This window comes from Adelges cooleyi, unplaced genomic scaffold (genome assembly GCF_023614345.1).
Source record: "Adelges cooleyi isolate 19-005CV unplaced genomic scaffold, UGA_ACOO_1.1 ACOO_flye_CR_arks_rails_tigmint_CR_PRNA_23, whole genome shotgun sequence".
NCBI lineage: Eukaryota > Metazoa > Arthropoda > Insecta > Hemiptera > Adelgidae > Adelges > Adelges cooleyi.
Genome location: NW_026095893.1, coordinates 3,335,759 through 3,624,116, shown reverse-complemented (window position 1 = coordinate 3,624,116; position 288,358 = coordinate 3,335,759). Strand labels below are relative to the sequence as shown.

The following is a 288,358-nucleotide window of genomic DNA, read 5'->3' as shown; positions in this document are numbered from 1 at the left end:
TGTGGGTATAACGTGCATGGAAATTATTATTCCTTGTATCTCGTTATGTGTACAATTAATTGGTCAGGACCACCTGGTGAAAACTTTTGATTTACATTGCTCATTGGTCAACAACAATACTAGTTGTTATATGACGAAAAAGGAATCTTGTATATTGTATACGGTAAGTGAGTGTCTGTTGTAGATTATTACTTTCTATAAGCAATAATCTAAAATTTACCGTGAAATATTTTTAAGGGTTAATCGGGTATTAGCAAGGGCCATCGATATGGATTATTATATTGGGATAAGCAAGCCAAAATTGTATTTTTCTAGCTTGCAATGCTGAATTATGCAGTATTGTAATAGCATATATTTGATTTAATACTGAAATTTATTTGTTTCTGTGATCGGGGAGGAAGATCTTAGCTCATATGCTTCCCCTTGTATCCACACGGCCACACCGGGTATATTATTTAAACATATTTCTTAATATTATAATTCGATTTTTAACCGGGATAAAACTTTAGCAACACTTATAAATTAAATAATGAAATATTAAAAAGAAAACCTTAAACACAAGATTAAATAGTCTGTTGTTAGTGCTGATGATGGTAACATTTCGTTATTTTATTATTTTAATTCGATTATTGTTTGTAAAAGTGGCATTATGATATCAATAACTTATTACTGAAAACCGTGTTAAACAATTAAAACAGCCAACAAATTAACCGTTATAAATTATACTACTGTTAGAGCTACTATCTTTTATTATTTTTTTGGGCTTTCTGACGCTGAACAACTTATTATATCGCGGGTGAAGTGAAAATAGTTGATGCTTGTCGTCACAATGGTAGGTCTAAAGGTTGTGTACAAAACGACTGAGTTAAAATAATATAATATAATCATTTTATTGATTTACGACCGCCGCACACATACCAAACTTTATATGCATATATTATAGTATAGTAAAACGCAATCCGAGGTATACGGAGACTTTTCAGGTGTTATTTGTACACGGCTCTGTTAAGTAAATATTTGCATTGCGTCTTAACCAAATACAAAGTGCGAGGCACACCGTCTTTGCTCTGTGGGAACATAATATTATAATAACACGACACATTGTAGTATAACACTCCAAAGTCGATAACAAATATTGTTTTACAACCGTTATAATCCTGTCGGTGGGTAGGTTAGGTATGAGCTTAATGAAGTTATTTTCTCACACTCAAGGATGGCCAAAAAAACAGTATTGTTTTAAGCTAAATAAGTAAAAAATAATTTATTTAATAATAAATTAATTAATATGTTACTGGTAACTAGTAAGATAGTGGTAAGCTAAGAGTCGGGTTAAACAAACGAGTGCTGCCTCATCAGAAATAAAATATTAAACGTATAGTATATTTTATTTATTACAGCTATCAGTTTAATAATTGAAGGGTTACGGGGAAAAAAGATCAATGTAAATTTTTTTTAATTTGAATATCGTCCATCCCTGCATACACACCACTCTTATAACAGTATCCTACTTCAATTTAATTGTATAAACATTTGTTTATGCTTTATGAGTACAATATTTCTTTGATGTTTTAAAAATAATTTATGTATAATTATTATTTATTACATTTTTATTATTATTAATGTTTATTTACAACTTAAAATTTTCCGAAAAAATATTATTTACATATTTTTAAAATACATTATGATTGCTTTGTTGGTTTATTGTACTAAGGCTCATAATACCATGAAAGGATCATAATATACTTTATTAGTAGGTACCTAGGCAACTTGTAATTTCAAGTTGTAAGAATTTTGTATATTTTCTACCAGTTGGACCCATAGGAGCTTTTAGTGAAGTACTAACTATAACAGATAAGCCCAACCTAACCTGAAAGCTCGGGAGTCATGCTTAAACTCAAAATCCAACCTAGTTTCACACCATGGATTAGCCCCGTGTCCAAACTAGAAAATAAATTGACCCCCACCCCCACTAAAAAAAAAATAAGTTAGGTATTATTTTACCTATGGTATTGATATTCTTGTTTAATACTGCAGCTATGTGACTAACGCGTTTATCTATTGAAATCTCACGTACCTACATAATGAGTCGCACTATGTGTAGTATAAAATAAATAGTGTGTGTGTATCATATCCAATACAGCTAAAGCACCCTTCGCCGGTCAACAAAAAAGAAAAACATTAAAGGCTGTCTCTTGTGTCTTATATATATATATATATCGGTCGGGCGATATCAATTTGTCATTGGACCCGCATTATCGACGGCAATCGATTTGTTCCGGAGCCACATACGAAGAAAGGTTTTGTGCGTGTGTTGCCGTTTTGTTGTCACAGGGTGGCAGCGGTGCAGCTGCACACGGTCATTTTTTATCGGGTGTAAAATATGCCGAGTTCATCGTGTGGCCCATTAAACCGCCTATACAAAGGCTGTACGTATCAATAGACTCGGTTTTTGGCGTTGGCGGATGTCAAATGCGGACAAAACGCACAAACATACACACGACGATCGTCCGGGGAAAAAGTCATCAATATTACTCTTTTGCGAGAAAACGATTTTGAGGGTGTGTATTTTGTACAACCAACCACGAATTAAATCGAATTAAAAAAAAAAAAAACATTATTAAATAATATAGAAAAGTTCAAACAGTTATCGCACACAGTAATAAAAAATGTAATAAAAATATATTTCGCTAAAAATATTATATTGTATAACAGCCCGTATACACTACAGCAATTACATACATCAGAGGCTTGATGCACGTGTATTTTTTTAATTTTAAATCACTGGCCAAAAAATATTTTAAAAATATTCAAATCCGTAGTAATATTCTTAGAAATCATTTTCATATTAAAAAAAATGTTTTTTAAATATATTTTTGCTACACAATTTGGATAGGCTTATGAGATTTTCAACTGAGGGTTTCATTTTCTAATTCCGGATGAAAAAAATTCATGTATGCCTAGTGCCTACTCTGTATTTGTATTGAAAAACGCGAAGCTAATATAAATTTATCTAAAAGGAAATATTGAACGAACAAAATTGGATTATAAGCAATATACTAAAATAAAATAATCGACAAAATTCAAATTATTGATTAGGTTTTCTTTATTTAGTTTTGAATTTCTTTAGAAATGATTTTAAATTTAGATGCTGATATGAATATCTACTCGATGCACCTAAAAATAAGAAATTAAAAGACTATTTAGTCTTTTAAAATAATTGATTAAAGTAAACGAATATTATTATGTTAGGATGACAAAACCAATATGTATTGTTTAAGTCAAACATTTTTTATTTTTTAATGGTAACTTAATATTTTCGTTATGATCTTCAATAATTGTGGGTAAACTGATTGTGAAATATGCTATTCTGATATTTTGATAGCTTAACAGCTTAACTGAGTTTGAAAAATATATATTAAAGCCACGTTATGTCTTTCTAAACAATAAAAAACGTTTCATTTCAGGGACAATAATAATATAATATTAATAATCATTTAAAATAATATTTGTTGGAGTTGAAAGACATAATGTAATTCTTGGTTAATGGCTTGGTAACGTTTTCAATCCCTGGAACAAATATAATGTATAAAATGTATTATGAATTTATGAAGATTGTTGTTTTCAAACAAAATATTTGTAGTGTACTTATTTTTACATAAATATGTCTAATTGGCTAGGGGTCATTTTGAAAATTTGTGACATGCGAAAGTATCATAGTGCTGACGTCATCATTCTGAAAATAAAGTTAAGAGTATCCACACTTCATGTAGATACATTAATAGTTGCAGGATAAATAAGGTCATAAGGATATAAGGATATAGCGATATATATAAGGATAATCAAATTAATTTGTTAGGTAGGAACTTACCTACTGGCGAACCAAGGAAATTTATTTATGAGAAATTTTAAATATTGATAAATGTTACCAGTAAATCGATTAAGGCCAGATATTGTAAAACTACTAAAAACGTTTGGCCAGAACATATAATTAAAACTTTACTATCACCATATAGCGCAAGGAGATTATAGATTGGAAATAATCATATAATTATATGTCAGGGCATATTCATGTAATGATGTACCTGCATGAAGTGTGGATACTCTTCATTTTTTTTTATTCTGCTTGCAAACTTTCCAAAAGTTGCTGAAATAATACTTTAAGTAATAGTTTTGTGTAGTGAAATTTGAACCTTCAACGGCTAACTTTATGTATATTTTATTTGGACGGGCATGACTCATAACGATTGATCAATAGTTTCTGCCTTTGAAGAAATAAATACTTGAACGAGAACTAACAGAGTATAGTCGTCGATCGGCTGTAGTGCGTTCCAGTCACTTGGATAAAATCTATATTAAGCTTCTTACAACATGTGATTGGTTGTCGTTTATTCTTCATGAGGCCAAAATCCAAATCAAAAACATTTGGCCCACTCATGACATTATTTTTATAGAAAACTATTTTGGTTTGAATATCTTACGACACAAGTCAAAAATTTTTTTTTACAAAAAATGTGGCGTACCGTGTAGGTTCCCGTCAACAAAAAAAAAACACATTAAGTTGGCAACACGCTATTGCATAACACTATATAATGTACAATACTCGTATGCGTTATAGTAAAAATCTCGAAGGGAGGCGCGCGTGTTTGTCAATGTCAGCTGGCGTTGATTTATGAGGCTACCGAACGGTTAAACGGCAATTTTAATGACGTCGTTGTCAGTATTAAAAAAAAAAATATAACGCCTCGAAGATTAATTAGCCAATGGTTTTCCTCTTCGGGGTATCGCGTCTGTCAGCAATTTTTTTATTATTTTATCGCACTTGAGACCGTAAAGATTGTACAACACTACTTCCAATGAATATTTTTAAAAACGCTACAAACAAATATTGAATATTATTGTGCGCTGATGATAAAGGTATTATGTAACTGTGATGATATATCCTGAGTGTTAGAATCTTTATCATTCATTTTTTTTTAATTTAAGGACCATAAAATATAAGCTCTCAAAGTTCAGATACTTTAAAACAGACTTGGACAAAATCGATTAGTTTTATCCAACACTATGACAAACCTGCTTCAGGTCAATAACGTAATCAGCCTTACTCAATGGGAAAGGATAAAGCTTCTATTTAAGAAGCACCCTATGACATATATATCGATTTAATTCCTTCTATTAAGCACGTCTCTACTTCAGGCTCTCAAAAGAATGTCATTGACTAAAGCGGCATAGCTCTCAATTTTTACTTTTTTTAACCCCATTCTGTGAGCCTCATTCTAGGAGAAAAACCGTTTTGTTGTAATACAATAAAATTATTTTGTGTACTTAGAAAAACTAAACTTTGATAACAGTATTGTATAATTGTCACATGTGAGATACACATAATATATTATCATAAAACGAAGCTGGTCCGTGAACAGCCGATGTAAAGATGAAATTAATCTTTATTATTAAGAGAAAAATAGTTTGACGAATCGACGATAAATAAGTTATATTATTCTCGTCCAGAGTATGAAGAAAAAAGGATACTCCAAGTACAATAAAAAGGGGTATACAACATTATAATGGTGGTTTGGTTTAACACGGCTGTGACGTTCAATTTGTCAACGCACATTGGTCACCCCATAAGAGATCTCTACTTTTTAGTTGTATTCATTTATGTTAACAATTACAAATGATAAGATGACAAAAACAATTATTTAAAAACACCACTCGTTGATCAATTATTTTACTTTCACAGTAACAAATAACAACAAGTCAGCTTAACCGCTTAAAGTCGATGCATAAATAACGGGTGTTTTTAACAAGCAAAATTTAATGAATTTACAATTATTAAAAAATATGTATTATAAAAAACAATATATTTGTTTTGATTGGACGCGCCAATAGCGAAAAACTCAAACAAAATGTGTTAGTTTCAATGTGATTTGTGACAAATCAATAATGATGGGGTCAAGTAGTAATTGTAAACGCAATAGTTGGACAAAATGCCTGGTCATTGTATATAGTACTAAAACTGGTGCAATGTAAACTTAAGCTGTTGTCTATCAAATACAGCACAACTAAAGGTAAACTGGAAAATTATTACAGGAGAAATCTTCATCTTCTCCATCACCTTCGTCCCAATTATTTGGGGTTTGGGTACCTTGTTCTAAATCTCCAACTGACACGATCTTCCCATTATCTTCGCACACACTAGCAGTCCTCATATCATTCTCAATCGCATCCAACCATTTCTTTTACGGCCTTCCTCTTTTTCTCTTTTCTTCTGCGTTTATTTCCATTACCATTCTTACTGCTTCTGATTCCTCTCTCCACATAACATTCCCAAACATCTTATCTATTTTCTATCATTTTGTCCGCTTCAAAGCCATGCAAATTATGCTATCTCTAATGTATTCGTTCCTTATCTTATCTCGTCACTTCACTTACCCACCTAAGTATTCTAATCTCCACTACACTCATACTCTGTTCTATTTTCCTGGCTACCGCTCAAGACTCCGAACCTTACAACATAATGTATTCGTTACATTAGAAATCATTAAACAATTTTCAAGGAGGAGTTTTTTTAGTGTTCACGATATACCTGCCATTCAATTAACACAAAAAGAAGTAACTAGACTTTAAAAACGCCAAGGGTACTTGTGTTCCAAAAGTGCAACATTTGTAATAATGTCTTATCTCGTAGTAATTAATTATTTACTTTTTAATTTAAATTTGAATATTAAATCACAACAAACTAAGGATATTATATTTTGTTCACTTGGCACTTTCAGTACCACCCATTTTGTACAATGTTCAGTCTATGTGTACAATTATCTACTAGACTTAGCAAACTCTGGCATTGTACACATTGACCATTTAATCATTTAACCATTTAAATAGTAAATACATTAACATCGTATAAAACAAAATAATATTAAACACATACTTAAAAAAATATATATATAAGCGTTTACATTTGTAATGCATACTTCATGCGAAATCTATTCCAAAATTACCTATGACGCAAATAGTGTACAAATATACAAATTTAGTTGAGTCTAACTTGTCGTACACCAATAAAATTACAGCAAACCTTCTTCTCTACAAACGAAGTGATTAAGAGTTATAATCGTATTTCCCCTTTCAACCAAAAACAGCTTATTGAGATTTTTTCTAGGTTTTAGTTACTATTTTATAAAGAAATATAATAATTATATTTTATAGTAGTAATTATTTCAATATTCTTAGGTCTTTTTTTAACAACAGAAATATTTCAAACAAATTTCACAATCTTCTAAATAATACACGTAATATTATTATTTTCAAAGCATTAAACAATTTTCATCACAATTACAATATATTAACTATCTGTATGTAGTTAATGAAATCCATTACAGTAAGCAATGGCGGTTACATTGAAATCGATACATCCCAGTTATAAATGAACATACGGCGTTATAATATAAATAACCGTTTACTTTAACATTTGACATGTGCTTCGTGTCTTGTATTTCAGTTACCTAAAAATTGACTTGGGAAAATAATAATTGTAATCCTACCTTTTTTCAACACAAACATAAGAGGGGTTTTGTACAGAGTGTTTGTTTGTGCGAGGCTTGGTTTTTGTCATCAACACTGTCGTCGTGTATGTGATGGCACCCGTTTGCGCTGCGAAATGTCAACATTTCCAAAATAGATAAACCTCCATTTGACGGACACATAATACAAACGCGTACGAGGGGCCAAACAAATGCAGGGATGGGTGTGTCTAATGGCGGGTGGACATGCACTCAAATGTTATCACGACAAACACATCAGACAGTCAAGTGTGTATATTATATTGTATTTTCGAAAAACGCTGCTACTACCTACTCTTTATTTGTCCAACCAAAAATAATTGAGTGGTTCGAAACGTTTTGGCTTCATGTTATACTTTTCATCAACAATTGAGTATTTGTGGTATACGGTATGTCTATTGTTAGGTCAGGTTTAAATCGATGTATTAATGGTTGTTTATAGAAATAAAAACCAATTTAACAATTTGTGGTTACTAAATTTTCTATTTTGTCAATTTATACAACATTAGTAATTTTTAAAATTGAACAAGTTTTTAAGGTTGTTAAGGCAGAGAAATCTTCAAAAATACAGACTTTTTATTTTGTAGAAGTTCCATGCAAATTTCGGTATATTATTAGGCATTATTATGTTAATACATCATTAGAGGATGTCGTTTGAAACAGTTCAAAAGTATACGGAAAGAAGTGGTCCCTTAAATTGTTTACAAAGAAAATAAAATATAATGAACATACTTATGTCCTAAACAAAGGTTTCTTAAGCTTAAATCATTATCTTAAAGTCAATAATGTTTATTATCGGTATTTAAAAAAAATAGTCCCACAAATGTTTTTGGGTGCACAATAGTGTCGTTTTGGGTGATATACGTTTTTTAGCTATTGGTAAACTGAGCAGTTAACGCATTAACAAAAATAATTATGCCAGTTGTTGAACATTTAAAAAAAAATGTAACGTTCTATGTAACATTAAGGGTAAATCTCCTATGTTTACTACTAATGTTCAAAATTGTTTAAGAGCCAGACATGTAGCTTTGATATAAATTAATTTTTGTCATAACAATATATTTGATATTTTGTTGTATAACAAAAAAATATAAGTACGTGGCAAAGTATTTTCTTTTCTAGGATTTGTCCATAATTTGCAGAGTTGCAACAAAGCGTTTTGTCGGGAGTTACTCTTTATCGTATAATAGTAATTCTTCCTGTAGATAAATCCGTATAGTGCCGTGATCCCGCATTGTTGCCTCGTCCTGGCCACGTTTTAAATTAGTTTTTCCACTATAAATTGTCGGAATATATTTTTGTGTTTGATGATTACAATTTATATACCTATTGCCTTATATTACTATATGTATATTGTTGTCTTGTGTACTTGCCGTCCTGTCAGAAATGCCTTGACATTCCGAACCGTCGAGTATATTATTTATATTATATTGTCCGAAAACCCTATACGGTCAAATCGTTTCGGAAATAACCGTCTTGTCCCAGACTGCACACATGACAATACAATAATGGTCGGCCACCATAGGTCGTGTGTACCGGCACCGTAGGACGTAACTCGAGTAGCTCCAAAACGAATTGCGTCCGAACACCCACGGACATAATATATTATAAGACCTAACCGAGCAGTGTATAAATATATTGGAAGAAAATGATACGAGGCTTCCGAGCTACGCCCGGCGGGACGTCAACCGATGGAATTCTTTTGAGAATTAAAGTATCCCAAATTGAAAACCTATTCACAACACGGCGGAAGGGAAAAAAATTTGATACGTCCCCAAATGGATAGACAAAAAAAAAAAAACGCTTAAGGTCTTAGTACAATAATAATGGTCCAAGTATAATAATAATATGGAGCCGTTTCCCGGGGACGTTGCGTGATCGTCTATATCTCTTGTGTTTATTATTACTATTTTTTTTAACTCCCAAAAAAAAAGAACCGATTCGTCGTGCTCGGCGCAAGACATACATTGCAGTTGATGGTCGACATTTTCGGACATTACAAACGGTCCCTTTAATGGTCTTTTCACATTTTTATCGGGTCGGACGTTGCGCATTTTTATTACGACCGCCACCGCCGTTTGACAGTTTTGTATACAATAATAATAATATATACATATATATGCTACCGTGCTATGACCGGGAGCATCCCTAACACCGTGCCAAAACATTCTTCCTCTATATTATAGGTAATAGTATTATATAATATAATAAACTCCTTGCCACAACAACAATACCAATGCGTCGTTGTAGGAGAGTATAACGCAAACCGTGTACACGAGACGTTTCCATGTACAAAAGGAAACCACCATAAATTTTAACCCAGCGCCGCGATAGCCATTTACTTAGCGACAAGAAACACACACAAGGTATAAACACACCTTGTCGGCTATCAAAAGTAAGAAAAAAAGCCATTTTTCTTTTTCTTTTACACAATAGCCGACAAAATCCATAAATTGATACGACAACATTGCCTACATAACATTATATTATACATTTGACTTGGTCCGCCGCTTAGGTATAAGTATTAATATGATTTGTTGATGTTCTGAAAATAATTTATGTATATTATTAAAAATGAAAACGTAATGAAGCCCGCATGCACATGATACATAATCCATCGATAGAAAATCAAGCGAAATATAAATGTTATAATGAGTTAGTAAATAAGACAATTAGGAGAGAAGAAAGACTAGCTGAAAAGAAACCACTGGAAAAACTCGAGGAAGAAAGAAATAGCCTAAGGAAATTTTTCAAGCACTGTAAGTGTCTTAAACAAGGTTTCAAACAACAAACACTCTTTCTAAAAAACGACCAGAATGAGCTTATCTCAGAACCAGGAGAAATAGTATAACATTTTAAGAAACACTTTTATGCCCTACTAAATGTGAGTGAGACAAATGAAGGCACCAGGACTAGATATGAAGAACTGATATTTCGAACGGCCGAACCGGAATTTAGAGAACCAGACCTAGGACCAGGATTTGCATATCCTGTTCGTGGATTTTAAGCAAACGTACGATAGTATTGACCGAAAACAACTGTGGACTGCACTAAGGAATTTCAGGATACCTAGAAAACTTGTGAAACTAGTTGAAATGTGTAACCAACAGCATTCCTGCAAGGTACGCTTTATGGGAGAGACATCCGAAGCTTTTGAATGTACAACAGGTTTGAGACAAGGAGACGCATTATCGCCAGTAATTTTTAACTTGGTACTAGAAAAAGTGATAAGAGACATTCAAGAGGAGCGAGAGATAGAAATAATCGAGGCAAACACAATTATGGCGTATGCAGATGACATCGTCATTCTAGGAACATCCCAGAATGAAACTGAAGAAAAGGCAAAGAGATTATTCAAAGCTAGCCATAATATTTAAAAATCAGGGATAATTTAATAAAATATTAATGAGAAAAATAGTATGCATAATGAAATCAAGCTTAGAATGTGCGCCGTGAATAGAAGCTATTACACTATGAAAGAGATGTTCTCATCAATGCTTCTGTTACGCCGAACGAAAGAGAGGTTATACACCACATATGTGCGCCCCATAGCAACGTATGCATGTGAATCAAGGGCAAGTACAAAAGGAGATGAAGAAAAACTCTCAAGTTTCGAGAGGAAAATTTTGAAAAAAATATATAGGTGAGTGTATAATGTGGATTCAAGGGTATTCGAAAGAAGAAGGAATGACGAGTTACAGAGACTTTATAAAAATCCAAGTATATGCCAATTCATTCGTAGTAAGATGATAGAATAAGCGGGCCACGTGTGGCGAGCAGAAGGATGTCTCATAACGAAGGTTATGTTGGGGAACCCGATTGGAAAGAGACCCCTGGGGAGACCGCGCCAGAGATGGTTTGCTACGGTAAAGAGAGACCTGTCCAAAATAAACAACACCTTCAGCATCGACATGGCAACGGATAGGGATCAGTGGAGAAGGATTAATAGGCCAGAATAATAAGAAGAATATTATTAAATACAACTACAAGTGCTGCTTAATTTTTTTTCTAGTTCTTCTGGTTGTTATTATCAATTACGTAATTCCTTGGAACAGTCTATTAGACTTTTCTGGGAGGGACATTCGGAGATAATTAAGAGTAAAATAGGAACTTCTCGATAGGAGTCATTTATCTCCCAGCCAGCTTAGACGCTTGTCTCGATATTGGCAAGATAGGTTTTTAATTAGTCAGGATAAGACGAGACTCAAAATGTTCCATATTTAAGCTTGACTTCCAAATTCGTATGTCATACTAATTTAGTTATACACAGTTCTTACGGTTGCAAGTAGAAGAAAACTAGATGATTATAATAGTTTGAAAAGATTGGATAATGTATGAACATAGCATAAAACATGCATCAGTGTAGTGACCTCACATAGCAGTATCATATTTTAATCACATTTCTTTAATAAACTATAATAGGTATTTTCCTAATATATTTTGACTCAATGTTTTGACAGAAAATCAAATAGTTTTAAATATTCATAATGAAATTCCTGTAAATATTAATGAAGTCATCAACATATTTGCTAGAACATCTAGGAAGATGAATTTGGATTATTGGTCCAAATAATAATACGTTATTTTAATCTATTATACGGTGTCTTATTTACTAAATATTTAAAATTTACTTGTTTTATGCGTTGAAAGTATAGTTAATTTTTACAGTAATATATTTAATATTACATTAGAATATGTAATTTTACTATGTATCTTTTAACTCTTGCTTTTATTTATTTGAACTTCGAAATTTTTTTCTGACTGACTTAAATTACTACAAAAAAATTTTTTTTATCCTTTATTTTACATATACGATCTATACCATTTTAGTACAATAAGTATGTATGACGATACAGGTAAATTAGAGACATTGAAAGCATGAAAAGATAAGCCGTCCACTGACGACACTCTTATTAACTTCGTTTTTAATTAATTGTTAGTGAGAAGGTGTCTGCACCACTTCCTTTTAAGTCTTTTTGGTGGGTTGTCGGGCATTGAGGGTAATGTGAGATTATTTACAAGGAGGTTTTGGTGATTTTGAAGATAATTATGGTAACGTCTGTAGTAGTCTTTGGCAACTTGTGTTATTGTTTTTATTTGTAAATCAAAGTGTAGAGTATGGTTTGAGATATGAGGTGGTGCATTACAAAATATTATAGATCGATAAATTCTATTTTTTGTTTACGCGTCAAAACCCATTGCGGGAGGCCATCGCCCTGTACAGTTATTTTTTAGGTCCGTATAATATATAATATTATATTATATATGTGTAGTGATTTCCGTATATTTTTCTTATGATTTATCGTTATGGCGTGTTTGTTTTTTTTAGCGCCGAAAAGAAATGACCGAAGGGATAACGAAATCGTTTTTTGCCGTGTCAATCGACGCGTGTTTATTGGATATCTCATTTCTTACTTTGATCGAGTCACTTTGTCTCGAACGAGGCCGTAGGGCGACGGCGGCGGCGGCGAAGGAGAAACAGTGGAAAAGGAATAAGAGGGTAGAGAAACGATGAGGTGACAGAGAAAATATTCAATGGATAAAAAAACACCGACTCGCGTCTCTTTCGCTTTTCTCAGCATGCGAGTGTTTTATTTTTTAACATTCACTGCCATAGCCAGGGGTAATAATTTTCATATAAATTGTGTAGGCGAGCTCGGCGGCGGTGGCGGCGGCGCGCGCGCCAACAAGATGGATGGTAAAAACGAGCTGCGGGTTGTACAACACCATGATGGATTGATATCACTGGCAACCAAATTGATCTTAAAGACAATGATTTATTAAGCGAAATGGCGCCTATAATATGTTATGGACGACAGCGGCCCCGCGTTCGCCGGTCGGCGGCAGAGGGTGAAAAAACTCTCGATACTGTTCCCTGGGCTGCGCTGCTGTTCACGTCCCTTCACCTTTCCGTACGCTTAACCGATCGTTTATCATCGACTTTCCGACCACCACAGCCGCTGTCGCCACCACCAACACCCCATCAACTGCTATGTATGTTTTTAGACACTTCGACGTCCAGATTTGCACGGTTTTCGACAAGCCGAGATCTCTCTCTGTCCCCTTCCCACCCCCTGGCCATCTGCAAGGCGCTTACGTGAGGTCTGTCGTCGATTGATGACCAGTTACCGCGTCGGCCGACAATAACTGACTGCGAGCAAAAGGAATCAATTATTTAACGTCGAATGAACGTTACGATTTTTCTGTACACAATGTATTATATGCTATACAATCGAGTAACGATCGTTAGGTTTGTACTACTGTCGGCTATTTTTTATTTTCTGGCGGTTTACTTTTTCTTAACAAATGCCTATTTATCTTATACAACAGCAAATAATACAAACGTTTACCATTACTCTTCAACATGTATACAAAGACAGAAATGAATGGTGATAACAAGTGTGTTTCTATAAGATTTCGTGTAAATGTAATTTGTTATTTCTGTATTTTTTAAATGAACTTTGTACACAATTATTAATGTAAAATTTAAACAAAACTATATTATAACATATTTTTACCAAAATTAGGTGGGCAAGGTCGTAAGCAAGGTGCAGACTGCAGAGGCAAACGTCACTAATAGCTCCCTAGTAAACGACCCTTTTGTATTCCATAATACAAATACAATATACGTTGTTATGATAGTAAACTATATTATTATTATAATCCTATTTGACAATACAAGTCAAATAACGTCAGCTTTAGGAATAGAGCAAATTAGATTTTCTTAAACGTGTAATTTTTATGGCTAGGTATATAATTCTCGTTTTCAAATCTTGTTGTTTCCAATGCAGTGAAGCACAGAACAAACCGAAACGACTATATTCGTCATAGATAATATAATAATGTGTAATGTCGGTATAGTATCTATGAATGCTTAATCTACTCGTTTTGCAGCCAAGTAAACAAAATATAATCAATAAACATTTTTCGTGTAATTGCCGTATCATTCCGCAAGTTAAAAATTATAAATATGAATTATTTACAAACTGCAAATAAATATTATATATCTAATATTTTTCACTAAATCTCAATTTACTAACCCAATATTTGCGTATTTAATAGTTTTAATTTCGATTATAGATAAGTTAGGTTTTTAATTATTTTAAATGTATTAAAAATGCTAATATACTATAAGTATTTAATTCCCACGTGTTAGATGTTCTAGTGCATTAAACGCTACTATTTTATTGCAATATAAAAATATACTAACTAAAATATACTAATAATTGACAAAAAAAAGCACTAAATGTAAATATATTTTCTTTGAAATTTACATTTAAATTTTGCAACCTAAAAAATGTTGTTAAGAAATAAAAAACACAATAATTTTAGATGTTTATCTGGTGTCGCTGAAAATTCATAAATTATGTTGTTATGCGCATTACAAACAAATTTATGTGCATTTCATGTAGAATCTCTCATGTTTTATAATAAAAACGCTAACTTTACGCGACAATTAATATATTGAAATTTGTAATTCATAAAATAAATAAACATTGTTTTTATTATACGCTGCCAATAAATATGTGTATGTTATGAACGTTCGGTTAATTCGTCCATAAATAAATACAAAAACAACTATTCCAAATTAATACCTTAAAATTTAGTACATAAATTTACTATCTAATGAAGTAGAATTTCTTGTTTTAATGTTTCAACTATTCCTTAAGATAAGTGATACAGAAATGAAAAAAACTGAGCGAGTCTGTAATTAAGTAGCTCATTAGACGTCAGTACAGGCATACCTAACTTATAAATTCAATTTAAAGATACATTTTTTTAACATCTTCGAGTGATTTAATCAACAGTTGCATTTAATGACATTTTTATCGTTCAAATATACACTCTTGTAGTGATTGTCTAAGAGATTAAAACATTTGGAGAACCGATTTTAATTTATAATCTGTAACCACTAATTACTAACTTAACTTGTTGACTAATTGTTGTTTTTTGTTGGTTTGATAGTTAAAATGAAGAGTTAGGATTTAATTAAATCGTATCATCTAACTAAAACTCGGTAAATCGTTAATGCCAAACCTTGTAGTTACATTTCTTACGACAGACAGAAAGCTGGAATGAATAATACTTGGTTGACTTTTAAAACATTCGATACCTACAATATCGTTAACCTGTTTGTTTGCTTATGTAAATAAATGTTTAGTCGGTTATCAACCTAGAATTTCACTGGCAATTTAATATAAAATAATTAGTAACACCATATTGTAGAGTCCATGTCCCGGCAAACCTTGAAATGCTCGTTAGCATGATTCGTACACATTTGTATACTCGACGGAGTAAAAAGTTACTTACGATGCCAGATGACTGGATTACTATATATATACAGGTATTAAGATGTAAAACCCATTAGCCACAGTCAACAGATCGACTTGATTGCCGGAAAACCGTATGATATGATATACGATAACGGCCTATAAAGAAACCGAACGATAAAATTATTGGTTTTTTAGTAAAAGGCGATGAAGTTACGCAATTATTAATTTAGAAACCGACCAACGAAAAGTACATAAATTAAATACGTTAGTAATAGCGTTGCTCGAACCAGTTTGTTAAGGCCATTTATTTTACGAGTTTTTATGATTCGAAAACATTATTTGATCGAATGAAATTGATCATAAATAATCGTCTAATGCATATTACAAAGATCGAGCAAGCGATAGGATACATGTTTATTATAATGTCTTCAACATGCAAATTAATACATGTATTACCGATACTCACGTGATACTCTCGATGTTTTTTTTATATTTTATTCCCAGACATTAGATTTAGATAATCGCTGTTTTATGCACAAACACTGTGTGGATCGTTCACAATTCGTTTAAACTATGTTATATAATGATTTTAAGAATCCTCTTTTGAACAACTTAAATGGTCTCCGGAAAATATATCCCCGAATCTCGAAGTACCAAAATAATACAGATAATATAGCAAGACTGGGCACTGAAAAGTTTATTTCTTTTATTGACGATAAACATTTAGAAAAGAACACCCCAACCGACAACCATATAAGAATAGATTCTTATAAATAAATTTATATATTATGTTTAATACAAAACTGAAATTTGTTTTAATTATTAGGCTTGTATTTTTACAATTATTAGTAAAGTGTTCGATGTATAATTTTCTCATCTCATTCCGACTTTCAAAAACGAAAATATTTCATTTATAAATTAATTGTTATGAATTAAGTATCAATGTACTCACTGTTCAAGAAAAATTGTTATATCATTTGTTTGTTTTATATCATTTAATATTTTTGGAGAAATTTGTTTAGGATACCATTTCGTGGAAATGAGTTTTCGGTGATAAAAAATCCAGGATTTATTTTTTTCAATAATCACTATTCAGGTTATGCGATCAATATTAAGATCGGATGGAGTAACTAAGATAAATCATTTTTTTTTTAAATGCACTTTTTATTTATTAGTGTAATTTGCTTTAGCGTCTTATAAATTAAAATCCTACAATTGAGATTACAACTTGTTGATTTGTTAATTATTAAAAACAAATATAACTGTTACGTATTTTGCTCCGTTTATTTACAATATTACAGCTTACACCATCTGACCTCATATCTATATACGTTTTTGTCTTTTTTAGCGCTAGTGTAGGTTCACGCCGCGCCGGTCTATTTTTGGCGTAAATTACATGTTAGGTTTTATTATTATTATTATTATGATAATTATAAGCGCTCCGGTTGTCCAATATTTTTATGTTCTGGCACGATATCGATTTCAGTCGGCAGTGACCCACGTTAAACGGTTTTTATCTGCTTGGCAACAGCTATATAAAAAACGATAACCATCTCGACAAGACTTAGCGCCCCGAGGTCCGTGCTAAGACCTTAGGATCCGTCACGACGTTTTAACATTTATAAGTCGATAGGCCGGATAGTATTGAGTGGCATCGAAATTCCTGAACGTTTGCAGCGGTCAGATTATGTTATTATATACCTACGACAGACGTGCGTCCGCGACCAGAACGATGGTATAATGATTATATTATATCCTATACGAATCTATACTGTGACCGGCGTCGGACCACACCGAAAGAAAGACGGCTAGAGACCCTTGTTGTATTATCCTTGTGTGATGTATTAATACAGTGAACGGCATGTACTCGACTACCGTGGAAATTCACCAGAGTTAAAAAAGAACCAAAAACACGTTGGTCAAGTATACACAATGTGATTCAATGGACTATCAGTTTCACTAAAATTTAATCTTGGTTAGCAAACTCGCCGAGGCCGTGTTTTAGCGTTCAAATATAATATATTATTACAGCTATTATAATATATTATACACACAAGAGCCCTTATACGGCATATAGGTAAGGCTTGGCATGTGTCAAGTCGACCTAACGATTGTTTAAATAAAACGAGCATTAGAAAAACACACATACAAATTAACCGTTGTATAGTTTATAAATAATGTTTCAAGCTATAATATTATGCGCAGTGCCTACATAGTATTGTTATGTACATAACAGTATTATGTACATTTGTAATGCGTTAAGCCCGAATGTTAAAATCCATCGTTTATCTATTCAAAACTTACTCAGACTAATAATTCTGAAACGAAATAAATGGTCGACGATTTATTACAAACGCAAAGATATAAATTATATGTATAAGACGGCGACGGTTGTAGGTAGGTAGGTCGTGTGCACGACATTATCACATCTACTATAGTAAACCATACTAAAAACGGCCAACTTAAAACGAGCATGCCCAATACATAATATTATACTGCTTTATAATTACTCTTAGTGTAATCAATTTATGCGATCTGTAATTTTTATTTTTTTGTAAATGACCCAAGTAATTGAATTCCTTGATCGTTGTCGGTGAGCATAATATTAATATATTTTATTATGTTGTGCGATATCAGATATAACCTGATACTCTCCATTGCGATAACGTAAAATACTTTTTACACAAATAGAATGTATCGCCGATAAAAACATTGTTTGGGCAAAACAGGATAACTTTGAATTTTATGTATCTTCTTTTGTCTAAGTTTTAATGTAGATCATTGGCCTTTAACTTGTTCATTAATGAGAAACTGTAAACATACACGATATATATAAATAGAAAACAACTAGCGCTAGCCTACTCGGAATTCATATTGAAGTTATGAAAACGCAGTTTTGACTTATCACCTTTTCCCCTTTTTCAAACATTTTGTTATCGATATCCAATACTGCGATGAAGATTAAAAATAATACACTAACGGTAAATATTATCTTAACGAAAGATTATATTCAAAAGCACAAGGCTGTGTATTTGAAAATTTTCTTTTAAGGCTAAAAGAAAATTTCCGGAAGCTGGCTTCATCAAAGCGCCCGCCAGGAGAAGACATTTTAGTTCCTTGTTTTATTCGGAATAAATATAAGTAATAAGAGCTGAAAATATATAAAACTTACCTAACGCAACCTAAAATATTATAACCTATTGCCACTTGTTTGTGGGGTTTGGCCACATAGTTATTATTATCCATAAACATTATGCATGACTTGTACTGTGTCGATCGACTCACGAAACTAAGGTTTATGGGATATTTTGTAAGTTTGTTCAGTGTCCGTCCATCACCGACTATTAAAAGCAAAACACTTCATTGTAGCGTAATGTCATTCCAGCTAAGAAAAGGTACCGTGGTACTCGGTGCCATCGCTGGTCCTTTTTTTGTACTGTAATTTATTCAAAACTTATTTGTAAGGAAAAAAAATTGTCCCTACAATACTTTCTACGGCGTAGATCCGACATCGGTTCGTTAGTGGTGCAATAACAGTTGCAGTGTACATGTATATTTAGTATAGAATAACAACAACGACTAACGGCACCCGGAGGAAATAATTTGTTTGTTGAAACGATCCGGGCAAGACAAATTGAGTTCTGCACACGAATAATAATATAAAAAAAAATGAGATAATAGAAACGATAAATAACGACGACGATTTACAAACGTCTCGCGGCCAACAAGGGAAGAGGTGCCGGTGCACGGTTAATGCGTTTACACAATGCACGAGCCACATAATATCTATATGTTATTACGTGTGCACTGTAATACAACTACAGTACAACAGCAGCTTATAGCTAGTTACTGACGTTATAATAAACGAATAACGAATCGGACGTACGATAAATATCGTACTTGGCATGTCGTTGAGGATTTTTTTTTTTAAAAAATGGTTTCGAGCCCGTAAGCAGCCGCTGCTGCGGTGATTTCTCTTTGGCTAGCAGTTAATTAAATCACACGCGTCGCTCCTAAGACATTATATATTATGGAAACGGCTGTTCCGAGTATAACATATATACATATGTATATGTACATCATTACTTATTATAATGGAGATAAACCATCGAACACATGTAAATGGAAACGTGTGTATTACAATAATATAATATGTTGATTTGTCCAGTGGCCGGTAACGCCGCCAGCGAGAAATAAATGACCAGACGGTCGGATGACAGTGACAAGTGATCGACGGCACGTTGATTGTATATCCGTACTTAAAGTTTATTGCCCGCCGAAAGAACTTGTTTAATTCTGTCAGCAAAGCAAGATAAGGAGAGGAAAGAGTCGATAAGGAATTGATAGTTTTCTATCATTATAATCGATGGTCGCGCTTGTAGAATCGAAATAAACGAAGCGAGAGATCAACGCGTACTTTTTCTATTATAATTGTAATTTTGATTAGAGATATTTTTAAAAAGGGAAATATCTCAAAACTATAGTAAAAAATGGGTTTTTCGAAAAAAAACTGTATCTCTTTGGCATAAATTAACAAATTATTAACAATTATTTCTAATTTGAAATTTCTAGCATTTTTTCATTCTTATATTTATGACAAGAGGCAATATGCAATATCGTAAGCGGTTTGGGAGCCTCAGTAGGATCCTTTCTAATACCAATCATGTGTTCTCATCCATTTCCCTCAGTGGCTTCAATCCAGCCTGAGTTTATTTGAGTTTATCGAGAATACGTCATCTAAGTATTCTAGTAGACCAATGGAAGCATATTATAGTATTATTACTTAAGGTTCTATATTAATTTCCTTTATTACCTTTTTCAGTATAAGGTTAAATAGAGGTTGTGACAGTTCCATGTTCCAGTCACCTTGTCTTAAAACTGCTTCTCTGCTATTAGGTCTACCCTCGTGCTTTTACATTTTATTAATAGGGCCACAATAATGCTAATAAATATTAAATTGGCCAGGTTTCGAGCAAATTTAAATTTTTTTAAAAATATTTTTCAAGCTCTCACTATGAAAGCTTTTATACACAATCCTGAAGTCAACAAATAAGGTGTGCACTTATTTGTTAAAAGTCCCAAATCTTTTGATTCAAGTATTAATTCATATAGTAAAATATGCACAGTTCTTAATAGTTTTGTATGACCTTATTAGGAAGCTAGGCAAAGTATAATTTATTACGTAATTTGGCTGAAAATTAAAAAAATGTGGTCACTTTCAGCAGTTTGGTTTGTTTAATATTAAATATAAGGCGTTTTCTTATTTTTTAGTTTAATCTTTGATCATTTTTACAACAGGCTTAATTAGTGACGTTGGTTTTTGTAAAATGTATTTTATAATTGACGTTCATGACTCTAGCCTAGATTTGATTATTTTTAAATAATATTAAAGCTAAGACTGTGTTCTCTAAATAGTATTCAATAAAATAGTCGTTAAATAAAATAGTTGTCCCAACCATAATTTATGGTATAGGGACACAATAATTTTTTAGTTTGGAGTATTAAACTGAAATAGTTAACTATATATAGTTGGATCAACTATATAAGGTTGGATTACAATAAAAAAATGTTCCGTGTATGATAATGTTTCTAGTTTATAAATTAATTGATGTATAATACTTAAGAAATACGATTTAAGCATCTGCGTTATAAATATTTGATATCCTGCCAAATTTGTGGTATAAAAATATTGTATTAATTATTATATATATTAGAATAAAATATAGTTGGAGTATTAAAAAATATATAATGGTGTTAGCTTTGTGCGTATCCTTGGAGTCGAGTTAAGGTTTGTTTAATTGATTGTGAAAAAGCTTTCATGGAATTCCGTAGTAATATTTTAAGTTAAAATTGGAGGTAAGAAGATTTATGCTAAAAGACACATTAATTATTATGTAGGTATACATCACAAGTACAATATTATCTTTATTGCACTGTATATTGAGTCAGTAATGGATCTGAGATATATCATATCAGCTAATAACTGAACTATCTGCCACTATTATAAATAAACGATAATTAAATTGAAAGAAACCAGTGTCCAGTTCATATTTTATGTACCGCTTTTAATTTTATAATGTTGAATTGTATTTGTAGAAATGTTGTATTTTGTATATATATATTTGTTCAACAAACATGTATGCTAATAAAATATAAAAACCATTTTTTTCTCTATCACGCTATCTTGTTTGGCGTCTAGCATATTAGAGGTCGAAAATGGTTTCTAGTCGCTCAACATTTCTAAATGCATAATATGGTTTTACATTTTTTTTTTACTATTCACATAATACTCAAATGACCGTAATATATTTATTTAATTCTCAATAACATTGTGTATTTTTTCCAGCATTATTATCAGCGAGCTGTGACACTGCGACGTCTACTCGTTACTTATGGAATCGGCACGAGTGTTGGCGATGGCGGGTTAGGCATATAACCTAGATGCACACGCCTCTTTATTATTGTTGTATGTATATTTCACATTAACGTTTGTTTGTTCCTCACAAACACAGTTACGCACACAACGGTACGACAATATGGAAAGCCCGACAAAAGCGTCTGTGACGTTTTACCCTGTTCGTGCTCTCGGTTCTCGTCAGACAAACGCACATATAAATTCGTAGGAGACGTGAGCCGCGTTTGGGTGGCAATTAGCCGACGCCGTATTTGATTGGCAAACACCGGGCAAAGTAAACACAAGCTGGATGTACGGTGCAAATAACAGAGAACCTACACACACACAGGCCATACGGCTGTATAGGTAGGTAATAATATAATATTTACCCGAGCACAGAGTAACCCGTCGAGGCGACTGCTGATAGAGACCATAAACCGTCGTTTGTGTGTTTGTCATAATATAAGCAGGACTCATTGACATTGTCGTCGTCGGCGGCGGCGTTACCCTAATTATACGATTTCCGCCGTAGTGTCAATGTTGATTGTATATACATATAAAGTATATATTATTATCGACTATGCGTTAAAAAAAAAAAAAATAAGTAGTAATAAAAAAACCGTAGAGAGAAGCAGAGAACCCGGCATGAAGGCGAAGAGGAACGAGGGGCTAAATAATAATTAGTCGAATAAACGAGCCGATGACATGTGTCAACCGAGCGTCGAGTTGTTTTATTAGTGAAATTCAATATTGTCATTCGTTATCTCTTTACATGTACAACCACCGCATGTGAACACAAGAAAAACAAACAAAAATCTATAACTATTATTAATGCCATCGCGTGTGAGCGGTTCGATAAAAAAAAAAAAAATGAAAAACTGATCAAAAATTCATTGATGCTAAATACCGAGTCAAATCCATAATACTATAATTTGAGTTCTGAAACCGTGTCAGACGATATAGGATTCCGTTTTAGTGTAGTGTCGGTATTTTGTACAATTGTGTTTCGATGAATAAAGGAGATTTCCGACAATCAGCAAAGTCCTACAAGTGTTTTTTTATTTAATTACCGATTATGACAACAGTTTAAATTTTGATTTTTTTTTTCTTTCTGTTAGATCCGTAGTGCTTTTACCAAATAGCTATTCGCGATGCAGATCTGACAGGTTGGTGGTTTATGAACGATGGTATATTACGATGTGTGTGTGTGTGTGATTTTTAATTTTATAATTTCCCCAGTACGTTATATAGACTGTGTAAACGCTGCAAAATGAATACAAACTCGTCAGTGTATTTGACTTTATGGTAGCAAGATCGTGGCGGCGAACACACAATTATGTCGACGACGTCATTTTGACAACAGCTATACGGTGTATTTGTGTAGTTACCGGTCGTTGTCTTACTATACTTGACTACTTGGTTTTTTTTCTTATTATTATTTCTTCCATCGTCACGTCAACGTGTGTGGGCGACAGGTAAATACGACACGAGTGTTTATATGTATATGTGTGTGTGTGTACTATTCGGTATTGTTATTTTTTCTTTATACACATAATATGCGATATTAAGGAGGCAGTATCGACGATCTTGTCCCACAACAGATATCGTCGCTGGGCACGATGGCGTGCGCGGTATAGAATAAAAGGCTGAGAGAACTCGGCAAAGGCGAGCAAGTCGAGGTAAAAGAAAAAAAAAAAAAATTGGAATTTAATTTCAATCGAAATGCTTTATTATAAAATATAACAGTGTTTATCGGGCCGTGGATCGAATCGCGCACAGTACGACGGTAATATTATTCGGTAGCCGTTGACATGACGTCGGGCGCCAGTTATTTATATATATATGCGGTTATATGGGGGTATATACACAGGAATAAGAATAATAATAATAATAATGATAAAAGAGCTGCCACGGCCTGTCATACAAGTCGATGTCGATGCCGGTGTATGGACGGTAGTTGTGTGAGAACGTGACAAGTTGATTGGTTCGTGATGGGTGTTCCCGACATGTCAAACATGCGAACGGTTTCGATATTATTATTATTATTATTATTGTGTGTGTGTGTGTAGATGTCGAGTGGATAATGTATTTTGTGTATAGGTACGCGCGCGCGAGAGAGGGATTGGGTTGGCTTCTTCAGTTTTGTCGGTTCGTTTTTTTTTTTTTTCTCTCTATTATTCCATTAATGATTTTTTCTTTATTTTTTTTTTTTTTTTTGTCATCGACAACCGGTAGTCCGATTTGCTCGGTATCGACGAGACCTTTTCTCTTCGGAAAATCAAAATCTTTTTGGGCGTGACGGTCAACACGGAAGGACAGAAGCCCCGAAAAGAATACACAACGCCGCGGTAACACGATATTATACGCGCGAGAGTAAAAATAAATTCGTTTAGACGAGTTACCATGCACTGTCACACCACCCCCCCCCCGTCCTTTTTTTATACTAAACGATTTCAAACATATGGTCCGCATTGAGAGCATACGTACCGAATAATAACAATCAAACCGCAAAGATATTCTTGACGGCGGCCGTTGCAAAACTGCGTGTTGCTTTCTGTCGTTTGTCCGGACGCGTCTTCGTCTTAAAAGCACTCAAGAGTGTCCTGTGACAAACAACACATTTTAACGTTAAAACATGAAAAACCCTACCGGTTTAGAAAAAGAAACCGCCGACACCATAAATAAAATGTACGATCGCGGCCGTTTGTTTATGTATTATCTTAAAATACGTGTTTACATCCAAAAAGGCCGACGAAGTCAGACCGTTGAAACCCAGAGTGTTAAGCAACATTATTTTCTTGAGTGTCTAGCTGTTATAAGTAAGAACAATTGTTGTGGGGCCTATTAGAACCATCATTGACCCTTTAATGCCGTTCGGCAAACATGTTATACTTAGCGTTTAGTGAGTAAAAAATACAGCACTTAAAAAAAATGTGCAGGTGTCCTCCTATTTAAATATGTTATTTACAGTGTTTGCATATTATTGTTCAGTTATTAGCTGATATTGTTTTACCAAAACGAGTTACACAGTTCAATAAACATGCATACCATAATATTATTGTACCTACACGTAACACGCAGATAGACGTTATACTGAAATACCGTAGTCTACCTATCCTGTAGCCAAATTCTGAATGTATTTTATTATTTATTATAATTTAATATTAAAAGTTTTAACACAATAAATGTAACAATGAGTGTGTTGTTTAAACACTTAAACATTTATCTTAGATAAGGTGAAGTATAAAATTGATTTTAAAAATATCATTTAAAAGTGTGACATTATTTGTGACATATATAAGTTAGACATTAATTGTTAAATAATATTTTTCATACATTTAAATTACAAACAATTTTTTTGTGCTGTTTGAAATGTTATTAATACAATTTTAAGTGTACTCAAACACTAAACACAGCAATAATAAGTGCATTTGTTTAAATATTATTTTATTCTATTAAAAATGAATAATATTTTTACATAATAATTGTCACAAAATTGTTTTATATTGTAAAAAAAAATATTTTGCTTCTTGTTTTAATAATATATAAAATTAAATGTCAATAACACATTACACAATCATTGCACGGTCGTTGAATTACTTCAGGGCGTCTTTAGAATCTTATAATATCTACTTACATTATACAGGTATACCGACTGACGGCGTATGCTCAATAAGAATAGTGGATCAGTTATGGCCGGTCGATCGCCTCGGCGTCAGCGACCGTTTACCGTGATTAAAAACCCTCCGTGGCCGCGCTGTCGAAGATTTGCCAACTTCCGATACTTGTTCACAATTAAAAATCTCTTCCCGTCTGCTTCCACCCCCCGCTGGCAGTTTTACACACATAACAGTCGATATTGGCGGAGGGTTTGCCGCGTTTTGGCAAGCGGAACTGTTCGTGTGTGTCGCTTTGTAAATGGCCCATAAATCTCACGTCTTCGGGTACGGTGTCCGCGGGACACGGACAATATAAAAACGCCGTCGGTTGTTTTTCAGCGGAAAACGGGTCTCGCGCGATAAAACGTCCGGTCGTAAATTACCCCTCCGGCAACAAACAACAACCCCTAAGTCTTGCCACCCACACCTTCCTGCTGCTACTCCCCTTCCTTTTTTTTTTTTCTTTCATTTGAGCACTTCCTCTTGTACTATCCCGCTATATACATACGGGCCGACCAGAGTGCGTGTATCCGTCGCCGCGGTCACGTCGGAATGCTTTATAAATATACATTATACTCGTACATGTATAATTGATGTATATTTTGTTTTGTTTTTGTTCGACACTATTTATATAAAGGGTGATTTTTTTTTATCGTGGGCCACTCAATACGTCATAGGGTTTAATAAGAAATTAAAATTTTTTTTTTTTGTATAATGTGATCTCAATTTTTCACCATTTTTTTGCTTTTATCCCCCCCCCCCCCGACTTAGTTTTTTTGGTAGAAAATTTTGTTACTCAAGTGGTAATGCATACGTTTCATTAACTTTTTGAATTGAGAATAATGTACTAAAAATGTTGACTGGTTTCAAGTTTAGGGCAGGAGGAAAGGTGGAGTGTAGTATTATTTTTTTCTGCGCGCATTTCCCAACAGCACTTCCCCTCCAATCCTAACTTTTAAGATCTTGTAACTTTAAAATAGTTGTCCAAAACTGGTTACCAACCAGTCAACATTTTTAGTACATTATTCTAAAGATAAAGAGTTAATGAAATATATGCGTTAGCATTTAAGTTTCAAAAGTTGCTATAAAATAAACTAAGTTGGGAGGGGGTAAAAACAAAAAAAAGTTGTGAAAAATTGAGATCACATTGTATAAAAACAATATTAAAAAAAAAACATTTTAATTTCTTATAAAACCTTATGAAATATTGAGTGGCCCAAGATCACACCCCTTGATGTTGGGATATCACAAGCCAAGGAGCCGTTCTGTCGGAAATCTACGACCAAGAGGCAACATATTGTAATAAATCCAACACTAAACCGGTGAAAGTTATTTCATTAAACGCACGGTTTGGGGTACATCAGATGTCCGCCAGTCGTTTAGAAAACAAAGTTTATACCAACGACAAATCAATTGAATGTAATTACATAAGTAATTTATTTGGTACGTGTTGTTTATTTCTCTGTTTTTATAACTTAATCAATTCATAATAATTTACAAATTGTAGATTTTATTATGTTAAATCATAGACACCCAATTAGCGATTTTTTTTTTAGTCGACCTAATTAATATAGTTATTATTAATGCAATAATAATAAACGTTTGTTGTTTGCGTAACTAAAAATATATTATTATATTTTGTAAAATATAATAATTCTGGTGACGTCCCGGACAGCGAATCTGTCTAGAAACCATCATCTCATGATGGTAGCGTTGGGCCTTAAAGGTCCGTTTAGCTGATGATTAGAAAATGTGATGTAACGCTCACTGAGTTGTCTCCGATGATACTTGTATATAATAATAATTGACCTGTAACCTTACCAGTCGGCCGCTGTCGATGGCTTCACAGTTACTCAGTAGGTAACTGCACGAAGAAGAAGCAGCGACATGCCGACATGACAATATAATATCACGAGTAAATGTCACTTTTGTCTTTTAAAAAGACAAGACAATAAAAAATTTAGTATGTTACAGTACTATCTAGAAGTAAACCACAAAATAACGATATTGTTGTCATACTCGATATTCGACGCGGCTGCAAATGGCGATATCGGATTTCCTTTAGACTTGAGCTTCACTTGGGCTACACGACCAGAATTATTATTACATTCAATTCACATTTTGTCTACATTAGGTGGACACGGTCTGTTCGTGTAAACGTGGTATAAGCGTTTTGAAATTGCCGGTTTACACTATAAGGCCGCGTAAAGCCACGGAGGCGTTCGATCACAAGCAAATTGCATCATTGATCATTTGATTATAATAATATCATATGTGATTATAGACTTTATAGTATAATAGTATGGCGGGCGCGAACAAAATGTAATTTAAAAATCCAATCAGATATTTGAATACAATGCGTCAACTTTCATAGACAAATCCGTTAGATATGATATCACGATGAGATGAATGATAGTAATCATTATATATTTTGTATTGTTCAATGATATACATATTATTATTTTTTTTTTTACAGTTTCAGATACACTAGCAAACCGCAATACCCACGCGCAACACCGCAAAACACAATTAATGTCAGATAACGGCGAAAGCTAAACAAAATCATACCATGCTCGCCGATTATCTATACTGTATAATAGGTTATAATATATTAAATTAGTATAAATGTGTGGTATAGTTTAGACAGTAGATACCTCTTATAAGTGAATCATTATTGAAAAATATCTATTTTCGCCAAACACTTGACGTGTGACGGCTGTAAAACTATTATGTTATTGACTAAATTTTGCATGTTCTTACCGCGAACGGATAACGACATTGAGGCGTAAATTATTAGACTTTTTTGTTTACTCACATGTTAGCCACGGGCGGCTGTCACATAGTATTAAAAATATAGTGTAATAATATTCTGGTCGCACCGTGAAAGTGTCCGACATAAAAACAGATTATGCGAACAATATCGTATAGTAGATCTTGGGATTTTTTTTATAAATAATACATCTACTTCTCCGTACGACTCAGCGGCACGCAAGGATTGAAAATAATAATAATAATAACAATAATTAAGTATTAGTTATCGTTATCCGTGATTACGATCGTGTTGGAAATAACTAATTAACTCGCTTGTGCCTGAAGTGTGTACTAGCAATTGTTTGTCATGTAATCGGTAAAAAGTTGCAATATTCATAAGACCTACATAGCAATATTGTTAACAACCTATTTTCAATTTAACATAATATATTATTAATTATTTTAAGTAATTTTTTGTTGTTATACATGATAATCGCCTAACATTATATTATATTGATTAATAAAAATACATTTTTCCTGGTTTTTTCTCCTCCATAACGTGCTAACGTTATTTAAATTTATTAATGAAAAAAGTCACGTCGACCAGGAAACATAAATCAAAGTGAAAATCGTGGATTTTTTAATAAAATATAAGTACATTTATAATGTATTTATACATTTTAAAACCGCGAACTTGTAGAGCCTGTTCCTTAAATCCCGGGGCACCCAACATATTTAAAACTTAATTCAAGATAATCAAAACAAAAATAAATGTTAAATTGTCCTAGTTTTTAGATTATTTTCAAAGTATGGGGAGATAACAATATTATGTTCAAAACTATAATTTCCTGCTTATGAAAAATGAATACTACTTAGTTTAAATTTAAATATGAATTACTTTAAAAGTCATGGGACTTCTGGCCGTTCTGGGACATATTGTATGTATTTTAAGTTTTCTAAGGGGAGAGGCCATGGTCAACTGTGTAGGGTCCCCTAGTGACTCAGCATTGAAATACATATAATGTACAACAAATACATGTTCAGTATAATTATTATTCAGTGTGATCTTTAAGTATGATTGCTCGCTTTTGATAATTTTACCAAGTATAAAATTACTATTATTATTAATGTAAATGATAACATTTTTCTGTTACTTTTTTTTAAATTTAATATGTCCAGTGTGCTTGTTGATTCGCAGAAGACACATTAATAATGATTATTGTAATACCTATCGTTTCTCGACGACCCGATCAATTTTGTGTTATTGGATTAAACGGCATGTAAATGGTTGACACAGAAACGCCAAGAGCATAGTGTTGTTACTGGCCCCCCGCTGTCATTGGTTGATAGGATTTATTACTTTGGCACGTTATAGCTGAGTTAAAATAATAATTTATTCATTAAAGCGCCGAGCCTACAACCATGATATATTTTAACACTCAGAGGTCGCGATTGCACAGTAATCTTTGACAACTGAAATATATGTTAATTAAGAATTATACATTGCTGAGCCGTTAACTGATGTGCTTAGTCAGAACCTTAGAGTTAGGAGTTAGGAGTACATTAGAGCTCTACTATACACGTCCCACTATTATGGCCTGATATCTTTATAGCCAATAAACTGTTTTTCTTTTAAAAAAATAGTTTCGAACGCACTACCTTTTATAATTTTAGGTAAGCACGTAAACACTAATGAGCAATGACTGTTTGCTAGAATTATACTTCAAAACTTAGTTAAGCTATCAGAATATCATACTATATTAACTATTTTAATCAAAATTTGATGTAGTTATAACAAATGCAGATTTTGTATATCAATACATAAAGTGCAAAAGTGTCTAGGAAACATTGGTTCTTAACAGAGTTAACACACTATGTTTGGCAATTGTCAATAAAAAATAATAAAATGCTTAAAAAGAGTGTAAACAAAAAAGTCATTCTTTTGCAAAGTTTCCAAACATCTTATTAATTCTGTAACGTTATTGCAGATTGAACCACTTGAGTTTGGATTTTATATTAACTCAACCGTAGGTTATGTTTTTGTCCTAGGAACTTAGATTTCTTTTCTACTTTCTGATTAATATTGACAATAGGCTAGGATACTCGATTAAAAAAATATTAATATACCATGCGTAAAATATAATTTTTAAATAAATAAAATAAAAGAGAATTGATTTTATCTAGTTAGTTATTTCTTTTTTTTTACTGCCGACTCAAACGCAAAATATAAATCTCTTCGCCCACGAATGTTACTACTTGGCTATGAATCGACTTATTAAGACTTGTATTATTCCCGTCATCCAGCACGTGGGTGTACCAGGTATTTAAACAAAAAAATTCAAACTAATCGTAATTGTGGTGTCGTCAGTGCGTATTTTTCGTTAAAATGCCTCAATAAATAAAGTAAGTTCTGCCATTTCCAAGGCTTTTAATTTTATGTACGAGTATCTTCTAAGATCTTCAAAATATGTCCGCTGGACGTGTAATCGTGTGCCTATAGTTTTGGGACATTAGAGGAGCCAGTTTTACTGCTTCTTTACTATTTTTTCAAGTACCATTAATAGCGGTTTGTTACTTTTACACCATAAGATTGTTTACAGACGATGATGTAGTGGCGAGGAAATGTCAGTCGATGATTGCTACTACGGAGGCAACGACATCCTCGGGTCTTACTGCTCAAAGTGTCTGACCGTAAATTGATTTTTATTATTTCAAGTCGTCTTGACTACTTGACGGGGTTGTGGAGTGTTGGTTTTGAGCGGACAGTTTGTAGTCGAAGAGCCCGCACACGATCACCGCGGGACCGCCGCCACGGGAAGTCTCGGTAAGAGAGACTGTTTTTGACAGCAAACATCTCGGTGGCCTGTAAACAGCGGATAGTATAAATTACTTCTGAAAGTTTAAAAGACATAACGTTAAATCACTAAATCAAAAGTTTGTGTTGTCACACTCGAGTTAGGTAAAGTTAGATAATAGTATGATTTCGTGTATAATATAATGTCCCATGTTCTTATACATAATATATTTTATGATCGAGTAAAGCGTGCGGTCAACGCACTAACCGATTGATCCGCGCACATTATATTATTATAAAATAATGAAAACAATATCATATTATAAATGTGATATTTCCCAGTACAGCCGAAAAGGCGCGGAAATGTCGGAAAAGCTATTTGTTTAATAATACATAAATATGAGCGATGATGGCGAATGACAACGGCGACTGTTGTTTGTTTTGGAAAGAATCTGTCGCTGTCAAAAGTGCGAGCGCCGGTGAAAAATGACGTTTCAATGGAGCCCCCCCCCCCCACACACGCCCTTTATTTTCTGCCCCTCCCGCGACCACTCCCCGACCACTTTGTGCCGCAGCAGCTACTCCTGGCCGACACGTCCGTCGAGTGATGGATGATGGCGTTTGCTACGGTTGTAAACCGACGTCGGAAAAGTGAGTTTTTCTATTTCCAAACCGATAGCGGCGGAGTCGACTTGCCATGGACATTGGCTGCAGGGGGAGGTTCCTGTCGATATTTTCCAGTCGTTTGGCCGCTTAAGTACACACGGCCGCGGCGCGCACAATAGTCTCCACACTCGACGACAGCTGCAATCGCCAACAAACAGCTTACCGACGGCGGATAATTGTCATTTGTCAACTTGTAAAGTTTCGTTCCACGACAGCCGATAACCCTGTCCCGCTGTGACGTTGAAATCGAAGACGGAACCGCGAAAACGTCTTGCTTGGTTTCGATTGTATACACCTACGCTGGCACTGTTAACGGCCCCCGCGTGGCGATGACTCGGTCTGACCGGTACATGTATTGTGTTTTGATGCTACTGATTTATCTGGAAAATGTGTTTTATCAGTAAAAACAGACAAGCGACGCCAATGTAGACAATGAGCGTTAGAACACCACTCGAAAGTATAATATATTTTAATACGAATAATATAGTATATTGAAAAAGTATAAACAAAAATATTTCATTAGTAGATGTACTTTACTAAATATTATAATTATACAACCAACAATTCTTACAAACAGCATATAATGTTTTTAAATCACGTTATTTTCTACCGAGTCAACATTATTAAAAACAAATATACATTTATTCTTCTCAATTGTTGTGTCACAGTAGTTAACATAGGCCATTTACCCAGTCTTGCTAATAATAATAACGTTTTTTAGCCAAAAAAGAAAATGCATAAAACTTTAAAAAAAAATAAAAAACTAAATCTATTAAAACAAATGTATAAACTGCACGTTTGATGTTGTTGGAGATATAATACAATATATTATTAAACTATATTTATAGTTTATCCACTTTATAAAAACAAGTCAAGTAATGATTATATTTTTTTTCTGCCAAGTTATTAATGATAATAACGTACATACAAGTATGATGTACAATAACGATGTATTGCGGCTGACTACAGCCAGTTAACTCTAGCATACAGCTGTGGTATTGTACTGTATTAGCTGTCGGTAAGTACATGTACATGTGCTACCTGACAAATAAAATCTGGCTGCACTTATTTGGCGCTGTGGGTTTCTCGGTGAGGTTAATTTTGGTTAAGTTGGGTTGATTATCAAATTACCGGTTGAGAGGCTCATTTAAACCGAACGATTATTATTACTATTACTTTGTCGCAGAATTCTGATAGTGGAATGAATGATTGAAAAAAAACCACACTGTGCCATAGTGCCAATTGCGATTTATTAAAATCGTCTGGTCCTGGCCCGGAGAGAAGAGGGGAGGGGGAGCAAGAGAGTGTTGTGAAACGGTGATTTATCGCCTTGCTACGTCTGCCAATGTTCTCTCTCATGTCCCTCGCTCTATGCCGGTCGTTCCGGCTGCGGTTGTACGCGTGGGGCGTGTACCGGCTGCAAATTAGCGTCGTGACTTTTATAGCGTCGTTAATTATAGTTAAGTCCGACCTCCTTGGGGCCTCATAATTCAGCCGGCCGACCTGATCGGAAGTAGAAAGACACGGCTCGGGGGTTATTGCCGTTTAGAACCTTTGATCTACGGATCGAGTTAGGCAAGACTGTAGGCACCACGCGATGACCCGTCGTACATCAAAAAGCGATGTGATAAGGAAAAATCAGCTATTGAGAGGTATAATAGTGATAAAAAAGTCGTTGATAAAAGAAAATAAGCTGACAAGAAATACGATAGTTGATTGGATAGGATCCGCTGATAAGAGTTGGAATGATGATAAGAATGATGTTTGATAACATATGGTTATACATAGTTTATCGAACTCATATTGCGGCAGCGAATTTTCTTGTTAATAACTTTAAAATAACTCTCTGCACTGTGGCGTGATTTTGCTTACAACTATATACTGATAGCAATATTATTATCAATACTGAGCACAAACGAACTCATAAGTACTTCGCATAACAGTTATAAAATGTATCAAAAGTATAATAATAAAAGTTTTTATGATTTATTTGTATCGATAAATAACTGATTTAATGTGTGTGTTACTTGAAATAGAAAATAAAAAGGAATTTAGTGTATAAAAGAATAATAAGTGTAGGAATAATGTATTATTATAACTTTTATAGGAGAGAAATAAATACTGATAAAACCTAAATGATTACTATTTATACACGTGACATTTAAACTCCACAAGTATCAATAAATTACTAGATGACACTTACATTTGTCATAGGTTAGGTAATAGTAAAAGTAAATACTTTTTAAGAGGACGTCATAGGTCATACCCCTGTTTATTAAGGCACTCAGCATAGGCAATTTTTTTGCAAAATCGCAATTCAATGGTTAAGAGGACGCCACACCGGCCATTTCTAAGGAGTAAAGTATAGGCAATTTTTCGAAAAATCTTAATTTAGAGTTTGAACTATAATGCATACTTATTAATACAGTAATGAGGATACTTTGTTGATTGCCATTTTTTTTTGTTAGACTATCACAGTCATTTTTATAGGATAAATTACAATTTTTTCCCTTCAAAACTGCTTTGCGCGAATTAATTTTTCTCAAGCTTCATATATAGTTAAGGAAATAAATTCATACATATTATTTATGACAAAATTATCTGTGTTTCATCATCCGTATTTTTTCGATATACCTAATACAACCAACGCTATATCATTTTTTAAAAAGTCAAAAAAGTCCTTTTTTAGTTAATTAATTATTTATTAACTGGTTGAAATATTTTTAAAAAAGGCGGTGGTAGAACACAGACAATGCTGTTGTCTATATTATGTAAAAATTTGGTTTCTTAGTTTTGAATACAGCCTTTGTAAAATTAATCCGCGCAAGGCGGGTTTTTTTGAAGAAAATAACGGTTGTGTGACGTCCTCTTAAAGTGTGGTGTGTAATTATTAGTTCAGTCATTAGAATTATTTTTGGTAGTTACAATTTATATTTTAATTCTCACATTTTTTTTACTTTAATACGTAGTTGTATTTAAGATTAAATTTAAGTTTTCTGAAAATACGGACGAGTGAACCTAGTTAAAAATCTCCTCTTTTTAACGGTATCAAAATGGTTTTTATACGACTATTTCGCTTTGACTTGCACGCTTTACCATAAACACGTATTTACGATTATTTTTAAAGGGTAGGACGTCCTCAAATGGTAACGAAAATATCAGTACTACTCAACAAAAAATTAGTTGCATCTATATTCATGGTCAAAGAATGGAGAAATAAAAGAAAATCATACAAAAGAAATTAGCTGTAACACATATTCTATGTACTATGTATTATAATTTCAGAAGCATTCTGGCAGTTGTTTTTTTCAATTTTTTTATTTTTATTTTTGTTTATCAAGGTTGTAAGAGAGAATAAAGCTTATTTTTATAAGCAACTAAAACTGCAATTTCAGAAGAGTCTTTATTTAAAAAATCCAAAACATATACTGTGTTTTATAATTTCCCAAAACTGAGTTTTTGTCAAAATACATATTATACAATATTACATGCATAGGCGCCCGCAGGAAATTTATCAGGGAGGGAAATAATGAAATAAAACACCAAAAAGTACATAAAATAAAGTTTATTCTTTGCAAACTACAAAATGTCAGAATTATAATATACTATTTATTTGTTATTAAATAAAAACTTATTTCTATACTTGCCTCCCCCTCCGTGCACCCATGATTACATGTATGTTGTACAGACTACACAGTTGAGATGGATGTTTCATAAATTGGTATGGAAGGGTGTTATGTGGATTGAATAAAATAATAGTGTCAGACAATAGAGAGTTGTGGAAAGAGAGGATTTGGCTAAACGATCCCACATATATGGGATATGATAAAGGAAAAGAAGAGATTAGCTGATTCACAGTAATTATCACGCCAGTGACCTTAAAAATGCAAACATCCGACGTGCTAAGTACTTAATTTTTAGATTTAGACGCAGTTGCGTTGGCCCATGGAGCGCATAAAATTGTGGTTGGTAAAAATTACGAACTCATATATTGTTATTATTATTTTGTTACAACGTCCGCGTACTGTATTTAAAGAGATTTATGGCTTGGTGGTTTAAAGTTTCCCGGGAGCAATCGCCATTGACGTATAAGTAATATATTTTACGTCCACGACATTTATTGCTCGTTCCCTAAGTCTTAACGAGCCGACTTCTTCCCGAGTTCAACGGTAACGTCCGAACGACATTTTTGCCGTCAAACGGCCAATATCGTCTTGTTTTATTTTCCATTTGACGTTTCGGTTAACACTTCGGCTATATTATTGTGTCAGATCTTGTTTTACCAATAAATTATGATTATATTAAAATAGATAGAAGCCCCCGCCGTCGATGGTGTTACGACAAGACTGCAATAGATTTTAGTTTTTAATATCGATCGACAGCTATTCAATCATAGCAAGGCCAAGCGAAAAGCATTAAACGACGAAATGCTTGTTTCCTCGAGGTTAGCTTCTGTGTTATTCCGTTCTCCTTTGAGTACTTTCGTGAATTTTACTTGCCCAAACATTGTGACTTAATACACAAAATAAAATGTAGTTATTGTATCACTTAGTAAAAATTGAGTATATTTTCTTAAAATGAAAGTAAAACTATCATGTTTACTGTTTACAATTACAAAACTACAATATATCGGGTATGTAAATAAAACGTGTACATCTGATGTATATATATATAGGGCGATCCATCTAATGTAAGACACTCTCATTTTCTCGGAAAATATGAATATTTTGAAAATTATTTTATTTCTATACTTGTAGGTACATATTTTACAATAATTTTTTTCAATACTCAGAATATGTTTTCTTTTATACCTTTTACGTAAAAGAAGTATGGACTGCGTTTTATCAAATGGCAACATGTTTTTAATTCCATAAATATGTAGTCAAATAATTTTAAAGAATGTATCTCTTTAAAATAATTGCTATATATTATCCGAAAAAACCAGTAGCCCCTATAATACATAATATTTATATTCGCATTGTCCGATAGGTGATAACACCGATAACCAGACACAATACAATATTTTGAGATAATGATAGGTAAGTGGTTATTATCAACCTATTCGAATACAGTGAAGGCTACTGGTTTTTGGAAAATGGAAGACATATGACAATTTTAAGGGGAAATGTAATATCTTTGCAAAGTTATAACTTATAGAAAACAAACAGATTGATAAAAAACAAAAATTCAAAGGCTAATAATCTTTAAAATTATTTACCTTCATATTTATGGAATTAAAAACATACATATTTTGCCAATTGATAAAACGCAGTCCATACTTCTTTTACGTATAAGGTACGAAAGAAAACAGTTTCTAAGTATTGAAAAATATAGTAAAATATGTACTTACGAGTATAGAAATTTGTTTTCATAATTTTCATATTTTTAAAGAAAATTAATATCTTCGTCATATGAATCAGCCGTATTTTTGCGCTTTAGACTTCTGAAACTTAAATGGTAACGTATATATTTAATTAAGAATAAGTTTCATTTTATTTGATTTAATGACATTAATCTACAGTACCAATAATTATTATTATAAATTATCCGATTACAAAATAGCATGTGGCATTTTGTTATATATATGTATACACAATTAAATTTGTATTTTTGTACATCAGTTAAGCGTGTTAATATAAATATTTCACTGTCGTCGTTATTAACTAAAGCAAAGCGTTAACCGAATAATTTATAGTCCGGCGATGACATTTATTTTTCTAGTCCAACTATTTATATATATATATTTTTCTTTTTTTTTTGCGCTTTAACATATTCATAAAGAGCCTATTTAATAAAATAATAATATATTATAACCTACTAAATTTAATACGCAGCTTAACAACGGCGCAAAGCTATATAATATTTTTTTATGCCGTTTGTCATCCAACACAAGCATAAAACATTCCCTTTGATGTTCATATCATTAATATGAAATATATGTTTGTAAAACATGTTTGTAGGAGTGCCTTACGGTCTAATTAAATTCTTCCGTGAATAAACCTTCTCCACTGATACTGTATGAGCTAATAAAGTCTGTGTGGCTTATATATTTTATATGTATGAATATTATATAATATAATGTGACTGTTTCATTATTTATGAACCTTATGTAGCCACTCGGTTGAAGCTCTACGGTCACGCGTTCAAGATTTTTATTTTTATATTTTTTTAAACAAACTAAAATACGCCAGAGGCTTAACGGTGGATGTGTTAACGACTATGTTGCCTGCATGAAATATTCCAGATATTATGACGTTTCGATGGCGAATCGCCAAGATGCTCAAAAACGTTTATTGTCAACAACGCGCTAACCGGGCTAAGGCCTAAGTACAATTTATATCGGAACCCTTTACTCTGCAGTCTGCTATAATATCATTATTATTATTATTGTAGGTAATAATTTGTTTCCCTTTACGTTAATTATTTTATTGAGCTTTAAATGGCGTTTGATTTTGATTTATTATATTTTTTTGATAGATATTTATTTGTTTAAAACATATTTAATAAAGTGCTTACAAACATATAATTTAGAGTGTTCAATGGAAAGACGAAAGTTAATGAGGAAGTTAATAAGAAAAAAATGAGATGTATAGTGTCAGAATAGCTAACCCACAAGTTCATGATTTCAAATTAAAGCCAATTATACTTTTTTAAATGCCATAATTCCAAAAAAATGAATTATTAAGTGGATAATTTTTTTTTAGGGTAAGGTCAGTTTGGTTTTAAAGTATTTTATTATTCTAAAATATTTAATGTAATATAACGAAATTAAAAATTGTTTGGGGGTTATGCTGGTTTAACGCCATGCGCCTCTAGTCGTAAAACGGATAAGAGCAATACGTTAGTGATTTAGGGTTTAAAAAATGAATATGTTATAATGGGAATGTGTGTATATAACTCATAAAGTACAAATATATAAGGCTGTAACATTTTATAATCACTTGTATTTGGCCACGAAGTAATCAACAAGGTAAACGACAGTGTGGCAAGTTTAAATAAAAATAAATAATTATCTTTACAAAGTATTATTCTGGTCACACTGCAGCTCGCCGTTTTGCTTACTTCATAATATTTTACTTAATGCGACCCCTTGGTACAACTATAGAGATAATCTATCGACAAGTTTATATTTGACTGACTAACCCTATTTGTGAGGAAGAGGTAATTTTCTGTTCAGCGCTGCCAACTTTAATACTGTAATCGAAGTGGTGAGAAATAAACGGCTAAAAGTGATTTCAATATAATTTTTTTAGGAGGGCAAAACGAAAACTATATTTCCAATGTTCAATATCTCTGCGATAAATAATCATAAAACAAAAAATTAAAAATATATCGGACTGCGATCAAAAACTTGTTGAAGAAAAAAAAAGTTAATTTTTGTTCTCATCACAGTTGTTGATAAATTCTCAAATGTTTGAGATAAATTAGCCGATCTTTAAATATTTATCAGTGCATTAGAAATGTAATTAACTTTTTAATTGATCACATATCATATATTTTAATGTCTCACTAAATCTGTTCTGTGTCTGTAAAATGTACATTACTCGTCTCATCACATTGCTGGTCGAGATTTAATGTGGAGTCTTAGCCATTGCAGCTCAACACTATAATGCGTGCTATTTAATCATTAACGGCATGCGCATAAATCGAATTACATTCCGACCGAACTCGGGACCCAAGCCAAAGTCATAGTTAGCAGTTGTCCGAATTAATTTGTAGGCTCGTCCGTTTTTCGCGGGTAAAGCTGAAGCTATTTCATGCCGCCCGAAAGCCAAGTTTAATGCGTGGCCTCGTGAGTTATGCGCTGACGTTAGGATAAATCTCTCCGGCTTGCCATACACTAACAACAAGGACATGTCCACAATTAGACACTGCGGCTTGTCCGCCGATAAAGCTTATCCTTTTCTCTCGCATTCAAATGATGTTGATTGCGTATAAACTGTATAGACTTATATTAATAAATACTGTCTATAATTTACCTATTAATAAATAATATATCTTGTAATACATTTATGTCATAGAACGATGCTAATTTATGAGAATGTAATTTTTTACATCAAATTCAGACCTGTAAATTGGGATTTTTTTTTTTTTAAACAACATTAAAATTAATATAAAAATATTTTCAAAACTATGCAGTTACGTGTCGACTGTTTATTATTATTAAGGCCCCTGGATACCGACCATTTTTAAGGAGTTTTGTATAGGCAATAATTAAGAAAAAAGTGGTTTTAATACATTTCGACCATGCCAATTAATTTACCGGTTAATTTGTAAAAGCATCATGGTATTATTTTTAATTTAAATCATTTTGTCTACGAGTAAAAGCCATTTTAGTTAATATAATAGTACATTTTTTGTCCATCGCACAGGCTGAACCAGTGATCCGATAAGTAATCTGAAAACGGATTCGAATTTGTTATGAAGTTTACTTAAGATCGGTCAGCGTACTTTTTTGATATCCTATTCCTACTACGCATAAAACACGTTTGAACATTTTATAAAATTTCAAAATTCAAATTCAAATTTGGAAAGGGTTAAAATTAAAAATTGAAAAAAAACGCTCTGACCGATCTCAAGTAAACTTCATAAAAAATTCATATCTGTTTTTAGATTGCTAATCGGATCACTGGTTAGACCTGTGCGATGGACAAAAAAATATGTCTTTTGGCTGAAAAAAACGGTCGGTATCCAGGGGCCTTAACGCAGTATTTTTTAGTCGAAAAAGTGTAGTGCGTCAACTGACCAGAGGTCCAATAACTTGTTGAACATGAAGCGTAAATCTTCAATATAAGAATACAAATATGTTTATTAATATAATAATTTATCGAAGTTTAAACCCTTTGCAGTTTGACGAGGTTATCGATTTATGCCAATTGTTATTTCATGTGTTTGTGTTGTATACAAGTAAAACGGGGATAGAGTAGTACAACACTACGCTTTATATACTTACACTATACATAATATATGACACGCATGTGTTTTGACACGGATGATCACCGTGAAAATCTTGTGCGAGGCATAATCGAGCTAACACACCCGCAAAACCGATAAGGATGGGTGTGCAGCAGCTGTCCTATCAAGACCACACGGGGCCGAGGGTTGATGCCTCGTGTATCAATGTGTGTGTTTGTGTACGTGTAGCTAAAGCGTAGTATCAATAGATGCGTGAAAAATTACCCCCTAACACCGGACAGTGTATATAGGTTTAGTAATACCTGTAGTGCAGTTGTTTTCACCCATTCAATGTGTGTCGAAAACAAATTACGCGTGAACTGCCAAACAAAACAGGCTAAAGTAGAAGACCACCTGCCCGTTGAAAGTCTATAAAAAAACATAGAAGTGAGTAAAGCGGGTAATTTCAAAATGCCCATTACAAAGCCAGCTCAAAATAATTATTGTATCATATGATGTCATTTTTTAATTTTGTACTAAGTATAAAAGCTATAGGCTATACTGGAGAGCTTTTACTTATGTTACTTACTGTGCACTGAATTACAAAACAATGTAAGAGTATACCTAACAAGCGTAGTGGTGGCGGGAACTTGGTATGTGGTTCTGAAACAGCCTGTATACCATACAAAATACAGTAAGTTTATAATGTATGCTCAAGTAACTTGAGTCAGGAACTCAGTTATGTTCATATAAGAGAACGAATGAATTAAAGGAAATTTTATCGACGTGGCAATAAAAATTAAGTTGAATGAGGCACGGAGAGAAGTAAAAAGGGTATCGTATAACAGAAAGGTGCAATTCAAGTGATAGGATACTTTGTAAAAAAACCTATAGTGAACCTGTATGATTTTGTGGAAGTGATTGTAGAGCATTAAGAAAGAATAGATTGAGATCTTTTGGATATATTGAAAGAGTGGATCATTTTATCAGAGAAATTTAAAGGTATTATTACACCGAGGAAATAGTGGGTAGGTGTGATAAATAAAGAAATAGTGATTGGTAGAGATTTGTAAGGGCGAAGAAGAAAAAGAAAAATCCCGTTTAACATTTTGACATTATTTAACCATTTTGATATAATGTGTTATTCAAACAGATAAAATATTTAGTTTATGCAATAAGTGTGAAATGTGTTACTGGCAATCACGGGCCCGTTACATGGTTAAGAAATATCATATTTCGAGAGTCCAGAATCTGTACAGGAACATACTGGTTTAACAATAAATACAATAATGGTATTTTTATTCGAAAGTTCAAATACGATTTGTGCAAAGTAAAAGGTTCCTATTTCGAACGGGAGTCTTAAGGGTTGAAAAAAAACATCCCAAAAGAGACAATTGTAAAAAGAACTTACAGTTGTCTAGAGATTCCTGATAAGAGGTCCGCGCTAAAAGTATAGGGAAACATACATTAGTACCGGAAATCCCTATCGTTTCGGATAAAACCTTAAGGACCCGAAGCACTTAATGCCGTCGGTAGCTTTTGTTCTGTCGATGGCCGTTGATCGTTTGTAAAATGCCCCTTTAGCGTTTATAGTTTTTTGTTATTATATGTTTTGCTTTTGTAGTTGTAGTTTTGCTATCACTCTCTCCGACAACAGTAGGACATACATTTACTACCAAGCTTTTTTTTTTACACTCGCCTCATAAAAGTGCACGGCGTGACATTTACACATATATTATAATATTATAGTGTTGTTGACGTTGTTGTCGCTGGCGGAAATCACTTATTGTATATTATCGTGTACACCGAACATACACTACAACTGCAAGAGTACTACTGTCTATTTACCCATAAATGGCCACGCATAACAGATATCGACGACTAGGGTGCGCACACTGATGACCGATATGTGTTCATTCTATTTGCATACGAGCCTGACCATTGTCAGTAAGGATTTACAACCTGGACATTGCATAAAGACTATTTTAGCGGCCGCGGCCTTGTTCAAAACGAGAAGTAAAAAATGTGTTTCGAATTATTGTATAACACATTATAACCCATCATTATGGACGTGTGCTTGGAATAGGCGGAATTCTATTACTTTGATGCAAACACCTTGAAATAATACGAGGACAGTAAAAAAGCATACTTAAGCGTGTGCCTACATAATATGTATGTGCCTCAGATGGTAAACAATAAGTTACTGTGATGAAGTATATTACTACTTCAGAGGCAGCAAATTCAACGGATGGTAAGGCCTCAAGATGATTTTTTTTTATTCACAATACATTTATTCTTAGTCTGCTTGTTGTATTTTAGGTTTCAATATAGGACTTCAATTATGGCGACAGTGAGATATAGAATTTATTTTTTACATTGTTCGATGAATTTTCAGTGAGGCTATCACATGTCTTACACCCTGTTTACATATTCTGGTTACCTGTTGTCTTGAAGGAAAATAATCAGACATTTATTTGTGACTTACAGAGCTCTCATTATTAATGCCGAAGCCGATTTTTGTTTACTTCGTTCGCTTTTACGACTCCGCCGATGTTATTTTGAACTGTTTATCGCTGTTGCATAGTAAACAAATATAGTGAATATTTTCTGAGCCGAGACGTTATTTCAAATTGTCTGCAATATTTTCAATTCGACTGTTGAGGCTTCGACGTGCCAACGCCATAATACACCTATTGATGTGAAAATGATTTTATACTTGAAAAACTCACCAACACGAACAACGAACATGTTCTTACGAAAATGTTATTACCATTACATTGCCAACTGTTGTCGACAATGTCAAGCCGTTTTATCTGTATGCGTGAAATTCCCGGACGTATAGATTTTCCTGGTAAATCTCTATACTTTAGACTTTGGAGTAGTAGTAGGAAAATTTCGTTTACGTCCACCCCTCTAACCGTGTCCCCTCCGGGCCTGTCACGTCGCGTTAACCTTGTTCTCACTCTTCTTTTGCCGTGACACCCCCCCCCCCCCCACCCACTAATCTCGTCACCTCGAATACTGCTTTCGTCTTGCACCGACCACGCACATATTAATCTGTGCGGTGTATACATGTATAGATATTTATTTTCTTCCATTGGTTGCCACTTTCAATTTATCCTGAAGGTTTCTCATTCCGGCTGTCCAATCGTATTGCGCTTCGGCAAACGAACCGTTTTCGACCCGCTACATAAGCTATCACTCTTCATTACATACCGTCCCCGAGCACGCATTAAACTTCTTGCTTGCTCGATCCACTACTGCTACGGTACTTCGCCGTATTAATCATAATAACATAATATACAACATGTAACTGGCCAACGTCAGCCAGTGTTACGTTATGCGGCTTGTCAAACAAATCAATTTCGACATGACCCTTAGAATCGCTCAAACGTCTTTTTTTTTTTTGTATTGGACGTTGCGGGACAACCCTACTTATTATTAGTTATTGTTGTTTCAAATTTCGACAAATGCACTGCAATCATACGTTTTAACGACAAAATATAAATAAGTATACTTAAATTTATTAATTGCTTTAAGTATATTCATATTTCATATATTTATGGTTTATAACCGTAGCTTGTATAAGTGATATTCAACGTGATAAATTTAGGAATTTCAAGAGATGACCGTTTTTAATTCTTTATATTTTTTTATATCTGGCGTACAAAAATAAAATCTTTTACTAATCATATTACACCATAATCGTAATTTAATGTTATTATAGCATGCTTATCCAAATAGGTCACATAAATCTAGTTTAAAATTTATGCGCATGTATACATTACGGACATAAACAATATAATATATTAAATTGAATTATTATGAAAAACAACTGTCATAGGCTTTCCACCGCGAGCTCCTTTAAAACTTTCACTGAAGTCCTACGCATAAACATAAATCAAAACGGAAGTAACTAAAAAACTGGTCGTGATATATTTTTAACGTACAGTTTACTTAGTTATTAAAACAGTTTATAGTATATAGTATATATATATATATACGTGTGTGTGTGTGTGTGCGTTTTAATAGACATTTGCAAATGACTTTGCAAAGTTCAACAAACAAATATGTCATAAAATAATGTGATACCATGTGGTTATAAATAGTAATTTTGATTTCAGAATATGAATTATTTTTCTTGGTAATGTGTAATTAAGGACGTTTCTAAGATTACTCTGATTTGAGTTTTTAAAAAACATTTGTATTCTTCTTAACATTTACAAGGTATCGATCATGACACAACTTTAAAATTATTTTTAATTATTTCTTAAGTTTTTTTCAATCTAGCAAGTTGTTGCTAAGAAAATATCTTTTTTCAAAACTATTGTCAGATTACGCGTTTCAAAGTACGGTTATGATTAGATTGAGTTGTTTTGAACTAAAAATACGCAAGGGCTCCTTAAATAAGAAATAATACATTATTTCCTAAAAAAATGTAGTTTAGTTTTCTAATAAAAAATATTTATTTGAAATAATAATGTTTGTTATAAATAATAATCTATTAATATTTGTTTAGGAAATATTATTGAGTTCTTGTAATATATTTTGATTCTCTTCCAAAAACATGATACAAAAATATTCTTGTTAAAATTGTATTATTTTAAAATCTTTAAATTTGTTATTTCAATATTACTTGAGTATTTTTTTTTTTTTGAAATATATTATTGCAATGAGAGTTCTACAATTCATATATTTTTCTGTATCCGTTTTTCTATAATCTATATCATAATGTTATACCTATTTTGTTTCGAATCCGTTATAAATTGTTTTATTGCATACCATTCAGAAGGTGTGATTGAATTTCAGAGGGGAAAAAAGTCTCCTATCAGCTCAATTTATCCGTATTACATTTATGGCACAGTATAATACGTTTATACTGTACTAATATAATATTCTGTGCTGCCGCGTGCCGTTTATTTTTCTGTTTCAAATCCTCGTAGAGCTATCTCGCGTCATCGTATACATACACAATAACACACAACACAAGTCGATAAGCGCGTCTTCGGCCATGAAGACATTTAAATCGAAATCTGACGACGTGTCCCGGGCGCCCAACTACATGCTGATGACCCTAGACCCCAATAAATCTCCCCGTGCTTATTATCTATAGCTGTGAGGTAAAGGCTGGGAAAACCATATATCTCGGTATTAACTCGTCTTACTTCTTTAGATTTTTTTGTTTTGTTTCCGTGCATTTAAATAAGGAATCGTATTTCACGTATGTCACTGGCCGTTACAGTATAATAATAATAATAATATTATGTGTAGAGCTGCTGCGGTGAAATATGAGCTCTGAACTGCAGCCGGAGTTGATTTTACCGTGTAAGCGGGCCTCACCTAACCTGTCGGATGCTTACCGTGTACACACAGTGCCAACGTTGTTGTGTATTGTAGAATACTAATAATAATATAGTTTTACGTGACTTCCGTTACCCGTTCGGTATAATACCTATACATTATGGAGAAGTCGACACATTCTGGTTGATTGGCAATGGATCATCATGATACGCCAACGACTCAAGTCGGTTAGAAATCGGAATGGCCATAAAACAAAATTTTAATAGCTGCTATTATAGCTATTACATTATTCGATTCAAATAAAACAAAATATTTATAGTATAAACTGTAACGGTGTTAGCATAACGAGATAAAATACCCTAGGCTGATTTTAGCCCTAAAAATAATAATAAATGTTACCATACAACGACTAGACATAACAATTAGAAATAAATTATTTTTACTCAATGAAGTTATACTTTTATTTGCCTCTTCACTAAAAATAAAATAAAAACCTTTTTTTAAATCTACATCATATAATGAATACATGTTTTGAAGTGAGTTTGAGTCAATTTTGGAGGATACTTACCTCCTCCTCCAATTTCTAACTCTTAACTATTCAATTCAGTGATTTTTATAACATCAGTCGGTTTAGATTAAGCTAGGTGGGTAGTTTAAAAAATATTAATATATCCTAAATGTTTTAAAGTTTGGGGGAAAGTATCTTGGGTAAAATAATAGATTTTTGACAATTTGAAAATAGCTCATTTATTAAATTATGCATTTTAATAAATGCATAATTTATAGCATTTAGACAAACATAGTTATTAAATTATTTGTGAAATTAATATTATATTTTCTGTCATTATATTATACCTATGTATGTATAATATGTTAACAACTATAATAAAATATTATAATTTCTTTATTGATAGGTATATTGTTAAAAGTCAAAAGAATATAGACGCCGAAATAATAAATAAATCTGCTTCTATGGTTTTAACAGCAAACAAACGCCTTATATGCTCGTCTAAATGTATATGCTTCAAATTTTTTGATTGGATTATCTGCGAATAAATACTACACAAACTGACTGATAGTTTTTTTTACATAAAGCGCGTGGTATGCGGTAAACATGTTTACGGTACAACGTGTTAATTCGAGTTGTTTATTATCGCACTGACAGTAAAAGGATTTATTGCATTATGTTGTATGAGTAAGCATTGTGTACGGCTTAAAATATATTTTTCGTTTTGAACAAAGTGTGGAATCGTGAGTAGGATTAAAAATAATGTGGATGTCTAACAAAATGATAGAAAAGTATACTATGAATATAAAGATTGTACTTTGTACACTGTAGTTACTATACATATAATATAATCAATAATGATATATATATAACTATTTTTGAAGTTATTGAAGTTCAGAGCAGGAGGAAAGGTGAAGTTAAGTATTATTTTTATCTGCGCGCATTTCCCAACCGCATTTCCCCTTCCATCCTAAATTTTAAACTCTTAAAACTTTAAAAATAGTTATCTAAAACTGGTTATCGATCAGTCATAATTTTTAGTACATTATTCTCAATTAAAAAAGTTAATGAAATGTATGCGTTACCATTTAAGTTTCAAAAGTTGCTATCAAAAACACTAAGTTGGGAGGGGTAAAAACATAAAAAATGGTGAGAGATTTAGATCACATTGTATAAAAACATTATGGAAAAAAAAATTATATTATTAATAAAGCCAGTGAGATATATATATATATATATTTTTTTTTTAACAATTTTAAAACATGTTTCATAACAGTTGCATAAAAAATAGAGTAGGTATAAAAAACAATAAAACGAACAGAGACGAATGTACTTAACTATTATGTTATGTTCACATTATACTATAGCGAGTATTTAGTTAAAATTATTGTTCGTGAAATTTTTAAATAATTGTCAGTCGGTTGCGTATTGTGGCAACTTTTCGAAATTTCAGCGAGTTTAACATTACAATGGATACAGATGAATCCTCGTGGTAATTATTTCGCAATGAATTTAACTCTAAGCCTACCCTAACTAAAGTATTTGCATAAAGTGAACAGTAAATAGCAGGCGGTGGACGTTATCACGTCAATGTTGTAGACACGGAAATTTTCAGAATATTGTTAATAATGGATTTATTCATGTACGCTTTGGGATTAATCTGTTTGCTTAGCACTGTTGCGTTGAAAACCGAACAGGCGTCAAATAACAAAAAGGTATTGTAAACTACATTACTTGTTGACTATTTTTTTCATTAAAAAAGACTTCCTAATAATATATTTCATCGGTATTAATTTTTAAGGTAATAAATAAAAGATTTTATTTAGTTAAAGGTTTTTATATTGTGTTGTTTTATTATCACGAGGGATAAACTATAATATTGTACAATGTAGATGCAATAACTACACTGTTACTGTCATCCACATAGATGTACCTAACAAACTATAGATTACTAATTATAGTAATAGCAGATAAGCTAAACTTCCAGTTAGATTAAGTTTAAACAGTGTTTGGTTAGGTTTAAAGAGTAGAGCCATACAATTTGTACAAAAAAATGAATACAGTTTTAAAGATTAACGACAATTTTTTATCAACTCTTGATTCTTGAACCACACAAGATTTCTGGTTATTGATTTACATAAGAACATAACGGATATCAAAAAAACTGTAATTACTATTTATTATAAGAATCCAAAAAAATATATATATATATTCCATCAATAACTTATAAAAAATGTATTTTAAAAGACGCTATAATTTTTGTTCGTAGTCCTAGAAAAACGGAATCGTTTCCAATTCCTCGATCCTCAGTTAGGTCAGACATGAAAGGAAGCAGTTCTAAGTTTCGTTTCTACCAAAATAACTTCTTCTAGGAATCCGCTGTTTTTGAAACACCGGTTTTCTCACCAATGAATTTAGAAAACATTTACAAATGTATTTTGCAACTTTGCCTTTTTTTTTTCGGCGGCGTTATAAATTAAAATCTTAAACACTAAATGTATCATACACGAATGAAATAATATTTAATTTAGTTGTTTAAATAATGTTTTTAATTTAAAACTGTATTGTGATTTTCCTACGTGACAATAGTGTGCGAATCAGAACTCTCGGAGAAAACTTACTCAGTATTTGTTTGTATGTCCGCAGGCGACTGTTAAACGCAAAGTCGTTTACGACGAAACGTTTGTTCGTACATTGAATTACATACCGTCCGTTCGAAATCTCGTTAAGCAAGTGTTTGACGATAACGACGTGAAATATTTGTCGGGAAATGGGATTTTCTTGAACGAAGAGGTGGAAATAAAATTGGAAATCAAGATGTTGTCGTTGAAGTGCATTTATGGGCGAGTCGTCGACGCGATGATTGATCATTTGACCAACGTGGTGCTAGACGGACCCGACGGCCGGTACTTTGGTGAAACCGACCTATTGGTGAACAAATATAAAACCGCGATGACCAAAATGTTATCGGCCCTGTACCTGGGAAAAACCGTTGCCGACCAATGGATGTGGGAGGTGCACGCTTGGCTGAGACGTTTGTCTCCGGACAAGCCATCGAAACCCGAGTTCTTATCCGAGAAGTTTTTCGAACAAAGACTCAAAACCAAAGTGGACCCGTTCGTCAACAGCTGCTCTCTGTCGGACGACATGGGTCCGGCCGTACCCCTTTGGGTAGCCGACAAGATGTATTTCACGGTGGACGGTTTGGATTTGTTCGACGACCAAAGGCTGTTACCTATGTACAGACTTAGCGATAAATTCCCGATGTTCCGGCTGTTCCTGGGAGACCTGTCGTACAACACTAACACGCTGTTCAAACCTTTGAATGGAATCAATTGGAAAAACGCTGAGAAAACCATGACGGCCCAGTTGGCGGTCCTGCAAAGTAAATGGACTACCGAACCTTACTTGTTCGACGGGTACCACGGTATCGTCAAGAAAACCATAGAAGCCACTTCGTTGTATTACACTCTGATACATTTCATGGCGTTCAAAGCCGACAAAAAGTCAACCAGCGCGGGCTCACTCGCGGTCCAGCCGACGGGCACATCGTCGTGGGGCCAAATTTTTGAACCCTTAACGAGTTCCGTTAATATTTTGGCTTTGGAGAACGATGATTTCTACAAGAAGCTAATGTCGTATCAGTGCGATCCCGCTAAAAGTGTCGGAAAGCATGGCACGTTCGACGACTGTGTGAAGAGTTTGAGAAATAAATTAAACAAAACTCTTAAGTCGATTGGAGTGACGAGTTTGAAAAAGAAACATTTGACAGATTCCGTCAAAGTTTTGCTGTCTAAAGGGAACGTGAAAGAAAACACCGACAGTTTTGTCAGCTACACGGCAAGTATTCGGACGGCTATGAATCCCATTGATTTCCATGTCGTTGATTACTTCAAATCGAGTCAAACGGAAAATTGGAACGACAAACTAATTCAGTATTTCAAAACTCCGTTTAAAAAAGAAATTCAATAATTTGTTTTTGTAATATCACGCCGTACTTATCGCAACAAAATTATACTACAGTCGAATACTAATTTTAAGATACTATTTATAAAAATTATTGACGCATTTTAAAATGTCTACTTAGACTTCAACTTTTCCTAAAAAAAAAAAACAATGGTCGGATTGATTCTAAATTAGGAATGATTAGAAATTGTACGTGCTTCTGTTATGCAATAGCCTTAAACCAAAATGTTGTCCTTAGTCTATTGAACTCTCTGGCATACATTTTTAAACTCAAATTCCAATTACTGTTTCCTCTCTTTATCAAAAATACACACAAAAGAAAATATATTTTAAGTCACCTAGACATGAATATATAAATTAATTTCTTTACATTTTAACGCCGGTCGACTATTATCGGTATTTTGTTTTTAAGTATTAGTTTTCCGTTATGTTTATTGTTTTTTATTATTGTGTGTGATATAAACAATGATTTATTGTTTCTGTCAGTGTCGGAGCAAATAACAATGTCTGTCTGTATTCAAGCCAAATTAATTCATTAGCGCGTCTGTTGCATTTCATCTGTGATCTGTCTGTTGTGTAATTCATCGGTAATCTTTTTTTATTTATTTAACGTTTTTTCTTCTTTTCTCAAGCGCATTTCCACAATATTGTTATTGCGTACTGCGACTGATAGAAATTATTATTACCGTCTCGGTCGCAATACTATAAGCTAAATTATTGGTTTCTATTTTAACCGTTGATCTGTCCATTACTAACGCGATAATTGGATCACATAAATCTTTTTGGAATAGAAAATTATCGTATATTATATACATTTATATATTTACTGAGGTCCATGCTTAAATGGCGGGGGGATGCTCTGAAGTATCTTGTGAGATAATAATTGAAGTATAGTCAGGCTTATTTATATTATCCAACAGTTTCTACGCAAAATGCTGACTTAATAGCACTTCATAGCACTTAATTTTTCCCACCATATTATATGAGTTATATGACTTAATATTTATCATCAAACCTCAAATTAAAAATAATACTAATAAATTACCTGTTCAAACTAAGAGATTTCGAGAGACAAGGTTTAATAAAGAGATGTACATTTTTAGAATTTGTTCTGGATAAAATGTTAATATAATGTGTTTTACGCTTTAACAATATTCCTAGTAAAATGAATAAATTCACGAAAACTGGCGCTTGCTCCATACTCCGCCTGTTAGCAGTGATCCTCAATTTGTAAAACCTTTAATACAAAGCCCGTGCTTTTTGTATTTCTATGCTTTTTTATAATCCCTAATAAGATTTTATCGCTAGGTGCGCTATAGTCAAGTACCAGTTTTGTTTAAAGATAATATAAATGAGAAAAAGGAAGTAAATGCTTTGAGAAGCCGGTTAAAGTCAATATTTTGCGGAGAAATATTGGAAGTATTTTTATTTATGAGCATTTATTTGCAGTCGGATGGAAGATTGAGGCCTTAAATAATTCATTCGAACTATTTTTAAGAACAGGTCTAATTAAATTATATGCATTGAAATTTGAAAGGGTTATTATTAATATTTAACTAAAAAGAGTGCTGTTGAAGTAAAATCAATCGTGATCATAATAAAAAGCTGAATTTAAAATAATAAATTTTATCATAAGCATGATTAATTTCTCAAAAAAAAAAAATGTTTCTTATTATGAATATATATCCAATCAATATTATAAATATTTATAGGTATTAAATATTAATCTTTAGAAGGTAGCTACCGCCGAGTTAAAATTGTATGAGCCTTATCTTCTCATACACTATGAGCCATATTAATGTACATTAATTAAATTTTTTAACCGAAAAATATATTTTTCCTTGTCTAACATTATGTAATGTCAATTTTTTTTTATTTTGTAAAAAAAGAATTAGCAGTGTAGGGTTAAAATATTAACAGTAACACCTTTTGGAGTTTATTAAAAAAAAAACAATATTTAGCCACCGATTCGTCAACACGCGCACATAAGTTGACTCATAAAGAATGCATATGGTTTCACCCTGGTTGGAAACATAATATAGTATTATATATTTTTATTTGGACAGGTGCGGTGGTTACTTATATATTCTTCGTCCTTTCCTTCGTCATCTGCCACTTCTCCCTCTCGCTTTCAACCCCACTTTCGGAGTCTTTCGTTTTATATTGGGACGTGTGTGCCCGGCCAACAGCGGCAGCAGCACAAGCAACAACAACAACAACGGAACTGTCAATATGATTGACATCGGCGGCGAGATCTCGCGGGTGGCAAAGACCGTTGTCGACGTCGGTTCGGGTAACGCAGGTAGTCTGGAAGTCATATATTTAATAATAATAATAAAACGTTCTATCCTCTGTAAAATAACAATAATAATATATAACACAGAAGATAATATAATGTTGCCAATGTGTGTGGTCGCCTGCGCTCTCGTTGTGTGTGTGTGTGTGTAATAATAATAATAATATATTTTATCCGTTCTTGCCCATTCCACTTATTATATATATAATAATAATAATGTACATTATATTTTGTTGTTATTCATTCATTCGTTATACATGTCGCCGTCGTCGTAGTAGGTGGTTCTTGACGTCCGTGCGGGCACACTTCGCTACTGAATCCGAGGTAGCCGGTTATCCCGCAGAGGGCACACATACGGTACACACACACACATACTTATATATATATATATATATAACACATGCACACACAGGATAATCGACAGAAGAACATGGTTGCCGACGTGTTACTGACATGCCCTCCCCCACCCCCTACGACGCGATACACCATATATTGTATGCCTTTGAAATTATTATTATGTGTGTGTTCGCGCACAATATAAACGAACGAGCCACAGAAAATATATTATTTCAATACCGTACGTTATTTACGTGGTTTTTCAAAATAAATAATAAATCACCGCCGTTCGACGAAACATATTAGATTCGGTTGTGCTGCTGCTAAAATGCTTCTATCGCCCCAAAACGGTTTTGTTTAACGATGTAAAGATATAATACATATAGATAATATGTGTTGCGGGACAATATTTAATGCGGTTTCATAATTTTGACTAGAACCGATCAAACGTATAGAATCAACAGAGCAAATAAACGATTTCAAATAAAAGACCAAGTCGGACCCGCTTAGGCCCCGAACTTTGTATACAAGCAAGAACGAGCTAGTACCTTGGAATATCGCTTTTTACCGCTCCTCCGCAACTAAATCAACCCCATCTCTCCATCATTATAATACAATTGACGACCGCTTGGTTAGGTTAGGTTTTTTCCGAATTTTTCGGTTAAAAAAATTGTATTAAAGTAGTACACTATGCATTAGTAGAAAAGTATGATACCAAAATAAATATTATTTATTATTTTATTTAAATACATATAGTTGTATTCCACAAGGTTTTCAAGTTTTATAACATACGAGGACTGCCTTAATAATATTATTGTAAACCTAACCATATGTAGATAATTGTTTAAATGTTTAAGTTCTATAAAACCATTTCAATCCAACCCGATAGAAATTTTATTAAACTCGTCAATATCGTAGATACTTTCAGACTGTTAGTCTTAGGACCTTGTAAAATTTGTTGAAAAAAAAACGTTTTCAAACTACTTTTTAAGCATATTTTTTGGTCAACATTTCAATACATATTTCATAAATGTAACTAATAACGATTTTTTTAAATTTTATTTTGAAAAAGTAAACCATTTTTCTTTTGAAGGAGAGACAATAGATTATGAATATGTCATATGATTAGTTGATTTTCTGTCTCTTATCAGCCTATCAGTCTTGTTTTTAGATTTGATATATGCCCCCTCACTTTTCCTTTCCCTTCCCTCACCTCTCCTTACTTTCTCTTTTTTCATTTAATATTTTATTTATATATTTTTTATATATATAGTGATAGCAAATTTTAGATTGATCCCCAGTCAAAACACCTAATATCCATATCAATATATTTCTTTAATAAAAACCAAACTTTTGCATAAATTATATAACTGAAACATTTTCTTTTCATCACTTTAAAAGCATTTACCTACGTCTTTTGTTGTTGTTGTTGGGTTACTTTCGGTCATTCTACTTTTTTCTAAATTGTATATCTCTGAGTTTACTGAAAACTAGCTAAAGGCTCAACCAATGTAAATGGCTAACAATTTGAGACGCCCTACGTTGGCTGTTTTTCTGAATACCTACTGTTTGTTTTGTTAGTCTACTGAAAGGTATATTAAAAACATAAACTACTTAAACAATTTCATAATATGCATACTAATAAAATAGCTCGTTAATAAATTACTACTAATAATAAATACTAAATAAATTACTGTTTTCCCCCAGTGTTTTGACAAAAACTTATTAAGAAACACTTAAACAATTATTTTTTGTTTTCATCATTTGATAGTTGAAACAGAAACAATTTAAATTTGACGGTATATTCGTTAGTAAACATAGTATTTGGCTGCAACATTAACTGTTTTTAAATAGGTTAATTTTGTTTGTGTATAAGATTAATATTTAAACAAATAATTTCAAGGCTTAATCCTGTCACAGTCAATATGGCAAATCAAATCGGCACAATAAAATGTCGGCTAATCGATTAATAAAAATAATTGCTATACAAATAGAAGCTTGTATATTTGTTTTACCATTCTATTATTTTTTACCAACGATTAATTGCTTGTCATTAACATATAGTAAAGAGATAAGCGAATGTAACACACATACATTGTTGTCAAAATTATACTCATCAATCTGCTACAGCTGATGATAAATTAAGTTACATACAGGGCAGGCACGTGCGCAGGATTTTATCAAGGGAAGGGGGCTCACAGGGTTACTAAATATTATTATTTTTTTATATTCATAATGATTTCAAAATCTCTACCACATTTATAATTTCAAATAATGTTGATTATTTTTACAATTAAATAATTCATAATTACATTATTACTTACATTACAATATTATTTGAAAATGGAAATCATTAGGTTGGGGTTTAAAAATAATTACTCTAAACTAATTATCGACCATTTAATATTGTTTGTAAATTATTCTTATTTTTAAAAGTTTATAAGACAAATTAAATACTTATATGTAATATAGGGCATTATATACATTTATAATACATTATAAAAGTTTTAAAAGTTGATAGAGCTCTAGAATTTACCAAAGAAGATAAAACCTTGAGTGTTGTCTAATATTGTAAAATAATATATACTAAAATATCTCCCAAAAAGAAACACTACAATGTTCTAATTATTTTTAGGGAAAATAAGTGCCCAGCGTTAAATGAGCCATCCTGTATATAAATGGAAAAAACATTTGTACCATATTTTGTAACTAGTTTCACAGAAATCGTTATAATAACATTCATTTTTTTTTTAAAAAAAAAGGTAAATAAAACTACCATCTGTCATACAATTATCTATTTGCAGATTTAGAAACCATGAATAATTTTAGGATATTGCGTATATTGACAGATGATCGTTTTAAATGAATATGGCAAGTCACTGACATTTGCGACCTCTGTTCATGAATAATACATGAATCATTGATTTTTTTATTCGTATTTTTTCACCTACTAGGTAATAAATTCTAATATGGAAAATATGGATTTACTGTGTAATAAAAAAAACCTACGCCGTGCATTGATCAAATTTGTTGTTAGCTCACATAAATTTGAATAAGGTATAATCTACTGTTGATAGATGAACCAACTATACATAATATGTGAAAGCGGTGAAGCAGAAAATCAAATAATAATGATGTAATAATAATGCATTACGCTAAAGATATAATATATGCTTAACCTAAAAAATCGTTTATTTTAGATATTATATAAGTAAGATGAAAAAATATAAATTTTATTTTATAAAATATTGTAATTTAAGCAATTTAAAGGTAACGCGTTTCAAAAAAATTTGAGTGATTTTTGTGCTAACGATGAAACCACGTTTTGATAACTTCTTCATGTTGAATACAAATATAGGTACACTCAGAATTTCTCCTGTGCGTCTAGTTTCCGAGTAAAAAATCCGAGAAAAACCTCACAATTTTATACATGTTTTTTTTTTAAAAAACACATTTGCTTTGTAATTATATTGATTATATATAGTGACAAGTGTTTTGCTCGACACGAAAAATAAAAATATATATATATATATAATTCAATCATTTAAAACAAGCATGGTTAATAAAAAAGCGATGGCAATTAATTATTATTCAATGTTTGATTGTGAGAGGAGAACAATTATTTTATTTTTTATTTTTATTTTTTTAGTTATTACTTATTACTGCATTTACATAATTTATGATCGCATTGAATTATTCTAACGATGGTGTATAAGTATATAATAAATCTGTGGTGTCATCGAAATATCATGCGTCGGAGTAGGTTATACATCGTATCCGAACGCCGTGTGTTAACAGCAATTATTAGGTATTTTACGGTTGAACTATCACAATATGTGCCAGCAATATACTACATAAATTAATTTAATGGATACTACACATATATTATAGATTGTGTATCAAATGGTTACCAGGTTGATGCCATTTATACAGACCTAAAAAAGGCGTTTGAAATCACGGAATGCTTATTTCCAAATTAAAAAAGATAGGAATTGGGGAGCCCATGCTTGGTTATCATCATATTATATTTCAGGTCGTTCTCAATATTATATTAAAATAGGTAATCCTATCTCTGAAGAATTAAAAGTAACCTCGAAAGTACCACAGGGTGGACACTTGTCCCCTCTACTATTCCTAGTGATTATAAATGGTTTAAATTATGTATTAAGTTCCTCTAAATTTCTTCTGTTTGTCCGGGACGTAAGTGATGCTAAATTACTACAAGCCGACCTAATGAACTTTGTGAGATAGTGTGAGACTAATGGTCTTAAATTAAACATTTTTAAATGTACTTGTATTACTTTTGGGCAGAAAAGAAATCCTGTAGTTTTTAATTAATCAGACGATAAAGACTTACTCCAACGGGTTACCCAAGTTCACGATCTAGGTGTAATTTTCGCTTCTGACTTATCATTTAATGTCCATATAGACGATACCTACGATTTAATAATATTCTTATTCTTATCATTATACTTATGTATTGTAGTGTTGAAACATAGTAATTTACTATACTATCTTAATAAAATTGTATTCAATAAAAGTTCTTATTGATTTACTTTTCAGACCACTAACAAAAGACATTGTTCAAATAATTATTATTGTTTTATCCAAACAAAAATTAGCCCATCAGGATTACTTGTATTACTTGTATTTACTTCATACCTTATACAAAATTTTAATCCACAGCATATTTGTATTAATCTAGGGCATTTCCCCATTTCTTAATTAATATTTGTTATGCTTTTATAAGTTTTACGTCATTAGATAGACCGGCACAGTATAAAAGAAAACAAATATAAAGTGAGACTATTTCCAATCCCCTTAAGAACATTTTGAACGGAGAAAATATTAGATAAGAAATAACTCGTGTTATGTTTAAAATCCTAGACAAAATGCGCCTGGATTTAAAATTTCTGCTATCCCTTTGTCCATTTACTTTAGTCTGTCAAAAAATATACAATTTGTGTTTTTGAATAAATATTCTTTGCTAAAAGTATCAAAATAATTTAGACATCGTAGATCTTGTGAATGTTTACACATTTTGCTTAAAACGTTCTTAATTTCCATTGTGTATATTTAATGAATATTATCTGTGTATCTTATTTGAAATATGTTAAATAATGGATTTTCATTTCGTTTTCGAATATAGAACTTGCAAAGAATCTTAAGCCCGGAAATTGTGGCGTCAACGTGACGATGCGATGGTTTTTTTTATCGTACAAATCGCCGTTTTGAGTGTTAAATTAACGGTACGTGGATCTAATGGATGTGTACTTATTTTTTTATCAACGCACCGAGCGTTTCTTTCTCCTACTTTCGGAGAAACCGCCCCACCAATCACTATTATACCTATAGTCTATTATGTATGCGACTAATGAAATACTCATATTAGGTACATAAATAATGGAGTGGACGACGACTGCAGCTCGGCAGAGCGTTGTCGCACTAGACAGAATAATAAATATCATGCCCGTCCCGTCGGCTTGTCGGTCTTTTCTCGCAGTGTCATTTCCATCAGTTCTCGGTCGTGTACTTACAACTTCTCACAGGAGGTTCTGTACAAGTACACACGCGTTTATAGTAACACTCTTAAGAAAAACGACGTGACCGGGCTTAGAAAAACGAGCGGTGGCAAGTCTGCGCCATTGGCAATCATCCCGTTACCCAGTCCGTGTATAATATTATAACACTTACACACACATAAAAAATACACGCATATTGTATATATATATATATTTTTAATATATTTATGCTCGGCATAAACATTAAGGCGTTAAAGTGCACACACAGATGACAAGACGGCATGTTAAAAAAAGCGATGACTGGCGTCGAACCATGCAGGAGATATTATCTTCGAAGGAGAGAACGAGAAGTGACAAAACATCACATGCTAACGTTTGCGGCTATAAACATACGCATTGCCGGCCAAGGGACAATAATATGTTAAGCCTTAACAGTTAAGGAGTATAATAATAATATCACTAAACTTTTGGTGGTAACTCAAAGTAAAAAATACCAGGCGCCAACGATCGTAAGGTAGTTGAACGTAAATGCACTATTTTTATCATAGGGAAAAATTATAATGGAGTTTAGACGGATTTTATCTTAAATAAGATTTAATGATAATTAATGATATCTTAAATAAGTTTGGGACCGATTTTATACGGCCTCGTTAAGCGTTGCACAAACGTGTATAACACAAAATATGTTTTTTATAAGAATCGATATTAATTTAGCAAAATAACATTTGTTTATTGTCTAAAAACAATATCTACTTAACAATTATACAATTATGTAATAATACCGATAACTTGATACAAAAATGTTGAAAATACACTTTTGCTAAAATATGGTATTGAAAATTAAAAAACTAAATAAAAATTGTATATAACTGGTAAATTGGTCCTCCTTAAAATTGGTAATTTTTTACTTATATTTTTCTACAACACTCGAAACATAAAAAAAAGTGTAGAATATTTAAAAGTATTTTTTTGTACTGCAATAAACTCATGTCGACCAGTATAATCTAATAAAAACATTTATTTATTAGAAAAAATCCTAATTCGTCATATAAATGTTGTCAAACACTAAAAAACGAGTTAAAATACTGTTTAAAGTAACTGATACACATGAAATGAATAATTAAGTATTGAAATTGTTTTCATAGTATGAATACAGAATAATAATATGATGTCGATTAAGGCTTTAGTATTGTATACAGTATACAAACAAAACGGAAAGTATATTGGTGTGGGTCTAACTAATAGATTTTAGAAATTATTTGGGCGGTAACCGTTGAAACGATTGATTGATGTTGGTAATCAGTTATTTCACTAGTTTTTCTGCACTAGGTAGACAGCATTGTGTAAACAAAATCCCATTTTATATGGCGCGTTAAATGATAAATCAAAGCTGTGTATAATAGAACGTACTGTAAACAACTAAATCAATCAGCAGCTATCATATACTAACAGGAAATTGGCTGTTTTACCTAACCTTAATGGCTATTTATTTTTACATTCTATTTTTTAAAATTGTTCAAACCCGTTTTCGAACCAAGAATGTCCCGTCGCAAAAACGTTTCCAAATAGTTTAACTGATTGAAAATTTCTTAAATGGTCGGTGATATTTATTTAAAATAATAAAAACTTTTCAGTTCTAAAAACAACGTACGATTATTAAACTTAGTTTGCAGTACGCTTTGTTGTACTAAAGAGAACATACAAATCAATACTTACTCATAGATACAAATTTAATCTTAAACTTAACTTTTAATCGAATTTTAATATTTAAGTGAATAAACTTTATCCTGTCATATACCGATATGGTACGTCGTACATTATATATTATGTGTGTGTCTGTGATATTGAAAATGACTACTAGTTAGGTATTTAAACCCGTTTGTATTTTTTGACAGATCATTGTACGTGGCCTCTTACCGGCTGGGTAAGCAGTCGAAACGATACTGCGCTTTAGTATTGTAGGTATAGTAAATAACGTTTAATTTTCAAAGCGCGTGCCTATCGGTCTTACGTGTGAGCTGTATTAATGATATCAAATCACGCGATAATTAATTTCAATTGTCACGGTCCAACGATAATAATAATAATAATAATAATAATTACCAGGGCCACGACCGATCGAGTTCGGCGGCAACCAACTGAAACATTCAAACGTTTTCCTTCGGGTAAGCGCGCCGGCAACTGCGATACGATGAAGATTTATTATAATATGTATAAATATACACCAAAACAGTTAAATATAATACATTATCAAGAGTGATGCGTGAATAGGAACGCACAATAACCGTGTAGGGTGAAAAATACAACGGGAGGAAGCGGAATGATTATTTGTAGTAAATTATGTTTTGATGACTAGCTGGAAAGACTCGAGGGCCACAGTCGACATCGTTAATAAATTATTTTTGAAACTTCCATTTCTCCACGTCAACTGTCTGTATACACGTCCATTGTCGTCCGAAATGCCGTGGTAGGTCACTGCATTCGAATGTGACCATTGAACCTGTAAAACTCACAAAAAAAGTCCCAAACGCGCTCCTCTAACCGATCGAGTAGGTACACTTTGAGAACAAAGCTCATTCAATCCATTTACTAACTTGTAAGTGTATTATAGAATAACTTAAAACTGTAAAATTTCGTTTAAAAAAAAAAACAAAATCGATTTCAAGCGCCTTGCATAATTATTCTTTGAACATTTCTACAGTAAATGAAAAACTTCTTGTAATATTGTTCAAATTAAATTATTTAAAAAATCTAGAAAAATTATGTTTAGTAGCAGTTCGATTTTTATTTGCTTCCAAAATATAATTAACTATTTTTCTTAACAACGTTGAGGGTATTAAAGTGTAAAAATCAAAATACGAGTATATGCAATAAATTGGGAATCATATAGCGCACTCGTTTTAGCAGTTATCTATACAAAAATTGCCTACCCAGCTCCTCAAAATGGGTTGGAGCGTCCTCTATACTCTATAGTATAACAATACACTAACCAAATACATTATTTTCCTACTGTCTGTCTTTTGCGTTTATCATTTATGATAAACAAAAATTTTGATCAACAAAAATTGACATGAACAATTTCGATCGTAGGAAAGGTCAACCGTTTTATGGCGTCGAATTGATTAATTATTATAATACTCTTCCGGAGATCGTATTCTACATAATATACAGTAATAATAATATACATATTACACACACGGGGCGCAATATAAATTATTAATATAATGATTTACTACTACTGTCCAATATAATATCATTATATAAAAATATATATATACTTTATTATTATTGTGGCTACGCATAAACTTTAGGCGAAAGAACGACAAGCAATGATAAAATGCCCGCAAGACGACTGCGGTGTCGATAAGGATGTTGCTTGTGTTGACTATTATCTTATATGCACTGTGGGTAATGTATGCGTTTAGTTCTGGAAATTAATAGGCACAGAACTGCGGTTGCTGTTCAGCTTTCTGAATGTGTTCAGCGCCTTAAGAGATATATGATCGGTGCATATCGCTACACGTTTTAAGTACACGTTATCATGTCACTATGGATTTATTTTAATTCTACCAGACTGTATGTATATTATTATAGTATAGCTGCTGCGCAGGTGGTTGTTTTTAAAATACAATAATATCGTTTATGGCCGTTAATAAATTATAGCGACGGCTCGTTCGTTTAGATTGAGTTCGCTATTATTTTTGTGTGTAGGCGCAACCGGTCAGCCCCGCACGTTGTCACAGCTTGTTAACGTCGAAAAACCACTATTTAAAGTCCTCCATAACAACCACAATACAATATTAATTATAGTTCGAAACTTATAATCCAACCGTCTAGACTTGGCCGAGATCAGTTTTGGGCAATTTCATTTTTAATAACAGCCGGCCTCTGATATAGTTTTAGTCATTTTGAGGACTTGCGAATGAATTTACGTTTTTAATAAATATTCAATTGTTACCGATCGTCTTCAGATTTTTTTTTTTTAATCGAACTACCTAGAAAATGAAAAGTCGCAGTCGGTACAGCCAGTTAGGAAAATCGGATACTTATAAAAATATTAATAGCATTAGATATTCGCTGGGCTATAATCAGTCAATTGTGCTGTATCTTAATCTACGAAATTATAACCGCTGGTTTGTTTCTTCTCGTAACGTTCAGCTAAACGAGCTGTCAAGTACACTGTAAAGAAAAAAAAAAAAAAGGAAATCGCGCCCAGAGTTTGGCTCGCGAGAGATTACTTTGCACTTTGCGCGCGTGACCACACGACTACACGGCATGAAACTTGACGACCTGATGGGAAGCAAAGCCGTGCCGAAGAATCGCCGCGGGCGGTCGGTTAGTCAAAATGTAGAGGTATAAGTAAATGTGTGCGAGCTCAAAGGACTTGCAAGAGCGATGAGGCGATAAATTTGCCAACGGGACACACGCGTAGGGCGGCTGGGTGTGGTGAGGTCTTTTAATATTTTTCTGTCGGCCATATTTTCTACAAGGGTGCCACCGCCGCCGCCGCCACTAATGACTTCGCCCATGATTTACGGGCAACATTTCTCATATTATCCTCTTTCTGCCGACGCTGCCGAGGGCAACGTTGAAAACGACAAGGCCAACGAGCATAAGAAGAAGTGGCGGTAAGTAGGAAAAAGCGAACAGTCTCCTCTCTCTCTCTCTCTCTTTAGTCCATTTATCGTTTTGATGGACGACATTTTTCTTGCGAATCTGTCGCACGAGAACTTTACACACAACATCTTCTCTCATTTCACACACACACACACATAAATGTATACTCCTAGACACTAATGTATAATAGGTAGTATTATAATATGCATAATAATGTGTACGTCAACCATCATTATCGTAGTAAAAAACATAATATAATATGAGATTTTCACGAGAATTTGCAGTAAATATATTATATATGTACACATTATACATAAATGTAGCAGCCGTGAGCTCCTAGTTATTCGAAAACAAAATTTAATTTGAAAATTATGTAAACCCCTAAATTATTATTAATATTCTTCTTCTCCCGTTTCCAATATTATGTTCAATACGATACTTTTATTAAGTAATTGATGAAAATAAACTAAAACTCCAAAGCATTTCTACAAAATTAATATTAGTATGGTTCTCATTTCTTATTGTATTTAATTCTGTATATATAGTAATCATATATACTTATTATACTAAAATTGTATAGATCGTATATGTAAAATAAAGGAGAAAAAAAAAATTCTGTATATTCTTTTACCGCAAAAGTTTGGTACATGCTCTTATATAGCTTGAAAAATTACTAAATATAAATGAACCACATATTTAGTTAATTAAATGGTAGCTGGTAACTATGTAGTGTTCCTACGTTCACTAGATTAGTTATTATTATTAATTATGTATCAGGGTTAACATTCGTTACAGAATTTGTTTTGTTCAATCGAAATGACTATTATTAATGTGTAAATCCAATGAACATAACATAATATGGCCAAGTTTACGTCGCTGACGGCCGACTAACAATATTAGGTTTTTATTGACCAATTATTTTTTATTTTGAACATTTCCAAAATATCAGCGCAATCTGATCTTGTCCTCAAGTCGTAAGAATGCATTTAGAGGATAATATCGTTGCGTTTAACGGACGTCAGTTGTGGTCTACTGATTTAATAATTAGGTTTTGTAATGTAACTACATATTTGTTTTACACAAAAATATAATATTATATACAATTTCATTTTCGTGTGGCACCAACGGTGCTTAAGAGGCAGACTTACTGCTATCGTGTGTCGTATATTCGTGTACCACGCGTAAGCCCTTAGTATTTAGTCATCAGTAACTTAATGAACTTATAGCAGTGCCTTTAGATGGATATTTTTATTAAGTGTTAGTAACTTTATTTATTTTAAATACATGGAGAAATTTGTTGTAGCTTCAATATTAAAAAAAACGGCCATTTTTTTAATAAATAGGTATTTTTAATTATCACAAATTATATAATTTCTCCTCGAATGGTTTTTTTTTTTGTTAATTGCTATCAATAATCACAACCATAATATTATATGATATAGCAACAGCAATATACTATCATGTATATTGCCGTAGCCGTCAAGTAACTATAGAGCTAAAACATAAAACGTGCAATAGTCGTTTTTGGAATAGCCTACATATAATCAAATTGGTAACTACAATGAACGTATAGCATAATCGTTCTGCTCGGCGTGTGTTCTAGTGTCATTAAGCCGTAATTAAAAACTATAATTATGTTGCTCATAACAATGTTGACGCTGTGTTTACCGAGTCTTGGGGGGGGGGGGAGGGAGGGCGCTCTCTTCAGTATAACCAACTGGGCACGTTTGAGGTAATTTGTATTTTTATTAATATTAAAATACGTCGAATCCCAACTGCAGCAGCGATAATACATTTTTTTGTTTGTCTTAACATATGGACCGACGTCGTTGGGTTATAGTTGATCGCTGCCATTCATCCGTTTCGCCTCTGTCAGGTGTCGGACGCGCCTACTTATTTTTACACGGAATGATTTATATGCCACACAGTGTTTACGACTCGGCTATCCCGTTGCCGTTTTTCCTGTTGAGTCGTTAAGATATTCATTAGCCGGCCATTAGTTTGGCAGCTCTCTGGTCGGCGGCCAAAAGCTCGTGTCACTCGTCGCCGCTGACATACCCGGACGGTAGCCTAAACCATTAGGCGGTCGAGCTAATTCCGTTCTAAACGATGACAAGTATGCGCGCTGTTGGCCGACCGCTGCTGTTCGCAAAACAGAATTCGCCCCGGTCGAAATGCCAGCCAGCGTTAAAAAAACCCGACTGGTCCGAAAACGAACACGGACAAAATTTTATCAAAGTTCTCCGAAGTCTTGTCGATTTGTATTCCCCTCGCAGCTGTTACGGTGCAAACGTTTGTTATTTATGTGCCGGGGATGGGCGTTGATACTTCAGATAATACAGATGCAAGATATTCGATACATATTGTGCCGAACAACAACGACCTAACTGCAAAAAGTTGAATTTTACAGGAGGTGAATTGAAAAAATACCTTCTTTCTCGACAACCGTGTGTTATGTACTAATACAAAAAAAAACCTGATATTTCTGACAAATTAATTAATTAATCATATTCATCGATTTTATAAATTCATTGTTCATAGTTTCGAGTACACTTAGGTTTCCAAAGATCTACAAACTTGCCATTGGTATGCACACACAAATACAACATTCATATTATTCACGAACTTTAAAAATGTTTAGACCCACCTCTACTTTATGGTACTAAATACTTTTTGCTGGAATCTGAATATTCTGCTCTCGATAGCATGAATTTTAAAAATTAGATTTTTATAAAAATATTCTATATAAGATAAGGATTTTAATTAATTTATAACTAGTTTGTTAATTATGATAAAATATATAATATAATAAATTATAGTATGGTAATATCTCCGGTAATTAGTAATTATTGTGCTATTATTATTTGTCCAAAAACACCTTACAAGATATTATACAGTGTGGCTTCTATTGGAAAATTGCCAACATTTTGTAATAATTTAATTTATTTTAACTTGTTATGTAATATCACTTAGTAAAATACAAAGAAGTTTCATTTGGTTGGTTTATTCACTGGTGAAGTCATCATATTCTTTTTAAAATTAAAATTAAAGTTCAATATGTTTCTTTAAATTAATGAGTTTTAAGATAACTGCAGAGAAAGTTCTCGTTGATCTCAATTTTTTCACAACAAAAAGCAATGACTTTCTGAGTGAAAAGTGTTTCTGGTTACTTATAAAAGCTCTTGTTTAAAGGAACAATTCGTTGCCCTAACCTATTCTAACGTAGATTAATATGGCTTTCTAATAGATTTTTTTTTATTTTAAACGTTCGCGACTATTTTCCTCTACAATTTGTTATTGTGTTCGTAATTCTATATTGCTTCTCCATTGCTTAAACCTTTGGCACTATTTACTTTGTATATATATATATATGTACAGCCGGCAGTGATCATTTATAATTGCCGCTGTTATCACACGCGATTTTGAAAAATAATAGTAAAGAGCTATTTGATTTTCGTCAAGACTCGTATCGTAGTCGCGGATGGTGGCCCCCTAAGGCATCCGAGTGGCCAACTCATCAATCATTTTCATGATAACTGCAGCGAGTGGGTTTTTTGTTGTCTCTAATCCTCTGGATCATTTTTCATCGCCACTTCTCTGTCAACCCGACAATGTTTCCTAATTAGAACGGAACAATTGGCTGCGGGCTTCCTGTTTGCCGCTCACGGCCCTTCCCCTCTCTTCCATGTCGTGTGCCCGTGGTGTGTGTCGACAGACGATTCTAGCCTCCCAACGGTCATTAGGAGACTGTAAGTGCGCGCCCTCGTTTTAATAAAAACATCTCTCTGGCCACTGCACGATTGATGATGCGCCGAGACGTCATATTTCATTCGACGACGCCTCAGCGGTGGCGGTTGTGTAATTATTTCTTTTACAGGTCCGACAAGAGAAATGTTTCAGTGACGATTAACCCTCGGGCCCTTTTGTTTCCGCCTCGAGCTCCAGTCAAGTTCTTTTGCCCTTCCTAAATAATAAGTAAATACTCCATAAAATACTGGAAAACGGACACAGATAAGATCAACATTATATTTCATGTTATAAAATCAACGAAATGTATTGATACATTTCAAAATATTGAGTATCAATAATTAATATTGATACATCAAATATAATAATAATTTAACTTATATAGTACATTTTTAAGTCATAAACACGTTAAGTTCTAATTTAATTTTTTTAATTTTTAGTATTCCCGTTATTTGTTTTTTCAAGTAAACGAAACAGTTGTTCTAAAATCGACTTTCACAATAACCTGGAAAAAAAGTCGATAAGCAGAAATATTTTTACAGAACTAATATCCAATCATTCTAAATATTATGCGTAATTTTGTCACGCTTTTAGGTCTAAATTGGTTTCTTTAAAGAACAAAATGGCTTTTAATCGTAGAAAAAAATTGTGTACGTTAAAATATATACCCTGAAGCTTAAACAAATTTACCAGAAAATAAATTGGCATGACCGAGATTTATTAAAACTACTTTTTTCTCAAACATAGCTTAATTATACTTCATAAAAACCGTCCGCTTTCAATCCACTCAAGTCGCCCGCCCTACATATTTTTTATTGTCCAGGTAGCCATGGTCTTGCAATTATTGAATTCATACTTATGTACAATGGAAAGTCTTCGATTGCTTTGACATTAATTAATAAAATAAATTGTAAATTTTGGATATATGCATTGAGAACCTTTATACCACCATTATTGCATCAAAACAAATATTGGGTGCAACCTAACCGCAATTGTATGCATATAAGTAATTATTAAAGTATATTTACAAGGTTGTCTATACGTATTAACTTTTTTTAAGTGGCTTGAATAAAATTCATCTAAGCTTTCTGGTTATAAAACTTCTTTATTGTATAAATTAAATGTTTATTCTACTATATAACCGTAAATTGCCCTGAGGTACTCAGACCACAAGCGGAAACGATTATTGAGCGGCTAATGTCCATGTAATGGTCATTACATTTGAAACGTATTCTCTTCGATCCGTTCGTATTTCCTGTGCGCCTACTACATTTCCGATGCCAAATAATTATAGACATTGTGCGAAGCCAAAAGCTTTGGCTTCGCACATAATTGAGATCTAAAAATATAGTTGAATTTAAGAACAACACAAAAAATACAAAACTATGAATTTTGTACTGGCTATGACTGCGCTGCTTTGTGTGAATTTGTCTTTTGACTCTTCAGATGGATAGAAGTTGAATAGTCATAAAACTTATTTTTAAAAATAATATGTTTTATGGTTATGATTATTATATATTATACCTAAATATAACCTTCGGTCATTCAAATGGACGAATAATAAGCGAAAGCTTAAAAAAAAATTATAATAACTATAACTTTTATTTTTATGTTTTTTATTTGAATTATGCAATCTATACAACATAAGTGCAGCAAGTATAAATGTTACATGATATGAGCTTGGTTGGTTTGAAAAGAGAAGCCACTTTTATAAATTTGGTTTTTATTGATTTTGAAGAGAGAAGATCTCTGCACCACTCCTTTTTAATATTTTATTAAATATAATATAATATTATATTATTTACTCTAAATATGTGTAATTTTATCACGCTTTTAGGCAAAATGGCTTTTACTCGTAGAAAAAATGTACGTAATGTATACCCTAGAGCTTATACAATTTATCCTGAAAATAAATTGACATAGTCGACATTTATTAAAACCACTATCTTCTTAAATATTTCCTACACAAAACCTTTAAAACAGCCCATTTTCAATACCCTTGTTTACCTAGATATTCTACATATAGTTATTATGGATTGATGTATATCATATTTAATCGGAAACAATAATAAACAATTTTTTAATTAAACTTATTTAATTACAATCAAAATTTATATGTTTTAAATGAACTCGATTATTTTTACCTATCCTTGGTAGGCGTAGTTTTGTCAGGCTTTTAGGTCTAAAATACCACCAAAATAACGTTTACTAATTTAAAAAAACTGTTTAGTTAAAATAATACCTTGAAGCGTATACAATCTGTAACTAAATTTATTGATATGGTCAACATTTATTAAAACCTCCTTTCCTTAAATATTGCCCATATAAAATCCCTTGTTGTAGTCGTGGTGAATAAGGGATAGCAGAATGTGGTGGTAATAATGTGTACGCCGGGTTATGGTATCACGGATGAGTTTTATTTACACAAATCTAATGACACAATGTATATCTCAAAAGTTCTCTGCGCGTCCATGAAACGGAGTGTATCGAATGTACGTTAGGTGTTGTCTGAATTGTTGAGGTGGCGGCGGCGGCGATCGTGACCGGTTCATGTCGCCCGCGGTCTTGGTGATAAGCGCGACCCATCAGACGATCGAGAAAGACGCAGACGCAGTCGCCATTCGGTTGCATACAAATATTTTAACCTTATAATATAACACAAGAAAAACATATATTAGTAATTTTATTTTATAACTAGCATCTATAACGAACGTGTGTGCGTGTTGGGTATATTCTAATATTGGTATGCATTATATAATTTAAAGTTTAAAATAGTAAAATCCCATTTTTTTTCTCCAACATTAACGTTGAAATAGTAATATAAAATAAGGAACAATTATTATTCTGGTAGTTATGACTGCATTCTAATATAATTTGTGTATTAGTTATTCATTTTGGTAGTATTTCATTATTATCACAATCAGAGGATTGTTACTCTTTCAACTGATGATGATTTAAAAATTCCGACCGAAAAATCCGCCTTCGTCGGGCTTGTGAAACAGAAATAAATAAATAAACACGTCTAGACTGTTGGACAGCAATAATTACAATTTTTTATTACGATCATACATACATATATATATATTTCACTTTTGAACGCACATAAAATATATGTGACTGAATTCCGGTAGCAAATAAGACGAATGTACGGTTTCATTAATCGACCCAAGGCAGAGGCAGCAGACTAAAAGTTAGGGGAGGGGGTTATCAATAACCACCGGTTGACAGTTAAATACCGCCGGTTCCCAATTTGGCGGCTGTACGAATAACCGCATTGCGCCGTCGACTCCTTTTTTATTTTTTTATTATATTATATATTCCTCAGTGGAAAAAAAGTTAAGATATTATTATATGAGATATATATTTTTGAAGAAAAAAATTTCAGCGATATTGCAATATCCATGTGGTATATTTATTAATTGCGTTGCGCGACCGACGACGTCCGTAAAGTTTTTTTTATTTTTTATTTATAGGTTTTTTCGGTGTCCTTTTTCCATCCCGTTGACGGCTTAATTGACCCGGAATGTGGTTCGTGTTCAGCGGCACTTTTTGAACACGGATACATACAACGACTATTATTATTACTCTATACATCGTTTATTGTATAATCGCTGGACAGATACGTTGTCAGTATAAATAACAAAAAAAATATGGTATGAACGTTTTGCGTGCCCGAGAACATGGCTTATAGTGATTGACGGCTGTTAAAAAATAAATGAATTACAGCCAACGTTCCGTTTTTTTTTTTTTTTTTAATCATTTTTAAAGTGGTGAGCGTATAAACCACGGTAAGAGTAAAAAGATAATAATATGAAATAAATATTTTCCAGCTCTCGAGAGTCCAGTTCGGTCGGTCTATGGCAAGCAATTCATCACGATCGACCCGTACCTTTTGCCTTATAGGTCGCAACCCGAAGACCAGTGGCGGCTGTCAGCGTGTGTTCTCGGAACGGTATAATTTTTACTTTATGCGCGTCGATTATCGTTGAATAATATACATTTTTTTTTTTACTGCTCGCTATCTTATTTTACCAATGCATTCCCAGGCGGTGGCGGCGGCGACCATCGTGTAGCACTCGCCCCATGTACGGCTTGTACTTTGACACAAAGACTCGCCGCGCCGGTAACCAACACTAGGTACAACGATGGCTGATGTTTGTACAAATCAACGCGCACGAGGGCATTATAGTATCTATATAAAGCAGGGTTCTGAAATAGCTGTGCACTTTTATTTTGAAAAAGTTCTTGTTCTAACTTATACTTTTTTTAGGAACTTTTTTTGTTAGACCTTTCAAGTTCTTTTGAGAATTTCATCGTTAAGAACGTTAAAAATAAAAGTTCTTCCGAGAACTTTTTGGCCAGGACTTTTATGTAGAAGTTCTTTATTATAAAAGTTCCCACTTAGTTGTAAGTATGCATTTATTCAACTGATTTCCAAAAAATACACTTATATTTTTAAACTCGACGGTGCAGATGCTGGATCAAAAAGTTCAGCGGTTCTTAGTATATTTGCAAATGTGATTACCAATAATTATACGCGAGAACTTGTATTTAGAATGTTCTAGTAGGAACTTTTATGAAACCATTTTAGCGAGAACTTATATTAACAGATCTTTTATCAAAAAGTTCTTTTAATATAGGTCCTTATGAAATTTCTTATCAGGAAATTATTTAGAAAAAAGTTCTTATTGGAGTTTTATGTTAAAAATTTAACTGGAAAAAATCTTGTGAAAAATTTAAACTGGAACTCTTTAAAAAAAGTTCAATAATTGTTTCGTACCCTGATATAAAGCGTATACCATTGTCATCCACAGAAGTGAAACCAACAGTAACAATTATTTCGGTCTTTACGAAACAAGGTATTATAAGAAAGTCACCAGTTAATTGACTTTTGTCAATTAATTAAACACATGGCGTAGACGAAAGAATACAGTTACTAAAGTATACTGTTAATAACTAGTTCCATTAAAAGTCGAATCTGTAATGGCTCGGCCGTGTCATGCGAAAGACCGTAACAAATGGTAACAATTGAATGCATCCGCCAAGCATAAGATTAAGAAGTAAGAAGATCAAGAAAGTGATGGATGGATGGCATATGAAAAGATATCTGTATCAGTCAGTTACGAACAGTCAACGAACAGCTGAGTGTCATTTGAATGCATTGAATCACATAAATTTCTTGGCGATTTTGCTCATTTAGTGTATTTTCGAAGAACCCTATTTTAAAGCTTTACATTTTATTAAACTTTAATTAGAAGTCGATTTTTAATTTCAATAATAGTTCAAATAAGATAGGGCCTTAGAGCCGTTTTTGTTTTTACAATAAGATAAATAACATAAATAAAGAGAGTAACAATAATGTTGTCGTTTTGCAAAACACCAATATGACGCTATCGGCAGTTGTATAATGTATACACATTACACATAAAATAACAAACAATCAGAGATATCCAAGTTTAATGTAACAGACGTGGAAACGAATCGCAATGAAAACTAACGGCTAGCAACTGTTGTAGCAACATCACGCTATGTGACGCCTTACACGGAACGTGCGTGTATATGTATCTACTGTTATTAGCAGTGGAAAATGATACCGGCCGCACTATCGTAAAAAGATACACACATATATACTTTAAGTACCCATTAAAGAAAATCTATATTTTCTATGTGCGTTGCTCGTAGCGATTTTTCTGGTTCGACACACTAAAAACAAATAACCCCCAGACGAGGCGACAAAGGTCGGACACACGCCGGGAGGGAGGTGTTATCGTTCGGCCTGGCCCAGGTCCAGATATAATCCCTGGGATCTTTATTTGCTCGCACGTCTCCCTTATACGATCATAATATAATATACGTTTTTATCGTTTTATATAAACGCGCGCATGCACACACACACACACACACGTTAACGTATGAAACTTTCTTTAGGGCATTATCTCCGGAACAGTTCCACGCACATAACACACCCATAAACGGAAATTTATAATCTCATTTTGACGCTTAAAGCCCAACCTCCTGCACCTCCTTTCCGTGCGTTATTATCCGGACCATTTCTCCCTCGTGTAGTGTTGACAAACGTGTCTGTTGGCCATAAACGTTTTTACCCCGACCCTCTCAACCGATTTTTAACCGTTAAACTTAATGCGAGGTATCTAAATTCCGGATCTGAGCCATAAATATTCTTGTTAACCGCCGCCACCGTCCCCGACCACACCGCGCCCGGTCTGGCCACGCATGTACACTCAATGCGTGTCGTTACGGCCACCGTTATGTCCCTTCAGAACTTCTTGTACGTTCCTCGACCCTATCCCCCACCCCCTCCATCTACAGTTCTTTTTTTTTTATACCGGCCATTTCATATAATATGAGTCTAATATACGGGCAATTTATTAGTCCGCCCCCAATACAATGGTCCCGACGCGGTGCATATACATACACACCAAGCGGATAAAGTATTAGCAAAAAAAAACTTGGCCGAGCTGAAAATTGGCGTTTTTCGAAATCCAATAACTTTACGAAAAGCAGTAATAAATCCGCCTCTTTTCCATGCAGCATCGTACCTAATAGCTAACCGCAATCCACAGGCCCTTTTTTAGCGGCGACGTTCTTAAAAGGCGTCTGCACCTGCGTATTTTTTATGAAAACCGACTCATTCTAATTTTGACCGTACTCTGAAATGCATGATCCGACCATAGTTTTGAGAAACTATATACATTTTTTTTTAACTTGTTTAATGTATCGACCAAAGCAAATTTTTAATTTTCGTTTTTAATGTTGTAATAAAAAATCTTTAAAAATTTTAATTGTTTACATAAAAATAATTAGTTAACTAAAAGTAGTTTTAAAATTGTACCAGGATCAAAACCTTGGAAATGTTCAAAAGATCGAAATGCCTTAAAAACTCACTTAAATCGGATTAGTTTTAAGAACGCACCCATTTTTCGAAGTAGAAAAATATGTTTTGGTACAATAATAGAGCATGTATGCATTTTAGAAGTTAAAAAGAAATTAAATTTAAAAATAGATCCCTCTTTTCTGTGTTAATATATGTGTTTAAAAATTTTAGCTTAATGTTAAATTTTAGTGAAAAATTGCCTATACAATACGCCTCAATAAATGCTAGTGTAAAATAAGTACAACAAATTTCAAATTGCGGGGAGTCACTTTTATTACTGAAAAAGTTCTTAAGATTCATACTTGAACGAATATTCGATTAGTTTATGGCTTTCAGAATTAGCTAACGATTTGAACCAGAGCGTCTTGATGTATACACAGACATGCACTGAAAAGATATTATAACGAGCATTGCGTATGTACTTTTTACATTTGACAGCACATGTGTAACTTGAAAAAAAATGTGTACAGCAACGTCCATACAGCGACGGTCGCACAAGCAAACACACGTTTTTTTAATTATTATACGACATGACAATCAATTTACTTTTATGGGACTTAAGTATTGTGTTTGCTTTGAAAGTCCTATGATAGCTATAAACATAAAACTCGTAAAACAATAAATTTTACTATTTAGTTCAGAGGTTTTGGGTACGGCTATTGGAGTTTATTTATGATACTATTATTAATATCATGTGTTAATATTGTAGGAGTATAAATTATAACGTTTTGAATGCACAATGGTGTCAACCGTGGTCACTATAGTAGGTATAGAGCCCACCGAAAACTTATAAATTATTTTAATGATATTTTAACGAATATACAATAAATTGGTCGGTTTGTTATAATATTATTGAATTTCGAAGCGTGTTTTAATTTGCAAACATAATGGAGCGGCATAATAAAGTAACTAAACGTGGAAAAGAGACAAAAAAAGTCATGTTGCGCTAATATTATAGATCAGTAATTTCCTTGCCATCTTACGGACATATGTATATATTTGTTCTGCTGCGATTAGAGCGTGGAAGATATGAGACTAGGACTAATAGTTGAGAAAAACGGAGAAATAACGGTGTAACGGCCGTACTTGAAGTTTCATAGATGATAGATCTGAAATGAATTTATGCGATACTGTTTTTACATACATATTATCAGAATCTATAATATAATAATATACGATCGATTGAAAACTGCTGTTGTAGGCAAGGTGGAACCGTGATCTAATGTGAAATAATATTTCGTTGAGAATTAATAATAGAGCAGGCGAACGCAGTCCGAGTACACTCTGAGCGTACGCCAAATTATGGGTGTTATAATTATGCGCTATACAAGCAACACAAGTTCATAACATATAATCCTAGAGATTAAAAAACACCCATAATAGTAGGTAATAATAACGCTCGAAGACCCATTGCGGTTTTATGCATAGTTATCTCGGTGTTATGGCTGTGGTACTTCACTATACGCTTCGTCCTATACCACACTTAAGTATTGTGTGTGCTTCGATTATTTAATGAGCGCCGAGTAAATTATATACATTTTCCGAACGCGACAATAATAATAATAATACCATAATCGTCGGATGATGATACGTTTGTATAACAATAAACCAGCAACGGTGGTCGTGCATCAACGGAAACCATAAACATATATTTATATATACATATCAACAGCTCGTTTCCAATCTGAAATACTAAATTATTTTTTAATGTATTTGCCGTTCGACGCCGAAGGAGTTTCTAATGTTCTTCCACTATATCTATAGTCCACACGTGTGTGATTTTAAAACTACCAAGCAACCTACCAAGCTAACAACCGTTTGGGTTGTAACCCACTCTCTCTCTCTCTCTCGTCAATATAGTGTGTTCTATTGGATGTATAAAATGAGATGGACGAAGTATATACTAGGTATAACTTGAAACGCGAAGAAAACGTATATCCGTGGTAAGATGCAATGCATAGAACTGTATAAGCCAAGGAAACCGAGAACTGTCTTGATGGTGGCTGTACAAATTGTAAAAAACAAGAACATTTGAAATACGACTGCTGCGGTGAAATTGAACTTTCCACTTACAGTAATCGTGAGTGGGTGTTGTTTTTTTAAATTATTTCAAGCCTAAAAGAAATTGGCTTGAACCGAAAAAGCGATTTCATATGTGCGCACAATGACAATTGATCCGTATTATTTGGAAAATGAACTGGCGATGTACAAACAAGGAAAAAGGGCTAATGCATCTTGAAATATAATTTACAGCATCGCGTTAGCTAGTGTTTTACTATTGAGAAGAATACTTGCACCAAATATCTGAAGATCCAATTTTAGACCATGTCCGTATTATTTTATACAACTCGCAGCAAACCAAAGAACCCTTTGATATTTTATTGGTTTTTTGTATTATTATTGTTATTATTAATACAATTATATCACAATACATATATTTTAAGAACACCACACCACTTACAGTTTAAATCGGTTAGTTAACATACATTTTTTTTAACTGACTAATACATAAATAATATAAATAGATAATAAATTAAAAACCATCATTATAAAACCAAAAGCTTCAAGCTATCGCATCGAAGCTAAAATTATAAGTTGACACTACCTTCACGTTTACCCACTTGTTCTTGATTTTAGCTATAAAGTTTTCTAAAATCATACTACTCTTGATCTATTTTCAATGTCCTTAATTTATTATACACCTGGACGTTTTTATAATTACTCAGTCTTAAAATTAATTTGCCTTAACAGATTTTACATATTATTTTTTCGGGTATAATTTCAGATTTGAAATTATTTTTTTAATTTACATTACAATTTGTTTGAAATGTAGATGAACCTTGGGCCTCCATGCGGGTTTTTAAACAGTGAGGCCAGTAGTCTGTAACAACATGTTAATTATAAATAAAATTTAAAAACGATTTAATTAATAATTCACATGATTGATTAAATAAACAACTATTCGTCACTATATTTTGTGATTGGGATTTATATAATATACTACGTAGGTAGAATGTAGTATGTTTTTCATACTCGCCTGCCGGTCTTGTCGACTGTATAGTGTACATTAATATAACGATAAAGTCTATGCGAACAAGAGGTTTTCGCGCAGTCGTAGGTATATTTCTGTCGTTTTAAATCGACACGAGACGCCCGGAACAGTTTCATAACTTACTGCATCCCACAGAGCGTTGACCGTTTCCGGCGTCCTTTTTCCGCAACGACTTTGTCACTTCCTGTTAGCGTGCGATCCGCGCGTTTGCAATAGACGTGCAATATGCGTGACACACCGTCGCCGCCCATACCGTTTTACAAGGCCGGGGGTGAGATCTGACAATTGGCCGCGACCGCCGTGACAGCGCCCTAATTATCTGCTGACAACGTGTCCACTATAGCTGACAGCCCTCTCCCTCGACATGCCGCCATTGCCCTTATGCTGCTGTCGACACAAAGCTCTCACAACCACCGCCGGAGTCGTTTTGGCTTTTGCCATTGAATACCGTGTATACTGTGTGCGTGTTCACCGTCCCCGTGTCTATACCTGTTGCCCTGTGGCCCGACGGGAAAGTAAATTAAAACGAGGGGATGGGGAACACAAAATATTTATATACAATCGTGTAATGCCCCAGTCCCCACGTGGTACCTACGCTCGTTGACAGCCAAATTTAAAACAAACCAATATCTATTGTTCAGTTTTCGTTTACCCAAAACGTCAACATGGAACAAAAACGAAAAAGTCGAAATAATAATTACCGGAATGATTTTCGAATTTTGTACACACACACACACTAGATGGATAATGATATTTCATACGAAAATCACGACAGCCAAAACGGAGTATACTATGTATTTATAAAACCATCGTTACTCGTGTTTTTTGGAAAAAATAAATTACAATTAATAATTGGGGGTTGCGTGACATTCATTTAGTTTTCTGAAACTAATTTTTGAACAAAAAAAACTCGACGATAATTGCATTTGTTTAACTTAAATGAAGTTGAATACGCTATCAATTGTTACTTTTGTTCTTTACGTGCTAAGAGACTATAAAAATATGTAACCCGAAAGAGAAAATTTATTTCACTTAAAGCTCAAAAGATACAACAATTTATTGTTAGGTGTTTTATTCGAGCAACAAAAAGATAAGTATTACGTTTCTATTAAAACAAATGATAATTTATAATAATCCCACTGCACCAAGCCAAGTAATGCCAAGTGCAAATAGAAGAAGTACAAATTACTCGTAACTTTTCACCCGAATTACATTTTAATTTTTAATATGAAGTAAAATTGAAATTTATAACTCTATAGCTTATACTAATTTGCAAAAACTGCAAACAAAACCAAACCCACTTGTTAAATATAATCGTAAAACTAAAAAAACGTACCCACCCGGGCAATTAGCACCGGGTTAGCCGCAGATATAATATTACAGTAGTCCATAGGGAGATAAATGTATTTATATTCACGCGGTGGAATGCTTAAATAATTAAGAAATTATTTGTCGGTGTGTAACTTTAATAAAAAGTTTAATTTTGCCGATGATTTTATAAATACACGTTTTTCTTAGTGCTTGGATGATTATGGTCTGATGGTTGGAAACAGCAAGCAAACCGAGGATCAGCAATAACTATTTCTAAATCTTTGCACCGTGATGTCATACTTGCTTCACTATTTCACTCTCCTCCCTTCTTTCAACAAGCCCAAACTTTCTCAAAGTGTTCTCTCTCATTTTCCCCGTTATTATAGCCAAACTTAGCCGAACCTTTTATAAACTTCTTCGTCAAAAAATCAGGCGCAACATTTAATTCTGATAGCCCTGTATTTGCGTATGTTTACGTGGTAAGTATGCCATGTGAATCTATCGTAACAAAATAAAGTTATAATAATTACACTGTGTACTTGCGACGGTTCGCTTTCACTGTCGACAAACGTACAATATGTGCATCTGCCGTCGTCCTAAAAACTAGACATAATTTATGTAGTCGCTGCGAGAAAATTAAAATGTATTGTTATACAGTTTTTTCTCTCTGCGTTAACCGCCATGAAGTTATGGGGCGGCCGTGGTCACAGGAAAACAGTAAACAGCAAATATTCACGGAAACCGTAAACGTTTTAACACGTTGCACGTTTAAGCCCACAAACGCGATGCAGATAGCTTTATGGGTCGTGCCGAGCTGTTAATGAGCTACTTGTCGACATAAATCGCCCGCCTTTGGATAAATTACACCATACACCCATGCTGGATTTCGTTGTGAGTGCGTGTATTAAAAACATCCGGCACGTTTCTAAAGCAAGACACCCGGTTATTATAAAAATGTAAATGATATATTATTATCACCATTAGGTGAACTACCAGGCTGCCCACTGGCTCACGTCAACAGTACTTTACCACAGTATTTAAACAATACCCGTTTCACTAATAGAATCGAAATAAATTTAGCATGTTTATTGTTTATCGAAGAATCAACAACTTTGGCATCCCGGTGCGATTTACTACTTTATTAATGATTTTTAAGTGTGGAGTTCAAGATTTGTTGACTTTTGGATGTTGCATAATAACATATCAAACGTTATTAGACTGATAAGAAAAACATCTGTTTTTTTAAATTTTTGTTTTCAATGTAAATATTAGTTAATATGTTTTCTACGTTTATGAACCGTTAATTTTGTTAAAAATGTTTACATAATTGGGTTGTTTGTTGCTCTTTTGTTTTGAAGAAGATGGGGATATTCTTTCAACTTTTAGCTCAATAATTTACCTTTGGGTACGACTTCTCATCTATAAACTATAAAGCTACGCAAGAATATCAAAAATCAAATAACCAACGCGAGTCGTAATTAAATTGTATTTAAAATGACTAAACCACCATTATTAATTAGACGACCGCCTCCGCTGAATGTCGGTGAAACGCGATATACGGTTTGTGGTTTGCTCACGACGTGCAATAAAAAGTCAATGTTTTAATTAAAACCTCTAACCGTAATGAACCGTGACAGTTTTGGAATTAATTGAAACTTCGGCGGCGAGTATATAGCTGATGTTACAAGCAAACTCGGGTTGGAAGAGTGAAGGGACCGACGACCACGCACGGGTCACAACATTGTCCGTGAAGCGATAAATCGTCCAGTATACGATGATAATGGACTCTCCTTCTCCCCTTCTTTTCCCCTCTTTCGATATCAACCGCTCCATTTATCTTGTACTCTATCACTTTGTCGGCTATAGCGATTTTCCACAGTGCCGTCAAGTGTCTATTAGTACAACAACAGCTATAGCGTATCGGTATAGGTATAGGAGTTTTGAATTAATGCCCCCCAATGCCCTTCAAACTTACTCCGTCAACAATACGGGACGGTTATAAACCTCTACTTTATCAACAGCGGCAAACGTGGATGAGTAAAATTTACTTATTATTTATAGCATGTCCATTCTTTATTATGTACCTAATGTGGGGTATCCTCCTCATGTTAATCATGTGTATAGTTTATTGTAAATAGTTTATAAAAATACTCATTGTAAAATATAATTTACAGATTGTATGTTTTTCAATAAAAGTCGAAATAAAAAAAAATTAAAATAAAAAAATGTTCATTTCCCATGTAAATAGTCATAATAGGTATAATATTAATATTAATATAATAATAATAGCATTGATTATAAATAATATAGATAGCCCGCTGGCATATATTTTTTGCTGGACTTAAACTGTTGCCGTTGTAGATCGTTTTATACTGTTTTTAGTTCCAAGCCCCCCCTTCAAATCTCCGCCCATGTAAGAGTATATGTTTCCAATTTTTTTCATTTGTGAAAATTTGAAGGGGGTGGTTGGGTACTAAAAGTCGTATCGCTTGTAAGTTTTGCCTTAAACTGTAGCCAGAATTTTTATTTTTTTTTTTGGAGGGGGGAGCATAAGTTTTCAGCACGAGCAGTACAAAGTTCAATATGACCAATATTTAATTTTAACATAAGTTTCCAATGTTTTAATTGATAATTTTGATTTTTATCAATAGCTTAAACGTACCAATCCTGTCGTAAATAACTCCATGAGTTAGCCTACGCAGTATGCAGTACACTAATAATAATTTAACCTGATGGGATCCCAAGCACTAATATGACACACCTCGTATAAACGTACATAAGTGTCTTATACCAACCAATGCTTACAATCTAAAAATGCAAGGATTGCACTATAATAAAAACTATTTTTTTAAAACTACTAATACTTGTTCTCAGATAACCGTCAAGAGTGATTTTTAATCAAAAACTTGGACGTTTTCAACTGCTGACTGCGGCGTTCGTGTAAAAAGAAATCCGCATGGTGTATGACAATCCCATTTTACGGAGAGCGACATTCTTTTGCACCCCTGGCATTATTCCCATATAATTAAGTCTGGCAGTAAGTGAAAAAGAAGGCCGAGCACCCTCGTTCGTTTGGCCGACGGTAATGCAATTGAAAAAAATAATTTCTCATTCCTATTCTTTTTTTTCCACACAGCCTTTAAAAAAAATTCCTTTGTAAAGCATTTGGTGCCGGAGCCGCATTATCAACAGCATTAAAATCTGTTCAAGTGTCCGCCTATGCAATTAAAAAGGCTCTTCTTCCGCCAAAACCCGTGTGCGGGCAGACGTGTCCTCAACCGCGTTTCTGCTCGAAGTAGGTATATTAAATAGGTGTATTAAATTTCCGCCAACACGTCAGAACCATTCGCCGGGGAACCCGTGAGATTCCTTTTGTTCTCGGCGGCACTGACAATAAGCGCCCAATGCCCATTTTTATCCTCCTTTCACCGAACTCTGTTCTTGAAATATTTTTATGTTTAATAAAATATATAAACGACGACATTGTAAATCACACACGATTCGGCGGTAAGCCTAATTATTATTATTATTCATATAGCTGTTCAAAATTACTTACTACCACCGCCTATTGTATCACCCTCGTTATTTCGTTTGGACAAAAATAATTACCATAGTTAAAAATACGAGCAGTGGAAACTAAACAACTCAATGCCGCGGTTGGCCCGGTTACTTCGGGATAGATCTAGGAATCTTGCGGACGTACGATTTAAAAAAAAACGCGACTTAATAAAAAAAAAACACTATACAAATAGTCCAAGTTTGGAGTGACTAAGTAAACCGACCAAATAATTTCCCCTTAAAAAATAGTTTTGATAAAGTTTCAAGTTGAGTTAGCTAAGACGACGAAGGTAAAACAATAGTCCCAATCAAAATTTTTCTGTATACAAATATAATTTAATAAAAATTCTTGCTATTATATCGTTTATGTCATTTGATTTCATTGCTAAAATTTGAACGAGGATTAAAAATTAATTTTGCTACTTTAGAGGGTGATCAATTTTGTAGTTTATTTTTTTTTTTAGAAATAAAATTTTATGTCATTTTACAATATCATAAACATTCAATTTTTTATATTCTTTGATATACTCCAAAGCTTTATCGACTTGTGAAAATTAAATGGTTAGGACTGTACATAGTTTATTGACTTTTTAAAATTAGAATAATTTACTTAACATATTCACTAGGCGAGAACCAGTTTTGAATAATTATTTTTTTTAATAATTATTATTTAAGTTATTAAAATTTAAAATTTAAGGTGAGAGGAAGGATGAAGTGTAGTATTTTTTTTATAAGCGCATATTATTCACTTTCCGTCTTAAATTTTAAACTTTTACAACTTTCATGTTATTAAAATTATTCCTAATTCAAAAAGTTAATAAAATCTATATAATACCATTTATGTAATCAAAAGTTGATAGAGGTCTGGAATTTACCAAAAAAAATCTTCAACTCGAATAAAATATTATTCAAATAATTATGTTTGGAATTATTCGAACGATTAATTTGAATAACAAAAAAAAAACCTTTTTATTTTGTATTTTATGTTGAAATTAATATTTTCGTGTTTGGTTATTGTATTTCACAACAGTTTTAATGAAATTAAAACAAATGGAGCTTTAAATCAATATCCAGACGTTGTGTAATTATTGGGATCAATCTTGCCTATGCCAAGACAAAGACTATAATAATATTATGGCATTTCCTATGGAATATATTATAATTTACACTATATAAAGCATAGGTGAACACGATATTTTGATCTTTGGGAGTGCGAAAGTCTCTACTTTGATTTTAAGTAAGGTGAAGGAAGGTATTTTCGTGGCATAAGCAATTTCGTGATATAGTTTGTTGATCGTATCGCGTAATTTCCTATTAGAAAATTGTCTTGAAAACCACACTGATTCTTAAAACACAGTTATTTTAACAATCAGTGTGATTTTCAAGACAATTTTCTGATAGGGAATTACGCGATACGATCAACAAACTATATCACGAAATTGCTTTTGCCACGAAAATACCTTCCTTCACCCTACTTGCCTGAACTCACTCAAATATTGTTCGTGTGGACTTGTACCATTTTGACCGCATATTATTCGGTTGAAATTTGTCTGTACAAAATAGAGACAATGGTTATACAACATTGCAAGAACGGCAAAGGTCTTTTACACGATGCGTATGTGTGTATGTAGATTGTAGGTACAATAATAATAATATACAGGCCGACCGTTGCCAGATAAAGACAAAAACGAATTGGCCTACACTCGGGTTTGTTCGTGATTTATAAACCGGCCCCCGAAAGGTCAATCCCAGTTTTCAATAAAAACCTCTGTATTTTCATCCCCCGCCGGTCACCGCCTCCGGTATAGGCGTAGGGCACATAAATTAAATCTTCGCTACAAGGGGGAAAACATGAAAAATATATATCGCCACTCTTGACACCGGAATTATTTACGATCAGCTATAATTTAAGGCGAGGCCCTCCCCCCCCACATACCCCTCTGCCCCTATCAGCCCCCGTAGAGTATTGCTGCCTACAGCTCGACCGATGCGCCAAGCCAAAGCACCCTGCAATATTCTTCTAGTGATGGTGTCACGACGTTGTTTTATGGATAACTATGAAACACTTTCATTAATTTCACGACATTCCCCATTTTTATTATCCTCCCCCCCCCCCTTCTTTGTCATCTAGCTTTCTTCTTGCAGTGTCTTTTTTGGCGAATACCGTCGGAAGGGTATATAGTTGAGTATATAAGTCGCTATATCGTCGGCACGATGACTTCTTCAAGTAACACCGGCCTTTCCGCTTAAACGTCTTCCCTCGCGTACGTCCTCTACTATTTGATCAATATCTTCCAGTACATAATATGGTTAAAAACACGCACTCGACTATCTCGCGCGGCTACAGCAGTTGAGATATATGATAAGTTTTAGGGTTGTTTCTCTCCAATTTGAAAGGAGGGGGTGCATTTTTCCCAAAAGTCTCGTTAAGTATATCTTTGGCAAACGATTTCTAATCTATAGAGAATGTACACTATGAAAAATTCGGTTCAACAATTAAAAATTAACTTCAGAGTCCAAGCAAACATTTTTTTTTCAAAACCAATACTATCTAGTACAACTTTTTAGGTTTAATGAAACTTATGTCTTATTGTGTTACATAATAAGTTAATTTAGAAATTAATCATTCATAAAAATCCATTTAATTCGGTTATTTACATTTCTATACTATTTGTGAATGGGTTGAGCTCATGGCTCAATTACCATATTATAGCTAAACGGCATGTTAAGAAGTTTAATTATTTTTCATGTTTATTGAGCAACTAGCTGAAATAGAATATTGGGTTAAAATGTAACTTTAAAAATCAGGTAAGAAAGATAAGTGTAGACTGTAGAGGGTATTAGAGGAAAAAATAAATCAAAGAAAAAGTGGGTTAAATTAACAGTATAAATAAGGACAATTTTGTTTTTTTTAACACTAAAATATAAAAAAAAAAGGTTGTATAAAAATCGCATGTATTAAAATTGAAATAAATTATAAGGTTTATGAGGATATTTATATAATTTGTTTTAATTCGTTTGCTTGTACCTTGAGTAGAGACTTGGTTTGGTCAACAAAACATTTTCTTATAACGACAATTAATAATCATCTATTACAAAGGTTGACACGGCCATTCGTCCATATCGTTAATGTCGATTGTTTTAAAACTTTGTATGAACGACAGGAAGAGGGACAACCGAAAGAGCACAACTGCGAAAACGGGGTAAACTGATAATGACAGCAGTTGGTGTAGTGCTCGAAATGTCTGTGGCAGTAAATTAGTTTGGACCCGTGGACCGTGGTACATGTATATTCTGAAATAATCTAGAACGCGAAAATGTGTTAAAATAAGGATGAAAAATTCCTCGGGGACTACTGGAGGACGGGGAATGAAATATGTACGACCGGCGTTCGCCTACTCCTCGTGCCGCCGCCGGTGCTCCCATATATCTTTTTTTCGTCCCTGCCGGCTGCCGCCCTCTGTCCTTGCATGTACGCACCTATATTTCTTCTTCTTTTTTTTTTTTACAGAGGCGTTACAAATCGTGCACATAAATAACTGCTCGGGTAAACGGATACGGAGTAGAAAGACGCCGGAAAAGGTTAAAATAATGCCCGGGGACCGTCGCCGTCGGTTAATTTGTTTTTGCTGTACCCGTTCTCGGTCGTCGTCCCTTTGACGGTGTTATTACGCCTGAAACAAGAGCTAAATTATTACTAATTTTTGTTTGTTTATCTTAAAAAATAAAATTTTAAAAATACGCATAAAATAAAAACGACGCGAATCCGAATACAAGAAAGCTCCAAACAATACTTCTTACAGTATTTTTCCTAAATCTAGATTCTAGATAATACATAATAATATATAGTTTGGGTTAAATTATAATTACAAGTCATATTCGAAAGGACAATAATGTTATGGGAAACGTGTACGGCTATACCACACCGAGTCGATTAAAAAGTAGTTCTAATTTTTATAAATTAAGACTAGAATACAATAATAATATAATAACGTTATGCATCATTATACCCTAAATAATCGTTCATACGGTATACATAATACTATGTAGCGTAACTGGATACTATAGAGCAGGGGTGGCCACAACGAGGCTCGCAAGCCGCATGCGGCTCTTTAATCAGTTTTGTGCGGCTCTTGAAACCAAGCTTAGAGTAAAATTAATAAATTTTCATTTCTTCCTTTTTATAAACATCTCTAACAATGTGGCTCACTTCGAATTAGCTTTAGAACCCCTGCAATAGAAAGTAAACGACAAACTTAATCAAACGCATAGGGTTATTATTGTTGAGTTGTATACAACATGACTTATTATATTTTGCCGTACATGATATTATTACTGCGGCGCACGGTTTATCATATAATAATAATATAATATAAATGGTCTCTTACGGTCTATAAATACATTCCGACGAGGATAGCAATAAAAGTTTTGTCCATAAATCGGGTCGTTTTACCTATAAAGTATCTTCTATAGAAAAATGGGAACCACTGCATTTAGATATTAACGTGTGGTGTGTGTGTATGTCTTTCATATATTTTATTATATTCCATTGCCCGCGCTCTCGGTTCAACATAATTTATTACCACATTATGTACACATTGCAAATATTTTTTTCCGTTGTGGGCCCCGCCACCATTAGGTCTACGGAGAGGATTTGCGAATTTATGAGGCGCCTGGGGGCAGTTCCCTGCGAGTTAGCGAAACGAACACACACACAGTCCTCCGTCCAACTAGATTAATATCGCAGCAACATGATTAACGTGTTAATTGCCCATGCGTTATATGGCCCACCTTTGTGCCCGCAAATATAGCCAACTAATAACGTCATAATATAATTATATGCGATACGAAAAGAAGAAATTTTAATCACTCTGTATAACGTTAAATAATGATACGTATTTTCGTCATGCAAAAACACAAAATATGTATAGTTTAGTAATATGGCTGGTTAATTTGATTATGTTGTTAATTTCTATTATAACTATACGATAACTTCAAATGGTATGCGATAGCTTTAAGTTATACTTCGATTCCACCTCTTTCCTTATACCTGTTGTAATCAATTTATTATAGCTATTTGACTTATAGCTGCGATTTGTTGGATGTTTTATAATTCTGTGTCGACCTTATAAGTTGTATTTGATTCGTTGATACTTCAGAATTCTTTAGTTGTCTTTGATTTTGAAAAAACATATTTCTATGTGTTTACACGATATGCAATAATAGCAGTCGCTGAAACATTAAAGAAGTTTAGTAACTGAGGGTGGCGTTAAAAGATTGCTTAGATAGATTACCTTAAGATATGATTGGATGGAGTTCAAAGTTGACAGTTATATATTCCCATCTACTAAAACTACATACATCATCCGCAATCAATACTTACCAAGGTGCACCTCCCTTGCTTCATTCTTCATTATTGAACTCATATTCTAGTTTTCTTCTATACATATTCTATTTCGTTTTTTAAACAAAATGTGTCCTATTAAGTGTAGTGTGAATACGGATATATATTTAGTGTCTATCATACAATAGGAATGGTTAATATAAGATGTAATAAATTCGAACAATTAATGAACTGAGCATTTTTTTTTATAATCAATGGCAAAAGATAAGTTAAAAAAATACCGTTCAATACCGACTATGATGAAAAATGGTATAATATTATTTTTTACACTTTAGCCATTGCGCTATGAGAAAAATAATTATGCCTTCTCGACGAACTACAAATCATAATTACTGTCGAGCCAATGACGTTTAATTTTTTACGATAATTAGATCAGTAACTGCACTCTGCAGTGATATCGATTTTTTTTCAATTGCTTCGAGTCGTTTCAATAGGTATATTAGACACGGCTAAGTCTTTAAACGCGTTACCGTCGAAGAATCGGAATGGTAAAAAATTTGAATTGGTTTGTACAAGTATATTATTATTATATACACGTGCTATCGGTAATATGAATTATTGATTGAATGCAATAATAATTATAAGTCACAAATCATTAACGAAGGGACGTCTGCCAAACGAGAAATGTATAAATATTCTCAAAGCCCGACAATGTGACAAGGCCCAACTGTTCTTCTCGTTAATAAAATAATGTCATATATTAAACGTGGATGTACCTCCCAAAATTTTGTTCAAAATACGACACTAGCTGAAGTATTTAACTGCCAGTCGTCTTTGTAATTTCAATCAATATCTTCAAATTCGAATACCATTGGGTCGGCTGTATCTTTTTAAATTTAAGAAATTTACTATGGTTTAAGTTGATTTCACATTTTTCACATTTTTGAAAAACCAAGAAATAATGCAGTTTAATGAAATATGGAGTTTTTTATAGATATAGACATAGGCTCAATTTGGGGCCTAAAAGCACCCCCACTTATTTTAAGGAAATTGCGTACCTGTATATACATAGATCCAGGGAGTTATCTCAGGTATGATATCAACATTTTGTACAAGGGAAGGGGTAAAAACAAAATTGCTGTGAAAAAAATAGTTACTATTATGTATGCATAAACAATAAAAAAAATCTGTCGTTTTACAGAAAATTTGACGTGTGCACTGTGCACAATAAAAGTCTGTTGTCAGTAGTCACTAGTCAGTACTCTGTACTTATATATTGTTTTTTAATTCTGACGATGGTAATGTTAAGATGATGCTACCCACCCGTAATTTATCTACGAAAAATGGTTTTGCGGGGGACAACAATGTGATGGCGGTATTTAGAGTAGCCGCATACAATTTTTACAATGGATAGAGAAGAACTTTATCTACGGGGTAGCGTTTTTAGTTTTTTGATAACTTAAGCACAATCAAAATTATTCAATCGTAAATATTAATTATTTTTTCCTTTTTAATTTTGCTTATAAAAAAATATTAAGTATAGATATCGAAAAAATTAAAACGCTACCCCGTAGATAAAGTTTTTCTCTATACATTGTGAACATTTGGTAAATTCACTGTTTATACTGGCCTCAGATACTTGTCCCGCGCAAAGCCGTTTTGTTGGGAAAAAAATTGTAATTTATCCTGTAGAAATGACTATGATAGTCTGGCAAAAAAATTGGCAATCAACAAAGTATCCTCATTACTGTATTAATAAGTATACATTCTAGTTCAAACTTCAAACTCTAATTAAAGATTTTTGGAAAAATTGCCTATACTTTACTCCTTAGAAATGGCCTGGGTAACGACTAACGTCCTCTTAATGAATAAATGACCAATGAATAATGATAGACAAAATACAGCAGTCAGCGCCCTCTAGTTGAATACTAAATTGTCCCACGCACACAACATGGTTAACCGGCCAAATGATAAGATATTGATAACATAAGATACATGATAACACAGACCATTACAAAAGTTGCTTTACTTATTATAGTTAATACCTACTTTATTATAATTTTTGTAAATTTGTTCGTTAACTTATTATGATTGAATAATATTATCGTTATGTCATATGTGTATACCAGTGAAAACGCATTTAAACTCTTAAGCGGTATTGTCTGCTTATACAAGCCAGCTGGAGTATCCTTAATATCATGTCGTCACAATTTACTTCTAAAATTGTGCCAAGGTAATAACAATAATCGAAATGCGTTTTTCCGATCGTTTTGTTAATTAAAATTTTGATTTTATCATTATAGATTTAAACGACTTGGAAGTTAGACCGCCAGAACCTCGAGTGGTTATAACTGGTGATACGACAAAAGAGTTGCAGGTAAATGTCGAGCCTAGCTATGCAGACAACCCACTCGTAGTTGGCCCAAGATATCAGGAAGGCGATCTCAAATGTATATGGACCACACATTTAGCTTCGCGGATATCGGGAGTTTGTGGTAATTTATCCATCTTTGTGATTAATAGGGTTTATTCATGACTAGGTACAAAATATATTTTATAAACCTTTTTTTTTAGTTATGGGAATAAATAATGGTACAAAAATGGCGTATCATATTAATAATAAGTATCCAACCCGAACTTATCATTTGTCCGGCCAACTTGGAATAATGACCAAAAACATGTTTATCGACGGGAAAGTAGTTGAAAAAGGACGCTTTGATTTTATTAAGCGTGAAAATGTAGATAAACTGATGTCCACCATACAAGCGGCTAGTCAGAAAAAGATGTTTGAGTTAGTACAATCAAATTAAGATCAAATTTTAAGTATTTTATTAATGAATAATTTTACTTTAGACTCGCTAAAGTAGATTCTCAAAGTCAAACAGCGTACAACCTAGCTGCTGAAGGTCTCATTCGACCTACCTGTAATAATGAACCATTACTTTATGGAATTAAATGTATAAAACTGGATTTACCAAATTTTGTAGTTGGTAAGTAGCATTAGGTATATAAATTAAGATAAAGTAATATTTCAGTATTATTATCTTACATATTACTAAATTAAAATATAAATTTAGTTGTAAAAACTAATATGAGTGTGTCATTGGTAGCAATATTGAGTTGGTTGACATGTCTCCTTTCAGCCCTTTTAATTGTATAAAAAAAAAACAGAAATTTAACTAAAAACAGGATTTTCATTTAAGTCTAACATATATTTTTAAGATACTGACTATAATTTATACTTCAACATTTTTACATGTATTAAATAACAACATTTTGATCTTTAACATTGATTGAGTAATTTAGTACAGAAAGGAGACATGCCCTGGAATTGTCCTGCACAAAGTACTAACGTAAGTAGCTACTAGCTGATATTTCCATTATGGTTTGATGGACTAGTCCCGTTTTAATACGGGTAGAGAAATAAATGTCCTTTGATAGTTCAAGTTCGTTAAAAATAAGACATGTTTTGCAATTAGTCATTATTATATTATATTTTTAATATTTACGTACAATATGCTCATAAGTTATAAATTATATTCTAACAAGCTTTTTAAAAATTCATTACCTTTACATTTTATAATACTTATAAAACAAATACGGATCAATTACAATTTTTCATGTGTTTTTACGCTTTTTGTAGTTTACATTAAAAGGATGGTAGACCCCCCTATTTTCCTGTGGTAGAAACCTGGCTACGCTAATTTATTTTACTCAGACCATGATGATTTTGAAACAAAATATGAATGTGATGTTTATCATACAAAGCTATGATATAAATGAAAGGAACAATATTTTGGAAACAATGACTTTCCTTTATTCAAAATATTTCTTAGAAAAAAGTTAAGCTATGACTATTTTATAAAAGTAAAAAATATATTTTTTTTACATTAGGCTATATACTTAATAAATAATTAAAAAAAAGGATATTCTGTCATTGTCTCCAAAATATTATCATCTTTCGATTTCATAATAGGTAATTTTATTTCAAAACCACCACAGATCAAGTAAAACACATTTTGCATTTGTTAACTATGGTTAGATGAAAATTGATAAAATGTCGATTTATTTCATGTTGTACAGGTTATTTGGGCTAACTGTAGAAGTAAATTTTAAAAAATGACATTGTGAATAGTCATACACAAATTTCAAATATTGTTTTTGAAAAAAAATATTTTATGAACTATGAGTACACTAGTTAAATGTCAAAATAATATATTTTCTATTTCAGAAGTAAATATAATCAATGAATATGAAAATTATCTGTTATCTCTGGTCCATGAAATCGGATTGAAACTTAGATGTTCAGCTACTTGTACAGCCATACGTTGTATAAGGTATTCAGCTTTCAATATTGAACAAGCCTTATTGAAAAAACACTGGACTCTAGAATACGTGTTAAACAATTTAGTGAAATGCAATTTGGAATACAATAAGCTACGTAATCTACCTGCGTTCCTCACGGATCAAAAGTATTTAAAAGAGGATAACAAGCGAGTTTTTAATTAATTTAGGTAAATTTGTGTATAAATGTATGTACACAAGTATTGTACATATAAATGCATAATGAACTTAAAGGTTAACTAACTTTATTAACTTAAAAATTTATGTTATAGCCTTATTAGCTTATATTTTTTTATTAACTGTGTTCCTGACTTTGAGACAAATCAAACATTAATACCATTTTTTTATTGGATTATCTTTGTTAACTAATAGTTTTCACAAAACTTACTTAAAGTACAATATTGTTACGCATGCAACTTGTTTTGTTTCCAAATTTTTTGTTCAGTGTTTTAGCCTTTTTGTATAAATAGAATAAGTATTTTTCTTAGTTAAAAACTCAGATTTAATAAACACTATTTTTTATGGATAAAATTATTCAAGATGGGGATAATCCCTCCGACTATTATTCTTTTGTACAAATGATAAAAAAAAGATATACATACTAACAATATCATTGAAAATAATCATAATTGTTTTCTTTAACAAATTAAAACTAATGCATTTCATAATAATAAATTATTTGTTAAAATTGTGGTGCGTTAGTTATACTCAACCGATATAAAATACATTTAGCACATAGGAATACATTGGTTTTAAAAATATACATTGTAAATTATTTTTACATCTAAATATTAGCGTTTTATTCCTATTGCTTCGGCCTCTAAGACTGTATCTGGCATTTTTCTATTAAATGTTTCTGGGAATAATAGAGCCAAGCACCCAGCTATAAAAGCTGCTCCACTAAACATAATTAATGGAGCCGATTGTCCAAAATAAGTTGACTAAAAACAGAAATAATATGGTTATACATTGATTTCAATTAAATTATGATTTGTTTACAATACATCAACTGGTTTTGAATTTATAGTTTTGAGTATTATAGTAAAAAAAATTACAAGTAGTTAAAGTACTATCTTATAATTGCCATGCAAGATAGATACGGAAGTAGTCTATTTTACTCCTTATGTTTACCTATTTAAGTTTATTTAGTCGTGATAACAAATATTTAGACACTATGAAGTCATGAAATTATCATTTTTAGGTCCTAGTTAAATTAATGTGACGTCACGTCATGGTGACGTTAAATTCTATGTATTTGGACCTTGATTGATTGTGTTTGGGACTTGGGAGTTAACCCTTAACTTGGAAAGGGCTAATTTATAAATAAAAAAACTAATTAAAATTAAAGTACTATTTAGGCTGGTCAAGGAAAGTTATATACAAAATATATGTATCATCATGCCAATGGTTTCAGTAAATATTCCACATTTTTTAAGAAAAAAATATTACTGTATGACAAATATTCAAATGAAATAAAATTAATACAACTTTAAAAACATTACAAAATAATGGATTGAAACGACAAAATACTTGTAATAATATGTTTTGCTAACTTATTTTTTAAATACTTAAATGTTATTGTTATACCTATAATGTATTTATTCTTAGATACTGTTACTGTCTTAGGTACTATTTTTTTCAACACCAGTACTGACAGTTATAACTTACTAATAATGGTGATTGGGGCGCTATCATTGATCCAATTCTGCCAAACATAGAACAAATACCAAGTAAGGAATGCCTTATTTCTGTTGGAAACATTTCTGCCGTATACATGTATAATATCACAAATGAAACGGTTATAACAAACTTTCCAACTAGATACAGGAACACGTTTAGTAATACTGCTTCTAGAAAAGTATTTAAACCGTTTTATATTGGTGTGATATCTTCGGGATGAATACATATATTTATTAAGTTATTATAATATTAATATTAAATGATATACTGGTAGTATTTAGTAATGCCGTTATTTGCATACATATTTTGCATGTAAATCTGTCTGCAAAAATAGTGATACTTTTTACAATATTATTTGGTTATATTTACCATTTGGGACGAATGCGATTGATAAGCACAAAGCACTGCAAAGTATGAGCGTCACACACTGCGACTCCCTTCGCCCAAACTTATTTAATATTTTAATTACTATGATCAGAGCTGGTATTTCGACAAGACAGCTCAAGATGTAATTACCGTAACGGTTGCCAACTATTGTACTGGCGTTCATCGATAGACCGTAGTAAACTAATGTGTTTATCATCCTGTCGGACAACGAAAATTATTATTATTATTATATTGCAAACTTCGTACTCGAATAAATTCCACGTTGTATCCTACCAACAAAACGAACAATTCATCATCCGAAACATGATGCTTTTCGACGACAATGCGCGTTTAAATGCTTTTGATCTAGAATTCCCCGAAACGGTCTCCTTGTCATCCTGAAAATCCTTTTATGTTATTTATGACTGCAATAATATTAATTGACGATAGATAATTATACACTACACTACCTACCAATATTAGCTCTTTGTCCGTTTCGAGTGTCAACATTTCGAGCTTTTTCAGACTTTCCTCCGACAATTTTTTACCGTTGTATTTCGCAATGCACTTCAATTCTTTAATGGCTTCGTTCGTTTTTCCCGCCGTGATCAGCCACCGCACCGACTCTGGAGTGATTCTGAAGCATAAATGTGTACAATAACCTGCAAGCGTTCAGTATATTTGGTCTGTTTTATACTCACGAATAAGCAAAAGCAAAAAACAGTCCTGGGAAATTCATGATTATGAGAAATTTCCTCCAGTCCCGTATGTACCAGAACAACAGACCGACCAGCGCTTCGCCTATAGGGTAAAAACCGCTCAGCACCGTACTGGCAAACACCCTGTGCTTGCCGCCGACCAATCCTAAACCTAAATCGACGGATGCAAATATAATCAAATAGATGTGCAATTTAAACGGGTGTCAAATCGATTGGAGTTTACCCATTATGAAAGTCGCACTGTAAACGCCACCCGAGAATAGAGCGTCGCAAAACTCCAACATTAGAAACATGGGATAGCTAACAGACATGCCTCGCAAGATGCCACAAGTAGCCGCCAGCACGCTTCCGACGATAATGATCTTTTTCCTTCCGTACCTGAAAATGCACGTAAATACTTTGGTGTCACTTAGTAACATTACGAGTAAAGAATGAAGATAGTTCCAAAAACTATTTATATATATATATATATATATACATATACATATTATTCTCTCTTACGTTTAACGTCCGTTATTCCCACCGATCGGGGATTAGACGGTTTAGATAGGGCATTTTGGGCTTATTGCTGACTGCCGACCTAACGCTACATTTTCCCCGCCCGGAGGAACGAACCGCCAGTGGCCGAGATTCGAACCGGCGACCGTGCGTTGTTACACTGCCGCCTTATCTCACTCCGCCACGCACCTGTCCCTACATATACATATGCAATATTATATAAATTAGGAACCTCATCACCAACCTCGAGGGCAGGCCTAAAAAGTATAGGCTACAGCTATATTATGGGTATTAGGTAAACTGAGCAAAATAAACTTTTTGTTTTCGAGAGCAAAATACTAAGAATCATCATCGGTCCGTGTACAAAGGAAAGTACAGAATGTAAAATCTGAAAAAATGACGAGCTCAGAAAGTTGTATCAGAAGACAGATAAAGTCTGGGAAATTAGGAGAGGCGACTTAAGTGGGCTGTTCATACGCGGTAATGAAGGAACCTTGGTATCTTTGATACAATGTGATTTGGTGTTTCAAGAGGAACCAAACCTTTGGGACGAGCACGGCTGAGATCATAGGCGAATAAGGTGAAAAGTGACGTGGAACAGACGGATGAGAGAATCGATTAGCATTGCCATCAATGTAGCTTTGGAAATAACAGAAAATATATGTTTGACAATTAGGTTTAAATGGCAGAATACTGAAGAAGATTGTATAGATACATACTTGTCGGATAAAATTCCGGAAATGGGCAACGAGACGAACTGTCCGATATTGTTCAGACTACCCACCGTCGTCAATTTCCATTTGTTTTTTTTGCAAAATATGCCAAACTGAAATCAGATAAAAAGAACTAGATAAGTATATTTTTTAAATACAAATTCTTATTACAAACTAAACAGACTAATATGGAAGCCTACCGCCGAAACGATCGTGGTATCACCGCCAGATTCGAAAACAAAATTGTTGCATTCTATACTCGACGACCGATTGAAATTGGACGCATCGCAAGTGTGCTCGGTTTTGTTAATTTTCTTGTATCGATCACACCTCGAAGGCGTTTCGCCGTTAAACGGCACTGTGTTATTTAACCAGCTCGCTTTGTATTGTTGACCGCTTGATGGATCGCAGTCGCCTATGTAACACCTGTCGCAAAGCTTTGTATTTTTATTTGATTTGATTTTGGAAATGACATTTAACCAGCACTACATTTCATGCGTATACTACTAGATATGATGTTCACCTATAGTTCATGTCTCCAGTTGTAAACACGAACGATAACGTGGATGAAGCTGTGAATAGTAACGCCAATCCAAGTATAATCATGTAAAATTTTTGATATCTCCCAAACTCGCCGACTTCCGCCAACAAGGCGTCAATGTCCACCGTCCTATTGCAAATCACATGAATATAAATGTATCATTTTTCTCAATTAGAATTAAAACAAATAGGATCAACATAAATTATCGTTTTAAATTGAATTAATACATTTCGCTTTCAACGTCGTTAATCGTTTTACTATGATAAAATACATCATAAAAATAAATTAAATATATTGTCTCCGTTCATGCAAAAACCTAATAAAATCACGACTAACAGTGATAAAGCATAGTCAAAAATCAAAATCAATATCTACATTTTATTGTTAGCAATATCCAGTAAGTTCAATTATTTTTAAAAATCCTATACTTAAAAATAGAGTATAATTTGAGCACCTTAGAATTCCAGCATAAGTATATATGCACCTACATTTTTAATAAACGAGTTAAATTCACAATTTATTAGATAATTATTTTATAATATGAATAATTTTGAATGCAGTTGTTTATCTCAAGCAACGGTAATTGAAACCACTTTAACTTACAGGTTAACGAAAGAAAAGTAGATTTTTTTTTGTGTTTATTCTTATTACCGATGATTGCATTTTTCATTCCTGTTTTGATACACAATAAAGAGACTTTCGCTATTTTACTTGTCTTGAACTCTGTCATTAAGGCACAAGTAAATACTGTTCTTTAATACTTTTCTTTGTCTTACTCTTTCTCAAAAAATAGCCCAATTTGTTACTTATCTCGAGGTTCCTCACCACTATCGTCTATTAAAGCGATTCGATCTTTATCTAGTCTTTATACAGAATATATTACAATATCTCTTATACTTCTTTTACTTCGCTTCATGGGATTTTTCAGAATTAATTCTCCAAGAATGACACCCTTTTCTTTGTTCTATTTCTATTTATCCCAATTCCCAGTATGGTAGCTATACCGAGTGCACATTACTTCAAAAATGATATTTTTAAAAATGCCTCCATATTATTCAAAATTTGGCATAGAATTTCTGAAGTAATATATTTTCTTCTGATAATTTTGTTCTTTTTAGTGGTATTGTAATTTAATAAATTAACTAGTAATATCTCGATTACTCATTAGAGAAAACGATTAAGTACCAATATATATGTAATTTGTTTTAATAATATCACTTCAAATAAAATTAATTAATATTTATGATTTTTTTTATAAATAATGAATGTATGAACTCCTAGTTAGTGCTTATCAGTTATCACATGCATTTTACTGATGGGTGAAATTGCTGTCTGGTTAAAAAACAATTTTAAAACAGATTGCTTCCTAATATATTGATTTATGACAATATTTATTTTTCGTGTCATTTCATTATTTTACAAATATTTTTTTTTTGTTATGTTACAATTATAATTTTGTATTAATTAGTAATTCATAGATATTAATAATCAATTTATACCAAGAAGCAAAAAAATCTAATTGATGAAATACAAATAATATAAAATGTGACACGTTTAACGGACCTATGACTTTTTTGTTTTTTTTTTATAATTCTACATAGAGTAAACTTCATACGTAAAATATTTCTACTAAAATTATAACTAAGGTTATCTAGCACTTTTATTTTATTGATAAATATATAACATTTCCTTGGTTCCATAATTTAAATATTCCCAGAAATGTAATATCCTCCTTTCACGCCTTAGACTTGGCCATAATCGTCTACCGTCACATGCATTTTATCTATCCCTTAATTCTGCTCCATATTGTCCTCTTCATGATGATAAAGCTATTTGTGACTTCTCTCACCTCCTAACCATGTGTCCGGCTTTGACCAACAAAAGGCTCTCCCTATTAAATTTCCTCTCTTCTCTTAACATTCAGCCTCCCTTTAACGTTAATTTATTTAACACCCGTTGCGTTCCTGTAATTTTTGCAATTTTTTCCTTTCTAAAGAGCTCCGGCCTTTTAATTTAATTTAAGATTATATTAACTTCATTTAGTTTTACGCACTTACTTTTTGTTTGTTTTTCATCATTTTATATTTATTATTGAAATCATGTTATTACTGTAACCTCATGTCAATAATGTAACCTAACATTTAGTGTTTAATTGTCGAGCCAAATATTTTATAATAATAAAGGCTATATAAATATATATATATATATATATATATATATAACATTTCTCTAATTATTAGGTACCTACAAGATTTGCTTGACTCAAAATAAAAAAAGGAAATTTAAATGGTAAACTAGTAAATAACTAACTATAAGTAATAAAAATAAATAAATAAAATTATTATAAAATAATTATATGATAATTTAGCATAAAACCACGTGTCTATTAGGTTTTAAAAATAATTACTGGCTTCAACTTCATAGTGTATTATACCAGCTTAATCTGATTTCTACCTAGGGCTTGAAATCGTTAAATTAACTAGGTACTATAATTTTTTTGAAATTTGACACTATGGACAAAACAGCAAGTTTTAGTAATTCTGTTTTTAACATTTGAAAAAATATTTAAATACTTGAGAGTGCGTTTTTAATTTTGCGATGGTTGGGGAAAACTATAGAGTTATTTAATGTAGGTAACCAGAAGTCTTATATCCGGTTAAGATAAAGGCGGATTCGTCATTGACCCTGTGAGGTTATCGAGAATTAACAATTATAATATATATTAAACAGTCTTACGACGTTTAATTTTAAAATAAATAGAAGAAAGTTAAAAGTGTAGGTAATTAACATAAAGCGATTCATCGTATGATATATTTGTCATATCACTGGTCAATTAACCATTTGTGCATATTACTTGTTTTATTTATTTTACAATCTGTTTTAAATAGATGATTAGTTAGTATAAAATTAGCGTATAAGATTATTATGTCGTAGAAAAAGATAAAACTGTGTTTAATTTTCATTTAGAAAATGTGTTAACGTACCTTTTCGCCATTATTCTTGTAATTACAATTCCACTAATTTTTAAATGTTTTTTAAAAATTTATATCTGTACACGATTCGATTCAAATTTGCGATATCTTCGAATCCGATATGAATGATTTGAAGAGGTACTTCTTCATTTTTGTGCGGTTTGTATTATGTTGGCTCCTTTCGAACGCAGAACATTCAGCATACACGATGCATTTTGCAACGCACACAATCAGCATTTGTAGTACACTAGTTGTATACTTACACACACGATGATTTCATTCATCCCGATGATTCTCTCCCCTCCCAATGTAGTTTTATTGATAATGTACCTGCCTACTGCTACAATACAATACATTTAATTCTATAAGAATTTAGCTAATTGGTACAAAATAAAACATCAGCTTAAACTAGTCCTCGAGTTGTTAAAAAATGCATGGAATTTTAAACTTTTGATCTTATGTATACTTAAAAAAATATCGAAAACTCTTCGTCGAGTCTTTACTATTGTTCCAAAGCAATCGCGTGCCTTAGACATAGGCTAACTAATATTTTTAATGATAATATGTATGCGGTAGGCATATCAGCCTTTTTTTCGACTTTGATCTAAGAGTTTCTCGGATATTTAATTATTAAAATGAAGATGCAAAACAAATGTGCTAAGGCACGCATCCCGATTCGAAATATCTACGAATTTTGCACTCAATTACGATTTTATCTTATATAAATACAAGCGCAGTCATCAAATCAGTTTTTGTGTTTTGTCCACGTACATAGTAATTAGTATATAATATAATTCATATTGCATATATTCCACCAATCAATAAAACAATTTATATAAAACGTGTAAATTGAATTGCACTTTTAGTTAAAAATTAATTCTTATTAGTGCACGCGTTGCCCATTATTATTTCCACAACAATAAAACTCATTATAAAACATCACAAACTAATATAAAGTACCTAGAACTTTTAAGAAATGTAGACGACAAAAAGAGCCAGCTCAGACGAGACGGGGTCGGGTTGGTCACGGGCCCTTAGGAATAAATTATTATGACTGAAGAAAACAATTGCAATTAGATGCGAATCTGTAATGGTTAAATAAATTATTTAATAATAATAGAAATGATAAAAATGACAAAAATATGAATATTAAGTCCATTAAACTAATGGACGAATGTTCAATAAAAAATCACTGTAATACGTTTTACCATCTACAGTTTCGCATCCAAAGCGTTAACGCTTATGAAGGTACCTAATTTAATCACTTTTGAGTTACAATAATTCCCCCCAAGAATTGTGACCTCCCGTCAAATATGTACTGTCCTCAACACGATTGTCCAATACTTTAGTGCTGGTTTTTTTTATCTCTAACACTGATCTATAGACACTTAGACATTGGCCAAGATTTATAACGAACTCGTTCTTAGTTCCAAAGTTTTGCAACAAATGTTTTATTAACTCTTTCAGTTAAGCTTTCTGGTGATCTTTGAGAGAGTCTCGACGATTATGATTTTCAAAAAGATTCATTTTAACTAACGTTTATTTGAGCAAACTGTAAGAAGTTTATGGTATCTAATATGATGTAACAGTTATAATACATATTGATTTTAATTTAAACGGGTTCATCGGTTTAACGCGTGATCGTTTTTAGGTATATTACGTGTTGCCTATTCAATATAATGTATGTGTATCGAACCACAATACAATGCCTTTGGGTAAGAACAATGCAGATTTCTCATTGTTTACATTCAACGACTATCATTGTATTTATTATTATCACCAGTATTATGAGTGCAAGTGGTACAAATTCCACACGATTCTTTTTCTCCATAAGTTTTGAACTATGAAAAACATTGTCGCGTCAGAGTAAATATAATAATTATTACAAAACACTTTGGTGTTATTATTATTTATTTCGCGCTTGAGTATTGTTTACAAAAATTTATAAACTCCCACTATGATAACTGATAAAAAGAGTATGTATAATAATATCGTATTAGTGATATTAAAATGCCTTATCGAAGTATTTTAACACGGTATCTTTGAAGCTTTGGTGTCTTTTAAAGAAAACCAAATCAATTTGTACGAGCCTACTATTATCGGGCTACATTGTTTTGTAATCATAAGCATTACAAATAAAACAATTTCAAACGTATTGAGCCATGTAGTAAAACAAGGTCCGTGTGAATGTGTGGTTAAGTGCACCGTAGTACCTATTAACGATATTCTAAGCAAATCTGGCAACCTATAACAAACGTATAACGATTTGTAAAATATGTATAATATATACAGGATGTATTAAGGATAAGACACTATTTTTCTCGGTAAATAATTACAATTTTTAAGTTTTTCTTTTTGAAAACATATTTGTTTTTGTTATTTTACAACATTTTTAGTATTTTCCAGGGCTCTGTCAAATTTTAAAATTGAAATGGGAACGTGCAATTTAATTAACTTTTTAAATAAAGAATAATTTACTGAAAATGTTGACCAACTTAATTAAAATTAAGGACTGGACCATGGAGGGGGAGTGTGGTAGAGTAATGCGCGCAAATAAAAATAATACTTAATTTTATCTTTCCTCTCACCCTAAACTTTTAACTTTAATAACTTTAAAACTAATTATCCAAAACAGGTTATTCCTTATTTAAAAAATGAATTAAATATATACGTTCCAGTTTAAATTTCAATAGTTGATAGTGCTGTGGAAAAAGTTTGAATATTGTCTAATATTGTAAAATAATATAAATTATACAATTACAATTATTTTAAGAAAAAATCATTGTCTTATCCTGAATCACTCTGTATATACGTATATAATATTACATATTACAATTGATTGTCAAGGCCGACTTGCAGATTTCTCCATGGGGCCCATACGTCTCAATTGGAGTTATACGGCTTTTGTTGGGAAGAAGGGTCAGATAATTAAAGCGCCTACTACTAGTATAAATTCAACCGATCCCAATCTAATTGCGTCGGCCTAAACCGCCAGTATTAATATAAAAAGTATATCAAAATTTAACACGTACCACGAAAAAAAAAAGTAAAAACATAACTATTTTTAACAGTAATAAAAAAAACGAGTAAAATTCGTCGAAAAAAGTATAATAATAATAATAATAATATAATTAAGATCACAACTACGAATTACAATTAAGTCAAACAAGTTTTAAATCACAATATAACAATTAAAATATCAATATCAATAATAATAAAAATACCTATAGTTAGTGTTGTATGATTATTTTTACTCCTTTAAAGTGTACCCAAAACCACTGATGATTTAAAAATTATAACTGATGATGATATTATTATATAGTAATAGCAGTATGTAAATAGGTAGTTTTGCGGTCATACAATAAGTGTACCTACATATTATGTGTACTTATATATATATATATATATATATATTGATGTAAGACTAGCCCCTATTCGAGTTAAGTCAATAAAAAAAAAAACAAATTACAAGTAATGAGCAATAATACGATCGAATACCATCACTAGTATTTGGCAACCGATTACACATAAAATACAATACAGATTTTAAACAACGATATTATAGAAATTTTAACTAGATTTTACAAAAAAAAACAATTTTTTGTAACGGAAATCAGTTGCTCGAGTTGGGCAATCCAATGACCACTATGTTACCGTCTCTGAGGGGTGCCAGCAAGTGTGTGTTGCCCGGCGTGGCGACCACCGTTTGCACAGGAACATCCAACGGAACGTCGTAGACCGGATGTAAACTGCAACAAAATATAATAAATAAATAAATCATAATACTGTTATTATTGTTGTACGCCATTGGTGCTGTTTATCGGATGTAATAATAATAAAAGCACATCCATATGTAACGCAGGACAAATGCAACTATATGAATAGGTCCGTTAAGGATGCACGCGAACGTATTCCTGGGTTAAACACAATTATCCACACACTAATAATAGCTAAACTTTTTGTTAGATTTATTTGTAAACATAAATTGAACCGTATGCGTCACAGTTGTGATGACTGCGCTGCTTACTGTTAATACTATTTCCCATAGCGCAAAAAAAAAATCTTAATGGTTTTTGGCCAGAGATTCAATATGTGTCCCGACAAAATTATTATTAAAATTACCATTATATTTATACATTTTAAATAAATGTACAAAAATTAAAGATAGTCTTTACTAATTAGTAGGTCATTTCATAGTTAACATATTGTTCTTGGAATTTTTTTTTCGCTACATACCCAACTTGAAAAAAATGTACGTGTTAGAAAAAATCTAAGGCCAGATTCGGGTTCAGTGAAAATATTCTATATAATTTATTTATTTTGAGTTTTGTTCCAAACGAGGTAAATTATTGTTTCTAACGTATAAAATATACTACAAAGATTACCTTTAGAACAAACCCTAAAATATGTATTATTTTATAAAACAAAAGTGGCTTCGTCCAAATCAGGTCTTAGATTTACTCCAGCACAACTGGATATTTAAATCGCTCCTAAAGTTGAAAAAATTCACAAAATACAAGTCCAGTAGTTGCAAAAAGTTTCATGTACACACAAATACAAATTTCAGAAATAGCGAAAATACTATTTATTTACTACTTACTCTAATACAACTTTTGACTTCAGAATTATAAATTAAATAGGACATACTATGTTTTGAAACTCGAGAATTATATACGAGAACGAATGACCAATGAACAATAATAAGATAGCAAAATAACGATTTTGGCTGAAAGTGGACAGTACGACCTTTTGCAACTGGTTGACTCAAGTCGTGCTTATACTATCGACATAAATGTTATTTTAATTAATTATAATATGTAAATGGTGATCATATTAGGGGTTAAAGGAATGTTACAGAAACGTCATACTTTTATAAAACAAGCTTTCAAATTAAAAAATTAAGTTTTTTTTTATAATGTAATAACGTTTTTCATAAAATAATTTTCTTATTTTTATTGTAAAAATAAACGTTCTTAAGATTTTGTCTAATTCGGACTATTTTCTTTATGAATTGTAAATGAAACATATAATTTAAAAAAAAAGAACTAACATATTTCACATAATTACTTGCTCTAATGTGGTTTTCTTAATTATTGTTACTATTGTGTAGGCCGTTAGTGCCTAGTTCCTGTTTCGTAGTAGCTCATAGCTTATAATACATACGGTTTCGATCATATTATCGACTTACCCCAAGAGTCTGCTTAATGTCAGATAACCCGCGTCGTCGACTACGACCAAACAATCGCCAATGGTCGTAATGCCGGTCACCTGGGCCCCGACGTACTTCGAGCCCAAATTATCGCCATTGCAGCTGAACACGTGAACGGAATGGCTTTCCTGTACAATAAGCGATGGGCGTTAGTTAATATTCTTATAACCGGATAATAATATGGCTTAAATAGGCAATATGTCCGTACGTTATCTTTGGCGGAAAACGCGATGTGTCCTTGAAACGAAACGGTCACGTAGGATATCGTGGACGGAGGGCAGACACAACCCAGAGGAATTAGACAGTGGACCAACAGCCCCTGGTGTATGCTGTACACGTTCACGGTGCCGTCTTCGGATCCGGAAACGGCCATGTCCAATTCGGTGGCAATCGCCACACAAGTGACTGGTAAGTCGTGACCGAGTAGCGTTTGGAAAGGCTTGGGGCTGACGTTATTCGCGTTGGACACGTCCCAGACGACCGACGTACAGTCTCTAGATCCGCTTATCATGTACCATCCACAGGTGTCCAACGCTATACAAGTCACAATGTCTGAAAAACACAAAAAAAAACATGGTTGAATTATCGTAAAATATGTATTAAGTAGAATACAGAACTAATAATCTCCGTTATAATAGTAAAAATCAAGAGTAATCTATTTTGTTGTATTTCCCTATTCGATTACTTCGGCTACTCTTGACTCATTGTCGCTTAAACGCACAATCTCCTCGAGTAATAATAATTCGTTATGATATAAAAGAATTGAGAATTCAATTATATTTACATTGCGGTCAGAAAAGTCGCTGTACTTATGTAATTTCATTAATTGTGTTCAGGACATACCGGAATTAAAATCCACCAATAACATTGCCTCTTTCGCTAAACATTGACGTACTGTTTATGATGATATTACGCAATTAATATTGATACTTAACTTACAATAATAGGCCAATAATAATCAGATTTATAAAATTAACTTAATTTTAAAAATCATAAGCTGCTGCGAACATGCAGTTGACACTTGCAATAATACCACATTGTATACCGAATCAAATAAAAATATACTCTGTCTCACAAGAGAACGGTCGAATTTTTCAAAAAATTATTTAGCAATATGATATGTATTTTTTACGCTGGAAACGATGTAATAATATTTTAGTTACATATTATACTTTGAAGACACCTATTTATTTAAGTATTAAAAATTGGTGAAGACGGATCAAATTGAGATTTTTTATGCTTATTAAAGTACATAAAGCGTAAAAAAATACGTGTTTTGATAATAATGTTTTTTAACATCCCCCAACAGTTTACATTGTTTACTACTTATTTTAATGGAAAAAAACAAGTTTTACCAAAATGTCTGATAACCGACGAGAGGTACTTGTTTCTCGAAAAACTAAATGTCTTTACGCTGTAATCCCAATGACCTGCTGTGAAGAGATATTTGGCATCATTAGACACGGCGAACAGGTGGCTGTTTATTTTAATGGACGGATGATACGAAGATGACCTCGTGGGATAAGCGTTAGGATCTTTTTTGCTTCTGAAACAGAATGAAACAAAATACAGTGTTAATGGAAATGATTATTTTGCATTTGTTACAGATTATAAGCTAGCAGCTACAAATAGTACTTGAGCAACACGTGCGACTGGTCTACTTCTAGTGTAAAACCCTTGTTGGAATGTCTGTCGTATGGTAACCAAGAGTGCCGGCCGATGAGAGTATTCTCACATACGGTCACCAGCGTGTCGTCGGCCGTTTGCAAAAGCCCTTTAGGTCCCGAACGAGGGGGGCTTAAAAACACCATTGGATGTTTGCTGTCCGTTATCTGTTGACAGTAAATTATTTTTGTAGAAAACAGTTTTTTCATTATCCTTCAACGGTACCTCTACGTAAAACGTGGACAACTCCTTTAGCATCATGGTGAGGTCTGGTTTCTTGTTGTCGGATTTCATCATTTTCTCCAGAGCTTTGTCTAGTGGCAACCTTTGCGGGTGTGGTTCCCGCAGGAGTTGACTGGGAGTCTGTCCAAAGTTGTTTATCATGCCTTCGACCGCCTCCCTTTCCACCGGATCGACGATGGCATCTAAGTCCACAGCTCCCTCGTAGCTAAATAGTTTTTTTTTTAATTGAAATTTTGTAAAAACAATTTACCTCAACAATTACGAACACGATAGAGGAACACAAATATTAACAAACGAAGTAATTATATAACAAAACCAGCCTCGAAAATAGAAGCGATAACATAATTTATTACGAGAACATTAGTGGATGATAAGACAGATATTAGAGTGAGAAGAATATTTTGAGTAATAAAAAGCTGAGTAAAAAATAACGTTTAAGGGAAAGAGAATGGCAGTTGATATGGAATAGATTGCAGATAGCTTAATTAAAAGTTAATTGCAGTAGTGTTAAGAAACACACATTTCATAGCGTAGGCATCATCGCAACAATTACCTGCAATAATAGAATACATTCATTGCGTCCACCGCTGCTTGTCCTTTTTGCTTGTACCCGAATATTAGGTCGATCCATTCGTGCAAGTGACTAGATACGTATTCAGACTCCAAGGCCTTCCTGTGCTTGTAAATAAAATCTTCGGGATTATCCGCCCACGGAGGAAGAATTACATCTCCTATCTTTTCTTTCGACGACTGCAAACGACCTAGATCAAAGCTACGAAAAGTGGACCAATTATGATAGTTAGATTTGTTGATAAACATAATTTTTAGTTCATAAATTCAACCATATTGTAATTTATCTGGCTGGTCAAGAGGATTCTTATAACATGAATATGTATTAGATCTGGGGGGTCAATCTGAATAATAAGTTTAATTACCGTTTTTCCAACAGTGATAAGAAACAGTTGATTACGGATGCCGATAAGAGATCAGTGACAAATGATGAAAGAGGAGTAAATTGTAAGATAGAGGAAGAAAAAAGGAGGGGAGGAGAGGAAAATGGACATAAAAATCAGTCAGTGGCGGGGATGGCCCAAAAACAAGTACATGATTCATTGTCTTTCCATAAAGTGGAGGAAAACGTCACTTTTTTAATTTTGAAATCTGTTGGTTGATTTACGACTATGATTTTCGATAAAAGCAACGGCGATCTTACTTGTTCATGTTTTTCAAAAACTCGGGGAAATAGAAAAACTCGGGTATGAGTTCTTTGACGTCGTTGGGCGTATCCATCAACAACTTCCAAGTCTGGGCGATTGAATGAAACTGACGGTCCGCTACGTCGAACCTACAAAATTAAAACAAATTCGTAGTGTGACACTGAAAGTAGTGGATTTTGTTAATATTTAACCGCTATGTTAGCGAGTTGACCACGTGAACACTGACCTGCCGCTCTGGAGGTCTATGTGCAGAGAAGTGTACGGTTCGACTCGGACCAAGTAATGGAGCACACCGGCAGAATTCGAATAGTGCGTGCCGTAGTGAAACTTGCCGATCACTCCGTTCGGGTCTTCGAAATTCTTGTACTTGGCCTGGACGTCGGCTTCGTTGCAGGGATTGACTACACCCACCGGTCGAGATAAATCTCTGAACGTCTTTGGATCATTCAAGTCCAATTCCTCGGACGAGTAGTCAGCCAACACCCAAGGAAATACCGGATACTGCGAGAGGTCGTTATATGTCCGGCCGGCTATGGTGTTCAACTACCAAAAAAAAAAAATTAAGTGTGCGTAGTGTTATTTGCTCGATGTGAGGAATTAGAGGCTACTTACTTGCATCAAATACTCGAAGTTCGATATTTCTCTGTTGACCCACTTTTGAGTTACGCCCGATTTCCTCAGTAAGTCTTGTGGGTGTCGGCTGCTGTTGTAAGAAAAACTCGGCGGATGCACGTTATAGATTACCGTTAACACTTTCAAACGGGTCTGAAATACGAAATATAATACAAGTATTAGACCAACATAATGAGTACTGATAATATGTTCCCTAATAATCACATTACCTTCGTTGTGAAATTTAAAAAGTAATTCGACTGGTCCATCAAAAAAAATTCTAAAGCGCTACGGCGCAGATTGTACCGTCTCAAGTACACGTCTCGCAATTTCGTCATTGACCACTAAAAGCAAAACACACAATATGTTCATAACAAAAAGTGATTACCTAATAGAACAATTTGAACTTCTGATCAATGGTTGTAAACTAATATTGGCGTTTAAGTTCCACGCGTGAAAGCTAGTAACTACTTTTAACGAATGTAAGACATTACATTTGGAAAATAGACCCCAAACTGACATTTTTGTTACAATTCTTTAAATTATTTTTGTTTTATTTAGGTTTACTGACTTTTTAATATTGAGTTACAACAAAATTCGACAATTTAATTGGTTAACATTGAACGATTATAGATTTAATAAAAAATAAAATTGCATACATAAAACTAGTGTTTTAAAGTTTTCATTAAAAAATGAGAAATGAGAAAAAATGGAAGGGTCTGAATGTTAAGATGGATACATGGAGTGACTGATTAGATAGAATTATTGAGAATAAGTAAATATAAGAGGTAAGATAAGGGAGTTGGGAGAGGATTAAATTGACTAGGTGAATGTAATTTGAAAAAATAGAAGATGGTTTACTTTAAAATCGTGTCTATCGCAATCCTCAGTGATGGGCGTCAAATCATGGAAGTATGCGTGGGTGGTCGTGATGACTAACCTCCCTTTGATTACGCTCATCAATGTCACCAATTGACATTCGACGGACAACATGAGCTTTTCTTTTCGTTCGTTGTCTTCCCTTTAAAGCAAACACTCCGTTAAAATATATTATAAAAAAATATGTCCCGCAAACTAATAATAAGTAATTATCTTCATTATTGTTCGTACTGGCCAAGGAATATAGATCAATAAAAAAATGTAATAATCAGCTGTGGGGTCCTTACTCAGGATAGTTAGTTTTATACGAAGCAATGTCTTCGTCGGGTAACATCTCTCCGTCTTCTTCCACTAAGCTCCGGACGGCCACTTGAGGCATACTCGGCGGAATTTCAGGACAGTCCATAATGCATTTGACGGCATTACCTGTAATAGAAAAATAGTGTTGTTTTATCTACTTGATAAATAATTTAAAAACGAATCTTAAAGAATTCATCCAATTAGTGAGATAAAACATACGATCAAATGATCAAGTTAGTGTAACTAACTGATACAGTGTGTATCGTCAAAACTCAAAAGCTTTCGTGTTTTCAAAAAAAAAAAAACATTCATAAATCAATTGTTGTTAACAAATAAAAATGCTCAATTTCTGTTATATTTTAGCTTTTAGATTAAGTAGTTGGATAAATAGTCGAGACGTCTCGTAATTAAATATTAAGAGCTGTTAAACTAATAAACATAATATTACGATGACTGGTTAGTGCATGTATTAGTACCAAATAGGCTACATTATAAGCCAGTTTAAAATCAGATTGTCCAAATAGTTCCCGGAGTAGGTAAAATCTTACCGGCGTTGTCTCGTAGATTGCTGGCGTTCTTGTGGTCGTCAAAATGATAGTTGGGACATAGTTTCAATCGCATTCTCGAGTAATTTTCGTGTTGCGACAATATCCAATGTCGTTCTGGAATCGTCCTAAAAAAATAACGATGCTAGTTATAATTAAAAAATATATTTGCACATGCCGCAGAAGCTAAAAGCATAATTATTAGTAGGTATTATTCACTGTATCTGCAACAGCGAATACATGACTAACTTTCGACCAGTGTATATACATATACAATGTGATCAATTTAACGTAAGATACTAATTTTCTCTTAAATTAACTGCAATATTGTAGTTTTTATTTAAGACACTTTGGTTTGTGTTATTTAACAATATAAGACAACATTAAAATTTATATCTTGTTATTTGTTTCCAGAGCTCTATCAACTTTTAATACTTAAATAGCAACGTATATATATATATTTAATTAACATTTTAGATTAAGAATAATTTACTGAACACTTTGACTGGTCGACAAGTTTTAAATAATTACTTTCACAGTTGTTAAAATTTAGGATCACTGTCTACAGGGTGATCAATCTAATGTAAGACAGTTTTTTTCAATACTTGTAGGTACATAATTTACCACATTTTTTAATACTTTGAACATTTTTATATTCATATCTTATACGTAAAACAAGCATTTAATTTTTTTTTCATAAATCTGTTCATTTACTATGACTTTGTAAGGACATTACATTCTCCCTTATGTTTGTCATAATATGTCTTCGGTTTTCCAGAAACCAGTAGCCCTTAAACGGCTCGGGTGAGACACATCGTTTTGATGTCATCCTTCAAGGCCGACTAGTTAGCAAACGAAATGTATATCAATGGACGTCTGATTTTATGCGTTAGACATTAAATTGGTAAATAGAAGCCTGAAGCCATCATTAAGGATTATTATTACTGGCCTAGCACGGATACGCCAAAAAACATTAGTGCAACATCGAGTGGGGATGGAAATAGCAATAACACAATGCGCAATTGATGTAATGATCCTAATTAGTGCATATAATTCTATACAGTTTATTATACATTTTGCACTAAATATGGAGATTCGACATTTCGACGATTCAATAAAGCTGCATCCGATGCACATTATACGTTTTCAATAAATTGCTAAAGTTATTTAAAAACCAAAAGTATTCTGATTTCAATTAAAAATATATTAGTGAAACAAACTAGTACCTAAAATAACTGTAACTAGTTGAAGGTGTAAAAGTCTGCAGAAGACTGCTGCAGTTAGTTACAGGCAACAAGTTGAAAATTTCCTGTATGAAACCTTAGTACATGTTGATAGGCCAGCTTATTCGGACGGTTATGCGCCTTCTTATATTATATTATTGCTTGCGGTAGGTTTTCTTTCATGAAAAATATTTTTTTATGTCAATATAAAAACATTTATACAAAATGCCATATTACGCAATTAAAATGGAACATCCTCAGGCCGTGGCGTTACTCAATCGCCGAAAAACACAGACACATGTAATCGCATGCGTCACATTACCGCCGAAGACGCGATAATAATGTTAATGCTAGTAGTATGGAACGACGACTGAGTCTCACCATTAGCCGACTTGCACGCTTTTAGAATTCCAAACGAATGGATTCATAATGGATGGATATTATATTATTATTTATTACATTATGGCGTATATAAGTCTTCAGGTCGCCGATCGAACGTGGCCAAAGACCATCCAAATCAGCTGGCCAATCAATCATGCATACTATATACAACCGTTGCACTAAAATTTTAATGAAATGCCTCTTTTTAAGACCATAAATTTTAGCTAACTAAAAATAATGTTTTTTTTTTTTATTCACTAGCTGTTATTATAAAAAATAAAAGGATAACGCCTACAATTTTCAAAGGGAATATTTATAATTAATAGTCCGCCACGTATAAGCGGAGCTTTCGTCGGATTTGGTCTAACAGATGAAATCTTTTGAGTGCGTATGACCGTATAACGGAAAAATAAAAATCCCTCAACCAACACCGACCAAATCTTTCAAAGGACTAAACCCACCTTTTAATAAGTAATTTTTGTATAGGATTTAGGTCAGGTCCTCTGGTTTTTTAGACTATTTCAAAAGATTTATAGATTTATTCACGTTTTATTCCATAAATTTGGTCGTCGACGAATTGGCGACGGATAACGGATTAAATTTGTAGGATTTAATTTAATAGATTTAACAGATTTCCTGTGGATCACCACACACGAGCGGAATCTTTTGCGGACTTTGGTGTTTGACCAGGTTCTGAAATAAACGTTCGAGTACACTTAATTATAGTTTCATTACATGTAAAAAATGTCTAAATAAAATGTATTAAAAATCTTTTGTTAGATAATTATTATAATTCCATTCCAAAACGAATAAAAAATTATATAAAACAATGATTTCAGACCAAAAACAAAATATGTACAATAACGTAAAAATACTTCGATACCTATATAGTCTGTTTTTTCCCTACTTTGGTATAAGACACAAATACAAATAATTTTTTCCGGCTACTTTTAGCCGGGTATTTTCTTATGTCGTCGAGTCAGGCGTTCGACCAGGTTTAGCAATAAATGTTTTAAGACGACGTTATACCCCCTATTTATTAAAGAGTATTAAGGAAATCTTCAGCAAAATCTTAATTTAAAGCTTAAACTGTAATGTGTAATTATTAGTTCAGTAATTAAGACTCTTTTTTTGGTAGTTAATTATTTTTTCGGACTACTACTAATTGATTTTTCAAAACGTTTGTTAGATTATTATTTAATAATAATTGCCGGTCCTTAGGAGGACAGAGGAAAAACGATAAACACTAGACTCATTTATTATAGGCGTAAAAAACCGTACAATAACAGTCTAATAACCGGATGCACCGACTGACGGATGCAGTCATTAGCATATAAAATATAATTTTCAGCATCATGAATTTCTCGGTAACGCCAAATGCAGTAAATTAAAATATTATTACTCTATTTAAAAAGAAAAAAGCGCTAACTCTATTGCGACCCTTGAATGGCAATTACATATTTATAATACATCAAAATAGTGAAGATATATTAAAGTAGCCTCGGCTTTTCGATAATTTTCCAATTTAAAACTACCTACGCACTTGGGCTAATAATCTGCATAATAGGTATATATTATAACGTTTATCATTGCACAACAAACGTTGTTAATAATGCGCCGCAGTTGTTTAAGGCTACTCGACAAAAACTGTACAACAGTAAACCGTGCGAGTATTAACAATACTAATATATAACACACACGTACACTAACACATCAGTAGATTGTCCCTCTAATTTAAGTTTCACAGTATTGTCATTCTAAATATCATGATTGCAATACCTATTTGCGTAATGCGCTTTAAGCTCGGTGGCGCTTGTTAAAACGCAAATCAAAAACTTCAGTCACATAAGACAATAAGTAATTGTAATGGACAAGTCGTATTCGTATTCTCAAAGACATTGCTTCTCCTATTTGTATTTAACTTCCATTTTTTTAACAATCAAACCAACTACCCAAATTATCAATTATAATATTCGAGCTAAATAAAAAGCACTTTATGGACACAACAAAAGTGATACTCATCAAAGATGAAAGACTTTGGGTGTATATATATTCAGTGTTAAATTTTCAATGTTTTCACGTACAGCTAAGCCGTAACTATGGTACCAAGACATTTTTATGATCCAATGTCTTTCCTCTGAGAGAAAGAATCTAAGTTTTGTTTTAATAACAGTGATTACTGTATAAGTATAATAAAATACTACTACGAATGAAGTTATCAAATGTACTGAGTGACTTTCTGTTGACTATTTTGACAAAATAAAAACGTATTTAAACTACGAAAATAAATAAAGTGATTTGTTAGTAGTAATTGGATTGTTTATTGTAAAAGTGGTGCAACTCCAAATTTTTAAAATATACATAGTTTTGCTTAATGTGTCACATTTAGTCATACAATTCATTATAAAAGAGAAGCAACTCCAATAAGTGCCAAAATTAATAAAAAATAGAAACCAATGAACTAATATTTGTATTGTTCTGCATACAAATTAATTTATAAAAAGCTCGTTATTTTTTATTCAATTATAAGGAGATAACTCACTTTTACAATGAACGATTGTCTTAACTTTTTTTAACAGTTTATACTTTATCCACTATAATATTATGTATTATAGAAATAAAAAAACATTTTTAGCCGTTCCTGACAAGAAATAAAATTACATAAAAAAGGTATAGCCAAACAACTCTAATGGCATCAATAATTATTTTATACCAGTTTTGTTTAAAAAATATTTTATTAACAAACACTTTATAAACTAATTCTGAATTGTTTTGTCATGAACAACAATAATAGTATTTAATTTGTATTTTGAATGCGCATTTAAAAAACTAAAATGTTACTAGCTCAACTTTTTTTTACAGCTCTATTAAAGAGTGTTAAAAAAGGCACGTCATATAATATACATAATATGTATAATGTATATTATATATTAATTATCGGGTTTAAAACGTATTTTACTAATGTAACTTACACCTTTTTGTTTAAATATAAGTAATGTTATGCGTTAAATATTATAATAGTGTACATTATAAATATATTTACCAAAGTAAATTATATATTTAAGCTTCGGTGCAGAGCTGAGAAGGTATTGTTTTTACAACGATGTGTTTTTATTTTATTTTATTTTTTTTTTGTGTCTGGACCCACGATATCTTGTAAACTGCTGAACCGATTTCTTCGTGTAGCAACTCTAAAGATCAGAAATCATACCTGGAAGGTACTTTAATAGGCCAAACATTTTAAAAAGTCATCCCTTCCTCATCGAAATCGAGAAAAACACTAAAAAAATTTACAAACTTTTCAACTTAAAATTACGATGCTCTATAACTTTTAAAAAAAAATATTTATATGAATTGTTCTTCAAACATAGTACTATCGATAAACATTAACAAACCAAAAAAATATCATAAACCCTTTCCCCTAGAAGGGATAAGAATTTTTTCTTTATTTCACTTTTTCAAGCAAAGTTTTAGAGATTTAGATTTGAAAATTAGACCGAAGGTAGATATAAAATGGAACTATAACATATACAATTTTCTCAAAAATCTGTAGTCAACTTTTTTTTTATTAAGGAAAAACACCAAAAAATAGGGTAAATTTACACTTTGGCCGTAGTCAGTTTCTAGGTTGCTGTGTGAGTGAATCAACAGTCAAACAGGTAATGAAAATAATTGTATTATATTGTTAATTACGATTTATGGGTAACTATGACAGTAAATTTGTACAGACAGACGATCAACCCTTATCGTATCCACCCTGCACTAGACTAAATATTAAATTTTAAGTACATTATTGCTGGTCCTACGATATCTTTTGAACCGCTATAACTGGTTTGAACATACTATCCACAGATTCGCATCGAAGCGTTTATTTAAAAGTGATTTTATCACTTTCAGTTATAATAAAATCTGTAGACCTGTGACCTCTCAGTCCCCACTATGCCCCGACCCCACTGTACTGGCTTTTTTTAAATTGAATTTAAAATTACATTAATCATTATAACCCTAAATTTCAGGAAAACGATAGTACGTATTTATATTAATACATATATTAAAAAAAGTTGTTTGACAATGTATCCACAAACTAATTTTTTAAGTAATACTGTAATCCACAATTCACGTAATTGTTAATAATGCTGCTATCGATATACTTTATGGAAGATAATATATTACTTAATACAATTTTAAGATTTTATTTCGCTATTTATTGGTTTGTTTTTCAATTATCCCTATTTAAATGTATCTCACTTGATCCTACGATAGATTAAAATAAAAATGAATTAGATATTTTTTATTCGTCTGTGTTGTGAAACCAAAACAAAAAAAAACGATCATGAGCTACCTTCATGGCAATTTACTTGTTTCTCAAACTCGGTAACTTGGGTTATTTTGTGCAATAAAACAATTAAAAGAACATTCATAAGGAAAAACGGTTTTAAGTATATTTGTAAAGAGGAAAATTGGTCTATATGTACAACAAGAAATCATCGGTATGTCGTGGGCAATTTGGTAGCGATGGTTTTTTATACAACGACGGCGGGCGCGGCTACGGGCACGTCCTTCTGCACTACTGCGTTGAATCCGTTGACGTCGTCCGCGTAATAGCTGACCGTTCTGCGGCTGCCGTCTGGTTCAATCAGGCTGTACCGTCCTTTGACTACGTCGCCATCGCGCACTTCCTCTTGATCCTTGGCGTCGCCGGTCAGCGAGTCCCGTACGGTGTACGCGTACTGGTACTGCGGATAGGCATCGGCGAAGTCCACCCGGGTGGCGGGCAGAGGCACAGCGGCAGGTACCACGGGCGCTATAGCCGGTGCGGCCGCCAGGGGTGCCGGAGCGGCTCGGACAATGGCCGGCGCGGCTGCGAGCGGTGCCGGAGCGAACCTGCCAAATGCCGGTGCAGGGTAGGCTGCCAGCGGAGCCGCTCTGACGGCGGCGGGGGCTGCTGGGTAAAACGGCGCCTTGTACGGGTACGGGTACGGTAGGGCCGCGGCCGGTGCTGGGGCGTAGTATGGCGAGGGTCCGGCATACGCGTACGGCGAGACGGCGTACGGAGCTGGCACGACGCTTGGACTAGCTCTGGACAGACTGGCGACGGTGCCGACCACCAACAAGAAGACAGACTGGCAAATAACAGAAGCAAAATAACTATAAGACAACTTATCATGTACAAATATAATATATAATTGTATTCCTTCCAATCTAATCTAAATCCGGGATTAAAAACTGCATATAAACCCAAATTCTAATGCGCATCAACTTATTGCGAAATAAGTTAATGCGTCCCGGTAGAATTCAAAAGTTGTCACTAGTTTTGGATGCTTCTCACATATTATTATATTATCCACGGCTGGACACGATTTGGAAATTATACTCGAATAGAATAATAATGTATCATGGAAAAACAACACTTACCTTGACGAACGCCATTTTTTTTTTAATGTATGTTTTCGGTTGTTGACGATGGACGATCAAACTATGTACTTGTATACACACTATATAATTGTCGAATGGACTCACAAAACGATTATGATTGACACTGGTCAACAGCGATGGTTATATACTCGGCCGAACCATATGCGCCCACTCTTTTAGGGTTTGCCCGTGCATTGTACCGGACACGGGGGAGTTTGCCAACGTTCGTTTGGGTGTCGTAACGGACGTGTTGCGGTCCGAATGCGATATTAGGCGTATACGGGTCATCGGGTAAGGCGATCTTGGTCCAAGTCCAATCCAATCTATAAGGTTCTATAGGATAATGCGACGGCGAAAGTAAGACTATACAGTACTTGGTCAAGAAGAGACGAATGCACTTTTCTGTTGTATATGTCTGACATGTGGTCGCCTCCGTCGCGTTAGGTATTTATATTAAAAAGTCAGGCAAAATGATTTTATGAACTTAAGTGGTCAAAAAAGATATAAGGCACAACATTTAATGATAATTAATCGTTTATTTGGAAAAAAACAACAATTTAGTCATTCCCACAAGTTTCTGTTCTTTCAACGTAAGCTTTCCGTCGATTTTTCCTAAAGTATACAAATAAAGCTCTCTCTTGGTAAATTTCTTAATAAACGCTAAAGAATATTTAAAAAAATATATAGAAATATGCGAGGCGAAAGGGGAAGAGGGACCTCTTATCGCAAAAATTAAATTTTGAGTTATTGGTATTCCAAATTCTGCATTAAATTCTGAACATTTCGGACCAGAGTCGATCTGCTATCTTGATAATTGGCCGATTATATATTTTGTTTGAATTTATTTTCAAAAAATGTTTTTTTGAAAAAAAAACGCATTAAAGTTTTGAAATGTTGACAACTTTTTATTTTACATACTTAAGAAATGAAACTTAACCAAAAATTAAAATTAAGTGTCTTTAAGGATATGTCTTTAAGGAGTGTCTTAAAGGAGTTTTCTTGTTATATATGTTTCTAACCCTCATTTATGTTTTAGTCTCAATTCCCTTTAATAAATATAGTGTAAAATATAACGCTAATATACGCTTAAATAAATGTTTGTCAACCAAATTATTCGAATTTCACACGACTAAGTTTGACTTAATATGAGAAGGGGGAAAATGTGGAACTGTTTTTATCAGTGCAGTTTGATAAACCGGTTACTAAGTTACAAGAAAATAGATTCGTCGAGGATTTCTATTAATTTGTAATTTAGCATTTTGTCCGACTTTTTCATACAAATACTGTTGTGCGTCGTTAGCATTTTACCAAACACAGGCCAGCCGTAGTCCATAAAAGTCTAATTTAAATTTACTGTGTCATTTGATAATATCCTCATCAAATTTTGTATATATTATAATTTATACGTTAGCAAATAGAAATAGTTTTAACTACCCTAAAAAGTGGTGTAACAGTAGCAACCGTGTTATTCATCAAAATAATTAAACGTTGCAGTCAAAAAGAATTCCCTCAATAAAAGCTTTTACTTGCTATATCACTTAGCCGGTTCGGTGTACATTATGTGGTTCATAAAATTCGAATATAGTTTTCCAAAACTAAAACGATGTGTGTGAAGAAATTTTATTTTATTATTATTTGCTACCCTATTTTGTTTAAGAGAATTATTATATATTGAAGGAATTTTCACGTGTCCCTTGTCCCACGTATCTCCTAACAATTTAAATAGCACTAACCATAATACTGGGGTAGTAAAAAGAGTTTTACTAGTCTAGTGATGTCCCACAGGAACGTTTCCAGAGTGTTCTTCAAGACTACTTTCCCGTCTGTCCAAAATCAAATTATCATATGACATATCAAATTGTATTATTTTAAAAGACCAAATTAAATTTCTTAAATGTTATGCTGGGTTGCATAAAGAATTAATAAATTTAATGGTTCATTAAACATTTAGTGAACGTTTATGCAGCCCGGCATTAGTGTATTAATTGTAGGTATTTTAGTTGTTTACTAGAAAGTGATTTAGTTAGAATCAAGAAGTTCTGAATCTGTATACGAACATTATTATCTCCATAATACTGATATAAGTTTGGGTTCAAGTTGTGCTGACCGCGAAAGTAGGGGAGATAATTCTATTATCGGAAAGATTTTTAAAACATTACATTTTTATTGAAAAAGTGTACTTATTTCAATAATATTTATGTTTAAACATATATATATATACTTTAAAATTTATTTGCTTTAGTTTAAGTTAAAGCAAACTTATTTTTTTTTAATTAATTGAATAAAATACACTTATAATATATATTTATATTTTACACTAGTATTATACTAAAGTCTAAAAGAAGTTAAATAAGATGTAGATGTGCAATTATTATGTTTCACCTTTTTTTAGTTAATTAATTTGTGTATATTGTGTATAAATATGACATAAATATAACATGAACATAAAGAATTTAATTAACTAACAAAATATTTATGAACGTTATATAAATATATAGTTTAAGATTTTGCTATTTTTAAGCGGTATATGTAGGCAGATAGGTAAACATTTTATTCCTGGGAAAGTGTATATCACTATGCTAGACCTTGGTAAAATTTTACTATAGGTCACATTATGTTACGCCGATTTGTTTGTAGATGCACATACCTACGACACACATTACCGCTAATTAATCTCTAAATATTTTGTACTTTCCGTATTGTTTTTTTATAACATTTTCAGAGGTTCAACTCTTAAGGACATGCACGTGCAATTTTTTTATTTATCCTTTTTTATATTAGTAAGACGAAATGTTTTAGATTCCACAACCTTGTTAAAAATCTGTAAGGACCCCAACAGCTTAATTGGTTCAAGATCACGGTTAAATGCGCCTCGGCGGTCTAACCAATGTGTATACCTATATAATAAAAATGAAGACACATTACGATCATTGCGACATACTGAAATAGAGAAAACGCCCCCCTAGGATCTTGTATGTATATCACGTCCATGATTGCAAACGCGATTACTGCCATCCGAATACATGCGACCGTATATGTGTGTGCATGTATGTATGTAAGATACTGCTTGATTGTTTGTGTGCTGTAACACAATATGATTTCATTTGCGGACAAAAGATTATAATGTTTGCCAAAGTGGATTTTGTCCAGACAATAATAATAATAATAATAATTTAGAAACGCATTTTAATTGGACGACGACCGCGTTAAGACCGTTGTCGTTATTTATTGTACACGGTGTATAATATGTACGATTGTTGTCGCCGAGCTTTGCCTTATAGCAATAATATTATTATTAATTATTTCGTCGCTTAAAGAGCGCATATTGAAATTTCTATATGCTCATTATTACACAAGACATTCGAGCCTATGTATTATAATCGAGCGTTTATCATTTCAACCTAACCTAACACAGGCGTTGGGCTCGTGTTACGCCAGCAACAAGCTAGGTAGATGAAAAATCGACTTATTGGCTGTATCACCTATTATGAAATAGCGTTCGGTTTGTGCAGTAACAATAATTATTATATTACTGCCGAGATTGACCTGACGAACACAATATACATACGTACGTGTACTGTACGTCTTAATTAGTACACAATAATATTGTTATTGTTTGTTTAAACAATAGACAATAACCGGTTAATCAAAAACTATGTGCCCTTTGGGTCTAACCAGGAGCCGTTCTTTGTACAATTTTTATGATCTTTGTTTAACCGCACTGATAGCGCGGCGTATCAGCTCGCTCAATTGAAAATAGTAGTGAACGTTTATTGTCAACGGCGACACTATGAACGGTATAACATTATTCCAATCCAATTAATTTATTAGTACAGCCGAATACAGGAGCTCTGTCTATTTCTCGAAGGGTAAACCGCAATGTGCGCCATAATGGAATTGATGAAACACAAACTAATGTGATGTCACCACTACATCACGCCGTGGTGATAATCGTTGTCTTGGAAATCCTTCTAATATCAAAAAGTTTGTTTCAAATATTTTCTACAATTTTAGGAAATTAATCTAATTAAACAAACCTAACCAATACTTTTTACTAAGATTTTTGTAAATATATTAGAAAACAACAAGCTAAAAAAAAACATTCTAAACCATGTAAACAGGGTTTTCACGGGAAAAATTGAACTTGACATTTAAATAAATCAGACAGAAACGATTTCTCAAATTTAATTTGATTCGAGATGATAACATAAAAGTTTTTCTACATAAATCAAATGACGGGAATTAACCAAAAAAACTGAGTAATGGTAGAATTCGATAGTGGTCATCCTCTCGTTGATCTAAGAAAAGAACCCCGTGATAATGAACAGAGCGGTCAAGTTACTACACTTAAATAAATCGTTAAGTTCCACGTTTATAAATGGCACAAGTAAATTTACCTCATCCCTCTAAATCGGGGCTTGCTTTAAACTATGAGCGCTATGTCATTAGACAGTCTTGAGCATACAGTACGATTTTATTTTAGACGCCTACTTGTTACAACCGTTTAGGTAATGTGCAGACAATTAAAAAGGTTAGAAAGTTTTAGCAATTATTTTACATACTGTGTTAATAGATAATAATCAAATGAGCAAATTATAATTATTAGTGGGTTATACTCGGAAGTATTTGTCATAATGTAAGTTTAAGCGGATTTCGCTAAGGTAAAAAAACGAAAAATAACTAGCAATAAACTAGCATTTAAAAACTAAATTTAGTAATCTACATAATTGATCGCGACAATTACTGTTGTCCTTGTTGAAACGCGTACAAATTATAGTATTGTGTTAGAGTTTAATTAATAATTATATCATGTCAGGTAAGTTTGTTTCGGACAATGCCGGACGTTAAACAATCGTACTAATTATCGGACGTCGTCGACGAGAACGGATTTATATATGTTATAATACTTATCTACCCACGCACATCATAAAATAATACAACGATTTTTTCTCGTTAAGTCTCGTTTGTTCAAACATTAAACGTTTTGACTAACATTTTTGTGTATTTATAAAAAAAATTCCGTTAAAAATAACAAAACAATTATAACTATATTAAAAAAACTATTAAATTGTACACAAGTATAAAGAACGAGGTTACTTTTTATGAAGATTTATTTATACAATTCATTTAATACCAAATTATTATTATTTTTTAAGTAAACAATAATAAATGGACAAAACATACATTTACATTAACATAAATTAACATCTCGTATTAACATTTTATTTTACCATTACTTTTTGATAGTTATAATAAAAACCCGCTTTCAATTAAGTGAGGGACCTGGTATTCTCATGCATCAGTCATCACATCAATATATGTAGACAATATTATTATACGTGCCCACTGGTACCACAGTGCAAGTACATTGGCACTTGACCAGCAGTGTCGTGAAACAAATTAATCGATTCGGTAGGTGTGAGTTTGTATTAGACCCAACAAAAAAATGTGTTTCACTATACAAACGAATTTTACATCAAAATGAAAATATGATTTCTGGTTACATAACTCACCGCGAACAACCACTACCAACACAACTACTATCTATCCTTGGAGAAATAACTTTCATGCCAACTAATTAGTTTAAGCCATTTATGTTTGACATAACCAATATTTTAAGTAGACCTTACCTAAATGGTTGAAATACCGGCATCTGACACGCATCAATGACACCCAAGAGAATTTAATGAAAAAACGACAAATGGACAAAATTTATAGACGGCATGTACCAAATTGACTGTTGTGATGCTCAATATTCCATTATCCGCGTTGAATCAAAATCCAACTCTATTAACCTACTACAGCTGCTTAATTAGCATTTTAGAGATAGTCATTAAGCATTATGATAAGCAATAAAACTCTTAAACCTCGTAAGTTTATCATTTTAGCAAAAGGGATAGATGGGTTATGTCCATTAGCTTTTTGCCCCCGAATCCGCGCCTGCTTTGATCTATGAACACTTTATCAAAACGGGTATTAATGACCATTCTAAATTTTGGTGTCGTTAGGTTAATTTTTTTTTAGAAATGTGATTAACACGATGAAAACAATTTGACGTGATAAGGGGAGTCGTTGGCCGACTATAATGAAATTATTCGGTTGGGGTTTTCCAGTCTGTTTGTTCTCTGGACATGTGTCGTCGATGAAGGTACAATACCGTGAAGTGGCCAAGAGGAGAAGACGAGTATTACGTCTTAGGCAGGTGGCTAATTAAATACCGTGCCGGTCAGATTATGAATATTATTGCTGTGCACACTCACGCAGGGTTCACCGTACCGTGTCGCAGTGCGGGATGTGTGTGCAACGTTATGCGTACTTGGTAGCTCGTATGTACAAACAGAAACGTTTTCACTTTAAAAGTTTCCGGTGTATTTCCATTTTATAAAGCCTTACGCCTCTCGAGCCAGCAACCAGTACACCCGTGTCAATACCACAGTCAACATGAACACTTTAGTAGTGAGTATAGCTACATAGTGATCCCGTTAAGTCCAATAGTGACTTGTGCTGTCCGGTTATTTTTCAATTGTTTTTCTTTCAGCTTTGCGTTGTTCTCGCCCCGGCTGTGTGTCTGGTCCGATGCTCTCCTTTCCACGAATACCAACAGCCGGAGCAACAGCATCAAGAGTCTTACGGTTCGGCCGAATCGTCTTATGGGCACCAATTAGAACCAGAAGAGCACCATGCGCCCGTTCACTATTCGTTCCACTATGACGTGCACGACCCTCACACCGGTGACGTCAAGAGCCAGCACGAGACCCGCACAGGAGACGTGGTAACCGGATTCTACAGTCTGGTCGAACCGGATGGCACCATCAGGACGGTCAAGTACAAGGCGGACGCACACAACGGGTTCAACGCGGTCGTGGACAGGAAGAAGCCGCACTTTGCCACTGATGATCACCACCAAGAACAACAGCACTTTTGAGGAGCACCGAATAACATCCACTAGACGTCTTAACGTGAAGTATACTAATTAAGTTTATAATACGTTTTAGACGTACGTTCGTTGTGATCTGACTAAAATATGCGATGCGTTTCTATTGTAAATATAATATTAAAAAAAAAAAAAACCAATTAAACTTTGGTTCGCTTTTATTTTTATTTTTCGATACAATAAAGTAAGTTGCTGATTTAGTAGGGGGAAAAGAACGTCGTCTTCTCGGGCCAAATTTGTAACACAAATTGTATAAGTAAAAACAAGAAAGGACTACGTACCCGTTCACATCTAAATACCATAATTGGGATTGTGAGGTTATTTGTAGTTAACCTAATTTCATTTTCTCGTGCATTCGTTCGATTTAGTTGTGAATTTATCATAATAAATTTATACTAAATATAATATATATTATGGCTTAGCTCGAGTTCAAAGAGGTCTTCAGGTTTAGCAAATAAACACATAACAACAAACATTTTAATATTAAAATTCCTATTCAAAATATGCCATCCTCGATTAAGTTTCCAAAAATCCTCTCTTGGATCCATCACTCCCAAAATCGTTTTAAAAATACACTTTTTATAATTAGTCTTTGTACTACACGCGTCTTGTATAATCTGCCGTTGAATTGTATTCAATACATCAACCAATATTATAAATCGTGTTCAATGCATCGACGCTCATTACTATGCGTGTCACAGACATGATACAATTGTATCTTTTAATTTCTAATCGATCAAAAAGTGTCTGTATAGTCAGTTAGAATTGTCGAATATGGTATAACCGAGCAATGTTTGTAATTTTTTGGTAGTAATGAAATATAATTAAAATACTTCAACATCTATATTTGGCTTTTAAAATGACTAGAAAAATGATTATGATGATGATGGTGATAAAATAAAAACAGATCTGTTAAAAACAACTGTTATATTTGAAGTCTTACCTATAAGACCCATCAAATATAATTTGTTCCCCGACCTCTGCAATAGTTCCTTTTATTATATGAAAAATGTGTAGCAGCTATAGAGTAAAATAATTAAATTGAAAGAAGAAAATAATATTATTTAACTAAAACTCTTAAAATCGAAATTTATCATATAACAGGAAGTGTGCCAAACGCTACTAAAAAATTGACGCAATGCCAATAATAAAATAAAATTGCAATTTGATCGACTTTCTTTTTAATACTCCATATCACTTAAATATTACTAATCAGTTTCACCTAGTAATATTTAGTCAGAACATTTAACGGGGAAAACAACATTTTATACATAAAAACATACATGACCAAACGAATTTCTAATAGTAGATTTATGAGAAAAATTGTGTATTTGTTATAATGAATCCCATTCTAAATCTTACTGCAGTCTAAATTTCAGACCTTGGGCCCTAAAACTGTACACTTAAAAAAACAAAATAAAGAAAAAGTTTTTTTTCCTTTTTTTTTAATTTTTTTTTAATAAAACTACAAATTTTTAAACAGGATTTTGAGGCAAATATATACGTTCAGAACTTTAATAAGATGCTACTTTTTTTTTTAATGTGTCTTTTTTAAATGTATACTAAAATAACGTCTAATGACTTAGACATATAATACAAGAACTGCATATTTCGCAATGTATTTTTATTTTATTTTATTAGAAGTATAGTACATTTTACAAGTTATGGTTTTCTTATTTAGAAGCCATTAAAACTAAAAAAATAAATGTCTATTTTTTAGAAAAAAATATTTCTTATTATGCACTGTACGGGTAGGCGTTGTACGGGTAACCGTTGTACGGGAAGGCGCTGTATGGGTAAGCGTTGTACGGGAATGCGCTGTACCGGTAATCGTTGTTGTAAGGGTAACCGGCAATCCTAGCAGTCGGGTAATAGTAACCCTGTCCAGGGTAGTACCCGTAGTAGTACGGGTAGGCGGCCGCTTTCTGCTCGGGCACGTATAGTTTAGCAGCTGTGGCGGCCACCGGAGCCACCGGAGCCACCGGAGCTGCCACTAGAGCGGACTTAACGGCGACCGGTTCGGGAGCGACAGCCTGCACTATGCCTTCGGAAACCGACGGAGAACGTACAACGTCGGCCTGGAAACCGTTGACGTCGTCGGCCTTGTAGTTGACGGTGCGCACAAGGCCGTCCGCGTCCAGGGTGCGGTAATATCCTGTGACCACATCGCCGATTTTCGATTCCTTTTGGTCTTTTTGGTCATTGGTAGCCGGGTTGCTAACACCATAAGCGAAGTTGTAGTCGATTGGTTGATTGGCTTCTTCGGCGAATGCCATGCACAAGGTAGCCAACAATAATACCGCCTGTAACGCATATAACTTAACAAACTGTTCCCAATGAATTAAAAAAAAAATGCTTAGGCCAGCTTCGGTCAACCCAGTATTCGGATGAAAAGCACTAATTTATAACCAAAATAATTTTATGATGAGAAAGCGTTAGACGGAGTACAACACAGAAATAGGAAAATTTGTTTAATTTTAAACGTACAAACACAACGATTTTTTTAACGTTTTAACCATGCCAATGGATAAGGTTTAAATGTTTACCGGATTTGTTAAAATTCAAAAATTCGGAACCCGAAAGTAATTTACAGTCAAAGTTAAGCATTTTTATTTTTTATTTTCTTCAAAACATTTTACTTTGATACACAGCCATATATTGTAATAATATTTAATATTTATAGGATTTTTAAGTGGCTTTAATAGCGTTTTTGTTAAAAACCCGGATTTTTGGATTCCCATCCCTAATAGATATGTTATTGAGATATCTATCTGCCTATCAAAAAATTGAAAATTACATTACATATAACTGAGTAAGTATGTGATTTATTATACAACGGACGTAGAAACACCCAGTTAAATAACAGAAATTATATTTTTTTAAGCAAATTATAAATAACTGCAGTGGCATCAAGTGTAATATAATATATAAGATGTATAGGTACTTACGGAAAGGCACTGCATGTTTAACTGAATCGTAAGCTCAAAACCAGACAAATGACGACTAAATACTAAATACTGAATGTTCTTCTGTGAAATTTATTTACCTTTAAATAGTCACCGGGAAACAAAAAATGCATTTTGTTTTCCCCATATATTTCAAAAACATTAAACATTACCTTGAGCATTTTTTAAATAGACGACACTGAACGCGTCTTTAGGCCCGCAAGAATTATTATCCTAAGTTAATAATATATCAGTTATTTAGCCAACAGGCAATACAATAGTTGTATACCCACTAAGCCATTATATACCTAAATAAATAAACGGACATGTATATTGTATAATTACTAAAATATTCGTGTTTCATTAAGCAAATACCAAGAAAAAAACATTAGACTCCCAAAAACTTTATTTTGTTTCTATTATGGCTGCTACAATGAAACCATATTTTCAATAAATTGTATAACATTTTCAGCTCGAAATAGGAATCTTATTGAGGAACTAATTGCCAGAGAGAATTATTTTTTGCTTATTGCACGATGATTATGTGCGATAAGAAAGTTCTGGGAAATTGTTAAAATAAAATATTCGAACCTTCAAGTGTTGAATTGAAAGTAAGAATTCAACACATTCACTCAAACACTATTCACTAAGCTTCTAGTACTCAGATCACAGTTTACCGAATAATAGTTTATTATATCACAGGGCAACACGCCTTAAAAAATATTATATAGACAACTCAATTGACAATGACAACATACTTAAAAAAAGCCACTGCCTAATCATTGGTATTTAATTTCGAATTCTACTTATACTAGAAATGAAATTACGATAAAGCCTAAATATATTTTCTTTGGGTGCCAGGGTAACATACCAAACAAATATCTTATCAAGGTCTAACAGTTTAAGGTAAGTTCGATTGATAACAGCAAAATTAGTCATAACGTTTAAAACTATTGAGCTGCACAAAAATTCTAGTCAAAATGAAATTCAATCACCACAAAAGTTTAGTCAGTTCATTTATTTAGACAACCTAGAATACTGGTAAAATTTTAGGGATAAATTCGAATCCACCAGTCGCTATTGAAAAACATAGGAATTGTTTAGACAAACAAGTTATTTTGTTTTCTTACTCCCATCCTGGTACTAACTCATTTTTACAATGTATTAACATTTAACATATATTATTTTTTTAATAATATCAAATAATAATTAGCATTTTTTTTAAATATTAGCTATTCTAATATTGAAATATATATATATATATATATATAATATAATCGCCTAAAAAAAATATTTATTATATTTTAGAAATGAAACTTGATTCACTGTGTTTTATGAAAAATATGTACAAAGTTTTTTTCCTTACAATGTATATTAAGTTACTTAAAAAAAGATTTTGGTAATATGTTGGAGATATCTATTTTTTTTTTTTTTACAAAGTCAGTTGACTAAATCTTGATAAATGTATTAAAATTAATTGTCATTATTACCATAAAATATTCATAGAAAATTATCTAATGGTTGACTATTGGAAAATTATTTTACTTTGTGTGCAGAGTTCAAATATGAATTAACAACCCGCAAGATAATCGTTTGGCGTAAGTCATAACATTTGTTTTTATTTCTCACTGTGTATGACAGCAAATCTGATCGTATCTCTTTAAATAATATTGTGTTTTCCATACAAGGCTTGCTGTTCCATTCAAGTGCCATATAGTATAATAAAATATTAGTGTTCTTCGTTGTATTATAATAATACTGCAATTACATATTATGTTGACCGACTAGAGATAATCTGTAAGATTCTCATAACGCGTTGCGCCTAGACACGTCTTTTTATGCACAGATCATTCCAGATAATCCAATAGAGTATTACAAAAGGCTCAACTGATCTTGCGACAAGAAAAAGTTTCAACTTTTTTTTTGGAAACGCTATCCATCGAAAATAAATCTAACACACGAGTAGCATGATAAAAATCCCAATATCATGAACTTGGAATAAGGACTATAAACGAATGAAACAATATGAATTGTCTTATGAATTGTACCTGTTTATTCTTAGAACAAAATACCATAGACTAATAATATAAATAGATGAACTAACATATTCTACCTTGTATGGGGTAGTGAAGTAAATAGTAGGACTAAAACCAGTATGGCCACAAAAAAAAAGTCCACATTGTAAAGCAATTGGTACTCTATATTACAATAAAAAAATGTATTTACCCCTTATTTTAAAATATTTTTGTTTTTTTCAAGATACTATTACCATTGATATCTTGTTACCACGCTATAGGTATTGAACGGTATTTTTTTTCTGCTAACTAGGCAGACTGGCTTTAGTCCTACAGTTTACGTCCCATTAAAACTACTATAGCCACCCCTTGCAAAAAACCAAATAATATATAATCCTTAGGTAAAATAATGATTTCATAGAAAAATTTGCTATAAAGTAAAATATTTATCGCCAGGCATTTATTTATATTGGGGGTTGTGTAAGGTGTAGTTAAAAGCCTCTCAAACATTTGAATCGTCACCCTAAAAAGTAGCAGTTTATGTACAATGACTTACTAATTTTAGTTTTAATACATTTTTAATTTATGGAAATAACTCTATTACTGTAGTATTATTAACGACAATTTTTACTTGTTTCCTAACTACAACCTACAGGGAAACTCAAAATTCATAATAACAAACTCAAAAGTTAAAAACCAAAAAACTTAATGGATTGTGTTTTTATTATTTTATTTATAGCACAATACCACATAACTTAAAATTGATAAAATTAAAAAACATAATATTTAACAACATAACCATAACAAATAATAAAATCAGTGTAGCTGCACAAACAATAGTCAATAATCAATATTATAAACGTAAGAAAAGATCTGTAGAGCAAGTATCTTAATAATTTTTAGATTTTAATCATTTTTCCACGTATTTAAGCTTATAGACCTCTATTTCAGTAAACGGTATTATTTATAATGGCACAGTGTGAACTCTAAAGCAGCACAGATCAAACCAATACAGTCCAAATTATTTACAGTATAAATTAGTACAAAAAAAGTTAGCAAAGTTGGTTCAAAGCAATTATTAATTCTGAAAATGATTTCGTCACAATCTAATGCTTAGATGCGAATTTGCGAATAATAAAAATTCAGCACAGTATAAATCCGGTTCGGGTCCGAGCGTTCTCTTAAAAGTGGTTTTATAGAAACTTTGCACCTACTGCACCAAATTTGATTTTAGTTTGTTATTTTTTCACTTTGTTAGCTATAGTATACTAAGTTGTTGTCTTACAAGAGTTATAACTTAAAGAATCTATTTGTATGGTAGGTACTAGGCAAAGACTGACAGTTGTCTCATTGCCTTCAAGTTGTATCTACAGGTCTTTAGAATTTCATGGCGTAGTACATAAATAAACAAAGTACCCTTTAGTAGGCAATCATTTTTATAAAACATGTATAATTCATCTATAATATAAAAAGAAATTAACAATTTTTAATCTAATGAGGTAGTTTTTTTTGTAAAATAGTTTTAATGGTTTAGAATGAAGTGAAATTTACTGCTATGAACCTAATCTTCACTCCATCCCGGAGCCCAAAAGTACTTCTGCATACACATCGAATACTTTACATGCATTAACCACTATACACTTACACAGGCTGTACTTATCCAATACATAAAATAATCGATTTTACACTTAGAACATATGGATTCAATGAACAGGCATAGTCGCTCTAGATGATGAACGCTATTATATTATAGACTTGCGGTGTTGTGTGCACACGTTAACTATTACATAGAAAACTGGGTCAACGGTTCTTCAGAGCACACAAACGTGTGGACCACGCCTCAGAATGCCTTGCAAGGACACTAGGTTTATCGGAGTAGAAAAAAAATGCAACGTTTTTGTTGGATTCTTTAATAATTTTCAACGATCGTTACAAATAATTACGGACCGCGGCTGTCGGTGAAATGTCATTGTGGCAAATGGGTTTTTCATTTCGAGTGAAGTAATCCAAGAAAAGGGGTCGGTGCTCTGTAAACCTACGCTGTTTCTTGTACAGTACGTTTTACATACACACACTAACTATTCCATGTTTCCTTAATATTTCCATACCACTGAAGTGAACTTCAACACATAACCAACTGTCACACGAATCCTAACATTTTGTATTGTTTACAAAATAGAATCGATAATCGGCCGTTGTGAGAAGATGTAAAATAGCGTTTTTAATATTACTAAAATAATTGTTATGGTTTATGATTTCCAAACCGGTAGCCGGCAATTAAACGCAATTTTAACCGAATAAATAGGATTAATAAAATATGTAGACACGAGTATACGCCCCTATTGTTACCTTGATGACCAGGCACATCCAGCATTAACACACATCGGAACCGATTAAAATTTCGCTAGTCCTTAAAAAACAAAATTGCCTTGTAAAAACCAAGCGCCATCGGACTTATCTTCGATTTTAGATATCAATAACCTACATAATACAAGAACCTAATTATTAGAATATATAAATGTCGAAACATAAATAAAACATATACCCGTTACTGCGGTATGTTTTATATAATAGCCAATTTATCACGGTCAAGTTGATACAAACAATTGACACTTCCGATTTTTTTCACTATTTTTTTTTTTTTTAGTAAAAACAAGACCTATACTTGGTCTTTAATGTTTTTTTTAATTTTATTATTTTATTTATTTATTAAAGAATATTTACAATCTATGCTGCAAGGCATAATAAGCAAATAGTTATATATACGTTATATATACATTGTTATATATACAGAGAGAGAAAAAAAATAAACAAATAAAAACGGTGATGTTGTATGAGGAGGAGCCTATCCAGTGATAGAACCCAACGTGATTTCAATGTCACATCATTTTGTGTGTTCACCAAAATGCTATCGGGGATAGATACCTGTTTTTTTTTTAGTAAAAACAATATCGCCATTTGATTTAAAAACTAAAGAAAAATGAGTTCAATTAATCAATGTTTTCACTGTCATACTTTTGTACATATAGAATAAAACAACTTTTTTTTTACAATAACGATAATTCCTTTTACGGGTTTCTCTTAGGCGAGTACATAGTAAATTCCATTACTACATATATTCTATAACGGGAAATGCGGACAGTGGACACAATTAAATATAACACAAAACAGGAAGACTTGTAAAAATAATTAAAATGTGTTTAGCAAACATTTCAGAAAATCATGGTGTTGTATAAGTGTCACGCGTAACAGATCGGTGAGACTAACAGCCTAAACAGCAAAACCGGTATCAATCGGTTCATAAACATAATAAAAACTCTATTTTTCCAAAGTGGGGTTAACTGTTTAATGCTAGAAGAAGAATGCCGCAAAGTGTCATCCGATCTGAGTGCAGTATTACATTGTACTAATTATGCAACGGCCAAATGATAAAAACAACAGTTAGCCTTTGTAGAGTGGTATATCATCAATTTTATGATATAAGACTAGGTGAGGCGCATAGTGCCAGAACAGCTTAACCCACAAATACATTATTTCAAGAAAAATCCAATTATAATTTTTAAAACACCATTATTTAAATGCCAATTCAAAAAAAAATAAGGTCTACCAATTAATGGATAATTTTTTTTTAGGTTTGAGTCAGTATGGTTTGAAATATTATGTTATTCTAAAATTTTTATTGTAATAAAAATAAATTAAATTCTTTTAGGTAAAGTTTTTCTGCCGCTAAGCGCCTCTGAAGTTTTATTCTTAACTCTTAAGTATTTTCGCTCTAAAAAAATCAGTTACTAATTACAGTTTAAATAATGTACGAGTATATATAAATGCGCATTGAAGTGAATTATTTTATCAGAAATATTACCATGCTTCGAAATAAAACGAACTATAAACATGTATATTGTATATATATATATATTTATAAATATATTTGTCTAGTATGTAAACGTAACTAATTACAAAACAATAAGAGAACTATATAATATTAAAATCTATAATATGCGAAATTATGTAGAGTATATGATAGAAACAAATTATTGGATCTGTATAGGAAACACGTGGAATAGAAGTATAAGTACAAAGTCAATAGTGAGTTTTGAGGATGACATAGTAGATGGTTTATACGTAGAAGAGTTACACTTGACGCTTGAAAGCATAAGGGTAGGAAACGGCGGGCGCCGGAGCGTAGGCTGTCGGCGCGGCATGGTAAACCGGGGCCGGGGCATGGTAAACAGCTGGAGCGGCGGCCGGCGCGTACACTGGGGCGGCCGGCGCGTACACTGGAGCGGCCGGCGCGTACACTGGGGCAGCCGGCACGGCGACTTTTGCGCCCTTGGACACTTGTGCCACGAATCCGTTGACGTCGTCGGCGGTGTACGACACGGTCCTGACGGTGCCGTCGGGTTCCGACAGGCTGTACTGTCCCTGCACCACGCCGTTGGACAGACTCTCTTCGGCCGATTTGTAGTCGCCGGTGGACGGGTCGCTGACGCCGTATTTGTAGCTGTACGCTGGGTTCGGGTTGACCGGTTGGTAGACGGTCGCAGGCGCTGCGTGCACCACGGCGGGAGCGGCCACCAGTGTAGAGTAAGCAGGCGCAGCAGCTGAGTAGTATTGAGCTCGGGCGGCCACAACGATACAAGCGAAACACACCGCAACCTACACAATTGGAAAATTAATAAAAATCTTTGAAAATCGAATAACTGATTACAGATACTAGAATTTTACAGTTTATGGTATTTTTATCAATAAAACCAAATAACACTGAGTGAAATGTCTAGTAAAATTCTGCACTATACTTACTTTGGCGAACATGGTTGATTCTCTAAGCACCGTCTTGAAAAACGAAAACAAAAATAACCAAACAGCACTGTTAAATCACTATAGTGTCATACGATGACAACTGCGGATGACGGTTGAGTATGACAGTTGTCGGCAAAGTCGCGCTTTTATATACACACCGCAAATACATATCATATGTGATCATCGGGGTGGTAAGGTTTTGCAACAACTGGTGATTCTATAGAAAACAGGTACTAACCTATAATTCCAGTTTGCGTACGCCCCAATCCATAAACAAGTGCAACGCTCAAACGAGCATAACCACTCATACCCATATTGTTATTTTTTTTTCATCAAACACGGATTTGGTAACGATATTAGCCGATTCGCACGATTCCGTATGGACAAAATATTATCAACTTCAACCGAGATAACATATTGCAGAGAATTTGAGATTACTCGCAATCACTTATCGTTGCACTCTTGCAATCTCATGCTAAAGACTAAAGACGATTTTCCTATATACCTTGACAAAATTCCGAGCATACCAACAACAAGACCAACTGGTTATGTTAGCAATTTGCTACCAAGCTGTAGTAATGTATGAGATGGAAATATAAATGAATGAGTTCTAGTAGTGCTATAGGTCATAGGATAGGATTCATAGCGTTACCATCAGTTACTGATCATAATAATATTATGTTTTTAAGGATTACTACTTACCACGATAGCAACTCAGCAAGGTATGTGGCTACCCTTCATATCTTTGTTTGATATTTAAGCAATACACTATAACCATTAAAAATTTAAACTATTAATTCCTAACATTGTTGAGTCATAAACAGTATGGTCACTTGTTATTTGACAACATTTGTAACGTCAGAAAATGAATGGTAGAAAAATACAACGAACACAGCAAAAATTAAATACATTTCAGCCGTTCCAAAAATAAAACCCTAATAGGCAATGCCGGTTGTATACTATTTAGTGAGAAAAATATTTCAGGCTAATGTTCTTTTAGTGTTAACAAGAATAAAGAACTGATAGAGTCATGCAGTATGACTGACTCCGCTCATACCAATCATTATCGTAGTGACTTATAAATGATGATTTTGGTCTGGACATTACATTTTCTCAAAAGTTTCAGGTGAGGTACAATTTTTCACTATTACAGTGTTATAGTTATTCCTAAAATCTCCTCTTTACTTGACTTCAAGATGAACAAAACAAAGAATCCCAATTAGATTAGTAAGAAAAGCCGATTTTTATAACAAAGATAATGAAAACACCGGAGAGATACGTACCCCCATCGTTCTCAGATATGTCAAATAAAATATATTAAGCCATTATATTTAAGCCAATTATAGAATAAGAGCAATTCTTATGCTCTCTCTCTTTTATGTAAAACAAAATATAGAAAAATAATTTTGTAATATTTGACGCGATTTAAATTTGTGCTTATTTTTTATCATCAGCGTCGACCCAAAATTATTATTATTATTATTATACATGGTTACGTCATCGGTGGGACTATCGTATCATCGGGTGTTTTCCAAGCAGCAAAATGATATCGATTTCGTCTGGCTTAAGTGATTTGCATTATGTAATCTATGCAATGGTGTACAACACGCGCTGTAATCAGATAGTCGAAGCAGGACTATTGTGTTTACTTATATATGATTCAATGCGCCGTAAAACGCTTATCATGATTTAATGAAATACTTGTTATTGTGATAAACCAAAGAGTTCTATAACAACAATAGCAACAGCCAACGGTCATTAGCTATTAAGCCGAGACCATTTCATCGGTTACAAAGCTCTGTAGGTGAATATTTTTTTCTATTTTCTGCCTAAACCTACGCGCTCTTGACAACAACGCTGAGAATAGCATGAATAAACTATACAAAGTTGAATCAATATCGAATGTGGTATACAAATTTAATTTTTGTACAAAATCAGTAAATACTCACTTTTTTAATACAAGTACTATCTTATTATGCTTATAAAAAAAATTACCTCGGATAAAAAAAAAACCCTCAAAATGTTTTTAAACAGTGACCTCTAGTCTGAACATTCAAAATCCTCAAGTTCACAGCAATAATCCGCATAAACAACACTCAATGTTTAACACATAGTTGAAATCAATTCGGCAATCGAGATCAAAATGCAAAAAGAACAAAGCAATTTCAAATAAGTATGCCATCGAGGAATAAGAAATCTTTATCATTATAAAATCCTGACATGACCAATATCCGTATACCTCATCCGTACTAGGTCATTTAAAATATAAAGCTACCGAGCAACTGTTGAAATGACAAACAAATACACACAGCAGTACACACAGAATACTAACATAATATTGTTATTGGGTAATACTTAAAATTATTGTTAATAGTTATATTTTTTATTAAAAAATAAACTTCTCTACTTTCTTAAAATTAAGTCCTTTGGAATTTACAAAAATAAAAATAAATTGTACAATAAAGTTATATAGAATCGAGTAAAAGTTTACAACTGTAATTTTAAAATGAATATAATATAAAAATGTTAAATTAATCTAAAAGTCTAGACATAATATTAATGCAGAAAAAACTGTTAAGCAAACTTATGGTTAAATATATAGTAAAGATAAAAAATCTACTTGAACCCTAATCGGCCTCAGTCTGTTGTTAGCGCTGAAGATGACAACATCGTTGTCGTAACACGTGTACGCAAGAAGTGTATAATTTTTATGGTTTAGGGTTCAAGTAGATTTTATATCTTTACTATAATATTAATGCGTTAATAACTTTTAGTCATCTAACTAAAATGTTAAACTTAATATCTTCTGTTATTATAGCCAATTATTCGATTAATATCAATAACCTTATTTATAAACTAATAGTTTTTCTATAAAAAATTGTACAATTGCCCTGAAACCAGACAAATTTAAAAAAAGAGATAGACTAGAGAGGAGTATAACTACCTAATTTTTCCTTTAAATAAATCAACTAATATTCTAAATTAAATAATTATCTGTAGATTATATAGTTAATAGTTTATAATAGTTAATATAATTTAACCCAGTTAAATAATTCCATTATTCATATTGAAAATAATTGTATATATTTATTAAAATACGGAAATTCATGCACCAAAAACGACCAAGGAACGTAGATAAATATATTGTGATAAAAAAAAACTTGAATTTAGAATAAAATATGCACTTAGTAAAATTATTTTACTGATTAAAAATGATTTTAAAAACTGTTTTATTTAAATACATAAAACAGGTTACTGGTTAGGTTACAGTACATGTCAAACAAACGCATGTTTTTCAAAATGATGACACGCCAAAAGTAATTGCAGTAAAAAAAAAACCATTATAGTGGGGTCGGGGCATAGTGGGACGGGGAGGTCACAGGTTTACAGGAATTTTTAAATCTGAAAGTGATAAAATCACTTTCGAAAAAACGCTTCGAGGCAAATCGGTAGTTAGTATTTTCAAGCCAGTACAGTCCAAACCAAGCACAGTATAAACCAGCAAAGTTAGAAAGTATTAAATTGAGGTAATGTATTTACAAATAAGCATCAAAACATTAATTTGAAAGTGATTTTATCCGAGAGGACTAGTACAGTAGAGTATAGGCATAATGGAATCAAAGCAACGTCCCCATTATGCCCCGACCCCACTGTACTAGTTTTTTTTAAGATTTTAGGCGTTTTTGTTAAAATATACGCAATCTGCGAAAACACAGTTTTCCGGTAATTAAAAAAAAACTGTGGTGCCGAATTTTTTGTCCGTTTAATATGTTATGAACACATATGAGTTCTAACTACTGACAAATTTTCAACTTAAAAATCCTAAAATTACGGCTAAAAAACTAAAAAAACAAAAAAAACTTGTACCCCCCTAGAGTGGTAGGAAAAGGGTTTAATTTAAATTTGATACAACTGACGTGTGCGGGCATACCAATTAAATATTTCTTATACATTTCAACTCGATCCGACTCTTTTTCTTGAAATTATAGCCAATAAAAGTTCTAACTTAAAAAGTCGTACGGTTTTTTTTTTGGTTTTTCTAAATTTCGACTGTGAAAAAGTAAACTTTTCAACTTTTACCCCCCCCCCCCAAAAAAAAATACCAACTAGATGAAATTTGTGATTTTATAGAGTTGCTACTCAAAGGAATTGGTTCAGTATTAAAAAAGTTACAGTGTATACAGATAAAAAAAAAACACACATCAGAAACCTTCGCCGCTTTGCATCGAAGCTAAAAATGTATTATATCAAAAAATGCAGTTTTTTTATGCACCATATGACTGGCATTATTTTCAGAACTTAAATTTTGTTACATATAAAAAAACTGCATATGTTTCTGAAATTTTTTATATAATACATTTTTTTTTACTGCAATTACTTTTGGCGTAACATATTTTTGAATAACATGCGTTTGTTCTGACGGACCCTGTATCTACTTATTTTAACCAAATTAATTTGCCTATAATCAAAGTTCAGTATATTTTTATACATGTGAAAGAAAATAAGTAAAATGTAATATTTAAATATTCTATATTTCAAGTATTCATTATTTATAAAATAACTGGGAAATGTTAAATTTTAATCGAATATTTTAATATGAGACGTTAATTAGGAATGGGACTCACCAATTCAGATTTATAAAATGAAAAAAAAAAACAAATAATTGTACTATTTTTAAACTTACAAAATAAAATACTTCTCTACCAAAAACTGAAATCAATTAACATGAAAACAATTATTCTACATAACACTGAAAAAATACCATCGATAATACTCATACATTTTAATTTGTCCAAAGTGTTATTGAATTTGTAGCGGGGTCTAAATTTGCTTTATTTAGCTCTCGCTTGTTTTTATATCATTCAGTAAAAACATGAACTCTCAAACGTAACACATTGACCTCAAATTATTGCTATATTTTTTTGATAAAAAAAATGTCATTGTGTCGACAAAAAAACGCACTAGTAGAGGTTTATATGTACATAAGATTACGCTGGAGGGACACGATACGCGGAGAAACGCTGTGACTTCACAGGGTGTGGTATTTGCAACCGAACTGGACGAACTCGTCCGTCGGTTTCTCACATAGACCATTTATAGGGCCAGACTTTGTCTCTTAATTAGTCTACTGTCGAGTACGACCGTATGATACGTAATCACTTGTGATTTTTATTTTATTGCAATCCACCATACACACTGAAACTCTCATATGATTGTGCATTGGTATGATAGTTGCACACTTACCTATATATAAACATTAGAACAATTTCAACGCGATCGCCGTTATAATGGTGTCGCTCTGCGGTTACATACATGTATCATAATATTATGCGATCACGTTATTATTATTTTTTATTTAACCAATAGCCTTAACATTGTTGCTATCGTCGTATAAGACAGTCAAGGGCCGTTCGATTATCGTACACGGACACTGTTATTATTATTACATCGTTTTACTTGCTACCTACCGACGCAATTATTAACATTTGCCGGAACAGACTAACATAAAAAAAAAATCTGTAAACTGCACCAGTTTATGCAATATTTTAATCACGAGTGCTGCAGTCATGTATTTGCTCGCAAGTCCATGAATTTACACATACGAGCATATTATATGCTAGTACTGTTACAACGATCACTTACCTGAAAAACGAAAAAAATATAATAATTAATATTTAAAAAATAAATTATGCTATAATGAAAGAAAAATATAAATTGTACGTAGAACCAGTAAGAAGTCGAAATGGGCGTACACGGTAGTCAAGAGACAATACAGTAACGATACAATGCATGCGGTATTAAAACAACGTAACAACAAATTCGTGTTATCTATTTCAATATTTTTATTAATGATTAAAAAAAATCCTGTCAACAATAACAATAACAGGCTAAAGCATAGCATAATTTCTTATTTATCTTATAACAACGATACAAGACCTAGAGTCGTCTTCGAACTTATAATAACTATACACCTTTTAATTGCTGGCAGCTCTTTGTAATGTTTTACATATTATCTACGATATAAGTGAGATTTTCTGGTAAAAATGCATCAAATTGCAGCCGAATTAACAGTCAACAGATATTCGAAAATATTTTCATTAATTGTTAATAATTACGATACATCATATGATCAACCCTTATCGTATCCATCCTAAATCCTAATATCATTAATACATTTTTAAGTACACTATTGTCATTTGTCATATAAAATACTTGAATTGTTATTTCTAGTTTACCATTACAGATTGGCATCGAAACGTTTATTTGAAAGTGATTTTATCACTTTCAGTTGTAATAACTCATATATACCTGTGACCTCCCCTGACCCATTATGCTCCGTCCTTACTATGCCTTAACCTCACTGTACTGGCTTTTTTTAATCTGAATTTTGAATGTAATATTTATAAAATATTATTTGCACTTATAGGCTTAAATAAAGGGAGTATAGAATTATGGAAAACGACCAAGGTTTACCTTCAAGTCCCCGCCTAACCTTCCTTGGTTTGGTTGGCGATGAGTTCTTAAAGATCCGACTATATGGTTTAGCGTTTTCATTGTTTTACGAAAAACATCTGACTAAGCACAGTGGTTTTAGTTGAGCATTGTTCTTAGAAAAGGTTTGTGGCGTATTTCATTTGTTTCGCAACTTACAACAAATTCGAATTATAGTAATAACAGTAATTTTGGATACATATAAGCTGCGTGACCGCAAAACATTCTCTGCGTTTGACCCCCCAATGCTTAAATCATGTTAACATATATCTTGGATGTACCACCACTAGTTTCAATAATGGTTTAAGCAGATAAACTAAGTATAAAAGAACTCCAAATATGAGCTATTCAGTACATGGATGTGTACATAAAACATTTTATTAAGATTTATATTTATTTAAGTTAAAAAAAAAAATTATAAACGTTTAAATGAAAATATAGTTATTAAAATTTTATAAAATAAGTAAAACATGTATGGGAAATACATATGTACTAGTTAAATAATGGGTCTCCGTTGTAAGATGAAAATGACATAGAATATTTACAAATGTGTATAAAATACTTTATAACTGGATACCTCATTTAATGTAAAATAAAATTCCGATAATTTGTTTTTAAATTATGTATTCTTAAAGTATATTTTGATCTTAATAAACCAATTTAGGATCGCATAGCCGCGATGTATGGACCGCAGCTTTACGATTATAACGATAAATTATCGAATAATAATAATCACCGTTAAGTATCAATAAAATGTATAATACCATGCTAGTGGTCACATTCGTTTCCGTGAACAGTAAATACAAGGGCTGAGGATGTTGTAATATTAGTAGAGTCCAATACTGAGTAATTTGTTAATACTCGAACGATACTATTGTAAAACGTCATGGGCTTAAAACGAAAGACTTAAAAATAAACAAAATAATATCACGATGACATTATACTCGGGGTGTTAACGATTTTGACGCAGTATTTATTTAGCTTGGGCTTCACAGGAGAGTGATAATAATAGACATAATATTACACATGTTTTTTTTCGCTCTTCTCGTTTCAACATTTGTATTACACGTGATATTTGAAAAATGGTCACTTGACCTTTCTCGGGTTCTCCTGAATCGTAAAAAAATAGAATAAGATACGCTCACATACTATGTTACACCAATAATTATCGAGACAACCGCCGCGCCGCCCGTACTAGCGGTCCACGGCGACGTCCTAGATATAATATTATTGTATAAATCATACATATTGTTCGTGTGTGTATGCAGCTTTATATTGTACTTATATATATATATATACTTGCGTTATTGTTATGCTGTTTATTATTACACGACCGTTAAATGCCAGTTCACGGTTGGCCCTGAACTGCCGTGACCGTTGTGCAATACGATCATCGACTCCTTGTACCGTCGAGACTATTCACTGTCCCTTTCAGAAGACTTATTGCTCGTCTCGTGGTCATATCACTCGGTATCCCGTTGAAGCAGCGTTATTAGGTTATCATACATATTTGCACACGTTTTTGCAGTATAGCAATAAGAACGCATGTACAGACAAAAGCAGAGGCTAGGATGTTTAGCACTCAAAAAGTAGTTAGCCCGCTTAATGGAAAAGTTAAAACATCTTTTATATACTGTTATAAAATTGACACTCTGAAGCCAAAAAATGAATTACTTATGAAGAGTTTGGTAAAAAAAACAACATAGAGCCTAGAACAACATAGAGCTTACAAAAAGTGAGATTGGCCCTTTTAGACCCAAGCCACGGCTATAATTCAAATTATTATAAAATATAATATTAGTGATTAAGTACAAATAAAAACATACAGGCCAGTTAGAAACAATTCAATATAATGATGGTGTTTACGTATGAACGCTATACTAGTATTATAAGACACAAAATACACTGCGACACTTTATGTAACTTGCACATTAAAAATGAAAAAAATACTTGGAAATAATACTATCTCTTAGTGTGTGGTCAAGCATAAAAATGCTCGATTTAATTATACACGCAATGTTCTTATAAAATAAAAGAAATTGTACAACATTTAGTTTCATAAAACGCATTAACCAGAGATTGAATTTAACGGATAAATTATTCGTTATAATAGTAAAAGTTCCATTTAAACATTTTTACTTAAAAACTGTCATGGTTTAAAAAAACTAAAGTTCCATAAAATAACTTTGTGTGATCTATTCGGCCTATACTAGATATAGTAGAACTTGTATTAATTTTAAGAGATAGATTTTGGTCGAAATTTAATAGAACCCAACAGTTTTTTTCTTGATACTCCTTTATATATTTGGCAACTATATATTTTATAATATCATCATTTTGTAAATCAAGCTTTTCTTAATGTTTGTTTACAATTATTTTCCCCAAACTAGTTAACCTAGCGTCTTAGGTCCACTCATCACATTCTGTTTCATATCATCCACGAACACGTCATATTTCATTTTTAGCCTTTCTTTACTTATTTTTCTTCTACTACATAATTTCCATTATTGCTCTTGCTGCACTCTTCTATTATCTTTCCTTATAAAAGCCCAATATATTTTATTTTGCTGTACAACAATCCAAACCATAAAATATGTTCATGGAATAACGAAGAATGTTTTTCTTAGATAAAAATAGGCAGGTGGGGTAGCGTCGAGACAGCCTGACCTCAAGGAGACGTTTTTCTTGACGTTTGACACAAGTGGCGCTCACAAAAGACGTTTGTCAATAGGAGATTCCTCATGTCACAGCGCACACTATAATATTGTTGTTCTGTACGACGATGACTGCCGTCAATGCGCGACACGTCCTCTAAACTGACGTTTTTTGCGTAGACCACGGTCGGCGTCCAACAATAATATTATTTTTATTATTATCATTTTTTTTTTTTTTTGTATGATGGAGGCGTTTAACGTGGAAAATCTGCATAATGGTCCGTGGAAAACGGAGCGATGGGGGATGAGTGACCACGGCCGGCCAACCAGAGAGGCCACGGTCGTCTCACGCACCTTGGCAAAAAGGTCATTTACAACGTGTATTATATGCGACATAATAATAATGATAGTATGAACATCTACGACAGCTTAGGACGGCCATAGGATGGCCAATCTCGGTTTTTTAGCTTTGTTCGGTATATTTGTTACGTGGTCACCGGGGCTGTCGACAAAGCCGCGGGGGCCATCGATAATTTCCCTTATTGTGTGTGTGTGTGTGTGTGTTTCTGGCTCGTATGTATGTGTACACCTTCGCCGCTTTGTACCTCCTGCTGCATCTGGGAGTGGTCTCGGAAGGTTCGATCTTCGGATTAAGAAAAAAATAATAATCATAATAACCCACGAGTTCCCGGCGTATAAATAGACCACGGGCCGCCAACAACCACACCAGTCGAAGTTAGTAAATCGTTCGGTACAGTGCACTACTATTTTCCTGTAGCCCACAAGAAAATCACATACATCTAAACACAACCATGGCTTTCAGGGTGAGTACACATCGTAGATACTAGATTTCTGACACGGGTGTACAAGTGATAACTCTTTAATATTAGGTTCTTTGTAGTTTACTAACTAAATTTAAAAGATTTAAATATTAATAAAAAGTTTTTCGAATATCAACCGTGAGTAGTTAAGAGAATAGTTGAGCTATTACTATGTTTACTACAGACTAAGTAGCTTGAATCAGATACATAAAAAAACCTTAGTTCACTTGTACCTACTCGAATACCGTTTTCGCCTAAACCGTGTTGTCGGCTTAAAATCTTGAATATGTTCTTCATTATCGCTTTTTCTCATACAAATAAGTTCAGTCACGGATCTACTCTACGCGTCTTTTTTATATATCATTCCCAATTGGAGGTTTCAGAGCAAAAGTGAACCAAGTCCATCATAGCCGATTTCCAGTAATTGGTTCCTAAATTATTTTTCGCATATTGCCATTTTGCGGCATTGCGATGATATAAGGACTTGGTACAACGTGGCACTGAAATACTATTACACCTATTTAGCGCAAAAAAGCCGCACCAAGTGAAAAAAAATTGACTCGGTGAACTTTTGCACTGAGCAGTTCTTCTTCGGTTTATCTCTATCTTTATTCTCTACTCTTCAAGTCTATTTACCTCTACTCTTATCTCTCTTTACTGTTGTAAATTTCTCTCTTATTATTTTAACGTGTCCAAAGCAATTAATCTATTCTCTCTTTGTTTGTCTGTTGTTGGCGTACCTCCCAAGAGTCTTTTAATGTACTCACACTAGAAGTTACACATATTTTGTTTTTCAGTTTGCAGTCTTAGCATCGGTTTTGGCGGTAACATGCGGCTCGCCAGTGTACGCTCCAGCTCCATACGCACCCACCCTATACGCTCCAGCTCCGGGTTACGCGGCGCCGATCAAGTACGCGGTAGCACCCAAAGCCTACGACATCGACTACGACCCGAACCCGTCGTACTCATACGCTTACGACGTGCACGACCACCTGACCGGCGACGTCAAGAGCCAGCACGAGACCAGACAAGGCGACGTCGTTCACGGATCCTACAGCCTAGTCGACCCAGACGGCACCAAGAGAACCGTCGACTACACCGCCGACCCGCACCACGGATTCAACGCTGTCGTCACTAAGGAACCGTTGGTCAAGGCGTACGCGCCCGCCCCGTACCCGGTCAAGGCGTACGGTCCTGCTCCGTACTACCCAGCCATCAACAAAGCCTATGCCCCGTCGTACCCATCATACCCATTGTATCATTGAGATCTCACCTTAAGCAAAGAAACGCATGTCGTTAAGCAAACGAACGCCTTTCCTACCATCCGAAAATATGATTTTTTATTTTAATTTTATATTATATAGTACGCCGAGTTTACCTACAGAACACTTTAATAAAATATAGTTTATTATACTTTTTAAATGTTTTTTGAAATGACTAAGATATAAAATGTACATTTATATCTACTAAAATCAAACAAGGTGGTCGTAAAATCATGATGTCAATAAAATAATTTATTTATCTTTTATTTAGGTCCTAATAAAATGATTTAATTTTTTTTGTTATTTAGATAATATGATACATGATTGGAGTTTCGAAGGCTTTAGTGCACATATTTTCGTCGTTCAATTTTATTGAAATTTCGCATATCATCATTTTTTAGAAAATAGAGAAATTGAGGGCTACAAATAATGAAAATTGTAAAATAAAGTAAGCAAAATTTCCCACTCCTAATATCAAATAATTAATTTGTTATCATTTCTTTTTATATAAAAATAATACATAATTATACTACCACCTACTAAAGACGACGCCATACCTATTATAACGTACATCCTTTAATCTTAAAAATAAAGTATATTTTAACTATTTGTACACTATAACTATAGGCTGAACTCTATATAAATATGCCAAACTGGTGAAAACTCAGAACGTGGTACAGTAATGAAAAAAACTATTCGCAGTTAATTTTTTTTAGTAATTGTCTTTTTAATTTAAAAAGTTAATAAAGTTTATACGTTATACTTATATAAGTTATAATAGCTGGCAGAATTTTTAAAAATATATTAATTTAAAAGTGAATTGTAAAATAAGAAATAAAATATGCAGGTACACTTATAAGTGTATTTAAACAAGAAGAAGTTAGTAACAAAAATTAGTTTTTAATAATTGTTTCTTATTCTCACTTATTATTGTGGATGAAATGTGCATAAAAGGTATAAACTAAGAAATATTCTTCATATTCATGTATTCAAATCTTCGATGCATGCGAACTATAATTTATTTCGAACTAGTGTTCAAATCATCATCATCATCAAGCTTAACGGGCCTTTAAGGCCCAACACTGCCATCATGAACCTTTTTACCGGACTATTGCTCGCCCGGCAAACGGAGTGCCCTTGACCGAGTGGCCACTCCTCCTCATCTAGTGTTCAAATATAATATTATAATACTCATTTCAGTTCTTTTAATTATAGTTAATATATGTGTATAATACCAATACTCAAGTTCTAAAATTGCCAACTCAAAATCGTGTAACGTACAAATAAGAAAATACGTAATTATATCGAAAAATGTTACGTCAAGGAAATAAAAAGTCCTGGGCTGAGCCGCCTGAGACAAATTGCTTTATAAGACGTGTAGCGGGTATTATTATCCATTTAGACGGGTACAATTTATAATTATTAGTATGTATGAGATTATTTCTTAGGGCAGGGAATTACAAAATCCGGGTGTACCAAAAATTATAGATGATACTTATTTAATTAATATTCAGTTCAACGATTAAGTGTACAAAGCTTACCTAGTTTCTGATGACTTCAACGCACCTACATAAATACAATAAATATTGTATACTTAAATTATATCTTTAAAAAACAAATTATAGTTATGAAAATAACACATTTTTATAAAAACAAAAAAACTAAAATGTATTTCTTTATACGAGATAAACAATAATTAGGTAACAGAAAACGAGAACCTTATTTCTCCTGTACTTACTAAACAACTATCCTTGCTTCAAGCTTAAGGGCGACACTCACAATTACCAACGTTAAAATATACCTACGCAGAATGCGTTTTACTCGCTCCGTGATGATTTTAGAGCAAAAATATTTGCAACGAAAACGAAAGATGACAAAGATGCTGTGATCACTAAACTAATAACTACACAGTTTGAGATTTAAAATAAGATTTTACAAAAAATTGCCTATCCCTAACTAGTCAATAAATAGAGAGTATCACATTCTCTTAAATTCCGTCAACACAAAATTCATCTAGGAAAACAATGGCCTAGAATCTAGATATATACAGGGTGTCATGTAAAGTTCTACCGAGCTTCAAATGATACATTCAGGATGCTCTATGGGTACAATAAATAATATTCATTTTTTTTTAATTTTAAAATTATTTAAAATAGAACTCGTATTTCATTAAAAAAATTATATTACGAAAAAAAATATGTCAGATTTGAAATTGGGAGAAAAAATCTTGTTGAATTGATATGTAACACGATTTTTTGGTATCTGGCCACATTTGCGTCCACCAAGTGGCCACTGAGTTCTATCGACTTGCGACCCTTATATGATGAAAATACATTAAAGTTAAGAATACTTTAATAACAATTTTGAATGGTGGATAACCTGTTTTGAATATATATTTCAAAGCTCTTTGAAAATTGAGGACAAGAGGAAAAGTGAAGTGTAGCATTATTTTATCTGCACCCATTACTCAAATGCACTCCATCCCTCGTCCTAAATTATAAACTTTAATATCTTTAAAAAGAAAGAGTAATCCTTCAAAAATGGTTAGGTTAAGTTATCTTCCAGTTAAAATTTTCAGAAAGGTATTCTTAATTTAAATAAGAAAAACTACAAATTTGAAATTATTTCAAGAGATATTCACTGTCTTTATACATTAAATAGTTCACCCTGTATACCGCATCACAACAAAAAAAAGTCAAAAGCATAAACAAAAAAGACTCATCTAAATGATAAACAAAAATAAGTTAAACAAAAAGTAAAAATTGTATCCGAATTATATTTTTGTACATACAAATACTGATGGAAAGCTGTGTTTTTGTTCGTTCTTCTTTACGCTTATTAAGTTGCCTATGTTATTCGCAAAACGGGTTAGAATTTAGATGTGATTATATACAATAATTATTATATTGTTGTTTATTATGTATTCGACAAATAAATTGGCAATTAGACGGTAGGTTAATGCCAATATTAATGATTTAAAATTTTCAAAAGAGTTAACTAAATTTAAAAAAAAAATGCTCAACTTAATTAGTCAATGCTAAACAAACTCAATAGTTTTGTCATAAACTATAATAATGAATCGGTCATTTCACAAAATTGAAGTTTTACACTAGCCACAAAAAACTTCATAACTCCAAAAATTCAACTTATTTTGCATTTACACCTATTAACTAATTCATTTATAGGATATCGTATATTCATAATCCATAGTTTTATTTAAATAATCTAACTTTGACCATAATTCATTAAATTGAGATAAGACATATTTGACTTGCGTTGTTTTTGCAGGGAATAGAAATTTATCATTTAGAAATTAGGTCAAGAAATAAAATAAAATAAATAAACACAGAAATTGAATTATTGCTCAAACTGGTATAATTTTTTAAAATAAAATAAAATATTTCTGACAAATGCCATGAATCTGAAAAATATAATTTTTACACAGAATATGTAACTACCTATATAATTATCAAATTTGACAAAAAGTCTTTTTTGAAAAATCGGTGACTTATGTCGTTTTTGAAATGACCGATCACTATACTAGTTACATTAATTCATTTGTTTTCTTCCTTATATTATGTATTATTTTAGAATACTTAACATAATTGGTAAATCTAAAAAATACTGCTTTAACCTCCCCGGTTAAATGTTTTTAAAGCTCCTTAGTACGACAAATTGAACACTATACATGATTGTAATGTTATAGTATCATGTCGTATTGTAAGGCGTAATATTCTAATGAAATAAAATATATATTGTACTAATCCATTTTCTTAAAAATAACTTACGATAGACTTTTTATTGTTACGCTAATGTCCTAGTTACAATTATAAGTTTAGTAAAAATATTTGTGTATATTATGTATATTTTATAATTCGTAAAACTGACGAAGATCAATATTAGTTAATTAAAGAACTCAAAAAAGTGTACTGCTTACAGATTTTGCCAAATTTATAATATATAGATTAAATAGCTTTTGTATGAATACATTAAAACAATCTTTTTTATAAGTCCGAATGAGAATACGCCCTTAAGACTATTAGTGCTAATTGAATAATAAATTATACTTAAATTTCTGTTTAATTATTACTCATTGATTTGATTTTTTTTATTTTAAAAGAATGATAAAATATTTAATGTAATGAATAGTTTTAACATATTCATATGGTGATATTTATTTACTTTTTTTTAATAAAGCATGACGTTTAGTTTAGATGGTTTGGGAAACAAAAATGTAAAAACACTTTTTAACCACTGGACCGATTCTTCATAAATACTGTCTATAAATCAGAATTTGTACACAAAAAGTACTTCATATTGTGAAAAGTTGAAAAACTTGACCATTTACCATTTAAAATCGAGAATAACAAACATAAAATATAATTTTAAAAGTAGGTACAGTACTCACCAAATTTATGAAAGGTAGATTATAAATTCAAGTTGTTTTAGGGTATTCTTTAGGTATGACACTACCATTTTACAAATTTAATCACCTGCAAGGTAGTAAAATATCACGAACACTTTCCCCAGAAGGTGTAGAAAAACTTTGTTTTGACGCATTTTTTAGATTTAAGTTATTAAAGTGACACATATTTACAAAAACTGACAATTTTTTAAGAGAAATAAAAAAAATTAACAACATGCTCATTGTTTATAAACACATTATCAATCATATTATAAAATATTTTACGTTTTTACTATTTACTAATTCTAACCGAAGCCGTTCTTGAAAAGTGATATAAAATCACTTTTAATTTAACTTTCAGACCAATAACTGCCCCACTACAATGTTGCTCCGCATCGTTCCACCTTTTTTTTAACTAATGACAAAACATAGAAATAAATTCAGATAAAAAATGACATACTATGTAAGAACATGTCATAATTTTTAATGTTTGCAAACTTGGCAATCGCGCCAAAAATACGATGTCCTATGGCTGTGATTGTGATCGTTTTAAAACCGAAAAGACGGATACATCTTTTCTGCCATAGCAGAAACTAGTTCTTTAAAAAAAAAGTGTCACACGAAGAAATGTGGTTCTCGTTATTTATTAAAAGCCGCTGTTCCGAGTCAATAAAAAGCCTCAGCGGCAATACATTGTTGATTTAAAAATTACTTTACTATCGTGTGAATTACTGTAAACGTGATTCGTATAATTGGGGCCCACCTGGATTTTAATCGGTCAAATGTGATTTTTTTTAACCCAGACTAATTATTTTTCGCTGAACCGACAGACTAATTTATTATTATTAATGTTACGATCATAATGGTCGCATTGAAATATATAAAAAAATAAAATACTTTTACTACTAGGTTAGCTTAAACTAATAACTATTATTTAGTTGGCGCAAATTGAGAAACTTCTATAAACGTACAATTATAATTATTAAGAGATGAGCTCACATTTCTGTAATAACTCATGTGATCGATAAAGAACATTAAAAACGCTTAAAACTGAAAGTGTAATTACTAGAAAGCGTGCGTGGCGGTTAACGCTAATCACGTCGTTCGGTTGGACTGGATATACTTGTATCGCACGTAAGCATATTTCATTAATTAGTAGCCGATAATGATACGCGTATAATTGTTACCACGGTTCAGCGTTGTAAGCACAATAAGTGACCGATTGTTAAAGCCAAAAGTACAATAATAATTATAAATGTAGAAATAATAATTTATCAATGTTCAACCACCGAACAGTAATCGCGTAAGGCACACCGGCATCGGGTAATTCGATATCCGGTCGAAGATAATATTTTTATGTAAAAAATAATAATAACAAAATTATAACAACAATAATAATATGACTCGATCCGCTAATTTGACACGGAAACCCCTACTGGCGCGCAAGACACTGCTTTAGGAAATATATAATTGGCTTTCCGCAAGTGTTAAAAAATACATAGGCTTCGACTCGGGTATATAATACATTATATGCACCACCGTGGGTGACTTATGTGAGTACTTAGCTTTGTTGTTGCCGTGCGCCAGTATGTTTCACTAGAGAAAGGAACTCATCGTGCAGGTTGTAGATCATATTATTTTTGTACATCATGGATGTAACCGTAAGTTAAATACATACACATAATTTTTTTTTTTGCGATGAACAATATCTTCATTATAATAAAAAAATATGCAGGGGCCGAACCCTAAAGTAAAAGTACGTTTAGCATAGACGACAATATAATTTGTCGATGGTTACTCATTAAAGAGCTATTCCATAGTGCGCATTGTACAAAATTTACTGCCATCCTACGCTTTCTTTCTTGTATTAAACAAAAATACATTGCTATTTAAAAAGATTATATAGAGTGAATAGTGTACAGCATATTAAAGTCGAATTTATGGAAATCTGGTGAAAATCGCAATACATTTTCGAGTAGGACTAAAAAAAATTCATACATATTTTTTAGGCGATTTTGAAGATCGGAATAACCTATAGACGATACAGCAACCGCATCTTAAGCCCAGGGAAAAACACATAGCCCACGACTAACGATAGTCCAGTTACTATTAGTGGCCCATGGGCACAACAAAAGAAAAATTTCAACATCCATCCAATTTTATTTTTATTAAAATAATTGTTTCAACAAATTTCTATTATTATTATAACAGTCGAAATTAGGCCCTATAGAGGACTTGGAGTGTTTGTAAATAAATAATTAAAATGTAAATTGTTGATACAAGAAAAGCGACAGCCTTATGATTATTATGTTTTGACAAAAATTAAAAATCTTTGTAAAATAGTTAAAAATTGCATTTAAACTTGCTGTATTTGTTTAAAATTAAACACAATTCTTATTGTGTAATATTTTTATAACATTTTTATTTTATAAAAAGATATAAAAAATTATTGTGTTGGAGGTGCTAAAAGTTTTGGATTAATTTTTACAGAGATGTTATGAAATAATTAGGGATAGCCCGAGTGCCTATGATCTATGAACGGTTTAATCCGATCCTGAGAAACGTGTACATTATAACGTCAAACGCAATGTTCGTTTCTTAAGATTTTTAAAATTATTTAAGGTACCCTCGAAATAGGTCTTACAACCCGCATTGATTCTAACGATTTTTTTCTTAGATTTGCTAGTATTCTACCAACTAAACTACTGTCTAGACACTTGGTATTTATCAAACACATTCAAACTATTTTTTTCATTTAGATAATTCCATTCTAAAAAGGTAAGACCACAGTTCCGTTACTTGACAACTTTTCAAATCAACTATCCTTACCAAATGCCTTAAAAATATAGTATATTATTTTTAGATAAAATATGTTCCAAATATTTTACCTCGGTCGCACCATTTTAACAAAAAACTGTTTCTCATTCTCATCGCATCGCATACAAGTGTTGAATATATTAATCAGGCCATAGCACATGGATTCGGGGGGCTTAATGACTCATCTATTAATTTTTGCAAATGTGTATAAACATTATCTATTCTAATATATTTTCAAAAACTTAATCATTAGTTATTTATAAAATGTTAATGAACTATGAATAAACTAAATATAATTCATGCAACTATTTTATTTTACTCAAGATCTATTTTAGTTTTAGTTAAATTATGTATGATTATTTTTTGTAGTTTATAATTTATTATATTTAACAATTTATGTTTTTAATTATTTAAGTTATAACGGGGTTCTAGTATAAAATCGCCCTGTTAAGAAAGTACCAGGATTAGTATGGGACTGATAACAATATTTATTATATGTACTTCGTTTTTCTTTTTGTTCTAGTTAGTATCCACGTTTTTGGCTCCATTTTCCAATTTATTAGCGGTTCATCGCAGTCCTTAAATATATTGATTTACATTAATGATAAATCCAAAATAAATATATAATTATAAAACCGTAGAATAAAGGTAAAGGAAAAGAAAAATGCTTTACAAGCCGATACCTGCCTTAGGTGTTATTGTTATAATAACTATTCATTATTATTAAATGACAAATAATTGTACATAAAAGTATAAATATCAACAAATTATGAGTCGTTCAAATTATAAATTCTAGACACGCGGATTAAGCGACTCATTTTTAGATCAAATTATGCATTCGATTCTCAATGAACAGTGGCGAAATGTACAATTACCTGATTTCACATCTGTTTTTACTATTATCACAGTATTGTGCAAAAAATAAAAGTAAAGTAAAACAACGCAGAATACGTTTCATTGCAACCTTATCTGGTACAAAACTAGGGTCAGCCGTTTCTAATTGATAATTCGTTAACGATCCGATTTTGTTTATTCAACCACAAATCATGGTACCGGGCTTAAATAATTTTCAAGGACGTTTACTAGAAAATTATTATTTGAAATTATTCAACATCTATATATATATTTACATATTGCATTGAGTATTAGTAATTTTTTTTTGACCTGGGTCTAGTTGCGCGCAATTATTTATTTGTAGTTCAATTAATCGATTTTACCGGTTTCTTGAACACATTGAACAGGATACCCTCAAACGTGGATACAATGGTGAATGCTTGATTTATATATTCTACGAATGATTATATAATAAAAAAAACGTATAATACCTAATTTTCCAATAACAAAATCAATTATTATTTTATGCAACATTATATAAGTCTTCAGGAGAACAATACCCGGTACACCAGAACAAATGCCCAAAAATATATTATACGCACAGAAATTAATGTATTGCACGTTTGATAAACGGTAGCATGGAACTACACATACCTCCATGTTCTTCTTCAATCATCGGTTCATCTACATTTCTCTAAAGCTATAACTCTGTAATCTGTTTTGCTATTTTATTTTTCTCCTTTCTTGTAATTTACCCAAATTATCTCAATCTTTTCTCTCTCGTATTTCCAGTTATCGGTACTTCCAAATTTTTTTTTATTACTAATTTGTTTTATGACTATTTATACACCCAGTTCTATCTGAATCTAGTCACTTCACGCATATTGAGTAAACATGTTATCACGTTAAAATCTTATTCAAAATATTTGCTTTGACAGGTGTACAGTTTGGTCATGTTCACTTGGTTTACTCGTGCTGCTAGCCAACAGTCGAATGAAAGGAATGCTGAATCCCTGAATCCTTTGATCTTTGTACCGGCAGCTTCGTCCGGCATTTCGTACGAGTCCCTGCAGTATCCTATGCCCGGTGAACACTACCAAGTCATACCGCTGACCGTTAGTTCCGGTCGGATACCTTTCATACATCAACCGGTCCAGTCTCCAATACAGTATTACCAACCCGAACCCGAGAGACGGGTCGCGGCCTCATATGAACCCGTACCCTCCCAACAATTGACGCCCCGACGACGCGAAGGACAGTCGCGCCCTTCACAACCGTACAATCCAAATGGTCAAGACTACAACGGACAAAATTTCAAAAGTCAAAATATCAACGGATTCAGGCAGCCGGAGGGTCTAAAGCAGTCAGAGGGACTTAGGCAGCCAGAGGGATGGCCGCAGGCCCGGTATAGTTATGGTTATACGATCGAAGACAGTAGTACGGGCGATCTGAAAGACCAGCACGAAATAAGGGAAGGCGACAACGTGTCAGGAAGATACAGTCTGGTAGAGCCGGACGGTACCCGCAGGATAGTGGAGTACACGGCCACACCGGACACCGGGTTCAATGCAGTAGTTCGCAAGGAAATATTCAATAGGGGCGGCAGACCAAACGAATCTTATCAGCCCAAACCGTTAATGCCAATAATAGTTCCGTCCGCCGCTGGAAACGGAGCTCAGAAACCCGAACATAACAACAAAATAATTAAACTTAAAACATCATTCAACGTAACAGGTGACCAACAAGGAAACGGAACTGCTGCACCGAAGTCATGATCTTATACAGTTTAGGTGTTAGCGGAAAGATCACCAATCACGCACGCATTCGGGAAGAAGCGCCGAATTCTACAATAAATAATTTAATACCTATTAGACCGTATATCATGTATGTACACGGAGTTAATAGAAAATTAATTAAATAAAATAAAACTGTTAATTTACAAAAATTATATTATTGTTAAAAATTCAATTTACTAAAAAATACGTTATGTATAGAAAAAACAATCGTGTTTTAATAATAAAAAAAAAATAGTGTTTATTTTAATATTACTTTTTTGTATCCAATAAATTAAAACGCTATTTCCTGCTGAGAATATTTTCGAAAGCAAGTGGCCACACACTGTTACTAATGATGTCAGTAACCTAATGTGATAGAGAGGAACACGATCCAGACTCTCATTGCGCAACATTTTTTTTTGTCAATAACGAAATAGTAAAACAAAATAATGAGTTTATAAAAAAACTCCCATGTCTTTTAATGAAACTAAAAGATATAACTTACAAGAAACTATAATCATTTTGCTTTGTTAACACGAAGGAAATAATAACTAATATGCCAAAATTGAATAACATAACAAATCAAGCAGTTATAAGTGATCCGTTATCCATAAAATCTGTGGTGTTCGGGCAAAGGGGGATAAGTGTAAAATCGCAACTTTTGGAATCACTGAAACTAAATCACTGCAGTTACATTTAATCCCATTTTCCAATTACAATTACATTTAAAATATCATCATATGACATAGGATGATATTTTAATATTAGTATTCACACGTGAAAAATGGTGTAATAGTAAACAATTGGGGAAAATATGAAATTATACATAAAATGATCAACTTTTATTTGTTACAAATATGTAATAATAATTATGTTACATAAAATATTTATTTTTATCGCATATTTTATTTTATTATATTGCATATTTTCTGATAATGCTATACTTGTGTTGAATATTATAAGTCTCATCAACTCTAATAGTGTAATCAAGAACAACGGGGTTTTTTTAACACATTCCTGTTCTTGTTGTGTCATTTTAACTCTGAACCTATTACTGACTCCCAAAGGACTAATGTCATGAATCCTAGAAAAAGTAATAATCCACTGTACAGTCTCAGCTACGCAGTGAAATGCATAGGACATCCGTTAAGACTGATCACAATGCGTAAAAACATATAGTAAAAAAGTATAATAAAAAAAACACTCATCAACCTTGCAGATAAACTTTAAATTCCACCTCGCTAACGGTTAGCCATACACTCGGCAAACGAGACAATGATATTTATTTAGTTAAATTACGACCACAAGTCATTAAACAATAGATTTATTGTTTTCAGAGGTATCCAATCGGTTTATTGATATTCTGCATTGTATCTACGTTCAACCATTGTTCCCAATGCTACTGAGAATAAGCTGACACACAAGGAGCCTACGAAATGATCTAAAAACATACGTATGGACTTTTAGCCAAGATTAATGCAAATCTAGATACAGCAGCGGCCTAGGCCTAGATCATTCTTGCAATACAAACCACTCAAAATGTCCTCGACAAATAAAATAGCGCGTCCCAGTCATCTCTCACGTACGTGTTTCTATTTACTCAAAATATACACGCTATTGCTTAATCGCATAAACAATCAGAGGAAGCTTGCCAAGTATTATAATTATCTATTGTTGGCTATAAATCACAACAAACCGCCGTTTTCTGATTTACATACCGTTACTGTTGTCGTCTGTTTTCAAATTTGTAATATAGTACAGGTTACAGCTTTTATGAAACATTACATAGGAACGACAGTACTAAATGAGACGAACACAAACGTTACCGTAAATGACTCGACTGCACAATGTTTAGGTACTACCAACAAGTACAGTAGTAGGGTAGTCAATTACACTATTGATAGGTAACCTTATGCCAGAGTATTTGGCATGTGGATGTTATATTTAATGATCTATTTCGTTGCAAAATGCAGACGTTGACGATTAATCATGGTCATTTGAGACACGATGAGTTTTTGACTTCAATTATTCCAATCACGGTGCCAGTTTCATGTTATTATCATAATATGTATTATGCTCGTCGATACAAATTAAATTTGTCCACACGTTCAAAACGTCCTTAATATCGGAGGGGCGAGATTGAGGGTCTTTTGAACGATATATAAGCTGATACCAGCGACGTTTAAGTCATCACATCTTCAATCGATCAGTCTCATCGAGCAATACATCATCAACGAATCAACAGCCAAACACACAAACAAACATGAAAGTAAGTACAAAATATGTATAGAGTATTATTTTTGCACTATTTGGTTTTTAAAATGATTTGTACAAAAACCGTTTCGCCACTAAGATGTCATTGCGAACGTTACAGTTGAATTTGTTGATCCTATTTATTGAGGAGTCAAGAATAGGCAATTTTTCGCAAATTCTTAACTTTAATCTAAAAATATAATGAATATAATTAGGATACTCAATTTGTAGATAATCTTTGTCAGACTGATACAGTCAGTTCGATTTTTGTTTATTTAAAAAGAAAGCGGTTCTCTAGACAATTTTTTTAGAATCTCGAGATCACAATATGTGTCCTTATCAAAAATAAGACAACTTTTCGTTCTGTCCGTTTATGTTTGTGTGTGTTTGGCTGCGCAATTCCTACATCCATCTATAGCGTCTATTGACAAACAGTCTTTTGTTTATATATATATATATAGAAACAAAGACAATCCTGACTAGTCACTACAAATATAAAAATATGATAACTCGCTAATGTTCATTTAAGTACAATTCTTTTTCCCCCATTCCGATTCTAACAAATAATAGTAAAACTTATCATTTTTTAAACGCTATTACTATTTATGTCTCATGTATTAACTTGTAGTTGTTAAAACACGATCAACAAAACATTATTATTATTAACGAAAACAATCTGCTTTTTAGGTGTTCGTCGTTTTGTCGTTAATAGCAGCTGCAGTGGCTTCGGCCGCCGCCGCCGAACTCATCTTGACAGCTCCGGCTTACGCCACCACGTCGTTGACCTCTCACGGACCAGTGGCTTGGACATTTTTACAGCCAGCCTACCAGTCTGCTCCAGTCGTGGCCGCATACACAGCTGATCCAGTGGCCAGGTTAGTGGTGCCCGCTGTCGCACCGGCCCCGGCTAAACTCGTAGCAGCCTCCCCCAAGACGGCGGCTGCGGCGCCGGCCGTTCAAAGCAAAGTGTACGCGCCGACCGCCGCATATGCTCCTGCTGCCGCCGTGCCGGTGGTAGCTAGATACGTGCAGCTGTTGCCGGCCCATGTGCAAGCTCCGGTTGACCCGTCGTACTCGTTCGCTTACCAAGTGCAGGACCAGCTGACCGGTGACTCCAAGAGCCAGGAAGAGACCCGACAAGGAGACGTAGTAAAGGGCAGGTACTCGCTGGTGGAACCCGATGGTTCACGTAGGACCGTCGACTATACGGCCGACCCGACCCACGGGTTCAACGCTTACGTGCAACGGACCGCTGACGCGCAACAATCCGTGTTCGTGCCGACGGTCGCCGCCGCGGATGACGTGGAAACCATCAAAGTGGACGCCGTCGAAGTGGAACCGGTCAGGTATGCACCCGCAGGCTCCAAACCATTGAAAAATACGTTGGCCGTGCCCGAAACCAAAACAAAAACTGGTTACAGATAAACACACTGACTACGCGACGGAACACGAACACCATAAGGATTTAATTTATTGACACGGTTAAATTATGTACACATACACATGTATAACATAGTGTATCAAAATAGTTTTAAGAACTTAAAAAAATTAATAAACGCACCAATTTTTCGACTGTACTTAATTTTTATTTTTAAATTAATTATACTGGTACCTCCTATACCCCCGAGTTAACGCGTAAATCTACATATACAAGTATAATGTGTATCCATTAAACAATACATAAATTAATAATCTATACATAGTGTAACAATATTATAATACCATCCTTCTACCTTCTACACGTTTAAAACGTTTAGATTTCTACTGTACACTACAATAAATCGACCAACACTTTTATTTATACTATTACTAGTATTATTATTACTATACTCGGAGTGCGACGCGGTCGATTAAATCCGATTACCAGTCTACAACTGTAGCCATTTACAGTGTAATCGGACTTCACGTCTAAGTATTCAACATACTGGACACTACAGTATAGGTTTAGTGTGCCAAACAGTAATCGTTCGATCACAATGACCCATAAACAAATTGCACTGCTCGATAAGATATTTTGGCGCAAGTCAAAAATAATACATTCGACCGCACACACTTCACAAGTCGCTTATCCGACATCTAATCGTAAACAACATTTAAGATAATAATGTTCCCCCGACGACTCATCCGCCGTACGTCGAACAGTCCGATGAATCACTCCTGCCAGGAACCACAATATGTTATCTGAATAAGCTATATTAGCCGTCCGCGATATATTTTTACCGTGTCCATCAAACATTTTCTTCCGCTCTCTCTATTTGGTTCTATAATGCTATTTTTATTCGCACATTATGTCTGCTCATTCGTCGTCCTCCTAACCTTTTCGTACTCGCAGTACCGTCACTTGTTGAACCCTGGTCACAATCTCTTTATCTCGTGACAAAACCATTTAGTATTTAAAGCCGCATACGATCCATACGATATAAGCGAAGTCATTAATAAGGGGTTGAGTACGAGTAAAAAAAAACGCGCGCACACGGGTACGGTTTAATGACGTGGAAAACATTTAAAATATAATAAGGCATAACGCCGTCTAAAATACCGACGAGTAATAGTCAATGGCCGAGTAAAATTTAAGCAGACAGCTGAAAAAGGCCAATTTAATTTTAAGAACACTCGTCCCAGTTCAAAGATAAAAGAACAAAATACACGTTAACGACAGATGAAAGTAAGTAATTAAAAATAACGCAACGATAATAATTATACCTATACTGGCAGACGCTTAAAAAATTCATTAAAATTCTCAATGTAACCTTTAAAGTACATATTATAATGACATATTACACAATGAAAGAGCTTTTTTTAATTCATTATAAATAATACAATTGTGCAATCATTGTAACTTTCTTTTTTTTCTGATAAACAATGATTTTATATAAAGAAACTAAATTAATTAATGCTTCTACTTCAACAACATTAATAGCAACAACAACCTACGTTACCACTCTGGATTTGCGCTTTTTTAGTTCCTAGTCTCTATAATAATGATTGCAATTGTACGAAAACATATAATAAACGATTCTTATTAACTGATTAACTGTGGAGTAGGCTTACAATGCATGTCCTACAAGCACTGACCATTTTCCTCCAATATATTTACAAACTTATTCAATAAATGGAAAAAGTAGAAATTTTGTTTAAGCAAGCCTTAAAAACTGTACTTATTACATTTCATTCGTACACAAAAATTATTAAAAATAAAATATTAGTTTGCGTATAGAAATATGTATGTTTTAGTGTGTAACAGTTAGTTAGAAAGTTAAAAGATTCAGTTTGAAATGATAAGGAAAAATGTAAAATATCCTTTTAAGTGAAGTGTCAAAACAAGTAAACAACAGACCAGGAGTAGAACCTTAAGTGATGATCACAAGTAAAACTTTCCACTCGCTCAGTAGCCAACAAGCTAGCGAGTAGCGTTTAAAAACCACGTGTTGTGGATACATTTTTATTATAATATATTACGTTTTTGTTATTTTTCCTTTAAAATTTCTGGGTGTCCTACTGTTAAAATGAAATGGAGCGTCAATATATTGTGGAATTTCTTAGGTTATGTCTACCAGCAGTACCCTTTGTTATGGAATATAAAAGACAAGGACTATTGCGACATAAAATTAAAAAGTGAAATTTTTCAACGTCTTTTTAATGAACTTAATGAAAAACAGTTAATTGGAGGAATGGATGAGCAACATCTGAAGGCTAGAATCAAATCACTTAAAGATGTCTACAGACAAGAACTACACAAAATTGAAAAAAGCAAAAAAAGTGGCTGTGGTACTGGAGAAGTTTATTCACCAAAGCTGGCATGGTTTAATGAAGCAAATTATTTGTCAGAGGTTTTGAATACAAGAAATCTCCAGTTGCTAGATAACGTAGTGTAACTTCTAGTTTTGTGGCTACTGAAATTGACATTATCATTATCGTATCTTCTTTTTTGAGCATTCCATTTACCATCTGCAGTAAACATTCAAAATGGGTACAGTCTAATCTCAAAATATTTCGATAAGCCGAAGCGTCTTCGTCCTTCAACTCGTTCAGTAAACTGATCGATGGACGATGCACCATACATCTCACGTCTGCCTATCCATGATTTCACCCACGCAGTCCTCTTCCTTTTCTGCTTTTCTTTTTAACTCCTATTTGATGGCATTAGCTAAAATAATGTCTCCGGCACGAACTATTTCCGTCGACATTTTGTAGACACTAAAACCAGGAACCACCGAGTAGATGAGTAATCACAGCTAGTTTACTAGCAACTATGATTACATACGGCTAGTTTACTAGCTTACAATCCAAAACGCTAGCGATTAGCGAGTAAAGTAGCTCAGCTTTCAACTTTACTCGCAGATAGTTTACAACCTGCTAGTTGGCTAGTGAACATGATTACACTGGGCGAGTTTACTAGCAGCTGGTAAATTTTTCAACTAGCAGCTTGTAAACTCGCTCAATGTAATCGATGCTTTAGATTCTCTTAATTGACAGTTACTCAGTACACTTGCACAGATCAACCTGGAAACTTATTGAATGCTATTTTTTATTCTACAATTACTATGAAAAATCATTTGATTCTAAAAAGTTAAAGGAGTGAGTTATGATAGAACAATATTATACACAAAGTGTTGAGAAATCTAGCCTTAGAGTTTAAAATAATATTATATAAAATATATATATATATATATATATATATATTTACTATACGGACACCTACGAAACGAAAAACATGAAAGTTTTTATTGAAAATATAGGTACTAGGTTACATTATTGTAGTGTTACATTATTAGTTGGATGGTATAAGTTTACATTTACTTTCTTTTGAAATATTTTCCTCGAAATTATAATTTGTAAATTAATATATTATTTAGATACTTCGAAACTCATACTCTCAATAAACAAAATATGACTCCTTTACGGATACCACTAATCATCGTGCATATTTTGATTCTCATATAATAAAATAAATGACGAAGCGGGTGCATAGTACATGCCATCGATACTATGGATTATGTTTCATGGACACATACTTCATGCTGCTAACGGCAGTATCCCATTAATTTTACAAAAGCAATACAATATTATAGTATAACTTACATAACTCGTACATTGGTATATAAGTTTTATTTTGTTTTTTTGTTTTTACTAGATAGTAATATTTTTAACTAATATTAGTAAAATGTCACATGTCACTTATTTAAACTTGAGTTACCTAATAAATATGTATTTTATAATGGTGTAAGTATCAAACTTTCAATAGACTTTATCAATTATTGTCTTAGCCGTGACAGTTTGCCCACTCGACTATTCGATTACCGTGTGAATAATTATACTTTCGATAGAACTCAATACGAATCATAAATCTTAAATACTGACCTAGATTTCCACGGTCCTCGTTCGCCGCAAAGGTACCCTTTAATTTGTCTCCACTTAGCTCGAACTAATAGTCGTTGGGCCTTCCTTTGATTCTCAATTAAATATATTCTCGATTCTTCTTCTTGTTTTTTTATTTTATACGGATCGACTATTGTAGCCTACGGAACATCATTGAACACATAAGATAATAAAAAAATACAAAGAAAATAATAACCAAAGAATAAAGAAATGAAGATTAATTTACTGGAACAAAAAATTAGGTATTGCGCGTCGTTATTAAGACAAGTTAATTGATTAAGTTAATTAATAATAGTTAGCGCAATTATGATTTAATTAAACGGGTTCAGCCAAAATTAGAAAGTGGATGACAATTATGTATAATATATAATATGTGTTCGTTTTTGTTAGCAAATAAAACGAAAATTACAAGTCACTGTGTCTATTATTCCGAAAAGATAAAGCCAGCCACTGTGTAAATGTATACTAAGAAGTGATATAATTGAATTACAATGCGATCTTAATGATGTATCAAACCTACTCGTCTGCGAGCCAAAGAGGTTCATAATAATAAAAAATATAAATATATTTTGATAATAATACCTGAAACGCTTTACGACTGTCGGCCACATGTCGGTTTCTCGTGTCCAATGCGTTTTTGTACGATTCATAACACTCGGCCCAGAACGTGTTCATGGATTCGGTGATTTCGGCATTCATCGATCGCCGGTACTCCTTGCAAAGGTCCGATACCTGCGCGTAAAACAAAACAAATTGAAATAAAAAAACTCGCATCTTAGCTTCACATTGAAGCTATTGCAAATTGCTCATATGAATACCACATCAATCATCTGGCGTTTGTGTCGTACTTTCCTTTTTACAGGTGTGACAAGACGTCAGTCTTACGAAAATTATCTATTGTGATTTAGAAGTTAAAACACAACTTCCGGGAAGGTCAAAGGTAAACGTGCAATTATTTAACGTGTCAGTCACATATAGCGATAGTTTCTCTGCTGGAATGAGGGTGTCGAGATAGTGAACGGAAAACAATGTTACCTACTTGTAATCCACAGACAGGACCAGTGAAACCTTATGCGCGAATTCGTTATCGTTGTACCTATATACTAACCAGCACACGGTTAATTTTTTTTGGCTTCGGTCCAGATCTAAGAAGAGATTTGTTTTGTATCTGAACCTACAATAATGTTTACCAACCAATATAGACAAAATTATATTAAACCAATGGTGACAAAATCTTGTTAAATGTGATAAAAATTAAAAGAATCGACTCCTGTTTTTCAAAATAAAGTTATTATATATTTTTCTAATTTATAAAACTAAACACTCCGAAAAATAGTCAAGATAGGTCCAAATTTATTCCAAAAAATCGGCTAACAAAATCAAAAAAACATCAACCTTTTCTCCCAATCATTTTTTAAATTTCGAGTTTTTGACTGTAGTTTTTAGGCTTAGTGTCTAAATATTGGACTGATGGTAGATTTAGACAAGATAAATAACAATTTCAAAGGTTTTTATACATAACTTTTTTGTTAACTAAGATAAATAAAAAAAAACTAAAAAAGCTTCCATCGACCATAATATTTTTTTAACTTTTTATTTCAAACCGATCATTAGATATGATCTATTGAAAATTAGTATAGTACTTTTTCAATTTCTTAAAATATTTATTTATAATTGAGGAACAATAAAAAAAACAAGGTCAAAACCTTCTTAACAATTAATTTGCTTTATTTTATTTTAAAAATAAATGTCTTTTTCTTGATTCATAAATTAATTTATTTTCTTTCAAAATTGCGTAGATATAGGTTCTGTTGAATATATGGCTTATTTTCAAACTTGTTCGACCGTGGACAATGAATAAATAATTTATAATTTTATAATTATATGAATATATCATTTTACCAATTTTTTATCATAATTAGTTTTAATCAAGTATTTTTATTTTGTAAATTATGTAGCTCAACAATTTTTGTAGACTATATATTGGTAGAGTTCTAAAGAATAGGTAATTTTAGATTTAAACAGGCAATTTTAGTTTTTAAATAAAAGAACAAGAAAATTATCTGTTTAAACTTTAATGTAAAATTAATTGGTTTGCTTATTATTACTAATATATAATCTACAAAAATGACAAAGTTACAATTTTTACAAAATCTGAATATATACAATTAAATATCATTAAGTTGTAACATATTTTAGAAAAATCCTAAATGCTAAATTCAAATAAAGTACGATTTACCTCGGAATATTCTATAAACACGTATGAAATAGTGATTTTAATTGATACATAAGGGGCCTAGCATAATACACAGCATTTATTAGGGCGCGTGGTATAGGCTAAAACTTAAAATTAAGCTAAAATTTTCCAACTTATATATTAACACAGTAAAGAAAATTGTTTTTATATTGTATTTTTTCAACTTTTATAACGCGTAGTGCTCTATTTTTGTACATATTATATTTCTACTTCTAACAGTAATTTCCTGAAAATACTATGATTTGAGTTTAAAAAAATACCATTAAGTTTTTATAACAATTACAAGGTATTGACCGTGCACAATTTTAAAATTATTTTTCGAGATTAATAACTTTTATGTGAATTATTGCAATTTTTAAATTATTTTTTACAATACTATTAAAATTAAAAATGTACTTCGATTGGTACATTAAGCGAGTTTTGAAAAATCTATAACTGTTTTCAAAACTATTGTTATATTTCGCATTTCAAATGAGGATAAAATTAGAATGAGTTGTTTACGACCGAAAATAGCAAAAGTAGAAATTGCAATCAAAGTTTTTTAGAGGGAATTTTACTCTCACTTTTTTATAACCCCTAATGTTCTGTGACCTCTCCGATCCCAATTTGTTGTTTTTTTTGTTATTATATTTTAATTTTAGTTAAATGCCAGTTTTCCGTCATGAGAGGTGTAGACTGTAGTATATTATCATTACATAAATCGTGTAATCGTGTATCTAGTAGTAACATTTACCGTACTACGCGGGATATCGACAAAAAAATTCACAGGAATCCGCTTAAAATTATGATCACCTTTTTTTGTATTATTTGAAAGTGCTTCTGGTCCTAAACGGCACACAACGCCACTATATATCAGCAGCTTTCTATTCATTTACATGTCCAACACATGCTACACCCGAATAAAAATTTAACTTAGGTCGTGCCGTCCAAAAAAACAACAATGATTTCACTTTCTGTACCTCTTGTGACCTCTACATCGATAATGGAGACTAGACACCGTGAGAAACACTAAGTTATTGTTATGATTTATGCCGCCGCGCTACCATTTTGATAATGGTACATTTTTTTTATTTCCTATCCAGTGAAAGGAAATCATCACACATTTCAATACAGTCTGACAGAATCTACGCGAAGCCGTACACCGCAGTGTACAACATTGATTAAATCCATCATTAAATGGCTCGTCGAAAAGAGCTGCGGTTCACCTGTTGTGGGCTAGAGTCGTCGGGTTATGGTCAGATAATAATATTAGATATATTTTCTTGCCGCGAGTCCGAAGAAACTACATAGCAAGTAGATACCTATAGGTACGCAGTTATCGGTCAGATTTTATTTTTACTTTTTTCACCTATAGAAAATATAAATGGTTAAGATGACTTTGTCATAATATATAACACACACACACACATACACGCACACAACAAACACATAAAATATTATGTTTATATGTACACACTGCAGAAGAATACGATACAAATACATTGGAACACTTTCGCTAGAATTACACGTTACATCGGAACAATAGAATTCAAATAAATGAAACGAATATCATTCCTGAAGAGGAATATATATTCGTATGAAAAAAATTATAGGACAATGGTACTCGTGAACAATATTGTTATTGAAAAATATATGAAAAATATTACATTCGAAAAGAACGTGCGTAGAAGAGAGTACATATACTTAGGTACTCCAGAGCAAAAGATTGTATCGACAATCGAGTACTTAGACTTAGTAACAGCACCACCTATAACCTACCCATATTTTTAGATAATACAATTAAAATATCTTCGAAACTATGTGTCAAAGTAAAGTATATATTATAAATATATTAAAAGATTTGTACTAATCAAACACCAATTTTATTTGTAATTAACTGTATCTTTCTAGGTGATGACATAATATAGCACATAGATGTTATATGTGATTTTTTTATAATTTAAAACAATTCATACATAATATTATTAATCACATGTACTTAATAATCTTAACATTGTCTTTAGCAGCAAAAATTGAAAATTTGGATTCTAATTATTTTATAAAATGCAACGTGTAAACAATGTAATATTTTTCTAAAATAAAAATATTCGCTGAACAAGTTCATAAAATATAAAACTAAATGAAGGAAATTGATAAAATGTCAAAACTCTATTGAACGCTTAGTTATACTATGTAATGCTTACTAAATTGAAAGACTGAACTTTAAAAAATTGCCACATAATACTGAGTTAAACATAATTTTTTTTAATCTTTCAAGTCCTAACAATGAAAATTCATGTTTTTTTAAATTAACAAATCATTTATTATTTTTTTAAATTAATTAAATTATCATCATTAAAACACAAATTACCTATAAAGCTTTCTTTAATTTTGGCCTTAAGTCATTTTTTACCAAAAAAATATACCACCTACAATAAGGATAAAAGATGATTGTACAAAAACTTCTTAATAACAAAAACGGCGACATGACATTTTGTCTAAGTGTAGTCTTAATAGTCATTATCGCAAATATCCAATTCCCAACGAAACCGTTGAATGTATGATTGCCACCGTATCCTAAAAACTGGCAAATTACGGTCTATCATCATAATAAACATTAGGTAAATTTGATGGCGATCATAGCTATTATTCTCACGAGTGTTACATAAAAATGGTGTTTTATATAATATATCAAACGACCCAAACGATTAGATCGCGGCGTGCATAACCCGTGACTTTTAAATCTCTGATCGGGCATCTTTGAACCCGGCGGTTAATCTTTAATTGGCTAAAGAATACAAGTAACAGACACAATGCACGTCCCGTTCCTAAGATACAGCTATAGTAAATAGATAAATACGATTTACCGTACTCGAAATAATACATCACAGAAATCAACGCAGGACTTCCGCTGCCGAACCAGTTTTATGAATTTTAATCAAATATTCATATAATATCACTTTAAGTTAAACAGCTGGACGCCGACGAAAGGAATATTTTTAAAAAACCAGTCAATTGTGGTTTATATTCCATTTAAAAAAAAAAACGATTTCAATAATACTCTTTAATCGTACTATGTAACGTGTTGGAAACGATCGTTTGAAAGAAACCGAGGTCAATGTGTCAACGTGGTAACTACCCAATGGTGACTGGGTCATAAAACGTTGAACTCAATCCGTTTTCAACCGTAATTTTTAGCGACACTGAAAAGATGTCCCACTGGTCACTGCGTACAACTACTAAATTTTCAGTTATAATATACTGGCCCCGTTTCAAAACCATTGTAATAATTATTACTGTTCACTAATAAGGGACCAAATAATAATAGGAACCAATAATACCAAACAATGTTTTTTTATTACGAATTAAAACTAGTCTAATGGTTAAACATATGATTATATTAAATTGTTTTCTTCCCATTTATTATTGCAGTTGTTATAAATAAAAACAAGCTAAAAAAAAATGTTTAAACAGTTGTTCGATTGTCGTTTGCTCTGCGCCTCGTTCGAACCGTTGCGATTTAGCAATCGACTTGCATACCCGGAGGTAATTAGTTAACCCTAAAATAACTTCAAAAGGTCAACATTTACAACATTCTTACAACATATCCTATCAAACAAAATGAGAAGGGCAAAAATGTCTTTCACAACGACCGTTGATCTGTGACCACGAATAAGACATTTCCTTCATAGTTATTCGTAGTATATTATTATTAATGAACCATGTTCAATACATTAAAAATTAGATTTTTCAATTTAAACTACTCTATTATAATAATTATAGTACTTATAAAAATAATAATAATTATTATTATTATTTATCAACATGGATGCTGGGTTGAACAAAACTTTAAGGACTCGATAAACTCTTATTAAAATACTATGATTCAAACACGATTTATGGAACCAATAATGTTATGTACAACCCAGTATATAAATGTATAATAAGCAATAATTTTTCATTTTTTTTCCATGCATTAGTAAACTACGAGATATACTAGAGTAGTATTTAAAATTTAAAAAAAAAACAACATATAAACTATGTTTCGCCATAAAATAGATCGAGTTCGTCAGGTAAAATGTAAATAAAAACAGTGAAAAATTCATATATGTTAGGAATAATTACACCAAATTTTAATAAACAAAAATAGGTAGGTACGTGTTTAAAGAAAAGCGTTCTTGGAAATTCTTTTTTTTTTACGTTTTTAATGTTGTTATTAAAATAGTGCATTATTAGCACATAAATTAAAATTTAGGATCACATAAATACAAATTAATTGTGTAAAACGACACAATTTTTGGTCACGCTCTTGTCAGAAAATATGTTAATTATGCGGACTTTCTAATAAGCGCAAGTATAGTTCTCCAAAAAAATAAAAACTTATAATTAAGTAATTAAAACTATACGCTAAATAATTGTTAAAGCGTATAACATACTATTTAGTCATTCATTTTAAATGGTTTGGCCAAATTAAAAACTAGTATTAAGCAAATTTTTTCATCTGCAATGTAAATAACATAAAAATGCACATAACCCAACATTTCATGCAACAGGTTTATATTTTTTTTTAGCAAAACAACAATTTCTTGTTTACTTCTTTTACTTGAATTCTTCTTGCTATGGACGTAAAAAACATTTCTGTATGTTTTCTATTTATACACTATAGTTTTTTTTAATATGAAAATTAATATTATTTAAAATAGACGGTTCCTCATGCTAATATGGTTTTGTATAACGCTTTCATTTTAAACGCTTCAAAGCGAATAAGGTTTTGAAAAGTGCCCCTACCAACGTTATGAATATATACATTCAAAAACTAAAATGTTTTTTATATTATCTCAATCGAGTAGCTATAATCATTGAATACAGTTTATAGAAATATGATTTATATTCTATGTATAAGTAAGATATTTAACGGTTTATCACAAAATATAAGTCTATTAATATTTATTACAATTTGAAACCATTAATCTAGTTTTAACTAGGCACTATTTTATTAATTCAGATAAAATAAGATGTCTTACAAAACATTTTTAATACGTTTCTTTGTAGATAATATAAATAATACAACTTACATATTGTTAGTTTTTTTTATCCGTTGAATCAAAAGCATACAATTATAACTGACCAAAATAAAATTGATATTTAAATGAATACAAAATAATTTACCTATATTTTCTTAATACTATGGACTCTTATACTTAAACTCTACTAAGCTTAGAAGTACAACAAATGTGCTATCACAGTATTATTTTCAATTTAATAAGTTTGGATGATAAATTCAAAGGCTGATAAAGCAATGCCACAAAAATTAATCTATACGGTTTCCATAGGTACTCAATTTATCTGTGGTATTTTTGCTTGGTATCAAAGTTATGAAATTACTATAAACGTTTTATGTTTTGGAATAATGCAAATATTTATAGAGTATACAACTTAATCACACTTATTCATTGTTTAAAAATTAGGTTATTAATCGCTAATACACCATCAAACTCATTTGGACAAATTAAAAATTGATCAAAATTAGACTAATTTCTTCTTTTTACCCTAATACCTAAGCATGAGCTCACAAATAAAAATTATGTAAAATATATTAGAACATACAACAATAGCTAATGTTGAGTTTCGATTTCACGTCTAATAAGTATTTGTGTAAAAGTGTAATAAGCTGTTAAGTTTTTACTATTATGTCCAAGTACTGTTTTACTGACAATTAGACTGGTTGTTATTTTGTGTACAGATTTTCCTCAATTTTCCCCTATATATTCACAAAATGGATTTTACTATCAGGGGCCGACACTTATAGCTTTATATTGTATTCCTGTATAGAATCTTCTTACCGCCTTTTTGAGATCAGTATAAGTCATTTTATTTTGAACTGTAACTTAATTTAATTTTTAAATACTTCATCACAAGAATAGACTCAAGAGAAAACAGTTCTCTAAAAAACCCTTATAAATAATATTAACACTGAAATTTTATAAAAAAAATATACAACTGCAATCACAAAATGTCTATAAAAGTATAATTTTATTCATTCAATTTTGTTAATTCTATTTTATACCCATCGGAGAGTTTTTTTTACGGTTTACGCAAATAAAATGCAAAAGTAATGATTAAATATTTTTTCCCCGCTTTAATTTGTACAGTAATAACCAATACCAATACTATATAATTCACTGCTAATTGAATAATTATGCATATGTGTATAATTCCTCGTTTTTGTCGAACTGCGCTATTTTATAATATAATATATGGCTCGTGTTGGAAAAACTTAACGGTAAACATAATATTATATATATGCACATAAAATTCCACGAGAACCAATTGCGGTCTGTCTTTAGGGCAGACAACCTTGGTACCTCCGTATGTTATTCGGTTGAGCCAAACAAAAAATCTATAAAATGTGTTAAATGTGTTAAATGCAAACGTGCTTGTAATTAAGTGAAAACTGACTAATGTTCCATGGAATCGTACACTATGGGGGAATTATTTCACATCGAAAAACTGGTTCTAAGTCGTTTGCACCAATGTTATATATATATAATATAATATATAGTGACTCATTCAGCGCCAAGACAATGTTAATAACACGAGACTCTATCTAAATACCTAATATAATATTATCTCGCGGCTTTCTTCGGTTATAATGAAAGTTTTTTTTTCATTATTTCATAAACGTATCAGTAAATTTGAACCACGGACCTAATCGAAACGATGGCTGCGAATTATTCACGATCAGCTACCTATCAATTAAGAAAATAAAAAATATGTTCAGTGAGTTTTATAGGGTTATTTGGCGTGTGGCGTAGACGGGTTGCCGGCGGTTTATTTTTCATTCGTCGCTATCGTCGTTTAGCCAGTATAGTACCTACCCGTAGCACACACAACAGTATAGTTGATAGTAAGTGGGAAAGTAAGTTCCGGGTGTTTGAAATGTAACAGAGAGAATGAAGACGTTTATTGAAGGAATCGGACCAGTAGTGGGCTCCAGGACGCCGCTGTATCAACAATCTCGTCTTGTGCGCGCAATGTGTTGTTAAACAATTTACATTTTTTTAACTATTCTTACAGTAATAAAAAATAGTAATAATAATCAACCTACATTACAATTTTATAGATAACAGATAATAATATTATAATCCATGTATATGTGTGTAAAATAGTATATTGTGTCTCGTTTTTCTTTTCGTGCCGTGAATTATTATTCTAACTTAGACTTGGATTAGAGCAACATCCGCAAGATGACTACAAGGATCGGGCTAGCCGTAAGTCGATCAACTGTTATCCTAATAACGCATTATTGTGGCTCCATTAGTTTATCAGAAATGATTTATAACGCGAGGAGAAAACAAAAATTGATTTTTATCGATAAGTCATTTATTCCGTTTTATACATCATAGTACTGTCTATAATATTATGTCTATATCTATAGTACACGGGTGTCTATCAAAAGTGCATTTCCCCGAGAAATCGAGGAGTTGTGTTAAGCAATAGATACCCAATAGCCTTCAGTTTAAAGCCAATTTGTACTGCTAGAGGTCATCTTAAGCTAACTAAACAAATGTAATCATAACACATAATACATTTTTAAAAGTCGTTTTTGCAAAACTATAAAAACAATTCTATGATACCTGTGCACATGTGTGTTTAAAACTGACTATAATGACCAATCTTAAATGATAACTTTTGCAAATTAGTATTTAAATTGTTAATTATTCATTAAGTCCTTGTTTTTAAATCTGGTTTAATAGAAATAACTTCATAAATAACAATTTCTACATAGAAATGTATTTTATTTTGGAAAATTTTAACCCAAGGTAAGATGCACGGGATAAACATTTACCTCAGTAACATAATATAGTTGTGTGACTGACGTGAAAAGTTCGTCTAAGTCACATTTAATTTAAGTGTGACTGAAAACCGTGCGCTTGGTGGAGGGTTAAGCGTTAAATATAGAAATATAGAAATTAAGAATGTTTAATTGACTTTGCCTAAAAATCTAAAATCTATCTTTTAATTCAATAGTGCAGAATACCTTAGGTATAGATTGTGTAACGCAACCCAATACCAAAGATACACAAATCTCATCTGAGAATAAATAACGCTAACTGTATATTATAAAAAATTACATGTCATTCATAAGAATCTAGAAAGTATAAACTCTAAGTTGTTTTTAAAAAAAGAGTAAAATATTATACAAACCATAATTTTAAATAGTTTTAAAAACACTTCTAAACTGAATCAAAATTTTCATATACTCAATTATATCAATATACTCAGTGCTATAAGAAATTTGATAGCACACAAATAAACTTAACATGACGATATTTTGAAAACATATTTACAACTAATATGTATTACTTAAACTATAACTCAATGTTTTTTGTATTAAGTATTAAATTTCAGCTATTAAAAGAAAAACTTTAGAGAGACAAAGCTAAAGAATAAGTAGGTCTATTAAAAAATATTCAGAGTTTAAGTTAAGTAATGAAAAGGTTGTCAAAGAGGGTTAAAGATATGTGATAGAGTAGATAAAATAAAAGTATTTGGTATCAGGTACAAAAAATGTATACAAAGTGGAATATGGAAACGGAGGTATGAATCGTGGTTGTTAAATAGGAATATACCAGTTAAATGTTGACCAGTAAATCATGCGACTAAGCTTAGTTTTTATATCTAATGTCATTTAAAGTAAATAATAAATGGAATATTTAAATACTTTGTTAATAAAAAAGTACATTTTATATCAAGCGATTATATTTGATATCAATTTTAACAAATTATACTCAACAAATATAATTGTTTTTGTAATAAAAAAAAAGCCCTGTAGAAATATCCAAAATAGTTATTGTTTAAAATAATCTCAATTAAAGTCATTAGAGCAGTCATGTTGTTCAAAATAGCTAATAAAAAAAACTTTAAAAACGTTCTAGTAAGTATGTCTATATTTTATAAAATGATTTTATCTATTCAAATAATTTTCTATTTTGTTTGTATTTTATTATATTCAAATGCGAACTAATACCTATCCAAATAATAAACTTATAAATAAAAAACTAATAATATAAAAAAAATTAACCAGTCTTTCAGGAAACTTAAAACTCGATAAAGTGTAGATAAAAAATATTGTAACAGCAAAAAAAAGGTACAGAAGACGATCAATGAAAAAAAAAATAATCTTCTTTTTAGTAAAGCACATAAATCATGTGTCATTAAATATAATTGTTTTCACTTTTCATGCATGTGCAAAATATGAAGATCTTTTACTTAGATCGTCGTGGGAATATCTAACATTTTATGAACACTTTCACGGTTTTCCGCATCGTGCCAATCAGTGGTCGTTTAATAATACATTATTCATTTACGGTCTGGAGATCAAATTGAAAAATTATCAGCAGTTTTATAGTACGATTTCTTCTACACGGCATGTAGAATCAAAAGTAGTAATGTAAGTTTAGTCTTTAACAATAAAAATGCGATGGCATGGATAGTTTTGAAATTATGATAAAACTGTCACACAACGCGATTTGATAGACAGAACCTTTAAAGACACGCAGCATATCAATGATAAGTTACTACACTTTTAGTTGATTCTTAAAAGGGACAAAAGCAGAACAAAATCACACACTCAAATGTTGTAAAATTACTGAGTTTCAATTTTTTAAATAAGAATTGTATCAATATTTCAATATTCATTAAGTGACCCCCATGAAACTATAGTATTGGCTTAAAATATATAAATATTATATAGGCTACGTTTTAAATTAGTAAATAATATAGTCAACGACACAAAATTTCTCCCTTAACTCTTTGTTTGTTTTTAAACTTATATCTTTATATCGACATCTCAACGTAAAAGGTCGTTTCTATCTCGATAAATTCGATTTACGGTCATAATTATTATACGATTTTCAACGTAACAGTTGCAATCAATAACAATTTTCAATTGGTTGTAAAATGTAACTTATAATAATGTTAAGTAGGTATACCTTTTTATACTATTTCCTATTATTCATTTAAGAAATTACAGTTGTGGTTATTTACTATTTTTTTATTCTCAAACTTATCTTTAAGATGACAGAGTGCATATAATTCAACCTAAAAAAACAACAATGACTATATATTAAATTAATGTAGAAAAAAGAAACAGATCTATGAGGGGGTTTGAACGCTAAATTATTAATTTAGAAATCATGGTTAGAGTTTTCAAAATTGTTTTGGTGTTCTCAATACCTGGTAAAACGGTATAACTATTTAGGGTTTCCGACTATTCGAAATTAAATTTAGATATCGGGTATTCTAAAACCATTTTACAATTATTTTTATACCACTTTTTAAATACTAATAATACTAAAAAATTTTAATCGTCAAGTTATATTTTTGTTTCTATTAAGATTTTTTTGGCCCAAAAAAACTACGGTATATAAAAAACTAATTACGGTATAAGGTTTTTGATTTTGTGAAAATGAAGGATAACGGTAATAGACATTTATACTCAAGTATTATAACAGACTACAGTTAGGGGTTTCGATATATTTCCGGTTAAATTTTCAATGACTATAAATGCCATATGTTGTTTCTAATATAATTAAAAATTGGTTAAATTACCCGTCGATAATATAGGAAACAATAATTCTATTAGGCTTTTTTATGTGATAAAACACTACTAACTGTATAAGTATGTATGTGTAATACTATAGATATTAATTATGTAGACAGTTTTATTTTTTATAATTAAAAGGTAAAACTTTCATGAATCGATTTAACGCGTATTAACTCGTTATAATATAAAAACACTTCAAGTGTTTAATATCGAATTTCAATATAATTATAAGTATAATATGAAGAATAAATATAATAATAATAATAATATAATAATGATGTTATGAAAAACATAACGTTAAAACATATATATTATTATACACAGACAACGAACGCATGCAGACGATAAACGCATAATTAAAGAATTAGATACACCAGTAAAAAGAAATTTTCATTTGTATGAGTTTCGTCCGTTACAATCTTAATACCCATCGCTCTAACGTTTTACTGAGCTGTATATAATGAGATAGATGAACATAATAATATTACATGCCTCCCTACATATACGCATGAATATCACTCAATAAGACTGCATAACAATGATTCCCGGTGAAAGTATAAGTCTGTGTTTTTTACAAGTGTCAATTAATATTTGTTAGCAGAAATGTTGTTATTTGTCTTATACGAAAATGATCTAGTAGGTAACGTGTGTGTAGTGTCTCTGATATAATATGAGTCAGAATGAATACCTACTGACCGAATGATCGTGGAGTCGATAAACAATGTGTACTGATTTGTAGTATTATATTAGCTACTACTATTAGTCTAAACCAGTTATCGTTCGCAATATTTTAAAATCAAACCCATAAAACGAAAACAATTTCATTAGTTATTGCTACCAGCAAAAAATAAATGGGAACACATTTAAAGAATCCAAAAATACATAGAAAGTAGATAGAAGTTTATTCCGAATTGAACACTTCTTCGGGCCGTGTTAAAGAATCCCGTAGGACGTAGGTTGTTGTAAAATGCTCGAAAACGTGTCATTACCACAAAGTATTATATAGTATGTACCACGCGCTGGAAAAAAATTAATTACTGTAAATGTGTAAAAATTAATTTAATTATTCATTTATTATTATATAGGACCCAAGAACGCTTTTGGTTTGAAAGTTGTAGAGATTGTCGAATCGTTTCAGAACACGCATGCTGTTTAACTGTGTAATATTATATTTTACTTAAGAAGATAAAACAAATGTTTATCAAATAACTTAGATAATATTATGAAAAAACATGTTAACGCTGATAAGTTTGTACAGACGTTTCGCAGGTATTTTATTAAACGGCTAATCAAAAATTTCACGGGAACAGAATAAAAGTCATAGCCGTGACTAGACATTTTTTTAATCCCATTAAAGAAAGAGAAGAACTGAGGTCATAAACATAGGTCGAATAAACGGTGCCAGTGGATGAAGGTCAACACAGCAATATCAAATAGAACCACCGGTTATATATATTGCCCAGAACATCCGGTATATATATTCGCTGGTGCTTGGTATGTTATAATGCAGCAGCCTTGTTGTTGATAGCACTGACTCGAAGATCTTAAATTCTAATTTTTCCTCTTTCGTAAAAAACATTTCGCTTACAAATAAAAGTTTTTAAAAAATATCAAAATTATATTATAGGAAATCTCAAAAACATTAACCATGATCATACAATTAGATAAATATTAATTCCATGTAATTTGGCCTTTTACCCGGCAACTGAATACTTAAAATAAAAATAGTTTAATTTAGTTTCTATAATAATAGTACTTACAATATAGGTAGAGCTTTATTTTCTATAAAAATGACATGTTAATAAAATATTTTTTTAAAGTAGTAAATACTAAATAATAATCAATGTTTTAACTTTTAAGGCAGTCAATCATTCAAACACTTATTATACGTATTAGTAAATACCAAAATCTAGAGAGGCGACTATAAATGTCAATATAATAATATGCATAAAATGTAATAAATACAATATAATATCAACTATCCTGTTTTTAAATATCAAGTAACCTGTATATGTAAACGTATGCATAAAAAAAATAGTAAACTATTAAACATTTAAATATATCTAAACACACCTGGAATTCAAATAACGTTATTCGGGGATGTAAATTTCGAAAATACTCATTCGCCTTCTTGGTTATTAACCTCACCTTCAGATATTTCGGTTAAAATCGACGGAGATTCCAAGCAATAATTTTTTTTTGTACTCTTTATAATTTCCTGTTAAGTTTTAGGACAATGACTGAAATGGAAAAATATTTTTTTGAATACATTCTGTATCTTAAATAAAACAGTATTAAATTAAGATGCTATATAATACCGTAAAGAACAAATTTACAAAAGAAAAACATCTAAACAAACGGATGTGGTGGGTATAGCAAATTAAAATTTTGCTAACGCTGTTAAAGCTGGATTTTTTTCGATTGATTTCCACCATTCGTGTGGATTTAAATCGAACCGTATATAGCATTACCGTATTCAGCTAAATAACGTTGAAAATAAACACTAAAATCATTGATTCTTTACGGTCAATCCAACTTTTTTTCGAATAGGAAAAGTCCAAAACTTTCTAAGGTGAACGTTATCTGAATAACAGAGCACTTGTTTGGTTGCAATAAAGTTTAAATCGCTTCTCAATTTCAGAAATATTATTCTGTTCATAATTTGAAAACGTAATAATTTGAACATGATTGTTCAATAACTTAACAAGATTACAAGATCTAATATTTATTAACAAGTATAAAAACAATACTTTTTTATACGTGATTATACTTTCTTGCATTAAGGGTACTCAGATTTTTCAAAAACTAATATTTTTTTTTACATTTTCTTTAAGAAAATTTATTTTAAAATTTTAAAAATGTACTTATTTTTTTTTTATTTTAAAAAACTTTAAATCGTTTTGTGAAACTTAAAACACATTTTTTTTAAACTCTTTTTAAAGACTACTATATTTTAAAAACCATTTGACAAATTCCAATAAAAAGTATACACCAAATTCTAAGTATGAAAAACTAGTGCTTAATAGAAAGATTTTTTTGTTTGACCAATACGTTTTTTTAATAACCGATAAACACGTGCTTGTTTTTCTTAAAATGCATACATAAACTTTCAGAGGCCGCCATTTTGTTTAATTTGAAAAATCTGCGATTAAGCATTAAATAAAGTATTAAACTAATCATTTTTTGGCCACCGCAAGCGCAAGGCGCTATTTTAAAGAGAACTTTTAACAATCAAGCAAGTAACTTGTTACAGACTTTATATTTTAATTTGAAATGTATGTACAATTTTCTTGAAATATAGTGTAAACATTTGGTACTATATGCCAAACAAAAAAACATTATAAAACAGTTGAAAACAATTGTTTAAACTCCTATATTGTAAACCCTCTGATTACCCTAAACCTCTTAATACATTATTTTACAGATATTAAATTATTTTTTTATCGTCACGTTTTCGTGATTACATATGTATTAATTCACATACGTATCCGAAACCCTTTAAGTCTGAGAGGGATGAAATCACTAAAAATGTTATGCTCTTGATTTTTCATTATACATCGGTAGTGCTTACTTTACCTAAAGAATGTTCCATACAAAATCGAAAACTATTTTTTTAAAGATATAACGGGCTGTCATTTTCAGTTGAAAAATTTGTACCTACTTTTTTTTGGTTTTTCCTCAATTTTAAAGGGAAAGAGCTGAAAACTTATTTAATTTTTAGCTTATTTTCAGGTACGATTTCTAATCTATAGACTTGCTACAAATATTGATGAGACAAAAAAAAAGGCGGATTATGTAATATTTTTGTAGAAACGAGTTTTAGGAAAGAGATTATACATATTGTTTTTTTTAATATTAAATATGTCATGGAGTAAAAGTTTACATTTGTTATAACTAAAACAAATGTTGATTAAAATGATTAAAATGTTTCTTGAAACATATTTTTCCGTTACAATTACTATAGAAGGTTCACTTAGTTTAATTTTTAAATATTTATTGATACGATTATCATAACATTTCGAACAATTTAGCTTGCTGAGTTGTTTTATTTTGGAATAAATTTTAATCGAATATTGTAAATAATCTATTTTTATTGACCAACATATAACTAACTCGTCACAGGACACAGCATAATTTTGTTTAACTGAAGTAACCGGAAGAATACTTGCCAGTGTAAATACAATTTTTAAATACTGAGAAAATATTTTTTCAGATTCAAAATATTTGATTTTAAATTGAATTAAATAAGACAATTATTATTCCGTTATAACATTACCTAATATAATCGACTACTTTAATCTACTACTTAGTTTGTAGTTTGCTTAGTAGTTTACTTAGTTTGCTTAGTTTGTACTTTAGTACAAACTAAGCTACGAGTATAATGACGTAAGGATTTCTAACGAATGCGAAACATAAATGTGGCAATTAATAATACCAATCTATAATTAATAATTTGTGCATTGCCATTTATTTTTAAATGTTTTACCTTTTAAAACTTAAATTTATACAATACGGAAATAATAATTACACATTTTACTGATTTAAATCAGTGTCACAATAAAACCCAAATTAGTTATTTAATTTATAACTGTATAATTATTTTTTTATTTACTATTAGTTATATGTATGAAAATAAAGTAGGTACTAAAACGTCGCCCGATGACAATACTAATTTTTCACTGGTCTTCAAACCAAAACATTAGATTCAAATGATTTTTCTCTTTCTCCAAGTGTCATCTACACATTTATCATTATTACTTGTATTTTTCTGACAGAACATAAAACATTCGTAATACTTTCTCTTCCCCAAAGATTTTTGACATTTCAAATGATGCTATAAAACCACAGATTTTCCGTTTACATTGAAATTTAATTACAAACTAAGAAAGTATATTTTTTTTACAGACATACCTTCTGATTATTTTAATCAGTTTATACAGCTCAACAAAGGCTGAAAATGCGCCAGTTACAAGAGTTCGAAGAGAGCCACCATCGAGGTATGGACCACCATCTAAGCCAAATTCTTCATATGGACCACCAAAATCTTTTGGGGGGCCAAAACCAATGTATGGCCCACCTCCATCTTTTTACGGCCCTCCAAAAGGGTTTTCTAGACCGAAGCCTTCGTACGGTCCTCCTAAACCGTCATACGGTCCTCCTAAACCGTCATACGGTCCACCAAAACCTTCATACGGCCCACCACCAAAACCTAAATATGGACCACCGAAGCCAAAATATGGTCCTCCGAAACCATCTTATGGACCTCCGTCAAAACCATCTTATAAACCACCCAAACCAGTTTATGGACCCCCATCTGTAGGAGGTTCTAAACCTTCAACATCATACGGGGCTCCGCCATCACCTTCGTATGGCGCACCGCCATCATCTTCGTATGGCGCACCGCCATCATCTTCGTATGGCGCACCGCCATCATCTTCGTATGGCGCACCGCCATCATCTTCGTATGGCGCACCGCCATCACCTTCGTATGGAGCTCCCTCATCATCCCACAGAGGTCCTCCGTCGACTTCATATGGTGCTCCATCGTTTTCACACGGAGGTCCTCCATCGACTTCATATGGAGCTCCCTCATCTTCGCATGGAGCACCGCCGTCAACTTCATATGGAGCTCCCTCATCATCACACGGAGGACCTCCATCAACTTCATATGGAGCGCCTCCATCTCCCTCATATGGTACGCCTTCTCAGCCATCATCACCATCTTATGGAACTTCATCACTAACATCTTATCCATCTTTAACATATGATGCTCCATCACAACCATCGTCTTCATACGGTGCACCATCTCCGCCTTCATCTTCTTATGGCGCTCCATCAAAACCACCATCGTCGTCTTATGGTGCACCATCACCCCCATCGTCTTCATATGGTGCGCCATCTCCGCCTTCATCTTCTTATGGAGCCCCATCACCACCATCATCTTCATACGGCGCTCCGTCATCTCCGCCATCTTCTTCGTATGGTGCCCCATCAAGACCATCGTCTTCATACGGTGTACCATCTCTGCCATCCTCATCATATGGCGCCCCATCAAAACCATCGCCGTCTTATGGTGCACCATCACCCCCGTCTTCATCATATGGCGCCCCATCAAAACCATCGCCGTCCTATGGTGCACCATCACCCCCGTCGTCCTCATATGGTGCGCCATCTCCACCTTCATCTTCTTATGGAGTCCCATCACCACCATCGTCTTCATATGGTGCACCATCACTACCATCGTCTTCATATGGTGCACCATCTCCGCCTTCATCTTCTTATGGAGCCCCATCACCTCCTGCAACATCATACGGAGTACCCTCACATAGTGCACCGTCTTTCGGTGGTCATTCTATATCCATAACTCCTTCAATTTCAGTTTCTTTGCCTTCAGCTTCGTATGATGCACCATCAAAAGGTCCACCATCTTCATACGGAGCACCTTCTAGCGCCCCGTCATCTTCTTACGGCGCACCTTCAAACGCCCCGTCAGCATCTTATGGAGCACCTCCTAGCGCTCCATCTTCGTCTTACGGCGCACCTTCAAACGCCCCGTCAGCATCTTATGGAGCACCTCCTAGCGCTCCATCGTCGTCTTATGGTACACCAACATCAGGTTCGTATAGTTCATTTGGATCGCAATCTCAAAATAATAATTATGGCAGTGATCAGGGTTCTATTAATTTCGAAGGTATATTTGGTTCAAATAACGAGTATAGTGCACCAATGCCTTCAATTACTTACGGAATACCGACTTCAAACAATGAAATTCCAAAAATAACATCGATTACATACGGTTCCCCTAAAGATATCAATAGCATTCAAGGGTCATACAGTAGTCTATCGAATTCTGTAGCATTTCCAGACTCGAAATCTCAACTAACAGCTGTAAACTCATACGGAGAACCAGCTTTAAATCTAGATTTGAGTCAATCAGCATCAAATTCATTCCACGTTGTTCAGTCACAATATAACACATTAAGTCCAGAGTCGCAAACAACGCAAGCAAACACCTTACAAAGACGTCATAAAGAGTCATCCGAACAAATCGATGGACAATCGTCAAATTCTGATAATAAAACCAAAATAAATACTAAAAAAGGAGTAGTAAACGACAAACTAAATGCATACTTAAAATATATTTCTAAAACTACTCAAAAGCCAGATACTGGGTTCCAAGCCCCTGCCAAAACGTATAGCTTTAACTACGAAGAATCGCCTACTCAAGTAAATGAAAGCCTAGGTTTGACATTTGGAGATACTCCAATAAATCATAAAAACAATGATGCTAACAACGAACATTACTCGAATGTCCACAATTACTCAGATAACCAATGGAAAATAACAGAACATCTAAGATAAACATAATCATTATTCATCACATATTATGTAGAAACCAAAATAATAATATCATAACTATGATATTTATATAATTAGTAATAATAACTCATATACATATTTATTCATAGATATATAATTGTATAGTCTCCACTTTTCTTTTTTATACCAATTCTCTAGAATAAATGTTTAATACATTTTTAGTATTCTTAAAAATTGACGACTGTAGTAAGTAATATTAGAACTTTAATGTTATACCTCGAATCATTCTAAAAGGTTTTCTCTTTTTCTTCCAGTTGTCAATACTAAGAAGTAAAACATTTAAATATGAATCATTGTGCTATTTTGCTTGCCTTGTTGTTTGGGTATAAAATTATGGGTCACATCAATTAGGTAAAAGTACCGTTGATGTATAATAAATAATAAAGCTTCTGTGATAAAAACACACTTTTTAGACTGTATAACGTAAAAATGTGTGTTTTTTTTACGTCGCGATAAAATGTAAGTGACATGGTATGTTTTATACTACGTCGTTATTATATATATATATATATATAAAGCTTTTAATTGTATACGTAATATTATATTTTATTTAAATAGTCATAAGTATAATGTTGTTATAAATACCTGAACGTCAACAAACAATTATGTTTTTATAATTACCACCTTATGTTAAAATCAAATAAATTTTAAATATTATTAATGTAAAAACTTAACTACGAGTTGTTTTCTAATTATTTACTTTAAACCGGATGCCGAAAGTCTTTATTATATATTATTGTTACACGAAGACAGGTTTGGATATATTTTTAAAACTCATAATATTGTTTTTTATTGAAAACGCAATACTTCATTATGCTCACCTTCAGTCTACCCTAATAAATGAAGACTATTCCCCACATTTTATAATTTAAAGTAGTTTTACTATTTGATCTAACTTCAATTTTACTGATGTATTACCTTTGAAGTATACTAAATACACTAAAGACAGGCTTTGAAGGTTACTTACAGTTTTATTTTTATTTTTTAACTCTAATTTCTCTTAACAACTAAACACTTCTTTTAACGATATTTTTCAACCCTCTCCCATTTTTTGAGTTTGAAAGATTTTAACTGGTTTTAAATTTCAATATGTCATATTACTATTATACATTTTTTTAGGACAATTTCGACTAGATCCAACCATTTTTTACCGAGTATAAAATTGGGCCTATCGCCAAGATAGTCGAAATTACGACTTTATTATAATCGACTAATTCTTCGGTTTTTTCACAGTTTTATACAGAAGGAACTTTTCCACTTATCTCCAATAGATATTTCTTTCCAATGATTCCCTTATCGATGTCCCCAGATAACAATTATAATGACCTGGAAATCTGTCGACTTCCATCTTTTTTAAACCGATAGAGGTGTGTCCAGTGTCATTTAATTAATTTGATATTTTTGCGAAATAGTATTTTAAAACATCGAAGTTATAAATGTTCTATGATAAAACGTATACAATAAAGTCGGTTCAACACCACGTTTGAACTAAAACAAATACTACTTGTAATATAAAAATGGTGTTCTGTGTGCAATATTCCATTACGTGAGCAGATACACATTTTTTTAGAGAAATGACGTTTACAAAAATTTGTCGACGCACAAAGGTGTTAAAATCAAAATGACCAACATAATATTTTAGTTAGATCATATAATATTATAATGCAATGAAATACTGATCACAGTGGTCGCGAACTATAAGGTAGATAATAAAAAATAACGTTCGTCATTCAAGCATGATTGCACTTTCTGAGCGCATACCATTTTCGCATTATCGTTTTTACCAAAAATTTCACTCGCTTTTTTTGTTATATAACACAAATTACAAAATGTTGATGTAAAAGACAGAACGCCTCCATTCAATTTGTGTACATTTATATTTGTCTTACCGAAACAATAATAAATATGTGCTGTAAAACTTTATTTAACCTATTTTTAGTCTTGTTAGTTTTTTAGTATAATTTATATTTTATCCAATTATGTATAAAATGTTTACTACGCCGACCGGTTGATAGGGGAAAACCGCTAATACATCGATAATTCTCTACTTCTTACTAAGTATCAATAATTGTAGCTTGGGTCTCTAGGATTAGGATATAAGTCAAAACATCAAATGAAATCGAATAATAGTCAAAATTATTATAAATCGATCTTGGAGAAAGGAACCTCTTGCTGGCCGACTACAATGCCGCAAACATCAAATTGCAATACTAGTAATTTTTTAGCTACAGGTCTCAAATTGTTCAAAAGTCAATCAAGATTCAGAAAATAGCACAAACACAATTTTGGAAAATATCGATAATACGTCTTACAATGTCATCACCATGGAGGGTGCAAAGAATAATATTTTAGAGTTTTTTCATACTTCAAAATTTAGGTTTTTCAGTTTTTTATAAAATAAAGATTTAAAAGAAAATTAAATTAATTCAATAATGTTTCCAACAAAAATCTTTCGACAATGATATTTATTGCCAATATAAAAACTTAACGGACAATAAAGAATTTTTTTCTGCAAAGAAAAACCACTGCCAAATCATTGGCACATGATTTTTTCGAAAAAAATTTATTTTGAAAATCTCTTATCAGGTTCAAAATGTATGAGGTGAGTTTGATTGAAACCAACAAAAAACGTCCTTAAACACAATTTTTTATCACAAATCATGTTCAGCCAGCAGCATAACTGCGAACGATCGCGAATTTCGACAAAAGTTTATCTGGAAAATTATCATTGGTCAACATTTAAACAATTCATCTAGATACCAGTTAAATAAACATACTGGGAAAATTCGAATCCGCACACCTATGCGAACACACATTTTCGATAAGGATACTTAATATGGTCTTACTATATCCTATCCCGAGATTAAAAAACCTTTCCAAAGAACCGTAACTTCCTCTTTATGGAAGCAAATGTGACTGTTTTTACTTAGGGTACAGCGGGAAAAAAACAGGCAATTGACTTTTCCAAAAAAGCCATTTTGTTGTTATAAAATTGGTTTTGATACGAAACGAATCAGTTTTTTTTTTATTTTTAAACATGATTAAAAACAAATATGGATATTTTTTTAAGTATTTTTTTAACCTTTTATAACATTTTTCAGCATTATTTAAACATGTTTTTCTTAGATTAACCCTTTATATTAACTTTTACCCTTTGACCGTAGATTTAATACGCTCTTTACGTATAATAATAACTAGTAGTTAAAGAGAAAGTTATACCCCCTATTATTAAGGAATTAGGTAGAGGCAATTTTTTGCAAAATCTTAATTTAATGGTGATGTGTAATAATTAGTTCAGTAATAAGGACTCTTTTTTTGGTATTTAATTTATTTTTCGGACTATCACAGTATCCTTGACAGCAATTTAAAAAAAAAATGTCATCTAAACATGGCAACGCAGAATACGTTTTACTCGGTCCATAGTGGTTTTAAAGCAAAAACACCTATTATAAAATCGAAAGATAACAACATTTTGGAGACAATGTCATGTCCAATTTTAAAAATAATAACGTAAAAAAAAAATGAATAGTTATTTTAAAAAGGTAAAAAAAAATTATATTAAATGTTAAATATTAGGTTAATTGATAAAAAAAGATATGATGTTGTCTCCAAAATCTTGTCATCTTTCTTTTTTGTTATAAGTATTTTTGCTCTAAAATCATCACAGAGCGAGTAAAACGCATTCTGGGTAGATATGTTTATCGCATGCAAATTGGGTGTATAACGTTCTCTTAACTATAAAAATGTCAAAATAATTCCTTACCTTAGTTTCTATAAATACAGCCCATTCTGCAGTAGTACAATACGTGAAAAATTTATCATAAAATTGTCCACTGTATAGCACTTCAGTCAAATAAGGTAGTTCAGTGTTTGAAATATTGAGCGGTTCTGATAACTTTGTGATCAGAGTCTTAACTAACGGGAGGATAAATGAATAACGCTCCAATTTTTCATCTACAATGTGTTATTAAAAGGCGTTACAACTTACAAGTATCAAAGTGAAATTTTAGTTTTTACCCACCTTTAAGTGACTTCTGTAAAATCGTATTCACTGACCGTAACAAATAACATTCAATCTCTACAACACTTCTACTACTAGTTTGCAGTATAGTGTGTAGCTTCACTGTTGCCATGGCACAAATTTCCATGTTACTACTTGACGAACAACTCAGCAAAATACCTTTAAATTTTTAGAACTCCTAATATTATTATTATATAATTTTCTTATTTTACAAATAAAAATTGAGAAATAAAATTATAAAAATATTATTATAACATAAAATTCTTAAACAGTTGTTAGAGTAATAAGTATAATTCTAACCATAAAATTTCATAGCGATGTCTTTGCTATTTGGTTCTTGAAAGTCTCCAAAAATGGCTAATGACTCGATTAGTTTTATACATCCGTCTAATAATTTTACAGAACATTTCTTGTCAAAATTTGGACTTGGATCCAAGACAACCAGATCGTATATCAGACCAAAGAGCTGGCCAACATTCTCAGTTTTAGCATGATCACATTCGAGAGTTGATCCTGAATCGTGCAAGTCACTTAGAACAGCTTCGACGGCTTTCTCTAGAATATGAAGTTTGAGTTCCAAGTGTGAACAGTACAACATATTATTTAGACTTATCATATTTATACAAGCCATAACTTGTCCCCGTTCCTGAAAATCATTAAGATAATTTAATATTTTTTGTTAAGACTTAACAACCTAATACATACTTTCCAACAGTTTTTATTGTGAATATTAACACCACGCCACATAACGACAAAAAGAATATTCTCAACAAACGAACACAAATCCTTCTCTTTGTTATCATATTGGTTATTGGTCAGTTCTTGCCATGGACTAATTAAAAAAATTTCATTGAATTAAAAAATAAATGTCTAGTTTAAATACTTTTTTAAATACCTAACTATAGTATTCTACTATGTAATTTTTTAAAAAAATGAAATCATAGAAAACTATTTTTTCTAAAAAAAACTATTTAAAATTAAGAAAAAAACTTAAGCAACACTTGTGGTTGTATACAGTTAAGAAATTAAATATTTAAATACTTAAAAATCCCTTAACTACAAAAATAATACACTTATACGTATATGAGTATTTCAGTAGCAATACTATCATCATCGTTTACAACAGACAGAACAGTTATTATTACAATTTATATAATAAAAAAATAAAATTGATATGAAATATAAATTACTTAATTGTGTCAAAATCATTTTGTTCATTGTTTTCAATGTCTTCGCAAACTGTTGAAATATTGTCAGAACTTGTAATCCCTGAACTAATTGAACGGTTATCTGGAGCTATAGATGACTTTATCGATGAAACATCTTCAAGACTACTAGATATTGATCTTAAAAATGCAAAATAACCCGTTTAACATTAAATCTCTCAGAGGATATTAATGGTGTCCGAAGAATTATTAATATTACTTCAATCTTTAGCTTAAAAATTAATATCAGATTTATTTATTAAATACCTGTTGCTAATGCTGTATGTATCTGCCTCCAAACCGAGTTCAATAAGTAATTGTTTAGTCATTGAATGGGCTTTATCTTCATAAATAATATTTCTATCAGATTGTGGTGAATACATTGCATACTTTTTAAGACGCTCTTTTGCGTTCTCTCCGATTTCCTTTAAAATTATGTTTTGAATATGATTACTTATAAGTAGTTGATTACTCAAATGCCAACACATTGACGAACACTACTGCTCTAGCAGTAATATGATATTTTGATGTAGGGTGGCATTACTGCTATGGCTATTGTTCAATGGTACCAGATGATAGGGGGAACTCGACTATTGGGCTAACTATTCGGTATTGGAAATTTCAAAAATTATACGTGTCCGTCAATGTGTAAGTAATTAATTATTAAATACTTGTATTTCGGTGGTTTTTTGTTTAAAAATCGAATAGGCCGATGTAACTGCCGATGACAGATTACTAGTTGCCGAATGAATGTTACCACTGACAGTGTTCATCGCAAACGCTAAGTTATCAGAAGCCATTTGAATATTATCACTCACAACTAAACCAACTGAGTTAACTGCCGAGCTTAAGTTTTCCGAGGCATACTGTAGATTATCCACAACAACTGCAGATACTGATCCAGCTACCCCTAAAAATGTATTTCAAAACTATTATTATTATTTTATAGAAAATTATAGCATAGGCATAAAACAGGTGCAATTAGTGCACAAATGTTAAAGGTGCTTAAGCACTAGGCAAAATGTATAGCGTATATCGGCATAACGTACAAACCTGATGGAAACTTTGCCACACAATACAAAAATTTAAACAATTTTTTTCTTGTTAAAATAATAAAATGGTACCTAATATAATATGTGTTTACTAAGCTCAAAACTTATAGAAAATATAAATTAATAGAATATTTGTAAACGATAATAACAATGTTACACCATATTTTTAGTCATACATTAATTTTAAACACTTAAGTGATTATTATAATTATTATCTATTAAAAATAAGTCTGGTTTAGAGATATTATTTTTGTGATATAAGGTACAAAGCACCTTTAACATTACTGTGATTTGCGCTTTTAAATTGTAAATGAATAATTCAATGCCTTTTATTTCGTTTTCAATAAAATTAGCAGCGTATGCTAAATTATACACAGTTGGTGTTAAACTTGTTCTAAAGCCATCATTAGACAAATCCCTTTCCAATTCAAACATTGAATTGCATCTCCTCAACGACAAGTGCTTTGCTTTTAAAATATTAGGATATGATCTGCATTTTTTTAATTTCTTGTAAATTTTTGGAACATCTTGTTCTTTAAAAGTTATCAAATCCTGGTTGTGCGACGTTTTGCTTTCAGCCAATCGGTGAACTAATAGTCGAGTAACACAATCCTGCCAACCTGCTTGTTTAGCAATTGCTTTAGCTGCATTAGGGTTCATGTAAATCATTGTTAACACTTTTCTTGCAGCCTCCAACTTAATAGTAATTTCTTCATATGCAAGCCGATGAAGCACAGACAGAACTGCTGTATAAGTACTCAGTGAATCTGAAAAAACGTTTTTATATAAGTTAATAAATTTAAATTCTGACTATGGTGACGTTTAATATAATATAATATTTACCCGTTAATAAAATTTGATCCAACATCATTAACGTTACTTCCATTGTTAAATTTTGGAAATCTGGCAAACACGATATGAGACCTGGATATAGTCCAAATCCTGAGTTTTGTAATCGTAGATTACATTTATGGCGATCATACACATACTTTGTTTGAAGTAACACAGAAAATAACTGTAAAACAATAGTTATAATTTTTTTTTAATTTGCAGTCTAACAGAATGCTTATATATAACATAGTATAACATTCAATATACAATATACTTATTACATACTTTTAAGATATGTTGTTTTGCTAGCATACTGATGGATTTTTCAACCAATAAAGAATATAATAGGTCTGCAGTTTGTGGTTCATATATAAACAAAAACACTTGATCTTTACAACAATCTGAACCCAAATATTTTATCAGAACATCTAATAATTCTATTATCTGTAAAAAAAAATTATAATTTTTGTTGGCAATAAAAATGATTCTCATCTAATAGCAGGTCTAATAAATATTTGGAACTAAACTAATTAAAAAACTTTACACACATCATAAATTAAAATCATACAATATAAACAATTTTTTATATTACCATTGTTTCTGATCTGCATGTTATTAAATAGCGAATAATTATATCAATATCAGATGCAAAAACTTCTTTTTGAACATAAAACCTGACAATATCCAACAACGATGATCGTAATACTGTTGTATGATTAGCAGCAAGTACATCACATGTTGTATAATATGTTCTTATTGAATCCAAAAAAAATTGTACACCAAACCGTTTACGAAATGACTTACGGTCATTCTTAATCAGCAGATACAATAACTTAACAACGCCTAAAATATATTTATATTAAATTTAATAGACATGTTTAATGATATGTCAAAAATAATATGTATATAATTTACCAATTTGTATTTGAAAAGAACATCTTGACCAAATGGTAAAATTAAAGAGAATATGCTGATAAAAAGCTCTTAGAAGTTGTGTGTTGGAAATTTCTTGTAGAGTTTCCATAAATAATTGTAATGCCTCCAACATTTGTAAATCAATTTTATCTGGCGGGACCTGTGCATTAAAATATATTTTAAATACTAACTAAAAATGTTGACAAAAAAATTGACTTACATTTGTGAGCAATTCTCCTAATATTGGAATGCCATTTTTCCTTAACAACTGTTCTTGGCCAACAATATTTCCTTTCATTAAATTTTTCATTAGTATTAATAACAGACCAATGGGATGAAGCTCAAGTCTGTCGTCTACATAAATGTTAAAAGTCAAACAAATTAAATGTAATACAGTAACATAACTACTATTTTATACAAACCTAAAGAGTATGAACGAAGAGATGAAAAGTCTTCAATATCAACTGTCATTTCCATGTTCGTTTGATCTAATGATAACAATCCAAGATCGCTTTCATTTAAAATTTTACTTTCTAAAATAGGAAACAGCACATATAGTCCACCAATCATATTAATCACGTCCTAAAAATACAATTTTAGATCAACCATAATTATACAATTTCTGAAATAAAAACAATTTTAAAAGTGTTGATAAATATACTTGAATTGATGAACATTTATAAACGGTGGATGTAAGTTGCGCGTTAACTTTATTTTTCTGACTTAAGTCTAGAGCGATTTCTCGAGTGGAAGATGCTGTAGGACTGAAGTAAAAAACAGATCTATTAAACATTCCTGTTATGTCCGATGTAGAGTCATCCATTGTGTTTAAAGAAGTATAGTTTGGACCTTGAAATGAATAATGAATGAAAATGTACTACTTTCCAACTAAAATAATATTACTCTTACCTAATTCATACAGAGTTTTGACTTGATGGTTTGATAAATACTCGGGAAACAAACAAATCGGCCCTAGCTGACCTTTTAAACACATCGAGCGACCATACAGCGAGTCTTGCATTCCAGGAGGAAAATCTTTTACGTATGGATCCAATGCGCCAGTACCTCTCATCAATAAATAATTCGGCACCTAAATAAGTTATATTATTATAAGTTGCGTAATGTCCAATATGTTTGATAACTTTATTTTGTTACTTGAGTTATAAATGACGGTAATATTCCTCGATCGGTTTGCTGATATGTCTCTATAGATTTAGACAATTGAGGTATAAACGTTCCAATTGAACACTGCTGAAACTGCTAAAAGAATATGTTAAATAAAATAAGTATATAACTGAAATTGTAAACAAATATTATTTGTTTATTAACACCTAGTCAGGAAATATTTAAGATTAGAACACATTATATTATAGTATATTAATAAATTACTAATATACTATAATTAGTTATTTATTATTTATATATTTAATAGTAATGACTAATGTACATTATTATATATTAACATATAATTATTTATTAATCATATTGGTTATCAATTTATGTTGCTTACATCGGTTAAAGGTGTAAATTTCGCGGGAGCGCAGATATTTTGAACTCCATCAATATAAATTGAAATTTGATTATGTCCAAATGGTCTTCTAAAATATTATAAAGCAAATTATTATTAAAGGTGATCGAACAATATGATAATTATGGGTTTAACAGAATATTGATTCAATATACTGTTGTTTACTTAAGAACAATAATAGGTCAACAAACACTAGTAAATAATATCTTACTTTGGCGGACTGTAACAAACGTCAATGCAATACCAACGATTTTCTACAAATCTGAAGTCTCGAGCGGTAATGGTAAAAAACTCTTTTTTAGTGTTCATTCCAACAACCAAAGTCCAATCAGAGCCAATGAAAATTTCTAATCCAGTGTGAGAACTTGTAATTAGACTAAAAACAAAAAAACTTTATAAATAATAGAATTCTTATACTTGAACAATGTATCTTTTAAAACATCAGTATTGGGTAAAATTTTAAATGAATAATAAATAATTTTTCTTTACAAATAATTATATTTTATTCACAATTCAAATCATATGTAACCAGATAAATAAAAGATTATGTGTTTATTTATTATTTACAGAAAATATATTAATACCTTAGTTGATTTAAAAATGATATAAAATAAATTATCAAAAAATTATGTTAATTGTTTACCAATAAAACATTTACCTTTAAAATTGTATTCATTTTTTATAAATCGAAATAAAAAAGTTATCTTGAGTCTGATTTTGACTTAGCTTAATAAAACACAATCACTAATTTATAATTTCAAAAGACAAATAGAAATTTAAAATAGTTTTTTCAACTAATAATAAATAATGAACAAAAATAGTATTCATCAATAACAAATAAACTATTTGATTCAATAATAAATATAAAATTAATTTTAAACAAAAAAAAAAAAGAATAACAAATCATTTATTTATCAAAACAGCCTACACTTGTATAAAACAAAAAAAATATTATTCATAGATTTCTATTATTTTTATAACCACATGACATGTTTGTTAAAACATACTGTAATAATTGTCGCCTGTATGATGCTAAGCCAAACGAACTGGTGCAATGATGAAAACTGACATTATCCAAGCGTAACCAACAATGAAAAGCCAAACCGCTCATGGGACCAGGCCATTTTTTAAGTTCATCAATTCTTAAGCCGTCTATAAATACATTTAGACATTAGTTAAAATTAAAGTAAATTTTTTTTATTTCTTACCGTTATCCTTTTGAATATCGAAAAATACTTTACAATTATAATCACATGCACTGTAAGCAATTTCTGATAATGTTCCAAGAATTTGAGTAGTGTATGGATACTTCAAACAACATTATACAATAATTAATATTTTTTACACAGAAGTAGTATTTCAAAATACATACTGATTCGTCTGCATCCCTCATTAATAAAAATATTTTTTTTAACTCTGATGTGGAAATAGAATGGGATGCTAAATGTTCAATAAGTTTGAGTAGCTGGTGAACAGTTTTTGGTACTAACTGATCGCAATTTTCTAAGCATTTGCACACAGAGTCGATAACTTTACAACTCGATGAATGACATTTACTAATAAAATAAATGCAAGTACGCATAAGTATAACAACACACGCCATTAACGAGTTAACTTACCTTTGCAAATTTGTTGTGCACAAGTTAAATATTACACTTGCTAACCAAACTTGGTCGACCTCTTCAAGACTTGGCAACCATTTAATTAAAGGCACAATCATTTGTGGATTCTAAAAAAAAATTGTATTTTATAAATAAATAAATACAGTTAACAATCTGAATAAAACCTCTAGATTTTGATCTAATGTCTTGTCTGTATTTTCTGTAGCAATAGATATAATAGCTTTCAATAAAGACTGGCTTTTCTTTTTTTCTTTTTCAACAAATTTAAAAACTTTATTGTATCCATTGATTTCCAACATTTGAGATTTTGCTTCATTAGATCCACGTAAAATAGATGAAATAGTTTCAATGCAGTCAACCACTTGATCTGATTCAATTTTAGTCTAAAAAACATACATTTTTTTTTAACTAACACCACAAAATAGATAACTTTTTTTTTCAACTTTACCTCCAATTTACTGAGCACGTTCAAAATAATTTCCAATAATTTACATTCCACAACATATTCCCGTAGTTTTTCAGCGTTGACTCCAGATAGGTCAATTGATTGACCAATTGCTTTAATCACACATAATACTAGTGGCACATTAATTTCAACTGTTGTACATTCTTTCAACGCATCTGTCAAACATTCTATTTGGGTAGAAACATCCAACTGACACTGTATAAAAAGATCATTTATAATTAATAAATGATAACTTAGGAGGAGGAATGGCCGAATGGGTAAGGCGGCAGTGTGTTAGCACAGCACTAGCACTGTTGCCTGTTCAACACTTGGTTACAGGTGCTCCGATTACCGGGCGAGCAATCGTCCGGTAATAGGAACCGCCATCCCCTCTCTGACGACTCATCCCGGACAGCGAATCCGTCTAGAAACCATCATTTCATGATGGCAGCGTTGGGCCTTAAAGGCCCGTTAAGCTTGATGATAATGAAATGATAACTTAGCACATTAGTTTTAAAAACAACTTACTTGGTGAGGAGGAAACTGTATCATAACTTGGGTAACCGTCACAAAACACCGAAGAGCCGTTTTTTTTACAACCAAGGGTACGTTTTTGTCAGATATCACTTTCATTATTAAAGTACAGGTTGGAGGACTTACACCACGGAGTGCATTATGCTAAACAAAAAAATAAAAAGTTGGTCATTTAAAGTAATGCTGACAAAAATAAACATACAAACATGCAAAATTAAAAATTCTGTTAAAGAAAAAATAAAAAATAAATGTTATTAGAAGTGATTAAATTTTAAACAAAAACAAAGGTCTTCTTCTCCTCCTTTACCTTTATCTCTACTATTTGAGGTCCGCCACCCTTTTCCTAAGCCTCACTTGACTCAATCTCCCACATCATCTTCACATACACCCACAGTTCTTATATCATTCTCATTCGGATCCAATATCTTATTTTCAGTGTTCCCTTTCTTCTCTTTCCTTCTAAGTTTATTTCCATTACCATTCCTACTGTTTCCTATTTCTCTCTCCTCATAACATGCCCAAACATGGTTTGGTTTGGCTTAGTCTATTTTCTCTCATTTTGTCTGCTTTCGAAGCATAGGTAAAGAACTAATTATTTGTAACAAGAAAAATCTCCCTTGCTTTCTTTTTGTTTTAAATAATACTTATATTTTGAGAGTTATATATTATCCTAGACAAAAAAATTATAAGGTAGTATTTTTATACTCAACTTTATGCTAATTATAATAATATCGATAAAGCTCATGCGTCCATGCATAAGCAAAGCACATTTCAGTTTTTTTAAAAATTTGTTTTGTAACATTAAATGCCAGTATCAGCCTAGCAATAAGGAAGAAATTGTTGAAAAGTTATATATGGAGTGTGGCACTTTTTGGATGTGAAACCTGGACAATCGACTCAATAGTAAAAATAGTTTGGAAGCCTTTCAGAAGTGGTGCTTCAGGAAAATGCTTAAGATACCCTACACCGAGAGGGTGACAAATGAAGAGGTACTAGATAAAATAAAATAAAAATGACAATTATGAAAAAGTATTCAATCCAGAAGAAATAAAATGATAGGACACATATCAAGAAATGAAAGCTTACTAAAGACAATAATTGAAAGATATGTTGAAAGACACATTGGAAAACTAAGGGCAGAATACATGACCCAAATAATGAAGGATATGAATAAAGGAAAATACAAGGACTTGAATGAAGTTACAATAGAGAAGCATAGAGAGCTGTAACAAACTAATCCAAGGATTATTAACTAAAAAAAGTTAAACATTAAATTTGAAACTGATTTTACTATAAAGGTTATTTGTTTCGTATATAAGCTTTAAAAATCTTCTCTAATGTGAAAATGCGAATAATTATTTTATAATATTATGTCAATAATAATAAAATAATAGAATGTGAATTAATAACTCTAGTATTAAAGTAAGAAAACACACTAGAAAGGGCCCTCGTTATAGTTATTTTAAATAATATGCATAATATAAACAATATTTGATAAACAGATTAGTTTAATAAATGTTGACCATGTTAACTTATTTCCAGGTTAGAGTATATACATTTTAATTTTTAACCTGTACAACATATTTTTAGGCAAGTTATAATTGTTTTAGTGGTAAAAAATTACTACTAGAAAAATTTAGTTTTGAAAATCAAAGATCTATACAGGCTATAAGAAATCTGATTAATGGACTAGGCATTATCCTTTTTCCTGCAAGACATGTTATCAAGCCAAAAACCAGCTACCATAATGATTACAATAAAAAAAGGAAAACTATTAAATAAATGTTATTTTTTATTTAGTTTGTTAGTAATTTGCATTGTTCTCAAAATATTTAGATAAGCGGTGGTATACTTAATAATGACGACTGATTTCATACGGACTACCTGCTATCAAGAGTCTACCTGTCCATTTCCAAACTATGACAAGAGAAACTCTTGATGGCACGAATCCTGCATGAAATTGGTAATTTAATTATACATTACTACCGTTTATTTTAATATTTATAAATCAATGGTAATAAATTTACAATTATGAATGCATTAATTACACCGTTACCACACTCACCAAGTCATTAAACACAATAGAACACGGACCTTCCCCTATGCTCAGCATTATAAATAGCTAATACCAAAAAAAAAGGAATAAAAAAATAAACAAATATTAATCATTGAAGCTACACTACGATGATACAAATTATACATATGTTATAAAAATGGTCCCAAGCTAAATATCAATAAAAGTTAAAATATTGGGAAAGTACCTGAGATCCACAAACAACTGCCCCGAATATATTCAAAATTTCAGCAGCTAATAGAGGATGCTTTACTGCCAAATTTGTTTCAAAACAATCTAAAGTAAAATAAAAGAAAACACTATATTGTAAATAATTCTTTACGTTTTATGTTCGTTTATTTTAAACAATTTGATTTAACCAAAATGTAAAAACCTATTAACTAATTTCCTCTGTAATCAAATCATTTTATTACAATAAAAAAATAAAATAAATGATTCTTTATCTATAATAAACAGTCAAAAATATTAAACTTACCAAAAATAAAAGGAACAACTTCTACGTGAAGCATAGATGGCGAATACTGAAGTTTAGTAGTATCTAATTCTTTCATTTGCGAAGAATCAAAACATCGCCATATCTGGTAGGGATCATATAAACATTCCAGAAAATGGCATAATGTATGACAAAAAGATAATAACGACAATGTAGTCGATTCATCATATTGTTCATTTTCAGATGTAAGCTAATTAAAAATGTAACCATTATTATGAATTATAATTTAATATGAAAGATTATTACTAATATTATTTACTTTGTGTATAATATTAATAGCTACAGATGTGCTTTCTCCAACGTAATCACAAGACGTCAACAATGGAATGTTATAAAAATTCCTACTTATTACAATCAAGCTGCGTAATAAATATTCTGCTTCAACAATTTTTTCTTTTGAAAATTCCTCCTTAATTCATAATACAGAATGTTAATAACATTTTTATATTAATCCTAAGTATAATAATACATTACTTTTTCTGCATTATCTTTTGCTATGTACAAAAATTTAGCAATAGCCGGTAATAACTCATCTGGTAACCGAGACAAGGAAGGTCCAGCTTCTGGATCTATCACTGATGGTAAACACATTTCTGTATTTTCCCATTTTAAATTTAGTTTAGGCTCCCAAATAGCTACAAAACCTTGTATAAACTGTCTAAATGATGCTTCTTCATTCTGAAAACAATTACCACATTTGATGAGAGATAAAATACTCAAAAATCTTTATTTAAATATTATTTAATATATTTTTAATAAAATTAATGTTTGTTGTTTTATTCAGGCAATTCAATTTATTTTTCTAACATTTTATTACCATTTAATAGAAATGTAAATAAATTATATTTTATAACTACAAATGATATAATCATTATATATATATATATATATATATATATATATATATATATACTATATGTATATATACTATTACAATAATTATTTATTGTTAGAAATAAATAAAAAAATCTTTTATATTAGCAGCTGTTCGTAATTATTTTGACAAAAACTAAATTTTATAAGCCCTTTTTGGACGTTTTAAAATATTAATAATTAACTATAAATGGCTACCTATTGAATAAAACCAATACAAAAAAAACAAATTAATGTAATTACACATATACCACAAAAAAAAATTACTCTTAATGTCCTTAATTATATTTATGCTAATAAAAGCTAATACAATACCTTAGTCGTGTACTGTACCCAGTAGGTATAAATTGCATCTTTTTTATAATCCATTTTTGTTACCAACTATAATAATTCATCTTCCTTTATACTTAGTCATAATTATAATTTTACAAATTCCTTCTTCAAATTTGTTTATTTTTATTCTAATGTTTTGATTTTGATATCACGGTTTTTATCACAAAAATTCATTTTTATCACTTGAAAAAACACATTATACCTCGGTTATCTGATATACATGAATAAGGTCCTTATCAACTACCAGCCGTTATCAATAAACGCAACAAAACCTCGTGAATATTCACGTGTTCGCCGTTAGCCATTCACGTCGTTGTTTGATGTCTCAGAACGTTTGTTTTTATAGTTTTATTACTTTGTTAGTTCTTTATTAATTTTTAAATAAAAATGGGAAGAAAAGCAAAATTTGGTGAACCTGGAGCGGTAAAACAACTTAAAGGTCCTGGTCGTAAAGCCAAAAAACAAAAGCCACCTAAAATGCTGCCTGGACTTCCGAAACTAGAAGGTAAGAGAAATATGCGGAATCACAGCCGTTTCTAAAAACATTGTGATTCTATATTCGTTGTTTCATGATTGTACAGAAAGTGATGAACCTAAGAAACTGAGTCATCGTCAAAAACAACGTGCCTCTAGAAGAGCAAAGAAAAAGGAAGAAAGAAAAACAATTAAAAAAGAAAAGAAACAGACGACTAAACAAATTGTTGAGCCTAAAAGTAATGTTATTTAAAAACCATATAAAATATGATAAATTTTTGTATATAATGTTTCATCATGTACATCCACACATATTCATTATTTATTATAAAATTAACATGTTTTTTTTTTATATAATATTTAGGTGTATTTCAATTTTACATAGCTTAATGCCTGTGTATTTATTAATGTATTTGTTTTAGGTGACAATGAGAAGTCGCTGGGTATCAAAAATGAAATTATCAAAGAATATTCAGACAGTAATAGTAGTTGGCTAAAATCCAAGAAATCTAAGCCTCTAATTCCTGAAAAAGGTACCTACAAATGAATAATTTATAGCACCTTTGAGTGCTTGCGTAGGCTGTGTGGAACTAACAAATATTCCCTAGTTCAAAAATACACATTGAATAATTGTAAAATTTTACCATGGAAGACTGAGAGCTGTACAAATGTCGCCATGCACCCAGTGGTATTACTTTCAAATATGCAAGCACTCAAAGTATAATAATCAAATCCAAAAAAATAATATATACATATTTTTATATATACACTTAAAATTCTTAAAGGAAGAAATTGTAACTTTTTAAATGGAATTACAGTTAGAAAAGTCATTAGTTAGCAATAATTTTTTTTATTTCCAGATGATGATGTTGAAAGTTATGATAGTAACTCAGACATTGACGATGAAGAAAGTGAGGAGGTAAAGCATGATAAATTATATTTAATAATGATTTTCATTAGGATTAATACCAGATTACATAAACAATCAAAATAGTTTAAAGAATAATTAGATATTAAGTAGTTCCAAAGAAACCCAGGTATTGCCTGTTTATTTTAAGCAGAGTTAGAAAATATATGGTAATACAATTTACTTTTTAGCTTCGATTCATAGCAGGAGAAAGTTTGTTTTCACAATTATGTGTTTTTTTGTGTATCTGAAGTCACGATTACTTTTTTCCAGTGAATAAATTTACTTAGTAGCAACTCTATTGATCTATAATATTATGCAATTGGTACTTTGGTGTGTTAGAAGTATAAAATTTCACCTCTTCCCCTTGAATTGAGTCAACATATTCCTGAAAAATATTATCATTATATTGTTACAACAATGTATGGGTAACAACGGCCACTAACTATTATAGGCAGATGATCTTAATTGTATCCTCACTAATACTAATAATACAATTTTAAGGACATTATTGACAATGTTTGTATATCATCAGATACACATCAAAACGTTTATTTAAAAATGTTTTTGTCGCTCTTCCCAATATACTTCATCCCCACTGTACTGGCTATTTTTTAGTTTTTCATCATATCAACTTTTTCATGTTAATTTCAATTAGCTTAAGAGATAATTTTTAATATAGGTGTAGCCAATTTGGTCTTCCAAATTTGATAGCCTCCTTATACGTTTTGATGAAATTTCTGACCATCTGTCAACCTAACTTTGTGTTACTAAACGTAGGAGGAAAGAAGAGGAGAGAAAGATTGAATAAAGGATTGTTGAATATGATCAGTAAAAGTGATCTCAGATTTTTGTGATTGAGAATAATATGAGAGCTGCTGGTGTATGTGAAGATGATGTGGGAGATTGAGTCAAGTGAAGATTTAGTACAAGGTTAGCCGACCTCAAATAGTAACGATGAAGATGAAGATACAAATATGAAGGGTATGAATTCGGCTATCTCCATATTTTTTAATTGTTTAGAACGACCAAAAGAAATCCCATTGCCTGTTTACCACTTTTGGCGAAGAGAAATGCGTTTTGTAATATCTTTGCAGGTAATAGTCCGATTTTTTTAGGGGGTATCGAAGTTAAAATTTAAAATTCATCTTTTTAAGGACCACCCTAGTGTGCATTAACTACTAATATTTCATTAAAATTTTTAAAATGACAAAAAATTAACACATTAAATATTAATGCGTTAAAGCTTTCATGGATGGATATACCATTGGATGATTTTCAGATGTATCCACGTCAATAGTTGGTCTCGACTGTTCAGCAGCCGTAACCATACAGCTGAACGGTCGAGACCATTATCGCCCTGAAGATGGACTTTGCAATGAGTCCGAAACGTCGGCCTATAACTATTGACATGGATGTATCCGAAAATCATCCAAATGACATTAAATATTTAAATTCTCTCTGTAAAGATTTCAAGGATTATTAAAATCAAAAAAAGTCTTCTCTCTATTCTCATAACTCATGTTTTGGAGCAAACTCGCCAACACCAGAGCCATTAAACTTTATTTAGCGGTCGTTATTAATCCATTATTAAATTGAATTAATTATTATATTTAAATTTTTGTGCAATGTGGCATAAGCATTTTATGTGAACAAGTTGCAACATGTGACCAAAAAACATTTTTTGTGGTCACTTTTTTGTTTAATAATAACATACTTATTAAACTTAATAACTACTTTTTAACTATACAATTAGTTCAATGTATATATTTCTTTTAGCAAAATGGATTGGAAAGCTTTGATGAGGACGTGGAATCTGACGATGACTACTTGGTATATTAAAATTGATTAAATTTAGTTTTTGGCGATGTATGTATTTATTGTAAATTATTTGTCATTGAAGACAGGTACATTGGATGATGTCGATAGTTCAAACGAATCTGGAATTGAAGATACTGTTCCCAAAAAAAAGGGAAAATCCTTAAAAAAAAGAAAAGCTGATGATGAAGATGATTTATTACCAATTGAAAAAGCTGCAAAGAAATTGAAGATTGCTAAGAAAAAAGAAGAGTATATTATTATACAATTTTTTATTGGTTCATTCAATTTAATTTTCTTATTAATTTGTTTAATAGAACCGAAGCTGATGAAGAAATGAAAATGCAAATGAATGTTGCTAGCCAGGACATATTTGTATTTCCTGCCGAAGACAAAATTGATGAAACTATTCCTATTCCAGAAGTAGAACAAAGAATAAAAGACATATTATTAGTGTTATCAAATTTTAACAAATTTCGTGAAGCAAATCGGTATGTTTTATTAAATTGTATTCTAAATTTTGTTTATTATTTTGCTAATATATAATAATTTATGTAATGGATTTAGAAGTCGACAAGAATACACAGAACTATTGTTGAAAGATTTATGTACCTATTTTAGTTATAACAAATTTTTAATGGAAAAAATAATGCATTTGTTTCCACTGGATGATTTAATGGCATTTTTAGAGGCTAGTGAAACACCCCGGCCAGTAACTATTAGAACCAACAGTTTGAAAACTAGGCGTCGTGACTTAGCACAAGTAAACTTAAAATATTATCTAATTTGCAGCTATATACTTTTCATTGTATAACCGAAACATTTACTTAACTTGTGTTTGCAAACTATATGTTTAAGATTTATTATTATGAATTTAAAAATACTTACATTTTATCAATGTCTATCATTGTTTAGGCCTTAATTAATCGTGGAGTCAATTTGGATCCCATTGGGAATTGGTCTAAAGTTGGTCTTGTTGTTTATAATTCAACCGTACCTATTGGTGCAACTCCTGAGTACTTGGCAGGCCATTATATGCTACAGGTTATATTCTAATAAAAACAATTATAAAATAGCTATTGAATAAGTTAAAGAAATATAGTTATATTAACTTTAACACTTAAATCGTATTTGCACAAATTTTTAGGCTGCCTCTAGTATGTTACCAGTGATGGCTTTGGCTCCTCAAGAAAATGAATTTATCCTTGACATGTGTGCAGCTCCTGGTGGTAAAGCTTCACATATTGGTAAGTTTTATTTTATTTTAAAAAATAATACTAATAATTGAAGTTTATTGAACTATTAGTTGTATTGTGGTTATATTTACATTTTAGCTGCTATCATGAAAAATACCGGAGTATTAATTGCAAATGATGTTAACAAAAATAGAGCAAAAGCTGTTATTGGTAATTTTCACAGAATGGGAATTGCTAATTCCGTTATATCAACATATGATGGTAGACAGATATCTAAGGTAAATAATGTGCATTGAAAATCATGTTTATTAATCGGGTAAAAAGTAATGATCATCATTTAAATTTTACAAGCTATTATCTTACTGCCTTTTAGTATATTAGCTTTATCACTTGATTGTTGGCTTAAAATAAACTAAACAAAAGTGTTAAGCAAATTTTATAAACCATGAATGAGAGATTTAGGAAAAGTTAATTGTAATGTAGATACAGGAAAAATTGTTAAAAAAAAGCATTTAACCAACCTTACTCATGGTTTTTCAGATTTATAAAAACTTTGATAGAGTATTGCTAGATGCACCTTGTACTGGAACTGGAGTTATCAGCAAGGATTCTGGTGTCAAAATGAGTAAAGATGAAACCGATTTGCAAAGATGTTTTACACTTCAACGTGAACTTTTATTAGCTGCCATCGATTCATTAAACTTTAAAAGTTCAACAGGCGGTTATTTAGTATACTCTACGTGTTCCATTTTAGTAAGAATTATTTTTAAATTACATAAAGTCTAATACAAAAATAGTTGATATTACTTAAATTTAGGCTGAAGAAAACGAATGTGTCATCGATTATGCTCTAAAAAAGAGAGATGTTAAATTAGTGGACACCGGTTTAAGTTTTGGTACCGAAGGCTTCACTAATCTACGTCAACATAGGTATATGCTCTGTATATTAAATAGTTAAAGTTATTCTATATGTTTTAATGTTATTAGTAATTAAGTTTTATCTTATAAATTTCTAGATTTCATCCTACAATGAAACTTACTAGACGTTTTTACCCTCATACACACAATATGGATGGTTTTTTTGTTGCAAAACTTAAAAAATTCTCAAATGTCATTCCTCAAAGTGAACATACCGATGATGAAGATAACGAAGAAAATGAAGTTAATGAAACAAATGGTATAGAAGAAACGGACCAAACAGAAGTCAAAGATAAAGAAATAGTTGCAGCTGCTGAAGAAAAATCACTAACAAATAAAAAACGACCCAAACACGGCCGTGGTAAAAATAGAAATTAATGTTTTGTACAATTTATCTTTGATAACATTTTTTTTCTATTTAATGTATCAATGCTCTAAGACCTTTTACAACATATTTTAAAAAAACCGACGCTAATTATTTGGTTTAACTATTACAACTATTTTAATGCCTTCAATTGTTATACACATATATATTAAAATATGTGAAACACATACAATAAATAATAGTATTGTTAAAATTATCATACTGCATCTAGTGTATTTATTGAAAAATTTAGTTCATAAATTGTATTCAATATACTAAACAGTGTTGATTTAATAATTTAGAATTATGTTGCATATCAATAAATTTTAGACAATTCACCAATAATGGTAATGGCATAAAAATACAGTGTAATTAAATTAGGGGTTATTTTACTCACAACATTAACTATATTTAATAATAACATTGTTTTAAACACTACTTACTAGGGTGGTAACTTTTTAGATATATTGTTACTAGTACCCCCTCAATTTGTTTGTTATCTTTAAATCGTAAGTATATCAAATTTTAACTGAATTGAATGATAAGAACACGTACCGGAAATCTTTCGAAACACCAATTTAGTGCCCAGCTAGCTAAATAAGAAAAATATTAAAATCAGTGGTTTAAATTAAAACTTTTTGTTGGTTATAATTTTAGTGGAACCTAAAAAGGGTATAACGATTATTATCTAATCTCACAATTTAAACGAAAAATAAAGAGGTTAATTAAGTGTCCAAAATATTAAAATTATTTTTATTAAATAATAAATAGAAATAAAAATTGGAGTAATCCCAACTAATAATTTATAATTAGCTCAAAATACTAGACAGGAACCATTCAAACAACTTTTACTGTGGCTCACGAGAGAATGACCGTGCGCAAAAACTAAAACACATTACTCCCGAATGCACTTGCTCAAACTGTATTCAGTAGTAATGTGTTTTAGTTTCTGTGTACAGTCGTTCCCTTGTGAGTCGCAGTATATATTTTTGACATAAATTACCATAGAATGTAAAAAATGACATTGAAATCCCGGGGGTGGGGGGAAGGCTATTAAAAAAAAACAATTTTAGGGTGAATTTTCTTAAGTATTTATTTTGGCTCCATTAAGAACTACTAATTGGTATCACTTTATTTTTATTTTAAATCATAGGATTTATTACAAAAATAAAGAGTTTTCATACTTTTGGGATTTATTAATTTAATACCTTAATAATTAATTTAATGTTTAAAAAATGATAATATTATGAACAAAATATTTTATTTTACCTTTCATATAGGTTCCAATGAAATGATATCTTACAAAATTAAATTTAACCCATTGTTTTTAATATTTTTGTTACTTAGCTAGTTGGGCTCAATAATTGGTGTTTTGAAGGCATTGTGGTACGTGTTCTTATTGTTCAATTCAGTTAAAATTTGGCATAATTTACGTTTTTTTAAAGATAATTAAAAAATTAAGAGGGTACTAAAAAAATATCAAAATAGTTCAAATTTGTACCGCCCTAATACTTTACTGCTTGGTATTACCAGTGCAGTGGTACAAGTTGGAAGTAACTTGTTTAGGCACAACCTTTTGTATATGCCTCGCTCTTGTTTAATTAAAGTATAAATTGTCAATAGATTTTAAAGGATACTATTTTAAACCACAATAATGATAAACACTAGAATAACAGTTAATATATTTTATAATTTACAATAATAATAATAATTTACCTATATTAATTAAAATAATAAATGAACGAGTCAACAATAGAATATAATACAAAATGGATAGTATAAATAAATATTACACATCATTATAATAAATAAATAATTATAATACATATATATTTTGTTTAAAATGATTACATTTGTTTAGGAATATTTTAAATCTATATCGGAGAGATAATTAATTATAAATTGATGGGTAATAAAATAACAATAAAAATTCATGTCAGAAGATCAAAACGTTTTGTGATACAATTTATATATCAATATAAATCACCACCATACTGTACACATGAGATCAAAACATTTTATTTAAACTCTTGCTGCACCATATTATAAAAATATGAGTTTTTATTTTGCAGCAAAACATTGGGAGAATCAAATTCCAAAACTATCCCGTTGTCCATTATTAGTATCCTGAAATTTGTCACAATATGAAAATAAAATCATCAATTGTGTATAATATTGTATTATCTAATTAAATAGAACAAAGAACTTCTAGCATTGGCACATTTCTTTCATTATGCCAATTCATAATTTAATTTAAAATTTTTAGGCTTTAACTTTTATTTTAACATACTTCTTATAGTTTATTTTATTTTATATTTATAATAAATTTTGTTTTTTGTCAATTGTATGCACTAAGCAACTCAGAACTCCAATATTTTCGTCTCGCAATTTACCTCCACTCCATGAATGGACTATGAATAGGTTATATTTATTGTTTTAATTATACTCGTTATTGACCACGATTCTACAAAATTCTAGTAAAGCAATATCGTTCATTTAACACAAAATGTATTGTTCGCATTTAATTTGAAGAAAAATTAGTAATGTTGTATGTATAATCTGTAAAAAACCCTCGAGTGCAGCAAGTGGCTTTTTTTAGTGCATATTTAAGCTTTTTAAGAGCTATAAGTTCTCTATCCTTCCAATTAATAAAAACCAATTTACCGATCACTATCCATAACGGTGCTAATTCTATGAGCAATTGTAATAACTGTACTTTGTTTGAAGGCTGTCCTAATTGTTTCTTGTATTTTTTGATCTGTTATTTTATCGACATTGGCTGTTGCCTCATCGATGCATACTATTTTTGCATTTTTAAGTACAGCTCTGACCAAACACAATAACTGTTTCTCTCCCACTGACATGTTATTACTATCTCCTAAACGACATCCAAGTCCGCCCATACGTTTGACGGTAGGCACCAAATGGCAGCATTGAAGCGCTGACCATATATTTGAATCCATGTACTCTTTGAATGGATCAATGTTGTCGCGTATCGTACCTTCGAATAGGAACGGATCTTGAGGAATTATACACAAACGGTTTCTAGAAAACATTATACACAATTTCATTTAAGCTCTCTCGTTGTATAAACTGATTAACTTACCTGATTTGCCGAGAAGAAATTTTAGACAAATCCACAGCATCTATAGAAATAGTTCCGCTGTTTATCTCATGCATTTTGAACAAGGCAGTTAGCAGTGAACTTTTTCCAGCTCCTGTCCGTCCGATAACACCAATTTTTTCTGAAGCGTATGTTTCAAAAGACACACCATTCAAAGACATGGGTCCGTTATATCTAAACCAATGTCACACAGAGTACAAGAAAAAAAAAATACATACAACTATAAAATATGTGAATTCAAATTAAGGTTTACCTATATTTCAAAAAAACTTTAGAAAACTGTATAATTCCACTGGTTGGCCAAGCAAATGGCGGTGGCACAGAATTTTCTGTATCAGTCTCACGCTCTGTATTGTCTATGTAATCTAAAACACGTTCTAAACTAATCATATCGCATTCAGTTGCTGCAACAGCTCCCACCAATTGTCCAAGTATACTCGTTAGTGTCAATGCGTATGTTAACGCTAATCCGAGAAGCCCTAAATTAAAAAATTATTTATTGTTGTAATTAATGAAATATTAACAATTAATTTTATCAATAAGCAATAGCTAATACAAACCAGGATTGGATAGATTCCATTTATGAATAAAAACTGCAATTGTGCCAATAAATAGAAGTACGGATAAGCCTATTAGTTTTAATCTGAAATTGAACCACAGCGAAGCCAATTGGGAGGAAAATTCGGCTTTTAAATAGTTTTCTAGTTTATCTTCATTATCACGTTCAAATCTGAAAGATTAAAAGAAAACAACAATTTTAGCAATAAACAAATTTTTAATGAAAATGTAGGTTAAAATGTCAATTAACCTTGAAACTACTCTAAAACCTCGTACAGTAGCCAGTCCGTGTAATGATTCATTAATATGACTGTATAGAGGAGATAAAGCTATAGACGATATTCTCCGGAGTTCACGCGATGAATTCCTGTATCGTTTTTGCAGTTTATAATACACGGGTGTCAATATCACAATTATCACTATGGCCCATGGTGCGCCAATCAGAATTGAGCCTACTGTGCCCAATGCAAGAAATAATTGAGCAAGTAGAATATTCAAAATGAATGGCAAACCATCGTCAATCACGTTGGTGTCTGATGAAAACCGATTTAATATTCTACCAAGAGGGTTTATGTCGAAAAATGATATTTTTGCCTAAAACCAAAAGTGTACAATATAATATTAGTTATATTTAACTAAGAAAATAATAAAAACAATCAAAACTTACTCCTAATGTAGATGTAAGCAAACAGTCATGTATCTTAATACACGCTTTAATTCCACCGTATGCAAATATAAAAGCCCGGAAAAATGTGGCCACCGAATTAACCATCCCAATCATAGTATAAGTATATAAATATTTCTTGTCATCGTCTTGCTCTTGAAATGTATTACATAAAACAAAACAATCATTTTTATATTTTATTTCTGGGACTTTTTAAAAAAAAAATATAACAATGAAAAAAGTATTAACCTTTATTCGAGCCTGACATTTCATTAACCCAATGGGATAACCATAAATCGGACAAATTTCTCGAGGCCTAAAATAAATATTATTTTATTAACGTTCCTTTTTTTTTATTATAAATTATAATGAGAATTCATACCTGCATTGCAAACATGGAAAAAAATAAAAGCCATCCAACAACGGTTCCAACAGCATTCCAATAGTGCTTATAGATTGACAGAGCAACAATACCTTCTTCTTGGTTTTCTTTATCGATCAAGTCGTAGGTAACATCAGATTCTTTTGTCGGCATCCAATCGATTGCTTCCACCTTTGAATTGTAACTTAATTCGTCAAATTTAACACTCAGCGTCTTTATATTGTAATCGCTTAATATTTCAAAAGGTTTCCCTTGATTTACAATTTCACCGTTGTTCATAGCTATTATCCAATCAGCTTCAAGCAAGAATTCTGTATTGTGTGTGCAAATAATACGAGTTTTGTTTTTGAGAAGATCGTTAACACAATGTTTGTATAAATGCTGAGCAACGTTTACATCAACCGATGCAAAAATATCGTCTAGTAAATATATGCTTTTGTTCTAAAAACAATTGTATTATACTATTAAAATATCAATTAGAGGTTTAACATAATTCATTTAGAAAAGAGTAATTTCAATTGACATACTTGGTATACTGCTCGCGCTAGAGCTAACCGAGCTTTCTGACCTCCACTTAATGTAGTTCCCGCTTCACCGATCACAGTTAAATCACCTGCAGAAAACCCTTGTAAATCTTCGACCAAAGCACAGCATTTGACCACTGCTCTGTTCACCATAAAAATGTTTAATATAATATTAACTCAAACATTTATAAATCTTAATATCATAATTAGAGTTTTCACCTGTATTTTTCTAAACTATAACTTTGTCCGAATAAAATATTATCTCTAATTGTCCCTTTTTGAATCCAAGGAGTTTGTGCGACAAATGCGAATCCTAAAAACCGTTTAAAATATATACATTAGGGTGGTCGTTAATTTCGATTTTGAGGAGCGAAGTATAGAAATAGATTTGAAATGTCGAAAAAAATGCCCTAATTTTTTCAGATTTTTCACTTAAGAATTACAGGTGCCGCACAGGGCCTCAAGATTTGTATTGAAATAACATTGTTATTATCTATTTTCCAATAATTATTTTATTACAATGGTTTTTATTGTCGGGAATTGGTGCTGGTACAAACGAGAATGTAGATAAAAGACAATCCAATTAATTATACAATAATAAATTTATACAAGCCACCTATATGACATTTTTTGCATATTCTATAATTATAATGAATACTTCTAAATTCAGACTGTTACAATGATATCTACATTATGACTCGTGTTTACATATTATTGTATATAATTCATACTACTCTAGAGCAATGTATAAAGTAAAGCTAAACAAAAATGTCACTAAAAATTAAAAATAAAACAAAAACCCTACTATCGATATTAGTTTATTTCTACTAAAATCTATAATTAACATACAATATGAATTGTTTTTTATTTCTTTCGTTATATAGGTGGCTTCAGGCTTGTATAAATTGAAAATTAATTGGATTGTCTTTTATCTACATTCTCGTCTGTTCCAGCACCAATTCCCGACAATTCTTCATAGTTGAAAATTTGTTTGCAGTTAATTAGCCGTTGTAATAAAACAATTATTGGAAAATAAATAATAACAATGTTATTTCAATACAAATCTTGAGGCCCTGTGCAGCACCTGATATTCTTAAGTGAAACATCTGAAAAAATTGGGGATTTTTTTTTTGATATTTCAAACTCATTTTTATACTTTGCTCCTCAAAATCGAAATTAACGACCACCCTAATATATATATGTTTTTAACACTGTTATTATTTTTTAAAAAAACAAAAAATGTTTAAATTTTTCATACCGTCCCTCATGTTTGATATAGCTATTGTTCCTTCTTCTTTATTTATTTCAGCTAAAATACCAGCTAACAAAGTAGATTTGCCGCTTCCCACGGGTCCTGTAATGCCGACAAAAGATCCTTTGGCAACAGAAAAATGTATGTTCTTAAGTTGAAAAGTCCTAAGTCCCCAATTGAATGAACAATGATTTAAAGAAACTGCATTGTCAAATGTACGACCGTACTGCACTGGCATAAGACTATAATAAAATTGCGCTTGCGAGTCATCAACCTAAACCATCATTCATACTAAAAAAATTATTTATTCAATCTAGTGTTTTGATGTTTTGTTAATGCATACTTCAATCAAACGTTGAATTCGTTTAACTGATACCCATGCTTCGGTTATACCGTTCAGTATCCAAGGAAAAGCGTTTAATGGCGATATTAACATTTGAAGCAGCGCCATACTAGTGAAAACCTAAACAAAATTGTAAGCAAAAGCTTTTATAATGGGAAACAAATATTATAATTTAATAAATATAACAGATAATTTGTATTTAAATTTCAATATATTAGAATTTACAAACTTTAGCCGCTGTTAATTGCCCGCCCATAATTATATAAGTTGAAAATGTTAATACTGAAATTGTTACTGGCGTTGTAGCCCAAAAATACACACAAAGTGCATCCAAATATTTCCTTTTTTTTAAGTTTACTACTTCAGGTTTCCGACAACCTAAAAAAAATTGTTTAAATCTAAATTTAATATGAGATTAATATTTTTAAATGCCAGTCGTATTCTATTTAACAACTTACTGCTAATTTTTTCGATAAAATATTTCTCCCATACATTGTATTTAATGACTCTGATACCTCTAATTATTTCGGACATGAGTTTTACACGCTTGTCTTTTTCATTCATTAATTTTCCAGTAAACTTACCTAAATAAAAATAAACAAAATTACAGGTATTTAAATCATTTACATTTATTTTGTGTACAAATCTATTTATGTGTTATTATATATTTTTTTAATTTCTCACCGATATTAGTGGCAATGATTTTGTTTACGGGAATTAAAAGTACAGAAATCAATACTCCAGATAAAAAAGCAAGTCCTAGTTGTTGATGAAGCAAGAACAAAACTAAAACTAACTTAAAACAAACAAATTCTAAGATTAATTAATAATAGTAATAATTATAATAATGATACTTTATTTGGCAAAAAAAATAAAATGGAGCAATATCGAATGAGGTATTTTTTAGTCTATATTTTATTTTACCTGAAAAGGAACACTCCACAATGAATGGAAACTATTACACGCATTCACCAAATTACTTGTATCTGTACTAATAAAATTTATAACTTCTCCGATACTGAAAAATAACAATTACATATTGTTATAAAAAAATAATTCAAATTTACACATTAGAATTAATACTAACCTGAAGTTGTTAAGTGTTACTGTATTTAACGCTAAAGTCTTTTTATAAATCATTGTCACTAATGTACCCCGAATTTTAATTCCAAGTATATGAATTTGATAATCGAAATGTGTTCCAAAAATTGAAGCTTGAATAAACATACATTTAAAATTTTTAAATTTCAGTTCATTTTATTAATTTAACCTAAGGTTAACATTAGAATAAAAAAATGTTAAAATCATCTTACTTAACAACAACATTAAGACAAGTCCGCCCATGTAAAAATACCCATTTCTCATAGGTTCTTCATGATGAGACACAAAAGTTATTAACTTGTTTAAAAAAATAGGAGCAATAAATGCACAAATGTCCGCTACAAATTTTAATATTCCAATACCAAAGAATTGTTTGCCATAACATTTGTACAATGCTTGTAATAACGATACCCTGGGCACACGTGATTGATGATCAGCTGGCAAATGAATGGGCGATGTAGCTCTGACTGAAGGCTGATGTCTGAATACTTCTTCCACCTTAGATGAAACATAAACTGGCGTTAATCTCTCCGGTAGATCGAATAAATCATTTGGACTCTGCAATCGGTTCTTGTCTCCTTTAGATATCAATCTTTCGACCCAGCCAAATGTTAACCAAGAGAAAAAATTATAATGTTCATTATCACATGCCATTCCCAAATAGTATGGGTCAAATTCATCATTAAAACGACTGTATGATGAGGTCATTAAAGAACGCCTTTCGACGGATTGCTAAAAAAAAAAAAAAATTCAGTTAATTAATAAAATATTAATTAATTATACATGAATCTATTGGGAAGTTATTAATTATGTATTGATATTACCTGAGCTAGAAAACGCAATCGATCCACATATCTCGTCCTCAACACATCAGCTCTGAAGAACAATGTAAATAAATAGCATATTTGCAATGACATGTCAATAATTCTGAACCAAAATCTCTCTTTCAAAAGTGGAATATCAGAATTTTCATTAAATTGTTTATAGCCGTTCCATACTGATACAGTAGAAGATGAAAAACATAGAGCCCACGAAACTAATACTGACTTTCGACCACTAAGACTTGTTCCCAAACGGTGTCTAACACATAGAACATAAAAAGTGTGTACAATCCAAGTAAAACACTGTATTGCCAGTACTAAGTTTTCTACTGGATACAATCGGCTTTCGGTAAATTTGTATGCTTCCCAAATGAGTCGAAATGCCGGCAATACTGCTAACAGACCAGAAACCACTGTACGGAAACGGAGGACATATGTTTCTCGCCTCGTGCGTACAATCCAATCAGTTAAATTTCCACAATAATATGCCGATGTCAGCAGAAATGTAAATAAAACAGGCAGCTGAATAATCGACATTTCTGCACATGAACTAAGAACATAGCCAGGTCGAATAATAGGAACAAAGTCATCGGGACCACATAGTTCGGTCCAATTCCAGGTAACAAACATAATTGAATTCTAAAATATAAACCATTCAAATAAAAAAACAATTTAATTATAATTTATAATCAAAATATAAATTACCATTACTTTTAATTTGCAGGTACTAAACAATCATATTCAATTCCATTTCAATAAAATGTTCTAAGGTGTATTTCAATTAATTTAACGTCCTAAGGTATCATTATTCAGCAATATGTTTTACAATTAATGTTTAATAATGATTAGAATAATGATGATTGCGACAACTTTTCTCTTTGGTAAAAAATTATTAAAACAAATATTCAATTAAATTACATTTAGGTAACATGGCAATATTAAATTAATTAATATAATATCTAATAAATTCTACTACACGATTTATTATTATTAATTATTTTCAACTGATATTTGATCAAAATGCTTATCTACTACTACAACATAAAAATGTCATAATACCCAAGGTGGATTGATATCAATACCCATTGTTATGTCTTTATCTGATTACCGTTATCATTATGCCGGCATGCCGTCGAATTTGTTGATAATAATATTATGTATAATAATAATAACTATGACAATGGTCAATGTCCATATAAAAATACACGGACCTATTTGATTGGCTCTCTTAAACATGTGATATCAAATTGGTCCACATATTTTATTAAATATATTAATATACATATAAATATTGATATACACATATTAAATTGGTCCATCATATTTTATTTTTGATATCTATTATCTCTATAACATATACATTATTTGCAAGATTCTGTAAATACATCTTTTTTTTTTATTAAAAACATAATCCCTAATAAAATGATTGTTATACAATTTAATATAGTTGCCTGTTAAGATTTGATTTTTTTGTTATGTATCCATTTGGTAATACATTTTTTTGGGGAAATTTTTATTAAATATTTTACATTAAATTTTTCAATCGAATAGTCAGTATTTTTATTAAATTAATCTTAACTAATTGCCTTCTGTCTTAAAGTCGAGTTAAATGTTTTAAAGTCGTTGTTCTTTCATAAATACATTTTTTTAGTTAATTGTGGTTATTTTGTAAACATTTTACCGCATTGTTAAAATTCCATCTTCATGGCACGGCGTAAACTTAATAATAATACATGACAAAGACAACAAAGGTTAAGGTCTAAGAGTGTTAGGTGTTAAGTATTCTAACATATTCTAATCATTGGCGTATTTAGGTAATTTCTTCCTAAGGAAACATAGGTGCGTGTATATTTTTTGACATTTTCAAAATAACATCTTTCTCTCTTATAAGTATGCACCTCGAAAGATGCGTAGTATACATTAGTTTTCATTTCCAATCAATTACCACTATACTCGTATTTAAATTTGTATAATATGTAAAGGGATTTTTTTTTCTGTTTGAAATTAACATTTTTAAATTGTTTTTTACATTGTTAATATAATGTATTTTTACAGGGCACTATGATCCCCAAAAATGTACTTTTATTTCCAGGCTATATGTAAAATTATGTTAAACTGTATGTTGATAGAACTGTATTTCATCAGTTTAATTTACAATAAAAGCTTTTAGATCAGAACTTACAAACACTCATATTTTTATAGAAATAAACTTGTAAAACTAACTAACACATTGAATTTCAAAACTTACTGATTCCATTTAATTAATTATTAATCCCAACCCATTAACTCTTTGTCATAAAAATTCTGGTTCTTTTTTTTAATCAGCATTTTTATCAATAGTTTTTAGAGTTGAGGTTTGAAAATGTCACAATAGATCTACCTTAGCGTGACCTAACATATACCATTTTTTTGTAAAACTGTAAGCAAACTTTTTATTTATCAAGGTAAACCGAAAAAAATACGTGACTTCAAATACAGTATATTATTCTTATAGTTAAGTATTGCGATTTTTGTTGATTTTTCTTTTTTCATGTTTACACCATGTTCAATTTAGCCTTTAGGATCAAAATAGGTTGTAATTTCTTTAACCTATATGTCCCATCCCCACGTGCTGTTTTTTTTATCATAATTATTTTTTTTTTTTAAGTTTTGTTTATTTATACGATTGTAGAGCAACATATAGTTATTTCAAAATTAAAATACAACTCTTTTATAGGTTATAATACACTAATTAGTTATTAATAATAAGGTACCTACGTACGATTGTCTTTTACTCGTGTTCTACAGGTACAGTAATCAGTATACCTACACCAGCACAAAAGCATATCATTTTAAACTAAAGTACTGCTTCACTACCCTATTAAATTCATAAAATAAATAAGTCAAAAGCAAAATATAAATTTTGTTTTCCTAATTTTATTTTCTATTAAAATTTTCGACATACTTTTAGATACAAAATATGTATACAATACATGTTACTATACAAAACAAATTTTACAAGCTAAACTCAATATTCACAGTCTTTTAAAATTAAATTTTACAGTATAACAATAATATGGACTGTAGTTAAATAACAAGTGTTATTAATTTTTTTTATGAAAATGAAAAACAAGAATTATATTATCAAATAATAAACATAATAATATTATTAAACATGGTAAGATATAAATCACAGCCTTATAATTAATTACTTCTTAACTATATATTTTACCATTAAACAATATCTTAGAAAAACTTAAAACAAGAAAAAAATAATTGTAAGTATAAAAAGGAGTTTTAATACACATACCTTAAATACAGCTATAAAGGTATATTTTGTTTAATATTGTTCAAAAAAAGATTCCTATTATAATTAATAATGATAACAAACAACAATTGTTGTGTTATCTGTTAAGTACAGCACAGGATCGTTTAAGGAATATTTGTTTGTTATTTCAAGAATTGTCTTTATACTAAAAACAAGAGCGGACGACCTATATATTTTAATAGTTGTGTGAGGTAAGAATTTGTACGCAATCATAATTTTTGTTCTTTTCCGGTGGAAATAAAAAAAACCCATTGTTTTAAAATTCCAAGACGATCACGAGCTACAAACAATGCCACTATTTGATGTCGCTAAGTAGCCCCCACGCCTGAATCCTTAAATTAGTTTTAAGTAGATTATATTTTTGATTCCCGAATATCCATTAGGCATTAGGCCACCGACGCGTCGTGGTTAGCCCTACCGTTATTTTTTACATCGCAATTGTTTGTTTGTTTTTTTAATAAATGCATATTGTATCGCTATGCTCAAACTATGCGTTTTCGATTCCACTCGCAATCAAGTAGTCCCATTTCTGATTTAAATTCATACTGTCGCACACGTTAACGCTCATCATGTCGTGTACTCCCAAAGTGTCCAAACACAGGTTGACAGCTTTTAGTCTCAATTGTTTGGTATTTTCGTCGTACTTCCACTAAAACAGAAATCACAAATAAAAACACCATTCAAAATTAACATAAGAAATTTAAAACGTATTATTTGTTGTTATATTAATTAAAAATTAACCACTCCTTATTTAAAACCCACTCCTATATAGTTTTGAGTAGACGATTAAATTAAAGTGTAAACAACTTATAGTTAACACTTATCACTAATTTTTTTTAACATTTATTATTTTAGTCAGGTTTTTTATAAGTCACGGATTGTGATAGGTTTAAGTACCGACGCCATTTGGACGAAGTAAGAACCGTTAAAATACTATATCAATAAAATCAAATATATGGTTTACTCCCTTTGACGTTTATTACAACTATAATTATAATTTGAGGTTAAGCTGCTGCTTCCGAATATTTTATGGACTTTTTAGTCAACCAAGTATAGAATTTGTTTAACCTCTTACAACATGTACTTATTAATTACGAAATAAAAGTTTCAATAGATTTCATTTTCGGTTTTGGGTTAAGAAAGTAGAAACGTGGGATAATTAAAAAATATTGCAAGACGCAAGTACATTTTTGACCAAACTGATTGCTGCTGTATGACATTATAAAGAATAAAAAAGTTTTTGTTTTGTAAAAACGTAGTAAGTAAAATAGTCCATATTTAAAACGCTAAAAGCGTAAAAAAATGCGTCGAGTACAGTAGTGTAGCTGTACAATAACTGTAGACTGTAGTCAGTAATTATAAAGAAAACAAATTAAAATCTATCCTGTATAATATATGTTTCTGTGTCAGTTGGAAATAGAAATCGTCGAGTTTATACATTAAAATATTGTACATACTTCGTCGGTAGATGAATCGCAGGGTTTCATCAGTATCAGACTCAAAGCAGAGTAGTCTATCGGAGACAGGCACGTGCTGTCGTGCTTGATCGAACCAGACACAGTCAGCGTCCATTCCTAAACAAGAAGAACATATCATTGTTACAAGCTGATGGATTGTTGCCGGAGGTATTTTTCGGTCATAAGTACCTGATTGCCGCCGTAGTCGTGACACGGATAGAGACCTGCCGTCTTGCCGATTTGGTTTTCCAAAGTATCCAAACACCAGTTGCCCTGTCTCAGGCTACCAACGTACAAATCCACGGTGGTCGGCACTTTCAACTCCGGGTAAACGTTCTGCAAGTACCACTTAAATGGTTTGCAGCCGAGATTCTTTTTCAAAGCAAGCCGATCTGCTATGCTGCAAAAAAAAAAAAAAAATTAAATACATTAGTATTAGTACAAACGTTACAATTGTAATACTCTTGCGAATTGGCGGTGAAGTGAGGAGGAGTTCAGACTAAAATTAACCATACCCCACAAAACGAATTGAACCATTTTGACATAAAAGCACTGATATAGTCCTATTTTGTTTTAAGAATATATTTACAAATCTTGAGAGCCGAACTTGAGGGTCTTCGCTCACGCAATATTGTTTGTTTTTTAATTTTTATTATTTTTTAACTATACTATTTATTTATACAATATAATAATACTCTATAGAATGCAATTTTACGTTTTGGAACAGTTATAAGTTATAACAGTCTCTATCAAATTTCTTACAAACATTTTTTTTCTGAGTACTATTTCAAAAAAAATTATAAAGCAAAGGAATGTAATTTTACAAACTACCATAATATAATAAACTAACAAAAATAATAATTAAAAAATTAAGAATTTATAAACTATTTCAGAACACTTTTTTTTTTTAGAATACATTTTTCTGTTATGGAACCGTACCAGTAAACAGTAGATAATTTTGACGTTTCAAATTTTAGTACCCAAAAAGGTAATTCAATTGAAGATATAAAGCTTTCGAAACATTAGCAAAGCTAATATGTAAATACAGGTGTGATAGAAGAATGTTGTAAATAATTAAATAATACAACTCGTTAGTAAGATGCTGTTGTTCTATAAAAAAATGTGCCCCTACAATAAGTTTACGACCTCCACCTGATTTGGTTAACCCCCTTCTCCTTCATTACAAAACCCTACCTTATACATATACATACTGTATAATATAGTATCAGCTGTTTATAGGATGATTGAAAGATATTTCTCAAGTGGTCAGGACTCTCCTGACTTCTCCCAGAGATTTCGAAAAACGAAAAATGCTGCTACTTTTGTTCATGTTTTAAAAATAAATTTACAAACTCACTTTCCAAATGCTACGGTCCTGGACATAGGCACTGCGTTGTAATAATATATTTTATAGCGATCCATCCAAACTTCGGCGGCCCTTCGAGTGTTGTGGGCGAACACGTTGCCGCTGCCACCTGGAAACGTGTAGGGATGTCGTTTTCGGAACACATGTCCGACCCGAGAGCAAGGTATGATTTCCAAGCTACCGCCACATTGCCACACTCTGAACGATATTTCTAGACAGACAAAAAACGTCAAAATGTAATAATAGAATTAGTGTAAATTAGTTTAAGCCTCTAGACGCCGCACATGATATTCTGAATTCCAACCTAAAATAAGCACTTAATATGACACGCCGTAAGATTTCGATGGTACACTGTACACTGTAATGTGCCAATATAATATATTTTATGTGACATTATTAAAGAATTAAAGAAACGATAATTACACGAAATTATAGTACGTACAACAATAATGATAGCATGGTTAAATGTAAACGTGCAAATTAATAATTATACAAGTTTGGTACGTAATTTCGCATTTTACTATATCCTCGGGTATGAGTATTTAATAGTTTAGGTTAGGTTATGTGCTCGCTACCTACCGATTAACTACCTATTTATAGTCCTACACGAATAACAGCCACAGCTATTTACAATAGTAACAATTTAATAGTTTCGCAAAAAAATACATTTTATGTAAAACATTTTGTAAATACATTTTCAGCAAATATTTTTCCAACGATTTTTTAGGAATCAGGATATTTTTTAATTATATCAATATCAAATACGAGCAATAGGCACTACAAGGAACAGCTCCTCTGTATAACTCGTACATAAAGTTACTCTAATATTCGCGAGTCGTGATCCAAACAAACCATCTTAAATTAGTTTTGCTAAAAAAAGAAGTATAAAGTATGCATAAAATTAAAAATTAATTTCTCCGACAAAAAAAACCAAATGAATAATTTCTGATATTCTTATGTGATTTATTATCTCTGAGTGTCTATTCTGAATTAAATTATAAATATTATTCCATTATTTAAGTCTACCATGTTCTAGCAATAAACGACACCAAAAAACGCTTACCTAAGTTTTCGCCTCCCCAAATATTCATTTCCATGTCATATTTTCCGAGTTTTATGAAATAATTGCGATCCATTACGAACAATCCGCCGGCTATCATAGGAGTTCTGTAAAACAAAAAAACAAAACCATACAAAAATTATATATAATATAATACAATAACATAACGGTAGAAATCACCTAAATCATAACCCCATGTTGAAAATTACCCCGTATTCCGTAGGAAGTTTAAATTTCAACACAAACTGAAAGTTTATTTAGAAATTGTAGATTTTTGTTCAAAATTATTCGATTTTTTCAAAGTTAAGGTAAGATATTAAACATAATAATACGTTATACAGATTTTAAATAAATTGATTTTGATTTTAAAACAATTTTGGATAAAAATAGATTTTCATCAAAACAAATTTTTTTCCTAAGTATTTTGTTCTTATACCGTTTGAACATGTGTTAAAACCTCAATTTTACAAACTTAATATTTTTATTTACAAAAAAATCTTAAAGTCAACTTGTTTTTTAAATTTGCAGAATGGTGTAGAAGTTGTAACAGATCATTAGATTCCAACACATACTGTAGATTGCGGACACACCGATATCTAACGACACCTAATATTATGCAACTAAAATTATCTGGAAAGGATAAAGAATAAGAAATACACTTCAGAAGAAACAATCACTCTGCTGCGTGAGAAGTTTTTAGATCGAATTATCTCGTTATGAGGAGACTAACCCTAGCCAACACGATCCAATTGACTTGACACCGTGCGATTTTTTCTTATGGTGATACACCAAGTCAAAGGTTTACCAGAACAAATCCAGAAATTTGTTAAAACTTAAAGAAGAAATTCGATGTGTCTTCAACGAACTTGGCGGAGAGATGCGTGGTGATGTTAGTGGGGTCATATGCCTGATGTTGTTTTTCATGTTTAAACCTTAATATCTTCTGAGATAAGGAGAATGTGTGTGTTTTTTCCTTGTTATTCAAAAATAATTTTGATTTATAGCAACTTAAAATCCGGCGTTCTTTATGGATCTCCCTTCATATTAGTTCTAGTTCTACGTTTGTCGTTATTTCAATGAACTGAGTATTATAACTCAGTCCGAAGCGTTATTTTCAATACATAATTCATAATATTGCGGACAATTGTTGAATATTTGGAAAAATTCCAATGAAAAATTGTTAAACGTTTAATACAAATATATTATTGTATTCGTTCTATTCGCTACGACCTCGCCTGTGTTTTGTACAGTTACAACACATATAATATATTGAATTGAATCCAATTCTCAAACAAACATTTTTTTTGCACCTTGACCATATCGTGCTCACCCACACACTGTGTTTGAAACAATGTAAAGTTTTTGTTGTAATATTTTATCTGATTCAAGTAATATTTTTTTAATTAAATCATTTGTCCAATACCTTATGGGCAAAGTGGGGTCCATTATCCTTTGGGCCCTAACGTCTTTCGATAGGTATTCCCATTTGAACACTAGATTCCAATCGAATCCGCCTCTGAGTTCAGACGACGCGCCAATGTATTGGAAGTCGTCCATGTTGATCACGTCAATAATCGGACAAACAACTCTGGTCGGGTCCTGGAACATCCATTTAGATCATACAAATATGCGTTATATTTGTTTATTATTTGAAAATCAAAAAGAATTCCAAACTATGTATTTATACACAGTGTCAACATACCTCAGTCACACGGTCCAAAAGTGGTTCTAGCCAATTCACATTGCACTCGACGTGACTGTCCAAAAATGTTAATACTGGCGCAGTGGCCATGTCTGCTCCCCGAACTCTAGACCTCATTAACCCTATAACAAAAAAACACACGGTCAAAGATCAATAAATTTAAAAAATCATCTTTTAATTAACAGTAATCATAGACGCAACTAAATTAATAAAATTTGATCCCACCTATGACCAAATTAAAAAAGCAAATATAATTGTTTTTGCTGTCATAACCCCATCAAAATCGATCCAAAAAACCGTTACAAAAAAAAAGGGAGAAAAAAAGGAAAAACGGCTGTTAAAACTTTTACCTATAATAATGATAGTGATAAGGATTAATTGGCAAAGTAGAACAAGCTGATAAAAATCTAATATTAAAAAGAATCAAAAGGGAATCCGTGCAAACCATATTTTATGTCTTACAGCTTTAGACGTATTCTGAAAGTTGTTTTTCTTTTAACTATAAACAGCAAAACTAAGTGAAATACCGCAACAACACAAATAAAACGACATGGCACGATTCCCATTTCTATTTTAAAATTTCATCATTAATAATAGTAAACAAGTCTTTGAAAAATCCGACAAACCCACTATTTTTTTACCACGTATTAAATTATGTGATCTTTTTCTATTTAACTGGCCAATGAGCGTAGACGAATAAAATGCACAAACAGAATCAACCTAGTCTAACACACCTCATTATGTTAGATCACTGATTTTATATAATAATAAATTATATCAATACATCTATTTAGTTTCAAACTAATAAATTGAGTTTTGTATGACGTGATATACCTTCTCTTTTTTCGTTTCGTATAAGCTTCACTTTTTGTATTTTCGCCAGTTCTTCACCATCGGTACCTAAAACATAGCGCGATTATGAATTTTGAAACTAATATGACGGTAAATTATAGTGTAAAGCTTACTGTTTTGGCTGAAGTCATCCACCAAAATTATTTCTTTGATTAAATGTTCAGGACTTCTGTTTAAAACGCTAAAAATACCGAAACATAATATTACATACCAATATATTTTATTCTAGAAAAAAACCTTAGCAAAACTTGTGGTTAAGGTTAAGAAATAAATTAATAATAATGTTACAAAATGACCTACTCCAAAAACAATGATACACTTGTTAGTAGCGTATACGCGTACCGTTTTTACATCAAATTTTAGAATCCAAACTTGTAATCGAATAGATGCGTACTTGTATAAAATGTCATTAAAGAATGTCGTCAACCCTCAATTTCAGTAGATGCAAGTGCAGTGTTTGAAAATAATGCATTTCTAGAATGATATTCATTTGACATTTACTTTTAGAGAAATACATTCTTTTTTTTGCTTAGAGAATAGTATGATGTGAATACATGTTTAAATTCGAATAAAATGTTAATGGAAATTAGAAAAAATAAATTCAAGTATAAAATACTAAAAAAAAACACAACCAGAATAAATAATACCTCTAGCAATGGACTGAATCTTCTGTAAGCACTGATGATAGGAACATTGCTGCCGAAATACTAATATACTCTAAATTATTATTTGTGGTTTAAAGATTTAATAAAGATTTTTTTTTTACTATATATTTTACTCTATTTTGTAGAATACTACTTATTACGCATACAACTTTTTTTTGTTGACTTATTTTGTCTAAAAAACTAAGATTATAATTAAATATTTTTTAATGTTCATTATAATTTTGAAATTAAGGAAAGGCGAATTTGATTTAATTAGCATTTTTAAATGGAAGGATGTAAAATTGAAACATGGATATTCTTTACTTTTAAAAAAAATCTATGACGTATTGATCAGATGATATCTTTAAGGTTAATCGTCATTTGGATGCCCTGCTCAGCTATATGTATTAAGATATTTTTTTACCTGACTACAGTTCTCAAAAGTGCAGATCTTGCTTCATTATGGAACGTTATTATCACACTAGTCTCGGGTAAATCGGGACGGTACTTCTTGTCTATACATCTGTAAAAAAAAATGAATAAAATTGTATACATTAAAAAAAAAACAATAATAATTGTTTTATGGACAAAATCGCAATTTGAGGAATAATTTCTAACAGGTAAGTTTTACAAATGATAAATTATTTTTTTTAAATTTACAATAGGTAGTAAAACGATAATAAAGCGTGAACCCGGCGTTTAAAGGGCGCATAGGTAATTTTATTAACAATATCCTGAACTCACTTTAAGTGCAAAACTGTTGAACGTTTCAAAATCAACTACCTATACTTTCATTGAATAATGAACATAAATGCTAAATCATTATGCCATTACGTATGGTGAAATCTATATAAAAGATATAATATTTCATCATCGATGCGATTCGATTTTATTATAAATGGCATAACTGTTATTGAACCGAATTATCTAACAAATATCATGGCTGAATTAATACTTCAGCCGAAGTTTGGTCTAACTTCAGTTTGAGTGACATCGCTTTCGGGTACTATTCTCGATAATATGTAACCTGTCCAATGTACATTTCATCAGTTAGTTCAATCAATATAAAATCTACACAGAAGACAACTATACATATCAGTACTAATACCGAGTAAAAAAAACACAAATCAGGGTGTGTAATATTAATGTAGACTGTTCATATCATAGATAATAACTCTAATTATACGAGAAAACGGCTAATCGGTAATAAATCAAGTGTAGTATTTTCAAGTATGCGAATACTTATTTTCCCAACATGTTATCCCTCTTGATTTCAAATGAGCTGCTAGGATTTAATGGGCTAATTTAAAATTTTGCTTTTTCTTCACCTCTTATGAAATACAAGCTAGTGCAAATCAACCTGGTTGGGGAAGGACCGGCAATCGCAGTTTAGTATAATTTATTATTGACACAGAATGAAGAGTTTCATTTAAGAAGTATAAGGTCTGAAATTCTGGAGCTGTATATGATACAAAAGTAATAAATATGACAACAGTCAGCAGATTTCTTCATGTGACTATTATATAGATCAGAAATCGTACTCCTTGACCCTTCCCCGTCAAAATAAAAAAAAAATCCTAAAAATGTAACGCTTAATTTAACTTAAAAATACGACGAGCTGTAACTTTTTGAAAAATAGTCGAATTCACTTCATAGCTATGTGGGATATTCTTTAGATGTCATTAACTTTTTCTCTGAAAGGTGTAAAATCTTTTTTTATTTCGCTTTCTTAGATGTAGAGCAATCGTCCGGTGAAAAGTAACCGCTATTTCCCTCTCAGGCGATGAACTGACCACCCGTCTCGGATAGTGAGTTCGTCAAGAAACCATCTCAGTTGGGCCTTCTTGGACCACTAAGCTACATGATGATGATGATATGTAAATTTTAGGATTTAGGGTGTGAAAATTAAAAATGTAAATCTAGCAAGTGCCTACAAAATGTAAAAAAAAAATCAAAAAAGTTAGAAGTATCCACACTTCGTGCAAATACATCAATACATATACATGATCCAATGTCTTTCCTTGAAAGGAGATTGATTTTTTAAATTTATGTTTAATATTTATCATTTAAGTTCCTTGATTTTAAGCCAATTTAAAGTGGTAGAGAACAAAATACGATTTTATAAACTTTAATTTTAAATGCGTCTCCTAAACATTTTCAAAATGTTGCCTTTTAAGCTCTAATTGATTGTAATAAATAAACCAAATCTCAACTATATATTTTATTACTTGCTGTTCCTGGTATCCGGAACTGGCCGATTGCTACGCAAGCTATCGCTAGCCAGCTGATTGAATTTGTTCCTTGAGTACGGATCCTCGCCTTGTCTGAGATGACCTCCGGCCACGTAGGCTGCTTCGTCCAAGTAATTACTTATCGTCGACCTCGAGGTGTATCGGATATCCTGGTCATTGGTCAGGGAACTCGGTGGCGAACTCTCAACGTGCTTGCTGCTGGTTGACTGGTCATCGTCCACCGTTAATGCGTAACGATCGGTTTTCAACCGTAACGCTCTGTTTTCATCTTGCTGTTAAAAAAAAATATTTTTTTTAAAAAAGTCAAGCGAGTTAAAACACTAAAATTATACATGCGAAAGATCCTATGTAATGATTAGATTTGAATATATATAGATTCGACACGGTGATGATACATGTTTTTTTTTGTGAATACTTGCACCTAAACAGCAGAGTTTGCACTATGTTATTATTACAAATAGCCAAAGAGGTAATTTCGTTTTTTTCCCCAGAAAACGACATTACGACAACAGTTGAATATTAAACGGTTGTCAAAATACCATTATCGTTCAATGTGAATTTCTTCTTTTGAGCCTGCGCGCGCCTTCACCTTTAAAATAATATTATAATAAAAATATTTTGGCGGTGTACTGAATGAGCTTGTTCGGATTTTGATGTACAATTTTTACTTTTCAACCGATCCTTGGACGTATAGCGTGTACAATAAAAGAACGTGCGTTACTATAGGGGTTATTATATTGTATATAACTATATTCACTTATAGGTCACTAGTATAAGCCGCCGATGCTATAGTTCGCAGACGGTTACAGATTATAAAATTATTTGTATAAGTAGTTCTGTAAACGTTTCATAACAGATCGAATATCGTGACCGAGAGCTTCACGTGGCACACGAGGATATCCGAAGATAAATGGCGAACAAACGACGTTTACACTTTCTTTTGGCCTATACTACAAAGGGGACGCGACGTGACAGACTTCGACAAAGATCTCATTATTATGTCGCAACTTCAATGAAAATCAGCACAAAATGCTCACGAACAACATGTTATTACAATACCCATGAATCAATTCGTTGTTATCGGAGTAACGAATGTCTTAGAAAATGTACACTATAGTCTATACAAAATAGTATGAACATTTTCAAAGGAGACTGACCGACTCTTGATCTTAAAGTAGATTTTTTCGGACATACCTACATATAGTGTACCTACAAGTCATAGTGTAATTTCAACTGTTTAAGGTAATGAAAAAGCTGTTAAGCAGCTCAATGTCACTGTATAAGCAGATCAAGTATATTTTTAGGCACATTCATTTGTATAATAATATCTTTTATTATTATTTTAGAAACTTATGTGATCCGTAATAACTTTTAATTCTGTCTATTAAATAACTTACTCATGTAATGTGTTCTACAAGATACCAAAAATTGTGTAATTATTTTCTTTTTTAAGTAATCAAATAAAGATTACGAGCTTTTAATTGAATATACTATATGTACAGGTATAACTGGTAAGTACTTAATATACCTATACCGATTTTGGTCGGTTATCACCTTGACACGCGCAAATAAAGTGATAACGTCATTAAGACATTGAAATACTGTCAGGAGACACTTTATTTGTTAAATGCAATTTTAACCGAATATTCTAAACGCTCAACCATAATAATTTCTTAATAGAGACTATATTTTACATTTTTGGGTACAAGAATTTTTTCGATCAATGACCACATGGTAGTGAATATTTTCCTGTTATTTTTCGCACCAATGACTTTTTGTAAAACGATTTGATTTTACCGTTAGCCAGCAACCAAACCAGTGATGTTTTCAAACAAAAGAACCTATAACTCTCTATAACAAAAAATTCTAAACGGTTTCGTTTATTTTCTTGAGACTGTTTTAGATTAGTCAACCTTTAGCTCCCCAAGGCCTCCCTGCATAGAGGCTTTTTTAAATGCAGTTAAAAAAAATTTCGGAAATTAAATTTAAAGAAATTATAACCAAAAACCAAGGCAATTTTGCTTGTCAATACTTAAAAATAAATGTATATATGTATATATTTTAATGACACAGGCATTAGGGCGCCTCCTACCCTCCTTCTAATGGATACTTACTAAAATGTAAGTATCCATTTTAGTTTTACTATCATTTAATATTTAGTATGGAATTCGTAAAAAAACGTTACAGTCTACTTAAAGCCTAACGGCTAAAATTATAAAAAATGGAACATGCTTTAGCCTGCTGGCTCCTGAATAGTCATTTCTGATCTATAATCTCCTTGCAATTTATGACGATAGTATTATAATCTTAATTTTATGTTCTGGCCAAAACGTTTGCATGACAACGACGACTCGTTATATTATACGTTTAAAGTCGACGTGCTACTCTTGTGACGCTATTTTGTGTCATTTTCGAGCTGGGAGGCCAAGGCTAAAGCATGTTCTATGCTAATATTTTCAAAACTGTTACATCGATTCATAAGGAACAACATACCAATTACAAGGGACGGCGGCTCCTTTTCACCAGACAATTTCTTGTTCGACAAAAAAATGTACTTTTAACATTTTCAAAATGAACAAAACTGGAATAATATAAATGACAATCCACAGATTTTGTTTGGCCGAAGTTTTCGGTGAAAATACAATTTCACTTAACCTAGAACCTAAAAAAACCTAAACTGACCTCGCACGTCACATCAATTTGTTGCTCTCCAATTGTCTATTGCTGGCCATACTCAGTCATAGGAAACGTGTAAGCGCAATCGAAAATTGAAATTTTTGGCAAAATCCTCACGAGACCGACAGCCGGAGGAGGTGTCGAAAACGTAAACCAAAGTCATAGGTAATGTGTTATTAGCGTGAATTAAAAAAAATACCGTCAGCGTCACGGCGCCCGACTCGACAGATTTCCGTCTTCCTTTCACTCAATTTAAACGAGCTACGATCATTGTAAGACGTTCTGTTGGTGAACAACATTCCGTGATAAAACAAGAAAGAAAACTAGTGTATCTATACACATGCAGGTCCCATTTGTCTCTCTGTGTACTGTTATTCCCATTACGCCAGTTATTATTATTGTATTTTCCCTCTGGTTACACACAGCAGCGGACAATAGACAATTATCATTATTATTAAATATTATATAATACAACGTTTGCGTTTGAACTATAGTAACAAACGCGTGCCGCGATTGCGTCTAGTATAAATAGTAATCAATAATCATTATCGTTTATATTATTATCATCGAAATTATCATAAACGCGACAGATATTAACGGGAGTCGTTGTCGGTTTGTGATTTGCGAAGTATCATTTCAATAACAGATAATCAGTATGAAAACGATAATATATTGTTATTGTATAATATAGCCAAAGCGTTATTAACTATAATATATGCACCTATGATAGGACTACTTACTAACTATACATTCAACAGAATACGGACAGTCGAAGAGGATAACAATATAATAGCATTTATAGTTACACTAACCTAAACAATTAGACCTAAACGGTCAAAATGGCTGACAATGTAACTCAAACGAACAATACTATAAAGCTTACAAACTTACAATTTTAATGTTTAATCCCCAATGTAGTAACACTAGTGTTGAAATTTGTCTAGATAAACAATAATAATTACTTTGCGAGTATTAACAGTAACAATTAACAGTTAAACAACTAGAAGGTAGTAAGTTATTCTATTTAAGTAACAAGTTAAGTTATAAATTTACTGATTTGTGTAACTGTGTAACCAGTTAATGGCCAGCTATTTATAGAAAATATACTTAAAATATATTTTTAAAAACTACCGCTTAATTGATTTTCTTGAGATCAGTTAGAATACACATGATATACTTGTTATTAAAAATTATAAAAGTTAATTACTATACAAAAAATGACAACGATCAGTTCCTTAAATTCGACGCCAGCTTTAATTACAGATTATAAATATATAAAAAAGTAGGTAATTGAGTTATTAGGATATTCATGATTATTATAATAAAATCTTGTCTAATATACAAATTTGCAGTTAACTTGCATTTATAATATAGCATGTTATTTACACACTTATTTATAGATACTGTATACAGTAAAAACAACCTATTATCTCATACACAATGAATGTAATTTACAGGTATCCGTAGAAACCCGAAAACTTTTTGCTTTGATGAAGTGAGTTTAAACTACAAATATTTAAGTAGAAAACAAACTAGAGCATAATTATTATATTATAACAAGCTAAATTATTAAACTTATAATATGTTGTCCCTATAAGTTTATTGAAATGTAATTCGCTTTATTAGGCCGCATGTGGTGAACCGCGAGGCCTAACCTTTATATTGGATTATCTATAATAGATACCGCTGACCTAATTTTAATTGTTATTATTATTACTCATTATTATCAATGGCTTTGAATTTGGTTTATATAGTAGGTACACCGTAACTTCTTTGTAGTACATAGATAGTATAATTGTACTATCGAGATAAATTTATTTTTTGCCTGTCTAAGAAACCGGTCTAATGCCCAGGCTACAGTCAGTTTAAAATTATTGTAGGTATATGCAAAACAAAAACAAAATAACACATAAATTCGAACCCAGTATCTGTGCTGTAACAGAGTTAAAAAAAAGTGAGAAGGTCCTTGATTACTGTTTATAATATTAAATATATATTCAATAATATTGCAAAATATCATGAAATATGGAGATTTATTAGGCTTATAATAATATTTATATTTTATAGTATTTGTTGTGATAACTTTTATGAAACAAGTTATACCACTTAAATTTAAAAATATAAAATTTACACTTATACAGTAAGAAAAATAATATTATACATATGGTTCACACAATTAATCAAACAAAAGTTTATTATTGATACATTTTTTCTTAGACTGCACAAACAATTTTAACTTTTCTGTTTACATTAGCTACTAATTAATTGATTTTTGCACACAGTCCCCATAGAATGTTTTAGCCATTTGTTCAAAAATGAATTCACTAAATAATAAATGCCAACGTTTTCTATCGTAAAAATCACAAGCGTATAGATGTGCAACAGCTTGTAAAAAACAAAAACCGTAATAAGTATATAAAAACCAATTTATCTCATAACACTTTTTTGGGAGAAATATTAAATCTAAAAAATAAGAATCTGAAAACTAATTGTGTTCCTACGGTACGTTTTTATATTTCTGTATTTTGTTAAAACCCATAATATGTGCGCGTAAAACTAAATTTCAGCTTTCAAAAATATTTCACACGATCATTTTCTCACTAGTGTATCAAGTGCTTGCTAAATTACAAGAGAAATTTTTTTAAATAACCCAAATAAAGCAAAGTGAATAGAGATAAAACGATTAAAAATAACATACAATGTTATGCAATACAATACCTTAAAGACGTAAGGCCCCACCAAGGTAGATACAATTTAATTTTTAGCTTCGATGCGATAGCAAAAAGATATTGGTTTTATAATGATGTTTTTTTTTGTGTCTGTAGACACGATATCTTTTTTTCTTGTGGAACGAATTACTCGTTATACACCTGTATTAGATCCGGAATCGTACGCAGATTGGTACTTTGGTCAAAAGTAGAAAAAGTCTACCTTCGGCTTAATCCAGTGAATTTTTTTTTTTTTTTAATTTCAACGTTTCCTAAATTTGATTTTAAAATTTGAAATTGTTATAATATGTTCAAAAGTTTCTTCGTAGTAGTAGGAAAATATATAAAAAAAAGTACTTAGTAGGTTCTCAAGTGAATTTTATGACAAATTCAAATATGTTTTCAGATTCCTTATCGCATCATTAAGTAGATCGGTACGATGGACAAAATATACACCTTAATTCCTATGTTGCGAGTGAGATAGACAGAGACTGGAATAATCGGTATCCAATTTCCTTAAACCTCAAAAACAAGTGTCATTGAAAAAATGTTACAAAGAAGATTCTTTCAACAAACTATTGCTACACCTCGTTTGATTTCGCCCTCTAATCAGTGAATTAAGCCCATTTAGAATATAATACCAAATACGCTAATTTGTTGATAATTTAAAATAAAGTTAAAATGTATCTATATGTACTAGGTATAGTATAACTAAGCAAGAAAAGCCCTGCTGTCGTAGGTATTGATAAGGCCTCATAGGGAAATTTAAAAAATAAAAATGGTACAAGCTAATCAATTAATCAATTCTTAAAATGTTGCTACATATAATATGTGATTTTTAGTAATCAGACAAAAGCTTTTGTTGAATATCGAATTACCCTCAACCTTACTCCAATTTACAATACAAAAAGAGGCTCGTAACAGTAAAGGCTGAAATTAAGACATTAAAGTGGCCCATTTATATATTAGTTGAAATTTGTATAAGGTTTGCTTAAAATATTTACATGGTTTACAGTTGAACCTATATTAATACAATTTGGCCTTGCCAACATTTCGGAAGCCTTTCATCTCCATTATTAGGGCTGTTACGTGCTAGTTACGTGTTAAGATAGAAAGTTTTAACGGTCATATATTATGGCAATGACCAATATAATCTGCAATCATACTTTATTTATTAGTTTAATAAATGGTTTTGTAATTTTTTTTTACATAGCATTTCACAGGAGATACACTTTACTAAAGGAAGTGCGCAGTATTATCCTATAAGTTTATCTCTACAAAATTAAAGATTTAACGTGACGCTAAATTTTGGTTTAGCCAGTTTTCGATGAAATGTTCGAGCAAAGAATTAGCAAGTTCTAAGTCCATATGATCAGATGCTCAATAACTTGAGTTTATGATAACTTTATCAAAATTCGACTACGTCAAAATGTAGAAAAAGTTTTGGTTTTTTATTTTGAAAGAGCATACCTACTGGCTACTTCCACGTTAAAACTGCTTAGTTTCTCAAAAAATCACATCTCCTGAGTCATGTTTTTCGCAGATAATTAACATTGGTGTGACCGTCTCTTATAAGAATTTGGAAACAATACCAAATACGAATAAGCTATATCATATAGAACAGCTGTGCCGCAGAAACAAAACCAAGTTAATTTCTATTCAAACGGAGAACTCGGCGCGATTGTCGATTACGGTTGAAAAAAATTCAAATCCATTCGAATCGTATTACAACGAAGTCCGTTACACTTTCACCGCACAGCAACTGGCGTGTGTACTGGGTACTGTATATTATACCTTTTCAATTTTCAAACGCTTCTTGTTTCTTTATTTAAATTTTAAATGATATAGTTTCTTTTCTTTTTTTCTATTCATTTTCTTATTATGACTGGTTGAACAAAAATAAATACTTCCAAGTCACTCGACAAGTCGTTCGGTTAATAAAATGTGTCAATACACTTTCCTATGTACAGCGATTAGTACTTGGTTATTGGTACCGCACACGATGACTATCGATATAATTTTTGTACTACGACCTTCTCGGTAAGTAATAGTTGTTGTTCTACACAGTGACCGAACACCTCCAAATCTATATTATTGTTTTTTTTTTTAATAATATAATTGTATAACACAAAAAGATTTGGACAACAAGTTGAGGCGGACGCACTGATTCGAGCAAGGGACAAAAAACAACGATTTTAAAAAATCTCAGCAAACCCTGTTGATTTTCTCGATACGAGTAATCTAATGTCTAATAATTTAACGTCTATCAAAGCGTACATAATAAATGGCGACGGTGACGGACACGCGTAACCTAGACGCCGTGGCCTTAACCTATAGTAAGTAGGTACACCTCTAACCATAGTAAGTATAGGACAAGCCGAAACAATTTATTATTATTAAATACATATTGCGTTGGCCGGCCACTAGTATACGCCAACGTGCATATTTTGTAATAATAATAATAATAATCACAATATTATGGGACAACGTGATTTCATAACAGGTTACATACACTGGACCCGAACGGCGAATAGATTTATTACCGTCTACACAAAATACATTTTTTCATTAAAATTTTAAAAAAGTGCCACTGTATCCGTGAAAAATAATAAACGCTTAATTATAGTGTACTATTAATTTTCACTGCACACATGTATGCAACCCAAAACACTGTACCTACGTAGTAAAATCAATTATTTTTAACAGCCTCGACTAATAATTGCAGTTTTTTCTTGACTTTTTACAGTTTTTTACAGTCTTTTACATAATATTATTATCATTGAATATAGTCAAAATATTGTGATTTAAAAAAAGAGATAACAATAATAATAATAAAGGATATTCTATTTTCAATAAATATTTTATGATTTACCAGTATTATTATTAAATCGGATAATTGAACTTTTAAACTAAGAAAAGAGTTATGTACATTTTACAACAAAATCATGTTTAATAACATTACATACTAGATAGTAATCAGGCCCCGGACACTTCTGTGATATCACGGAATTAACCCGCCAAGTTATCGGAGGACAAATACTATCATTGCTTATACATGTAGGTATATATGACATTTCCCCATGTATATTTATATAAATTCACTGAGAATATGGCTGACTGATTTCGCGGGCGGTATATGCTGCCCGTGTAATTTGCTATCAGTGTCCATTCTGATTGTCGTATTCTGTGGTTATAATTAACACAATATACATATTATAAACATTTATAAAAATTGTCACAATATTTTGTTCATAATTTATTTTTTATTTTACAATGTCCACCAATAGCATCCTATTTGTATTGAAAATTAAATGTTATCCATTAAATCTGAACAAGATATTTATAAAATATTTATATAATATCCTACATTTTGTAAAGGATACAAATTGAAAGCTATCAGAATACTAAAATAATTTTAGTAGTCTTTATTGGACCCTAATGAAAAATTCGACAATACAGAACCAAACACTGTAGACAAATCCCAGTAAAAGCGCAAGAATGCGTTTAACGTTTGAGAATCTATCGAGTTTGTGAATAATGGCTTTGTTTATGCGCCCACAGTTGCATATTAACCTCAGACCACGATGAAAAATTATTAGTTTCTTTTGAAAATCAAATCATAAACGCCACTTGATATTTTTTTTGTTCATATATATATAAGCACAATACATCCGTATAACTACCATATTATGGGCTTTGTATAGATACGCCCGAAACACATTAGCGGTAATTATAACTGTTAATAATGAAAATGGTAATATTTTTATCATTATATTATTTATTGACTATTCACTATTGTATATCTAAAAAATTTTCTTTTTGTCTTTTATAAAAGTTTCTCAATGCAAACATACAGAGTATTATTAGACATGCAGCTGTTTTCACTAAATAGCAGCTATAATTATATAGCTGCTATTTAATATATTATAGCTGGTATGATATCGCACAGCTAAAAATGTGCGGACCGTAGATATCATATCGTATAACATCACTGTACCTCATAATAAATCGTAACGCAGAGACTAGATCCGGTTATTATTTTTATTATTGCTACTATAAGTACAATCTGGCGAAAGGTACCTCTGTTCTCGTGTGGTTTTTATCTTCCTGTGTTTTAATTACATTGCACACTAAACAGCTCCTTTCCCCCACGCATTAGACATCGTAATATATTTTATTCACATCCCAACCTTCAGCGGCACACGAAATACAATAATAATATCCCAGGACTGGTAATTCTTTAAAACGCACTCTTAAGTTTAGAAACAATCCGCTGCAATTCGTTGGTAGTCGGTGGTGTCCAGTGAAATTGTTTATAAGTCCATTATTATATAAAAATGTTTCACAGATTAATATAGACTTTTTTCGTATCAACGGACAGTAGTGATAATCTCCATTAGAGTTGGTGCGTAGAATAATAATGCAAATTTAACCTTATTCTTCGTGAGTAATTTAAACGGCTCAAGCTATTTTAAATTAACTTAAAAACACAGTTCACAGTATGTTCACACATATAATCAAAGAAATATCGACAAGCGTCTCAATTCTATGATAGTAGTGTCGCATACAGTATGAATTTGAATATATAATATATATTATTACAAAATGATAATCTAATAATGATAATTATATACATGTGTTTAATTTAATTGAATATATAATTTATGTTACAACAATTCTATGGCGTTTGGTCATGAATAATAATAGTTCGTATTTAAAACGAAAAAGTAATCATAGTTATATCATCTGTGGTCTGTGGCTATAGAAAACATGAGACATTTTTTTATTGTTCTGTGTAATTTGATATTAGGAATACTTTTTGATCAATGTATGACAATAAAGCTTATAGTGCGCACAAGTCACAAATTCCAGTAGAACTTTTGATACTTTAATAGATTCTTAAAAGAACTGTTATAAGGACGTTTTAAACCACTAGCTATTAGAAACTTTTGTTTTCCAAAACTTTAAAAAAATTATAAATTTTGTATTATAATTTTTTCTTCAGTTTCTATTATAATTTGTTATAATTGATGTTCCAAAGCTGTTTGGACCCCTGCTTTTTCTACCAGTTTTGTCCGTGGGTCGAGAGTCTGAGAAAAACCAATGGTGAGTGGCCATTTTCCTCCCATTCATACATTATTTGTGAATCGGTGTCTGGTATTTGCATTACACTAGTTTTAAATACAAAGCCACAGACAGTATATTATTTTATCCGTGCGACATTGTTCCATAACATAAGTATTCGAAAACGATATACCGATGTGACTGATTGACCGCGTTTCAAAATAATAATAATAATAATTTGCCGACTGCCATATCGTCTTCGTAGTCGATTTATGATTACGTTGTTGTTGATAATAACGATGTATATATCAAGTACTGTTCTCGTGATCCAATAAAACGCGGTCAAAGTTCTTTTCAGTGGCGCCTGTAAACGTGTACCTCTCCCACCACCACATAATAATATACTCGAGGAGTAGACGTCCCATTAATTTTCTATTACGACAGTCACTTTCTAAATCACCCCGTGTAAAAAAAATATACATGTAGTCGTTTCCGCAGAGACGGCAGACCGTGAATCGAGAAAATATGGTTATAACTTATATCGCGAGCGAAGAATGGTAAGACGCACAGAGTTAACAGACAAAATAAGAAAATATATATAAATAAGGTTGAAGGTCAGTATCTATGTTCGGCGTAGGCAGGTATAATGAAATCGGTAGAAATTGCAGTGTAGATAATCTCCGAAAGTCGCTGCGTGCGCCCCTCCGGGCTAGTATACAGCACTAGAATGATAATAATTATTAGCAGTACTCGATCACGTAACACGGTAACTGGTCGGTTGGAGTATGCTTGTATATAATATACTCGTACATTATACATTATATGGACACTGGCCGGCCATACCGGTAAACCGGAACACTACATAGACATTGTTATTAGGTAACCACGTGCGTTTTAAAACGGAGGAAGCACGACACAAACACATGTTTGTGGGGCGTTGAAGTCTCCCGCGCCGGTGAATGAGTTCCAAAACTGTCAACGCGCATTCCACACGGCGTAGGCGTCTACAAAGCATATTATACTATATATGTACTACATGACTTAGGTAAAATTACAATGTTCACAATGATAATACACTGCCTCTTGTTGCCTTGAACGGTAGTTGTTTAAAAGCTAGAACTTAAAGAACACTATAAATGAAATCAGAATGGACATTAATAACATTTTATATGGGAAGCATATTAGATATCACGCTTCAATAAATGGTCAGACGGAGAATTCGTTATCATATTCCCGTTAAAATAAACTTATAGAATACATTTTCTTTAAAAACACGTACTATAAGTCTTTCATAAATATGGTGGCGTACTTAAATTAAATCAAATTGACTATTGTCTATTTACTTTTATGGGAACAGACCAGACAAAATTATGTAAATAACTGAATATTAAATAGGCAACTATACCCTAAAACTGAGAGCATCACACTGATTTTTTTCGATGCGTAAAGCAAGTCTGAAAAACTGAGTAGTTTTAGATATATTTTATTCTATGAACAAAATTAAAGATCAAAATTTAATCTGTATATTAAGAAAGGTATTTTTTTTTTTTTTTGATAATTTTATTTGGGATCAGATTATAGATTTTAAATTAGATAACATTTTTCGAACTCTTTTATCTTCGTAGCAATTTTTTTTTTAAAGGGCTTTATAAGCAAATAGGTAAAATATATTAGTCAATTTAATGCTCAGCTTTTCAGAAAAGTGTATATTCCGAAATATATATTGGTACAAAAATAGAGCATGGCTGCGCTACTATTGTTTAAACTAAACTTCAAATGTAAAAATCTATTTATTTTTCTTATTATAAGAAGAATATTCACATTTTAGCATTCAAAAAAAATTGCCTATATATTTTCATAAAATCTTAACCCAAATATTAATGTTTTTAATTTTCTGAATTAGCTAAGGTTAATAATAATAATGTTTGTTTTTTATATTAGATTCCTTTGATAATTTACATTTCATTTTAAAATTGCAGCCCAGACAGATAAATATAATTTTTTTTAAAACCGGTTAAGTGCTACTCGTACTTATGCAATAAGCTGTTTACAGAAGTAATAGCCTTGATAAACTTATTATATATTAATATATGACATAACCACCACAGTAATAATAATATTTATAAAAGATCCTTTTTATATTAATTTATTGAAGACATAAGGGCGCTTCCTGCGAGAAAGTGTAAGTATTAAGCAATTGAGTTCCAACAGTTTATTTTATTTTAATAGTTAAACATTGTTCAAAAATCTGAATGGAACATTTAATTGTAAGTAGGAAAAAATATCGATTTCAAATTTCTAGAATGGATTTTTTTCTAGGTATGATTATCATTATTATTGTCTTGTGATCAATAATACCTAAAATTGTATAATGTCTTCTCGTAGACAATGTCTATTGACGTGTCTGTGATATCGCAGACAACCGACGTGACTGCTATATACAATGTGTTTACAAACCCAGTCATTATTATTATTGCAATTGCCAATGTGCGCTTCAAACTCGGACAATAATATTATTATTATTATTATTATACCCGTGACATTGGATGCAATAGAATAATCAAAGATCTATGTATTGATTACGGTGGTAAACGATAAAGTATCACAGCTTTCGCTGTTTGATATTTTAACAAGAGTGCTCCTGAGTTTCCTAAGTCTTCAAATTACATACAATTATTGTGCACGACATAATGCATCGTTTCGGTTCGGTCATCGCTGTATTTATATTGTATGTATATACAAATGAAACTTTAACATAAAGTAGTCTGGTGAAAGATCAGGTCGGAGAACGCCGTGCCAATAATATTATATATTTCGCAAACGCAATATTACAATAACAATTTAAAGGCGTGGAATATATTGTTTTATATGCTCAAGTAGTACAAAATATACGGTACACATGAACGCGTACTACAAATAACGTTACACTTGGCGCATAGTCAATTTAGTTTAATTTTTTCTTTTTTTTTACCGTTACATCAATGGACTGGCGAATTCGTTCCAAAATCGGCGTTATCCAACAATAATACCATAATAATTATTAATATCCGTGTAGTTCCGGTAGTATGTTGCCGAGAATGAATGGAAATAACACTTACCTATAGTGGAAAAAAAAAATAACCATTAAGACCAATGATATCAATGCCACCTGGCGGTTTATCCATAGGTAATTATTATTATAAAGAACTATGACTCTTTCTTAGACCATACTGTATGCTACTTGCGCTACTACTAATTGATAAACACTTATAAGTTATAACCTATGAATAATAAAGTATTATATTACTATTATGTTTTCAACAATTATTTCTACCGTATAACTACAGAGTAAACACAAACTTCTAGTGTCCGGTGAAATAGGTATTAGGAAATTAATACAGCGGAAATTGATAAAAACTTAGGTATGCTTAAAAAATAACAAAAATATTTTAATCACCTAAAAGTAAGGTTAGGTTTGAGACAAGGTTTTGATAGAGACATGCCTAATAAGAGTGTCATACAAATTACCACTCTATCTAGCTTTTGGAAAAATTATAGCAAGGCTAAGTAAAAATCGCCAAAAATTAGATTATTGAAGGAGGAAAAAAAGGTTCATGCTATAGCACAATAGGTCATTGGCAATTTCCTCGGGTTTTTGACTTCCTATTATTTTTTTCTTCGTTTTTTACAATAGCAATTTCTTCAATTCTGGTGTACTACAACCACGTCCGTTTACTACGAGACGTTTTAACGACATTAACGGAACCGCTAGCACGTCGCAATAGACGCAATAAAAACAATGACAATTAAAAAATGAAAAACATAAGTACATCCTAGGGATGAGCGAAAAATCGACTGGAGACAGACAGACCAAAACGGTTTTCCGATTTTCAATTAATATAACAGTACATTATGTGCATGTCATCTGTAAACAAGTAAAAATCAAAATTTCATTTAAAAACTACTGCAAATCAATGTGAAATCAGTTATCTTCGATATAATGACTGAATAGAAAATAATGGAACTGTTAAAATACCATTAATGTTGATACAGTTTAAAGAAAAATACTATAACAATATAATGCTCGATTTAATTATTTCGATAAAGCTCGGGAAAAACTTCTAAGTAAAAAATGTACATGATAATTATTATAATAATTAGAAAAAAAATTAATAGTAAAAATATTTATTTAAATTTCTGTTGTAACTAAATACAATAAAGATATCTTTTGTCTCCTTTTTGGACGGATTTAAAAAAAATCGAGTAAGTATGGTAGTTCTTGAATACACGAAACCTTGTATTTAGAGAGGGATATCTTGTAAAATGTTAAACGTATGGTAATGTAAATTCAAATACAATTATTAATATTATTTTGGATAATTTCGTTTGTTTTACAATAATACCTGCACTCAATATTAAGTTTGTAATCTCAAAGTATCGACTAAATTGTAAATATGATGATTTGTACTTGATTGACTCGAAAATACGAACAATATTTTATTGTATTGATATCAGACAGTATATAATAACTTTGCGACGTTACGAAGTTTTGAAATAATATGTAAATAATAAATGATTACACCCGAAAATTTCAGGATAATATTGGATAAACAGTAAATTAGTAATACCTTTAAAAATAACGTTTAAATACTTTCGCGCAGAGCTTCTTCAATAGTAAAATGGGACGCTACATTTTAGGTTGTGTAGGTATATAAACCTGTTTAATTTGATGGTTACATAGATAAGTATTACACTATTACCTGTGCACGGATTATTTTAACTCTACTTATTAAACACAAATTATAATTATAACTATAATACATTATTAGATTTTATTAAAGATTGTCTCTAAACGACTGTCACAACAATTTTGGTAATTAAAAAAAATAATCAGTCACGTTTAAACTACCGTCAATAAATAAATATGCTTCCTCATGTCACTTACAGTATATTATAATTCTCAACAAAATGTTTGATTTTTGTTATTAGAAATTATTTTTTTTTAAATGCGGCATCGATAATAATTTGGCTCAAGACTAAATATATTATATTGGCGATTACGTAGGTTTTTTATAATTGATACGGCAATCGACTGTAGAAATAGCACTCATACCTAGGGAATGTTAGTGTGTCAAGGTTTTAAAAAAAATAATCCCGTAAAATTGTAATCTTCTTCGTACGCGGTTGTCGACACTGGCAATAGTAATCAATTATCACCCAGTAAAAAGTCAAAACGTAAATAAAAATATTTTCATAACATACACGATACACGACAAAATCTAGTTTATCTTGTTCGAATAGTACGCCTTTTACCTATGCGTTCAACTGTTACCTACTAACCTTCACGGAATTATCTAAAATAAATGTCTCAATATTCATACAGATATTTTGTATGCATTAATTTAAGTTTATCAAGATTTTTTTACGGGGTTACAGCTCTGAAACTATTTTATTTTAAAACATTTTTATTTAAAGCTTAAGGAAAACGATCAATTATTGATATCATATTATGTTATTGATGTTATAGAATAAATAGCAGTATAAAATAAATCATGAATTTAACATGTTTCCATAGTCTGATAATATATATATAAATACACAAGTTCGTTAGTGTTATGTAAATTCTACTTTCAAAATAGGATTTCTACGTTAAAAAAAATAATTACCAACAACAACACCATAAACTGTAGGTGATAATATTGCGTATTTATATAATCCAAAACTGTGGAGTCGATTAGTTGCTAGACCGTGAATCCGCAATGTACTACTAGCTCTGTGGATCATGTGTTGATGACTGTCCAATAACTGAATAATAATACCCGTAATATATTACGAGTGTTATACCCAAGCACATTAGCTGTTCCATTTACTGTTGGACAATAGTTCAGCGGAACTATACTGTTTTGGCCATTTTAAATGTACTTTACAAACACTATCACTGTCAAAAAACATAATAATGTAGGTATTATAGAATACAAACTACAGTACTAATGTTAAATACAAGAGGAAATTTTAGATTCGTGTACATCTAGAGAAATGATTCTAGAAATAATATTATATTCAACAAAATACAAAAACTGTTTAAAGTATGATTATTTTTTTATAATTTGTCAAGATAATCCTTTTATTAACATAGAATTTACATTTACAAAAAAAAAATGTGCCTAATACAATATACTATTTTTCCAAGAATATTAACCGTAGGTAGGATACCTAGTATATGTATTATATTAATGCTATAAAAAAAAAAATACGTGTTTGGTATTATGTCAGTGGGCGAATATTATTCGTTATTTACATATTACTGTATAATGTATCATATCATATTATAAACACTTACACAAGCCGACAAAAAAATCTTACAAAATAATATTATTAAATAAAACAACTTTTATCATCCTATTTAAATTCATTTTTGTAATTTATACAATTGTAATGGTAGAAACACAAATATCGATAAAAGCTTTGTAACTAATGACAATAATGTGTTTGAAAAAATATTTTTAGTATTACGATTAGAGTTAATCGTCGGTCTATAACAATTTGTAGTTGTAGTTCCTACATACTATAATAGTATCAAACCCTTTTGACACTCATACTAAGCTCTGGACATTTACGTTTTCTGTATATATATATATATATACGTATACTACGAGAAACATAAATTGTTTTGCCTAGATGGTCAAACTGATTTTCCTTCAATAAGATGGCGGAGTGATTTCGCTGCCTGCCAATGCAGGACATTACTTATCAGTATCCACTCTAATTTATCTATTCTGTACTCATACATACACATAGCAACTTAGAAATTGACTACGGTCAAAGTTTAATCTTTCCCTTATTTTGGTTTTTCGTTAATAGAAAAAAAAAGTTTTACGACAGATTTTTTAGAGAACTGTACATGTTTTAGCCCCATTCTAGGTATGCCTTCGCTTTAATTTTCAGACCTTAAACCCAAAACTTCAATAAAAAAGCTAAATAAATAAAGAGTTTCCATCCCTTCTAGGGGGAAGGTTTTATACATTTTTTTTTAGCTTGTCAACGTTTATCGTTAGATTCACGTCTAAGAATACTCCATACACTTATTCGACTATTATTAAAAAAAGTTACAGGGAGCCGTCAAGTTGAAAAACATGTAAATTGCTTGGGTGTTTATTTGGATTTTGAAGGTGAAAAGGTGAACTTTTTCAATTTTTGGTCTAACAATGTACCTTTTATGTATGATTTCTGAATTATAGAGTTTCTACACGAAGGAATGAGTTTAGCGGTTTAGAAAATATTGTGAGCCCACTCAAAAAAAAAAAACCTATCATTGTAAAAACAATATCTACTCAGGTAAAAAGCTAAAAATTAACCCTTTCGTGACTGACATCCTCGTAAGAGGATTTAATTTAAAAATCGAATACAATATTAACAACGTACTATCATTATCAAAAATGTCTTTAAACACAGATTCTAGTATAGATTGATGATAAAAAAATGGACACAGCTATATTGATAATCAATATCAGTCCAATACGTAAAAAAAATGTTGATTTTTTTTTGAAAAAAAAAATCCCAGGAACGAAATGGTTAAATAAAATAAAGTTTGGCGGTATAGTATATAATAAAATTTTAAAAAATATACATAGCTTACATGACTACTCGATTTTTTTATTATGAACAATGCACAATGCAAACTCATTTGATAAAATCAAATGAAAAAATCTCTGGGACTTATACAGTATTTTATTTTTATTTATTTAATAGTAACGTCTCATATGGTGTTACGCTGCTCATATTATTACAAGCAATTAAAAATAATGTTGAACATTATTTAGTGAATTTTATTTCCATAAACATAAAATTATATCGTATCTACTTTAAGCTTAATTTATTCTAATATCAACAAATACAAATTCAATAATTACTACATGGTATTTTATATTTACGGAGATTATTATCATAAAAGCCAAACATATTTAGAAAATTCAAACGTAGTCGCAAATGTATTTTAAGGACATGCTCAATCTGTTTAAATTTTATATGCCAAACATTGTATAATGCCTGTGTACCATGTGTGTCATACTTTCAAAACATTTCACTATGTACAGTGGCTCTTTCATATAAGCGTGTCAATACCAGATAAATGAATAATTTTCAATTTCTTTGGTTAAATAATCGACCGTATCGTAGATAAAACGTAAACGTCCAGTAGTTTATACAAAACCGTTTACGTACACCGAATTAATTTTCAATTTTTTTTTTTGTTAATACAATTTCCATTACAGCTGTAATACTTGATAACTTTGAAAATATTATTAAGATTACCTACATTTTGAAAAACATAGTACATTAAAAATATCAATAATAAATTCCAAAATTAAAAAAAAAATAGCTTGGTAAGTAAGTGATTTATCAGACTCTTGTGTATTTTAAGCTATACAAAAATTGTATTTTCCCTTTATTATTAGATAACACCTCTATCACTTGTTTATATTGGCCATATTATTTACATGTACACATACTTTCTGTTTCATTTACAAAAATCGTATTATAGGATTTATACTTTATTATATAAATAATCAAGAAACCGAAAAAATAATGCATTAAAAGAGTAGTAATTAATTCGAAATTTAATTCAGAGAGATTCATAGGTATAATGAGATTTGGTATAACTCTCAAAATGACGAAGCTACTTTTATCATACATAAATTACAAAACTGAAATCAGTCAATAAATATATTTTGAGTTTGATTCGATTTTTTTAACATTTTTATCATTTAAAAAAGCTAAATTTCTTTTGGTCTATCAGTGTTCAAAATTCATATCAATATACAAAACAATTTACTTCATAATATATTAATAATTCATTTTTAATGAACAATTAGGAATAAAGGTTTTGAGTAAGTTAATTTATTGATGCCAATTCCTTTCAGGCTAACATTTAGAAATATTTATTTAAAACCCTTTAAACTAATACATGATGGTTCATTAAGGATTAGACCCTGATTTTCTTCTAAAATAATTGCAGTTTTATGGGTTTTTTTAAAACAAATATTTTTATCTTAAGTATTTTACAATATTATCAAATTCCTAAATATTAACATTTTAGCAGGTAGCAGAGTTTCGAATTTATTTTTACCAGAGCTAGATCATTACCATATTAGTCAATAATATCGATACGTCCTGATATCACGAATATACCATAAACCTAAAAAGATACAAATAGTTTATTGTTATATTATATTATTATTATTATTAACTTATTTTTAGATATATATATAATTTCGTAATTGATTCGTGATTGTCAAGTATTATGGTAGCAATAGCCAATACACACGCACTGATAAGAGTATAAATAATCAACAAGCAAACTAGTGTATAGGGATGCGCACCGGCTATCCCTATACTCTAGACGCTAGTCGCTATTAACTGTCTGGTAATAATCGACTTAGTGGTTTTCGATCAAATTTCACTCCTACGACGTGCGGTATTGCATACTATTGGTTATCCGGTCGTGACTTAAGTCGGATATGGTAATGGGCTTGCGTGAGAATTATCATAACGTTCTGGTGGGCGGTAACGTGCGTCCGAACACAACGCGGCCCAGCTTATAGACTGGATGTGTTCCGACTTTTATTTTCCTACTACTAGGTCTAAGAGTATAATTTATTTTATTTTATCATTTTCTCTACAAAGAAGGAAAAAACCAGTCGATATTGCCAATTCACTTTCACCCTTTTGCTGCATTTCGTTTGGCCTCGGCGGCGTCGGCATAACATTGAATTGTGCACCAACGACGACGAGACGCCAACGTTTCTCCGTTTCTCGGCAAAATAATAAAATCGATTTTTGTTCTTATTTTTATTGTATCATCACTGCGGCGGACAAACGAAAGAAAATCAAAAACGATCCGACTATACATACATCTATATATACATAATATTATAGACTTCGTGGCAGACACATGTAGGCGCATTCCTTTTACTCGGCCCGGACGTAATCGATTTTTCTGCAGTCTCCGCTTATAATAATAATATATAGAAACCATTTATGATCACTCGAGTATACCTATCACTAGGCTTCGACCACAGATTTTTGGGAAGAGGGGGCCGCTGGTAAGAGGACACGCTCTGATTATGTCCGTTATTATGACTACTGACTAGGGCACCGTAAATTACGCGGTGAGCAATCCGACAATAGAATAAAAAATAATAATAATGATCATTTTTTCGGCAAGTTCTTTATTTTAATATTTATAAACGCCGATTTTACGATCCGTCGAACAGGAAAATACACACAATTATCATTTGACGCGAGTGCGTATCATAGAAAACATATATAGCTTAATTGTGATTTCTATCTTTTCCAATTATCTAGTAAATAAATATATAAAATAAATTACAGGATCACGTGTTAACGTCTTTAAAGTCACACATACCAAATAGGTACGGCATCAAAACTGCCAACAGCAGCTAAATTAGCTGTATTAGAGAACGATTATATGATCCTAAACACGTATACTCCCTAGGCGACCTTCTAAAATCAGGGAAACTAAGGGATAAAAACGATACATATGAAGATAAACGATCAATACCTATATTTAATTAGAATATATTATAATGTATCAAAAACTTCATTAAAAAATCTTGACAGTTATATTTGCGAAATAAAAGTTGTTTTGAGACTGTGTGTATTGTGTAACAATCAATAAAGAAAATATGTACTTTCTTTTGGTATTTAATATATTGTTTGATATACATATAATATAATATATTATGTACTTTAGTAGTTACAACTAAAGTGCATAATAGTGTTCATTGTTTCAGTGTCTCCCGTCTGGACCGTTTTTATATAATACAAAGACGTATAAAATGCATATTATTTATTTGTATTTCCTAAGTAATGTTCTCTCATAAAACCTAGGGGTTAAATTAGTATCCCCAAAATTGTTTACGTTATATTTTACTCTTACGTAAAGGGTAGGCGGTTTTTGTACGAAAACGTTTAGTAATGAGTGGGGTAGATATAGATGGGATAAGACAAATTAAATAAAAATATAATTAACTGATTGGTAAACACAATTCCATTTTTCTGTGGACCAATTAATTTTTTTTTATTTGTTAAGTTTAATTTGTCTAAATTTCTTTATATACAACTGTTCTAGATCAATTCGACCAATTATTAAAGTCCGTTCAAAAACATTTCTACAGCAGCTATTGTTATTGCTGCATAAATCTTAACTAGAATGTTGGTAAATAAATTTCGTGTTGTTAGTATTAAGTAACACTGTAACTTAATGAAATAATCAATCAACACATACATCCCGTCAGTTGCACACAATTCGAGTATATGATTTGATCAATTAATAGTCATATTTATTAATGAGTAATAAACACCCGCTATTGTCTCTTTTAATTTGGCGTTAATTTTCTACATCATTACACTGCAATTAATTCCTTAGTAAGAATTAACTAGTTATTTTACTGAATATGTTTGTATTGAATAAGTAGTTCATTGGGACTAACGGGCTTCATGGTAAATTTAGATCGCTCTTAATAATCGCTCAATGCCAACTGTGCGATGTTTCAATATACAATACACATGCTCTAGTGGTTTACTAAAGTTCCAACCTAGGGCCCTTATATGGCAGAGTTTTCGACGATTATTCTTTAAAAAATACAATTTTCTTTAAATTTACACTTGTTCGAAGATTAATTTAAACGATAGACACAAATTAAATGTGTATTTTAGATAACAGAAAATAATATATAATAAGTGTTAACGCTGTTAAAACAATTCACACGGTACGATCCAACTCGACCGTTACTTAAAGAGTAAAGAATAATGTTAAAGAGTAATGTACGAGTACAATGAGCCTCTTTATCTTTTTTGATCTTTGCATTGTCGAATAGTCGTTTTGTGGTATACATTGTAAACCCGCAAAACGAAGAACACGGTTTCATAAAAACATTTGTCTGATATGTCGTGAAGTACCTTGTAAGTACCTACATTAATAACTATGATCATCACCATAATTTCTATTCACTTTAGGGATTTTAAAAACCTTAAAACTTAAAATTAGTGCTACATTTATTTTTATTTCAACAAATCTCTCACTAAAAAATAAATGTAGGTATTTTGATAAGCACTGATGTTAAGTTTTAAGGTTTTTAGTAACCCAAGCCCCCCCCTTCTCTTCGATCTCTGCCAATGCTATTACATAAAACACATTAATCAATTATTATAATATAATGATTTCATTCAGGCAATTTCAGTATTGCATAAAGGAAAGCCGATTTAACAACGGTAATTTTAACAAATATACCTCATCGAAAGCGTTTACAATATGTTGTTTTTATGATAAGGTAACATTAACTGATAAGAAATAGGATATAATATACCCCGTTCGCCGAGAGAATATAGTTGCGCAGAACCAAAAAATGAATTGTTCCTGACTCCTGTCTACACATACAATACTAATGCGTTTTTGTTTCACTCGGCGAACGGAGTTTATATAAGGGGATCGTGATTGGTAAGGATAAGTATAACTATATAAGAAACCCACGGACCAAGTAAACCGGACTGAAAACAATCCTCTTTTCGGGGAACCTAAATGTTTATCAAGAGGGGGTTTGTATCGATATATGGGTATACCTAACCGGTATGTATCGATTTTGAGCGTTATCTACACCCAGCCAATATATTCATATACTGTAAACTAATAATATCGCAGTACGCACCCCATTCACCAAGTGGTTAATAGATAGCGTTCGAATTCGATATGTACTAAAATGTAACCCTTGCATCCCATTGCAGAAACATTTCATCATTTCCTCATTTCCTTTCCTCATTAGACCAATACTGGAATATGGTGCCATAATATGGGATCCCCATACCGCCGAAAATGCTTGCCAGGTTGAAAGGGTACAGCGTAGGTTCCTGAAATTCACCAGCTATTTTTTGGGTATCAATTGTGCACCTCATGACTACTCTCCCTTTGTCAATTAAACTTGGTTTAGTCTCATTAACGGAGCGCAGTCGAATTATGGGTGCAAATTTCTTCAAAAGACTGAGCTGGTAGAGTAGACTCTCCAACCTTACTGTCCTGTGTACATTTTTAAGTTAATTTTAACGCACCTTTCGTTCCACTACGACTTTTCATATCCCATTGTGTACCACCAATTACTTGTTAAATGAGCCTAAAAGATGTATGATGTCTAATGTCAATACGGACCTCACCTTTCTTATTTAACCACTTACAATTTCATATTTTAGCATTTTGTAATCTTTTCATTTGTAAATTGTCTGCTTGTCGTTATATAATATTTTCATTTTTCTTTATTTCTTTATATCTTTGTTTCTGGATAATATTTTAATTAAAGTGTATACATGTTACTTACTCGTTGGTTGTACTAAAAGAGCTCACCCCCGTATATTCATAATAAATAAATAAATTTCGATTTCAGCCGGACTAGTCGTTTTAAATTCAACTACCTATAGCATTTGAAATATAGACAAATAGGCGATTATTAACAAAAAATTGACTGCGTGCGTTGTTTTTAATAACTACCAATTAAGTCGTTAATTAAAATAATTTTTAAAAAAAATACCGCTGAGGTTTTATTACCAGCTACTATACAGTTAAAAATTATAAAATTTAAAACTAATGCGTACGATATTGACAACAAATTAACAACTATTTGATCAATTTAATTACTAATTTTTTGTAGGACATTTTTTTACCTAGACAGTCAAGAGTCAAGACTAATTCCCTCTTCACCCAACCCACAAACTCACTACTGTACACATATTTTAATAAGAAATATGGTAACAATATAACGTTTGACTTTTAATATATTTGTTTTAAAATAATTACCACGAATATGGCGATTTAATACATACATACTATTACCGCTTGCATTACATTTGAAGTCGATTTGACTAACGATGTTTTAATGATTTGATATGTGTTTTGAGTCGGTAATAAGTAATACAAATTGTACAGAAAAATTTAGTTTTCAAAGAGTTTTCTTTCACAAGCAGTGACTTCATATTAGTAACTAGCTTTGTTAAGAAACATAAGACGTATTATAAGTTCATTAAAAACAAGGCGAAAGTTTTAAACTCTCATTAACTCGATCCTTATTCCTTGAACCCGAAATAGAACATTAGTAAAAGTAAAACCTATTAACAAACATTTTCAACCCTAAGAATTTTGAAATATCCAAATCTGATATAAAAATACTGCGAACATGTTTTATCTCAAAATTAGATCATATTTCTATATTTAACTATATTCAAATGAATTTAATGATTATAATTTGGATAACATTCAATTTGCGAGTTATCCCTGCGGGCTACCGACTACTTTTTGTAATTATTTATAACTAGGATTTAAGAAACGTTTAATTAATTTATGTTAGTGATCGAAAAAATTGTATTGAAAATGTTAAATAAAATACCAGAGATATTGTTATAAAACACATTGATAATTGATAGAATATTTTCAAAAAATTCATTATCTGTTTAAAATACAAATTTTAAACGCTCAACCGATTTGTATTGGTTTAGTATGACATAACAAACACTTTAGCAACATAAGATGTAACGAAATGCCATTAAATTTCAAATAATCTGTGGTAGCAATTAATGTTTGATAAATAATAATAATATTCTGGTTGTTACATTATCTATGACAATATGGTTAATGATTCTGTATAATAGAATAACAATTATAAGAGAGCAAAATTATTATTTACTAAATAAAATTAGTAATTACGTATAAATAATGATGGTACTTGGTAGTTATTATTTTAAACCGAAAATTCTACAATACTTATTGGCAAAATTCATTCGTCTTATTCTAAAATATCTTATCCAAAACGTTCGACATTTTTTTAAAAACATTCACAAAAAAGTACTTGAAAAAAATATTTGTAAGGCTTCCCACGTTGAAAACGTAGAAAGTAAACGTTATTTTTCGATTAGGCAAACTAGGTAATTAAATTGAATTTTAATAAAATACTTTAAAAAAACCTAAAAAATAGAAATGCACTGTATCACAACGACTGATAGTTTAACAAAAAAACAGACATAATTTGTCAATCAACTTGGTTTATCCTCATTAGCGGAGCGCATGCGAATTATGGGTGCAAATTTCTTGAAAGGACTGTTAGCTGGTGGAGTAGACTCTCCAACCTTACTGTCCTGTATACATTTTAAAGTTCCTCGACGCACCTCTCGTTCCACTACGACTTTTCATACCCCACTGTATACCACCAATTACCTGTTAAATGAACATATAAGACGTATGATGTCTAATGCCAATACGGACCCCGGCCTTTTTTATTTAACCAATTTCAATATCATATCTAATTGCATTGTAATATTCATTATTAATTGTGCATTTTGTAATCTTGTAAATTGTAAATTATTTGCTCGTTGTTTTGTAATACTTTTCATTTTTTCGTAATAATTGTTTTATCTTCATATCTTTTTTTCTGGAAAATATTTTAAACCGTGTGTATTGTATACCTGTTATTTTACTCGTTAATTGTACTAAAAGGGCTCAGCCCATATATTCATAATAAATAAATAATTAAAATGCCCTCAACGACACACGGTCAAGTTTATTCGACACCAACTCATAGCTATGGCCTATGACCAACGCAGTGCGTTAACTCATACACCTACAGTCTACACTCTAGTCTCTACAATGTATTAAAAAAAAATGAAGTAGGTAATAAATCTCACTTAACGATACGGGCAAAATTAAATAATAACAATAAACATTAACGTCGAGTACACACGCTTCAAACTGACGGTTTTAATAAATTAACTGATTTTTTTTTATAACATGTTAAGAAAAAAGGCCATTGTACCGGGAGATTGGTTAACTATGGCCCAGTCAATAACTTAAATGTTACTTAAAAAAAAAAAAAAAATTTTTATACTTTTATAGTTATTAGTTGAGACAAATTTAACATTTTATAAAAAAAAAATTAACCCTATCTCTTTTATGTTAAAACCGTATGAACTTAAGTTTTTTAAATGGTAATGCATATTTGATTAACTTTTTAAATTAAGAATAATTTGCTTAAGATTTTGACTGGTCGATAACCAGTTCTGGGACATTAGTTTCAAAGTTATTAAAGTTTAAAAGTTAGGGCAGAAGGGGAAGTGCGGCTGAAGCGCGGACAAAAATATCTCTACTCTCCAACCTTCCAGTCCGAAATTATTAATTTTTAGTGGCGTAGTCAGGATTTTATTTCGGAGAGGACTAACCTTAGATTTACTATTATTAAAAAGGTGACACCTGCACAGTACACTGTAATTTATATTTCCTATATTTTCGAGGAGGGCACCTTCAGCCTTTCCCCTAAATTCACCAATGTAATTTATATTTGATAATTATATTGTAAAACTGCGGTTGGATTTGATCAATGGAACATTTTGCCGGTTACACCGTACACACAAGCTTTCGATAAAAATTATATTTATACATTTTTTAGTAATAATCACTGTTTATAAATGACGCACATGAACTCAAAGCCGAACATTTTTTTATTAATAGCTATTTTAAAATATATTTAATAGCTAAAAAAAAAACACACCTTAAAATAAATCTAATTTTGTTATAGACTTTGAATTTTATTATTTATACAAGCGTACATCATTTTTATCTTGGGCACGCTTCTGGTGTAAATAGTAATTAAGAACATAACAACATATTTTTAAATACAGTAGGTATTTATTATGGCAAAATAGATTATTTAGTCATTTAATTTATTATTTGCAGTATTTATATTAGGTTTTAGATAATTGTGATATACATAATTATCGGTATTTAACGAGTACGGAACGAGTGCTACAGATAATGTCATCAATGTTTAAACTTTAAATGATTAAATGAAATTAATTTTTTTTTATCCGACTGCGGTTATGTTTTTATTTATATTAACTAAGTATAAAGTGTACAATTCTTATTGTTTTTTAACACCTCATATCTGTAAAACAAAAATCTCTATAATATGAATAATATAAATACGTGTCATAACTTTAAATTATTTCCTTAATATTGTTATTTATATTATCGTCGGTTTTTACTTTTTGATTAATATTGTTCAGAGGCCAAAATAGGCGGACGCCCCTTATGGTGCTTAGCTCCTATTCCTCGAAAAATAGTTGAGTGAGTGTATTGATACAATACTATTTTACTATTTACTTTTCAATTATTTTAAGTAACAAAAAATATTAAATATAATTTCATAATCATTATTATAATATATTTATATAAAGTATCGGCATGATAAGGAACTATTGACGAATTAAATAACAATTTGGAGCAGACAAAGCTGTTTAAGGGAACGGAAAGCGTCAATTTTTTACAAATTAAGACTAAGCCGATTTCAATAAATTTTTGTTTGTTTAATAGTTTAACATCTTCTCTATGGGGGCTAAAAGGCCGATTTTTGGTAACTGTTATTATATGCAATTGTTGAGCCGTCATAATATTTAATAAAAGCTAATAAAAAAAAAAGTATAAATATAGTTTTAACTTATCAGCCCCGTGAAAAAATAAGTTTTAAATATTCATTTGTTATTTTGTTAACTGAATTTATTTATATAAATTTGACATTAGAATATATTATAAAATTGAATAAAATATATTAATCTTTTTAATATACTAACTAGAATTTGTTAACATAAAATATTTTTTAGGGCCTTTATTCTTAAATAAATTTGGTCCTGGAGCGGCAGAGCCTCGACTGGTCTCAATTCGTAGTTTTGTATAAAGGATATTACCATTGAGTATATATTGTATAGAGAAACGATGTTATCGATATATACTCAATGATATTACTTAAAGCATATTATTAAGCTTATATTACTTTAAGCAAGGAGTTATCACTTTTAGCAAGGGTGCCCACAGAGAGGGGCAGGGGGGACAACTCCCCCTAGCTTCTCTGAAAGTTAAAAAAAAATGTATATCCAATATCCCAATTTTTTAAAATCTATTACATAATCATAGGCGCTCCCCCCTGAATTTTCATCTGCGGGCGCCCTTGATTACAAGTACTTATTTCTAACGTGTTGACTTTGGGCGTTGTAATATAATTTTATCGTGTCGACAATGGTCGCATCATTTTACTATGGCAGACCAAAAATTAGTTTTTTTTATTTTTGACTTTTCAAGCACCAGTCTGACGACACGGTTTATGAGGTAACTTTGACACTCGAACTGCTGTTTTAAATTTTCTTGGGAGTGTGCCAAGTGGTTAACAGGAACGGAAAGCAGGACCCATTGTGTGTAAGGATTATTACGGATAACGTACAATGTTATAGAACTCCACGTACCTTGGGGTCTCTGGCGCCGGACTGAACAAAGTACACCACCACAAACATCCACGAAGCGAACAAAATCAATAGCAGCTTGGCGTTCCTTCGCATATTTCCGGCCCTCATAGCTGATTTTGGTGTGTACCGTGTACAACGGCGTTATCCGACCAAAACGGCTCTTGTCGTTAGCAAGTCATTAGCGGCGCTCGTCCCTTAACGAATAGATAATATTATCCGGTGACGACGGTGGTAAAATATAGGGTTTTTTTTTCGAAAGTCGAGTAATGTGCGTGTGCGCGAGTGCACGCCAAAATCCCAAAACGAAACACGACAACCGTTCAAACGTGCTACACCGAGCGGTGCCAAACGTTGACTGTCGGCGACTCGTGCTGCGCCGCCACCGACGGACCATGGACGCTTGTGAAATACATTATGACCCGTGAGTCGCGACCGGCCTGCCCAACAATTCAGTGGAGCCCCAGGTTTTCCCCGAAAAAGTCACCTTTGAATTAAAGTCCATTTGTAGTGGGTTATCATTTTACTATAATATTTTTTTATGTAGGTACAGAACTAATGAGGGAGGACCCGAGGATTCCGAGCTCCGAGGTATCGACCTAATTTTTGGGCCGTTGATTCCACTAATTGTATAAGGGCATTGCCAAACTGGACGATGATGGACCGTAAACTCCTACAAAAGACAGTATGGTCTCTTCAACACTAATCTCTAAACTTACTGACAAAAAGTTAACTTTTAAAATTGTAATTTAATAATTTAAATAAAATTAGTTCAAATTTTAATTATTTAAGTATAAAAATAATTTTAAATATTAATGATCCATGGACGTAGCCTACGTCACGTAGGTAATGTACTAATATAATAAATTATAAAATCACCGATCCAAAAAAAAAATTAAAACACTTTGTTTTTAACAGACTATTTTATGAATAAGTTCACGAACTCCTCGTTGATATTTGGCTTTTTCTTCCTCAATAAATTCATACTTTAAAATATTTAAAAATTTTCTTTTATTTTGTACCTATCTTATTTTTATGTTTGTTTCAATTTGTACTTCTATAAAAACATAATTGTAGACATTATTCTAGACCTAGTTGTTTAATTTTTCTGTACCCGTTTGTACGAGATTATCAGTTTACGATTTTGGTTATCTCTTTAGTCAGTCAAAAATCATCCGTGCTATTATGTCATAAGTGCAGTGTACAATAGCACAATGGACCACTGCAGTTAAGTGGGCCCTTCTGTTCCAAAGCAAGTACCTCTAGTCATATTGGCGCGACTAGGTCTGAATCAATCGCTGGTATCGGCGTAACTAGGATTTAGAAGTGATCGGTACTAAAGCCCTAAAGAATAAAGACTATAAATAAACACATTACCCTTCTTCTTCCCCAATCGGATAAAGACGTATATCTTCAAACTGAGGAAATTAAAAAGAATGAATATAACGAATTAAGCGTCTGTTAAATTTGACTTTAATGATGGAAAATAAATGGACATCATAATATCACAAACACCGGTACTCTACAAAATTATTCAGATATTTCTCGTCAACCCAGTTGTGAGCCGTTTTCTTTATAAATAATATAGGAAAAGAATTTAAAACTAGCTACCAAGTTTGATAGACCAAGAAACATATAGTTCGTAATTTATAATATTATATTTTAAGTTTCAATTACCTACTATGTTTTTTAACACATTTAGTTGAACATTTTTTTAATAATACAATTAAAATTAAAGGGGAGGGAGGACAAAATATTTCTTATTGATTGACTGTACGAATAAAGAAATAAATACAGTTAGTTGTTCAATAATAATAGTCTTTGCAAAAAAAAGAAAAAACATAGATACATCTTAAATGATCTTTTCAGTATCATAATTTACATAGGTATAACTTTTCAATAAATAACACATAATAAATGTTTTTCGAAAATTGTTTAATTTTTTAGATTACAAAATCTATACAACAGGTACTGGTGCAGCCGGTACAACTGGAACTTCCGGTTTGGATTTAAAATCACTTGTTGGTACAGTTGGTAAGTCGTCTTCTTTGGGATTTGAAACAGTAACATTATCAGGCAATGGTTTCTTTGGTCCAAGTTTACCCGACTGATCCCATGGCAACATGATTTTAACCTTGATTCCCAACACTCCTAAAAATTGGAATACGCAAAACTGTGAACGTTTCTGGTTTTGAATAAATAAGTACATCTTACATACCTTGTCTCAGTAAAACATGCCTTGTTGCCATGTTTACATAATCGTTAACAGGATCACCGCTGTGTATCATAAGACCATCAACAAATTTCATTGATTTAGCTCGCTGTCCTCTTAATTTCCCCGATACGACCACTTCACATCCTTTGGCTCCACTTTCCATAATAAACCTTAATACTCCATAACATGCTCTCCTTACTGCTAAACCACCAATGAGCTTGTAACGTAAAGATTCAGCTTGAGCAACAGCACACAATCCACGTTGAGCAACCTTTTCGGCAAATAACTCTACTGCCTTTTCTTTGAAGTCAAAACGTTTTTGAATGAGTGACGTTAGTTCACGGATACGGCGTCCCTTATCTCCCAATACATTTTGAGTGCGGGTAGCTGAAATAACAATTTCTGTACGTGACGGTGCAGCACGCACATCAACACCTGAATATCCATCTTCAGCCAATTCACGAGTGAGAAATTCGTTTAGCTCTGCTCGCAACAAACCGTCTGATACAAACTATAATTAAAAAATATTGTGTAATGCAAATGTTTTTTTTGGAACAAATCTACTTTACCAGCACCCTTTTAAAAAAAAAATTTTTAAATCGATAGTACTTTTAATGCTGATTACGAATTTGCAAACATTTTTGCGGGACAAACTTAGTTTGATAGTTATAGACATTTTGAACATTGCCGATATTGACATATGAAGGTACCCATCGCGCTGTACATCTACACTTTATTTTTCGATTTTATACGATCGTTAACAGAAAATGGTATTACGAAGGGGGGGGGAAGGACCACGATGTGCTGGGGAAAGTTGACCCGTCGGCAGCATAGGTAGACATCCACCTATATAAATCCACCCATATATCAAGAGTAAGACTTAAAAAAAAAAATTTTAAAAAAAGGGTGCCTGGTAAACTAGATTAATACCTTTTTTTTTTAATAACCATTTATTTATGACTCAACTATTCATACAAATATTTAATCCTTTAGATATATTAAAAAACTTATATTTTAGTCAAGAAACTTAGCAAGGTAGACCTAAAATAATTTTCAGAATTTTTTTTATCAATAGAATCATTAGCTTTACTAAATTTAATCTATTGAATTAATTGTTGATAGTATCAATATGATTATACATGTCTCTTCTAATTGTGCTATTCAAATGAAGTGACTATTGTTAAAACAATTTTGATAGATTTAATAAAGTTTAGAACATCACAAAATATATATATATATATATATATATTATGTACTTGATACATTATATTAAGTACATGAGTAATATCTTTTAATCTTTTCCAAGTATAATTAAGTTTAATTAACTAACCACATTTGTATATAATAAGCATCTAAGCAAGTACTATTGTACATTCTTGGTCTATTAATATCTAATAAATAAATATCTATCTAAAATTGAATAATATCCATATATATATATTCCATATTTATACATTTTTAACAAAGGAATTAAACAAATTAATGCCATTTTGAAAATTTAAAACCTACAACAATATAAGTTGCTGGAGTGTGGAGTATAGTATATATTTATGTAAACCTATATTACAAAAAAACTGTCTTAAATACAAATTTGTAATTTTTATCCACTGGCATCGACACATTATTAATTTCAAAAACGCATATTATTAAAAATTAACAAAGCTGTACATACCCTCTTCTTTACGGACGTAGTTTTTGTCGGCATTATGGATTTTATATATTGATATTTGAATAATTACAGAAGTAAAAATTACAGAGAATAAACAAATTTTAACGCGTAAACATTGTTATCAATCTAATGAAAGAAATACTCTGTAGTCAGTACAGCCTTAAAAGATAAGGTCGGTTAACTCCACTCCCCCTCGCCATCACGTCATGGCAAAAACCTTTATGGCATTCACCACTTTAACGCTGAGCGCTACTATAGCTATCGTTTTATAGGTTAGGAACTTAAATAATAACACCACTACCGCTAAATTTTAAAAAATGGGACTGTTTTTATACAAATTAATAACTATGTCATATTGAAATTATACTACTTCTCGCCTTTCAGTAGTCAATGTTATTGTTTATTATGTACAAAAACAATTTTTGTTGGTTGTAAATAAGCATTAAATAGTATCTGTATTTTCTAATTTTCTATACCCAAGACAAAATCTTAAGAGAGAAGTGGTTGGTGGCTTTACAAATAAAAAATGTCTGAGTTTTTAACTGACAACACTGTGTAGTGTGTGTGGACTGTGGTTTGAGAATAAGTAATAACTATCCAATCTACTCTTGATCTTTCTGATTATTTAAGTTCTTTCTGGAATTTTAAGTACCTACTGACAGGGAGAATAAACCAAGAAAAACTTGAAGTAAGGAAAATTAAAAATTTTAAAAAGATGCATTTAAATATTAAACTATAAGAACCTGTAAGTATTTATTAAACTATAATTTTACCTATTATAACTATTATTATAGATGATCTTTGGGATAATACTTCAAGCAGCATGATCAAATGATCACACACCAACTTTTCTGCAGCTTCACAAATTATTATTGGCATATAGTATTCATAGCCACCTAAGAGCTGAAATTTTACAGTGAATATGTATACTTCATTGACTCCAGATCTTCTAAGATTGTGAAAAGGAGCCAACTACCAGGGCCCAAGAGACCAAATTATCGAACGTGCTAATAAATAATGATAGTTTTAAACTGGTGTCTGGTAATGGAAACAGTGTGCTCTTTTGTCAAAAAAATAAAACTTTACTGATATTGCGCTTATGAAATATTGTTTCTATCACCACAGACGCAATTAAGGGGGGGTGGTGGTCTGGGGGGTACTAGCACACCCAATTTTTAATTAAGCACCTTCTAATATTTTTCGTATTAAAACCTCTGCTTACAAAAATGTTTAGTATAAAAAAAACCACAAGCTTTTTGTAGAGTACAATAGAGTAGCTTTTATAACACCACAGTATTTATTATTCACTATTCAGTATTTTTTATTAATTTCAGGTGGCTCTCACACTTCCAATTTGTTCTGCATCTTTTTAACATTCGTTTTCCAATATGAAATTAAAAATGTATTTAAACAAGTTAATAACTAGCTTACGTCTAAAAGTTATGGTACATTAAATACTAATGTCTAATACTAAGGTTACAGGGATTGAAAGTGGGCGGTTTTTATAGTGTTTTATACAAATAACATTTAAGAAAAAAGTGGTTTTAATAAATTTCGACCATGTCAATTTATTTTCTAGGAAAAAGATGCACCAATTCAGTTGTGCTGGAAGCTCCAGCAGTAATCATTCTTCTATAACTTTTATATCATAGTTACATAGTTTTTCTTATTCTAGTTGACTTAAGCCAACATTGTCTGGAAAGCAATAAGAAAAAAATTCAAGATATTTTGATTTCAAAATCTTACAAAAGCAAGGTGTAGAACTTTATTTTTCCAACACATTTTTATTTTAGTCATAAAGTTTGAAATTTGTATTTTACAGTGAAAATACTTTTAAAAATTAATTGGTTATAAAAAATGAATTACTATGTCAATACTAATAGTAAAGTACATTTAGTTAGAAATATAGCTATTCAACTAAAAATTACCAAACAATTAAGACATATTTATTTATTTATTAAGACATATTTGTATTTAATTATAGTCTTAAATTATTAAGCTTGAATTCCTGGGTAATAAATTTGTTGATCTTTAGGACAATTTGTGTTGGGTTTGTCATTTTGTTTCTTAAACCGATCGCAATCAATTAATGACAACGATTTGTCAAAACACAAGCGCACCTCATCAATATAAGTAATCTTTGTAGTCTAAAATAAGGGGGAAAAATGAATTAATTACTTCTCAGTTGTCCATCAAAGCTAAAACAATAAACTATAAAATAAAACAACAATTGTTTTTTTAAACAATACAGACCTTATCTGTGAAACAATCAATAAAAGGCCTTTTGCCCAAACCATTTTTTAATGTTTGCCAAAATTGTATCATAGGATAAGTGCCATTTGGTTTGATACTTCCTTGCGACAGTATATCGTTCAATGGGTATTGCTTGTTCCAATCTAGTCCTTGTTTGAAATATTTGAATTCAGAATCTAAGACCGGAATCGACATAGCACAAGTACCGTGTTTTTTCCATTCGTGGCGCCATAATTCTCCTTCTTTTTTATTCACCCATGACTTAGAGTCTTTGACTTCGGTCCAGCGATTTTTCAAATCAGATTTGATGCTACCCAATTTTTCAATATGGAACGCAGTTTGGTTGTTGCAATAAGATGGACCAAACGTTCCCACTTTAGTTGGCCTATCAAATGTTAATTAAATTGTACTTATCGTTAAGTACCATATATCATTACCACACATTTCTTAATTTACCACAACATTATAATGTAATGGTCAAACTGTGATGTTTAATTAATAGTTAAGTAATTAGGACTACTAAAAAAATAATGTTCTTATAAACATAGCTATGAAGAATGCATTTTACTCAGTCCATAGTGATTTTAGAGCAAAAACACCTAAAATAAAATCGAAAGATAACATATTTTGGAGACAATAACTTGTAGGATTTTGAAAATAATAGTGTAAAAAAGTAAAGTAATTTAAAAAAAGTAAAGACATGTGATTTTAAATGTTAAATATTAGGTTTATCAAAAAAAGGATAAGACATTAGGTCCAAATTGTTGTCATTTTTTGTTTTCGTTATGGGTATTTTTTGCTTTAAAATCATCACAGAGCGAGTAAAATACATTCTGCAAAGGTACATTTTAATGCTAGAAAATTGGGTGGATAGCGTCCTCTTAATATAAGGCCTAAATATTTACTATACACTATTTTTACCAGATTCCATGAATTGTCCATTGATTACGATTTGCTGGCAAATTGCATGTATGACTACTTGAATCAATAGTCCATGTATGGCAAAACGTATAGGGCCATGCTTGAGAAAATATTAAATAATCCCATTCTTTTCTATAAACCATAACATTTTATTTTTTATAGAAAAACAAATCAATTATGACATTATAAAAACATTATTTAAACAAATACAACACTGATGTTTGATTATTAACAACATTTTAAATAGTACTTGTAAAAAAAAATTAGTACCGTAAAATGTATGGATACGAGTTTGATCTATTTAGATTACGATTATACTGAGTATTGGTATGAGGCTGATACGAGTTGGACCTGTTAAAGTCATAGTTGGGTTTGTTGTTGGGACGTGACTGAGGAGATTTTGATTGACTCAAATCACCGTTAACTGTAATATTAGGATTTGACTGATTGTCATTGGATCGGTTAGAGTGACGAGAAGTCTTAGTTATCCACTCGTTGTTTTGGTTAACCGGGCTTCGTTTTGACCTCACAGTAGGCAATACCTTTGAGTGCCTGAAAATATATACTTTTGGAACTTCTAGTATTTAATTTATTTTAATGGCTCTTAATGGCGATAAAACATTAAGATTTAAATGAAATGATATGATATTAGGTGATGATGGTGACATGGTTAATGATAGTGGTGGCATTAATAAATGAAAAATAAAATATATAAACTGGTTTTATAATTTATATACTTAAAAAAAATATCCATACTTACTCATTATTAGTCAAATAAGAAGCATTTTCATTAGAAATAGCAGAAACGTCATGAGGTGTCATGTGATCAAGATACAAAATGGGTTTTTTCGAATCACAATCTGTTAACGGCAAAGTTGACAAAACACTTCTTCGTGTTTTTTCAATACCATCACAATCGATAAGTTCTAAATTTTTGTTAAAACATATTCTGATTTCATCTAACAATTGCTCTTTTGTGTCCTGAAAATTACACAAAATCAAATATGAAAACTAAATATTTTTTAGATAATAAACAACTTTAAATATAATTAATTACTAAGTGGGATTCAACATGAACAAATCAATTGTTAAAGAACATAAAAATGAGTTGTTTCGAAGCAAAACTAATACATTAATGCATTTTGTCAAATTCTTCCGAAACAAAACTTATTTTTTTATCATTCCCGAAGGAAAGAAATCATAAAATTGCATATCTCAACAATTTATCAGAATGTAGTATCTTTAAAGTTCCATTCCTGAAAAATTTGTCTGAACACAATAATAATATAATAGTTCTGCTTTGGAAGAATCTTATTCTGTTTCAACCTTTGTTTACAATTACATATGTCATTAGTACAGTAACCACTGTTTAACTGTCTGATTATATTTTATACTTACACTTCTATAAAAACAGCTGATAAACACATTGACTTTTAGTACAGATTTAATTTTTTTCCAATAATCATCAACAGTTAGTGTACTGTTAATTTTAATGTCAGCTTTCTCAAGAATATCCTTCATAGAATAATTGCCTTTAGCCCATTCAATGCCCTGAGAAAAGTACTTAAACTCTGAATCCAATGCTGGCAAACTCATAGCACATGTACCATGCTTTTCCCATTCATGGAACCAAATACTTTTTTTATTGGAAACCGTAAAATTAGCGGTATTGTTTTGAGGTAACTCAATATCGGTCCAATATTCATCAAGTTCATTCTGAATACTATGAATGATTTTTGGGTCAAATTCTTCAGTCTTGTTGCAAAAATGTGGACCTAATGTTCCCAATTTCGTTGGCCTAAACAATCAAGAATCATAATAAATAACTTTGTTTAGAATCAGAAAAATATACTAAGAAATATTCAAGAATATGGGTCAAGGTCAAAAAGTCTACTTGAGTTTAACAAGGATCTATGAAATGAAAATAAGGTCGTGCTAAATTAACCTTTTTACCAAATAAAATTATAGGATTATGTAATTTAATAAATAACAATAATTTGTTTTATAGATGACTTAATATTTCATATTAAAATATGAACCATCATGTTACTCAAAATGTACTGTAATTTTAAATACAATGTCGCACTGGATCTTATGAGATAGTCAAACATCAATTAGTGTATTGGATCAAATTTTGCTATGAGTTTGTGCAATATTAATATTAACTAGTCCCTGCTTGATAAATTCATAAATTACATCACTGATAAAACAGAAGATAATATTGTTGGCCGCTAAAAAAACAAATTTGTTATATTTGCAATTTTTTTTCCCCACGAAAAGTAGTGTATATTGTTTTTTTTTGCTATAATTTTAGGTACATGTGGAGCCTAACATAATTTTTATGACGAGTGAAATATAATAGTTTTTGTTTTAAAAGGCACAAATGAAAATCATAATAGTATTTAATATAAATGATTAAATTTACTAGTTTTCGTAAAGGCAAATTAAGATAGTTACTTTTCATAGCAGTAACAGGTCTCTATATAGATTTGTTTAATCATTATTTTTTTTTTTATAATGGAAAATTTTACAAATTATAAAAGTTCAAATATCAAATACAATGTTTTTCAGTTTTTCGTATTGGATTTTTTTTTTTATATTGATTTATTCTTTAACAGTTTTTTTCCTTAAATTGAATAAATCTGATCTTGGGTTGGGTATTGGCATTTTCAATAAGTTTATCAGATAAAAGTTACATTGACCCAACCCTATTATGAAATTTAAATTACATAAGTTTCAAAAATAGAATGTAGTATAAGAGTACACCATGGATCAAGGTCTAGGCTACAACAACTTAACCTATGTTATTTCATTATAATATAAACTGTTGGAAAACATATTATATAAAATAATTTTAAATATGTATTAAACATTTTAAATTATAGTTAAGTTGGATAGCAATAGAATTATTGAAAATCCGGAATTGAGTAAAAATAAATTATTTTTAACAGAAGAAATACAAACCAAATTCCATGAATAGTCCAACGAGTTTTATCTGGAGGAAAGTGGCATTCGTGTGATGGGTTATGTTCTTTCCACGTATAGCATAATGTCATCGGCCAAGTCTGTGTGAATATTAATATATCCCAGTGGTAAGGATCTGAAGCAGGCCGCTTTATAGTCAATCTATAGGTACATTTAAAATCAAAATTATAAACCTACCTACAGTAATGAGAGAAAAATGATTAAAAAAATAATGTATTCCTACCCTAAAAATAAAGTCCCCAGGGCAAATGTCACAATCGCTGCTGACAGCAGTGTTGTCTTTTTGTTCATAGTCATTTTGGAAATTTTATGCTAATAATAATGTATGATTAATACAGAAAAATGGTACGTTTTGAATTCAAATTTAAAATATAGTAATATTACCTAAAAACTGTACTTGCTTACTTAAAATTACATCGAGCGCATTATATCACATGGAAACAGAATGAGCGAATTTGCAATACTGCCTTGTAACTGCAAGCATACTGCATAACCGTTCTATTACATTTTTGTAATAGGTCAGCAGTTAGCTCAAAAGTAAAATTGACACTGATTGCTGATATAAATTAACACAGGGACACAGGTCAGAGATATATATAATAAACTGATTATTAACTAGTGATAAGAATGGAAGTCAGCTCAGCCATTTTTGTGGGATTTATGTATTTGTGTATAAAACATAGACCTATAAAGAATCTTTATAGGTCTATGGTATAAAATAATCTAAAATATATATATATATATATATATAAATATGCGATTCTGTGTTATCAACTTAGCTTGTAATTGTTATAAACATATTACATATTTCTATAATTGAATTTTTATTTCAAAATTATTAATTATTTAATATTTTATCTATACGATTTACTAATTATTTATTTTTACAATAATTAATTTAATCCATAACTAAAATATGTATAAAAACCAATTTCTTTTTACACAGTCACAGTCGGTGGTCTGTCAATGCGAGTTTTTGGGAATTTGAGCAGTAGGCTAAAGACATTTTTCCAAATCTATCATTAATTTAAATAGAAACAGAAGTAAAGCCAAAATTTAGGCTATTCGAGCACAGTACAAAAAAGAGCATTGTCCACCATAAATTAAAATTTACGCCAAGTAAACTTTTAAAAATATTTTTATCTATGCAAATGTTTTACTCATACATTACTACCAAATTCATTCAAAAACACACATCATTGTAAAATCAATACTTACTTATCAAAATTTAACAACATCTCTCTGCACTAAAATTAATAATGTCATAATAGTAATCAAGCACTCAAATACTCATATGGATTTCTCCAAGCCATACAAATTATGAAATAACTGAAGTAATATTAGTTTAAAAAAAACGAAAACTGCTATAAATAAAATAAAATTGTAACAAATTTGTAGTTCATAAGTACATGCATAATTTGAATACTTATATATATACATATATTTTTTTTTTTGTAATAACAATGAATATTTTAATATTTCTACGAGATCTAGTCTTATAGAACTTAATTTATTTATTAATAAACAATCGTAAATGAGAATTACAAAGAACTTTGTTGCCAAAATTTGTAATTAAATTGGCATTTGTTAAATGGGACCTATGTTACATATTTAACCACAATAGTTATATATATATATATTACAAACACAATTTTTTTTTTGGTATTAGGAACAATTTCAAATATTTATTTTATAGTTTACTTAAAAATAATGAATAAAATACAATTATAGTCTTCTGATACAGGATCAAACATTCTTAGGATGTCACTCAAAACCTTATGCTATTCTTTCTATAACTAAAATAGGTCCAAAAAAAATGTACAGCAGATCTAAGTGTGCAGTTCTGAAATTTGTGGTAAAGAAAAAATTAATTAGGAGCACAAGAGTTTTCTATTTACAGGAATTATATAAAATATGATATATATATATATATTAATTAGGGTGAACAGAATAAAATTAGTATAAAACAAAAATCACTTTCATAATATTTTAAATTAGATACACTTTAATTTGCATCAAAGATAAATAAAAATACTACTCAAATTATATAAAATGTTGATTAAAATTAATTTTATGAATGTGGAGATTTTTAAGAATTTTAGATTATTAGCTAAAATTTAATTTCTGTTACAGAAACTAGGTATTATATAAAGTAAAGAGAAAAATAAGTTTTAAAACTAAAGCATGAGTATAAATTCCTTCTGTCTCATCGTCACTTTAAATTATACTTGAGCTCCTGGGAAATAGATCCGTTGTTCGTTTAGACAATTAGTGTGCGATTTATCAGAATTACTCTTTAACTGGTCGCAATCAACTAACGTCAATGATTTGTCAAAACACAAGCGTAGCTCATCAATATAAGTGACATTAGTTTTCTAAAACAAACAAAAAAAATTGATTTTAACTATACAAATATAATTGTTAAATAAATTATACATACCTTATCTGTGAAACAATACATTAAGGGTTTTTTGCCCAATCCAGTTTTTAATGTTAGCAAAATCTGCATCATAGGATAAGTGCCATTTGGTTTGATACTTCCTTGCGACAGTATATCGTTCAATGGGTATTGCTTGTTCCAGTCTAGACCTTGTTTGAAATATTTGAATTCCGAATCTAAAGCTTGAATTTCCATGGCACAAGTACCGTGCTTTTTCCATTCGTCGCCCCAATATTCATCTTTTTCAGTCCACTGGTTTTTCAGATTTGACTTGATGCTATCTAATGTCTCCAAGTGGAACATTGTTTGATTATTACAGTATAACGGGCCGGATGTTCCATCTTTTGTTGGCCTAAATAATAAATTTAAAAAAATGAATACTTTCAAAATACAGTTTTTTATTATTAATTTCCAAGTTCTTAAAAAAAAAATACTTGATACGATGTACAAAATTGAATAAATCTTAAAAAATCTATATTTTATTTTGATAATTTTCAGATTAGTCTTTGTTTATTTTCTGACATTTCAGACCCATTACAGAGTCTATCTTCAGTGCGATAGTCACCATTTCACTGTCACAAATTGTATAGTTTATGAAGTCGCGTCAGAGGAACAAACAAATAAACAAAGACTTCAATACATCTGTAAATTATCAAACTAATTTTTTTATCCATAAAAGACAATTATAATGTATTTTTTTAGTTTATGTTATTAAGAAAAAAAAGAGTGAAATCTTGTTGTGTGGTGCGACTAATAGTTTGGGTTCATTAAAATTACCAAAGTGAAAAGGTAAACTATCAATTATTATTTTAAAAAAGAGAGGAAGAGAGGAGAAGAAGAAAAAATGGATTAGAGAAGTAACTTTTAAAACAAAAATTTTAGAAACAAACCCTTCACTAATTTTCACACATTTTCCATATTATTAATAATAAATATATAACTATATAACACAATATAAATTCTAAAATATTTATTAGCAAATTTTTACCATATTCCACGAATTGTCCATTGGTTACCATTTTCAAGCAAATTGCATGATTGACTCCCAGAGTTCATTTTCAATTTATGGCAAAAAGTATAAGGCCAAGCTTGTGAAAATACCAAATAATCCCATTCTTTTCTATAAAAAAAAAAATTAAAGCTTTTAAATTAACCAACTATTTTTACTACATTACAATGTGTATCCATAGAGATGCAACTTTTCTAAAATGTAATTTATATTTTTTATCAACACATTATTCAGTAATAAAACAATTGTGCAAACTGTGTTGCAAAAAATTAAATTTCAGCTAAGAACTGATATTTCTTTAATTTTTGTTTGTTTAAAAAAAAAAAATGCATGTATTGCCGCCTTTATCATTCTGGTATTTTAGCCAATTTGAACTTTGTGTAATTCGGTTTTTGTAGATCTTATTTTATAATTAATTCTTCACTTTTGAAATTATACATCTCTATTGTAATTATAAGAAAAAATATAATATGTCAATTTACATATATATTGTACAATACATATCAAATTTATTAGAAAGCTTTCTGACCAAAACCATTACTTATCAAAAAAACAAATATGACTTACAAACAACTTTTTGATGGATTTGTACGGAAATCAACTTAATACAATGATATACTTACGCATTATTAGTCAAATTAGAAGCAGTTGTGTTAGAACTAACAGACACATTATTGGTTGCCACGTGATCAAGATACAAAATTGGTTTTTTTGAGTCGCAATTTGTCAATGGAGAAGATGTTTTAACACCGCTTCGAGTTCTTTTAATACCATCACAATCGGTAAGTTCTAAATTTTTGTTGAAACATATTCTTATTTCTTCTAACAATTGCTCTTTTGTATCCTAAAATTGTATAGACAAATGACATCATAATTGGGAACAGAGCAAGGTTAATTTTTGAATAACAGATAATTTTTAATTTGTTAAATTATTTTAATTTAACTTTATGGATAAAAGATAATTTCTTTATTGACTATGTGTAGTTAGGTAAAACATTAATTTTAATAACTCAAAACTGTTAAATAATGATTAAATTAAGGATTATTTTATTTACCATTCAATTTCTATACAAAAATTATTTAGAATAATAACTTACACAGATTGGGAAATTCAAACTACTTTCAAAATTATTACACACAATTTCTACATTTTGGATTTTAACTTAAATATATTATCGCTCAATTTAATTAACTTTCTAACTTTAATTTTTAAGAAATAGTTAATGTATAATAAATAACCAATATTGTTTCAACAGATTTTAGATAAGCTGACAATATTTCTGGAGTTTTATATAATATATATATATACACACTGTTACTTATATATACTATTTGTTTAGTTTTGGTAAATTGTTTTGGTTAAAAAATTTTTTCAACTTACATTTTTGAAAACACAATTGACGTATACATTGACTTTTAGTACAGATCTAATTGCTTTCCAATATTCGTTAACATTTAAAGTACTATTGACTTTAATGTTTGCTTTTTCAAGAATATCCTTCATGGAATACTTTTCTTTAGCCCATTCAATACCCTGATAGAAATATTTAAACTCTGAATCCAATGCCGGTAAACTTGTGGCACACGTACCATGTTTTTCCCATTCATGGAACCAAATACTTTTTTTATTGGAAACTGCGGTATTAGCATTTGTAGTATTTTTTTGAGGTAACTCAATATCTGTCCAATATTCATTTAGTTCATTCTGAATACCGTAAATGGCATTTGGGTCAAACGCCAGGGTCTTGTTGCAAAAACTAGGTCCTATTGTTCCCAATTTTGTTGGCCTAAGCATTGGAAATACCCAAAATGAGTAAAAATAAATTACAACAGATAAAAGTTACAAACCAAATTCCGTGTATAGTCCAACGTTTTTTATCTGGAGGAAAGCGACACTCATGTGTTTTATTTATTTTCTTCCATGTATAGCAAAGAGTGGACGGCCAAGTTTGCGTAAATATTAAAATATCCCAGCTGTTGGGATCTGTAGCTGGCTTCGTCATTGTTAATCTATTAATACAGTTGAATTCAATAATCTACTGTGTAAAGGGGAATAACAAATCATTTTATGCTTACCCTAAGTATAATGTTCCTAGGCCAAAAGTTAGAATTGCGGCCGACAACAGCACTGTTCTTTTATTCAATGCCATTTTGAAAACAATTTTAAGTAATGCTGGAAAAACAGTTATTAAATAGGTTATTCAATGGTGTCGCTTACTGAAAAAGATTTCAATATACTTATAGGTGTATTTTAACAAAATAATTCACTTACTCAAGCTTTAGAAGAGAGTATCACAAATATTAGGTACGGATTGCGTTGTGGACACTGTTTGAACAGATTGTACGATTGTATTAATTTCTAAATCGAAATCTGGTACACTTAACGAATATGAATTAAAAATGAAAGTTTTTTGTTAAGTGTCATACGGACAGTATAAAAACCATTTAACTAATACTGTCTACTGAATACAAACGAGTAATGACAACTGACGAGTGACGTTTGTTCAAACACAACAATATTTGTATTATCCATAAAAAGGCGTAATAATAATCGATATAGACAATTTATACACATAGACACAAGAATGAAGGGACGGTGCGTTATATTGCGGGGGGGAAGTCAGTTTGGGGGTTAGCAGCTGCGCACTTTGGACCTGCCAATGCTGACGATGACCGTAGCGCATGCGCAAGCGTAAGTAGCCAATCAAAAGTGGGCAGCTCGCTGTACCTTACCCCTCGCGTTTGTATCACTCCCGCATCTACAAACGGCTGTTATACTCCGTCCTTTCTTTCCTAAGCTGTGTTTAATGTTTATAGTTCATACTTTATACCATAGTCCTTTATTATTAGACGAAGCATCCGGGTGGGATGCGAGCACGACTATCGTTGTATTTGGATATATAATATTATATACACTTATAAGTTATATAAATGTATAGGTATCATGGTGGATTTCTATAAATCCACCTTAGTAGGTAAATAGCATAGACCTATAGGTCTATGGTAAATATAGATATATTATCAAACTGAGAAGTCGAATGCGCATGGGCACATGACCTATAACGTCATCGAGTCCCGCCGACAGCGCAGTCATGTCGGCGAACTGCATGCATGCTTCCGTCTTTTTTAATAGTCGTATAAGGAATAATGTTATGGTTTATGGATGCCGTGGCCTGTGGCGACGCCTGCATTATATTTGTAAGGAAATGAGCAGGCCCGGACAGTTCTGTGATATCACGGAATCAACCCGCCATGTTTTCAGAGGACAAATACTATAATTGTTTATATATTATATTATATAAAAATTAACTTATTTGTCCTCCGAAAATATGGCCGACTGATTTCGCGGGCGACATTGCTGATTGCTGCCCGTGTAATTTGTTATCAGTGTCCACCGTCCATTCTGATTGTAGTATTCTTTGCTACATTCTCCAAATTAGTATTTCCGCACGACTACTTTAACATTAGAAAATTTCAAAAACGAAGTCGGCAAAAATGTATATATGTACATATAGTATATATATATTTACATATGTATGTGAGGCAAAAAGGGACCTCGTCTCAAAAATAAAATTTTGAATTACTGGTTATTCCAAATTTTGAACGTTTTGGGAACACAATTGGCCGTTATATTAGTTTGAATTTATTTTCAGAATTTGGATTTTTTGAGAAGAAACGCTTAAAAGTTTTGAAATGTTGCTAATTATTATATTTTACAAACTTAAGGAACGAAACTTAACCAAAAATTAAAATAAAGCGACCTTAAACATATAACATATTCTTTTTCCTTAAATATGTTTCCCACCCTGATCAATGTTTATTGCCTCTGCTGTACTATTAAGTAGACAACTTGGAGATATTGTAAGATCTATTTTGTAAACTACAAATGGTTTCAATATAATTTTGGTTTAGACTTATTGCATCATTCTTAACTTTATATTGTTATAATTCATTTTTATTTTGTTCCTTTGTATTTTAACATTAAGGTTTAGCCCAATTTATTTGAATAAATTATTTTTTCATCATATGCAACATTCTTCATTAAACAATTTTTTACCTTTCATTCATAAAAAAATTATTTTTTTCTCTTGATTTTATAAAGTAACATAAGTTGTAACCATGTAATTTTAAACTTGTTTCCAAAAAAAACATTACGTTTTCAGAGTATTCTGTTTATTATTCCAAAAGAAATATTTAATAAGTAATAATAAATACGAAGATAATAATTATATAATTACATCAAGATAGCTAATCTTATTATCAACTAAACACCAGTGGCGGTAAAATAAAATAGAAGATATTTATTTATCTACATTCCTATTAGACAGTTACAAGTGCAAACAGATAATTTACTTAAATTTGATTACACAAAAATAATTTCATCGAATTAAATGGCGGAGGAATGGGTTGCAGCAAATATATGCGTAAAGCATAATATATTTACACTTAACTTTAGATTAAAAAAAATTTAAAACCCTACAATAAAAACTTAAAATAACGTTGAAAAATAAAAAAAAATTATATAATATAAAAAAAGCAGAGCTTTTTTTTTTAAGGAACGGGAGTGTCTACTTCAGGACTGGCATTATCTGGTTCTTCATCGTTATAAATATTTTCAGCCATTTGCCAAACCTAAAAATAAAAGTATTATGGAAATTAATACCGTAGTGCAACAAAAATATTTTTTAAAATCAAATAAATTTCAAAAACTAAAATTTAACTGCATTCTTTTGCCATCTAAGACTTTTTTTACACTAATTAAAATATATGAAGAGTGAAAGTGTCAAACGTTCCAAGTGCCAAAGTATAAAAATTGTACTTTATAATTTGATTTGTATTTTATTCATTACCGGAAACAATTTTGTAAATTTTTCAAGTAAAGAATAGTTATTTATAAAAAAAACAATTATATTTAAAACTCAAAAATATGTTTAAGTGTTTCCGGTAATGAATAAAATACAAATCAAGTAATAAAGTTCAATTTTTATACTTTGGCACTTGGAACGTTTGACACTTTCACTCTTCATATACATGTAAAATATTAAACAGATTTGAAATTGATCATAGAAAGAATTGTGCAATAGATTGATTAGGAATATTTTTAAGATGCCATTTGATTGTCAAATTTTAATTTTTGATTAGATATTATTAATTATAATATAAAAATTTATTATTTTTACTAGAAATTGTATAATTAGAATTTCTACAATATAAATGAATGTTAAATAATTACCTGCATTATGTTATCCTCGGACACAGAACATATAACCCAGGGTTCATTTGGATTCCATGAAAAATCTGATATTTTAGCTGTATGTCCACCGTGAATGAACTATTAGCAAACAATTTTTATTAATACATGACAACAACATATTGTAATAATCATATTCAAATATATTATTAAAAACTAAGTAGAATGATATGGTAAAAGTTCTACTTATAGATAAAATGACAATTTAATTGATATTTTTCAATATTATAATAATAAATAAGTTTAATGTTTGCACAACAATCAATTTTTTGATTAGTCCTGAAAATACATTACAATAAATCTCAAATAGTTATTTAGTCTATTTTGCATTAAAATTATTGTTGGAATAATAATTAGTAATTAATATTTTATTTTTTATATTATTATGAAATTTTGCGTTTACAATTTATTTATTAATATTTTATACAACAAGATATAAGTCACAATTATAATATATTGTTTTTAATTATAATATTAATACGTATGTTGCAATATCAAGGAAAAGTTTTAACAATAACAATGTTGTTTTTGTAAACACATGTAGATTTACGCGCGTGTAATTTTGCAAGATTAATATAAATAGCAATTTAACTAAGGGTTCAGGGCTTACTTTATCTGATCAGTTTTAATGATATACTTGTGTTAATGTCATACTGTTTATTATACGGTATGTAAGAGTATTATCTACTATTGTGTGGCGGATGCACAACTAGATAGCGCAATCACCTCAACACGCGGTCAAAACACTACCATGTAATCAAACAAAGTGCGCGGCTGGTACATACAAATACAACCTCACAATCACAGACCGCCGTCCACTGGACACCGGCCGGGCAATATTTGGCCTGCATCCCCACAAATGTAATTACTTTGTGTGTTAATCCCTCTATTCAACCCAAAATTATGTTAATAGTTTTTATAAATATACATATTTATTAATTACCAACAACTCCGGTGGACCATCATCAGCGTCTTCAGGCGACTGTTCTTCTCCAATTTTACTTAAGTCCCACACATGCAAACGCCTATCTGTGCCGCTCGATGCCAATATAGTTTCATTATGTGGAGACCATTGTACTTGAAATATTTCATCCTTATGCGATTCAAACGAATGCAGCTTCAGTTTTAGATTTCGCAAATCCCACAAAGCTACAGTCTATATAAATAAAAAATATACTATTAGAGGATTATTAATATTTTTTAATAAATATAAATATTGTTTTATGTACTTTATCAGCACTTCCAGTAGCCAAAATAAATTCAGAATATGGATTAAACGATAAACAATTGACTTCAGCAGTATGAGCGTCAACTGTGTGTGAAGGTTTACTTGTATTGTTAGCTCGTGTATCCCAAATCATAAGTTTTTGATCATCGGCAACAGAACCAAACAGAGACTCATGTAACAAATGCCACGCTACATCCTAGTAAAATAACAAACAGAATTTTTAACAAATATAATAAATATAGGTAGCAAAAAATCTATACTTCAACCACGGCTGTATGTCCCGTGAAAATTGTTTTGGCTTCTACGACCCTGTGCTCTTTGGGAGTGGCATTAATATCCCACAAACAAATAGTATGGTCATCAGAAGCACTCAATAAATAACCATTTAAATTAGGATTCCATGATAAGCCATAACCTTCTTTTTGATGTCCCCGGAGTCTAAAAAATACACAATTATTTTATTACATTCTACACACACAGTGTATATATATTATAAGCCAATTTCTATATATTTTTTTTAGCGTTTTCCATCCTAGGGCAGTCACAAGGAGTACCTCAAAAATTTTTTTAGAGGCGATTCAGCACTTTGGTAAGTTTCCACTTAATTAACATTGAGTTGGAGCATATATTTTAATTATTTTTATGAATAACTACTTTTTAAGCAATCAACTTTGATTAATACATACTTCACTGCAAAAATAGACCCTCTAAATAAAAAAAATCTAAAAATTAGATAGTTTTTAGGGAATTGCTTATCTTCACCCTCTCAAAATAGTTCAATAACTTTTAATCATCATGTGGATAATTTTCAGATGTATCTGTCTTCAATTTTAGTAGTTACCACAGAATAACAGATACTATCGCTCTGAAAATTAACTCCACAATGAGTCCGAAACGTAAGTGAAAAAATTAAGACATGTCACATGGTTACATTTTTTGCCACCATGGTAAAAAAATAAAGGAGGGTCCAAAATACAAATTTTTTTTGAGTACTTTCTAAGAAAGACAGCTTTAAAAAAATCGATAAAAACGGGTTATTATGTATATGTATAAAAAACCTTAAGTCTGGTTGACATTCCCCGTTTGGGTCTGGTTTTGATGGATGCTTAGTATAGTCAAAAACGAGTACATCACTCGACGGTGTTTTAGTAGCAATGACACATGGATTTTGTGGCATATAACGAGCACGATTCACTTCACCTTCATGATTGATTTTAATTTCAATTTCGATTTTACCGCTAACAGAGCCAAAACCTCCGTATTCTACATAACACAAATAAAATTATTAGAAAAAAATTAGCGTTGATAATAAAAACATTAATTATACCTTGTTTTTCACCGTCATAATGAGAAGAATCAAACTGTGCGTCTTCATTGGGTAATTGTACACTGGCAATTAGCAAATGGTTTTGCTCGTCGGATGTATGAGTACCCAAAATTAAACGGTGAATAGAATACTCTTTACCTTCAGGTCTGTAGGTAAAACATTTTTAAAGTTATACTAAATAATAATATACAGTTGGTACATTAGCCAACTTGGTTGAAAGTTAGATACTATGACTTGAATTAACTTTTATCTTTATGTACTAAATTATATTAAAATACCTACTTAGTTAAAAAAATTCATACGATAACATTTCAATGTTACTGTTTACTGTATTAAATATTTTCCTTTAAATCACATTTCCTCGTACAGCTCAATCTATATGAGATCTTTAATTGTATTTCACAATGTTTATTTTTAAACATTTTAATTTTATCAAGGATAAAGATTTTTTAACAATGCAATTAGTAATATACATTGTTTTGCTTTAGAATTTAGATATACAGGAGTGAATATAAAATACTACAAATAAAATATAGTATAGTATCTTAATTATTGGACGTGTTAAATGTTTTGATAACAAAGTGTAAACAACTATTTTATAGTAGGTAGGCATGAAAATAATTACCGAGTAACATCAGGAAGCCATTGGGCAGTCAATGATGGCCATTCTAAAGCATGGGTCATTACTAAATCGTACAAGAACGGAGTGTTCTTTTTCCATATTTTATATTCTTCGTTGATGACACGTTCTTCGACTGCCTCGTCAAAAGTATCTGAAATCGTCACAAAAAACATTTTATACAACAAATGCAGATAAATTTGCTATTAAAACATCAAATCAAAATGTAAATGCTACTTACCACCTTCTTTGTCACCCATGGTTAATTACAAAAAGATTAAAAATTATTTTTTCAGTCAACAAACGTCGTACGACAACGTTTTAAGAATTCTCCAAAGCACTGCGTTACAACTTACAGATATTTTGTAGTTTGTACCTGTAAAAAAAACCAACACCGAAAAGTAAAAACAATAAATTGCGCCAAAAACACGCGAAAATAAAGAAATGATAATCAAAAACGCCGACCGAATGGCTGATGAAAAAGGATGGTAAATCAAAAGAGACGACGGTTGCAGCAGTGCAGCCAACAATATTGAGCCATCAAAGTTAGAAACTGGTTGAATTATATTCTATCCGTGCAATAATTTCACCTTTCAGGGCGCCTTCGTTACCGTGACACTGAACGGACATCAGTTCATATTGATTGATTTTGTTTATTTATTTTTATCAATTAATAGCTAATGATAATAAGTAAATTGTTTAATTGATTCTTGTGCATTGTACTTGTCTAGTCTTCTCGTCACTCGTGTATCGGTGTATTCTTGTACAGCCCATGTACATGTTATAAATCTTTGATTCGACAAACGAATAATTTATTTTCGATTGAACTTAACATAAACATCATTTACATGGCAATCAATTTCAGGTGTCTGTTGTATCTAGTCGTACACGTATGATGTTTTTGTTATTTTCTAAAAGTAAGCATAAAACATGTATTGATTAAGAAGGGTAAGGCGAGTAATAAATACAAAAATTGTATTATTTTTTAGAAACGACAGTATTTTGTATTTATCATGACAGACAGCCAAACAGTTATCATAAATACAGAGCATGATGAAAATGTGGAAAGAGCTCATAATAGTTCAACTACAGAAGCGTCGAGTACAGCCAGTGATTCGCCAACGCCTACTAATAGTGTTCAAGATAAAAACTGGACACATTGGCATGGCCCTGGTAATTCATTTTTAATACTATTTTGAAACTAATAATAACAGCTAATTTTTGTAAACTATGATCTGTTTTTAAATTTAAATATTGTAACCAATAAAAATTCCTTATATTAATAAAATTTATTTTTAAATTAAATGTATGGAAACATGTAGTTTTTGAAAAAAAAAATTTTATGTTTTGCTCTTCTAATTTTTCTTATGTCTGTGTATGTTTTACATTTGGTTAAATCTAAGCGCAGTAAAACCTGTAAATTAGTTTGGCTTGACCATACAAAAATTTAATTTAATGCAATTTTCCGATTTATTCAAGGCTTATTTTAGATTTAGTTCTATAAAAATAATCAGATCCTGCACCTAAACTGCCATTCAAATTATTGTGCTTCTAGCAAAAGAAAATTTCACACCGCCACTACCCACTCTTTTTTTATTAGTTATACAACTCATGTTACATTACCATAGTAAAATTTACATTTATTTATGATTATTTTTATCTTTTACTTTATTATATTATTATTTAAAATAAGAAATTATTTATTTTACTGTTATAGCATTAGAATATTGTTTTTAGCTTGGGGTGATGAACAACGACAGTTATTAGGTACAGAAGAAGAAGCAGATTCATCTGATTGTGACACTGTCTCTACAGCTAATAGTGTTGGAATATGGAGTATGAATGAAGAACAGAGTAAATATTATGAAGAACAGTTTGCATCATTACAACCTAACCCAAAAGCACTTTTAGCTGGCTCAGTGGCCAGAAGTTTTTTCGAAAAATCTCGATTACCATTACACGAACTTAAAGAAATTTGGTTGGTAACATCCAATAAAAGAAAAATTCAAATTATATTAATAATATGATTTATTTTATTTAGGCAACTATCGGATGTAACTAAAGATGGAGCGCTTTCATTAGCTGAATTTAAATTAGCCATGCATTTAGTTGTTCTAAGACGTAATAACATTACACTTCCTAAAAAACTACCGCCATCATTAGTGCCACCAAACTTGTCTCCACAAAAAATTGACATATCTAATACTAATATTGTATCGCCAACTAGCAGTATCAAAAGCAAAGAAGTAAATTCTGTGTGACCTTCTTATTTTTATAAATATTTATTTATAGTTAAATTAATTTATATTAAAATATATTTGAATTTATTTAATGAGATCAATCTTTTGAAGAACTGGTTGTCCTGATTATGCAATTTAACCACTGAACATTGTTAACATAATATAATGAAATATAAATTGATTAAATACCTGTTTTAAAAATAATATTAAATTATGTTTCATTTAATAGATGAAATGTTATGTTATAAAATAACTTACTTATTGTGATGAGGTGATTATCCATTTTATGGAAACCCGTCTAGAAAATTAAATTAAATTCACCAAGTGTAAAAAACAACTAGATTTTCACATTATGTAATTCTTTAAAATTACACAAAGGAAATTAAATTTATAATATCTGGTCATCCAGTTCATGAAAAGATCAATTTTACTAAAAGGTGGCGACATATTTTTTGTAGACATTGTATTATATTTATATATTAATAAATATATATATATTTCTTGCATACATAAACATAAATAAGAAATATATGTAACTTATGGAACATACTGTATGTGTATATATATATTATTATTTTTTTTAGTGGACAAAGTTCGTTGATTCTCCAACAAGTTCTTTATCATCACCTGGACCAAAACCGGTAAATTTTGATTTTCAAAAATCTTCTGTTGAACAAGTGAGTAGCATAACATTTACGAAATATATTAATGTTCCCCTTAATTAAATACAAAATGTACTAATAAAATATGTTTCACAACATATTAGAAGATTCAATCAGTTTCAGTTATAATAATTTCCAGGGAACTGGGTATTCTGGTCCCCACTTTGCTAGTTTTTAAAACTTTTGTTGGTCATTTTTTAAATTTATTCCTATGCTTATGATTTTTCTAGGATCCAAAAATACTTCATCCAGTTGCTGTTCGTGTTACACCAGGTATTGATACATGTTTAGAGGACCAAGAAATAGAAGTGCAGTCAAATAATGCTGAAGACTTTATATTAATAAAAGCAATTCAAAGACCACAAGTAAAAAAACCGAGTCGTATGTATCAAAAATAATAACTATGGTACAAAATATCATACTAAAATTTGATTCACAACATGAAAATATCTCATACTAATTTTTTTTAGATATTGGACCAGGAGCTATACCACCTCCTCCTTTACCTACATTTTATGGAGATGATTTGTATGGAAATTTCTTACAAATGTTTACATATTAATTTTATGTAATTTATTAATTAGTAATTCTTTAAAGGAATTCTGGACCAGCTAGTTTACCAGTAATGACATTAAAAAAAGAACCTCCTCCACCGCCACCACCACGACCATATCGTTCACACATGCGAAGTTCCTCTCTTGATCTCAATAAGCTTGGTATTAAAATGTTATTGTTATTGTAATAATATTTTAAAATTATAAAAATAAAATATTTTAGGAAAAAGTGTAGTTGTCAATTCTGCTCACGGACCGCCTGTTGTCCCGCCAAGAATAACTCCTAGTCCGGTAAGAACTAACTTTGTAAGCATTAAAATATATTTTAGTTATTGGAAATTGGGGTTTTAGGATAAAAATGGTGAAATTAATGGATTGAGACAAAACAATGAAAGGACTGATTCAGGTCAGTTTGCTGATTTCGCTCAGTGTCCTGGTGCTTTTCAAGTCTACAAGAAGCCACGTAAGTTTTTGTTTATCATTATTATCGTGTGTATAAATTATAAATATTATTTAGAATTGCAAAAAGTTTTAGAAAAAAAAAAGATTTAAAAACAATTAAATTTTATTGTTTTTTAAGTACTTTTATATATATATATATATATATAACTGACTGAAAAATAACAATATTTTTTATATTCTTCCATTCTCCAACCAAGTAATGGCTATAGAATAAAAATAAATTCAGAAATTTTATTTTATTATGTTCTTGATTATTAGATATCAATATAACATGTGTTATGCTCACTGTTACGTTTAATTCATTTTGTTAACATTTAGTTCACGTGTTTTATTAATCTCAAACTTTCTACTACCGTGTAAGACGGTCACCACTTTACCTGTGGAGCGAGGCAAAATTCAAATCAAAGAAATACATTTTCTTATATTTATATTCTAATACTTTCTGTTTAAATATTATGATCTCAACATCAAACATGTATTACAAACGGTGTTATAAACTAAATTGTTTTATTTCATCATCACACTAATATAATATTGCTTTTGTTGAGCTAATTACCTAAAGTGCTAATTGGTATTTTATTTAATCTATTTATTATTACTCTGACCCTATACAGTTATACTCTTGTGCGATACGTTTACTTATCATTTTTACTGTGTGTAAATATACAGAAATAATTTGTTACATTTTTATATTGAATAAGTAATTATCAAACTTGGTGATCTATATTTTTTTTTTAGTTTCTGAATCGCAAAGCAATGAAAACTCTTCTACTGCTGAATCAGAAGTTCTCAGTTCTCGGCCAACAGACAATGCTGTATTTTGCAAGTAATTGTCCAAAACGCTCATTTAATTATTTGAATGTAAATATAAATGCATAATTATTATGCTTTGTAAATTTTGTTTAGGTTAGAAGAAAGAAATGCTCATTTACGTCTAGTCTGTCAAGATCTACAAAATCAATTGAGTGAGCTACGGGAAGAACGTGCTGGTTTACAATTGCTCTTAGATGCAGTTCTAAAATCTTCACCACCGTCTTTTTAATTTTTCTATGTTTTAAACATACCTTGTGATTGTTTTTTTTTTGCTATTAATACCTCTTAAACAATGTCATTTAAATCATTTTTTTCCTTGTATAACCTTTATCACAAATTTTAAAAAACTATTATTACATAATATCGTTAAATTATTTATTTTTATAATATATTTAGTTTATACTTATTTATTATAGTGGATTAATTGATAAAAATTATGGAATGTTATTTTATACCATTAAGAATTAGTAATAATTATTTCGAAAAATACATACTTTTTTCAATGCATTTTACCATTTTTCTTCTAAAATATTATGATTAAAAATTAATAATATATAATGTTGAGTTTTTGTATGATAAACAATTATTTAATCATTTAAATTATTTTTTTTTTATTATTATACTCTATACTACATTATAAATATTATAATTTGAAATAGTTTTAGAATATTTTTAATAAAGCCATTATATTTTACTACCAATGCTCTTTGTAGTAAATTTGTTTTAAAACCTGATTGTCAATGTTTTTTAAAATGTATTATTAGTTTACAATAACAATTTTATTTGAATGCACTTTACTACCAACTTTTTTATTTGTGATTGGACCCTATTTTTATTTAACCTTATAGTCTTCAAAGATTGTCTAGTTACAACTTCGAGTTTTATAAGGTTGGATAACCTGTTTTTTATTGATTTGGTGTCAATTTAATCCATCACCTTGTATGTAAGGGTGGTCCTTAAAATGTAGATTTTCGAATTTTAACCTCGAAGCCCCCTAAAAAGTTTTTAAATACAATACAAATTATTCTTAAAATAATAATTTATGAAAAATATTAATTTTAACCTGTCCCACAAGGGTTGAAGTTTAAATGGGATTTAACATATGATTTCGACACAAATTTGTGCACAAATCAATACATAACTTTTTCCTACTCCTTAGTTTGATCTTAAGTTTTGATGGTTTTATAGCTAGAGTGTGCTGAACGCATAAACCATACCCAAAAGTTAATGTCAAAATTGATGCCTGAAAATGAAAATTTAACAAAACAGCCGGTTTTTGGTACAACATGAAGTTGTACAACAACATTTATAAATCCATAAATGTAAAGGTTTTAAAATAGTTGTATAGTTTTTGGTTGTATAGTATTCATAAATCATAATGTAATATATATCTATTATTTTAGTAGGATAGATACCTAGATAATGTTGATAGATACCCTTGCTGTAGTTGCCATGACGACTAATGCTTACAACTGTCTACATTTGAAGAAATGAGAGTAGGCATTAGTATAAACCACATACACTCACGACGTGTATTTATGAGGTTTTCTGTAGTTAATAAATTGTAACAATGGGTTGTTTTTGTTGTAAGGCTGTAGCGTCTGAAGAGCCAAAAAAATTGGTTTACTCATGGCAAGTTGCACCATGACATTAATGCCATGTATTCTCTATACCTATGTAAATAAAAAAATATAATATTTTTAGGGTAGAACGTAAGCACTTGAACCCAACAGATTATGTTATCGAGAATCTATCCAATAGTACAATGTACAAAGCACCCGGTACAGTTGGCGGTCAACAATTTGTTGTACGTAATTGTGAAGATTCCTATGTGTATGTATTGGATTATTCAGACTCTGTTACTATCGATGACTGTCAAGGGTGCACTATAATATTAGGACCGACTAAACAGAGGTACTATATCAATGTTAATAATTATAATAAGTATTTTTCAAATTATAATTTTCTATCATTTTAGTGTATTCGTACGTGATACAGTCAACACTACTATAATAGTTGCTTGTGGTCAATTTAGAGTGCGGGATTGTACATCTCTGAATGTTTCATTATTCTGTTCTACACAACCGGTAATAGAGTCCAGTCGTGAAATGAGTTTTAGTTGTTACCAACTGTATTACAATCAGTTGGAAGGTAATTGGTCATGTTTCTAAACAAATTAATATAATTTAAGAACAGAATTTAAATGAGTAATTAAATTTTATTAAGCACAATTCAAGAAAGCCAATTTGAACATATGGAATAACAATTGGCGAACTGTGTATGATTACACATGGAACGAAGGAGATAATTGGATGCTTACTGAGGTACCTATTAGTTTGGATTTTCCGGAGGAGTTAAACAAGTAATTGTTTTTTAAGTTTCTAAGATGAGCTTGACATTTATGATATTAGAAGTTTATTTTTTATTGAAGGTATGGAATAACGAGTGACCCTGTCAATTCATTAGTGCCACTTACAAAACGTGAACAGCAATCTGAAGATAGTTGTTTTGTTGCATTTGAAAATGGGAACGAGGCAGCACGATTTGTTCAAGCCTTACAGTCACATGTAATATAGATTAGAAGACATTTTACCTATATATCTATATATTTTTTTAACATAATTTTTAGGAAACTAATTTAACACTAGTCAGGTGCATACATCGTGATGGTATAAGTGTAAAAGACTGTGTACAAGATCAAAATAAATTATTTAATAATAAAATACCAGTAATGGTAGTTGGTTTGCATATTCAAGGAAAACATGCTACAAAAAAATGTTCAGCCGTAAGTATTAAACAAAAAAGTAGCAATCTAAAAGTGCATTCATTTTAAATGTTTATTTTTATTTCTGGCAGATTTTACAAAATGATTTTCCACAATTTTCCACATTTACTAGTAAATCTAAAAAAGAAACCGACGAAATGATCAAGACGTTTTTTGTTTCAGTTGAAGATGGCTTTCAAATGTAATTTTTTTGGCTGGATTATGAAAAAAGAAGTTTAAATATATATATTTGTTTTATTGTTTACACTTTGGTGTTTAGTAGACAGTAGTACTTATACTACAAAGATTTATTTTCAGATGTTTTTTAATTTTTTAAACCAATGTTTTTAATGATTTATCAACTAGATATATTTTAAGTATACACCAGCCACTAAATTAGTATACATAGCTGTATTTGAACACTATTCCACGAATCAAAATGTTTACAACGACTCATACTGCCGCACTGTATTCTTACTACAAGAATTACAAATTTGCTGCCTATCATAATATTTTTTCTACACCCATATACTATATTTTAAAAGAAATGACAAACAATTTTAGTTATAATCGCCATCAATAAAATAATAGTGTTTAAGTGATAAAACACTACAAATTAAATAAGACAAATTTAATCCAGATAAAAAAAAAATTAAATTAAAAATAGCTATAGATAAATAGGTTAAGACAAGTTTATAGAATTTAATATCCTAATTTATTTTTGTCAAAATTAAACTACTATTACTATTTGGTTTGGTATAACATATTTATATCACATTTAATATTGAATGTTTGTAGATTCAATGGCTTATTGATTTAAAAACAAAAATAATTGTAAAACAATTTTAATTAAAAAAAAAAATAATAAGTATAATTTAGTGGTAGAAATGAGTTTAAAGGAATGTATGATAAAAAGCAAACATTAAAAGGAAACAAAATGCTGCCATGACACTAAATAGAATTAGTTTATGTTGCCGAGAACGCACAATTATGGCATTTATCATTCGAGTACTTCTCCCGAGCTCTGCGTTAGCATCTTTTAGCTGTAATATAAAATGTTATAAAAAGTGATTAAAAATTGATTTTTCTCATTCGAAAACTTACTCTATTAAACGAATTATGCATAGTCTCTCGCTGACGACTCAAGTCTGTCAATATTTGTGAACCAATTTCTTCTGTCTCTACAGTGACTCGATAAGTATTATCCAACTGTATTCCAGCACGATTAAGTCGCTCCGACGTGTATAACAGTCTTTGTTTTTGTTCTGAACTCGCGTCTTCATTTTCCACAAAATTACTTTCATCTTCTAATAATAGTTTAAATTAATATTAAAAGTTGTTTATGTTTAATGATTCCATTCACGAACCTAAATCAATGTTGACAGTACATTTTGCTCTTGCAAATTCTTTTGCCAGTCGATGAAGTTCAGCTCTATAACTAGCTACTCTATTATGAAGCTTAGTTCTTACAGACACATCAGATTCTTTAACTGATAAGTCCATTTGTTCTAACTAAGAAACAAGTATATCGACACAACACAACAATCAAAATATGTGATTGCTATATTGCGGAAAGTAATAACTATAACAATAAATACTGTTTACTTACTAGATCGTGTACTTCGTCTAAATTCCGTTCTATTTCTTTGACATAATCATTTCTGTCAACTACAGAAACAAAATCGGAACTCAATTTACTAGTATGAATATGTCCAATATATTATTATTACAATTTTACAACTTACTGCCGGTAATATGAGCAAGTCTACTGATTTTCGATGTAATTTCAGCACTTGTAACGCCAAACTGTTGTTCATAGTCGGCTAATAATTTACTAAAATTAAATTCTTACATAAATAATGTATCAGAATTTTGTGTTTTAAATAAAGACATACTTTTCCATTTTTAGTTCACCAAAAACCAGTAACTGCTCAAACTTCAACCATATTGTAGAAATTAAACTACTATTATCATTAGATATTGGCAAAAATTATATTTGTAAAAAAAACTAACTTAACAAAATATAAATATAATTAAATAATAAACAATATATAGATGCCTAATTTTTCAATAACTTAGATAAATACATAGTAGGAACATTCTCATAGTATACTTAATATTATTATAACTATTCGGTATACTATTATCACTGAATTTCTTATGGTAATGTCACCACTCACCTGTGACAAAATATTTGATGATTACTTCAAGCTGTTTACTGAAGTATTAAAAATATTAACGATTTAAAATGTAACTCCTAGATGGAGTTGATTGTACATATAAATTACGAACTAAAATAGATAGGTACCATTAGTTCTAATAAATGTTTATAAAATATAAATTATAATTTATATAAAATATATAATTAGTATTAATTATAATCATTACATTATCAACTAAAAATTCAATTTGACTGGTATACATAATAATAGTATATGACATATGTATACAGTTTATGACGGGTTCGTTTATTGTTGGTATCCCGGCGGTAAACTAGTTTTCTAAAATACATTTTATAAATCCGTTATCCGAATGATTAAACCTAGGTACTTTATTAGAATTAAATACGTCAATATGTAATATAAAGTAAATACTACGGTCTACACTTGACTCTACGTATACTAAAATCATAATCATAAATTTAGGTAGATTTCTCATTTAGTGCGTAACTTATCATTAATATGTTAATTACAATAAAAATAAATATTATTCAAGCGGAGTCAAAAGACATTTTAAAAACTTAGTTACAATTACTTACAAATTCATATCTTTGACCATTGATGATAGTTTTTTTTTATTTGCGTTTTTCTCATAAGGTAAGAAGCTACAAATTATAAAAACCTGGTAACAATTACTTAAAAATTAATTAAAATTTGTTGGATCGATTCTGAATGTATGGTGGGCTAATTTCACACACGTCTCGCGTATAGGGATTAGGGTTTCATAAAATTTGAGTAAAAAAATATCGAGAGGCTCCTAAAAACGATTTTTAAAACTCCTGCAAGAAAGATTAAAAAAATCAAATTTTAAAACCTGTAAAATGTATTTTTAAAAACAATTATTTATCAGGTTTTATATTTTTAGGGTTTGGTTTTTGTATCTGTAATTGTTTTGGAATTACCCCGTTTTACGACCGGGTTTCGCATCCCTTATGACTCCTTGGTTTAAATTTCCTTATTTTTACAAAATTATTTACTTTTTTTTACTTGCTTTTCCAAGTTTGTACCTATAACTTTCAAAATACTTTTGTTAAATACTCTATATCAAAATAATATAGTGAACCATCTTGCCTATTAAATATTTCTTCATTTAGATTTTAAACCAATAATTTAAATAACAGATCCATTCAATACCGCTTATGTTTGATAACTAATGTCGATTTTGCGTATTATCCACAAACACAATTTTTAAAGAATTTACAAAACCAACAAAATAATCCTAAAAGGGTTTATATAAATGTTAAAACCGTATTTTACCAAAACGTTCAAGGGTGTGAAAATCCATTAGTAAACTGTCATCGTCAGACCGCTGGAAAGTTTCCGAAACAGACAAAATATATAATACAATGAGTTTGCTTTTGTCACCAATAGGAATTGTCAATAATCAACACAAAAAAACTTCTATAGTGGAATTCATGAAGCTTTAATTCTTTTGATAATAACCAACCACCCTGAATACATACTTTATCGGTTTACTAGAAGTGCACACATAATCGGATTTATATAATCCTTGGTACGCCACAAATATTATAGAGGGCCCACTGTTTACAAAACCACATCCCCAGTTTAAGTAAGCTGCAGCCTGCAATAATAATACGAAATATAATACAATATACCGTTATTGTTGCACACCATGAAAAAAGTTTTAGTAATTAAAAATTAACGCCTTAATGGCTGCTTTAGAAACGCTTATAATAAAATAATGATTATGAAAAAAATAGCTATAAATCGGCTTAAAAAATATATTTAACAAAAACTAAAGTTGCCTAAAACTTAAAAAGATTACGTTCAGTTAAGTTAAAAACAATTGTTATTAATAAAATTAAATGTCACATCAGTCAAAAACTCTCTTTTATAAAAACAGAGTGAACAATTTTGACTTACAAATATAGGCATTGAAAACAGTAGAACTACAATAGGTACCTACATAGAAAATGCATTACATTAGAAAGAGAGAACCGCCAACAAACTAAATTCGTCACCGTCACTATTTGGAAAACTTGTGAGTAATTTATCTAATGTTTTTTTTGAGCAAAAAATATTCATTCAATTTTTATTTTATGTTCAGCGTTATAAAAAAAAAGTGTTTTAATTTTCAGTCGAACATTTTATTTTCATTTGCTAGCTCTCTGAATTTTTACATGATATTTTGCTGAAAAAAAGTATATCGCAACCGAATTATTATTATTTTTTATTAAAATTTTATAAAACAAACAAAATCATTTAAAGTTTTTGCATGACTTAATGCAAACATTTTCCACCAGACACAACCCCTATGGGTCCCGGCCTAGATGTTACTGACCAGGAATTAATTTAATGCCTAAACTTTTCATTAATGTTTTTTTAAAATAAAAACAAGATCCTCTTGTTGC

The 288,358-nt window shown here is 31.3% G+C and overlaps 21 protein-coding genes across 29 annotated transcripts; 10 read left to right on the top strand and 11 right to left on the bottom strand.

Annotated features, from left to right (window-relative positions):
- Positions 1-48,233: 48,233 nt before the first annotated feature.
- On the top strand, positions 48,234-52,617 carry LOC126835377 (uncharacterized). Its single transcript, XM_050567920.1, has 2 exons — positions 48,234-48,515; positions 49,447-52,617. The coding sequence occupies exons 1-2, from the start codon at positions 48,429-48,431 to the stop codon at positions 50,770-50,772; spliced, it is 1,413 nt and encodes a 470-aa protein (XP_050423877.1). The 5' UTR covers positions 48,234-48,428; the 3' UTR covers positions 50,773-52,617.
- Positions 52,618-89,446: 36,829 nt separating this feature from the next.
- On the top strand, positions 89,447-92,356 carry LOC126835774 (pseudouridylate synthase TRUB2, mitochondrial). Its single transcript, XM_050568580.1, has 5 exons — positions 89,447-89,677; positions 89,748-89,939; positions 90,019-90,235; positions 90,298-90,434; positions 91,676-92,356. The coding sequence occupies exons 1-5, from the start codon at positions 89,554-89,556 to the stop codon at positions 91,951-91,953; spliced, it is 948 nt and encodes a 315-aa protein (XP_050424537.1). The 5' UTR covers positions 89,447-89,553; the 3' UTR covers positions 91,954-92,356.
- LOC126835773 (organic cation transporter-like protein) lies at positions 91,330-99,774 on the bottom strand. Its single transcript, XM_050568579.1, has 11 exons — positions 99,290-99,774; positions 96,288-96,434; positions 95,965-96,190; positions 95,771-95,877; positions 94,777-94,931; positions 94,536-94,704; positions 94,309-94,471; positions 94,129-94,232; positions 93,838-94,052; positions 93,457-93,638; positions 91,330-92,729 (listed from the first exon to the last, which is right to left on the bottom strand). Exons 1-11 carry the CDS (start codon positions 99,298-99,300, stop codon positions 92,580-92,582), a joined length of 1,629 nt encoding a protein of 542 aa, XP_050424536.1. The 5' UTR covers positions 99,301-99,774; the 3' UTR covers positions 91,330-92,579.
- Positions 99,775-102,506: 2,732 nt separating this feature from the next.
- On the bottom strand, positions 102,507-198,621 carry LOC126835456 (neurobeachin-like protein 2). Of its 3 annotated transcripts, none has more exons than XM_050568061.1 (48): positions 198,486-198,621; positions 197,772-197,975; positions 197,557-197,706; positions 197,280-197,487; positions 196,992-197,080; positions 196,796-196,852; positions 194,725-194,874; positions 194,200-194,412; positions 193,916-194,134; positions 193,749-193,858; positions 193,502-193,685; positions 193,338-193,437; positions 193,137-193,281; positions 192,341-192,505; positions 192,112-192,199; positions 191,757-191,861; positions 191,511-191,691; positions 191,263-191,450; positions 191,024-191,183; positions 190,822-190,955; positions 190,602-190,761; positions 190,279-190,529; positions 189,972-190,130; positions 189,699-189,870; positions 189,182-189,622; positions 188,475-188,713; positions 188,071-188,228; positions 187,789-187,944; positions 187,304-187,430; positions 186,899-187,244; positions 186,599-186,757; positions 186,341-186,531; positions 162,935-163,084; positions 162,335-162,492; positions 109,951-110,075; positions 109,390-109,528; positions 109,085-109,244; positions 108,454-108,567; positions 108,224-108,376; positions 107,838-108,154; positions 107,608-107,739; positions 106,948-107,166; positions 106,377-106,599; positions 106,122-106,318; positions 105,842-106,032; positions 104,695-105,038; positions 104,466-104,614; positions 102,507-103,026 (listed from the first exon to the last, which is right to left on the bottom strand). In XM_050568061.1, exons 1-48 carry the CDS (start codon positions 198,537-198,539, stop codon positions 102,891-102,893), a joined length of 8,370 nt encoding a protein of 2,789 aa, XP_050424018.1. In that variant the 5' UTR covers positions 198,540-198,621; the 3' UTR covers positions 102,507-102,890. The 3 variants fall into 3 exon arrangements, with proteins under 3 accessions (XP_050424018.1, XP_050424019.1, XP_050424020.1); XM_050568062.1 differs by having other exon boundaries at positions 191,757-191,858; XM_050568063.1 differs by lacking the exon at positions 196,796-196,852.
- Positions 115,972-117,103, bottom strand: LOC126835460 (larval cuticle protein A3A). The gene is made up of 2 exons (XM_050568070.1): positions 116,967-117,103; positions 115,972-116,674 (listed from the first exon to the last, which is right to left on the bottom strand). Exons 1-2 carry the CDS (start codon positions 116,979-116,981, stop codon positions 116,075-116,077), a joined length of 615 nt encoding a protein of 204 aa, XP_050424027.1. The 5' UTR covers positions 116,982-117,103; the 3' UTR covers positions 115,972-116,074.
- Positions 123,297-124,695, top strand: LOC126835463 (cuticle protein 7-like). Its single transcript, XM_050568073.1, has 2 exons — positions 123,297-123,422; positions 123,505-124,695. Exons 1-2 carry the CDS (start codon positions 123,408-123,410, stop codon positions 123,889-123,891), a joined length of 402 nt encoding a protein of 133 aa, XP_050424030.1. The 5' UTR covers positions 123,297-123,407; the 3' UTR covers positions 123,892-124,695.
- Positions 132,755-133,803, bottom strand: LOC126835461 (cuticle protein 7-like). The gene is made up of 2 exons (XM_050568071.1): positions 133,661-133,803; positions 132,755-133,516 (listed from the first exon to the last, which is right to left on the bottom strand). The coding sequence occupies exons 1-2, from the start codon at positions 133,670-133,672 to the stop codon at positions 132,992-132,994; spliced, it is 537 nt and encodes a 178-aa protein (XP_050424028.1). The 5' UTR covers positions 133,673-133,803; the 3' UTR covers positions 132,755-132,991.
- On the top strand, positions 143,522-145,049 carry LOC126835462 (larval cuticle protein A2B-like). The gene is made up of 2 exons (XM_050568072.1): positions 143,522-143,630; positions 144,425-145,049. Exons 1-2 carry the CDS (start codon positions 143,619-143,621, stop codon positions 144,890-144,892), a joined length of 480 nt encoding a protein of 159 aa, XP_050424029.1. The 5' UTR covers positions 143,522-143,618; the 3' UTR covers positions 144,893-145,049.
- On the top strand, positions 150,837-154,841 carry LOC126835458 (uncharacterized). Its single transcript, XM_050568068.1, has 2 exons — positions 150,837-150,955; positions 153,884-154,841. Exons 1-2 carry the CDS (start codon positions 150,944-150,946, stop codon positions 154,718-154,720), a joined length of 849 nt encoding a protein of 282 aa, XP_050424025.1. The 5' UTR covers positions 150,837-150,943; the 3' UTR covers positions 154,721-154,841.
- LOC126835459 (cuticle protein 21-like) lies at positions 156,863-158,550 on the top strand. Its single transcript, XM_050568069.1, has 2 exons — positions 156,863-156,989; positions 157,661-158,550. The coding sequence occupies exons 1-2, from the start codon at positions 156,984-156,986 to the stop codon at positions 158,396-158,398; spliced, it is 744 nt and encodes a 247-aa protein (XP_050424026.1). The 5' UTR covers positions 156,863-156,983; the 3' UTR covers positions 158,399-158,550.
- Positions 171,546-183,189, top strand: LOC126835457 (uncharacterized). 3 transcript variants are annotated; one of them, XM_050568066.1, is made up of 3 exons: positions 171,546-171,859; positions 180,103-181,813; positions 181,889-183,189. In XM_050568066.1, exons 1-3 carry the CDS (start codon positions 171,836-171,838, stop codon positions 182,557-182,559), a joined length of 2,406 nt encoding a protein of 801 aa, XP_050424023.1. In that variant the 5' UTR covers positions 171,546-171,835; the 3' UTR covers positions 182,560-183,189. The 3 variants fall into 3 exon arrangements, with proteins under 3 accessions (XP_050424023.1, XP_050424022.1, XP_050424021.1); XM_050568065.1 differs by having other exon boundaries at positions 180,103-180,712; positions 180,758-183,186; XM_050568064.1 differs by having other exon boundaries at positions 180,103-183,187.
- A 154-nt stretch (positions 198,622-198,775) lies between the features above and the next one.
- Positions 198,776-204,331, top strand: LOC126836035 (probable 28S rRNA (cytosine(4447)-C(5))-methyltransferase). Of its 2 annotated transcripts, none has more exons than XM_050568996.1 (14): positions 198,776-199,008; positions 199,085-199,216; positions 199,400-199,510; positions 199,838-199,893; positions 201,664-201,717; positions 201,788-201,954; positions 202,020-202,193; positions 202,270-202,465; positions 202,618-202,746; positions 202,850-202,949; positions 203,037-203,176; positions 203,439-203,651; positions 203,716-203,828; positions 203,915-204,331. In XM_050568996.1, the coding sequence occupies exons 1-14, from the start codon at positions 198,891-198,893 to the stop codon at positions 204,192-204,194; spliced, it is 1,983 nt and encodes a 660-aa protein (XP_050424953.1). In that variant the 5' UTR covers positions 198,776-198,890; the 3' UTR covers positions 204,195-204,331. The 2 variants fall into 2 exon arrangements, with proteins under 2 accessions (XP_050424953.1, XP_050424951.1); XM_050568994.1 differs by having other exon boundaries at positions 198,777-199,008; positions 199,838-199,896.
- Positions 204,332-205,938: 1,607 nt separating this feature from the next.
- Positions 205,939-213,931, bottom strand: LOC126835793 (ATP-binding cassette sub-family C member 10). Of its 2 annotated transcripts, none has more exons than XM_050568612.1 (21): positions 213,655-213,931; positions 212,953-213,588; positions 212,341-212,860; positions 212,115-212,241; positions 211,952-212,045; positions 211,712-211,823; positions 211,486-211,611; positions 211,257-211,405; positions 211,028-211,147; positions 210,691-210,958; positions 209,652-209,745; positions 209,436-209,574; positions 208,909-209,349; positions 208,776-208,842; positions 208,530-208,681; positions 208,113-208,456; positions 207,865-208,034; positions 207,558-207,783; positions 207,287-207,478; positions 206,845-207,225; positions 205,939-206,307 (listed from the first exon to the last, which is right to left on the bottom strand). In XM_050568612.1, the coding sequence occupies exons 1-21, from the start codon at positions 213,655-213,657 to the stop codon at positions 206,199-206,201; spliced, it is 4,470 nt and encodes a 1,489-aa protein (XP_050424569.1). In that variant the 5' UTR covers positions 213,658-213,931; the 3' UTR covers positions 205,939-206,198. The 2 variants fall into 2 exon arrangements, with proteins under 2 accessions (XP_050424569.1, XP_050424570.1); XM_050568613.1 differs by having other exon boundaries at positions 205,940-206,307; positions 213,661-213,931.
- A 2,159-nt stretch (positions 213,932-216,090) lies between these two features.
- Positions 216,091-254,730, bottom strand: LOC126835718 (polypeptide N-acetylgalactosaminyltransferase 2-like). Its single transcript, XM_050568481.1, has 12 exons — positions 254,359-254,730; positions 225,566-225,861; positions 223,762-223,860; positions 222,807-222,874; positions 222,676-222,741; positions 221,842-221,963; positions 221,563-221,738; positions 220,143-220,246; positions 219,071-219,290; positions 217,903-218,113; positions 217,714-217,830; positions 216,091-216,905 (listed from the first exon to the last, which is right to left on the bottom strand). The coding sequence occupies exons 1-12, from the start codon at positions 254,464-254,466 to the stop codon at positions 216,744-216,746; spliced, it is 1,749 nt and encodes a 582-aa protein (XP_050424438.1). The 5' UTR covers positions 254,467-254,730; the 3' UTR covers positions 216,091-216,743.
- Positions 254,731-256,273: 1,543 nt separating this feature from the next.
- On the bottom strand, positions 256,274-258,386 carry LOC126836225 (40S ribosomal protein S3-like). The gene is made up of 3 exons (XM_050569445.1): positions 258,243-258,386; positions 256,574-257,081; positions 256,274-256,506 (listed from the first exon to the last, which is right to left on the bottom strand). Exons 1-3 carry the CDS (start codon positions 258,273-258,275, stop codon positions 256,313-256,315), a joined length of 735 nt encoding a protein of 244 aa, XP_050425402.1. The 5' UTR covers positions 258,276-258,386; the 3' UTR covers positions 256,274-256,312.
- A 1,777-nt stretch (positions 258,387-260,163) lies between these two features.
- On the bottom strand, positions 260,164-264,999 carry LOC126836223 (uncharacterized). Of its 3 annotated transcripts, none has more exons than XM_050569440.1 (9): positions 264,783-264,995; positions 264,622-264,710; positions 264,378-264,539; positions 262,812-263,211; positions 262,174-262,394; positions 261,684-261,965; positions 261,414-261,545; positions 260,493-260,877; positions 260,164-260,386 (listed from the first exon to the last, which is right to left on the bottom strand). In XM_050569440.1, the coding sequence occupies exons 2-9, from the start codon at positions 264,693-264,695 to the stop codon at positions 260,234-260,236; spliced, it is 1,809 nt and encodes a 602-aa protein (XP_050425397.1). In that variant the 5' UTR covers positions 264,696-264,710; positions 264,783-264,995; the 3' UTR covers positions 260,164-260,233. The 3 variants fall into 3 exon arrangements, with proteins under 3 accessions (XP_050425397.1, XP_050425398.1, XP_050425399.1); XM_050569441.1 differs by having other exon boundaries at positions 264,804-264,995; XM_050569442.1 differs by lacking the exon at positions 261,684-261,965 and having other exon boundaries at positions 264,783-264,999.
- Positions 265,000-266,385: 1,386 nt separating this feature from the next.
- Positions 266,386-270,428, bottom strand: LOC126836224 (uncharacterized). Its single transcript, XM_050569444.1, has 8 exons — positions 270,120-270,428; positions 269,924-270,020; positions 269,696-269,857; positions 269,229-269,634; positions 268,471-268,691; positions 267,827-267,958; positions 266,839-267,190; positions 266,386-266,773 (listed from the first exon to the last, which is right to left on the bottom strand). Exons 2-8 carry the CDS (start codon positions 269,995-269,997, stop codon positions 266,621-266,623), a joined length of 1,500 nt encoding a protein of 499 aa, XP_050425401.1. The 5' UTR covers positions 269,998-270,020; positions 270,120-270,428; the 3' UTR covers positions 266,386-266,620.
- A 1,631-nt stretch (positions 270,429-272,059) lies between these two features.
- Positions 272,060-276,742, bottom strand: LOC126835425 (histone-binding protein RBBP4). The gene is made up of 9 exons (XM_050568002.1): positions 276,514-276,742; positions 276,279-276,426; positions 275,654-275,799; positions 275,385-275,589; positions 274,587-274,764; positions 274,328-274,522; positions 274,042-274,254; positions 273,081-273,179; positions 272,060-272,479 (listed from the first exon to the last, which is right to left on the bottom strand). The coding sequence occupies exons 1-9, from the start codon at positions 276,530-276,532 to the stop codon at positions 272,399-272,401; spliced, it is 1,284 nt and encodes a 427-aa protein (XP_050423959.1). The 5' UTR covers positions 276,533-276,742; the 3' UTR covers positions 272,060-272,398.
- Positions 276,743-276,931: 189 nt separating this feature from the next.
- Positions 276,932-281,463, top strand: LOC126835424 (ralBP1-associated Eps domain-containing protein 1). Its single transcript, XM_050568001.1, has 12 exons — positions 276,932-277,189; positions 277,262-277,445; positions 278,010-278,250; positions 278,314-278,518; positions 279,097-279,189; positions 279,405-279,555; positions 279,645-279,702; positions 279,772-279,890; positions 279,952-280,019; positions 280,080-280,191; positions 280,929-281,016; positions 281,097-281,463. Exons 2-12 carry the CDS (start codon positions 277,286-277,288, stop codon positions 281,230-281,232), a joined length of 1,431 nt encoding a protein of 476 aa, XP_050423958.1. The 5' UTR covers positions 276,932-277,189; positions 277,262-277,285; the 3' UTR covers positions 281,233-281,463.
- A 938-nt stretch (positions 281,464-282,401) lies between these two features.
- On the top strand, positions 282,402-284,064 carry LOC126835471 (protein XRP2-like). Its single transcript, XM_050568089.1, has 7 exons — positions 282,402-282,635; positions 282,708-282,917; positions 282,982-283,154; positions 283,230-283,365; positions 283,435-283,570; positions 283,633-283,788; positions 283,860-284,064. The coding sequence occupies exons 1-7, from the start codon at positions 282,574-282,576 to the stop codon at positions 283,971-283,973; spliced, it is 987 nt and encodes a 328-aa protein (XP_050424046.1). The 5' UTR covers positions 282,402-282,573; the 3' UTR covers positions 283,974-284,064.
- Positions 284,065-284,459: 395 nt separating this feature from the next.
- On the bottom strand, positions 284,460-285,898 carry LOC126835472 (vesicle transport through interaction with t-SNAREs homolog 1A). Its single transcript, XM_050568090.1, has 6 exons — positions 285,663-285,898; positions 285,513-285,601; positions 285,377-285,435; positions 285,135-285,279; positions 284,872-285,074; positions 284,460-284,810 (listed from the first exon to the last, which is right to left on the bottom strand). Exons 1-6 carry the CDS (start codon positions 285,668-285,670, stop codon positions 284,661-284,663), a joined length of 654 nt encoding a protein of 217 aa, XP_050424047.1. The 5' UTR covers positions 285,671-285,898; the 3' UTR covers positions 284,460-284,660.
- Between the last annotated feature and the right edge of the window lie 2,460 nt (positions 285,899-288,358).

Excerpts from the sequence above, each read along its gene's own strand:
- LOC126835377 (XM_050567920.1), top strand. The coding sequence starts at position 48,429 with ATGGATTTATTCATGTACGCTTTGGGATTAATCTGTTTGCTTAGCACT. Across the intron at positions 48,516-49,446 it reads AGGCGTCAAATAACAAAAAG|GCGACTGTTAAACGCAAAGT; the intron begins GTATTGTAAACT and ends GTATGTCCGCAG.
- LOC126835774 (XM_050568580.1), top strand. The coding sequence starts at position 89,554 with ATGTCATATGTGTATACCAGTGAAAACGCATTTAAACTCTTAAGCGGT. Across the intron at positions 89,678-89,747 it reads ACTTCTAAAATTGTGCCAAG|ATTTAAACGACTTGGAAGTT; the intron begins GTAATAACAATA and ends TTATCATTATAG. Across the intron at positions 90,236-90,297 it reads AGTCAGAAAAAGATGTTTGA|ACTCGCTAAAGTAGATTCTC; the intron begins GTTAGTACAATC and ends ATTTTACTTTAG.
- LOC126835773 (XM_050568579.1), bottom strand. Across the intron at positions 96,191-96,287 it reads ACTGGAGACATGAACTATAG|GTGTTACATAGGCGACTGCG; the intron begins GTGAACATCATA and ends GCTTTGCGACAG. Across the intron at positions 94,705-94,776 it reads CAGTGCGACTTTCATAATGG|GTTTAGGATTGGTCGGCGGC; the intron begins GTAAACTCCAAT and ends CCGTCGATTTAG.
- LOC126835457 (XM_050568064.1), top strand. The coding sequence starts at position 171,836 with ATGACTACAAGGATCGGGCTAGCC. Across the intron at positions 171,860-180,102 it reads CTACAAGGATCGGGCTAGCC|ACATACCTTCTGATTATTTT; the intron begins GTAAGTCGATCA and ends TTTTTTTTACAG.
- LOC126835456 (XM_050568061.1), bottom strand. The coding sequence starts at position 198,539 with ATGGATTATAAAAAAGATGCAATTTATACCTACTGGGTACAGTACACG. Across the intron at positions 190,131-190,278 it reads CATGCAGATCAGAAACAATG|ATAATAGAATTATTAGATGT; the intron begins GTAATATAAAAA and ends TTTTTTTTACAG. Across the intron at positions 107,740-107,837 it reads ATAGACCTCCAGAGCGGCAG|GTTCGACGTAGCGGACCGTC; the intron begins GTCAGTGTTCAC and ends TTAATTTTGTAG.
- LOC126836035 (XM_050568994.1), top strand. The coding sequence starts at position 198,891 with ATGGGAAGAAAAGCAAAATTTGGTGAACCTGGAGCGGTAAAACAACTT. Across the intron at positions 199,897-201,663 it reads ACGATGAAGAAAGTGAGGAG|CAAAATGGATTGGAAAGCTT; the intron begins GTAAAGCATGAT and ends TATTTCTTTTAG. Across the intron at positions 203,652-203,715 it reads ACTCTACGTGTTCCATTTTA|GCTGAAGAAAACGAATGTGT; the intron begins GTAAGAATTATT and ends ACTTAAATTTAG.
- LOC126835793 (XM_050568612.1), bottom strand. Across the intron at positions 209,746-210,690 it reads TATATCAAACATGAGGGACG|GATTCGCATTTGTCGCACAA; the intron begins GTATGAAAAATT and ends AACGGTTTTTAG. Across the intron at positions 207,226-207,286 it reads ATTTCTTCTCGGCAAATCAG|AAACCGTTTGTGTATAATTC; the intron begins GTAAGTTAATCA and ends AATGTTTTCTAG.
- LOC126835718 (XM_050568481.1), bottom strand. The coding sequence starts at position 254,466 with ATGAGGGCCGGAAATATGCGAAGGAACGCCAAGCTGCTATTGATTTTG. Across the intron at positions 220,247-221,562 it reads GACCCCACTTTGCCCATAAG|AACTCCTATGATAGCCGGCG; the intron begins GTATTGGACAAA and ends TTTGTTTTACAG. Across the intron at positions 218,114-219,070 it reads AGGACCGTAGCATTTGGAAA|CATAGCAGATCGGCTTGCTT; the intron begins GTGAGTTTGTAA and ends TTTTTTTTGCAG.
- LOC126836225 (XM_050569445.1), bottom strand. The coding sequence starts at position 258,275 with ATGCCGACAAAAACTACGTCCGTAAAGAAGAGG. Across the intron at positions 257,082-258,242 it reads CTACGTCCGTAAAGAAGAGG|TTTGTATCAGACGGTTTGTT; the intron begins GTATGTACAGCT and ends TTTTAATTATAG. Across the intron at positions 256,507-256,573 it reads GCATGTTTTACTGAGACAAG|GAGTGTTGGGAATCAAGGTT; the intron begins GTATGTAAGATG and ends TCCAATTTTTAG.
- LOC126836223 (XM_050569440.1), bottom strand. The coding sequence starts at position 264,695 with ATGACTATGAACAAAAAGACAACACTGCTGTCAGCAGCGATTGTGACA. Across the intron at positions 263,212-264,377 it reads TGGACTATTCATGGAATTTG|GCCAACGAAATTGGGAACAT; the intron begins GTTTGTATTTCT and ends TTGATTGTTTAG. Across the intron at positions 262,395-262,811 it reads TCAGCTGTTTTTATAGAAGT|GACACAAAAGAGCAATTGTT; the intron begins GTAAGTATAAAA and ends TGTAATTTTCAG.
- LOC126836224 (XM_050569444.1), bottom strand. The coding sequence starts at position 269,997 with ATGGCATTGAATAAAAGAACAGTGCTGTTGTCGGCCGCAATTCTAACT. Across the intron at positions 268,692-269,228 it reads TCAATTGTGTTTTCAAAAAT|GATACAAAAGAGCAATTGTT; the intron begins GTAAGTTGAAAA and ends ATACAATTTTAG. Across the intron at positions 267,959-268,470 it reads TCTAATTTGACTAATAATGC|AAAAGAATGGGATTATTTGG; the intron begins GTAAGTATATCA and ends TTTTTTTTATAG.
- LOC126835425 (XM_050568002.1), bottom strand. Across the intron at positions 274,255-274,327 it reads CTACTGGAAGTGCTGATAAA|ACTGTAGCTTTGTGGGATTT; the intron begins GTACATAAAACA and ends TTATTTATATAG. Across the intron at positions 273,180-274,041 it reads ATGGTCCACCGGAGTTGTTG|TTCATTCACGGTGGACATAC; the intron begins GTAATTAATAAA and ends GTTTGCTAATAG.
- LOC126835424 (XM_050568001.1), top strand. The coding sequence starts at position 277,286 with ATGACAGACAGCCAAACAGTTATCATAAATACAGAGCATGATGAAAAT. Across the intron at positions 277,446-278,009 it reads GACACATTGGCATGGCCCTG|CTTGGGGTGATGAACAACGA; the intron begins GTAATTCATTTT and ends TATTGTTTTTAG. Across the intron at positions 278,519-279,096 it reads GCAGTATCAAAAGCAAAGAA|TGGACAAAGTTCGTTGATTC; the intron begins GTAAATTCTGTG and ends TATTTTTTTTAG.
- LOC126835471 (XM_050568089.1), top strand. The coding sequence starts at position 282,574 with ATGGGTTGTTTTTGTTGTAAGGCTGTAGCGTCTGAAGAGCCAAAAAAA. Across the intron at positions 282,918-282,981 it reads TTAGGACCGACTAAACAGAG|TGTATTCGTACGTGATACAG; the intron begins GTACTATATCAA and ends CTATCATTTTAG. Across the intron at positions 283,366-283,434 it reads TTTCCGGAGGAGTTAAACAA|GTATGGAATAACGAGTGACC; the intron begins GTAATTGTTTTT and ends TTTTTATTGAAG.
- LOC126835472 (XM_050568090.1), bottom strand. Across the intron at positions 285,280-285,376 it reads TAGACGAAGTACACGATCTA|TTAGAACAAATGGACTTATC; the intron begins GTAAGTAAACAG and ends CTTGTTTCTTAG. Across the intron at positions 284,811-284,871 it reads TGCATAATTCGTTTAATAGA|CTAAAAGATGCTAACGCAGA; the intron begins GTAAGTTTTCGA and ends TTTATATTACAG.